General features: G+C 40.9%; 1 protein-coding gene across 2 annotated transcripts; it reads right to left on the bottom strand.

The window, feature by feature from the left end:
• Positions 1 to 51,024: 51,024 nt before the first annotated feature.
• Positions 51,025 to 188,130, bottom strand: ACVR1 (activin A receptor type 1). Of its 2 annotated transcripts, XM_037138326.2 has the most exons (11): positions 187,640 to 188,130; positions 137,537 to 137,750; positions 115,612 to 115,685; positions 96,085 to 96,348; positions 93,674 to 93,885; positions 89,734 to 89,833; positions 86,023 to 86,169; positions 78,192 to 78,467; positions 73,915 to 74,112; positions 53,025 to 53,155; positions 51,025 to 52,231 (listed from the first exon to the last, which is right to left on the bottom strand). In XM_037138326.2, exons 3-11 carry the CDS (start codon positions 115,676 to 115,678, stop codon positions 52,097 to 52,099), a joined length of 1,530 nt encoding a protein of 509 aa, XP_036994221.2. In that variant the 5' UTR covers positions 115,679 to 115,685; positions 137,537 to 137,750; positions 187,640 to 188,130; the 3' UTR covers positions 51,025 to 52,096. The 2 variants fall into 2 exon arrangements, with proteins under 2 accessions (XP_036994221.2, XP_036994222.2); XM_037138327.2 differs by lacking the exons at positions 137,537 to 137,750; positions 187,640 to 188,130 and adding an exon at positions 137,420 to 137,518.
• Positions 188,131 to 288,358: the final 100,228 nt, after the last annotated feature.

The following is a 288,358-nucleotide window of genomic DNA, read 5'->3' as shown; positions in this document are numbered from 1 at the left end:
TTTTTTAATATTTATTTTCCAGGTACTTTGCCCTTAAGCAAGATATAAGTCAGCAAGAAAGTTAAGTCTTCAATACAAATATACACACTAAAAGTATATACATAATTAAAATGGCAGAGTTCAGCTAAATAAATATTATTTCAGCACCATGGATTTACCAGATGTAATTTAGTTATATAATCGATAATATGTTGTATATTTATACATACACAAATAAAAGATTCAAAATTGGAAAGCTTCCAGTTTAGAGAGGAAATGGGAAGTGCAAACTGATCATTTTTATAATACAAAATAAACACTAAAATGGAGATATTCTTAGGACAGTGTGACAAGGAAGCACAAGGCACTGCATCCAGCCTGAAATAACAAGGGGAGAGAGAAAAGGTCAGAAAAATCATCCTCTGCAAGATGTCCAGGCGGAGCCTTAAACGGAAAGTAGGAGTCAGCCAGAAAAGAAGGGGGTGGAAGATGAAAACTGCCACAGAACACAGAACAGAATGACATGTGTGGGAAGCAACAAGTATTTTGATGTTGGTGAAGCCTCACATATGAAGCAGGACATAGTGGAAGACAAGACTAGAGAAAGGGGAGGGCATCACATCATGGAGCAAAATATTTTTTAAAGCATAAATCCCACCCAGTGGGTCATGGTCAGCAGAGAAACTAACTACACATGCACCACATTTTGCCCAAGGTAAGCATCACTAGAAGATTGCCAGTCTTTCCCACCAAATCTCATCATTATGGCAGTCCTCCTATCAGTGCTCTAGTGCTCTAGGCTGCCCATCGTGGTTGGAATTCACATTCAAGAGGGAGTCTGTCTGCCATTCCAGTTACCGCCCATGGGCATTTAGCCAGAAGCTCTTGCTGGGCTTGCTGTAGATACACAATAAGGGAGCTGCTAGTTTCAAATTTAGTGCACAAGTGGGGACTGAGAGTCTGTATTTTCTGTAACATCCACAGGGAGTCCTTATGCACTGCCATGTTTTGGGAACCTACAATGAGGAGTACTCAGGACAAACAGAATGACATAAGTCCAAAGTTGCAGAGTGGTGGTCCATAAGCTAAATTTGGCTTTCAGTGTGTTGTACAGGGTTGGATAAGTGATTTTTATACATTATACTTTGTATTAATATTTTATATTTCTCAGTATTTAAAGTATTGGGGAAAATCCCATAAAATTGGGATTTTTTGCTTCTCTTTAAAAATTACAAAATCTGCAACACTGGATTCCCATCGACATGGTGACAACTAGCTGGAATTGAACAGAGCTGCCTCCTTTGGACAGGACATGCACCAGGTGTTTTGCCACAGTCCTCTTCATTCCCTGATATCTCCCTGCTAGTGAGGGGAATACCACTGCTGGTTCCCATTGTGTCTCCACTCTTGTTTTGCTTATACAGGTAGTGTGTGCAGATAAGGGGAAAGTGAAATGTTTTGTGGACCCTTGTCTTTGTCAAAAAGCAGGGAAACAAATAATGGCCCTAGAAGGCAAATATCAGTGGCAGAAAATTCAGGGATAGTAGGGCACTGATCTCCTTTTCATGAAATTTCAGGAAAGATTAATGATGTCCTTGTGCAATGGCTTTGCCAAACAACAGTTTCACAAGCCTAATGATGCCAGGCAAGTTTTATTCTGCTGCTGTTTTTCTTATATGTTAAAGAGCCAAAGTTCAGTAGGATTGCAGCAGAGGAAGACAGTCCATCCAAGAGGCTGGCATTACTTGCTGCAGTGCAGAATTTAGTATGATGGCTTTGGGGGCAGTTTGTCAGCAAAATCGCCTCATTATACCTGGCTCCCACTCTAACGAGGACTTCAGCATTATCTTAAAACATGTGCTGTGGTGAAGCCAGCCTTACATTTAGGGGTTTGTGAACAATCCTGTTACATGCCCTGATTATCTGCAACCTCATAATTGCTCTTCCAACTGTATTCTGAAAATATAAATTATCTTAGGTAAGTTTTTGATATAATCATTTCATTAAACTTCATGGCATGCCAATAGTGTGTGAGGATAACCATGACACCATTTTTTAAAATTTTTAGTTGACACAAGCACTTGAATACCTTCTAATCATAAATCTTTTAAACAACAAAGAGGTAGAGACATACCTCGTTTTATTGTATTTTGCTTTATCATGCTTCACAGATGCTGCATTTTTTTACAAATAGCAAAAAGTATTTTGACTGGCTTTATTGCAATACTCGCTTTATTGCAGTGGTCTGGATCCAAACCTGCAACATCTCTGAGGATTGCCCGTGTGGAGATTAAGAAGAGAAAATTTCCCATATTGCCTTGCCCAACTACCTCCCACTGTACCCAGCCCCATCAAAAGATCCCATTCTCCTTATCGAAAGTGCTATAAATAAACATTTAAGTGTGTATATTCCCAGGCATTTTTCTACATAGTTATATATACAATACATACTTTTGTCTGGAATATTTCTTATCATTTATGGAATCATGCTATATGTTATGATTTGTTCTACAACTTGCTTTTTCATTTAATATGTTTGAGAAATCTTTCCTTGTCAGAATTTATATGATTTGGGGGTTTGGCAGGCTAGGTGAAAGAGGTGAAGGTACTAAAAAGTACAAATTGGGCCCTGGCTGGTGTAGCTCAGTAGATTGAGCACAGGCCTGTGAAGCAAAGGCTCGCTGGTTCGATTCCCAGTCAGGGCACATGCCTGGGTTGTAGACCAGGTCCTCCATAGGGGACACATGAGAGGCAACCACACAGTGATGTTTCTCTCCCACACTGTCTCCTTTCCTTCCCCTCTCTCTAAAAATAAATAAATGAAATATTTGTTTAAAAGTACAAATTGGTAGGCACAAAATAGTCACAGGAATGTAAAGTACAGCATAGGGAATACAGGCAATAATAATGTAACAACCACAGGTGGGTATTGGACTTATCAGGGGGATCAATTCATAACATATATAAATGTCTAACCATTATGCTGTATACCTGAAACTAATATAAAACATTAAATGTTAACTGTAATTGAAAGATAAAAAATAAACGATATATACGATTTTAACCATTATTTAGGATTTCATATTCGCCATTCCTCTACTAATAAATATTTGGATTATTATCACTTTTTCTTTATGATGTGACAATTCCCTTAACTATATATCTTAGTGCACATGTGTATGTTGAAAAGATATGTAGATGTGGCATCCGCCTATTAAACGTGTAGGTATAGTATCATTTTTTAAGTACTTCCAAATTGCATTCTACCTACAATGTGTCCTGACTTTTACCTATTATAAATAGTTTAAACATTTATCTCTTTGAAGGGTCAAAATATATCTCTGTCTTAATATGCATTTGAACATTTTTCACACATGTATTAACTTTTTGTAATTTTTGAATTTCTGTTAGGTTGTTTTCTTCTTTATTTTCATGAAGTCTTTATGCATATAAATTTGTTGTCAGACTTCCAGTCAAGATGGAGGCATAGGTAAATACAGCTCACCTCCTTGCATAATCACATCAAAATTACAACTGAACAGTTGGTGATGGTAATAGACCTAAAAATCCAGGAACCACAGAGAGTCTCAAATAAGATGGATGTAAACAGGTCCATACCAAGACACAACATGATTAAAATGTTAAAGATTAAAGATAAAGAGAGAACTTAAAAGTAGCAAGAGAAAAGCAGTTAGTTACCTACAGGAGAATTTCCATAAGTTTGTCAGCTGATTTCTCAAAAGAAACTTTGCAGGCTAGAAGGAATTGGCAAGAAATATTCAAAGCCAAGAGAAGCAGGGATGTATAGCCAAGATTGCTCTACCCAGCAAAGCTATTATTTAGAATTGAAGGGCAGATAAAGAGTTTCCCAAACAAACAAAAAACTAAAGGTGTTCACCATTACCAAACCATCATTGCATGAAATGTTAAAGGGATTTATTTAGGAAAAAGAAGATCCAAACTGTGAACAATAAAATGGCAATAAATGCATATCTATCAACGGTTCTGTCTAAAACAACAAACTAAGCAAACAAGAAGAACAGAGTCTGAATCATGGATTTGGAGGGCGTTTTGATGGTTGCCAGATGGGAGGATGGGGTGGGGGAATGCGTGAGCAGGTGAGGAGATTGAAGAGTATATATTGGTGGTCACAGAATAGCCATGGGGATGAAAATACAGTATAGGAAATGGAGAAACCAGAGAACTTACATTCATGACCCATGGACATGAACAATGGTGGGGAGATTGCCTAAGGGGAGTGGGGGGGTGCTGGGTGGGGAGATAGAGGGGGAAATTGGGACAACTGTAACAGCATAATCAATAAAATATATTTTTTAATTTGTCATATTGAAAATTATCTTTTAACTTTGCCTTTGACATCTATTGTACAGAAATTCTAAACTTTTAAATATTAAAATCTATTATGTTTTCCTTTATTACTTCTACTGTTTGTGAATCCCCAGGGTAATCGATATACTCACCTTTATTTTTTTATACCTGTTACTCACAAGACCTATTGGCCTGAGTTTCAATCTAATAACTAGATAATGTGGGCCTACAGCCTTCTTCTTGATGGACCTTGGACATGAGCAAGGCTTTTCAGGAGCCAGGCAGCCATGTGCAGTGCACAGTCAGGAAACACGCTCTCTCCCTACCTATCAACATAATCCAGCTCTAAAAAATCTTGTGACTTTCTCCCTAGGTGTGGCTCAGTTTTGGGGGCATCATCCTGCAAAGAAAAGGGTAATAGGTTCATTTCCAGGTCAAGGCACATACCTAGGTTGCAGGTTTAGTACCCATTTGGGGTATGGACAAGAGGCAACTGATCCAAGTGTCTCTCTCACACTGATGCTTCTCTCCCTCCCTTCTCCTCTCTCTGAAATCAATAAAAGAAAAAAATTATAAATTCATGTGGCTTTGGAGTTTGGTGAATGTAGAAACAGCATCTTAGACAGTGGCATCCCCACTAGGAGTACATTTGGCACCCTTCAGGCTCCTTTCCAGATCAGCAGAAGAAGCTGTCTCAGTGGTGCTCCACCTGTCCAACTGAATTTTACAGTAGTAATTATAACATTATTAGCTATTAGCATCTGCATTAATAATGATGGTAATCATATTTAACATTGGCAAGAACTTACTGTGCACCAGGATGACACACAGCATCTCATTTACTACTCCCACCAACCTCATGATGTGGGCATTACCATTGCTATAACCATCAGCATCTACTCATATTTTCTGTAGGTGCCACAGCTAGTAAATAGCACAGCCAGGATTTAAATCAAAGTCTGTCTGATTCCAGGAGCTATAAATACAGCCAAGAAATTGTCTTGCCTCATACTCATATGGTTTAGGAAATAACCCTTTGAGAATATCCAAAAAACCACTCAGGGAAACTAAGAAAGTGGCTGAGGTTCTCAAATCTGGCAAGTAGGAGTTTGTACCATGTACAATGAGTGTTAAAAAAAGTATAAGAAGAGTCAAAATTTGTTACAGAAAAAGAAATAGAATAATTTCAAGATGAGTAGAAGATCTAAATATGAAAAAAATTAAGCCATAAAAGTGTTAAACATAAAAGTGTTAAAAAGATCAAATGATTTTTTAAAACAGCTTGGAAGAGGAAATGAACTTTCTAAATGTCAAACAAAACTCAGAAACCACTAAAAATACATGATAAATTCTACTACGTAAATAAAAACTTTTGAATTGAAAAAAAAGGGCCAAAAGTCAAATGACAAATGACAATTTAGGGGAGGACAGGAGTGGATATTGTCAATCAACATCACTAATATTAAAAATGCTAATAAATAGCATTCACATAACTCAGTAAGAAAAGTCCAATAATCAAATTGGAAGATGTGAAAATTAATAGAAAAGATTGTACAATGGTTCTTGAACACATGATTTATTGTTTAGCCTCACTGATAATTTTGAAAAATGGTAAACAGAATCATAATGAGGTTACATTTTCATCTACCACTTTACCATGGTAAGAAAGAGAGAGGAAGGAACAATATTAAAGAAAAAATGCATCTGTAAAATAAATTATGAAAATATACATTATACATTTTTGGTTGAAAAGTATATTGGTACTACCCCTCTAAACAGAAGGCTTGAAATTAAAAGTTTTTCAAAATAAAATTACACATAAACTTGGTTCAACAATTTCACACTTAAGATGCTACAAATATATGATCACCTATGAAATTGGCATGCACATGTAGATATTCACTTTATTGCAAGAGCAAAAATAGAAAACAACTTAATAATGGATTATTTAATATTCAATAGGGTGAATAAAATATAGTATTCCTGTACAGGGGGATACTTCAAAGTCAATGCAAAGAAGTAAGCAGCTTGAACAGACTGATCTATTATTAACTTAAAAAAGCAAGGTACAGAGAAGTATATAAATTATAGCAGCATATGTGAGGAAAAATTTTTTAATATGTTTTATTTTTCAATATAGTTTACACACAATATTATATTAGTTTTACGTATACAACCCAGTGATTAGACATTATATAACTTACAAAGTGATCACCCTGATAAATCCTGTGCCCACCTGGCACCATATATAGTTATTACAAGATTATTGACATTTTGTACTTTTTTTTCCTGTGCTATACTTTACATCCCTGTGACTATTTTGTAACTGCCAATCTGTACTTCCAAATCTTTTCACCTACTTCACCTCATCTCCCTAGCCATCCCCACCATCTGGCAATTGTCAAATAGTAACTTTTGTGCACTCACACAGAGAAAACTCCTGGAATGCTTTACAAGAAAAAGAAGGAAACTGAACAATTCTGAAATAAGAATGGGAGGTTTATTTTATCATATATTTATGTGTCTTTTGAATTTTGAATCAAGTATAAATATAACCTATTAAAATGACAATGATTACTCTTACAAGGATGTCTTCAACAGGAAGCGTGTTTTACTTTCATAAATGAGGACAATTTCAATATCTATCAACAAAGGAATGATTTTTTAAAAGGTGATACATGGAATAATATGAAGCTGTTATAAGTTAATTTACTCTTTATATGAGGTTGTCACTTCTAAGATTAAAAACACAAGTTACCATACCATCAGTTTAATTTGGTGTCCATGTGTTTAAAACAAAAATTACTTATCTATCTATATATATATACACACACCTAAGTGTGTTTGTGAAAGGGCGTGGAATTCTGTGCTCTACAGACACCTAAACAGAACAAGGTAGTGGTAGGTGATCACCCTCATTTTCATTAACTTGTGTGTTGTTTGAATTGTACAATGTCATGTGTTACATTTATCATTAAATAGATATACTGTTCATAATTAAAGTCTTTATTTGTATTTGGAGAATGGAAAAGTTAGAGCCTTGGTGGTTATATAATATTAAGTTAGCTTATTATTTTTCTCTGAGTCTCCCAGACATGCATATTTTCTACTTAATACACTGAAACATTAGGAAATGTATACAAAATAAATGAGAAATATTTACTTATTCACCATATGTTAAAGTGTATATGCTGAAATTAACTTACCATCAACATTTAGAGCTTAATGAAATGTTTGATAATGAGCTTAAAATAAAAGGCAATTGACTGGGTTAAAAACAAAAACATGAAAGCTCTGGGATTTCAGATTAAGTTAAGAAAACAGCCTCAATTCTAACTCAGAATTTTTTATTATGTATTTATTCTTTTGAAGCCTGCTGTCAGGCCAATTTACAGATGGTCTGGTGAGCCACAGGAAAATAACCTCACTTAGCTCATGAATCATAAACAGTTACTTTATATAGTTATTAATGCAACTTTTTAAAGCATCTGCGTCGCCCCAAGGGATATTTTACTCATAAGTTTGATTCTTGCTCAAAAGCAAAATAGGTGGATTGATGTCCTGCTTATAAGTGAACCTGCCTCATAATGAAGTCCTGTGGGTACTTCATAATCTAAGTTCCTCACCACAAAGGATTAAAATTAATTCAATTTCAGACAGAAATTCTGTTCTGCAATTAACAGAGTTTATAAGATGGACCATGTTTAGTTTTTACAATTAAATACCACTGAGCACCCTAAAATACTAAAAGACCTATACTTTCAGATTTTTAGAATGCCATCTATTAAAGGGCAAAAAGCATGTTTTCTACATGTTCTTTACTGTATTTGAATCTTTCATTGTATTTAACATTTTCAAAAGAAGTCACTTATCTTACATAGGCCTGAAGAAATAGTTCTGGATGGGAATGAAATTCTCCATGGAATAAAGGAGAATCAAGTCCTCTTCAAAATTACTCAAGTACGGTCAACTTTGTTCCAGGGATATGATATTTCACTTTATTGTTTTAGATAGGAAGAATGTATACTATCTGTTTTTATAATATAACTCAACATGACTTGTTTATAAATGATATTAAAGAGAATGAGTATACGAATACTGGACTATACTCCTTCACAATTAAAGACATTGGCAATAAAACAGCTTCTCTAATGGTTATAAACTGTTAATATTCTATGCCATCCATGAAATCTCCAGGTTAACAGGGCCTCACCAGTATCAGTGAATATAAAAATATTCCAAGAATCCCATTTTAATCAATGAGCTGTCTCTATTCCTACCAAATATTTTATCTATGGAAGAGTAAATGGCTTTGGTTTCAGCATTTTCTCCCATGAAGCAGATGTTCTGTGAAGACTGTATGACCTAGAAGACAAGGGCAATGTGCACTACAAGAAAGACCGAGGCACTGAAAACCAGAGAACGTTAAGTTCTGACCAAAGCTCTGTCGAGCATTGGCTGCATGTCAAAGGAAAGTCATATCTTTTCAGTGATCTTTAGCTCCCTCAGTTTGCAAAATAAAGGGCTAAAATAAAAAATTTCCTAAGGTTTCATCAGGTCTAAAGCAATATAGAAAAACATTTAAGAGACTACCCTCTTCGGTGATACTTATTACCTCATTGGACAATTGGGAGTTAATACAAGTCAACAGCTTCACACGTTCTCAATAATAATGATGATAATGATGAAGATGATAGTGGTGGTGGTGGTGGTAATGATGATGAGCTTATGAACTGAGCATTGTGAGATAAGAAGGTAAGGTAAAAATATTTGGATCATCTAAAAGTTGTATAAAAGCCTAGATAATACAAAACATGATTGTCTACAGTAGTCAGAGGAGAAATTCAGTGGAGAAATTCTGTAATATGTCATCTATGTGTATCCTTTTTAAGGCAATTTGTGCCTTAGAGACCTAGACACTAGGAAAATAAATCTCAAAATTTTCTAATGGCTTTAAATACAAAATTACCTTAAGCCTAATCATTGATTTGAATAATAGGCACTAAAAAAGAGTCACATGGAAGGGTTTTCAAAACTAGACACAGAAACTCATTGAGAGTGATACTAAACACGTTATTCCTTCTCTATCCTTCACACCCGGCCTCTCTCACTGTCCTGGACCCAGAGACCCGTGTTTCCCACTCATCTGGTCATAAAACATCAATCTTTGAAGAGTGGGCACCTTATCCAAAAGAGTTATGAAAACTTGAGCCCAGCACATAGAACACATAAGTGCAAGTCAAGACATCTGCTTTTCATTTCTAGTTCTTTCCATCTTGTTTCACTCTGCTACCCTGAGTTCAGATTCTAAATTCCTCTGTGTCCACATATGGAATTCTTTAAAGCGACAAGAACTCTACATGTCTCTTTTGTTCCTCATTCAATGAAAAAGAAAAATTTATAGTTGATAGCTCATCTTCAGCTTCAAATATTCACTTTTCCTTAGGTAACTAATATATTATAATTCTTCAAAATATCAAAAAGAAGTCCTTCTGATACTCTTTTTCACTTCTTTCCCCTCTCAAGAACAGAACCACTACTGCATTCTGTTGTATAAATCTGTTCTCAGAAAGATTTAATCACATACTCCTACAAAAAAAAAGACTCTTTACATGTTAACAAAATAATTGCTGTACCACCTAGAAATGGAAGTTTGTAAGCAGAGATCCACAATCCCTGTGCCCAGATGGCTGGCAATCTCACCCCTGACTTTGGTGTGCCCATCGGCTCCCCTTATTCATAGGCCCCCTCTGTCATCAGTATAGCCGTTCCCTGGAGAAGCCTCATCTAGTGATGGACAACGCGAAGCCACGTAGGCAGGCTTCCAGCAAGTACTGTTTTGCTAAAAAGACAGTGAATCTTCTAGCTTGATGTTTTCCACCTCAAGTCCATGTCCCTGTTAAACTGTGAGTATGTAGGATTAAAAGCCACTCTCTTTGAGTTTGTAGAAGCTTTACAGTTAACAATTGACTGGCACTATCAACGCACTAAAGCCATGTCAGTGCACACAAACGAATGGGAGATGAGCAGGGATGGACTAAAGGGTAAAGGATACAGTCATTTTCAGTAAAATGTACGGTGGTTCTGAAAACACTGCTAAACTCAATCACCGTCTTTCCAGGAGAGTCAAATCAGATGCATATGATTTAAACTCTTCTGTGTTGCTAAACACATTTTCTGTGCTATCTCCCAGTTCAGGTGGACAAAATAAGCCTTCAGCAAAATTGTTACTTTTTAAAATAGTAATCTAATTTCTTTTTTTGTCTATTCGATACCCAAGGATAAAGTTCTTTTTTTTTTAATTTACTGTAGGCTGCAAACAGATAACCAACCGCGTTAAAATTCTGTGTGAGTTAAGAGTAAATTGGCTCAAATTGAGGGCCCGAATGTTTTTCCTGCTAATGAAGTCTATGAGTATTGGCAAATAGACTCGGTGACTTCCATTTGGAGAACTCAAAGGCTCGTTTTTACTTACTGGATGGATATTATTTTTCAAAGTTTGAGATTCATGAACTAGTGAGATGTTGTAGCTAATGAACACAATTGTCACTGCCTTACAGTTGTTCTGTGACCCCCATGCCCATGTCTGTCTCACAGGTCCAACTCGGCATGGGCCATGTAGCAAGTATGCTCTTAAAACCAAGTATAAGCAGTAAAGGAGATTTAAAACAACAAAACCCACGACATCTCAAATTTGTAATGAAAAATAAAATCTGTATCATCTTATTTGATATACAGCCCCATGGGGACAAAAACAGTGATTCATTTACCTTTGTATCCCCAACATTGAATATAGTGCCTGGTATTTTATATATTAGTTGCCTTAATCATTACTTTTTAACAATGAATAAATAAAGGAGGTCTTTTAACTCACACAAAATACAGTGCAGCATGGTTCGGTGGCTAGAATACCCTCTATGAGTCGGCTTCCTAGTCTGTACATTGACTGATTGCTCCTACAGAGTTGTTGTAAGGAGTAACCGAAAGAACCTGTTCTGATCCAGAACCTGGCCCTGCACCGGCACTATTTTGCTGAACTAGAATCCCAGATGCTTTTAGATGAATTTATAGGCAAGGAAGGATCATCAATTCCACTCATTCACAGAGTTTATTTGGACCAGAACAGCCTGCTGCAGGAAGAGAAAGCGGATTTTCCCTGAATATGGGAAATATTTATAGGTTAGTCTCTATTCCCTAGATATAGAAACTACATTTATAACAGCAAAGGATTTGACAAGAAGCATTTGCAACAGTCCAGAATCTTAAATCTCTGTATATGCTCCCTGAGCTACTGGGCAAAGAGTCATTCAGAGGAACTAGGGAACACAACTGAAATTTAAGTCTGTAAAACCCCGCCCCGCCCAGTGTTGCCAACCCCGCCCAGCTGAGGGACAGTTTTGTAGTTCTGGGGCCTGAGTATTCATTCTGGTGTACCCAAATCTCTTTTGCTTCTCCTTTTTTTCTTGTAGATGAATTTTCATTTTAACTACCTCGTTTGAATTTGCATTAGGGAAATGGTAAGATGAGAAAAAGTTTATCGAAATCAGTTGAATTTATTAACTATAGGTATAGGTGTAGCGAGGACAGAAAAGCCATGGTTGTTAAACCATCTCTGTTCCCTGTTACAGCTGTGCATTTAGCAGAAGAAGGACTATTCTTCTCAGTTTCCAAATACCAAGTGTATTTTTATCCAGATCAATAAGCTAATAAATTTAGTGTTCTTTCCTCTTTGATAAAGGAATCTGAGCCCAAGGTTAGTGAAATTAAAAGTCTTGAGCAGAGCAACAGCAACAAAACTGACAAACAAAAATAAAATTTTATATGTTCCTTCCTGGGACAATGTGTTATGGTGATGGAGCTGATGATGAGATTGATGAAATTTCCCCAGTTGACACACTGGGACTGCTCATTTACCATGAAAGAGAGCACACTGTGTCCGTGGGTGCAGATTTTGTTTTGGATTGTTTGGAAAGGACAAACACATCCCCTGCTCGAGAGAGGAACACCGTGTGCTATTGGAGACGTTCACGGCCTTACCACCTAAGTAGCTTACAGAACATTCTATGGCTTTTGCTGGTATTCACATAAAAGCATTGTTTGATGGCAATCAACTTATTTCTTGTGTTGGAACAGGCACGATCACACTGTCCCACTGTTCAATGTGATTCTTGCAGGCTTCTGGGAATTTTCCCCTGTGTGATATCTCAAGAACAATAGAAAAATAGCCTTGTTTTGTATTGCATTTATTTTTCATTTTAGAGCCACCAAAACAAATTATGGACAGCAAATAACTTTTTTAAATGAACCAAACTTCACCCTCTCAAAACTGCAGTAGCAACTGCAGTGGTAGGGGACAAGAGCTCAGAAACAGTGAGGTGGACAAAGAGAGAGGAGGTATTTTCGTCATTGCCATAAAATGGAGCATGACCCAGGTAATAAAAAAGCATCTGCTTCTGACCAGTACTACTAAATTCTAGCCACCCTTGGGCTCAAAAGATGTTCAAGGTTGGCTTCCTTCGTAGTCAAAGTATGTGACTGCCTAGTACTGTGATTTGTACAGTATTTGGAGTGTTCCTGACCCAAAAATATTTAGTCTTCACAGTTCTAAAACTCTATTGTTAAGGCTCTATTTGTCAGGCTTAAGAAGTATGGCTTGGTTGCATAGTGATACTCCTGACACACATAAATCTGGGCCACCCGACACCAGACTTTATGTACGACTTAGAGACAATGTTCTCCCAACAGTGGGTGCTTTGGTAGCGGTCCTCAATCTCCTGAGGCACCTGGATCAGCACGCTTCGACTTTGATGTGCACACAAATCACCTGGCGATCTTGTGAAGATACAGTTTATGGCCCAGTAGGTCTGGGATTGGGGCCAAGTATTCACAATAAAGTCATTAATGCTGTTGTCACAAGTCTACGGACCACACTTGAAGAAGCAAGCTCCTAGACTCTTCCCAAGGTCTCCTAGGTTGGGATGCAAGACCAAGAGGCAGTAAGCTTTTACTATAAAGGGTCAGGTTGTAAATATTTTAGGTTTTACAGGCCACAAGGTCTTCACTGCAAGCATTTGACTCTGCCACCAAAGCAAGAAAGTTCCATAAACAGTATGTAAGTGAACAGTCATGGCTGTGTTCTAATAAAACTTTATTTACAAAAACAAGCAGCAGACTAGATTTGGCCCATAGGCCATGGTTTGTGGATCCCTGTTCTTCCCATGATTAATCGGAGCAAAGAAAAATATGTTCAGAATGTAGTCAAGGGAGCCAGTAGGAAGCAAAACTATGGGTTTGCATATCTTCACAGAAAATTTTGAATTCCCTTCAGAAGCTAGCTTGGTGCTCTAGAGAGACAGAACGTGAGAAGTGGAGGTGCAAGAGCACCAGACCACTCACCACTTCACAGTACCATGTTCCACATGCCGTGAGCTCGTTTGGGTGTTTTCCTAGCAGGATAAGGGGCCTTTGAGTAGAAGGGAACAAGGCAAGTTTATATCCTGAAATCTCGTGCCTCAACCACCAGTCTTTTGCAGATATTGGTAAGTTTACACTTTAAAAAGTGGATTCTAGCAGCCGGGAGGAGAAAAGCCATTCCCGATGGGCACAGTGTGTCCACTGTGCAGGTAACACACATAGCCCGCCCCTTTGTCTTACTGACTCTTGAGCTCCTTGAGTCTAACTGTGCAGCACTTGATGAGCCTAGATATGTTGATACTCCGATCAGCATTCTTATATGCCCAAACTCATTCACTTATTCACCAAATACTTACTCAGCATCTGATTTGTAACTGGGAGAAGAGAAACTCCTGGAGAAATATAAGCAAAACGGACCTAATCCCTAACATAGTTTATTGTACAGCAGTGGCTGCAAACAAATATATAAATAATTAAGCCTCAATGAGCTAAAAACTCTGAGGACAAAAATGCTGGTGTTCTGAGTGATTGACTGGTCAGACATATAACTAAACTAAGGAGTGAGCTGAAGAATGAGCCCCCATGACCAGGGTTGGAAGATGAAAGGGCCCACGAGGAGAGAGTGTATGGGCAATAGTCTGGAAGGAAAATAGTGTGTGTCAGAAGAATTAAAAGGTATTAGTAAGCCTGGAACAGAGTTTAAGTGAGAGATAAGACACGAAACCCAAAGCCTTACAAACAGGGTGACCTTATAATTCACTGACTAATCCAGAACATACTTGTGATTGAAAGAAGAGCCTGTTAATAATTATGCTGAAATAACAAGCATAAATTGAGACTATTCCAGAAAAGTGGGACATATGGTCAGCTTGCTTATAAATCCTATAGAGAAGATGGGTCTGTATACAAAGGGCAATGGAAAGCTATTATATATTTAGGATACGTGGTGATATGACCCAGATTTGTTTTGCAAAATGAATGTTCTGGCTGCATTATGGCCAAATTAGAGTCAGGAAAATCATTAGGCAACTACTGCAGTATCCAATGGGAGATGATGGTAGCCTCAACTAGAGTAGGGATAATAGGCCTAAAATAAGTGAACGAAGTCCAGAGCTATTTGAGACTTCAAATCTGCACAGGGTAGGTTAGCTATTGAGAGGACATGGCAAGGTGAAATGGGAAGTCAGGGGTAAATTCCAGGCCTCCACCCTGCACAAGTGGGTTTGTAGTGGTGCCATTCAATAAGATTAGGAAGCGCAGGAGTCATTATGAATTTGGTGGAATAATTATAAACAAAGTTTTGTACATGGTAAGTTTAAAAGGCTGTGGAACATCCCAGGGGAAATGTCCACTAGGCAGTTAGCTACAAGTATAGATCTGAAACACAGGAGAAAAATTAGATTGGAGACATGATTGCCTTGTAGGTGGCAAATGAAACCATAAATTGCTTGTATATAATGCTCAGTATGAGAAAAGAAAGTAGCTTAAGACTGAGCAGATATAAGCTTCACAGATCCTAGATTAAGCGAAGCAAAAATGTTAACTTCCTTTATTTTGGGAAACATTGTACTACATTTTACTGCCCCGAGTAAATTATGCATCTTCAGTTCTGTGACTTTCTTTATAAACTGCTACTGTTTATTAACTGCATCTTCTACAAAAAGCCTTTATTTAGTATGGCACTTAGTAGGCTCTTTATTGTACCTCTAATGCTAATAGACCCCAAGACCATGTATAATTCCTAGCAAAGAACCCGGCCATGCTTACACTAGTACCTCTAACTGAGGCAGTGATCCCAAATGTTCGTTCCTGCAGAAATGAAGCAAAGGGTGTGACCTCTGAGATGGCCAGGACAAGATCATAAACTATTTTCCAGTCTGCATTGGCGATGCCCTCTTAGCTGTTTCCCAAGCAACACAATTTAAGTCTGTCTCCGCACTGGCCACTTTGTGTTGTATCCTGTGTGGCCTTGCCATCTTCTCCCCTGGGCCGGAAGCCTGTGATGACAGGGACCGTATCTGGTTCATTGTTGTGGCCCAGGACCACACCAACAGTGCCTAGTAGGTAATAGACTTCTTAAATATTTGTCAAACAGAGAGAGGATGGATGGAAGAAAAGGAGATGTTTATGGTATTTTCCTCTTCACTGTTCTTCCTGGTATGCTTTTCACCTTGTACTTACTGCTTTCAGAAAAGAACGACTCTGCCAAGTGAAAGGAATCTTTGGATTAAGAGTGTTGTGCTGATATCCTGTGTAAGTCATAGCAGATGGTATCGGGATCTCTGAATATTTTCATCTGGACAAAAACATCAACTGACAGGAGAAGCCCAGTGAACACTGAATATTAAATGCTACTGAGAAAGAAACACCTCAAACAACAAAACTACTTTGGTTTCAAATATCACAAGCAGGAACTCTGAGGCATGTCTCTAGCTTGTAACCTTGGCCCACTGAATAACCTGCCAGTGCCCCAAATTCCTCAGTTGTGAAATGAAGATGAAACCCTCTTTCGGGGTGGTAAGAATGGCTGGAAGAGATCTGTGAAAAGCACCATCACATGATGATACAGGCCACGTGACGACCATACTCAATGCAGACAAGGTACCTGACAAATGGTAGTCACTAATGTGGAACAGGTTTTAAATGTTTTACACACAAAGCTCATTTTTAATTTGTTAGGACAATAATGGCCTGTTGCTCAGTGCTGATAAAATGTGACATGGACTTTGCTGAGCCTTGACAAAAAAAAAGAGAAAGTGTGCTCAAAGCCTATTACTAATATCATAAAATGAACTACTGAATTATCAGTAGTTCTCCATTGCACAAATGTAGATTCCAAGAGGTTAGCAGATTTTCTAGAAATTATCAAGTCATCTTAGAGAACGAGGAACTAAAGAATAGAATGTGAGGCTTTTGTTCTTTGTGCATGAAGAGGTTCTCATCAAGAATGGACAGAATAAGACTGTGTGTTTGATGCCCTGGCAGGTGTGGCTTGGTGGATTGAGCACTGACCTGTGAACCAAAAGGTGGCAGGTTCAATTCCCAGTCAGGACACATGCCTGAGTTGTGGGACAGTTCTCCAGTAGGGGGCAAGTGAGAGGCAACCACACATGGATGTTTCTCTCCCTCTCTCCCTCCTTTCCCTTCTGTTGAAAAATAAATAAATAAAATCTTTTTTTAAAAGCTGTATGTTTGATATAGAGACATCTGGGTGTCTGTCTTGACAAATCTTTTTGCATTAATTCACATGTAGCCATTGACCAGCTCCCCATAGCCTGGGCAAACAATGACAGATTCTGGAGGCAATTAAAATAGCAATTTACTAGGTAAGGGATATTAGAACATGAAATAAAAACAACAATCGTGATATTGCTACTAAAGAAGTTGGCCTACCTTTTTCTTCTAATTACTCATATTTCACAAGGAAAGAGAGATTGCACCTGAAGCACTTCTGTCTACCGATTCAACAAGCATCATCACTCCAAACAAGCTTTTTCATCCATGAGCAGAGGCTCCTTTAATGTGCAGGAAGGGCAAGCACTGCCAGAGAGGTAAGCTTGTTTGTAAGAAAGGTTATGATGCCCCTCTCCAAGAATATAACCCCCAAATTCAGGGAGTTTGAAACACCCCTCATTGATTAAACTTTGTAAAGACCTTTTTCAGAAAACAGAAAACTTAAACGTATTCAAATAGAATATTTTCAAGTACCTACCCTTAACACAGGGTAGGTACTTGAACATATATTAACTGAACAAATACATAATAAATAATGATGGACAGAATGAATGAATGAATAGATGAATGAATGAATAAAAGATGAAAATATTTTGTGGCCAGATGGTAGAGAAGAAATTAGTTGTCCCAAGCTCCATTTTACTCCTCTTCCTGTATACATGGCCAAGAAGCTAAACAAAGTATTTCCCAGTCTTCTTAGTCACAGCTAAATGTGACCAAGTTTTGGCCAACTTCTGTGATGTGTGCCACTTCCAAGTCATCTTTAATTTGAAGACAAACTGTCTTCTTGGTTTTTGGTGTTTCCTTTTCCCATGAAGACACCACACGTAACTCAGCTTCAATCTTATAGGTGAGGACCGTGTCCTAATTATATTAGAAGAAACATGAATCCCTGAATATCCTCACAGACCACGCTTGTGTAGCCAACCTAGACTAACCAGACTATCACAGGAGAGTGGAATGAACTAATATTAAGCCGCTATATTATGGGGGTCTTTTTGTTTACTAGCTAAGCCTCTATCTACCACAGCTAATGCAATGATCAGCAGTATCAATAAAGGTACAGAAGGAGCTGAGGAGCATTAATGACAACCTTGACCTTCACGAGTAAAGCATATTTCTGAGGCTCAAGGGAGATCCAAAATTAATTAATTGCAATCTTTTCCTTCAAGTGTTTTAAAGCTTTGTTGCAAAATAGAGGGACACAATGAGGACATAAAACACTCCTGAAGAATTGTGAAGAATGAAATAACAGGTACAAGATTTTGAACCTGGAGAACTGAGAAGGTAATCTTAAAATATTGGAAAAATTAGGGAAGAAAGAAGCCTGTTTAATGAGTTCAACTTTCCAAATATTAAGCTGGAAATGAGAGTTTAAAAAATGAAAATACATTCTGGGGTTAAGTTCCTTTGGGTAACATTTGGTTAACAGGTTTCTTAAAACAGAAATTCTGAGTACCTTTAATATGCTAATGTGCAAGAGGAATCCCAAGAGGGAAGACATAGCATATTATCCAAATTTAGTTGATGGCAGATCATCTCCCAAGAGAAAGTGAGCTTGATATTCTTTTATTCTATGTTACAGTCACTACTCAGGTTCAAATTTCAGATGCTGTGGCAGTGCCACTCAAAAGGAATGGAGCCTGGCTTTGAAGGTGATTTGATTGATTTTACGTGGTCATAGATGGAGAATATTTTAAGATTCTAGAGTCTCAGTCACCAATGAATGAGACATACCACTCTATAAAGATCAGTCCCGACATAAAGCTATCTGCACTCTCAACTCTCATGTTCATTGCACTGTTATTCACGAGAGCCAAGCTGTGGAAGCAATGTAAATGTTCATTGATGGATGACTATATAAAGAAAATGTGGCAAGCACATACAGTAGAATACAATTTTACCTTAAAAAACAAGGCAACCCTGCCATGTTCAACATGGATGAACCTGAGGGCATTATGCTAAGTGATACGTCAGTCACAGAAGGATGGCTGACGTAAAATTCCATTTACATGAGGTATCTAAAATAGGTATCTCTCTCTCATTCTCATATCTAAACCACCTAAAAAACCTTCAATCTGAAAAAGCTACAACAGTTATCAAAGTTTTTCTTGTCCCGGAGTCTTGATGTTTTCCATACCCTTTCAGCTCTGGCAGGTTTCAAGGCCTCTGTTTTTGGCCTTGACTTTGAAACACTTGCATTCCTCTCTCCAAAAGTATTTTTCTCCTCCTCACATAGAAGTCAAAGTATTTTGTTCTTCAACTCAGGCTACCAAGGTCTTATAGTTGGACTTCAGTAAATATGATCCTCTCCACTTCTGACTCTCCAGAAAAGTAAAAATAAAAATGAGTGTGAACACTCAGAAGACTCCTAGGAAACATAATCAAAAGGAATCCTGAGGTCTTGTTGAACAGGTGTCATTTTCACCCTCATCATTACACATCATCATCAGGAGTGCCCACCCAATTTGTGGACTGTCAGAGTAGGAGCTGTGCCCCAAGAAGTAAGTAGTTTCAACAATGGGGTCTTTGGTGATAGGAAACACCTAAAATGGGATAATTCATACCTAAGAAGTATAATATCCCCAACTGCAACTCTCCATTACTTTGCCTGCATCTAAGGCTCCATTGATTATTCTCTGTCAATCGTGATTAGTCCACAAAGCAGGCATTTGGAATCCTTCCTAGACCCTGAATGAAGATTTTCTAATCTGAGGTGGTAAGCTAGACCAGTCACATAAGACTCGAGTCACTCCCCACAATTCCCACCATGTAGAGAAAGCCTGCACCCAAATCAAGCCAACATAAAGGAAAGCAGAACCAAGAGACAAAGAGAAAGAAATTTCAGGTGACATTATCTGACATCTAGGTATATTCATACCTAATCCAGTCTATCATTGACCTTCTCAATCACATTGGTCAACAATTTTTTCATGTATAAAGATATTTTTTTATTTAATGTATTTTAAAATGGGTTTATTCACCAGAATAAGCCTGATCAATATATACAAATATATGTAATACATATTATTATATTTGAAACATGATCTTCATGGAATTTGGGAAACCCAAACTATACTTTGAAATCTAACCATTGGAGCTGCCACTACAGTCCAACTTGCTGCAACTGCACAACCCCCCTGAGTTCCTACCACCCAAAACCTAAGGACAAGCTGAGAGCAAAAGTGAGATTCACCTTTATTCCTCTTCTCATTGGTGGATCCACCTGGCTCTTGAATGAAGTCTTCCTACCTTTTTTATGTTATTCCTAAAGCTGTTCACATCTCTACCATGAACACAGTGTATACCCTCCTACTTAACTTGTATTTGTTTATATAGTCATTCTCTTTGACCAAATTATGAGGCCCTCAAAGACAAGGACTCTGTTTCACAGTAGTTTGAGTCCCCAAGAACTCAGAGATGAAGGTCTGTCTCAAAATGTTTTCCTGGGATACTTCGATTTTCACGTGAAGTATTGATTTTCCATAGAAGATTGTTTCCCTTATTCTTTGTGATTCTGGAAGTTTCATTAGAGGCAGCAACTGTAGTAAAGCAATTAGTATAACAAATTCTGTGTGAAAAATAGTTTGTTGCTGTAAATGTGGTCTCAAGCCTACAATCCTGTAGATTCAGCTTCTTCTGACTAAGGACATCTAATAGGGAAATATTCTGGGCAATTGTTCATTTATTAATTTCTGTGCTGTAAAACCAGAGTAACTTTGAGAACTTGAGCATTCTGATCGATGGCTTATAGATAACCTGAAATCTCTTTGTGTTTCAATGTCATTGTTTAAAAATTTTCTAAAATATCTAAAGTTCTACCTTAAAAATTAAAGATATATAAATTTAACTTCTATTTGATAGAAGATGCTATAGCATCTCAAGGTTGTCATTCAGACCATCAGTTATTTTTGTTATTTAGATATAGAAAATATAAAATGTGGCCGCGCAGCTCTTCTTTAGTAATTTTAACTAAATTCCTGACAGCTTCGTTATATTTGAACTATTCCTCTCACCTAGAAGCTGAGTGCAGAGAAAAACAATCAAATCAATGGAAAGATTTGCAGGTCTACACTGCATTTGGAAGGAGTAAACATTCATGAATGAGATCTTATTTTATATAGAATATTAAGTGTAGCTTTTTGTAATCCCCCAGTAAGCCAGGGCTGACTCATTAAGAGACACAAATTCTATTATGCAACAAACACATTGAGAAATTCTAATTTTCCCAAGACACGGGGAACAGTGGAATTACCCCTAAACTCAATTTGGTCAGCATCTCTAATTGTTAGAGTGAAGGGAAAATAGACCTAAAAGTGTTCACTAATCTTCTATGAGAAAGATATTTGGAAAAGAACGCCACAAGGAAAACAGAAGAAGAGATTCCAGCCAAAAATTTTCAGAACCTAGAAAAAGATGGATGACTTAGCAGACCCAAGAAGCTGGATCCTAAACTGGTAGTGAGGAGAGCTGAGAAGCAATTCATTTCACACTGCAGAAACCCCCAGCGACTCAAGAATTACCGGCACTAGGCATTCCAAAAACGGTGTGGAGGTGGGGCTAAAATCAGGGCGGTTGGTTCCAACTCTGCTTTAGAAACAGCCTCCCCCCTCCCTCTTGGGAGAGAAATAAGTGGCAATATTGCACAAATTCACTTCGGAAATGCTTAATATTTAAATATCAACTGATACATACTATTATCTTAACAGAATACAAGAAAAAACATATGACCATATTAATAGATATAAAAACAAACAATTGACATGCTTTAACATTTATTCACAATAAAATTTAGCAATCTAGAAATAGAAAGGTACTTTATCAGCCAAATGAAAAGCATTTGCAAGCACCCTACAGCTAACTTAATAGTAAGAGACTAAATGTTTTTCCTTTAAGATTGGGAATAAGATAGGGTATCACTCTCACCAGTTCTCTTCAATTGTATTAGACGTCCTAGTCAGTGCAATAGGCAAGAAAAACAAATAAAATCATACATGTTAGAAAAGAAAAAGTAAAACTGCTTGTATTTATAGACGATATCATTGTCCATGTACACATACTAAGAAATCCACATTTAAAAAAAACTGCAAGCAAGCCCTGGCTGGTGTAGCTCAGTGGATTGACCACAGGCCTGCGAACCAGAGTATTGCAGTTCAATTCCCAGTCAGGGCACATGCCTGGGTTGCAGGTCAGTTCCCAGCAGGGGACGCATGGGAGGCAACCATACATTGATATTTCTCTCCCTCTCTCCTTCCCTTCCTCTCTAAAGATGAATAAATAAAATCTTTAAAAAAAACTGCAAGCAATGAGTGGATTTAACAAGGTCTCTGGAAACAATATTAAAACACACAAATCAATTGTACTTAAACATTCTAGCAATCAACGTTTAGGATATGAAATTCTAACACAAATTAAAACATTTAAAATAACATCTAAAACATTTAGGAGTACATTTTTTCAAGAGTTATATATCAATTATATACCTACACTAAAAACTAAATTATATCACTAAAGAAACTAATAAGATCTAAATAAATGAAAAGATACATCATACTTGGACAGGAAAAATATTTTTAAGATGCCGATTCTTCAGAAAGAAATTCAATTTAATATCAATGAAAATCACTGCAGCATTGTACTGAAAAATGCCAAGCAGATTCTAAAATTCATATAGAAATACAATGAAGCTAAAATAGTCAAAAAATTATACAGAAAAAAGAAAAAAGTTTGAGGTCTACACCCACCTGATTTCAAGACTTATTATAAAGTCACAGTAATCAAGAGAGTGGGTTTATGGCATAACATACAGGAAATGAAACGGACCTAGACCATGTTATTGTTGTCATATAATTTTTGACAAAGGTGCCAAACTAATTTAATATGGAAAAGAGAGACTCTCTAACATATGGCATTAGAGCGTAGTATCCACAGGGAAAAAATGAGACTTATACCTTACATCATGTGAGAGAATTAACTTCAAATGGAATATAATCCTAAATATGTAACTAAAGAGGTACCACTCCAAGGGGAAAATATATGAGAAAGTCTTTGCAACCTTGGAGTCTTGGAGTTGGCAAAACTTTCTTAAGTAACACATAAAGAGCTTAATAATAATAATAATAATAATAATAATAATTTGCCTTCATCAAAATTTAAAACTTTTCTTTAAAAAATGACCCAAAAAATTGTGGCAAGCCACAAATCAAGAAAAAATATTCACAATTCATATATCTAAGGAAGAAGTGACATCCAAAATACACACCAAACTTAGAAAATTCAGTGACAGGAAAACAAGCAACCCAATTAAAAATAAGCAAAATAATGTGGCATTTCTGCATGTCTCTGCTAATGGCACTTTGGAATTGTTTTAGTTGTCATTTTAGACATAACATTTATTATCACCGTGGATCCAGTTGTCGAGTATTGAGTTATCAGCTCTTTGAAGAAATAAATTTTGAGCAGATGTGGGAGGAAAGGGTACATTTTGTAAAATTGCACAGTGAAGCTCACGACTAAACTTTGAATAACAGGACTTTTAAGTCTGATGTTAAAAAAAATCTGTAATGGACAGTTACGGGAATTACCAGACAGTGAAAGAAGTACATGAGTTTGCCAAGCAAAGATTTCAGTGCAGACTGTGTCTTTATGCAGTGATCTTAAAGGAACACTCACAGTTAAAGACTGAGTGGAAGCACCTGCCACTGCTGTTCTGCGTCTGGTTGTTGCTGTTTCCATGCCTTTGTCAGTCTGTATCTTCACCAGCGTTTTAGCAGGTGTATGTTCAACGCTTCTGTTTCATAGTCAGGACAGGACCACAGGCCATGGAGACTGATAACTGCTTTATCTGTTTTACTTTGTCTTTTTTTCCCATGACTCTATCTACTGCCTTGTCTTGATTTATAAGCAAAACTTAGAAAACCTACAAAAATATGTTTGTGGCTATCTAGGAATAATACAGAATATGTTGCTATTATTTTGAATGAAGAAAGTAAACTTTACATAGTTTATTTCAACATAAATGAAATGCAAATTTTGTTTGGAGAAGGGCAAAATATTTTAACAAATGCTTCCCACAAAAAATGCAAAAGACCATTAAAGCATAAAGTAATGCTTAATATGTTAGTCATCGGGGAAAAGCAAATTGAATCACAGTGAGATACTTTCACTTCACACCTACTAGAATAGCTTATATAATACTGACAATACCCAGTGTTGGGACAACAGAAGCTTACATACATTTTATGTGGAATACTACACGCCGTTGGCATTTTTCTTATAAAGTTAAACAATGTACTACTCAGCAGTTCTGCAAAAGAAATAAAGTCATATATCCACATGCAGACATCTACATAAATGTTCCTAGCAGACTTATTCATAATAGCTGAAATTTGGAAACAACCAATGCCCAACACCTGGTAAATAGAGAAACAAATTTTAATATGTTTATACAATAGATACTTCATAGCAATAAAAATACTGTACACAACATGGATAATGTCAGAAATATCACATTGAGAGAATAAAAACTAGACACAGTAGAGTACATAGTGTCGAATTACATTCATATGGAACTCTAGAAAAAACCAATCCACTCTATGTTGACGGAGGAAGCAGATCAGTAGTTGCCTATGCTGGAGTGCGGGGCAGGGACTGACTGGGAAGAGGTACGAGACTGCCTGTGTGGTGATGAAAATGTTCTGTATCTTGATTGTAGTGGTGGATCCATATATGTATGCATTTTTCAACACCAATCTCCCATACAGTTAGAATGCATTCATTAGTTATATGTAATTTATGCCTCAATAACATTGATTAAAGGACTAAATTAAAATTAAAAGGGGATGACAAATGGAAAGACAGAAAGGGAACATGTGAAATAAGAGAAAAAAATTACAACCAACCTAGAAAGTGGAAGAAGATAAAGAAAACTGAAGGAAAATTGAAGAAGGTAAAATGGAGGGAGCCTCAAATGAACTCCTACAGAACTCACTGCTATGGGGTTCGCACCTCACTATTTCCCTTACTCCTCACAAGTTAGAGATAATCACCCTCACTTCATTGCTATGGAAACTGAGACCCTGAGAGGTCAAATGTTTTTCAGATTTGTATATGTTGTCAGTGGCTCCCAAACTCTTCCTACTACCTGTTACCAACATCTTTTGGAAATTAATTTTCATACAGTGGGTTCTCCAGGTGCTGAGAAGGAGTTTACATGCTGAGTATCAGAGATCAACCTCTGAAGGAGGAAGGAGGAAGAAGCAGGACTGGACAGAGGGAGAAGTCACACTCAAGTGCAAGCTCAACAAAGTCTCTGCCAACACCAAGGGGTCACAGAAGAGTATGTGACCTTCAGAATATTCCACGTGTCATTTGCTGTCATGAAGGCCCATGTGGAGGAGTCCTCCCCTAGAGGTCACCCACCTTCCACTGAACTGATTCCAAAAGGAAAGGAGAAGGAATCCGATCAATAACTATAATAACAAAAAATCACCAGTATGTTTTAGGTACCAGGTATGGGGTTTTAACCCATTTGAAACTCACAACAACTCTCTGAGGTATATGTTATTTATTATCTCCACTTGACATCAGAAATCGAGGGGGAGAGAGATTTAGCTTCTAAACTAAGACCACATAGCTGGAAAGTAGAGATGCTTGGACAGGACTCCACAGCTTGGCTCTAGACTACGTGCTCCTAGCATCCAAAAGCACCTATCCCTTCTAGTGACATCCTCAAGATATACCTGATCAAGTGCCACCTAGACTTCCATAGCTCCTTTTCAAAGAAAAGCCATCAACCAAAGTCCTCACATTGCTTTTATATTTGAAAGAAGATTCTTCTGATTTAACACATCTTTCTCCTCAAGCAGTTGGTTCAGATATACTGGCCTTGAAGATAACAGTAATGTTTCTGCACATAGGAACTTCTTACAAGAGTTTAAGCTGTGAGGGAAAAGTTCTAGCTAAAGCAAAGAGCCACACTGAGGGAAACTAGATTGAGTTGGCTTTGCATTTGAAATGAAGGGTTTTGGGTGCTGATACCCTGCTTTCACCAAGCCCAGATCGGTCTGTAACACAATCTGACTCTTGAATACTTAAAAATAGAGATAATTGAACACCCCACGCTATGATGTGGGGCCTTGAAATTCATTGCTAAATTCAGTGGTGGGAGTATTGATTTGCATTAATTTAGTCATGCCTACCTCATCAACTCAGGTAACTGGTGTTGGGGCCTAGAATTTCCTACGAACCTGAGTGTTCCTAGGAACACACTAGAATAGGATTCAAACCAGGATTTCATTCCTAGTTATGCTTTTAACTAGTTTTGTTACTTTAGACAATTCACCCACTTTCTCTGCTCTTCAGTTCTTCATCCAAAGACTTCACAGGTTGGATTGAATAGCCTCCCTTACAGTGATAACCCTCAGAAATCAATCAGGAAACTCACAAAAGACTTCAACACAGAGAGGAGCTAACAGATTTTCATTAGAAAATGTGTCTTCCCTGAAATGTTTTTCTGGGCCCTGATTTATAACTACAGGGACACAATTTACTCTATCCGTAATAAGCCTCTTAAAGCACACAGTGTCCTCAACATTTCTATGTTGAAATAAATGACAAGCCCCAAAGAGTTGACATGTGGTCAAGAGGCAGCATAATTTGGGGGAAGAGGTAGAGTTGGAAGACAATTCCAATATAGTTCTGCCATAACTCAACTTCTCTCTCCCATTTTAAACAGGCTCAGTGGTAACTGTTTCCTCCCAGTAGAAAGGATCAAAGGACAAAATGAAAGAAGAGATAATTAACTCTTATAAAATACACTTTGACTCTAAAATGATTTGAGCTCCAAAATAAGGTTAGGGAAGCCCAACAAGATCCAGAAGAGAACTCCTCTGCCTGTATGCAGCCATTAGGAGAATGTCTTCCAAAAATATTCCCTGGAGTGAGAAGGGGGAAGAAGGGAGAGTAGTGGTAGGTACCTATTTCATCTCTTGGAGTATTCCAGAGAGCAGGAAGAAACTCCAAAAATTGGCAAAAGAGCTGGAAATGAACCTTTCCAAAATGATAGAAATAGCCTCTACGGTGTTCAATAATAGAGACATGGCAGAAAAAAAGATACAGAGATAAAGAATCAGCTCGATTTGAGGCAGCCCTTTGTTGAGGACAGGTAATCCCAGAAAATATGACGTGTTGGGTGAGTACCATAACCCCAGTTCCCACGGTGGGACAGGTTCATAAGCACAACCTGACCCTAGGACAAGACCAGTGTGCATACTTCAGCCAGCAAGGGCCCTGGAAGAGGGAATGCCCCAATGGTACCAGAGAGGGGAGGTGGGAGGCAATGCCAGTCTCCAAATGCCTATTGAAGATGAAATTGACAGGGCCAAGGACCCTGGGAAAGGCTCTGGGAAAGATCCTTGTCTCCCCTGAGTAGCCATAGATTAGTTCAGAAGGAGAATCAGTAAAATTTCTACTGGATAGTGGAGCCAGTTACTCTGTACTGACCACTAAAAAGGGTGCCCTGTGTGGTAGGGTTTGCAATATAAAAGGAGCATCAGGAAAAGGAAAAACAAAATAACTTCTGGAATATCTGTCTTGTGAAATAGGTTCCTGGTCACTCACCCAGTTTCTCCTGTATGTCCCAGAATGCACTGTCCCTTCACTAGGAAGAGAGTTACTAAGTTAGGAGCACCGGTCAGTATATTTGAACATACCATTAAGGTGGAAGTCCCTAGAAACAAGGGAGTAGATTCTGCAGCTTTTGGCTCATTCAGAATGACCCAAAAGCTGCAGAAAAGTGAGAGGCTTGGGCCAGCCAACAGCCAGGAGGGGAGGCTATGGGCCAGCCCCTCTCAGTTGCTTCTACCTAATTGGACTGGCGTTAAGAAACAGCCCCACCCATACTCTCACAAAGGGTAGGAGCTCCTTCTTTCTTTCTGCTGCATAGAATTCCATTGTGTAAATATAACATAGTTTTTTGATCCATTCATTTACTGATGGGCACCTAGGTTGCCCGGCACTTAATTATTATAAATTGTGCTGCTATGAACACTGGGGTACACGGGTTTTTTTGGGTAGGTGTTTCAGGGTTCTTAGGATATAATCTTAGCAGTGGAATTGCCAGGTCAAAAGGCAGTTTCATTTTTAGTTTTCTGAGAAAATTCCCTACTGTTTTCCATAGTGACTGCACCAGTCTGCAATCCCACCAAGAGTGCGCTAGGGTTCCCTTTTCTTCACAACCTCGCCAGCACTTGCTGCTTGTTGCTTTGTTAATGATGGCCATTGTGACTGGTGTGAAGTGGTATCTCACTATGGTTTTAATTTGCATCTCTCTGATGGCTAGTGATGCTGAGCATCTTTTCAAATGTCTCTGGACCCTCTGTATGTCTTCTTGGCAAAATGTCTATTCAAGTCCTTTGCCCATTTTTTAATTGGGGTGTTCATCTTTCTGGAGTGGAGTCATGTGAGTTCTTTATATATTTTAGAGATCAAACCCTTGTCTGAGGTATCATTGACAAATATGTTTTCCCATACAGTTGGTTCTGTTTTCATTTAGCTGTGCAGAAGCTTTTAATTTTTTTATTTTTTAAAGATTTTATTTATTTATTTTTAGAGGGAAAGGGAAGGAGAGAGGGAGAGAAATGTCAATGTGTGGTTGCCCCTCCTGTGTCCCCCACTGGGAACTGGCCTGCAACCCAGAATGTGCCCTGGCTAGGAATTGAACCAGGATCCTTTGCTTCACAGGCTCAGTGCTCAATTCACTGAGCTGCACCAGCCAGGGGCAGAAGCTTTTTATTTTGATAAGATCCAATTTGTTTATTATTTTCTTTATGTCCCTTGCTCTAGGGGACAAATCAGTGAAAATATTGCTGCATAGAATATCTGAGATTTTCCTGCCTATGTTCTCCTGAAGGACTTTTATGGTGTCTTGACTTATATTAAGTCTTTTATCCACCTTGAATTTATTTTTACGTATGGCATTAGTTGGTGATCAAGCTTCATTTTTTTGCACGTAGCTGTTATGCTAAGCGAAATAAGCCTGGTGGTAAAGACAAATACCATATGATCTCACCTTTAAGTGGAACCTAATCAACAAAACAAACAAGCAAGCAAAATAGAACCAGAGACATTGAAATTAAGAACAGTCTGACAGTAACCAGAGGGGAGATGGGAGGAGATAATGGGGAAAAAGGTGAAGGATTTTCAGGAACAACTATAAAGGACACATGGACAAAACCAAGGGGAGGCAGAATCAGGGGAGGGAGGTGGGAATGGCTGGGATAGGGAGGAGTGCTGGGGAGGGGGAGGCAGAAAACTGTACTTGAACAACAATAAAATTTTAAAAAGAAATTTAAAAAAAGAAACAGCCCCCTCATCCTCCCACCCAAACCCCACCCTCCCACTCCTACCCTCAACGTGCAACAGACCTACAGTTTCACTTGCCATTTCCCCTTTTCAAAACAGCTCCGGAAGGCTGGTGGAATACCATCTGTCACAATCCCTGCTTCCAGGACCACTTGAGGAAGTGTGGGCCAGCATGAGGTTGGGGCCAGCACAGGCCTCCATCGTGCCTCTGAACGTTTGTTTCAGGAGGACACTGCACCTTGGCCTCCACACTTCTGGGAAGGATCCAACAGCACATGAGACCAGCAGGTGTGATGCCCTTCCTCTTTGATCTTTAACTCCGAGTAGCAAGAGTCAGCCCTTATTAAAGTCACCTTCAGGAAAAAAACAAAACAAAACCCCTCATAACTAATCAACTATGACTGTAGGGCACTCAAGTATATAATTAGGAATAGATGTGTGCCAATGAGTCATAATAAAAAGAGAGAGTGTACCATATTTGGCTTGAAGACTATAGTTTGCCTACTCTTCATCTAAGCTTGGACTCAGAGCAGCTCTGTGACCTCGAGGGTCCACTTGAATGACTAGTCAAACATCCTGAACCCCACTTTTTTCCTAAGTAAATATGAAGACCTGCTACCATCTCAACTTGTAGATATAAAGAAGAATCAAATTAAATAATTTACATAAAATCACTTTGTGAACTGCCTAGTGCCAGAGTACTTATTTAATAATAGTACACAAACATTGAGGCTTAAAAAATATTATTGGGCATCCTGGCAAATTATGTTTTTCTCTTTTCTTCTACCCCTGAACCCAATTCCCTGCCTGTTAATTCCTGTTCACACACCCTCCAGTGCACACGCACGTGCGTACCCTAAGCACCGCCTCTCTAGCATTTCTTTTTCATTCTTTTTTAAGATTTTATTTATTTTCAGAGAGATGGGAAGGGAGAGAGAAAGAGAAGGAGAGAAACACTGACGTGTGGTTGCCTCTTGTATTCCCCCAACTGGGGGCCCAGCCTGCAATCCAGGCACATGCCCTGACTGGGAATTGAACCAGCAACTCTTTGGTTAGCAGGCCAACCCTCAATCCACTTAACCACACCAGCCAGGGCCTAGCACTACTTTTCTTATTTGCTGCAGGTACCCTAGAGCCCTCTTTCCCACCGCCACACACCAGGCTTCATTTTTGCATGCTCCCTCTCAGCTGTTCCTCTACTGATTAGACCACTAATACAGAATAAATTTCATGACTGGCCCAACTTTCTTTTTAAAAGGCATGATGTGTTGATAAGTGGACTATTCCAAGATGCCAACAGAGCATCTCACAAAGTCTAAAAATTCAAGCAAACTATGTGATTTTTTGTAGACTACACTAAATTATTTCTGAAAATCTCATAGCCCGAAATAGCAACTCAGCTTCAGAAACTAGAAGTTTGGTTTAGAACAGGGGTGTCAAACTCATTTTCACCAGGGCCACATCAGCCTCCCAGTTGCCTTCAAAGGGCCGAATGTAATTTCAACTCCTTAACCATTAAGGAGTAGTTACATGTATACAGTCCTAAAATTATTTTGGCCCTTTGAAGTCAACTTCAAGGCCAATGTGGCCCCCGGTGAAAATGAATTTGACACCCCTGGTTTAGAGGATGCCATGAGAAGCTACTTGTACACAGAGAGTTGCATTTACCTTTGAGAGTGTGCAAAGGCAGATAGGCTCAGGGGGAAAGACTGGGTCTGTGTCCAGAATACTACCTGTCAGTTGCTGAAATGAACAAGTTGAAAGGAATAGTGGGTTTGTGGCAGTGGTATGCTGTTAAACTGGCTCCCTAGAGGGAAAAAAGAGAGCAAGCCAGCCCTGTTTGCAGCATTTATCAATCTCCAAGGTCTAGATACTCCCAGCACAGATAATACCAAGCTACTAATGATTTAATACCCAGCTCACAAAACTGGTGGTAATTTCACAGTCACTTGTTCCTGTTGGCTCTGACACATGACCAGCTCCTTGGCAATTTAGATTAAGTTTACTTCTAATAGTCCCTAGAGAAATGAAATCCCCCAATTTTCTAACCCAAACCAGATAGGTTCACAGGCAAAGATTTTCTTCCATTTCTGGGTCCTTAGTTCCAAGAAAATGTACAAATATTAAGTTCATCCTTCTGAATTGAACTAGTTAATAAACTACTTTATCTACATACACACACATACACACACCTCTTACTAAATTCTTCATGAGCTAATGACTTGTATCTCCCCTGAGGTATACTCTCTACCTCAGGAGCATATGTCAAGAGGATTTTTGACAAAAGATTTTGATCCTTGCTCTTCAATGTGTGGTCCTCAGATAAACACCACATCACCAGAGAAGAGATTAGAGGGCGGAATTTCAGACCGTATCCCTGGTCCAATGAATCAGAATAATCTTCATTTTAACCAAATTTGTATTTATTAAAGTTTGGAAGGTGCTGCTATATATGCTCTATCAATTTACACTTAGGAGTTAGAAAAAAAACCAAGGAAGATAATTGTTATTTCCCACTCCACAAACACAAATAATTATCTTTTCCCCTTGTAGTGATAACTTGAAAATTGTACATACATTTTTTCACGTAAGACATAAAAATATTCCAGAATTAGTCCGATTTAAAACATAAAGCAAACTGCCCTTCGCACAGTTGTGACAGTGTACTCTTAGGAAACTACTGAAAATAAGGCAAGTGAGAAGTGTTCTTGTCTTGGTTCCAGCCTTCTTCTTAAGCCTCGTGTTCGTCATTTAATTACATGCTGTGATAGAAAGAGTAGTGCCCCTCCCCCAAGACGTGCTCGTCCTAATCCCTAACACCTGTGAATATGTAGCCTTGTATAACAAAAGGATTTCATAGATGAAATTAATTAAGGATTTTATGAGATGGGGAGAGTATCCAGGTGTGCCCAATGGAATCACAAGGTTCTTAAAAGGGAAAGAGGGAGGCCAGAGAGTCAGAGGAAATGTGACTGTGAAAGCCAAGGTCGGAGCAATGCAGGAGCGCAAGCCTAGCCCTGTGGTCTCTAGACACTGAAAAATGGAAAAACAGCAATTCTCCCCTACAACCTGTGGAAAGAACACAACCCTGGCAGCACCTGGATTTAGGCCCAGTAAAACCTGCTTTGGACTTCTGACCTCCCAAACTGTATGTTAACAGATTTATGTTGTTTTAAACCATGCATTTGTGGTCATTTGTTACAGCAGTCTAAGAAACTAACACACATGGCTTTGTCCCCAGTTAAAGGGTGAGCATTTTAAGGGCACGACTCTCCCCTCTATGTTTTGGTTGACTGCAGTGCCTGGCCATTGGGTTCTTCATCAAATTTGGAAAGTAAGTGAATGAAGCAGTAATCCCTTCTCCCACAGTGCAACTAAACCTGATCTTTTTTCACTGCTTGAAACTCTCAGTGCTGGAAGGCTGTGCTCCCAGTGCTATGTTGCACAGAAGCCGTGGGAGCGAGCAACTTTGTTTTGTTTCTAAGGAAGAAAAGCTTTTAACCTTTCACTGTGAGGTGTCGTGTTGATGGTGAGATTGTCATATATGGCCTCTATCATGTGGAGGTATGTTTCTTCTATACCTAATTTAGGAAGTTTTAATCATGAATGGATGTTGAATTTTGTCAAAGTAGTTTTCTACATCTATAGAGATGATCACGTGATTTTTTACTGTGTTGCCTCTGTGCAGGTTGAACCATCCTTGCATCCCAGGGATAAGGCTCCCTTCATGTGATGAATGATACTAGGAATGTGGTGTAGCATTCAGCTTGCTAGTATTTTACTGGTGATGCTTTCTTCTGTTTTCATCGGGGATGTTGGTCTATAGTTTTCTTGTGGTGTATCTTTCTGGCTTTAACGGCAGCAATGACCTTTGAAACAAATCTGGGTGTGTTGCCCCTTTGATTTTATTTGAAGACTTTGTGAAGGATTGGTGTTATTCTTGAAATGTTTGGTAAAACTCACCAAGGAAGCCATCTATTCCTGGGTTTGCCTTAATTGGAAGACTTTTAATTACTCTTTCAGCTTTCTTACCGGTAATTAGTCTGTTAAGATACTCTAATTTATTCCCAATTGATTCTTGGTAAGTTGTCTGTTTTAAGAATTTGTCCATTTCTTTTAAGTTGCTCAGTTTGTTGGCAACCTAAAAGTAGTCTCTTGTTCATAGCAGTCTCTTATGATGCTTTGCATATCTGTGGTATTTTTTGTCATAGTCTTCTTTTTTCGTTTATAATCTTGTTCATTTGGACCCTCTCTTTTCCCTTGGTTAGTCTAGCTACAGTTTTGTTGATGTCAATTTTTTATATATTTAAACAACCAACTCAGTTTTATTCATCTTTTCCACTGTTTTCCAGTTCTCTATTTCATTTATTTCTTTACTAATTTTTATTTTCTTCTTCTGCTAATATCAGACTCTGTTGTTCTTTCTTCAGTTCCTGGAGATGTACAGTTAAGGTGCATATTTGACATAATTTTTGTTTCTTAATGTAGATATTTGTTTCTATAAACTTCCCTGTTAGAATGGCTTTTGCTGTAGCTTGTAAGTTTTATGTTGGGTTTCCATTTTCATTTATTTTAAGATACATTTGTATTTTCTCTTTGATTTCTTCTCTGATCCATTGGTTGTTCAAGAGGGTATTGTTTAACTTCCATATGTCCGTGAGTTTTCCAGTTTTCTTCCTGTCATAGCACTGTGGTCAGATACTTATGACAATTCACTTTTTGAATTTGCTAAGACTTGTTCTGTGATCTAACATATGGTTTATTCTAGAAAAAGTTCTATGTGCACTGGAGAATATGTCCTCTGCTTTTGTGGGGTAGAATGTTCTGCACATTACTATTAGGCCCATTTCATCTATGGCGTTGTTTAAACCCTCTGCTTCCTGTGGATTCTCTGGATGGTCTATTTATTGCTGAGAATGGAGCATCATAGTCCCCAGGTATCATTGCATTGCTGTTTATTTCTCCTTTTAGTTCTGTTGGTTTTTGCTTTATGTATGTCATTGTTCCAAGATGATGCATAAATACTTATAGTTGATATATTTATGTATAATCTGTTTGAAATAGTTTTTCCATCTCTTCATTCTTGGTCTGTGTGTGCTACTAAGGCTGATGTGAATCTCAGCAGGCACCACATCACTGGATCTTGGTCTTCCATGTAATCAGCCATTTATGTTTTCTGACTGGAGAATTTAATCTATTTACATTTAAAGTAATTATTTGTAGGTAAGGAATTACTGTTGCCATTTTTCTTTCTGGCTAATTTGTAGATCTATTGTTTCTTGTTTCCTATCCTCCTCTGTTTGTTATGTTTTGGTGTCTTTTACTAACAGGATGCCTTGACATCTCCATTATGTTCTTTTGTGTCATTAATACAGGTTTTTCCCTTTGGTTACTGTGAGACTTACAAAAAATACTAAAATTATAACACACCATTTTAAACCAATATCAACTTAACTTTATTAGCATTCCTAAGCTTTACACTTTTACTTTTTCTCTCACACTTTAGGTTATTAATGTTACAGTTTACATATTTTTACATTGTACAAGTAATAGTTTATTGTAGTCACTATTATTTTTACATTTTCATTTTTAAGCTAGAGTTGTAAATTAATTATGCATCACCATTCCATATTATAAAATCGAACTTTGACTATCTAGTTATCATTACCAATGATGAATTTTATTCAACCTTCTTATGTTTTGTGAAGTTTATTATTATTCCTTTCCTTCTACTCAAGGAACTCCCTTTACCATTCCTTTGAAGATTAGTCAACTGATGATGAACTCCTTCAGTTTTTGTTTGTTTGGGAAAGTTTTTATCTCTTCTTCATTTCTAAAGGGCAACTTTTCCAGGTATAGAATTTTTGTCTGATAGGTTTTTCACTGTATATTTTCTTTTTAAAAAATTTTATTTAGTTATTTTTCAAGTACAGTTTTTTGTCTATTTCTCCCATCCCAGCTCCCCCCACCCCATGTTCCCCACCTCCCTCCCATTTCTTTCCCCCCTAGTCCTCATCCCTGTGTCCTTCCTACATGTTCCTCCAAATCCCTCCCCCTTTACCCCCTAAATTCCCTTCCCTCTCCCCTCTTGTCACTGTCCCCTTGTTCTCTATTTCAGTGTCTTTATTTTTATGTCACTGTATATTTTCAATATATTATACATATATGCATATGTGTGTGTGTGTGTGTGTGTGTGTGTGTGTGTGTATCATCTCCTTTTCTCCTGGCTTGAAGTATATTTGTTGAGAAATCCTCTGGTATTGAGTACCCATTATTTATGGCATTTCTCTCTTTTGCTGCTTTCAAAATTTTTTCTTGATTGTTGACTTTTAACAACTTAATTATCATTTGTTTCAGTGTAGTCCTATTCAGGTTTAACCTGTGCGGGTCTTTGGGCTTCATGGTTTTGGTTTCCCATTTCTGTCCCCAGGTTTGGGAAATTTTCAGTCATTGCTTTAAATGTGCTTTCTGTCCCTTCCTCTTTCTGAATTTCTTTTTTTTTAAGATTTTATTTTTATTTATATGTAGAGAGAGAGGAAGGGAAGGAGAGAAACAACAATGTGTGGTTGCCTGTTGTGTGTCCCCAAGTGTGGACTTGGCCTGCAACCCAGGCATGTGCCCTGACTGGGAGTCGAACCAGCGACACTTTGGTTCGCAGCCTGTGCTCAATCCACTGAGCTATGCCAGCCAGGGCTCTGCACTTCTATAATGTGAGTATTGTTTCTCTTAATTGTCTCATAAAATTTTAGGCTTTCTTCATGGTCTCTCTTTTTTCCCTCTCTGTTTGTTTCTCTGACTGGACGACTTAGATGTCTTGTGTTCTGGGCCACCGATGCTTGCTACCACACGATCAAGTCTGCTTTGGAAGCTCTCTATTGAGTTGTTCAATGCAGTCATTGTGTTTTTTAGCTCTAGGATTTGTTTTTTCTTTGAGTTTCTCATTTTGCTCATCCTTTGTTTTACTAATTTTGTTTAGTTGTCTGTGTATTCTTGTCATTTAGTGGGCTCCAGGGTGATTATTCTGAATTCTTTGATATTTTATAGTCATTTATTAGAGGTTTATTAGTTTCCTTTGCTGTCATATTTACCTGATTTTTCATGATCCTTGATTCCTTATGTTGATACCTATGAATTTATGTAAGCAACCTCTTATTCTAGACTTTAAACGTTCAATCTGGCAGAGTCAGTTCTGAACCAGGAAGCTCAGTCTGGGTCTGGACATGTTCTCTGATAACATCCTTGGGAAGATGTGACTTGCTGTCAGGGTCTGTCACTAGACAAGGCCACTGCCTGAGCTCTTAGGTCGGGTGAGGTGCTGCTGGCTGAGAGAAGCCTCCTGGCTTGATTTCATGCTCATGCCAGACTATAGAATGGACTCTCTGGCTACCTGGGTTTTCTGGTTATGCCTGGGTACTATACTCAGTAGTAGGTGGTGCTGTGAATTAGCTTCCCTGCTCTGGCGGGGCAGCAATGTGCAGCAGGCCTTGCATGACTTGCTGTTAAGGAACCGAGTGATGCAAGAATATGCACTGAACTCACTGCATAGACGATGCCACTGGCTTTCTTCTGTAGATGCAAAAAGCAACAGGTTTTGCTATCTTTTCAGGTGCCACTCTATGCAGGGCCATTGTGTAGACTAGACAGCTTCCTGTGTGTGCTCCATTTGGGCTCCCTTTTTAGGTAGTAGGAGGCGGTACCCAACCATGGGTAAGCCTAAAAGTTAGCTTTTGTGTCTAGGCAGAACAGGATAACCAACTCCAAGCTTGGAATGGCACTTTTTAATGGTCTGGACTCCAGCTGACCCATGCCCCAATGTCTCTGGCTGAACAAGGCCCCTGGCTTTGCCCTGTGGATGATCAGCTCTGCCTGCCAGACTCTCTGATCGAGTGTTGCCAGACTATGCACATTCTAGATGTCCTGGCCAGCCTTTCTGGTCATAAAGTGCTAGAAGCTGTACTCGGCAGTGGGCCAGGCTATCACTCAGCTTTCCTGCTTTGGTCGGGGCAGATCAGGCCCCAGGACTGGGAAAGCTCATGGTTGGAGAACCCAAATCAGGTAGACCCACACGCTCTCCAATGAGTTCTCTGTTTGGATTGAACCAGTGTCTTGATTCTGCAGATAAGCAAAATCACGGGTGGGCCTACTACCTGGGTGCTGAAGGTAGAAACTTATTCTGCCAGGACCTAAGCGCTGGTTCTTACAAGCCCCACCTCAGTTTCTTTGTCACAATCAGAGTCCCAGTGTTCAACCTCAACCCCCACAGATTTTCTTGCAATCCTCCATGGAGTCAGACCAGGGTGAGGGGGAGCTCCCGAGAAGTGACCCACAATACTAAGGAAGCAAATGTCCACCCTGGGCGTTTTCTCCTGGAGGAACTGCAGGCTCAGAGGAGGCCTCTTGGCATGGTGCTGTGATGGCCTGGGCCAGGGGCCATGTGGTCAGTGCACAGATGCAATTCATATTCTTCTCCTGGGGTCTTTCTTGGTCTCTGGTCCAAAGGGGTCCTTCAGCCTCACCTCATGTTCTGGGATTTTCTCAGTGATGTCTTGTCCATAAACAGTCATTCTCGTGAGGAAAAGCAAAGTCAGGGATTACATGTTGCTACCTTAATCACGTTTCCCTGGTTTTTATTTGGTTATAATTCTCACTTTTTACATATGGGCCAACCTTTAATCTACTGATCTTAGGTACAATATCACAGTTAGGAACATGCTCTGAAAATTAAGCCATTCAGGGGCCATATTAAGTTTTATAGTAATTGGCAAAAGCTATGAAGACCTAGCCCTTGTTGAGAGTTACAAATAGAGGGAAAAATATCTGACTTTGTTTTGAAATATTGAAGATTGCAAGAGTGTGCAAAGTAAACAATAAGCCTTTATGTGCAGGGAGAAATTGGCAGAGAGACTCTCAGCCAAAAGTCAGAATGTTTGTGTTCTTCCAATTTCTCTCCCCCCCTTCTTCCCTTGGCAGCCCCTACTGAGCACCTCCCTGTGGCGGGCTCCCTTGTCCCATTGTCTCCCCCAGCCAGTCCTACATTTCTGAAAAGGCAGGCATCACAGCTTTTGTTTCTCATTACCCATTATTTCTCAGGGGAAGTTGCTTTACAACTATAACTGCTGCATAATAGATGTTGGAGAAATATTCACAAATCAGCAAATCGCCCTACTAAAGATGGTGTCATCGTCCATGAAATACTTAACACATTCCATACGAAGCTACGGTATTTCCCAAATTGTGTGTGTGTGGGGGGGGGGGAAAGAAAGTTCATCCTTTCCGGCTTTGTGTTGTTAAGGGCCTTGCTGATATCACACATCAGGAATGATTCTGGGTATGACTGCAGGCCAAAGGAATTCCTAGAACATGCTTCCACGGAGCAACAGGTCCCTAAATAAGCAATGCTGCAAACATGTTCCCCCAAATCCAAAACATATTTAGTCGCCACCCTTTCACCTTGATACCATGATGATAAAGTATCACAACTCCTTAGCTACATATCCTAAGAACTGCAACTTTATTGAGAGAACAGATTTGGTGAAGACCTGTTTGGGCCAGTGATTAGATTTTCTGCACCTTCGCCTTTATCCCAAAGCTATTCTCATTGGTCTCCATTATTTCCCAGCTGTATTTTCCCTGCTTTGCAATCTTCGCCTCAGTCTGCCGGCTTCACAATTCTTCATCTGGTTTGGCTCTGTCACTGGATAGCATCACAACCCACCTTTTTTTTTTTCCGGGCTCATATGGGTGTCGGTGTCCCTGCATGCCAAGCAAATCATTGATAAAAAAAAAATTTTTAAACCTACTATTTAGCTTTTTACAAAAGAAAAGCATGTAGAACTCACATAGAAAATTTGGACCTCTGAAAGATTTTCTTGGTTTGATAGTATTTTTAAAAACTAGCAAATTTTATATAACAATCCAGAATTCTGACTTCTCTTGAAAAACTAAAAACTATGGCTACCTGTGGACCATCATTCTTGCATGGCCGCAATCAGCTGGACGTGGATAATAGTCGTATCCAATGATGGGACCCATGCTTTGCCATATGTCTCAGTCCCCCATTACTCTGTCTTGTAGTACCCTCAACCAGCCTTGTTTGAAAGAGCCCTGGACTCTCCAAAGCTTCCAAGCAAGGCAGGTACTACGCAAAGATCTTGCAGCACCTATGGCACATCTTTTGTACAATGAAGGAATGAGGAAAAGTAATGTTTACTAGGTATCAAGTATACTGCACGTAAGCCCTGTTATGGAACAGCTCACATTTGAGAAGAGAGACAGCCAAGGAGACAAACAGCCTATGTACAGCATAATACACACAAAGACCTGGGTTAAAAACCATGGCTTCCCATTTGCCCCGGCATTCCTCTAGGCATGCCTGAGTGATTCCAGCAGCACGTTTAAACTCAGACGTGAGAATCAGTATTCAGGACGCAACTCCAAAAACTAGAGGCTGTCCCTACAAGACAGGAATGAAAATGACCTAATATCTCCATACCTCCATTTCCTCATCTTTAAATGGGGGTAATTATAGCCTCTCGTGAGGTTGCTAAGTTGATATATTAGAAGAGTTAATGTTAAGCCCTTAGAGAATGTTGCAACATATTAAATGGCTTACAAATGCTAGTTATTATTGTTACACTTGTAACTTTAGTAACTTTAAAGGCAAGGCTCTAAATAGGAACTTGATAATGGTGGTGACAGTGAGGTGAAGGAGTGTGGAGATGGGAGGCAGAGGCAGACTTAATGACAGGGAACATGTACAGAATTCAGTGACTTAACCCAGGCAAAAGAAATAATGCAGGTCTACAACCATGCCACCCTGAACGTGCCCAGCCTTGTCCGATCTCAGAAGCTAAGCAGGGTCAGGTCTGGTTAGTACTTGGATGGGAGAAATTATGCAGATCTTGCAGCAATAAAAAGCTCCTGGCCTGGGATACCTAATGCACTGAAGATACCCACCGCATGTTTGCACAGCTGTTTTCATTGGAGGTGGGATGGCACTGTTGTTTGATGTTTCCTAGCACTGCCTACACGCTGCCTCTTAGTAGATGATCAGTAAAACATAATCAAAAGAAGGATTAAAAAAGTATACGAATAATTAAGGATTTATAGCAGAGCTTTGGCATTGGCAGATTTAAGCCTAGAAATGAAGGTAATAAAGGGGTCCGGCTGAGGGACTAAACAGCTTTATGGGCAAAAAAAAATGCCGTACCCATTTAAATAATTCCTTAGGACTCACAGTTTGGGGGCAATTGTACCAACTGTGTATATTGTTCAGCCATCAGCAATATGAACATCTTTAATAGACAGGATCACTTTTTCACACTACGCAAGTGTTGCTGAGGCCAACTAACAACATCCTTCCTTCCCAGATTATGGTCTGTTCAAAAAGTACCTGAACATTTACATGTGAATAAATTTACCCTTTGGCAAGGAAGAGACAAGCTACTTACAGAAACAAGAAGAGCAGCAAGTTTTGTCTCCCTCTCTGTCCTTCTTGTCTCACTCTTCACTGGCAGAGTGGAGGCAGGGCCATCGTGTGCCCAACAGAGACACAGCGAGAGCGAGGCCCAGAGCAAGGCCCTCAGGACCAGCAAATGCGCCAGCCTGGGAGCCTGGCCCGCTGCTGTTGAAAGGCCTTTTGTTTCCCCCTCAACATAAATGCTTTTGCCCAAAATGCTGCAAGTTCTCCAACTTATGCTGCCCTATGGCATGAACTCCTGTCCCCTTTTGTGCAGCCGCCAATTTCCCCTCTGGAGCCAAAAGTCTATTTATGAGACATGGCATCAGGGAGCAAGAAATCCCAATAGTGGGGGACGTGGTCTCTGTGCAGAGTCCTCTGGACGGTTTCCCTTGAGAACTGTATGTACCTAATAGGGTTTCTTACTGCCATTGCCCAAGTTTCTACAACCCTCTCATCTTCCAAACTCCCTCTGCTATGAGGGAAGAGAAAATTTAAAAAGAATTTTCCTAATCAAGAATATTGCCAAGAGGAAAGTTCAGATACAGATATTGGCATAAAAACGAATACATTATGGGACAAAATAGCCCAGATACAAACTCATGCATATATGGTCATTAATTTATAGCAAAAGAGCCAAGAATATACAACAGAGAAAAGACAGTGTCTTCAATAAATGGTGTTGGGAAAACTGGACAGGTATGTGCAAAAATATGACATGGGACCACTGTCTTACACATACACAAAAACTAACTCAAAATGAGTGTAAAACTTGAAACCATACAACTCCCAGAAGAAAACATAAAGGGTAAGCTCCTTGACATTGGTTTTGGTCATGCTTTTGGGGATTTGATACCAAAAACAAAGGCAACTAAAAAGTAAATTTGTGGGACCACATCAAACTAAAAAGCTTCTCCTGCCCAGCAAAGGAAACCATCAACAAAATAAAAAGGCAACATTCCAAACAGGAGAAAATATTTGTATATTATATACTTCATTAGGGGCTACTATCTAAATACATAAAGAAATACAACTCAAAAGCAAAAAATCTAATTAAAAAAATGGGCAGTGGATCCGAATAAACATTTTTCCAAAGAAAACATATAGATGACTAAGAAGCACATGAAAAGCTGCTCAACATCACTACCATCAGGGAAATGCAAATCAATACCACAGTGAGATGTCACCTCACACCTGTTATAATGGCTATTTTCAAAAAGAGACAATCTTGGTGAGGATGTACAGAAAATGGAAGCCTTGTGCACTGTTGCTGGGAGTGTAAATTGGTACAGCCACCGTGGGAAACAGTGTGATAGTAGCTCAAAAGTTAGACATCAAACTACTATATGATCCCATTATTCTACGTCCGGGTATTTATCTAAATAAAATAGAAATACTAACTTGAAACATACCTCCATTTTCATTGTAGCACTATACACAAGTCAAGACATGGAAACAACCGAAGTACAATGGATGAATGAATAAAGGAATTGTGAATAAACAAAATACTATTCAACCATAAAAAAGGAATTCCTGTCATTTGCAACAACATGAATGGACCTTAAGTACACCATACTAGTGAAATAAATCAGAAAAAGACAAGTACATGATCTCAATTATATGTAGAATCCCCAAAATCATTACTCGAAAGCCATAAAACTGAGCTAGTAGATACAGATAACAGAATTGTGGTTGCCAGAGGTGGGGGATAGGGGGTGAGTGACACAGATGAAGGGGTCGAAAGGTACAAACTTTCAGTGACAAAATAAATCAGGAGGATGTATAGCATGGTGGTATAGTTAATGATATTGCATTGCATATTTGAAAGTTGCTCAGAGTAGACTATGTTGAGTGACAGTGGACATTTTTGTCTTGTTCCTATGCTTAAACAAAAAGCTTTCAGCTTTTCACTGTTGACTGTTAACTATGAGTTTGTCATACATGGCCTTTATTGTGCTGAGGTATGCTTTTTCTATTCCCACTTGCCAAGTTTCTTTCATAAATAGGTGCTTAATTTTGTCAAATGTTTTTTCTGCATCTATTGATATGATCATATGATTTCTATCCTTCATTTTGTTGTTTATGTGGCATATCATATTCATTGATTTGCAGATGTACTAACTTTGCATCCCAGGAATAGATCCCACTTAATCATAGTATGGGATCTTTTAAATATATTGCTGAATTCTGTTTCCTAATTGTTTTTTGTTGAGGATTTTTGCATCTGTGCTCATCAGAGATATTAGCCTATAATTTTATTTTTTGTAGTGTTTTTGTCTGATTTTGTTATCAGGGTAATGGCTAGCCTCCTAAAATAAGTTTGGGAGCTTTTGCTCCTCTTCAGTCTTTTTGGAATAGTTTGAGAAGGATAAGTATTAATTCTTTGAATATTTGGTAAAATTCACCTGTGAAGCCACCTGATCCACTTTTGTTGTAGGCTTTTTTTTTAATTACTGATGCAGTTTTGTTAGGAGTTCCCAGTCTGCTCAGACTGTTACTTCCTGATTCAGTCTTGGAAGGTTCTATGTTCCTAGAAATTCATTCCTAATGGGTTATCCAATTTGATGGCGCACAGTATTTTCTTGTATTTGTTGTGCCTATTGTCTCTTCTGCTTTTTCATTTGATTTATCTAAGCCCTCTTTGGTTTTGATGAGTTGTCTAAAGGTTTATCAGTTTTGTTTATATTTTCAAAGAAGCAGCTTTTGACATCATTTCTTTAGACTCTGGTTTATTTCTGCTCTGATCTTTATTATTGTTTCTTTTTAAAAAATAGTTTTGTAGTTTATTTTGTTTTTGAGGTCAGGTCAGGTTTGTAAATCAATTGTCATTTATTTAATTATTTTATTGTTGTTCAGTTGCAGTTGCCTGCATTTTCCCCCAACTTCCCCTCACCCCAGCCAAACCCACCTCCCTCCCTTGCTTCCACTCCCCCTTGGTTTTGTTCATGTGTCCTTTGCAGTAGTTCCTGAAAACCCCTCTCACCAGTGTCCCCCCCCCCACTCCCCTGTGGCTATTCTTAGATTATTCTTAATTTCAATGTCTCTGGTTATATTTTGTTCGCTTTTTTCTTTTGTTGGTTATGTTCCAGTTAAACTAGCCATCAGAGAGATGCAAATTAAAACCACAATGAAATACCACTTATACCAGTTAGAATGGCCATCATAAATGAATCAACAAATAAGTGTTGGAGAGGATGTAGAGAAAAGGGAACCCTAGTGCACTGTTGGTAGGAATGCAGATCAGTGCAGCCACTGTGGAAAACAGTATGGAATTTTCTAAAAATGGAATGCCTTTTGACCCAGCAATTCCACTGCTGGGATTATATCCTAAGAATCCTGAAACACCAATCCAAAAGAACCTGTGCACCCCAATGTTCATAGCAGCACAATTTACAGTAGCCAAGTACTGGAAACAACCTAAGTGCCCATCAGTAAATGAGTGGATCAGAAAACTATGGTACATTTACACCATGTAATTCTGTGCAGCAGAAAGGAGCTCTTACCCTTTGCGACAGCATGGATGGAACTGGAGAGCGTTATGCTAAGTGAAATAAGCCAGGCGGTGAGGGACAAATAGCATATGAGCTCACCTTTAACTGGAATATTACTGGGTTTTTTTACTCATTTTGTGCTTGGGTTATTAGGTTTTCTCTAGTTGTGTTTTTTTTTTTTTAAGTATATGTTTAGATTGAGATTTTTGTTGTTTCTTCAAATACACCTGTTGTGCTATGAATTTCTCTCTTAGAACTGCTTTGGTTGTGTACCATTGTTTTAAATATGCTTTTATTTTCACTTGTCTCAAGGCATCTTTTGATTTCATCCTTGAGCTTTTTGCTAACCCATTTATTGTTTACTAGCACATTATATAGCCACCATGTGTTTGTGCTTTTCATGTTCCTTACTGTAACTGATTTCAGCTTCATGCCATTGTGATTGATTCGAGTAGACGCTTGACGTGATTGCAGTCTTCTTAAACTTATTAAGACTGCTTTTGTGATCTGTCCTGGAAATTTTTCTTTATGCCCTTGGGAAAAAATGTATTCTGCTCCTTTTAGGTGAAATGTTCTAAAAACATTTAAGTCCATAGAGCTATGTATCATTTATAGTCAACGTCTCCATTGTTGATTTTGTGTGAGGATGATCCATTTATGTCAATATCATATTAAAGTTCTACTCTGACTATATTACAGTCTCTCCCTTTATGTTCTTCAATATTTGCTTTACATATTTAAGTGCTCCTTCATTAGGTTGTATAAATGTTTGTAAGATTTATATCTTCTTGTCGATCACTTCAACATTACAAAATGCCCTTTTCCCCTGTTAGAGACTTTCTTTTAAAGTCTATTTTGTCTGACATAAGTTCTATTACTCCATCTTTTCTTTCACTTCCATGTGCATAAATATGCTTATGGAAAATACATTTTCTATCCCTTTACTTTCAATCTGTGTGCCTTTTGATCTAAAGCAGGTCTCTTGTAGACAGCATATGTATGGGTCTTACTGTTTTTATCCATTCAGTCACCCTACGTGTTTTGACTGGAGCATTTAGTCCATTTACTTATAAAATATTTATTGATAGGTATGTAGTTATTGCTATTTTACTGTTTTCTGATTTTGTAGTTCTTTGTTCCTCTTATTCTCCTGCTCTTTCCACTGGCATGTTGATTACTTTCTATAGTGTTGTGTTTGGATTATTTTATTTCTTGTGTGTCTCTTGCAGATTTTTGATTTCTAGTTACCATATGTTCTGTATATACTAAGCAATGTTTATAACAGTTTATTTTAAGTTGATGGTCACTTAAATTAGAATTTAATTTAGATTTGACACATTCTAAAATCACTATTTTTACTCACTTCCTCCGCATTTGTTTTTGAAATTATTTTTTACTTCTGTGTTTGTGTGTTTCTTTATTGTTGTAATCATACATGATCTTCCTACTTCTGCCTTTTGCCTTTTAACCTTAGTACTAGCATTACAGATCCATTGCTTTTACTAAGTACTTGCCTTTTCAGTGAGATTTTTTCCCTTTCTTACATATTTTTTTAAAGATTTTTATTATTTATTTATCTTTAGAGAGAAAGAGAAGGAGAGAAACATCAAATGTGTGGTTGCCTCTCGTGAGTCCCTTGCCAGGAACTGGCCTGCAACCCAGGCATGTGCCCTGACTGGGAATCGAACCACGATCGTGTGGTTCACAGGCCTGTGCTCAATCCACTGAGCTATGCCAGCCAGGGCCCTTCCTTACATATTTTTTGAGATTGTATTTATTTTTGGAGATAGGGGAAAGGAGAAAGAGAGGAAGAGAAACAATGTGTGGTTGCCTCTCACACACCCCATACTGGGTATGTAGCCCACAATCCGGGCATATGCCCTTAATGGGAATCAAACCAGCAACCTTTTGTTTCTCAGGCCAGCACATGATCCACTGAGCCATACCAGTGAGGGCACTTTCCTATATTTTTATATTTCTGATCTTTCCTTTTAATACTGATTTAGTGTTGATGAAGTCCTTTAGCTTTTTGTCTGGGAAACTTTTTTCTCTCCTTCCATTCTTAATGGTAGTCCTGCTGGGTAGAGTAATGTTGGTTCTAGGTTTTTTTGGTCACTTTGAATATTTCATGCCAGTCTCTCTTGGTCTGCAATGTTTCTGTTGAGAAGTCAGCTGACAGTCTTACAGAGAAGTGCACTTAATATAACTACTGCTTTCCTCTTGCTACTTTTAAGATTCTCTTTTCTCTTTAATTTTTGATATTTTAATTATGGTATGTCTTGGTATGGACTTCTTTGCATTCATCTTGTTTGAGACTCTGCAATTCCAGAACTTGTGTGTCTATTTCCTTCACAGTTTGGAATAGTTTCCAGTCATTATTTTTTAAATAGGTTTTCAATCACTTGCTCGTTCTTCTCTTTCTAGTACCCTATGATGCTAATGCTGTTACATCTGATGCTATCACAGAGGTCCCTTAGACTATCCTTTAAATTTTTTTTATTTAGCTTTCTACTTTGTTGTCCACATTGCTGATTCAATCCTCTGCCTCTAATCTGCTACTAATTCCCTCTAATGTATCCACTCCAATTATTATTCATTTCTGACTGGTTCTTTTTAAATTTTTGTCTTCGTTAAAGTTCTCACTAAGTTCCTCTATTCTAACTTCAGTGAGCATCCTTAAAACCAGTATTTTCTATCTGTATCTGGTAGACTGCTTCTCTCCATTTTTTTATTTTTAAGTTCTTTTTCTGGAGTTTTGTCATGTTCTTCCATATGGGACATTTCTTTGTCTCCTCACTTTAGCTGAATCCTTGTGTGTGTGTTTTCTACGTATTAGGTAGATCTTCTACATCTCCCACTCTTGCTTTATGGCCTTATGTAGTAAGTGTCCTGTGAGGCCCAAGTAGTGCAATCTCCCTTGTCACCTGAGCCAGGTGCTCCTTGGTTGTCCTTTCTGTGGGTGTCACAGGCTGTGAAAGTTTGCTGTGGGTACAGTGGATGAGCTATTTTGTGGGGGCTAATCCCACAGAGCAGTAGTCACTTCAGCAGTGCCAACCAAGTACACCCCTCGAGTGTGTCATTTGTGGAGCTTGGTGGGTGGTGCTCTGACTGGGTCTACAGCTACGCAGTAGGTGCTGGGTCTGGAGCCTCTTGGGAGAGGCTCCAGTGCAGTTCAAGATCAGCCTCCACTTTTATCTAATTTGGAGTCACCTGGTAGGAAATGAAAGCGATCTGCAGTTGGTGCTGCTTTTGCTTGGCTTGGAGGCACTTGGGAGAGGCCATGTCGTAAACCAAAGCTGGCTGCCACTAGTGCCAGGCTTGGGACCCTTTGGCAGGCACCACAATGTGAGCCAATCTCTGGCCACTTGGTTGAGTTGTAACTTAGCTGGCTAACTTACAAGCTGAGATTGTAAGTTAAGACTGGTTGCCACTTGTATCAGGCTTGGAGTTGCTTAGAAAGAGGTACAGGGGATGCAAGGCCAGATGATGTTTATTAGGGGGTTGCGGGCTTTTAAGATAATCTTGAGAATGTTCACACCATAAGCTAAGGCAGGCCACTTTTGTGGAGCTGCTACCTGACCTTGGGTCAGGTGCGCAAGTTGTGTGAGGCGGGATCTCAGGGAATCACCATGTGAGATGACGAACAGTGTTAGCCAGGTTAATGGACAGCTCAGATTTGACACCTACCTGCACCTCAGGAGTGTTCAACAAAGAAATAGTGGTGCCTGCCACACTTCTGTCTCCAAGAGCTGCTCTGCCCACAGCTGCTCCAACCCTTGTTTTGAAGCTAGTCATTTAGTTAGTCCCCATATGTCCCTGGCACCTTCTGAACTATTGCCCTGTGCTAGAGCCCAGAGGGAATGAGTTCACGAGTAAGTCCTTGCACACAGGCCCTCGAGAGGATCCTTAGGTTTCCAGCAGCCCTCCATCTCACTCAGGTGCAATTCCCACTGGTTCTCACATGCAAAAGTTATGGGGAATCCTCTTCTTCACATTGGTGTCGCAGCCTGGGAGCCCAGAGTAGGGCCAGGACATCTCGCTCCTCAAGGGAGACCTCAAGCAGCCATGATACCCCTCCAGATGCTCAGTTGCCACACCGTGGGTGTGAGACCCACCCATTCTGCATCTTCACCCCTTCTGGTCTTGCTGTGGCTTCTTCATATCCTCAGTTGTAGGACTTCTGTTCAGCTAGTCTTTACATGGTTCTCAATGTCAGTCGTTCTATAATTTAGTTGTAATTTGGATGTGGTTGTGAGATAGTACAGTATTCACCTACTCTGCCACCTAGACCAAAAGTCATGCTTTGATTATTTTCGTGTTAGAAGATATCCACTTCTGCTTTTACACTTAAAGTAGCAAACACTTTCCTTCGTGAAGGATTTGTTTACTTTGGCTTTTATAGTTCAAAAAGCTGGCAATTAAAAACCTTTTCTTTTTTTTTTTTTGTACTCCAGAAGGTGGTGCTATAGCTCAAGGTTTAGGTTTCTCTTACCTGAGCGGGCTCTCGGGGCTGCTCTCTGAGAGAGGAGAGAGGGCTGGCAGCAGCGTGTTGGGAGGCATAGACTTTGTGCCTGAGGCTTTGGGGGTACCCACAGCTCACTGGAAGGGTCCATAAGTGGGATACTCCCAAAGGTCTGTGGGTGGACCTCCTGCTGAAATCCCAAATCTCCCTGCACTCCCAATCCCCTGCAGAGTCCTCCTCAGTAACACAGGTGTTGCTAGAGAGACCTAAACAGGTCCCTCCAGCTGCAACTCATGCCGCCAGGCCACTTGCACTGCCACCTCCTCTGGCAGAGGGGTAGAGGCTGCCACCCCCCAAAGCCCAGTGCTTCCCAGTGTGTCCTCGGGGAAGGGGCACCTCAGTCCATTCCGCCCTCTCCTCTGCCTCCAAACCAGTCTCCGTCTCCCTCCGACTGCATGCCATGCTCTCCTGCCACGCCGGCGGACCTCTACAAAATCCTTCTCCCAAGGGTGTCTGGCCAGTTCTCCAGGTTCCCCTTTTCCTGATTATGGCATGTGGGTGTTGGGGAGGCTCAGCAAATGCTTTGGATCCACAGAAATTCTCCCTCCTCTGAGGTCTGATCCACCCACTTTCAGGCATGTATGTGGGTAAAAACCACCAGGGGTCCTGGTGTAACGCGCAGAGGCCCTCGTGTTCTGTAACGAACGTCCAGTTGGTTATACATCAAAAGGGAGAAAAAAGAAATGACTCGTGCTGCCATGACGCCGACACTCTAGAGAAGCCAAAGTTCCGCTGCTTGATCAGCGAGCAGCCAATTAAAAAATGTGATAAAAACACATCAAGCTGTACTTGATGTATAAATACTTCTATATACATATACTTTTACCTATGTAATACTTCAGTGAAAGTTCAGTGGGACTCCATCCTACCTTTGGGTCTATGGCCAAAAGAACTGACAGCAAAAACTCAAAGAAATATTTATACACCCAGGTTCATGGCAGCATTATTCACAACAGCTGAAAAGGAGGAAGAAGCTCAATATCCATCAATAGAAGAAGGAATAAACAAAATGCTGTCTATATTTACAGTGGAATATTATCAGCGACAAAAAGGAAGTAAATTCTGATATATGCTACAATAGGATGAACCTTGAGGACATTATGCTGAAGTGCAATAAGCCAGTCTCCCATTAAAGGACAAACACTGCAGGATCCCACTGCTATGAGGTACGAGGTGAAGCCACAGAGACAAAGTAGAATGAGGGCTGGCTGCCGGGGATGGGGGCTGGAACAGGGAACTTCTGTTTAATAGGTATAGGTTTGGTTTTGCAAGATGAAGTGTTCTGGGGGTAGACAGTGACGGGCAGCAAAACCATCAAGTTGTACACTTACCGTATTCTGCCCAAATTTGCATGTACAATGAGCACTTTTTTTGCTCAAATATTTGAGGGAAAAATAAAGATATATATTATACGTGGCTAGTACCTGAAATACCTTATATATGTTCTTGTGTTTTATAATTATTTGTTACTTAAAATTTCTTGTACCATAATTTGTTCAAAAATAAATGCTAAAATTCCTTTATAATTCCAAAAAAAGTATCTAAATATAAATAAATGAATTAAAAATTTAAATTCTTTTCCTCAAAGTTTGGGCCAAAAATGTAGGTATGCATTACATGTGTCAAACTATAGCAAATGATTAAGATGATAAATTTTATGTTATGTGTATTTTACCACAAATTTTAAAAAGTTAAACACGACCTTAATACATAACCTCTAAATAAATGTATTATTAACTTACCTCTGGTGAACATTTCAGAATCTTCACACCTCTTCCCTTTAGGGGCTACTCTAACCCCTACCTTGTCAATCTTGTTGAACAGAATAAGTGAAAAAAAGCCAACACGGGACTCTCTTCAAACAGCCAGGTGAGATGCGTACGACTGCTTTCCACTCACACAGGGCCACAGACTAAACAAAAATGCTTTGACATCTCCCTCCTATTTCTACTCAAGACCATCTCGTGAGGAAGAAAGGACGGTCAGATCTGTTACCCTCACTTCAAAGTTGGGGAAACTGACCACGAAAGAAAAACTCACCACAAAAAACTGAAACAAAATCCAAATTATCTGATATAAAATTCAAGCTGGAAGACATACTCATAAAACCCTCAAGTTCATTAGTATACTTAAAAAGCAAATTCAGTTTACGATGTTTTTCTATTATTCCCATAAGAAAATGCTCTACATTATGTAGATCTTTTTTAAACACTGAAAATTCACTTTTTGACTTGAAAACATTTTATTTAATTTATACAAATAACTACTAAATACAAAAAGTAGATTAAAACAAAATAGTTATTTTTTTTCTGGCAGAGTTTAAATGCACATAATGGATAATTCCGAAGAAAAATGCATTTTCCCCACAGCGTTCAGGACTAAAATTCTACCGAAATCTTTGCTTCTAAATCAGTAATATATTCAGTGGTGTCACATGGGTGATGGCTAAATACGTTCTGCATAGGAACGGAAAAAAGTTACAGTCTACACACATACAAATGTGAAGCACTTAAAATGTGAATTTAACTGATAATAAAAGAAAATGTCCATTTCAGAGTATAGTGTTAAAAACATTTCGGTAATAAAATCATAAGACCACATAAAAATAAGCTTTAACATATGCACAAAGCAGTTTTGTAAAAACTGCAAAGTGCACAAGTAATAAATAATTTGCAAAGTTGTGTATAAACAATTCCTAATGTTCAGCATCATTGTAAACATCAGCACGTGTAAAATGCAGCAAAGTCTGACATTACATTTTGTTTTGCCAAATTGAATTCCTATTATCCAAAGACAGACCAGTGGAGTACGCAGCCAACGTTTTGGCAAGATGGGTCTTTAAAATTAAGAGTAACAGTGCAAGTAAGGAATGCAAAGAATTCCTAGTGCAATAAAGAAGAGAAGCACAGGCAATATTGCTGATTAAAAATTCACCACCTCCTTGAGTTTCCCGTGGGGAGTGTCTCGGAGACTTGTGAAAGATATGCAAAGCCACTGTCTTAATGCCCAGATCTCTCTTAGGATTTCTCTGTGTTCCTCCAGTTCCCTACCTTTGCAACCGTGTCTGTCCATTAGTCTCTGCAATGTGAACAGTTGTGAAATGCCCAGTTCACAGTCATTGAGCGAGGTTAGGGTGGTTTTGGTGTCTCCCCAACACGTGGCTGGGTAAGATGTTGGCCTTGTCAAAGCAGTCATTTGGGGAGGGAGACAGATGTCCTCTGTTCCGATAAGCAGTCCGGCCAGCCTTAGGTCCGAGCTGGACAATGACAACAATGTCAAAGCTTCCTTCTTGAGACCATGAAAATGTCAACAGTCAGTTTTCAATTTGTCTAAGGAATTATCAATTTTGGTCAAAGTCTTTTTGATACGCAGGGCTGTGAGTCTTGCGGACGGATTTTGATACCAGCATTCTTTCATCAGCTTGGCCAGAGAAGTTAATGTCTGAGGAGAGAAGAAACAAATACCACAGTGACAAAGTAGGTTTTTTCTTTTTTGGGGGGTGGTGTGCAGTCAGGGAATGGAGGAGGCAGAGAGGCTGGGAAGATCTATTAGCCATTTTGCAGAACTCTGTAGGCCTTATGAAGTTCAAGTGGTATCATTGCCATTGTTTTAAAACAAATCATCAGGGCCCCAACCAGAGATAAAGAAGCCACTCTTGAGTTTCACATCTGTCCTTTGGTTTTCTAATACCACCAAATGACTACATCAGATCAATTACATAGGCCAGGCTACCCCTTGATAGTTTTATGGGTGGTAAAAATGGTAATACTGACCCAGAGTTAACACGGAAATGTACAAAAGAGGTCATTTCTCAATGTCTTAGATTTGCTACTAAAGAGCAACATAAGGATGTTCAGCACTGAACAACTTATATTTAGAATTTGCAGAGATAGGGAAAAGGTTAAACACATCAATCAGTGTCTTAGTTTACACTTGGAACTGCAGTCCTAGGGCTGCTATAATAATGGGATTCTCAATTACTGGAGCTAAATCAGTAGTAGAAATTTTTCTGAATATTTTCGTTCATTAGCAAATCAATCAGTTATGGCTCCTTCAAGAAAGAAATAATTTTCTGAAGCTACTCAATGAGGTCTAAAGCTCTTTTGCAGAAAATAGGAGGAGAAAGTAACAGAGAGTTGAGTTGAGGCAGACCACTTAAGAACCACACCAGCTGGAACCTGAGAGCAAGCAAACAGCTGAGGACAGTTGTGAAGCCAAGGAGTGGCGGTCTTACCGGGTCCGAGAACCATCTGTTGGGGATGTTTGGCCTCTGCTGATCCACACAGACCACCTTCCTCATATCTTCGAAACTTGGGTCATTGGGAACCACATCATAGAATGGTGGCTTGTAGTCTTCCACAATACCTGCACACATGGATGAAAACTGTGTTCACTCAGCAAGAGTACAGGTTCCTGCAGGGTTTTTATCGATGAGTGTCACATTATAATGTGACAGAAAAAGTACTGGTCACCTTCCTCATCACCATGCTTATACTTTAAGGTGATTCTAAAAGCTACAGGTAGGTCTTAAAATAAGTAGAGAACAAAACAATAAATAGAAGCTCTGTAGAGAAATTGGAGGAAAATAACTGTTAGAAGAAAATGTGACTACTTCTCATGTATCAGGTTGGCCAAAATGTTCAGCTGAATTTTTTCTGTAAGATGGCTCTAGTACCACACTTAGTTGTTTTTAATTTCATTCGAAACAATTTTATTAGGTTGTATCGTGACAGCTGTCATATCAGCATGCATTAAAAACAAAAGTAATCAAGATAACAATGGACAAACAGAAGAAACCACTTCACCACAAAGTGACTGGTAGGGAGTACAGAGATGTGAGAAGGCTGGCTGGACTCCTCCAGGCAGGAGATGAAGTGCCAGAGAGATATTTTGGCAGTCAGAGGGTTCTCCCTGAGAAGTGTAGAGTCTAATCCCCAAGCTGGGGTCCCCAGCCTACAGCAACAGAGCCAGAAAAGAACCCAGATAACATCCAGCTGTGAAAGCAGCAGGGTTTTGTTTGCCAGGGAAAGATGGCCAGTGACACAGAGAAGTTCATAAAGGGCCAATGCACGAAGTTTCGTTTGTAGCCATTTACCCTAGGCTCTGGCAGAGGGAGGGCAGAGTGGACTAGAGACGCTAGAGGAGAGTCTGGGGATGACGGCTCTGGGGAGAGAACTGAAGGGACAGCACCAGGATCCCTGTCCTGAGTCACTCCCCATGCTGCAGAAACCATCTTTCTCAGGCAGAGCACTCCTCTCCGAGTAGAATCAGCCTGAGGGGAAGCAGCAGCCTCACCGGCAGGAATTACTCTGCCCCACCCCATGGTGGGTAGGCCTGGCTGCTAATTAAAGTTTGATTAGATTAACAAATATACAAAGAAGCAGCCAAAATGGGACAACAAAGAAACAGACCCCAAAACAAAGAAAAAACAAAGAACAAGAGAATTCTCCAGGAGTAGATGAAATAAAGTCAAGCAATTTATCAGATAGAGTTTAGAGTAATGACCACAAGGATACGCAACAGCATGAAAAAAAGACATAAAAACCATAAAAAAAGGACCAGTCAGAAATAAAGAATGTAATACCTGAAATAAATAATACAGTGAAAGGAATAATACACTGAAAGGAATAAACAGGTTAGATGAAGCAGAGGATCAGAGCGGTGTTCTGGAAAACAAGGTAGAAAAAAAAACAATCAGGCAGAGCAGCAAAGAGAAAAAAGAATTTAAAAAAATAAGGAGACCTTATGCAACATTTCGGACAAATGAAGCATAACAACATTCATATGATGGGAATGCCAGAAAGAACACAGCAAGCGAGGGGTCAAGAGACTTTTTGAAGAAATAATGACTGAAAATTTCCCTAATCTGGTGAAGGTAGAAGTCACACATGTCCAGGAAGCTCAGAGTCCCATACAAGTGGGACCCAAAGCGGTCTACACAAAGAGACATCATAATTAAAATGACAAGGCAAACAGGCAAGGAGAGAATCCGAGAAGCTTCAAGAGAAAAGCAGGCAGTAACCCTACGAGGGAGCACCAACTGAACTGCCATCTGATTATCCAACAGAAACATTTCAGGTCAGGAGGGAGTGGTGTGAAATATTCAAGGTGATGAAAAGCAAGGACTTACAACCAAGGCTGCTTTACCCAGCAAGGCTATCATTTAAAATTTAAGGAGAAATAAGGAGCTTCCCGGACAAGAAAAGCTAAAGAAATTTGATAACTCGAAACCAGTACTGCTACAAATGTTAAAAGGCTTGCTTTAATAAGATAAAAAATAAAAGAGGAAAACAGTCTAATAATAAAATGGCTCTACCTAAGTATCTATCAATAATCATCTTAAAGGTAAATGCTCCAATCAAAAGACACAGGGTAGCTGAACTGGTAAGAAAACAAGACCCATATATATGCTGCCTCCAAAAGACCTGTCTCAGATTGAAAGATACACAGACTAAAAGGAAAAAGTTGGAAGATATTTATGCAAATAGAAAAGAAAAAAAAGCTGGGGTAGTAATTCTTATATCAGACAAAATAGACTTTAAAAACAAGGCTATAGTAAGAGACAAAGAAGGATGTTATATGAGGATAAAGGGAACAATCCATCAAGATGATATAACCCTAGTAAACATTTACTAGGAGCACCCGACATAGGAGAACCTAAATATGTAAAGCAAATCATGACAGATATAAAGGAACAGATCAACAGAAATACTGCCATAATTGGGGATTTTAACACTCCATTGACTTCAATGGATAGATCTTCCAGGAAAATCAACATGGAGACAGCAGCCTTAACTGACACACTAGACCAAATGGATTTAATAGATATCTTCAGAGCACTTCACCCAAAAGCAGCAGAGTATACATACTTTTCAAGTACACATGGAACATTTTCTAGGATGGAACACATGCTGGGACACAAAATAAGTCTTAATAAATTTAAGAAGACTGAGATCATCTCAAGCATCTTCTCTAACTGCGATGCTATGAAACTAGAAATCAAATGACAAGAAGAACAATGAGAACATGCAAAGACATGGAAGCTAAGTAACGATGTTATTAAACAGTGAATGGGTCAATAATGAGATCAAGGAAGAATTCAAAAGACACCTTGACACAAATGAACATGAGGACATAACAAGCCAAAATCTGTGGGCCACTAGGAAAGCAGTCCTAAGAGGGAAATTCATAGCATTACAGGCCTATCTCAAAAAAACAAGGGAAAGGTCAAATAAACCACCTAACTCCACACTTAAAGGAACTTGAAAAAGGACAACAAACAAAGCCCAAAGTGAGCAGAATGAAGCAAATAATAAAGATCAGAGCAGAAGTAAATGAAAAACAGAGTCTAAAACAAGGATACAAAAGAGCAATGAATCCAAGACCTGGTTCCTTGGAAAGATAAACAAGATTGACACATCTTTAACCAGAATCATCAAGAAAAAAAGAAAGAGGACTCAAATGAATAAAATCAGAAATGAAAGGAGAGAAATAACAATTGACACCAAAGAAATACAAAGATCATAGGAAAATATGATGAATAACTGTATGTCAACAAATGGAACAACCTGGATGATGCATACATTTCTAGAAACATAGTCTTCCAAAACAATCAAGAAGAAAACAGAGAATCTCAATAAATAGATTACTACAAGTGAAATTGATGCAGTAATAAAAAAAGCACCCAACAAAGAAAGCTCTGGACTGGATGGCTTCATAAGGGAATTTTACCAAACATTCCAAAAACTAACACCACTCCCTCTCAAACTATTTCATAAAATTCAAGAGAAAGGAACACTCCCAAACTCATTTTACAAGGCCAGCATTTTCCTAATTCCAACAACAGATAAAGATAGTATAAGAAAAAAATTGTAGCCCGATATCTGTAATGTACATGCTTAAATCCTCAACAAAATATTAGCAAACCAAATATAGCAATGCATCAAAAAGATCATACACCATGATCGAGTGGGGTTTATTCCAGGAATGCAAGGTTGGTACATCTGCAAATCAATAAATCTGATATATCACATAAACAAAAGGAAGGATAAAAGCCACATAATTGCATCAGTAGATGCAGAGATAACTTTTAATAAAACCCACCATGCAATTATGATAAAAACCCTTAGCAGAGCAGGAACAGAGGGAACATACCCCTACATAATAAGGGCCGTATATGACAAACCCACTACCAGCATTATACCCACATGCAAAAACTACATTCCCCTTAAGACTAGAAACAAGACAGGGATGTCTGCTTTCACTTCCCTTATTCCACATAATACTGGATATGTCCTAGCCACAGCAATCAAACAAGAGGAAAAAATAAAGGGCATCCAAATTGGAAAGGAAGATGTAAAACTGTCTCATTTGCAGATGACATCATACTGTACATAGAGAACCCCAAAGATTCCACCAAAGAATCTTTCAATAAATGAGCTCAGCAAAGTAGCAGGATATAAAATTAACATGCAGAAATCAGTTGCATTTTTATTACCCAATAACAAACTAACAGAAAGGGAACTTAAGTAAACAATCCCATTCACAATTGACTCAAAGAATAAAATACCTAGGAATAAACTTAACCAAGGATGTAACAGACCTGTACATGGTAAATTATAAACACTGAAAAAAGAAACTGAAGAATATACACATAAGTGGAAATATTATCATGTTCATGGATAGGAAAAATTAACATCATTAAAATGTCTATACTACCCAAAGCAATCTATAGACTCAATGCAGTTCCTGTCAAGATTCCAAAGATGTATTTCAGAGAACAAGAGCAAATATTCTAAAAATTTATATGTAACCAAAAAGGCCCCTCATAGTGACGGCAATCCTGAGAAAGAAGAACAAAGCTGGAGAACTCATATTGCCTAATATCAAACTATACTCTAAGGTCATAGTAATCAAAATAGCCTGGCACTTGCATAAAAACAGACACATAGATCAATGGAACGGAATACAGAGCCTACAAACAGACTCACACCTTTATAGTCACTTAATATTCAACAGAGGAAGCAAGCACACACAATGGGCTAAAGATACTTATTCAATAAATGGTGTTGGGAACATATGTGTAGAAAAATAAAATCTTCTTATACCACACACAAGAAGAAATTCAAAATGGATCAAAGACTTAACTATTAGACCCAAACCCATAAAAGTCTTAGAAGAAAACAAAGGCAGCAAAATCTCAGACATTACTCATAGCAATTTTTTATCGGCTATCTCTCTCCAGGCAGGGGAAACAAAAGAAAAAATAAACAAATGGGACTAACATCAAATTAAAAAGTTTTGGCCCTGGCTGGTGTAGCTCAGTGGATTGAGCATGGGCCTGCGAACCATATGATCGTGGTTCGATTCCCAGTCAGGGCACATGCCTAGGTTGCAAGCCAGTTCCCAGCAGGGGACTCATGAGAGGCAGCCATACATTGATATTTCTCTCCTTCCCTTCCTCTCTAAAAGATAAAATCTTTAAAAAAAAAAGTTTTGCACGCAAAAAAAATCATAAAAAAAATAAAAAGACAACCCACAGAATGGAAGAACCTATTCACCAATACATCTGATAAGGAGTTAATATCCAACATATAAAGTACTTACAAAACACACCTAAACCCCAAACAACTCAATTTAAAAATGAGCAAAGGGTGTGAATATGCACTTCTCCAAAGAGAACACACAGATGGTCAATAGACACAAAAAGATGTTCAATGTCACTAATCATAAGAGAAGTGCAAATTAAAACCATGATGAGATATCACCTCACACCTGTCAGAACAGCTATCATCAATAAATCAACCAACAACAAGTGCTGGTGACGATGTGGAGAAAGGGAAACCCTTTTACACTACTGGTCTGAATGCAGACTGGTATGGCTACTGTGAAAAGCAGTACGGAGACACCTCAAACAACTGAAAGTGGATCTGCCTTTTGACCCAGTGTCCCCACTTCTGGGACTATATCCAAAGGAACCCAATTTGAAAAAACATAAGCACCCCTATGTTCATTGCAGTGTTACTTATAATTGCCAAGATATGGAAGCAGTCCAAGTGCCCATCAATAGATGAACTCATAGATAGAGAGCAAATGACAGCTGGAGGCTGGGGGGAAGTTAGGGAGTGGAAGGACTGACCAAAAAGGAAAAAAGGAACCTCGGACTGAACAGTGTGGTGATTGTTGAAAAGAGGGGGGTATAAGGAGGCTAAATGTAATTTAAAAAAATACAATAAAGAATAAAAAAATCAAAATTGGTGAATTTTTGTGTAGCAATTTTAATATTGAAGATGGAAGAAAATTTGCAACATATTTGCAACATTTGCAGCATATTATGCTTTATTATTTCAAGAAAGGTAAAAACACAACTGAAACACACAAAAAAGATTTGTGCAGTATATGGAGAAGGTGCTGTGACTGATCGAACATGTCAAAAGCGGTTTGTGAAGTTTCGGGCTGGAGATTTGTAGCTGGACGATGCTCTATGGTCAGATAGACCAGTTGAAGTTGACAGTGATCTAACCAAGACATTAATTAAGAACAATCAACATTATACTACATGGGAGATAGCCAACATACTCAAAATCCAAATCATAAAGTTATTGGTGAAAATGAAAAATGTGTCTTTTATGGAAAAACCATAGGGACATTTTGGCCAACCCAACATTTACAATTATTAACAAAATGCTCCAAGAGTGTACATAAACAGCTCTGTAATACCCAAGAGGGCAAAGAAGGCCCAAGACAAAAATTCCTTTGGTGATCCAAATAAAGACACAACATCTTCTGACTCAAATCTAGTAGTTTCAGACCAAAATAGAAATGAAAAGTTGTCCACAAACTAGAGTTACAGGCAAACAAATAACCCAAGAACACTGAAATATCCCTTTCTGTTATGATTAGGAAAAACATCCATGCTATAAAATAATTCCTCCTATTCGGAGAATGTAAAGAATTAATACAAATTATGAATTTCCTCATTCATTCATTCTACATGAACTGAATGCCTGCTAACTGCCAGATACAGCCTGCTGATGGCTCAATTATTTACTCTCAGATTGAAGCACAAAATGTAGAGAAGGATAGTCATTTGGGAAACAAATGACTAAAAAGGATAAACTCTCCTTTACTCCCAAGCAAATGTGAAAGTGGCTAATTTTAGCTTCTGCTTTAATGCCTTAGAGACCTTGTTTCTCCAGCAAAATTACATCAACTCCTCATTTTTCACAAGGAGGAGTAACTCCATAAATAGAAAATTTTAAAACATCATTTCAGGGTGGCAGCATCCAAGATAGCTGCATAGAGACCCCAAACTCACCTCCTCCTATAAACACACTGAACGTATACCTACATATAGAGCAATTCCTCCTGAAGAACAGCTAAGGGCTGATTGAACAGTTTCTGTGCAACAAATGAGTAAGGACCCACCAAAAGAAAAGGGAGCCAGAGATACAGTCACCGGGGGGAATTCTACCAGACAGCGTGACCTAAGAAGGAATTATCACTGAGGGGCTGCATGGGCAGATTCACCTGCTCTGGAACACAGCAATAAAACAGTGATTTAAAAGGTGCCTGGACTATATGTAAAAATATCAATTTACGAACTCCAAGGTGCATGCCAAATGGGTAGGGAACTGCAGAAACTCTCTAGAATCTGAGATACCTGTTAGTGACATTTTTTACATTCCCCTTCCACCTAGATAGCATAGGCAGAAGCTCAGTCTGGTGCCTCAGCTGGCCTGTAAGGCCACCACTGTGTGCCCTGAGCCACCTCAGCCAACACCACGGCAGCCCCAGCCAGTGGACCTCCAGGGTGCCACTGGAACCCACTGCAGCCCCAGGCAGTGGACCTCCAGGGTGTCACTGGAACCCACTGCAGCCCCAGCCAGTGGACCTCCAGGGTGTCACTGGAACCAACACAAAGCCAAACCAAATGATCAGACAGTGGAATATGTTCCAAATGAAGAAACATGAAAAAACAGGAAAAAAATCCCTAATGAAATGGAGATAAGTGATTGCCTCAATAAAGAAGACTGAATCATATCAAGTATATTTTCCAATCATAATGGTAGGAAACTGAAAATCAATTGCAAGAAGAAAACTGGAACAAACACAAATATGTGTAGACCAAACAACTTATTGACCAACCAATGGGTGGGTCTGCAAAGGAAGAAAATAATAAAAAACAAAACAAATTAACTAAATAGAAACTAACAAATAGAAAAGATAAAACTACTAGTCACACTTAGGGAAAAAGAGAGCGGGACCAAATATATAAAATCAGAAACCAAACAGAAGTTATAAATGACACCACAGAAACACAAAGGGATCATACAATAATACTATAAACAATTATATGGCAACAACTTGTAGACAACCTAGAAGAAATGAATAAATTTATAAAAACACACAAGACTGAATTTAAAAAAAAGGAAAACCTGAACAGAAGTAATGAAAGTGAATCAGTAATCAAAAAACTCCCAACAAAGAAAAGTCGAGGATCAGAGGGCATCACAGGTAAATTCTACCATATGTTAAAAGAAAAGCTAATACCTACCCTTCTCTCAAACTATTCCAAAAATTTCAACAGAAAGAAGTTTTCCAAACTCATTCTATGAAACCATCAAATACATGACCAGACCAAAAAAAATACAAAAAAAATATTACAGGCCAATAGCCCTAATGAATGAATATATACGTGTGTGTGTATGTGTATTCAACAAAATATTAATAAACTGAACTCAACAGAACATTAAAAGGAACTTACATCATGATTAGATGGGATTTACTGCAGGGCTACAAGGATGGATCAATATCCACAAATAAATCAATGTGATACACCACATTAAAAACACCAAGAATAAAAATCATAATCATCTCCACAGGTGCAAAAAAAAGCATTTGACAAAATTGTACATCAATTTATGATAAAAATGCTCAGCAAAGGGGAGATGATAAAGGGAATATGCCTCAACATAATAAAGCTGGTACATGACAGAGCCACAGCTAACATCATACTGCAGAGTGGAAAACTGAAAGCTTCCCCTCTGAGATCAGGGTCAAGACAAGGACGCCCACTCTCACCACGTTTCTTCAATATGGGACTGGAAGCCCTGGTCACAGGAATCACACAAGGAAAAGAAACAAAAGGAACCCAAATTGAAAAATAAGCAAAACTGTTACTATTTGCCGGTGACATAATACTATATACAGAAAACCCTCAAGACTGCACTAAAAAAAAATTAGAATAAATGAATTCAATAAAGTGGCAGTTTACAAAACTGATATACAGAAACCTGTTGTTTCTTATATTAGTAATGAACTATCAGAAAGAGAAACTAATAAAGCAATCTCACTTACAAAAAGAATAAATATACCTACAAATAAATTTAACCACACAGGTAAAAAACTTATACTCAGAAAGCTATAGGACACTGAAGAAATTGAAGCTGACACAAATAAATGGAAGTATATACTATGTATAATTGGAAGGATTAACATTGTTAAAATGTCCACACTACCCAAAGCAATGTACAGATTCAATGGAAGCCATATTAAAATATCAATGACATTTTTCACAGAACTAGAAAAAATAATCCTGAAATTTATATGAAACCAAAATAAGACCCTCAACAGACAAAGCAATATTGAGAAAGAAGAACAAGGTGGAAGGTACCACACCACCTGACATTGAAAAAATACTACAAGGCTATATGGTACTGGGCATAAAAACAGACTCATGCATAGATCAATGGAACAGGATAGAGAGTCCAGAAATAAAACCATGCCTATATGGTCAATTAATCTACAACAAAGAGGGCAAGAATACACAATGGGGTAAACACAGTCTCTTCAATAAATGGTGTTGGGAAAACTGGACAAACACAGGCAAAATAATAAAACTAGATTACTTTCTTACACCACACACAAGAATAAACTCTAAATGGTTTAAAGACCCAAAACAATAAAACTCCTACAAGAAAACATAGTCAGTAAACTCTGTGACATCACTCTTAGCAATTTTTTTTGCATATATGTCCTTGGGCAAGGGAAAGAAAATAAAAATAAACAAATTAAACTATACTAAACTAAGAAGTTTTCATACCACAAAAGAAACATTAACAAGCAAAAAGGCACCTACTGAAAGGGAGAAGATATTTGCAAATGATATAGTCTGTAAGGATCACGCCTACAACTCAACATCAAAAAACTGAACAATCCAATTTAACAATGGGCAGAGGACACGAAGACATTTCTCCAAAGAAGACACACAGATGGCCAACACACACATAAGATGTTCAACGTCACTAATCACCAGGAAAACGCAAATCAAAACTGCAACAAGATAGCACCTCACACTGGTCAGATTCACACAAGTGTTGGCTATCAAAAAGTCCACCACTAACAAGTGCTGGTGAGATATGGGAACACTCAGCCTTGTAAAATGGTGCAGCCACTGTGGGAAACAGTATAGAGGTCTCAAAAACATTGGAAAGGAACTACCACATGCCTCAGAAATTCTACTTCTAGGTATTAATTCAAGGAAATCCATAACACTATTTGAAAAGACATACACACCCCTATATTCATGTCAGCATTATTTACAAAGCCAAGATAGGAAAGCAACCTCGGTATCTAGGATGCAGAAGATACACATGTGCACACGCACACAGAACTGAATTATTTTTCAGCAACAAAAAAATAAAACCTTACCATTTGCAACAGCATGGATTGACCTACAGGGTATTATGCTAAGTAAAATAAGCCAGAGACAGAAGGGCAACAAGTATAATTTCACTTTTATTTGGAATCTGAAAAAAAAACAAAAGACTCACAGATGCAGAGAACAATCTGTTGGTTGTTAGAGAGGAGACAGGTGGGTGGGGGGGTGAAAAGGGTGAAGGAGAATAAGAGGTACAAACTTCCTGTTATAAAATATGTAAATTACAGGGATGAAGTAATGTGCAGCACAGGGAATAGAGTCAGTAATATTGTAACTTTGCACGGTGACAGATGGTTACTGGGCATATGGTGGCGGACACACAGGAAGGTACATAAATGTATCACTATGTTGTACACCCAATACTAGTACCATGTGGTATGTCAACTATTTTTTAATTCAAAAAACTTCATTATTTGGAGTTTAAAAATTGACCATTCTTCTTATACAGATGAAACCAAGAACATCTTTTACTTTCCTTCCATCATCAGAAAGGTTTCAACAATGTGTACTACTTGGTTCACTGCCCTCTCTCCTCCTCCATGTAACTTTTCTCCTGTCCCTGAATACCCAGGGGGGGGGGGGGGGGCAGGAGGGGGCTGTGAGGAAAGTTATAATTAAAGTTTGCTAGTTCCTAACAAACCTCCTGAATAGCTTCAATTCCCTCCTCATTTATCAAAGAAATTAAATTACGTGAGAGTGAGAATTCATTCTTATATGCCCCATGTAAATAAAAACTGTTTATACCAAAGGTTAGGCATGATAAGGAGCATCTGTTAAATTACTAGTTTTTTTCCCCTTAAACTTCACAGATCCACTTCACAGATCCACCTAAGTTTATTTTAATAGAATGGAATACATTCTATTATGTAAATTTCTAGTTCATACTATTATCTAATTAACCTTCCACAATGCATAACTGCATTTATGATGTATTTTGGTCAATGGATTAAAAACCTTTCTGGACAAATCATATACTGCCCTATGAGGCATAAACCGCTGCTCACAGGAGACACCTGGGACGGCTCATCTCTGAGACCTTATGCACTTCTCCTGTAAGGGACCCAGGAAGCATTCAAACAAAAACATTTTCATTCTTCTCAGTACTAATAGGCACCACCTAATATACAACTGGACATAGGCCTGCAAGATAATGTACACCTTTTCAGGGGCCACATTCATTTATAGGAAACATAAGAGAGAGAGCCTTCCCCATCTTTCAATTTTTCTGAAAGAGAATGTATTTCATAACCTGGTTTAATTATTTTTTTTAATTCTAGCATCATAGCTAGTATTTGGGGGTCATTTGCCTGGCTGGCTTGGGAAGAAGGACTGTGCAAAAGTGAACAGTAATGCTAGTTGGATTTCTCTATAAATGCAAAAGAAAAAAGCATGACTAAATTTTTAAAATACAAGATCTACTGATATCCAACAATGAATTTTACTACACAAAGCTGAAGTTTTCCTTTATGTTTATATTTACCATATTTTAACCTTATTAAAATGCCCCATGTTTTAACAAAAGGGGTCAAGTTTAAAAGGAAAGACCATTTAACTGATTACACCTGGGCCTTAGTCAGGCCTCCTCCACCGTCAGTCAATCGCTGACTGCTTCCCTCTGACACTGGTCCTGCTTCTCCAGCATAAAGGACACCTGGGGTCAAACTCTAGCAGCCCCTGAAACTCCCTCTGGTGAAGGAAAGCGATGACTTCAATCAACATAAAGTACATTCTGTGCCAACTACATGTGAGACACTGTATTAAATACTGAGGATGATAAAAGTATGAGGCACGTTCTTGGTTTCCAAGGGACTCAACATCCAGTGGATGATGAGAACAAGCCCTGGCACCCACCCCCTTTTTTTTAGATAATTGAAATCTTACTTTTAATGTCTCAAAGTTTTTTGCTTCACTACTTAATTTATGTTTTGAAAGGCAGAGCTAAATCAGAACTCTTCGCTCTATTTTCACTTGTTGGTTCTTAAATTTACTCAGGAACCATTTTGATCCCTGACACTGTGTGCACCAGAGGTTGTGTCTGGCACTAGAGGTACAAAAATGAAACAGATGTGATGTGGGTGATGAGGAGCAGGAAAACAAAAGGGGGATGAGAAAAAATAAATCGACTGCACACTAGCATTAGAGGCAGCACCAGGGTGAAGGGGCGGGGCATGGTACTCAGCAGGTTTCGGGGGGAAAACACCTGTGTGGTGTATTAAGCACGAGATATCAACACCTGGGTGTCACCACAGTTCAAGTCATCTTTCCAGAAGCTAAGGATTGGACTGACAAAGAAAGATAATGAGTTTCAGGGCAGGGAAGAGGATGTGGAAGAGAAAACACAAAGAAGAGGGGGCATCTTGGGGGGAGGAGCAGGGAAGAGGGGAAAGAAGAGGAGCAAAGACAAGTTACAAATGATTCTCATCCTCGTAGTTGGAAAGATGGAGGGAAGTCTCCATGGCTGAAATCAGGTGCCCCTGGATAGTGAAGGTCAAAGTCAGACTGTGAAATGACTTGTGTTTGTAAAGCAGGATGTTCCTCTTAACTGTTCCTTGTTTCTGCCAGAAAGTGACAACTACTAGGTGTAGCCAGGCTGTAGTGAACAACTACTGGGTGTACCAGAATGTAGTGAACTCTACACTCTGAAAGACAGCACCCAATGAACAGCTGCCAAACTGCAAGCCAGCATAGAGGACAGTGTGGATTCTGGAAAAGTAACTATAAATACAAAGCACTCTGAGTGCCAAACGAGTGGTACAAAGGACACAGGAACGTGGGAAGAGCTCTTCAATGGTGGTCAAGGCAGGAGGAAGCGAGCCAGGCCCTGCTTCTCCATGCAGAGCTGCCGTGTGACTCAAGGGGCCACGAGAAAGACAGCAGAGAAATGACTCATCGCTTACTCCCCCACAACTTTGGGCATGCATATCTGATTTATACAATCACTTTTTCCTGGGCATATGTCTAATAGCAAGTTTTCTCTTCTCTGTCAAATCTATTTCTACCAAACAATAGCCCCACCATTAATTTGGTGCACAGCTCTGAGTAAACCCCTTGCTGCTACGCCCGAGACAACACCTTCGATGTACACACCAGGGAGCTGAGACACAGATAAACAAGAGCCGAGGATGTCCAACCTTTTGGCGTCTCTGGGCCACACATTAAATACATGGTGACACATAATCACAGAAAACTCTCATAATGTTTTAAGGAAATGTACAGTTTTGCGTTGGGCGCATTCACAGCCATCCTGCAATGTGTACAGCCCCCAGGCTGCAGGTCGGACGCCCCCAGATAGTGCTTCAACGAACATGACGTGCCGAGAGGTCTTCCCAAAGCGCAAGTGTCCAGAAACAAGGCTTCCCTCAGATTCCTCCCCAGGCCTTACTCAGACCAGGCCCACGTCCTGCCCCAACAGCTGCATCTGGGACCTACGGGTCTCCCTCCCCCAAGTCCCTCCCTCCCCCATCTGCCTCTGCCCCCAGCAATACGTCTGTAGGAGAAACCCGAGTGAAAAGCTCGTCATGTCCCTCCTCTACACGTGTGCCTTCGGTGTTGGCCGTGGATGGCTGGTGCTCAATGCCCAGGAACAACCATTCCACACAGTGTCTTCCCTCACATACCGGGGCTTCAGCCACCGGGGCTACTTACAGTCGCATCAGTCCGACACCTTTACAACTCCGGTGGTCATCACTGTCTGACTTTATTCCTCCTCTCCACCCACACGGGCTCCCAAGCTTGTCCGACGGCATAGCTCCCGTTCCTGTCACTTACGACTCAGTTACGCTTTCTCCCTAATGAGAACACCCTCTCACCTTGTTGCCACAACTCCGGGCCCTGAACAGGGTTCACTGTGCTCCCTGAACTCAGTCACCTCCTTGTACACTGCAGCCATAGTGGCTTATATTATTAGGTTACATTACTGTATTCAACTAAAATATGAACACCTTTAAATTGAGTATTTCTTTTTTTTGCTTAACTGCTTCCCAGAGCATGACACTAGACCTAATCTATTACAGATACTAAATACATGTTAGTTAAGTGAATACTGATTATATGTTCAGAATCCTCTATCCAAACCCCTGAGGTTTAGCTGTGTTTTTAGAATTTGGGGCTTTTTACACTTTACAAAGGAAAGAGGCACACACTGCCTTTCATGTGACGCCCTAGCAGAGTCAGAGGGACACTCCACAACCAAACACATTTCTGCAGCGCAATACTGAACAGTAACACCAAAGGAAATAAAGGCACTGGGCAGACTCCTGTCAGCTCAGGCTGAGTCTAACTGCTAAACGAACTCAGTTCGTGTGTCCCGCCAATAAGTTATAAAAAAAAGTTTTTGGGTTTCAAAGCTTCGAGAATTTCTAAATTGCCAAACACCAGCTTGGCAATTTAGAAATACTCGGCAATACTTGACAAGTATTTCCTAGTCCCCACCCCAATAAGAGATACAGTTTAGCCAAGCAAAGATTTTTGTGTAAGATACGAATACTTTTTGACACGTTTTAACACTGGATTCCATCATAAAATAAAGCTAGTCACAGTGAAACAGGAGTGTCTCCACAAAGCCCTGGGTGGGCACTCCGGGAAACAAACATAGTATCAGAGTGAAGGATTAGCAGAGGAGAGGTGGGGAAAGGGCAGCTGAGCTCTCCTGGCACGGGAATGACCTCCATCCTTCCCTCCTTCCCGACGGAACAGCTACAGAGCACTTCCCGGGTGCCAGACACGCATCGGGGCGCTCTACCTATGTGATCTCATTTCATCATCAGAACTCTCTGAAGTAGATACTATCATTTACCAATATTTTGTGGATGATGAAACTTATGAACGTTATCAGTCAGAGGGTATTATCTCAGGGCCTGTGAATGGTGACATTTCCCTGCCTCTGGTGGCCCAGGGGAAGCTCTACCCAAAACCCCTTCTCACAGGCAGCCATGCTCGGTGCTTCAGCCCTAAGGGGAGACACAGAAAAGAAAGATGGAAACACTGAACTCTGCGTGGCAACCAAACATGATGAAGGATTGTGTATGTCCTATTTTTTAAATGTGTTTGCCTGTCCCATCTGGGTACACTGCCTTTTCAAGAATTCTGTTGCATATTCTGATGGAAACCCTAGTACTGAATTTTCTTTGGGCACTTTTAAGGATAACTGGGTTACTGATAATAGGGAAGTGTATCTGTCACAGAAATGAGAAGTTTTATGAGGTTTGAAACACAGTGAAACTTTGTGTTAAAAAAGTACAGTAGAATGTGAGCCCCATAAAGGTAAGAGGCTCAGGCTACTTGGATTATGCGGCAAAGATGCATTAAGGAAGGACAATAAAGATTATTGTTTAGTTTCGAAATCCAGAAGCAGGTGACCAGAATATCAGAGCACCAGAACTATGGAGTTTCAGTATACAGAGATCCGAACAAGGTCTAACACCTCCGACGGAAGCTCCAGAGAAAGGACTCCTGAACTCAAGATGCTTGAAGGGACTGGGAGATGTTTCTGATCAGACCACAACTAAATGGCACAAGCCCACAGTTACAATGTTCCTACTTCTATACAGACTCCCCATTAAAAGTTATTTCTCACACTGGACTGAACTCGGGTACCGAGGAATAGGCTGTCCGCAGAACTATAAAACGAGGAAAAGAGAAGTAGTAGCAAAGATCTAGAAAGAATGGCTAACACCTAAGACTCTGAAGGGATTAATGAACCCCTTAGAAACCTGAAAGAGAATGCAGTTTCACCTAAAGTATCACGATACAAGTCACGGACATTCTGCTTGGACAGGTTCTGTGCACGTCCTGGGGCAGTCTTTACTGCCTGGCCTGGGTGACACTGATGTAACATATTCTACAGGGTCCAGCACAAATTCCACCCATTTTTTATTAAAAAATCTTTTTTTTTTACGAAATCATAAGCATGTAATTCTGTAACATAACAATATCACACTCAAGCATACCACACAACATTTTAGGTGAAATGTTCAAATATTACACCCATATTGTTACCCTACCAACCACACTCAAGCAGGCCTTACTTCTGCCAGACCTGGTATTTCAACAAGAGATCTCCGTGTACAGAGCCTGACCCATCACCTGGGACCCTGTCCAAAACCGACGTTCTCGGTCCAGCCCTAGACCTGCGGAATCAGAAGCTCGGGGATGGGCCAGCACTCAGTGCTCTGGCTGATTCTCATGCACACTCCAGTTTAGGAACCACTGATCCAAGCAAACCCTGCCTTAAATTCATATACAAAACCCACACACGGTGAGAAAACCACTCCCTTCCTATCAATCCAAATTCAGAGTCAAACTAAACCTGGAAAGTCAAATTCAATCAACACTATTGAGAAATTATCAGATGTGAATTGGACTGAACTCTTATTTCCAGTATAGAAACAGCATATACGGTTTATTATGAGTAGGAAATAGATACAAAACCCTAGTGAAAATACAAAATGCAACATATGTTTATATTCATGGGCCATTTGAAGAACATACTCTTCCAGAAGCACTATCAATTTTAATAATGGACTCAAGGAATGCAAAGGACACATAATTATTATCATGACCTTCGGAAGATATTCATATGTTTAAATGAGGTATATTTTACAAGCAATAATTTCAAAAAATACATATTTTTTTCATGACGGTTCCTAAAGCTGGCAAAAAAAGTGGAATACATACATCGCTCTCTGGGACGAGTGGCATGTTGGGAATTAGTACCACTCTTATGGACAGCAATTTGGCAGTATGTGTCAGTATGTGTCCGGCCGTAAACACACTGATATGCTCTAAATAAAGCTACTTTTTTCCAGTTAAGAGTTCATTCTGTGAATGAAAAAGTTTTATGAACAAAGATGTTTACTACAGAGTCCACAAATGGAAGAAACAGAATGTCTAATGCTATGGAAATGGTTCATAAAATACCTTTTAAAACAGACTACTTAACATTAAAAAGGCACACAAAGGGAAAGATGATTCAGAATTGTACCTACTGTCATAACTCGGTCAAAAATATACGCATAAGGGCGTGAAAAGAAACATGAATGTTGGAATGTAAGGGCAAAGTTTTCCTTTTTCCTACTCTACTTGTTTCTTTCTATTTTGGGGTAGTAATAACTAAGATGTTAATATTAATATAAGTTTGCAAGCAGCATGTAACACAAGTTTAGGGTTAAATATTGTCTCTACATGTGTGTGCACGCGTGTGCATTTGAGCACAAGAACACTTATGGAGAAGAGGGACTTGAGAAAACAGAAGGAAAATATCAAAGTCATGGCCAAGGGAGAGTAGCTGATTTCAAATGTGACACAGAACACCCTTAGCGCCCCTTAAAAACCAAATCCTACCACAGAACAGAAGCTTAATCCACAAAATTTCAGGAACCAGAAAACAATTTAAATGATGACATTAAGGGAGAGATCAATAAACCAAAAAACAACCAACGTATTCTCTTCTACCCTTCATCACTTTTTTAAAATCACATTAAACACAGGAGAGATCAAGCAAACTACCATTTGCTGAGCTACACTTTAAATTGATGACTCTAATTTCATACCGAACATTAATCACGGCTGATCTTTCAGAGCATTTGGGTTTATGCCTCTGACACAGGACCCTAGTTTGCAACATGAGTTCTTACACAGCCAATCCCAAGTTTCTGCCAAGCCCGGCTTTCATCGCGCAGGCCTGCCTGGCCCCACTCCAGCGCCCCCGCAGCTGGATTGCCACCACCGGGCTCTGCAATATTAGCTTCCTCTCAGTTTGGGGCAAGTTCCCCATCGCATGGTTTACTATGACACTGATCCTTCTCTAAGATGTCTATCAAGATTACCTAATTAGAATGAGGTTTTCAGTTCCAAGGAGCTCAGGAATTTGGGGGGGCGGGGGGGGGGAATAAAGTCGATGTGCAATTTCAGGCAAAGTTCAGACCCTTATACACCAGCAAAACAGTCTCACTGTTGCAAACAATTCTCAAGGCGCTTGAATGGCACAAAAATGCAAGTCAGTAGCTCCCAATGATTGAGAAATAATTACCAAGAAAAATGTTCACGACTCCATTAAAGAAAAGTTCTTTAAAAGAGCTGTCAGGTTACAACGCACATATGTTTATGTTTAATCTGAAACACTAGCTTTGAGATCCTTAGAGAGTTTGTTAAAAGCAAATACTCTGCTGCCAGGAAAAAAAAGACCTACCATGAAGACACGCCAATCTTAATATTGCACACTAAACTCTGTATTAAAGTTAACCCTGATCCGCTTCCCTCTCAGAACCTCCTGTTCTCTGCCTGTGTGTTCATGACAGTTACGACTGCCCCAAGACTCTCAATCCACACAGGAAAGAATCAGTGGAAGGGGATGGAGTGCAGAGATGTCACAGACACCACGCGTTACTTCTCTCGTACTTCAAATCCGAGGTTCCAGTGGGTCACAGGAGGATGAAGTATCTTTTGGAAAGAAATGTCATTGTATGGCACCACCTTCTGTGTTCCTGGAACAATTTCAGACACATCCTTATTTCTGATTGAAATAAGATTTCCAACCATGAAGATATGTCCAGTTGTGAAGAGGCTGACTTAGTCAATGTAAAGGATTGCTGCTGTACTACCCACTTTGTGAGCAGACGGGGCAGGTACAATTCGAAAGAGTAACTTAGTGCTTTCAGAGTACAATATACTTGAAGTTCAACAATGTATTTGTAGCCAATTTGGATACATGAAAGACAAGAGTTAAGAGCTTATTTTAGGGGACTCAAGTAAAAATGATTGACATATGCTTCCCTAACTGCCAAGGTGAGACCACTTAACTTGCAAGAGTAGCAGCAGCATAAGCCCCCTATTCAGGGTTTGCTGTATTTATTTATTTTCTTTAAGATTTTATTTATTTATCTTTAGAGGGGAAGGGAAGGAGAGAGGGAGAGAAATATCAATGTATGGTTGCCTCCTCATGCATCCCTGCTGGGAACTGGCCTGCAACCCAGGCATGGGCCCTGAATGGGCATCGAACCATGATCCTTTGATTCACAGGCCCGTGCTCAATCCACTGAGCTACAGCAGCCAGGGCAGAGTTCCTGTATTTAAACTTCACTTATAACCTGTTAGACTGCAGCCTGTTTCTTACAGAACAGTGAATTCTGAATGTACAACCTGGGTCCTTTCTCAACAATCTAAACTTAAGTAAAAATATCTAAAATACCAGAATTCACCCTTAAATTTACTTGAACATTCTCATGTTAAAACTCACTTGTGAGAAGAGCAAAGAAGACGAAAACATGGAAAGAAAGGCAGAATAGGTGAAGGAAGGGAGATGGAAAAGGGATATACAGACCAATCAAAAGAACAAAACAAGGAGGCCCTGGCTGATATAGCTCAGTGGATTAAGCACAGGCCTGCGAACCAGAGAATCGCAGTTCAATTCCCAGTCAGGGCACATGCCTGGGTTGCAGGCTGGTTCCCTGCAGGCCAGTTCCCAGCAGGGGATGCATGAAAGGCAACCATACATTGATGTCTCTCTCCTTCTCTCCTTCCCCTCTAAAGATAAATAAATAAAATCTTAAAAAAAAAAAAAAAGAAAAAAAAAAAGAAAAACAAGGAATAACTAGTATCTTCCGGAAATACTTTTTCTTTTTTGTCAGTTTATTGAGATGTAATTGACATGCATCACTGTACAAGTTTAAGGTGTACAACGTAATAACATGACTTACAAATACTGTATTGGGAAATGATCACCACAGTAGGTCTACTTAACTCAGGAAAATATTAATTGTTAGATTCTGGAAATGGTTTCCAAATCTCTTTGTATTTTATTTAATTAATACATTGTGTACAAGACCATGTGGAAAATACTATTTAAGATCTTATATTTCTTTCTTTCCACCTTTTTTAAAATTGTTGTTCAAGTACAGTTGTCTCCATTGCCCCCCCACTAAGCCCCCCACCCCAGCCATCTCCACTCCCCACCCTTGATCCCACCTACCCCCCTTTGGTTTTGTCCATGTGTCCTTTATACATGTTCCTGAAAACCCTTCCCCCACAGCCCCCCATTATTCCCTCCCACCTCCGCTCCAGTTACTGTCAGTTTGTTCTTAAGTCAAGTGTTGAAAGACAAATACCAATAATCTCACCCATAAGTGGAATCTAATCAACATAACAAACAAGCAAGCAAAATATAACCAGAGACACTGAAATCAGAAATACTGTTTTTTCAAACCACCATTTCCTCTTATACAGTGAAAATACAATGCCATTGCATTTCAGGTACCAGTCATAAATTAAATATAAGTGCCGACAGCTTGACAGGTAAGAGCCAAGGAACAATGGGGACAAATAGTCCTTTTGCCCTTTTAAAGGTAGCAGAATCAACAGAACCTGAACAAGGACAATATTATATTACATTAGATCAGGTACCTACCGTTGCTCACCATCCGCCTGGCCACTTCCCACAAGACAAGTCCAAAAGCCCAAATATCGACTCTCTTGTAAGAATCAAAACAATCCACCTGGATGGTTTCATCTAGAACTTCAGGGGCCATGTAGCGTTTGGTGCCCACGCGAGGGTTGTTCCCCACGTCCAGCTGATTGGTGCTCTGGGAATGCATGACTGCCAGGCCTAAAGGGGAGAGGACAACAGTGATCATCAGCTCACTTCCCTTCTCAGAGAGAGCTGCCGAAGAATTGTAAACCCACCCCAAGGGGTGCCCAGGTCACTGCTGCATTACAGCCAGAGTAATCTCCCGAATGCCCGTTGTGATGGCTTCGGTGAGAGCAGGAAAACGGGCTATTGTCAGAAACAATACTGTCAGAGGCTATTGGGTTAACATATATATGCGTGTCTGAGGCACCAAGTTCTAGGTAAATAATGAACTAATACACCAACCAAGACGTGGCTGGTGTTTGAAGCCCAGAGAAAGAACAGGCTCGCATCTTAAATGGGAGCCTCAAAGTGGCTTAACAAGCAGCAAATTACACTCTCAAGCTCCCCCAAAGCTCCCACCCATCTACACTCACAAGTTTCAAACTGTGCCAGACAGAATTTGAGGAAATTTGCCACTACAGGAAGGGCTGCTCCATCCCTAGAGGACGAACCAGGCACCTGAACAATAACGCCAACCAAACCCACGGGCCTTTCTTCACAGTCGCATGGAGAGAACATTAAGCTGGACTTCCATTCAAAGCACAACATTCATGTGAAATGGTTTTGACCCATTTCAGAATTCCACAGTCAATTAGAGAGACCTGGCACTCCTCACAGACCAGGAGATTAGGTCTGCAAAGGGAATTACTTTTTGATACACATGCAGACCAACTGAAAATGATTCTTGTGACACTCAAAATACTAAAACATGCCAACGTGGAACAAGCAGCCCCTGTAAACTTTTGCAACCCAATGACCCTTTGGGGCTGCCTCAAGCCATCTATGGAGAACGCTTCTCCTCCCACTCCATGGCTCTGCACGTGTGCGACAGTCACGCTACATAATGCTGGGGAGAACAGCTCAGCCTCAATAATTAGCAAAGATACTGGCAACTGCATTAGACTAAATCAGACTGGTTCCCCTTTCCTATATTTTTTTCAACAACCCCAAAATTCTATGGCCACTGTGAACACTTCCCAAATCATACATGCCCTCCACCATTTCTAGTACCAAAGAATCAAAATAATAGGATACTGAAAAGGTGCAATTTGAATAGAACATGGAGATAATAGCTGTGTTGATTTAAATATAAGTCCACAGATTTTTCTGGAACTTCTCCTGTGAGAGGTGAAGCTGTGTGAAGGGGCCATTATGTGGGGGAGTAAATCCACAGTATAGGACATAGTGCCCCTGAGACCACCCTTTGTATATAATTTTTACTTCATACCCAGAAATTAAGGATTGCTTGTTAGAGATCATGCTGTACTAATACTGCAAAATACCAGTATTCTAGTACAAATACTGGTTTCCTATTTATTTTTCTATTATAAAAATACCCGAACATACAGAAAGTTTGAAAGAAAAGTATAATTATCATTCATATCTACAACATCTAGATTTAACAACTGTTTAAAATTTTGCCATATTTTGTTTATCTCTATGACAAAGAGTGGGGAGCTCAACTCCCCACACTTTGTGGGCTAGGGTATCAAGCAGAATATGGCAGAAATGAGTGTGTATCTTCGAAATTAAGACATAAGAAGCTTAATGACTCCTGACTCTCTCTCAGCTCACTCACCATGTTGCAAAGACACTAAAGCAGCCCTGTGGGGAGATTCACAAAACGAGCAACTGAGACCTCCCATCACAGCCCTGGAGTGAGCCACCTCAGATGTTCCTCTCGCCCTGACCCAGCCCTCAGACGCGTGCAGCCCCGACAGACAGCTTGACTTGACCATTACCCCCGTGAGACCCTGGGCCAGAACACCGGAGCTAAGTCATTCCAAGTCCTCCCTCGCAGGACTGTGTGAGACACTAACTGTATTGCTTCAAGTGGCTAAGTTTTAGAGGTGATTTGCTACCCAGTGATAGGTAGTTATTAAGCCAAACTGAAAAGACAAAGGAAATGCAGTGTGTGAACCATGGGTGAATTTATTGTTTGAAAAAACTGAAAAATATGAAAATAAATATTAAGTGATATTAAAGAATTATCATTAACTTTTAGGTGTGATATTTATTGTGATTATGCAAAAGATATATTCTAAAGTATTTAGGGAATCCATTCTGAAGTTCTGGGAGTAATGATGTGATGTCTGCAACTTACTCTTAAATCAATTAGCAAATATATACTCATAGAGATAAACAAAATATGGCAAAATTTTAAACAGTTGTTAAATCTAGATGTTGTAGATATGAATGGTAATTATACTTTTCTTTCAAACTTTCTGTATGTTTGGGTATTTTTATAATAGAAAAATAAATAGGAAACCAGTATTTGTACTAGAATACTGGTATTTTGCAGTATTAGTACAGCATGATCTCTAACAAGCAATCCTTAATTTCTGGGTATGAAGTAAAAACTATATACAAAGGGTGGTCTCAGGGGCACTATGTCCTATACTATGGATTTACTTCCCTGAATAAGGAAGGGCCCCTTCACACAGCTTTCTGCACGGATCCACCCAAAGAAATGCAGCTGAAGAATTAACTCAGTAAACTGACTGCAAAACTCCTTCCACTGCCTCCCCATCAGGTTTCATAAACCAATGTCAACATGTCCATCTTCCCTACTTCACTGAGTTGTAACACCAGCTATAATTTAAATACTTATCATATCCCAAGTATTTATAATAATTTCTGAATCTTATCAGAGTCCTGTGAGGTAGACGTAATTGATTCAGTACATGAACAGCACATAAGCACACTGCTATGAAAGTTTCTCCATACAGTGCACAGTGTCAAACACTGGGGGGAGCCCCTTGCTAAGCCGCCCACCTCTGCATGGACTGTAAGCAGGCCAGCTCTTAAGGCATGTAGACAGAGGGTGAAAAACTAGGAAACCCAGGTCACCCTGGTTCTGAAAACCATGGCCCAGCCATAAACATGTTCTATAGCACAACTAAAACTGCCCACAGACACCACCAGGGCTGTGCCTTTTGGGGCTAGCCTAAAGAGTCTTCTTTTCATACCTGGAAAACATTGTAAAATGATTTCTCATCATGAAAGAAAAGACTTTAAAGGGATGCAAAAGAAATCAATTTTCCTGCCATGTCAAATGCCTTGTGTTTAAGAACAAAAACAATTTTGTCATTTATATAACTGTCTATGCCTTTAAGAGTCTAACAGTAACTACCATGATATGGATGTAAACCATTTTCAATCAAGTCAAGTGAGGAGTGTCTACAGTCCACTGAAATGAATAACCAATATGACAACTCAGTTCTTATTAGCGTAATTATTCAGCCAATATTTCGTGGGCCTAGGATGTATATGGCTTTACACACAGTCACTATAAATAAAAATAATCATGTTTATAATGCAATTCAGGCTACACTGAGTGTTACCCTAACACCGTAAGAATGATATATCCTAGCAGAGCAAATTAGTTTGGGGATTTTTCCCCCTTTCTCGACTGATAATTCTGCTGTGGTTACAGATTAACAACTTTAGAACTATGTTTAAGACAAACTGTTCAATATGCTACTTATGTGTGCCGACTCTGTGTAAAGGGCTGTGAAATCAGAAGGCAACAGCAGGGTCGCCTGAGGCTGGGCTGGCACTGACTGGCTGAAGGAGCATGAGGCGGTGGTCTGGGGTCCTGGGAAAGGCTCCGTCTCAATACCGATTTGGATTTTACAGCGTCTGCCAAACTCTAAGAATGTACACTTAAGATTTGTACATCTCCCAGGAAATTTAAATTTTACCTATAAAGAAAAAAAAATAATAATGAACTCTAGTAAATGATTTGGTGGTATACATGCTGAAGTCTTCAGAGGGGAGAGCTCTTTGGCCTACAATTTACATCCAAATGTATCAGAGATTAAGAAGGATTCATGAATGGGGGATAGATATGTGATAAGCTTAAAAATAATAAAATATTAATGGGAAAATCTGGGCAGTTAGGATACAGTTGGTCATTGTGAAGTTCTTGCATTTTATCTGCATGCTTGAAATTTTTCACAACAACGCTGTTGGGACGGAAAGAAGGCAACCTTGTTAATGTGGGAATACAACAGAGTAAAAATAGTAATTAAAAAATATTTGTAAAAATTTACCCAAATCTGCTATGCAACACTGTCCATTCTTCTTAACCAGGATATTCTTGCTTTTTAAATCTCGGTGAGCAATGGCTGGTTTCCCTTGGGTCCCAAATATCTCTATGTGCAAATGTGCGAGACCACTAGCTATGGACAGCACTATTCGCAGGCAGCTAACTGTATCCAGGGTAGTGAGCTGCAGATAGTCGTACAACGATCCCATTTCATGATAATGTGTGATTAACCACAGCTGGGTACTGGAGTGTCTTGACGTCATGTCTGAAGCAATGAAACCTGGGGAGAGCAAGAACAGAATTAACATGTGATCATTCCACAAAACTTCTAGTATCCAGAAACAGTGACCCATGCAGGAGGCATCCTCTGTAACAAAAAATAATTCAACTAACCAACTGCCATGAAGGGTTTACAGAAGCATCAACAAAGAAAAAGAACAGTGTCTATTCCTTAAAAGGATACTGCTCCTGAATAGGGAAATTTCATATTCATTTCCATGGTAAAATACCTTTTTAAAAACATTTTACACGGCATTAAGATTCAAATAGGAATGTTTTTGTGCTTACCCATAACATTAGTGCCAAGTCCTTCATTACACTGACATCCCCAGTACAGATCCTTCATCAACTACTCAAAAAGAAAAGAAACCTGGAACCCAAACATCTGTGCTCTTGTCCTTGCTCTGCCTGCGATTTGCTTTGCAGTATCAACTGCTCATTTAGGCTCTTTGGGGTCTCTCTTCTTAGTTGTAAAATACAAAGGTCAGTTTACATTAAATGATTGACAGATTCATCAAATAAAAAAAAGGAACTAATGAAATACAACAAGCATCTGTGATGCTCTTTGTTACTCATACAGGAAAACCAAGACCACAGTGTTTGTTAGCTGGAAAAGAAGACACACTTACAAAGAAAAAAATTACAACATACTGTGAAAAGTACTGTGATATATATCTGCAAAGGGCAGACAGATATTGTACCAGATGTTATAATAGGCTTCAATCAGGAAGTGACAACTGGTCTTGAAGGGAAGTGAAATATTGACAGATGTAGATAAAGAGGCAGGAAGGAATTTTTCCAGATATTCTTTGGGGAATTTCTGAGCAAACTGAAGGAACTACAGAAGTCAGAGGCACTTCCTAACCTATGGAATATAATGTGATATGTGTGCTTGTCCTTTTTGCTATAGAAGCACTTTGCTAGCTTTACTTTTCTCTGTATATCATATAATAATATTCTTACATACATTACCATGTAAAAAGAATAGTGCTAGAAAAGTACTTTTGTGCTTTTAATGTATATTATATGTAATATATAGCAGTGTACTATCTATAATACCATATGTATAGTATTATATAATATATCATATATGTTAACTTCACGGTTAGTAAAGTTTAAGAGATATAAATAGAAGACAAATTTTTTTTAAAGTTCTGGCTTGAAGAATTAAATGACTTGGGAAAGTCATTTCCCAAGTAAAGTAAAAGAAAAAGGCATAAAATGCCTTCCCATCTCATACTAAGTACTTCTTATAAAACGTACATCACTTTCACATGTATTTTCTCAGCGGACTTTCCTCAATAGACCAGTAAGGTAGATATCATTATACTCATTTTAGAAATAATAAAGTGGTTGATGGGAGATGCCAAGAATCACAAAGCTATTAAACTGCAACCAACACCAAGGTTGGTGCCAGCTGTTCTGGCACGACCCACCTCACACAGGAAGCTCCGGGAACAAAGAAAGGCCTTCTATTTGTTCGGCATCATCAACAATAGAAGCAGCTATCAAGTACTGAGTGCGAACAATGCACCAAGCACCTCGTATTGCAATCCTTCAACAACTACACAAAGTAGGTAGATTACGTCCCTGACATTAAGGTCAGTGACGGTCCCAGACAGTCTGACTCTCGAACACATACACTAACCCCAAACAGGTTGACTTCTACTCGGAGGAAGACAAATTGACATTTGTATCCCTGAAACATCTGTAAAGCGAACTGAGTAACATGTCCACACTTTGACTGCCTACCCGTTTATCCCCCTTCCTCTGGGACAATTCCCCCAGCCGCACTGAATTGCTCACTCTCTAATCTGTCTTCATCTCCACAAAGCAGCCTCTCCCAAAGCCCTTAGCTAGCCATAAGTGAATCAAAATGTGTAAACGTTAATAATTCTTATTCAAGGAAATGTTCCTGCTTAGTCGTTTTAAGTCATATATTAATCTGTAATGACATTCTCAAAACTAAATACCCCAAAATATAAAAGCACCACTCAAAAGAAATTAAATTATTGCTGTGTACTTGTATAGCCTCTACTGATTTCTCTGCCAGAGGGAGTGCAACCTTTGATTAAAAAAATCAATAACAAATTTTTATTCTCTCTAAGTCCCCTAGGTCTTCAAGAAGGATTTTTGTCTGTTTCGTCAATTATGGGCTAGACCAGCAATTTTCGACCTATGTGCCACAAGAATTTTATTTATTTACTTATTTATTTATTTATCCACTTATTTAATAGTTATAACAATTTTTTAAATCCTCACTTGAGCATGTATTTATTGATTCCAAAGAGACAGGAAGGGAGAGAGAGAGACAGAGACAGAGAGAGCATGCGCAAGAGAGACAGCAAGAGAAACACCAATCGGTTGCCCGCCCCCTACATGCACTGAGAGCAGGAATCAAACCCACAGCCTAGGCATGTGCACTGACTAGGAATCAAACCCACAGCCTTTTGGTTTACAGCAGGATCCTCCAACCAACTCAACCACACTGGCCAGGGCTTCTGCAAGAGTTTTTAAAATGTGCAGTACCTGACTATCTAGTCAGGGACACTGACCTCTTTTCCCTTAGACTGTTAAATTAAAAATAACAACAGCCGTCTGGTGTAAATGCCATCTTAAATCATAAATATATAGGTCATATAACAGAGTTGTACCTTATTGGTCCCGTCACATAATAAGGTTGCATCTGACTGGTTAATTCTTGGTACTAGAAATCCTTGTATACAAGTATAGGCACCCGATTTTTTAAGTCAATTTGGAGCAAAAAAGTAAATAATTACTATTATCCACATTAGTTTTGTAAATCAATCAAAATTACACCTATTTTGGTCCAACTCGCAAAATATATACTCTTTGGTGTGCCACAGAATTTTAGTAATTAGTTTATGTGTGCCGTAATGAAAACAGTTGACAATCACTGCTCTGTAACTTCAGGAAAGAGAACTTTTAAATGAGTAAGATTTTTTTATAAAACTATTTTCAGGTGTGAATCATATGACTGCATTTTCTTCAAAATGCTAGAGCATTTGTTATAAGATATCTGCATTGTAGGTCCAACAGCTCTACTGTTTGTGGAGGTTGAACAGATGCCTATAAGACAGAACTCTGGCAGCAGCCACTGGGTGTGTCCAGAACAGGAAGAGAAACTGCACAGGGCAAAAGCCTCTTGTTAAACAGCCAAAGTCATCCTCCCAGGCTCCTCAAAAGCTAAAAAAAAAACCACCCCAAAATCTTAAGTGCAGTAATCCGTGCCCCTTGAGACCTCTGACTGGCGACTCTCCCAGGAAGCAGGCACGGCGCAGCTCCGCCGGCTGGGCCTGCGACCCCACACAGGGGGGCGTGGTGGCCAAGTGCTGCTGGCTCCAGAGTTGAACTACTGGGTTCCCACGCTGTCCCCACAATTCCCCAGCTGGGTGATCTTGCACAGGTCACATAAAATCTCCACCTTGGTGTCCTCATTTATAGGACAAGGACATCAGCATATATTTTATAAAGGTTTATTGTGACAATAGAAGAGTTATTAGATACAAAACACTTCATAGGATGCCTAACATGTAGTAAGTGTTCAAGAATAGTTGGTCATTATTGTATTTTAAATAGCCCAGGGTTCAATTAAACACAATGATTTTGTAACTTTGTATCTCTTGTGGGTAGTTCCCTTTACTTCCCATTGATCTCCAGAAACTGACTGATTACAATGTTGGGCAGCACTTTTTAAGAGCATGAGAAGGTTCTAGAGATGGAGGGTGGAGACTGGTTACAGTTGTGAATATCCTTGTCATACTGAGCTGTACACTGATATGGTTAAAATGGTCAATTTTATGTAACTTGAAAATTTTTTTAAAGTGTAAGATAAGACTTTGGAGTAAAATTCTCAACCTCTTTGATTTTAGCAATGGCGAAAAGAGTGTGCAGAAACATACAACTTCGGCCCAAAGTCACGCAGTGCGAGAGTAGACACGTTTCCCAAATTTCCAGACCACTCTTTCTGCCCTGACACAGCAGAGCCTCCCGTTACTCACTCATCCGCTGGCTCTACACCAAGCACAGTAAAAGGAAGGGCTGACGTCCAAACTAGTCCGTTTGAAAGACAGTTTTACAAGTTTATGTATAAGGATGAACAATGAGGGCACAGAGTTTTATACGCATGCATGTTTATATATGTGCATGTATTTATGTATTTGTGCGTATAATTTAATTATGTATTTTGGTGGCTATAGTTATAGCAATACTCAAGGATGGGGGGATGGTGATCTGATATTCAAAATACAATATGCTCTTTTAATGGAGAAGAAAATGATCACAGAAAGCCTTAAAGTCTCTGCATCCAGAAAACCGGTAAAGTAGGGAGAGAAGTTTAACAAAAAACATTGTGTGTTCTACAAACTTTCTCAATTAAGAAGACTACACAGTATGATCAATCCACTGGTTTGACGTTATGACAAGGGTAGAAACAGCTCATGAATTCCAAATTTCTGTGGATCACTGGCAATAAGAAATGAACAATGTTTTGCCCTCTGTGATCACACTAAGGAAACAACGTCTCTCACATGAATCATATTGCAAAGGTGAATTTCAAATTCCCCTGTGATTTAATCCAATCTAACAAATATTTACTGAACACCTACCATGTGTAGTGTGCTGTCCTCCGTACTGAACATGAAAGCAAAAACAATGGAAATAATTCCTGTCCTCCTTGCACTGAAGAGTGGAGTGGTATCACAGGTCATTTAAGTTAAGTGCACGGATAAAGTGACTATTTCCACAGTACGGTGATACCCAGAGCACTTTGCTCAATGAGCCTGTGAACCCATGAGAATGACAGGGAAGCCCGAACATGCACTTCCCTCAGTGAGTCTCAGACCCCCATGCTTCTTAGCATGTGCACATCTGCCATCAAGAGTAATTCTAACATTTAAAGCTCAAGTACTTCTTGGACCTCACAGCTTCTAATACAGCCAGTGCTTTATCTGTTACGTAACTTCAATCTGTTCCAGTTTCAGAGGAAAAACTGGGACACTGAAGGGTAATTCCAACTGCTGATGTATTTTCACCTTGTACCCTGACTCCAGACTAAGAAGCAACTCTACTACTATTGTATATGACCATCTAGCCAACTACAGTGTGGGGTACAGAACTGTGGTCAGGAGCGAGACGGCCCAGGGTGATTCTCAGCTCTACTATTCAATGTGCCGGGTGCTGTTAACCTCTATGTACCTCAGTTACCTCCGCAGTTACAACTGGGAAACCAGAGTACCCAGCTTCTTATGGCTATGACGAAGAGTAAATAAGAAAACGCGCCTAAATCACTGCTTACCGCCTGCTAACTAGTCGTTACTGCTGTTATTGCCATCGCTACTGGTGTTGTTACACACAGGATCCAGCAGCAACACGAGGCACTGTGTGATAAGAGTAATAGCAGAGGTACAGAGTGGGGAGTGCAGGAAAGCACAGTTAATTCTCCCGGGAGAGAGTAAAAGGGAACTGAGATGTCTGAATGGAAGAAAGGGTGGCTGGAGGGTGGGACAGGTATAGCAGGTAATCAAGGACATTATGAACAAAGGCACAGAGACATGGATGTTCACGGCAATGCTGAGGAAGGGCAAATGTCAGCAGTGGCTGTGTGTGTGCACATTTGTACAGGATGCTGCAGAAACTCCTTGGACCCCAGAACAGGGAGTCTAGCACGCCAGGCCCAGAAGTCACAACTGTTGCAGGCAATGTGACAGTCCTTAAAAACAACTTGAGCACCAAGTATCTCAGCTCCCCAGTGGAAGATAACAGTGTAGAGAGATAGACTGGAAAGGGGAGACCAAGAATAACAATCCAAGTGAGGAGGATTAGGTGCTGGCTAGGGCCCAAGGGGAAGAGGAAGGGAAAAAATCAACAGCAGACACTGAGACCCTTCTGAGATGGAACGCACCACCACACTGTTGAAGCAAAGCTTTTGGACAACCGTCAAACCATTATTTGCCAACAACTTGACTCAGGTTTAACACTAATTGGCAGTACAGCCACGCACCACTTAACGATGGAGGTACATCCCGAGAGGTGTCTTGTTTGGAAACTGTTGTTGTGCGAACATCACAGAATGCACTTAGATGGCACGGAGGGCTCTCCACCTGGGCTGCACAGCACAGCCTCTCGCTCCTCGGCCACCACCTGGATGGCATGCTACTCCACCGAATGCCATGGCCACTGTAACACAGCAGCGTTTGTGTACTTAAACACAGCCAAACACAGAACAGGCACGGTAAAAACGTGGTGTAAAAGATAAAACACAGCACACCGGTACAGGGGGCCTACCAGGAAAGGAGCCTGCAGGACAGTGGTTTCCTCCGGGCGAGCCAGGGAGTGAGTGAAACGACAGTGAGTGTGACAGCCTAGAACTCTGCTGTGCACGACTGCAGACTTTGTAAACACTGCACACTGAGGCCACACTCAATTTATAGAAACACATGACAATAAATCAAGCACAAAAGAAAATGATGTGATCAACTTTACAGTGAACTTTCTATAAATATAGAAAAAGTACGCTCTAAAATAATGATAAAAGTGCAGTAAATCCTCATTATCAAGTATCATCTATTGTACGTAACAGTATGCGCTATACTTTTATACAAATGGCAACACAGTAGGCTTGTTTACAACAGCATCACCGCAAAAATATGCGACATGGGCTGTGCTACAGTGTTTTCATGGCTACAACACCACAGGCAATAGGACCACTTACACGTGCTGTCCATCCGTCATTGATAGAAATTTGCAGGCATAGAAATAAATCCTGGCAACAGCTTTGTGTAGGCCAAACCCAATCCAATAGCCAGGAAGTGGCCAACACTATCTTCTGTAGGTCAGATTCTATACGAACTTTATATCCACCAACAAATACCACTCCAGGCAGCATTCATCACAGATTTATTAGTATAAACACATTTACAAAAACTTTTCAAAAACATATAAGCCAAGGGACACGAGGAATATTCTCACCCTTTACACTTCCATAGCCGTATTTCAATGAGCTCTTCCCATATTTCACAAATGTTTTTAAGCTTCTAGTTTCCAAATTAAAATGTATGCTAAATCCCTCTGTAAATCTGGGCTTTCAAAACGATGCCTAGGTTGAGGGAATGTGCATTTAATTACGATGTCCCTGGGAGCTATGAAAATCTAGGAAATCGTCCAAAGATCTTTCTTAGTTTGATTCAAGTAATAAATATTCAAAAAGGGTGTGGGAGGAGCAGAACAACCGATGGAGCCTGGAAGTGAACAATATGGGGCAAATTTGTGTTGTTTAAATTGCGACCTGCAGAAAAGGAATGAATGATAACAATTTCCTTTTCATTGTCAAGTAAACCTTCAAACGTAGCCTCTCTGCAGATTTAAACAAGAAATTAGTGTTTAAAAAAATTAAACAGTATATAAATGCTCAAGATCCCTGTATCACTTTTCAGGAGAGACTGGCAAATTCACATACACCAAATCAGAGGGGACCAAAGCAGGCAAATTAGTTCTTTCTAGCTAAAATTAATGAGGGGAGTCATCCTTGTACTTACCTAAAATATTTTCGTGCCTCAGCATCACGGTGTTGTACAGTTCTGTTTCCCTGAACCACGACTTCTCGTCCCGGGAGGAGAAGATCTTCACAGCCACATTCTCCCCCTGCCAGCTGCCCCTCCACACCTCACCATACCTGCCTTTCCCTGTGGAAAGCAGCACAGAGGTGACATTGGACAGGACAGAAGAGGTAGCCAATCAAGTTCATGCCTACGACTCTTAACCCCTCCCACTGTTCACTGGGAAAACTCAGTTTGATTGAGATCTAAATACCACAACCTTCTGCCTGTGAAGGTAGATCCTGCCCCTCCCGACCACCCCACTGTGATAAATTAAACACCGTCCATATTTGCACTGCACCGTTAGCTGCAGATGACAAAGTTTTACATTTAAAGTCCTCTATTAAAAGGCATAAGACACACATGGTTTTAAAAAGCACATGAAAGTTAGTAAAACTAAAAACATGGTAGAGATGATTAGATTTCAGTGTCGTGCTGAAAAAGTGTATGTGGCTAAACTGAATAGCTTATTTCATTCTTTCCCCTCATACACGATCAACAGGCATTTTCTGAGATTTCAAATTTGTGAATTTCCATACGCACTTGTATTTTTCATAAAGGAGACTGTTAAGTTTGAAATGTGTGTTCTGAAAGATTAAAAAGAAAATCACACACGAGCACACAAAAAACAATGCTGTGAAGGAGATCGACAAGCAGCCACTGCCATCCCTAAAGGATTTCTTGGTGGAGGATATAGTTCAAAAGAGGATTTGCAAAGTCTTAAACCCATAATCCCAGAACAGTTCTGATTTCTGACATTGGTCATGGGTATTTGCTTGTTAGACAGCCCCTGCAATGCCACAAGCGGACGACACTGGAAAGACCAACTGGAGAAGACGTTCTCCGGAATACAGTGACTAGCTGTGATGATTCTGCCCGGTGCATGCCCCCTTCTGCAGCAGCAACTCCTCACTCAGCTTGTCAACTCCATGCCCCCTCTGCCATGTTGTGCCTTAATTATAGGTAGGGGTGAGCAGGGAGGCTGGGAGGAGGAGGTAATTACCACAAGACTCTGTGGATCAACACAGGGTATAATCAAGGAGAAAGACATGCGGCACCAAGACAACCCTGCAGCCACAGGCGCAGCTTGCGGTGCAGTGGGGCAAGTGGCTGATGGAAATCACGGCTGGTAATAAGCAGCTGTAGCACCACCTGCACAGACAGAAATACAGCTCTTTGCTGAAAAACGAAGCCACTGAGAACCCAAATATGGAGAGAGAGAGCACGTCTGTCCGGGTAACTCACCTGAAACATAATCAAAACCACTCAATCTAGATTTCCTTATGATAAATAATGCCCCTGTTAAATACCAATGACTAACTCTAAAGGATGTTAAATGTGGTAAGTGGTCTTTGTGAGCCACTGTCAGGTCACACAAATAGTGTTCATTTAGTACAATATTAATTTTAATCTTGTCAATTAAGTCGATGAATAAAGCAACGGCCCAGCATTTGTAGTTCAAGAAGAGGGCTGATGCGAAGATGCTACAAAACTGGCTGCTAAAAAATGGTAGGCTTATCTTTCCCTCTCTTTGTTTCCCTTCTGTATCTTTGGTTGCCCTTTGTCTGAACAGTCTCATTAGGAAAGAGAAAAAATTCCCCAGAGAACTTGTGGACATTACTATAAAGTTCCCTTTAAGGCCTTTTTTTTCTTTTTAATATGAGAAAACAGAGATGGATGTCAGGATAAGTAGGTAGAATTAAAATAGAAAACTACTTCAATGGTTTTCAAATGCTTTTCACATTGTCAAACCCTCCTTAGGAAGATTCCCTAAAAACAGAAGCAGAGCTGCCCAGAAGTCCTGGCCACGGATCCCCACAAAACAGACCCCCAAAGCCTCTGAAATTTGGGGGCTCACTGATCATTGCCTGGGAAAGACTGATCTAGTCCAACATGTATTATTTTTTGAACTAAAAATGACAATGTACTATTCACAAGCAATTCATCACAGACATTTTTATTTAAGGCTGTAATACATGAACACCATAAGCTACTAAAAAGGCACTGCTTTTTTTAAAAGTCTTCAGCGCTACACCAACAAAGTGCTGTAACTGAATATACATTATTTCAAAAAATACTGAAAATATCTATACAACCAGAAACAGTATGTATTTTTAAAGGTACAACATTATGTCGCCCTTTGGACTCTGAGGTCCATCTTCAAGGACAGATCTTGAGACCTGCAGCCCTGGGAATGGTGAATGGCCGTGGACAGGAGGTTGGGGGAAGTGCGACAGGCACACGCCTCCCTTCACTGCTTCGCACCCCTACCCACAGCCCCTGGTTCATGATCAAATAGGATGTTAAGTGATGTTACGTAGTACAAAAGGACAACCCTGGTTGTACGCACTGAGCACATTTCGGGACTTTTCGGTTTTTTATCTTCTCCGCTGCAGAGAAGCAGCACAAAGCAGTGTTCAGACAGTCCTAGTAGCTGTAGACCTAGGGTATGGGCAACAGGCTTCGGATGGACGCTTGTGTACCTGAAAGGGACACTTGCCACTCTTACTACGTCTCCCCACCCCCTTTCCATTACTGGGTTAGGGGGGTCCTGATTTTCATGGAAACAGGAAGAGAAGCCAGAGCACAGCAGCCACGTGGTGGAGGGAGCCGCCTACCCCAAAACTGCCAAATCCAGCCCAAAGAAACCTGGAGAATTAGGAGGAAATCGCAGAGATGATGCCAACCCATTATGGCCACTGTGGCCATCCCTGCATGGAGTCTTAAAGAGAATATAATGAAAACTATCATGCGGCTAGCAAACAGCCACCAGAGAACAATAAACCTAACAAAAATTGGGACTTCAAAATAAAAGCATTAGGTACCATCTCTCTAGGCGGCAATCAGCCGTACAAAAACAAGCCATTGACATGTCAGAAATTTTGACCCATGAACCTAATTCCTGGGAATTTATTCTGGGAATTCAAAAGAAAGAAGCAATGTGTACAAAATATTTCTCAAGTAGTAATGTTAAAGAAAAATTAACAGTCAATAGACAAGTATTACTCTCTTTAAAAATACTTATGATGTGTACAAATACAGGGAAATGTGTGTAAGATTAAAACTGAAAAAAGGGGACATGAATTATATACACATTATGATGACATCTATGTATAAATGTTTCTATATGGAAAAAATGTGAGTGGCCATAGGGAAATACGTATACATAGCTCTTGTTTATATAAAGCAGTTATAAAGGTAGCTTTGGTAAATTTATTTTATTATTTTTAAAGGCAGGAGAAGAATGAGAGGGATTAGAGAATTGCAATAAGCAAGTTTATGGTCCACAAACCTACTTACCTCATATCATTCAATACCTACAATCAGGAGCAGCCATATTAATTAAAATTTTAAACATTCCCCTCATCCCAAAGGATTTACTTGCAACTGAAAACTGAAAACTTTTGACTGAGCATTCTCTCTACTAACTAGTGACAGATTCCTTTGACAAGGACTTACACAAGGTCAGGTGCTCCAACACAAGTCACACGGAGGACAGAGACGGAGTCACACCACATGGCTACCCTGCATCTCCCGATGTTTAACCAGCAACAGGAAACAACAAACAGACTTCTTTCCAAGCGCCATCCTACTTCTAGAACCAAAACTAACACTGCATGTAACCCCCAAAGGAAGGCAAAAAAGAATTACCGACACACTCCAACAGTGTGATCTGGCGAGCCACTGTTCTTTGTACCAGAAAAGGAAGACCAGAGCCGCTTCCCGACGTACACGAATGATCCAATAAATCCTGTGTTTCAAGACAAGGAGAAAAAAATAAAACCATTGATAAACAGCTCTCAGTGCAGAGTAGGAGCATGCATGTTGCTCTAACTCTTGCAGAGGCAGCAACCCTGGATGCACATCCCCTTCACGTGCGTGACCAGCCCCACTATTGGAAGCACTGGTTTTATGAGGAAAACCAGAAGCTCACCCTTTTCCTGGTACAGGAAAGGTTTTCCTGGGGGATAGGTGGTCCTCTCATGCACCCAGTTTTAGAATTAAATACATAAAGAAGCTGGGTGGACAAAGTTGAAGATGCAACTTAAAAAGTCCAGGAAGTAGGCGGGGCACAGGGAAAACAGTAGAACAGGGAACAAGTGGAGCAAAAGAAGAGCAAGGAACTTCAAGTCCAAGGGCTGGGCATAACCAGCCACCTTCTACGCCACTTGTCAGTATCTAGCAAAGGATCTACTCTGGTTGACATGCCAACTAAGGGGCTCTAATGAGGAAAAACAAATTAGGAATAGGAAACAGATGAGTGTAATGTTGCCTGTCTTAAAAAGGCACAGCTGGCCATGTGAGTCATCAAACCAGTACACTCAAGCAGAGTGTAGAACAAAGGGGCCACAAAATTAACACCTGCATGTCACATTTTTATGTGAAGTAGCCACGCATGATAGAAAAACTACAACTTTCATTAAAACCATGCCCTGAATCTACTTCTAAAAAAGAACATATTGTGAAAAAGATTACCAAATAGTACAGTCATAAATTTCCACTGCTTAGGAAAAGAAGAAAGCAACTAAGAAGCAGAGGTCTTTCTGCATCAGAAACAGCTTGTCCGTGATAACCACTGGGCCCGTGAAGGCGGAGATAAGGCTGGAGGAACAGTGAGCGGACCTTCCTCAAAGTTCGTCCTTTTCCAAACAGTTTAGCTGGCCTGTTAATGCAACACACTCACTTGTTTGAATTTCATCTACTTTTTTTTTAACTTATTCTGAGTGCCACTGTGAAGTACTGCTCATCAGTAAAATTACCAAAAGCTGAACCAAAGGAACAAATTTACAACCCTTAAAAACCACAAAATGGATAATCAACCAGAAATTGAATGTAGATGAAGAACTCTCACATCTCCCAAACCATTTATCTGATGTTCTTTTTTCTCTTTATTCATTCAATTTTTCTAGAGAAAAATTCAGAAAATTAAACTATTATGTCATTTTTTCTATAATATTGAGTTGGCCAAAAAGTCTGTTACAGATGTTTTTTAAAGAACATTTTAATTTTTACATAAAAACCTTTCATTTTCACCAGTAACCTTATTGATTTGGATATTTTGAGTCTGTTGGCTTTTTCCCGCTGTTGGCTTCTAGTGGGTAGAGGCCAGGGATGCTGCTAAACATCTTCCAATGCACAAGACAGCCCCACAGCAAAGAGTTATTTGGCCAAAATGTCAATAGTACCAAGAAACTTCGCAAACCACTTTTGACAACATTCAGTCATTCACAGCACCTTCTCCACATGCTGCACAAATCTTTTTTGTGTTTCGCTTGTCTTTTTACCTTTCTCAAAATAATAAAGTATTATACACCAAAAAAGATGTATATCTTCTCCCATCTTCAATATTAAAATAGCTGCACAAAAATTCACCAATTTCAATGTTTTTTTAACAATACAATCTAACAACACAATCTAAAGAATGAAGTTAAAGACACCTAAGTGCTACTAGAGCCATGTCCAGAAAAAAATGAAATGGACTTTTTGGCCAACCGAATGTATAATCCTCGTTCTAACCTAGTTCATAACCTTAAGACGGGGAATGGAGAGGAAATCAACCAAAGACAAATAAACACCTACTTCAACTCTGGGACCCCAAGGCTTTTCTTTTCAACAGAGGGGAACTGTTTTACTAAACAGCTGTGCTTTGCTGAATCATAATGATCATACAGCTTACATGAGGAAGTATGCAGGTCAATAATGACGATTTATTTTAAATTCTATTGTGCTAAACTCTCATCTAACATGGTTGAGAAGACTATTTAAGCATACACTCCCAGCAATCTTTCAAAATTATAGAGACTATTTAAACAGTAATTTAACCAAGATATTCCTATTATTGCCCAAGGTGATTAGTTATGTTAGTTGTTCTAAGGAACAAAGTTCTGAAAATCTATTTTAGAATCTTGCTTTGCTAAAGCTTTGTCAGGATTCAGCCTAGTATTTTCTTGCTCCTAACTCAATAAACTGTTTCATTTTCCTCAAAATATTAAATAAACTTCTAAGTACATTTCTAACAACAACAAAAAACATGATACCTGTAATTCTCTACTTTTTGAAATGAAATGTCTTCTCTTTCCCCAGTTTTTCTGAACCACAGTTTAAACAGGTAGGCAAAAGGAAGCTAACCAAGGCTCCTTCTCCCATTTTCATACCAGAAAGTACACTTGAAGGCGGGCCCGGTGATGGGAAAGGCAGCAGTGCCAGCCGCTCTCGGCCCGTATCCACCGCCACCGAATGATTCAACAGTGCACCAAAAATGGTCCAGGTGTAGCACCCGCACCACAAAGCTTGGTAAGCACAAGTCTTCTCCAGCAAAGAGGAAGCTGCGCGGCAGGCCTACCTGCAGAACTCAGACCCTGTCAGGCTTGCTGTCTCAAAGAAGAAGGCTTAATACAAATGATCTCTGGTGATCCACAATCATGGCATTAAAGATCGTTGAATCCCTTTATAAAATTACTGCCTCCATTATTTCATCAGATTATGAAAAGTCATCTTGATTTGGTACTGGTACGTTTTTAACACCTCTCTAACACTCACTAATCTTCACCTTTTTCAGAGGAGGCAACAGACTCAGCAAAGTATCCCTTTAGAATGTTGTTATTTTTCTCTTGTAATTTATGATAACCTAGTTACAGCAAAGGACTCCCTTTCTACTTAAAATTTAAGTTTCTTTAACACTTGACAAATTTAAAATGTAAAAATAAACAGTCACTTTTTAATATGATTTCATCATTTAAAAACATGTAAAAGTATACATTTAAAACATATAAACACAACAGTTTCTAACCCTCTGCTGTCCATCAGGGTAGTTACCAGCCACATGTCAACACTGAGCAAATCAACTGTGGCTACTCTGAACTGTTATAGGCTGTATATGTAAAATACATACCAGATTTTGAAAACTGAGCTAAAAAAGTAAACTATCTCAATAATTCCTTATGATTATATGTTGAAATCATAATAATTATACATATTAGGTTAAATATATTGTTGAAATTAATATCACCCAGGATTTCTTTCTTTCTTTTCTTTTTAAAAAAAAGTTTTTTAAGGTGGCTAGTATTTAAAACTTCTACTGGACATCAGTCAATTAAACAAATGACTGTTCTCCACAAGGGGGCAGCACAAGAGCATGAAAAATTTAATAGCTCTTTTTTTGGATGTCAAGTTTTAAAGTCTTAAATAATAGGGTTTTAAAATAATCTAGAAGGGAAAGAGATTTTTTAATATCAAGCAAAATGGGTTTTTTTATGAAAGTACTTTTATTGCTAAAAACAGAGTAACTGAGTTACATGAATCCCCCCCTCAACCATATAGGAAATCATTTTCTCTTCCTTTTCCTTTACTCCCCCAAATCTGCTGAAGTAAATCTCCTCTCCTACTTAATGTAAATGTTGTCTACAATTAATGCTCTCACACAGGGGAGACCAGACAGGTGCCAGCACACGCCTGCTCAGGGTGTATATGGCCAGTGGTATGTGTGCCCACTATTCAGTCACCATTACTGCTCAGCGTTTCATGCTCCAAATTAAAAAGCATCCTCAGCCATTTTCATTACACTCGGGATTCCCTAGGGTCGCAAACTCACTGCTAACGTGCTGTCTCCAACGTTGGTGGTGATGAGCCCTTCGATGGTACCGTACTCCACATCTCTGGGATTGAGGCGTTCTTGGTTGCGTCTTTTAAATTTCCGGAGAGCGACTCCCAGCAGGCAAGCTAGAAGGCATACCGCGAACACTACAGACAGAATGATGAGGCCGACCTCCAAGTGAAAATTCTGTGTTCCAGGAAAGGACTTCCCTGGAAATGGGGGAGAAAAATGGTAATTGGCTGTAAGAATCACTGTTTACTTACTATTTAATATTTATAACTAATGTCCTAACAAGTAGCTCCAAATCCTGACCACAAAGTCTCACAAGTCACTAAGTGTTAAACTAAAATACCTCCTAACACCTGGCCAATAGCCCAGTCATTTTAACTATTAAGCATTTAGACACAACTGGAAAAAAAATCCATTGAGAACCATCTGTATTAATGCCTGTGTGTGAAAGTGCTTTTAAAATATTCAGTACTATACAAATCTCTGGTACTACTCTTATTAACTTGGATTTGATCTGTAAGGATTGTTTTATCATCAATCCCTTGCAGGCAGACGTTATGCTCTAATATCCCTGGGAGACAATGCTGAGTTAAAACCAAATTGCCCAATCTGTGGTTTCTCTCTCCAATGTACCTTGGATGTCTGTTGCTAAATTTTCATTGATCTTTTTATATCAGGATTTCTGCCTGGGAACCTATTCCTTCATCTGTTCTTTTTACTCAATATCTTCAACACTGATTCACTCACTCAAAACATTCATTCACTGAGTCACTCCCTCATTCAGACACTATTTCCTGTATCACCCATTCGAACATCCATGCCCTCCCTCAAAGCCTCACAAATCACTCAAGCAAATACTCGCAAAGACTCTCTACTTGCCTAGTGAGTTAAGTCGAAATTTCTTAGTTAAATAGTGAAAGTCCATCATCAAAAGGTCCCAAAATTATAACTGTCCCTGAATTTCAGACTCTTCGTGGCGCTATCACTAAGCCCTGTTCTTCCCCACATGGGACTTACTCATCTCCAGGTCCCTGGCCCCTTCAGAGATCCAATCTGAAGCCTTATTTCCTTTACACATCTCTTTTAACTTCCTAAATCCAAATTAATCAACAACTTGGCACATATACTCTGTGGCACATGTCATTTGTACGATAAAGTGTAAAACTAATTATATACAACATTAAATCACAAATACTGTGCCTCCCTAATTAAATTAGAAATTCCTTAAGTAAAATAAATAAATTTTCTATCACAACCTAGAATCTAGCAGAGTGTTCTGCAGAGTAGGAACTTTTCATACCGTAGATAGAATTTTTGTGTGAATGCAGACATTTCTTCATGTCTATCCCTTCTATGAATAATAATTTAACTCAAAAAGTTTAAAGTGCAGTTTATTCCATCAGGTAGCCTTTTAGTTTTAACCATTTAAAGATCTCCATTTTAAAAACCTTCTCTTATTATTCAAAATGTAATCTCTCTTCGACATGCCTAAAGGTCATCACTGTAACTTCAAAAATCACATGACTACGTATCAGTTTTTTCACTTTTCTATCTCCTCCCTCTCTGACTGACATTTCTGGCAATGGATGCATGTTCCCAGTAGCTTCTCCTACTCCACTTTTTTTGGTCATTTCTTCTTTTGTCAGTGCAAAATTAAATAAATATGCCTATTAATAATGGATGACACATAGCAAGCAAATTTGGCTTGGAGTTAATCTACAAAAACTAAAGTATATTAATATTTCTAAGGACTTCGAGGTAGCAATTTTGGGCTCATTTTATGGGGAACCAGTTTCAGAGGAGGACTGACCTCTGTTGGCTATGGAATCCGTGTTGAATATAATAAAGAGAAGATTCCACATCACCTACAAGGTTCACATGAAATCTCACACAGCTGCAACTTTCAGTGATTGGTCACTGGGACTCAGACAATGACGGAAGAGGTTAGTGAGCCACTCTTTGTCTCCTTCCTTATAAAGAGGAACAGGTATTCCACACAGGCACCTGAGTCTTATGTCCCAATGTCCTCCCTACCCACTCAACATAGAGATGAGCATTCACTAAGCAGGATTTTTTGGGGAAATTATGAATGGCATCATGGCTCATTAACTGAAAAGGGTATCAGGAGCCACTCCCTTGCTCATGGATACTAAGGGAGATACAGTTGGCCAAGATGTCCCCAAGGTAGACATCACCTTGCTGACTTCCCCAAAAATGTGCACCCTCCTTTTAGATTCCAAAGGCTGTGCCTTTCTCTTGCTCGTCTCCCTTGTTGCCCACTGCCTCTGGTTCGAAGAGCTGGAGGAGAGCCCTGTAGCTACTTACATCTTTAACCCACACAGAACCAGCACAACACTCACAAAAATCCTCTATCTAGAAACAGAAAAGGCCATGGGAACCTTTAGTGGGCAGCTGGGCCGTGATGTTCCTGTTGCACCAGTCCCCCTGGCAGCACTCCACGGCTTGGCCAGGTGATGGCGGGGTCTTACAGGTCATCTTCCCCTGCTCGTAGACCTGGAAGCAGCCTTTCTGGTAGACGTGGAAGCCGTCATTTATGCTCAGTGAGGAGAAGCACTGCTGGCCTTCACAGTGGTCCTCGTTCCCACAGGAAAGGCCTTCACACACACACATGTACAGTTTGGGGTTGACCTTGGGCTTCTCATCTGCAAGAGGATAGAGAAGAAGGGGGAAAAATCACTGAATGCATTTTACACCATTGGGGAAATCACGCAGTTTCTCCAAGACCATGATAAACACATTAACCAAACAGAAAGACAAGCTAAGCATCAGCATTGGCCATGATGTCCATATGCTGTTATCTTGTACCTGTAACTTGACCAACTACCAGATAATAACCAGTTTTCAATACAGGAACGCACTTCTGTAAGCACTGTACTCTTTTAGATCCCACTAAGCCAAAAGCTGGTTATCATCTGTCCACGTGCCTCTGAAAATGAACTTCTCCCCCTGTGGTTTTCATGTTATCTTTGGCCTGATGGGCTCTCATCTCCCAATTCTTGCATCAAAAATTATGCTCCTCTCTTTTATTTTATGGAAAAAATAAAAGAACGTTACTAAGTACATGGCGGCTGTCAACACCAGTTCCTGCTAACTCCATACAAATCTCCCCCAACCAGTGACACAGTGTTAATGGTGCTACTGCTACCTTCTGCTCCAGAAATACACCAGTATAAAAAGGGTTTACAAGTCTATAACTACAAATCCAGATTATCAATATTTTAAGCTAGATGCCTAAACTAATTTTCAATGGCAGTAATATTGAAGTCTTTACACCAATTACAATAGAAGTACATCGCTGCTTACATATTTTCGACAGAAAACCAGTTTGGTGTCAATTACTGAGGATGTGGGCACAAGAAGATAAAAGGAGCAGAACGATGCCTGAACGATGACGTTACAGAAGGGACCCAAGGCACAGCCCACACCTGGTGGGTCCAAGACACAACCTGAAGAGGCAAAAATGTACCATCAGAGAAGCATGCCCAAGCAGACCTCCTAACCGTCTCCTAAAAACATTCATTTGCAGTTTCGTTTTGCAAATCACTCGCTCTTTTCCCTTCCCTTGTTAGAATGATTAGTTTTGAGTTGCTGGTCCCAACAGTTTCCACTGGCTGGGAAGGGCAGTGAAGATGCAGTATGGACAGCCGAGTCCCGGAAGCCACTGACTAGCTAACCGAGGCCACCCACCAAAGCACTGTCCATAGAAGGAAATCAGCTTTCAGAGCTTCCTGGGAAGGTCTAAGGCACAGACAGTCTGCTCTCTGATCCTGAACCCTCTGTCACAGGCCCGGGAGGGACCACTTTTTTCTTAAACTAACAGGTTGGGTGGCTATGCTTAAGAGACCTTAAGTTAAAGTCTTTGAAAATGTCAAGTTCATTTACACAGATCTGTGTGGGTGCATGCAGAGATGTGGGTTATCTCAAAAAGAAAAAAACATTCTTAATCTTCCCTCTTCACGGTGAAAATAGTTCACTGCCCACTGTAATGTGGGTGCCTCATCCCACAGAGCAAGTGCATGCAGACACACAGACACGGGCCTTCTATTTATAATTGACTTGCTAGTTCTTTTGAAAACCACAAGGGGCTCATCCAAAGTAAAGTCATGCCTGAAAGCCGAAAATCCAAAATAGCCGCTGACAGTATATGTATGTCACCAACTCACCCCTGAGAATCAAAAGCCCTCAAACATTTTTAATGAGCAAAAACTTTAATGAGCCAAGAAATAGTCTTTATTTTCCCTGCCTAGAGAAATTGAAGAGAAATTCCAGCACCAATCTATTTCTATGAGGATGAGAAACATATATATCTGTTGACATAATCCAGCAAAAAGTTTACACTTGCCAAAAGCAAGTTGAAAGATAATATTTCTCGGGAGTCTAGACATGCCTGTCACTCTTGAATGGCACAAAGCAGGCTGAGGGCTGCCAACTATGCTGCCCAACAGGTGACGATTCTTCAGAGGGAAATGGATGGGCAGAGGGAGGGGGAAGAGTTAATGGTGTCGTATTGATTTGTTTGTGATCTACAGAAGGGAGTAGAAAGACTGTGTTTTTAAACTATGCAATAATGTAATTTATGTACACTCAAACCTAAGCATCTATTTTGAAAACATAGATATCTTTTAAGGACCATATATACCCAGGGGTAGGTCGATGCTAGTTGGGGGCTGAGGGGTCAGTGTCATGACGAAAGGGTAAAATAATAAAATAGGAGATCAGCTGTTCATAGACTGATAATGGATTAAAGAGTGCAAATTACCGAACTCATTGTACCTACGGTCCACTAGGAATAACCCTAAACAGTGTAGTTGACCCTCTGCATCTGCAGGTTCTGCATCCACAGATTCAACCAACTGCTGACGGAAAATATTTGGAAAAAAGTTACGTTGTTGCTGATGTGGACGCACTATGTAGTTAAGTCTACCATGTTTGCATGTGTACTGAGCATGTGCAGACTTTTCTCTTGTCATTATTCCCTAAACAATACCGTTTAACAACTATCCATAGCATCTACACTGTATTAGATATTATAAGTAATCTAATGATGACTTAAAGTGGATAGGAGAATGAGCACAGGTCACATGCAGGACTCTGCCATTTTACGTAAACGATTTGGGCATCCCCAGATTGGTGGGGTCCCAGGAGCAATCTCCAGAGGCAACCAAGGGACAACTGTAACTGTAGACCATAGAAGGCTCACTTCTATGGAAATGGATGGTCCAGAAGACCAAAGAATTAATGATACTTAGTGATTCTAATTAAAAATGTCAAATTGAAAAAGGAAATAACACCATAGGCCCAGGCTGGACAGCTCAGGTGGTCAGAGTGTCATCCCACTACGCCAAGGCCACAGGTTTGATCCCTGGTCAGGGCACAGACAAGAATCAACCAAATTGAGGTTCTTGCTCCCCTTGTTCCCTTCTGTCTATAAAAATCAATTTTGAAAAAACCCAGTAACAATTTTTCTAACGTGCTCTCTGAGTGAAGTCTACTATTAAAGCTCCAGCCCAAACTGAAATCTAGGTCCTCGGATGCACGGAGGGACACAGCTTTCCGAGGTCCACAGTTTCTAACAGGACACGGGGGCAGAGTGGCAGAGGTCTGGATTGGAACGTAGAGACTTCTGTCCAGAATTGAACAGCCCCAAGTAAATAAGGTCTTTAGTAAAACTCAACTCACTACACCCACTATAAGGTCATAAACTAACACAAATCCACTTATCAAATACTCTCCTTGAATCTTTATATCCCTACAGTAGCTGAGTACAGATGACCAGGGTTAACTACGTTTCAGTCAGTCATTCTTCTCAGTAAGGTGTCAAAGAAACAGGGTTTTCATATCCTCCCCTCCACAATTAAGAAAAAGAAAAAACAAACAGGAAGAAAGACAGCCATTAATGATCTGTAATAATTAACTCAAATCTCCGATATGGAGGAGCCATGAGCTCGCTCTAATAGTTAGCTAATGGAAAAATACAAAACTTTCACCAACTTTTTCTTATTTTGCTTTCATCCTCTTAATTGGTATATCCCCACATAACTAACTAGCAGGGCTCTCCATGCATCTATTTTGCATATATAGCCAAATATAAAAACCCTAACTTCACAAGAATGTGGAAATGACCACAAGCACTCCTCACACGCCTGTACACACGTGTACACATTATTAAACGCCACTTCAGCAATTTTATCCAACAAAGTACATTAGTCAAAGAGATGCCAAAAGGACTTTCTGAGCTAGGATTACTCATTCAACAAAGAAAGTTAAAAGCAAGGTAACAGCACTTTCAGATCTTAATATCCACAATTCAAAGGAACACAGCAGGTCCCAGAATGCCCGTGACTCACTGTTTTAGTCTTGTCAGAATTTAGGAATATCCATAACATGTGTGGGCCTGTGGTATTTTATTTGGGACAGGATTGTGGTGGGAGGGGCGTGGGGGTGTGAGTTATCACAAACCCCTTGTAGGGCCAACGGTAAGTTTCTACGGCTCTGTAATCTTTCAGACTGTGCCATGAACACAGGGCACATCGGGGAAAACCAAGGCACGGATGCGCCCTTTCTCTGACTGATTTCCACCCCACAGACGGGAGGCGGCACATCCGATAGGAAGGACGTTACACTTGCCTATGCAAATAACCAGGAAGTGTCCCGGCAGAAGCAGCAAGTCTGCTCCACCTAACTGACAGTCATTTAAATAATTCAGCAATTTAAATGCCGAGCCAGAGGTATTCCCTGTCTGAGGAGCTCCCCACACTGTTTGTTCTCGGAGGCACCTCCCAGCATTACTCAGTGTTATGTCTGGCACGGTGTGCCCTTTGCACCACCGGTGCCCGTGTGAACACTCACAGCCTGGGTCTGGCTGGGAGCAGCGGGGCGTTCTCCGTGCCGCTCGGGAGGATGCAGTGCGGGCTCCTCAACCGGAGGCACGGGCTCAGAATCCAAGGGGTTCACCACGGCCAAACCTTTTAAAATATGTTTTTTTGTTCAGGGCGTTACCTCACCATCTAGGCCCGCCTCCTCCACACGGCCTGATCCCACTGGACAGAAGAAGCAGCAGAGCACAGAGGGCCGTGGGCTTTCTGAGACTGTCCACAGTTTGGGGTAATCTTGTCCTTCGTTGTAAAACTGTTCGCATGTATGTTTTAAATGGGACTTGAGCGGTCCAGGCACAGCCGGATGGACGTATCCCCAACCTTCTCCCTCTCTGTCCCGCCCAGCCACGTACTCCATAATACTGTAAAGCATTTAAACTGATTATCATTCCAAATGGTGCACAAAACCCCATGCTTCCCACTAAAGTCTTTGACACAACAAACACACGAGAAAATGCTGCAAGTCAACCAGCCTCTAACTGTGATCCCAGGGGCCGGCAAGAGGAGCAGCCTGCATTTCTTATCAGCTCACCTCAAAGTAGCACAAAAAACCATGCAGCTACTGGACAACTGTTATAAAGTCCAAGAGCTCAGGCCTTTGCAGGCTAAAAAAGGAACCCCAAATACCCCTGGACCCCTTCCAACAGTATAAACGATCCATTCATTCACAAAGACAGCTTATATTAGGCTTATGGAGATGGGAGACCTTCCATCATCTCCTAATCCAAAAGTACAGTTTGGCACCTCTCCAGAATCTGAAAGCATCTGAGGTCTCTGGCATTAAACAAAGGCTTAAGGCAGGATTTTGCAATGCCAGCAAACCTGCTCTTAAGACAGAAACACAAAGGTCCATCCAGAATGCCCCGTGAAGGGCATCTGATGGACTGGCAAGCAGGCCAGCTACAGGCTCACAGTTAAAATATACTAAGTGCCTAAATACTCTGATGATAAAACACTCATTCAGGGAATCCAAAGCACACTTCTTTCTGATCAGAGAAGCTGATACTTGGTGAAGTTGTAAAGCCGAGAAGAAAATGTGTTCTAGGAATTGAGAGAGGATAGATACATCTGAATGAGATCACATTAAATTTGAATAACAACAAAAACAATGGTTTCAGGATTTCCAAGATTCTGAATTCATGATGCCTGCACTCCAAATATGTTCTTCCTCAAGGTTCCCTAACTCAGTAAATGCTGGCTCCATTCAGATGCACAAACCTGATGCTCTCTGGTTTCCATCACTCTCAAAATAGACAGTCATTAACCTGGCCCACAAAAGTCCTGGTTGGTCTCCTCTCTGCCTCTTCAGCCTCCATCCTACCCCCTCCACCCCACTCTACCTGCCTCTCCCCCCACACCCCCAGATCCCCCCAGTTCTTAGAAGGCCTCCTCCTGCCTTGGGACCTCAGGTTCCTGGGTGTGGAATTCCCTCCACCTGAATAGCTTAGCTCCCTCCCTGTCAACACCACTACCCTCCTAGTTAGTACCTATCAGCCCCTCAGATCCTACATGTCATTTCTCAGAGAAGCCTTTGTTCACACACCCAAATTTAAATCCAAAACCACCTGTATACACTCACAAACATGCCTGTATGGCTGCTGAATGGCCAAGTCTCTCCTGCAGACTGTGCGTACTATGAGTGTAAGGACCCAGCCTGACATGCTCACCATTCTATGCCCTGCAGCTGCCTCAGTACTTGGCAGGAGCACCAGCCTGATGAATATTTGCTTCAGAACAGATTTTCTTTTCACAGAAAGAATTTAGAGGTGGGAAGAGACATGATGCTGGTTTTCAGAGCAGACTGAGCCTATAAAGTCTTTAAATGTCAGCAGAGATCTTAAGGCGAGGCTTAGTCACCGAGCCAGCGTGTCTGTGCAGACTACGTCTTCCTAGCGGGGCTCGCCACAGCGCCACATCTGTTCACCTACTCGGGCTCACACCTGTAGTAGGTTTCTTAGTTTGCTTGTGTGTTTGCTACAAGAAAGAGGTAAAACATAAGAGTTCCTAAACTGGGGATTAATACATTATAGAACAGTAGAGCTATTAGGAGTGATCCTTCCTTGGACAGCTGATTTTGAGGACTTTTAGCTTCTACAGTCAAAACACTGACTCCAGTCAGTTCAGCGGGGTCGTGCAGAGCTGCCTGTTCAGCAGCGGAAAAGGTGCCCCCGGTCTTCGCTGCCATTTTTCTCCTATCAGTGAAAATAATGGCATTTTGCAGCAGGGAGTGAGGAAGAGTGAATTACATCATTCTCCCCTTCTTGCTTTGCTGAAGGTGATAAGGATTCCAAAGTCATACTGCATTTGAACTGCTAAAGCTGAGAGAGAAAAAAAAATGCCATCTGTTTATTTTGTGTCTGGGCTGACTCCTTGTCTGTGAAATAATCCCTGTAAATTAAGCCTATTGCAGCAGCCACACCTTCTATTTCAAAGCCAAAAACTTCAGTCTGTGTTTAAGTGACTAACAAGTTAAAGAACATTATGGGGTATGGACCTAAGACAATATTAGTCTGTCTTTTCTGTGCTTTTTATGATTCCCTGAATACAGCAAAGACTTGCCTCTGACTTATGCACCATGGTCTATGAAGCAACTCCTTAATATGAAGAAAATAATGACCACCTTCTTCATTTACTCTCCAAACTTCTTGAATCTCTGCTTCAGAGAAGCCAACTATTTATTATAAGGCCTCATAGAGATTACCTACTGAGGAATTCTTTGAGAGACTGGAAAATACCCTCACCCCACCCCAGACACTGACAATGCGTGTCACAGTCAGAGTACCACGGTCTGAAGGGAGAAGGGGGAGATCCCCACCCCCCACCTGGTGGATGACACACATTTCCCATAAGTCACTCCTCGTTTAGATTTAGAAGAGAACCAGTGCTACGGTACCCCCGTACAGAATGTCGCTGGTGAGGTCTGTCCTTCTCCATGTGGGAAGAGGTCTTCCTGACACTGGCTGTTCCCTGCCCCAGGGGCAACTAGGGAGCTCAGGGCTGCTCCGGGGAAGGCTTCCTACCCAGGCTCTAGAGGGAGAATTTTGGTTTTACAGGAAACCTTACATGAGGGCTCTAGATGGGACGGGGCAATGGAGAAGCAACTCCGATGCAACCCCAGTGCCCAGCTCCCGCCTCTATTTCCTCTCCCGTGCTCTTCCCTAGCCCCTTTTCTCCGGGGTTCAGGGATCTGGCCTCCAAGGTTGACGATCTTTTTGCTCTGCTTACCATCTGCAAGCCGCCACCACACCCTTTCAGGAAGCTTTCAAACCACAGAGATAAACCCTCAAAGATGGGCAAGGCTCCAATTTGTTGAACAACTGTCTGATAACACCAGCCTGCAGGCATGGTGGCAGCCAAAAGCTAAAGGTAAAAAACGTCCGGAATTAGTTAAATTCCTCCTCCCTGGCTCCCTACCCTACCCAGCTCCAGAGAAAGCGCAAAGAGGAAACAAGGGATTTTCTAGACTCTCTTCTTTCTTGCTCAGATGAGGGAACAGAGAAAAAGATACTCAAGAGTAAAAAACTTTGCAGAGCCCACGCCTCTCTGATATCGCTGCTTCCCGACCCCTGATTGCCCAACTCAAGTCCCAAGGCCCTGGGAGAACTCCAGGGGAGGTTAATGGAGAAAGGGATCCCCCGCCTTCGGTCCCATGAATGTGCAATCCCAAGCCTTGTGCATATGCATTTCAGTCATTATAACTTGGTATTTGCTATGGTTTCTTCTCTCCCTCATCGGTCTAATTAATATGGTGCACAAGAATTCATTAACTCCCAAATTTAATACCCTTAAGAAGGGTATTAGTGATAAGATCCGATCATTAGCATGAGCAGGTTGAGTGTGAGTCATTTTGAGCTTCTTTTCTATCCCCGAACCAACAGAAAGTCTCCCGGTGTCAACACTTAAGGTAGAAACCCAAAGCATTTCTTCATAGTGCTATGAACCTGACTGGCTTTTCGAACACACACTCCCTCACTCACAATCTCTGTGGCAGAGCACACCATTTCCAGCTTCCACAATAATCTTGGGCCCTGGCAGAAGAAAGGCAGCTAAATCTGAGACGTGTCACGAGGCCACCGGCTGGAGAGAAAGAACGTCTAAACACAAACCAAGGCGAGAGCAACAGGCCGGCGTTTCCGCAGATTCTCTTTGGCTCCTGGAGTTGCAGAGCAGTGACGGCCTAAAGATAACCCAAGCGTCTACGAAGGGCCACTTTTAAATAGTAGCTTTAATACCACAAGTCATTTCAGAAGCATTTCCTTCCAGAGCCTGCCACACATGCCCAACAATGGCAACCCCACTGAAGAGATGAGAGCCCGGGAAATGGAAGGAGTCCCAAAGGGGAACAGACAGCTCCCAACAGGCTGTGGTTCGATCCTGCACCCAAATTTGGACTGCTGAGAAAGAATAATCTAGCACAGAGACACCTTGTGGAAGTGATCGACTGACAATCACTGGTGATTAAAGAGCAGGGAGACAGTTAAACAAACAGTTTAACCCAATGCCTTCCCTTTCTAAAACAGAGACAGATAAACCGTGGATGGCTACCATCCAGCAGTGTTTTTAGGGAAGCCTTTCACTCCAACAGAAAACACTACCTCTCAGTCTATCTGGACCACAGTTTGGCTGACCAAGTAGAACTGTATGGAATCTTCACCACATAATGTGTATATGAAGCCACTGTGGCCACCCACTAACCACAGAAGCACCAAATAGAACGGCTCCAAGAGCCTGCTCCTTTTTTTTTTTCTTCCTTTGAAGGCCAGGGCTAAAGTTCCTAAGATCTTCCTAAATATTAAAATCCACTCACCCCTCACCTACCCTGAGTGAGTCCACACTGTCTTAAATGGCAGGCGGCCAGGGGCTGGTGTACAGGGGACAGGTGCTCAGTGAGCTATTTTCAGTTGCTATCAGATCAGTCGGGAGCTGCACATGCTCAGTAGGCAGGCAAGTTTTGGTTGCATTTCAAACTCTGGGCAGCCAAGAGACATACACCTTTCACAGCTGCCAGGGCAACCAGCTGCCTGGTGCTCCTCCCAAGACGGGAGCAATGAAAACACTGTAACCTGGCCAGCCAGCATGCCAGTGAGCAAGCTGTACCTCAAGTCTCACTGCCTGGGTTATTCTGAGCTGGGCTATTGACACTCCATGGCAACACAGGAACAAAGGGCCAGCTAGAGGGATTTAAATGTCTCACAAAAGTTGCTAGAAAAGTCAGCAGCCCAGACATCTGCCTTCATAATAAAAGTGGCAGCAGAATTATTACTAGATGAGCGTTGCTTACCACAGCTTTATTGTTTGTGAAACACCTGTAACAAAAGTCTATTCTTTAAACTACAGTTTGTCTTTTGTTTGTGTCTTTTTGCTGTTTGCCACCATTGAGGTGGCAGTTGGGATGCCTTTGAAAACGCAGCGGGGCTGGCCCGCCCGCAGTGACGCAGCAAGGGACCTCTCACCTTGCCACGCCCTGTGATCCACTTCAGCCCACAACTCTTCCAAAACACACGAACTGCCCTACTCCCAGAGCTCTCCCTGCCCATGGAGGAGGGCCTCAGCTCTCCTTTCCCCAGACCACTCTGGCCATGCTGGACGGCCTGCCCTGGCGGTACCCTCCATCATCATCACCCCACTTCTCACGGCCCGGCCCTCCCCCTGCCTGACGAGTCCTTCTGGTCCTGCCTTCACTAGTCTAATGGCTGTTCATCCTTCCCCTTTGTCTCCCTGGGCTGATGCCCCCAACCCCAGCCCAGTGTGCTTTGAAGGCCTGTGCTGTGGACTCTCCTAGTGCTGTGCTCTGACCTTTGCAGCACCCAGCTAACCTGTGACTCGTCGGCAGGAACCACTTCTAGGTATGTGGACGTCACCAGGGCCTGCCGGTGTACTAATGCTGATTTATCAATTAAAAGAAGGTATGATCGACTTGAGAAATAACAAGTGTGGAATGGTTGTAAAGAAAAATGAACCTTCACACACTGTTGGTGAGAATGGAAACTGGTACAACCACTATGGAAAATAGCATGGAGGTTCCTTTAAAAATTAAGAACAGATCTACCCTATGACCCAGCAATACCTCTTCTGGGTATCTACCTGAACAATTTGAAAACACTCATAAAGATACATGCACATTCGAGACAAGGAAACAACCAAAGAACCCTCTACCAGATGACTGGATAAAGAAGATGCGGCACATATATACTATGGACTACTACTCAGCCAAAAGAAAAGATGATGTGCTGCCATCTGTGACGACATGGACAGATCTTGAGACTATCCTGCTACGTAAAATAAGTTAGATGGGGAAAGTCAACAACCATATGATTTCCCTCGTACGTGAGATATAAAACAGAAAGCAACGCACAAACAAGGGAAACACACAAGCGGAAACTCATAGGTGCAGACAAGTGTGGTGATCAGCAGGGTGAAGGGCGGGAGGGGGTAGAGAGGACGACCAGCAGAGGAGGGAGAAAGGGGGTCAAATACATGGTGACGAAGGGACACCTGACTTCCGGTGGTGGGTGCTCAATGCAACACACAGGTCATATATTATAGAACCACACACTTGAAACCTATACAATCCTATTAAATAATTTCACCCCAATAAATGTAATAAAATTCAAAAAGAATATAAGGTTGTCTTAGAACTGATTCTCTTCCCACAAACTCAGAATAAATGCTTTAAAAAGATGTGCTCTCTTATCTCCTCAGCCTAGATCAGCCCCTCTGTCTCTTATATTATCTTTTTTATGTTATAATGATAATTACTTATTCACTTGTTTGCCAAATATTCATGGAGCACCAACTGCATGCCAGGCACTGTCTTAGACACTGGGCATAAAACAACAGACACAAGGTCCCAGCCTCTCTCACTCAGGGCTCACTCTGCGTGTGTTCCCTGTGGCTCCTCACAGCTTCCCTGTTACTGACACTGCAGTAGCAGTCTTTGAGAGGTCAAGCGCACGTACACAGTCACAGTAAAGAGGAAGACAACAGCTCGTGTGTTTGACTTTGTCTCTCCTGAAAAGGGCTTGTTTCCTCCGCAGGACGAAGAGCCTTCCCTTCCAAAGGCACTCTGTCAAGCAACACGGATTAACTACCAAAAATCACCCTAACCCCAGCAAAGCTGACATTATGAAGTACATGAACTAGATGAAAAATAAAAGGAAGCTACATGGCGTTCGTGGCATTCTTCATCAAAGAAGTCACATTCTAAGCTGGACTATGAGTATCTTTCCCTGTCCTTCAATTTACAACATTTCTGATTAAATCTGGTGGGGTTTTTTTTTTCATTCAAACTGACTTGGCGTAGGTGCCATAATTCAGAAAGGAAAACAACTGCAGCAAAAAAAGAATTAATAAAAGAGGTGAATTTCACCACCCCCCCCAAGAGGAATTTCTCATTCTTCCTCCCATTCCTTCTCCCCTTCCACCCCACCAAACACACACAAACTAGGAAAGGCCAGCCTCTGTTGTAACCCATAACAGAGAATTAGATGTAGCATCACCGTAGACCTGGGAAACACCCGGGTCTGTAGAGCTCAGATTCAGCTGATTACACTCAGGCGGCAGCTGTTCCAATGTTATGACCACGGCCGAGAAGGTACAAATGTCAACTCTCCTCTTCCTGACAAGTCACTACCTTCAAGAGAGAGGATGGTCAGGCTCCATAAAGTTATGAAAAAACAAAAGGTTCCAGGCCAGCTTCCTTGGAAAATGCACAGGTAACTGACAGAGTTTTCACCGGAGGGCAGCTGGGACTTCTGGGCAGGGAGCTCTGTGGAGACGGCTGGAGTGATCTTTTTCAAACTGCAGTGAAATCAAGCTAGTGGCTCAAGACAAGATCTCACTTCTTTTTAAGTGAAATAAAACTGAATAGAAGAAAAAAGAAGAAATAGGAGAGTACACTGAACAAAACAAGAGTGACTACTATTTCATGAAAGTTGTATTGCACATGCGTGCCGGTATATGTCTTCAATGCAGATGCACTGGATCTAACTCTGAAATGTGTCTCACTGTGAGTCACAGTGAGATGTCTGGGAGCCGCCCTTCCCTGTGTCTCACACTGTTTGGAAACTGACATGAGATCTCAGTAATTATGACTACTTCATATAATCATTACTTATGGAATTTTGCCTAAGGTCGTGCTGAACTGCAGAGGGAAGTTTTGGAGGACAGTTAGCAGTGTTTTGAAAGTTACAAATTAATTTTCAAATATCTTTTGTTTTCTTTGCTGTTTATTTCTATTCAGGAGTTAACGTTGCTTAAAGAGTTACTGGACCCACTTTGTGTGTGTGTGTGTGTGTGTATATGTGTGTGTGTGAGAGAGAGAGAGAGAGACAGAGAGAGAGAGAGAGGCTTCCCCACACCAAAAAACAATTCTCAAACACCTGCAAAGGGTATAAGAATTCATCTCAGTTCTGACTCTGTTGACCCCAGAGATAGGAAGAGATTCCACAGGTAAAGGGCTCAGTCCCACAAGACCACCTTCCATTTCAGATGCCAATCTCAAGCCCAGGTTGATTCCTGTGTTTCTGCCCAACTGGTAACACATTAGAGATTTCCAAGACCCCCTCCTGGGGTTCAATTTATTTGCTAGAATAGCTCACAAAACTCAGGAAAACCCGTTTACTCACTAGATTACCAATTTATTACAAAGGATATTAAAAGATACGGATCAATAGCTGGATGAAAATGTACACAGGACAAGGTCCCACATGAAAGAGTGTCTGTCCTCATGGAGCCCAGGGCCCACCATGGTGGCACACAGAAACATGCTCCTTCCCCAACACATAAAGCCTCTAAAAAAGGGACCAACAAACTATCCTGCTTGGCGTTTTACAGAGGCTTCATTACAGAGTCACTGACTGCAGGCAACTGGTTCCACCTCCATTTCCCTGTTCCTTCCTAGGGGACTGGGGAGTGAAACCAGAAGTTCGGATACTCTAACCACCAGGTTGGCTCCTCCCCCTTAGGTGGGGGTGTCTAAAAGTTACCTCATCAACCGAACAAGAAATGCCATTGCTGCTCTCATCACTTAGGAAATTCTGAGGGGTTTGAGATCTGCATAAGAACACCAAACATAGCTGAGAAATATACTCTGGTCATCAGAATGATTATAAATCACAGTATCGCAGCTGCGTGTATGGCATTCCTACAAACCTCCTGCTTCACTAGTTTTCCCAAGCAGAGAAGATGGCATCTACCCTCTATAAAGACCAAGGGTGACCTTGATCTTTATAAAAGCAAAGCTTAGCAGCTATTGCTCTGCCTACTCACTGCTGACCAGATGGAAATCAGTTCATGAGTAGCGTCTTGGATTTGTTTTCTCTTCTGTTCAATACCTGACTTTGACTGAAATTTTAGAGTCCCATCCACACCCCACTGCCACTCCCTCTTATATAAATACTCACTGAACATGAGCATTTTCGAAGATCCACTGGAAAAAAAAAAAAACGGATGTGGGTTTAGTTTAACTACCCAGAAGAAACAAACATTACACAGGAAGGAAAGCTGAGAGGAAGCTCTGTCCCAGCTCACCTTGCATCAAATAGTACATCATCATTCTATTAGATAAGAAAATGTGACTGTAAGGAGGCAGTATCTTGCCCTGGCCAGTGTGGCTCAGTTGGTTGGAGCGCTGGCCCACCTGAGGAAAGGCTGTGTATTTGATTCCTGGTTATAGGGCAAGGTCCAAAACAAAACAGCTTCGGTCCTCCTGTGGTTTAGGGCCCCCCATGTTTATGGGTTTGATCCCCTGTCCAGGCGCAGGTGTGTGTGATCCCCAGTCTAGATGCATATGACCCACAGCCCCAGCACGGATCCCCAGTCAGGGTGCATAGGGAAGCAACCAACCGATGCTTCTCTTGTATCGATGTTTCTGTCTCTCTCTAAAAAAGCAAATAAAAACCCCTCTAGTGAGGATTAAAAACTAAAAGAAACAGCAGCATCTTTCAAAATACGGCTTCATTAAATATTTACATTTTAGGTCCTGGTAGTGGTACATAGCTCAGTGCATCTCAATTATCTCCCCAAAGTCCTATTTGATGATGTATCAGTAAAAAATATTTTGTTCTAAACAAAAGGGATAAATTATAGTAATGAGAAATGAGAGCAACAATTTTAATACTAAGACATTTTCCTTACATTCGCTCACCCCTTCAAAAACTTCCTGAATTTTCAATAATGAGAAATTCAAAGAAAGGCTTATTCTATTCTTCCCCCACCAGGGGCAAAGAGGGGCACCTCTGTGTCCTTAACAAAAAATCTATTGAAATTATCCCCTTTCCTCCCTCATTGTGTAATTGGGCTGGAAAGTCTGAGTGGTGATAGCTCTGGAAATAGTAAAATCAAGTCAACCCTGAGTATAATTTAGCAATCTTCTCTAGAACACGCCAAAATCTCTTGCTGACAACTCTGTGAAGTCCAGCCTTCCTTGCTGTAATGCAATCTAACTATAGCTTACTAACTTAATAAAACATGGGTCATCTTAGTTTTAGAGATTTCGGAAGAAGCAACACTGCATTTTAAGTATCCGTGCCATGGTCAGTCAACACCTGCAAATGCTCACAGGGACAAAGGGAAAGCCAAACATGGATGTTCTGGAACAGAGCTGAACTTCTCCCAGGTGGCATAATAACAGTATTAGAGCATGATTAGTCTTATTAATGGGAAGGAAAAGGAAGGATATACGGGTAATTAGGACTCAAGTGCTCTTCTCTGTGAGAGCAAATAAAACTCTTCCTGCAGCTACAGTTGTATATATAATGAGCATGAAAAATGAATACTGGCATGAGAGACAAGAGGAAAAACACAATCCCAGGTGAAGCAGCCTCTCATCCCTTGCTATTACAAGGTCTCATCTCAGCCTTTCCAACAGGCGGGATTCTAACATGCACCAGATATAATGTAAATGTGGGATGGAGCTCATTCAAAGGACCAGAAAATGCAAAAATTTGAAGAAGACTGGTAATGGTTGAAACTCTTGAACACTATTCCTCAAAGTATATTATACCTTTTGTTGGCTGTACAGCCTTAAGTATGTAAGAATTTTAACCAGTTCAAAAGCACACCCCCGAAACCTGTATCATTAGGGTAATCGTGGGGATTATGTGAAACAATGCATACAAAGCAATTAGCCTAACATTTAGTGCATAGGAACCACTCCCTAAATATCACCCCTCATCATCAAAAAGGCAGTTACAGTAAGAAGTGTTTTCCAAACTTATTTGGTCTTTTTTGCCCCAGAGCATTTAGGATCCCACAGATCTTGATAAGTGTCCTCAAGAACACCAAACTAGCCAAATGCTATCAACATTATGGTTTGGGCCCATTTGAAATAATAAAACTATTTCTACTTAATGTTTAAGAGACATTTGGGACTAATTAGAAGAGAAAAGGGGAAAAGCTTGTTTTTATTTTGTGTGTTTTTTAATGGACTAAGAATAACAACCACACAACATACATCAGAACAAAATTTCTATGACTTTCTTATTTATGCCCCAAGAACGCTATTGGCCCCAAGGAAGCACAGTGAATGAGGGGTCGTGGCTGCTCTGCAGTATCAAACAGGGGTCTATCTCCTGTTAAACCTCATAGTTGAAAGCTCTTCACTAGACACTGGGGCTTTTATAAAGAGTTTATTTATCTGCCTTATTATTTTCATCTTTTGGTTAACTATCTTGTACTTAACATTTGCTTTATGACTTCTGTTGAGTATATTAGAGTGTATTACAATTAAGGGTTCTCAGTGGCTTTTTAAAAAAATTCCTAGTAAATATACAAAAACAAAGAGTCTTTTCATGGAATATGCTTGACAGTTAACAAGGAGTTGAGTCATGGAGGGAAGACAGGACTAAGGCAACTGCCATTATGATTAGAGCAGCAAGGTTGTAGCACTCACTGGGTCTTCTGTTTAAAAAAAAAAGCGATGGCAACTAAAGAATGATGTGTTCTTTTCCTTGCTTGTAAACATCCTAGCGGTGGTGGTATATTAAATAGCAGATCCTTCCTGGCAATCTTGTTCCACTTCAGCCAGACTAACGTGTTTCATTATATATCTTTACTGTGGCATTAAGAAGATAGTTGCTGGATTCTCTGGGCAGCTTAAGAGCTAAAAGCAAGGAAAATCAACCAATGGAATGGTTGTTTATATTCTTCGACAAATGCCTTTTTTTCCTTCCCTTTTCCCCATTCCTTCTCCAAGTTTTTTCTACTCACACTACATTTCCCCCTCAATTTCTTTCCCACACTCTTTTTTTTATTGAGACTACACTACAGGACCACCCACCATATCAAGTGAAACCCAAAGGAATGTTTTAATAACACGTAGAACTAACACTGTACCTAGAAAAAGGCATGCCACGACATTCTTTAGATTTTGTTATAGTGATCAGTGTGCTGAGCGATTAAAAAGAAGAATTCTGGACACTTTCCTGTTATTGTCCCCATTGTCGAATGTCCCTAGGAAGGTCATGTCCACTAGCAGAGAACTACTGTTAACCCATCACATCTTTCCAGGCCGTTTCTTCTCATTAATTCCTTCAACTTAGAACCCACCCTATTTTCTGGTTAAAATATCTCTAAGTCCTTTAAACTTGCAATGCAGGATCTTTACTTTATACCGTCTTGGCATTAATTACAATCACTGCTATATTGCTGGAATGTTTTTAACAAAAATGCTTACAGTAGAGCCTACACTCTAGACACCTAAATAAACACACCGTCCAACAGAAGTTTAACGCAAGTCACATTATGTAATTCACATAATGCAATATTATCGGATAACATAGGAGAAAACCTAGATGACCTTGGGTATGGCAATAATTTTTTAGAGGCATGATCCATGAAAGATAACTAATAAGATAGACTTCATTAAAATTAAAACCTTTGCTCTGTGAAAGGCAATGTCAAAAGAATGAGAAGACAAGCCACAGACTAAGAGAAAATACACACAAAAGACACATCTGATTAAGGACTATTGCCCGAAAAATAGAAAAAAACCCTGAAAACTCAAAAATAAGAAAACAACCCAATTAAAAAATGAGCCAAAGACCTTAACAGATACCTCACCAAAAAAAATATACAGACTGGCAAATAAATATAGGAAAAGGAGCCCCACGTCACCCCACCAGGGAAGTGCAAATTCAAGCCACCACGAGACACCACTGCACGCCTGTTAGAATGGCCGCAGTTCAGAACACTGACACCACCAAACAGTGGTGGGGTGTGGAGCGATAAGAACTCTCAGTCACTGCTTGGGGGGGAATGCAGAATGGGGCCGCTACTTTGAAAGGCAGTATGTAATTTCTTACAAAACTAAACATGCGCTACCATACAATTTAGCACCACAATCCCTGGTCTTTACCCAAAGGGGCTGAAAACTTTGTCCAAACAAAAATGCGCGCATGAATGTTTATAGCAACTTTATTCACAATTGCTAAAACCTGGAAGCAACCAAGATGTTCCTCTGGTAGGTCAACAGATAAACTGTGGTACATCTAGACAATGGAATATTATTCAGTGCTAAGAAGAAATTAGTATGAAAACATATGGAGGGATGTTAAATGCATATCAGCAATGTAAAGAAGCCAATCTGAAAAGACTACACACTGCATGATTCCAATGAGAGAACATTCTGGAAAAGGCAAAACTATGGAGGCAGTAGAAAGATCAGTGGTTGCTAATGATTAAGGGTAGCAGGGGAAAGGGATGAACAACAAGTGAAACACAGAAGATATGCAGAGTGGTGAAATCCTGTGTATGATACCAATACTCCGTAATGATAGATACATGTGATTATATATATTTGTCCAAACCCATATAATGTGCAACACCAAGAGTTAACCCTCATGTAGACTATGGACTTCGAGTGATTATGATGAGGCAATGTAGGTTCATCAATTATAGCAAATGCACCCATTTGGTGCAGGACGTTAATAATCGGGGAGACAATGCATGTGGGACTAGAGGGTATGACAAATCTCTGTACTTTCCTTTTGATTTGCTGTCAACCTAAAAAAGGCTTAAAAAATAGTCATAGTATGCCCTGGCTGGTATAGCTCAGGGGACTGAGCATGGGCTGTGAATCAAAAGGTCACCAGTTCAATTCCTAGTCAGGGCACACACCTGGGTTGCAGGCTGGGCCCCCACTGGGAACCACATGAGAGGCAACCACACATTGATATTCCTCTCCCTCTCTTTCTCCCTCCCTTCCCTGCTCTCTAAAAATAAATAAATAAAAACCTTTAAAAAATCATAGGGAAAGAGGGAAGAAAGGAATCTTAAGTCTGATCTTAAGTCTGACAAGACTAAGAACAAACTTGCTTACAATAAGCCAAACCATACACAATACAACCATCCACTTAAGGATGGGGCACATTCTGAGAAACATGTCCTTAAGTGATTTCATCATGTGCACACATCAGAGTGCACTCACATAAACCTGGAAGGTACGGCCTAGGTACAGCCGAATATACACCCTTGCCACATGGTGTAGCCTGCTGCTCCTGGGCTACAAGTACACCATGTCACTCTATACAACAACACGGGATTAAATCAAGTGCAAGAGATGCAATCAGGAGACATAGTGAGCACGAGGCTGCTGTCAGTGGAACATGGCACATGTTTTACAGCAATAAGTAGAAAAGAGAACACTCTAACATAATAAGGAAATACAGTAAATACATAAGCCAGTAGCACAGTGCCATTTATTATCATTATCAAGTACTGCATACTATACATAACTGTGTGTGCTGACTTTGATGCAATTGGCCGTGCAGCAGGCTTACACCAACATCACCACCAACATGTGAGTGACGTGTTGTACTGTAACCTTGCGATGCCTATGACATCACACAGACCTTGTCTATAGTGAGCTCCTATTTGTGACATATAAGGTTTGGTTAGGTGACAGGAAGGTTTCATCTTCATTATAATCTTGTGGAACCCCCACGGTGTGTTATCTGTCCTTCATCAAAGTGCCATAGTGTGGCCCCAACTGTACACCTGTCCTGCTCCAAACAGCTGTAAGTCTCTTACCTTCCATACTCGGGGAAGGGAAAGCAATCATCATCAGCAGGGGAAGAATCATCACTCCATCTACCATTGTACAACTGTGGAGGAAAAAATAAGATATAAGTAAGACAAAAAATTTAACTACAGGATGACAAGTTAAATTAAGCCTACCATTTTCAAACTGCCATTCAAGGCCTTTCTTACAAATCCCCCTCACATATGTTGCCTTATTTCTTAGTATATTTAAACATATACCCTTTACATGGATCTAAACAAATCATCTGAAGAAGTTAATCAGATGTACCTCCTGCTGGTGGTGACTCTAAGGTGACTTTCCCTGAGTCCACCCTCTTTCAAAGACTCAATGGGACAGGACTTCTCAGCTGTATAAGGCTAGGCATTCCCACAGGATTTTAGGTCTGAATTTTATCTTATCCTACTGAATGCAGAATTGGCAATAAATTAAAAACCCAGAGAAGCATGAATAGACGGCTCCTACAATACGATAAAGATTAAGTGGCTGAATCATTCAAGCCAAATTATTATGTTTGAGTCTTACTTTTTCTCCTTGCTCTGCAGACAGCCTGAAAGGACAGGGAAAAACCTACAACATATCCCTCATCTACGGCAAAACACTGCCTTCCTGCATTAACCTCAAGGGTAACGGAGGACAGACACAAGCATGACGGGAAGAAATCATCTGAATGTGTGAAACTACAACTGAGAAAAAGATATCTGATAAAAATAAAAACTTTCAAGTTGATCCTGTCCTGAAACTACACTGGCAAAATCTCAATCTTCTGAACTGAAAGGACTACAATAGAGGATTTTTCCTTTTGAATAATCTTGAAGAATTTCAGCAATATGATGCCAGGTTGGTTGTATGAATTCATTATTACAAAAAATAATTTAAAAAATTAAACCTGCCCTGGCTGTTGTAACTCAGTGGATTGAGCCCAGGCCTGCAAACCAGAGGATCGCAGTTTGATTCCCAGTCAGGGCACATGCCTGGGCTGCAGGCCAGTTCCCAGCAGGGGACTCACGAGAGGCAACCATGCATTGATGTTTCTCTCCCTCTCTCCTTCCCTTCCCCTCTAAAGATAAATAAATAAAATCTAAATCTAAATATATATATATTAAACCTTTGTCCAGTGATTTTATGGATGGTCAAATAAAAAAGGAAACTGGCCAAGATCTTTAATGCATAGTCAGTGTACTATCCTAATTTTACAGCTTCAAAGCAAAGAACAAAAGTCTGTTGCTACATAAGCAGCTCAGAGTGGACACCTTCTGATTCATATTCTTAATTTCTTAATATCAAATTTTGAGGTTGAGAGTCTGATTGTTCATTCCCCACACCTGAACCCTATCTTACCAGCCCTCGTTTCAATGTGTTTATAATTGTATTTCAGCCAATCCCTTCCCTGTTAACAAGATGAGATGGGGGTAAAGGAGATTTTTATGTACCCCTCATTTATATTTTTAAGAGAACATGAAACTTAAGTGAGCGCCTTTCATTGTTGTTATTATTATTTCCATGCTCATACAGAGCTTGTCTATAGTGAGCCCCTATCTGTGACACACACGCTACCTAATGTTGCGCCCCAGGGCCCTCACGATCAGATATGGAGTCCTCCAACACCATCTCATGCCCGTGCCTTTGAACATAAACACAGCGGTGGTTCCAACTGCCTCAAATGCCCTGAGCTTCCTCCTCTACCCCTAGGCTATTCAACTGCCTCTTCCTGTCATTCATGATCTAGCTCAAGAGGCAAACACATGGTGAAACACCTCCATCAGCAGGGATTTCAAACCCCCAGCACTGATCCAACACCACTCGTAATCAACTATTTGTCTGTGGCGGTCTCCAGCACTAGCCCACTTGTCTCCACATGGGGTACGTGTAGCCAATAGTCATGCAAGACAATTCACTGACTTATGGGATGAATATACAGAAACTTTTTTCTTATAAAAAATGTCTTCACCCTGGCCAGTGTAGCTCAGTTTGTTGAAGCATTGTCCCATAAACTGAAGAGTCATGAGTTCAATTCCCAATCGGGCACATGCCCAGGTTGCAAGTTCGATCCCTGGTCAAGGCGCATAAGAGATGGCAACCAATTAATGTTTCTCATTTACTTCAATGTCTGTCTATCTGTCTTTCTCTCTCTCTCTCACTCTCTCTTTCCCTCCTTCCCCCACTCCCTCCTTTCCTCTTTCTCTAAAAGCAATGAAAAAAGTCCTCAGGTGAGAATTAAAAAAATAAAAATAAATAAAAACTGTTTTCATCTAATAGAGCCATAAATAGCTTGAGCATTTATATAGTTTCTGTCTCAATCCCTTATGACAGTCCAGTAATAAGAGGTATTTTTCAGAAAAAGTGGGAGATATAATGTGAAAGTGTGGAGAGAACACCCACATACTATACTTTAAAGGTTCCATTTAAGCAGAATTACAGATTGCACTGGCTACTTAAAATGAAAGGAGCCCTCCCCCAAATGCAAGTGCTCTAAAACCATTTTAAAAACTACTTAGTAAATGTTATCAATAAAAGAACCAGAAAAGAGTAAGAAAATGTGGAGCTGACTATTCTTACTGGTTCTTTGTTAGTCAGTTTACTAGAAAAAAGCAATTAAAGTTCAGTTGAATTGGACATGAAGAAGGTTTCCCAATTTCAAAATCCAAAAATACCTCAAAAATTGATTTGCACCCAGTATCACAGACAACAACCACTATTCCAAATGACCCAAAATGCTAATCGATGTCATTCATCACCATTAGCAGTCCCTTAAATGTCTCATCTTCAATACCTTTAAAATTTCTATTTTATAATACATAGCTTTTATTTTATGTAAAACTTATAACCAACATACATATTGAAGGTGCATACTCAAAAAACTTTTTAACTTACGGGATATATTTTCAAAAGTTTTTGAAAACTACTGGAATATCTGTCTTATCTTTGAATTCCAATCTTTCCTTCCTTCTTTCTATGACTATTGAAAGACTACTATGTACTAGACATTAAAAACCTAAAGTAATAAAGATAAAACATGATCCTTACTATGTTAAGCTTACTGTCTATGGTGGTAATCAAATAATCATCCAAAAGACAGCATAATTAAAAACAGCATTAAATGTTAGGAAAAAAAAAAAGGACATGGTTAAACAAGACCGCCAACTAAACAGCTTGAGAGTCCCCAAAGGGTGGAGGAGCTTCCCCTAGGGGGGTTATATCTAAATAAGAACCATAGAGATGACTGGGAGGTACTAGCAAAAGAGTAAGTGTGTGTGAGTGTATGGGTGTGTGGGTGGGTGGGTGAGAGAGAGAGAGAAAAAAAGAGAGAGAGAGTTGGGGTGGGTGGCACCCTGTGGTGAAGACAGAGTAGCATTAATAAAAAAGGCAAAGCTTCTCAGTTTTCATAGAGGCCCTGTGGTCAGTTCAAGCAAGCTGTGTCCTCAGGACTTAAGACATATTCAAAAAGAAAAGAAAAACCAGTCTAACACAGAGAACCTAGAGAAAATAGTTATAAAGAGGAGAAAATCCAAGGAGGCTGGAGAGGCAGGCCAGGGTCAGAACCTCAGTAAGATAGGGGGAGGGAGAGAATGGGGGGAAAGGTACAGGGAATAAGAAGCATAACTGGTAGGCAAAAAGTAGACAGGTGGAGGTTAAGGATAGTACTGGAAATGGAGAAGCCAAAGAACATATGCATGACCCATGGACATGAACTAAGGAAGAAAGAATACTGGGGGTGGGAGGTGAAGGGCGGAGGGGGAGATTAAGGGCAGAAAAAAATGGGATGACTGTGATAGCATAATCAATAAGTACACTTTTTAAAAAAGTGAAAAAAAAGGAAAGAACCTCAGTTAAGACACAGCAAGTCCTCTACTCACTTCCCTGTATTCACTGCCCTCAAGACCCCTTACCCTTAGTTCTCACAGCTGGCCCCTCCACACCCCATTTTCCCAGGCACTGTAGCAGCCAGCTTCCTGCCTATCTCGGGGCCTTTGTGTACAAGATGATCCCCATGATTGAGCCCTTCTTTCGGGACCCAACCAGGCAAATCCCTACTCAACCTGCAAGTCGCAAATGTTGCTTCCTTCTAGAAGCTTGCCTAGACCCTCATATTCCCTCATCATACTCCCATATAACACTTTGTTAATTTTCATTCATAGCACTCATAATTAATAATTACTTAGTCATACCTATGTGTAATTTTCAACATCTGCTTGCCTCAGTAGACTGTAAACTCAATGGTAGCAAAATCTATTTTGTTCACTGACACCAGAGCCAAGTAGGTGTACATTTAATACTTGCTGATTTTGAATTGCCCCTGAATTAGTCATCTTAATTTGAGCTTAAATTGTAAAGACTTATCAATCTCTTCCAGCCTTCTCCTACACACAAGTACATATACACCTGCTAAGAAATAACAGTATTAAGACATTTACCATCTCTGTAACATTAATGTATAGAATTTCATCAAAGTAATAGTACAAGTTAACAGTTAACAAACTTCAAATTTCAAAATCAAGAATCCTTTCACTATTAAAAAAAGTCTTAAAAACAATAACCACTGACTTTTTGTTACAAAGCCAAGAAAAGCTCATGCCCCCAAATATCCCTTAACAGATCATACCTGTACAAACAAAATTAAAATATTCATTTAGGCTCACGAATAGAAAACAAACAATAAAATTATAAAGTCTGTTCCCCAAGCTAATCTACTGTTTATAGATAGACAGCTCAGAATCTGCCAAAAATCTTGCGGGAAAAACATTAGCATTACTTCCTGGTTGCTATTCTGTTCATGATCTGGAGTGTTTGCCGACCAGTCAAATCAGCTATTAAATACAGTAACTCCAAAAGGAAAGGGAAATAAGAATGTAGAGAGAATATTCTGGAATAAGTTTCATTATATTTTAATTATTAAAAAATATTAATATGCTAATACCCCAACTTTATGTACCAAGGATCTATTTCTAATTTTAAAATATACTAAGAAGAAAACATTGTCAACTGACTTCCAGTCAAGATGGCAGTAGGCAGACATGGCTCACCTCCTCACACAACCACATCAAAATTACAGGACAACCAACACTCAGAATTGTCAGAAACTGGGTTGAATGGAAGTCTGACAACTACAGAATTAAGGAAACCACATCCATCCAGACTGGTGGGAGGGGGAGAGACATGGAACAGGCTGGTCCCACATCCATGTGTGGTATATAATTTGGGAGAGATAACTCAGGAGCCCTCCCCATACCAGACACCCCAGCCCAGGGTTCCAGTGCCAGGAAGATAAGTCGCCATATATTCTGGATGCAAAATTCAGCAGGGATTGACTCAGTGGAAGAAACTCCTGGAATCCCAAGACGTTCCTCTTAAAGAACCCACACAGTGACTCACCTGCTCAGACTTACCACTTCCACACACAGGGACAAACTGAAGTGCCTGACATCAAGGCAAGAGCTGGGGACAGCTTTCTTCTAGACAGAAATGTGGGCAGAGGCCAAGTCCCTTTTCTGAACCCTCCCCCTACAGAGCCACAGAGATGAGACTCCATCAACCTAACACAGTTTGCCCCACCCTGGAGATCCTCTGAAGTTTTCTGTTCTACCCAACTTAGAGCTGTTAACAAGGGCTTTTCCATACGAATGGCTGGTCTTGGCCATTGCTTCATAGCTTCCTAAATCCTTTCAAACAAGCAACAGACAGTCTCAGTGAGCTGCACCTCTTGCTAAGTGGCACAAGGCCCAGCACTAGGAGCAGCCAGCCTAAATGCACAGTTTAGGTTTGCCTGGGAATCTCCAAGCCCCTAACAAGTAGCAGCTATCTCAGATTGCTTTACAGCTCATGCAGGGTGGACCTGGGAAGAACACAGGTGAGGGCTATCCTTGGCCTGCACCGCACTGGAAACACGAGGGCCTGTACCCAGTGGACAGTTACAGACCACATCAGAGCACCAACCGCCCCTGCACAGCTGATCCTCATGGAGGCAGAGGTTGGTGGTCAGTGGTCACACCAGACCTTTCAGCTGACTGACCTGGGTAAATCCTTCCCATTGACCTGCCAATAGCAACCAAGGCTCAACTACAAGAGGAGGGTGTACCCAGCTGACATGAAAGGCACACCTTTACTACCCAGCTTCGGTGACAGGGGAGGCTGTGCCACTGCATCCTACAGGATATCTTCATCAGGCCACACTACCAAGACATGAAGTCAAAGCAGCTCAACCTAATACACAGAAACAAACAGAGGGAGGCTGCCAAAACAGAGACACAAATATGGCCTAAATGAAAGGACAGATTAAAATTCCAGAAAAAAGAGCTAAACAAAATGGAGATAAGCAATCTGTCAGATGCAGAGTTCAAAACACTGTTTATCAGGATGCTCAAGGAACTTAGTGAGGACCTCAACTGACAGCATAAAAAAGATCCAGTTACAAATGAAGGATACATTAATTAAAATAAAGAACAATTTATAGGGAAACAACAGTAAAGTGGATAAAGCCAAGAATTCAATCAATGATTTGCAACATAAGGAAGCAAAAAACAAGAAATCAGAACAAGAAGAAGAAAAAAGAATAAAAAAAAAAAATTAGGATAGTGTAAAAAGCCTGTAGGACAACTTCAAATGCTCTAACATTCACATCATAGGGGTGCCAGAAGGAGAAGAGAAAGAGTAAAATACTGGAAATCTATTTGAAAAAATAATGAAAAAAAACTTCCCTGATTTGGTGAAGGAAATAGACATGCAAATCCAGGAAGTACAGACAGTCCCAATTATGATGGATGCAAAGAGGCCCACTCCAAAACACATCACAGTTAAAATGCCAAAGTTTAAAGATAAAGAGAAATCTTAAAAGCAACAAGAGAAAAAAGTTAGTTCCTATAGGAAAGTTCCCATTAGACTGTCAGCAAATGTCTCAAAAGAAAGTCTGCAGGCTAGAAGGAAGTAACAAGAAATATTCAAAGTCACAAAAAGTGGGGATATATAGCCAAGATTTCTCTACCGAGTAAAGCTATCATTTAAGAATCGAAGGGTAGATAAAGAGCCTCCCAGACCAGAAAAAACTAAAGGAATTCATCATCACTAAACCACTATTATATGAAATGTTAAAAGGACTTATTTAAGAAAAAGAAGATCAAAACTATGAATAATAAAATGAGAATAAATGCATATCTATCAACAGTTGTATCTGAAAAATAAACTAATCAAGCAAGAAGAACAGAGACAGCATCATGGATATAGAGAGCATTTTAATGGTTGCCAGATGGGAGGGGGGCATAGGGGAGTAAGTAAAGAAGTGAGGGGATTAAGAAGTACAGCTTGGTTGTTACAGAATAGTCATGGGGATGTAAAGTACAGTACAGGTAATGGAGTAATCAAAGAATTTATGGGCATGACCCATGGACAGGAACAATGGTAGGGGACTGCCTGAGGGAGTTGGGAGTGCTAGGCAGAGGGGGCACTCCCTCTGAGTAAATGAGTAAAGCTGGGATAACTGTAATAGCATAATCAATACATATAATTTAAAATAAATAAATAAAATTGATTTCCAAAATAAAGAAAATATTGTTTTTAAAAGTAAAATTTCCAGCCCTGGCGGGTGTGGTTCAGTGGATCGGGAACCAGACTGCGAAGCAAAGGGTGGCAGGTTTGATTCCCAGTCAGGGCACATGCCTGGGTTGTGGGCCAGGTCCCCAGTAGTGGGTTTGCAAGAGGTAACCACGCAATGACATTTCTCTCCCTCGATCCCTTCCCTTCTTTCTAAAAATAAATAAATAAAATCTTTAAAAAGAAAAAAGTAAGTTTTCCATTCCCCTAATGTCAAGTACTTTGGCTAAGGAATTTCAGTTGGGGGTTGGCAAAAAAAAAAAAGTACTAGAAGCGTTAAAAAAGAGTGGCAATATTCCAACAGTTTCAGGGATGTCCTACTCCAGTGGTTTTCAAACTTTGTGATCTCAGAATATTTTTATACTGTTGAAAACTATCAAAGCCCCTAAGGAGCTTTCTTCTGCAGGCTGTATCTACATCTACTCTATTAGAAACTAAAATAGAGCAGTAACATGCTATCCTATTTTTTATAAATTAAAAAAGGAACTTCATTTCCCCCCGCAAAAAAAAATAGTGAGAAAACTGGCATTGTTTTGCATTTTCACAAATCTCTATCATGTTCAGCCTCAAAAGCAACTGGATTCTCACAGATGTTCTACATTCAATCTGTTATAACATGTTGCACTGGTTAAAGGTCATATAGCAAATCCAGCCTTGAACACATATGTCACCAGAAGAAGGAGGACCTCTTGGAACCCCTGAGACAGTCGTGGAAAGCCCACTCGGATCACACTTTGAGAACCACTGCCTCATTCCTTATATGATCATTCCTACTGTAGAGATAAGATGGTACCAGATATTTTAGGCTGAGCATTAGTCCACTACCTGACAAAAATGCTACTACTGTTCCATAGGTTCAGAAATCTCATCAGCCTCTCTAAAATTAAGGAAGTCGACAAAATCTATGGTCAAGAAGGCATTACATTATTTTAATGTAAGAATAATATTTCATGAACACAACTAAATATATTTTGAATGAGACACGATAAGAAGGTACTCCACTGGTCATCTCATTTAGGATCAACCAAATCCTCATGTAATGTTCTAAGGCCAAAATCCCTAACTAAAAAATCATAGGCTACTGGGGAATTACAGAATATTATCTGAAGAGTTCAGAGCATGAATTTTTGCTGCCACTGTACACCAGCTCCTTTCTGCTGTTGGATAAGGACCTCTATCCCTAGGAACTGATCTAACACTTCAAATCTGAGGACCTCTCAACTTAACTAAGGTACCTCTTCATGCCAGTACCATCTTGTACAATGTCTCAGGACTACAACCTTGGGAGCTAACAGTATTCCCATGATTTTCTACTAAAAACAGCATGTCATAAGGGAAAACAGACCTGCTTCCCAAATCCCATGGTACTTTTCAAACTCCATTTATAGATCAGACTGATATCCAGTTAAGGAGCTAGCGTTTAGCTCATTTTTAACATGTACGGGCTTGAAACCAAGTCTGGCACTTCTTTGGCTCATCACAATTTCACAGCTGGGTAAGGCCACACATACACTGCAATACAAACCCATAAAAGAAATCACAAAGCATTCTCATATTGGTCACTAAATAATCCAGAGTATAATGTACTTCTACAGCCAACTTTTAGGACCTATTAACCAATCTAGTTGATAATCTACTTCAAGAATAAAGGCTATTTCTAAAATCTAGACTTAAGGACAGCATACAACTTGTTGTCCATAACACTGAAGATGAAGAGAAAGTTATAAAATGAACCCTGTTTGTTTTCCATCATAAAATTCTATGAAATGTTCATTTGTCAGTGCAGGTGACCTGAACTCATTTGGTTTGTCCATTTGTTCAACATACAATTTATTTTGTCTCTACTCATTCAACAGAGACTTTGTTGACACTTTTATCAATTCAACTTCTAACAGTCTCCAAGTTAGAAAGAATCTTGAAAGACAGGTTGTACATTCACGCATCCATATGTTGAATGACACCATCCCGTTAAAGTCACTCACCATTGCTGGGGTTGCCACTACTCTGCCCTGACAGTTTTTTCTTTTTATCTCTTTATACAGTCTATGCTATGCCTTCAGTAAGGGGAAAAAAACCTCACTCTCTTGAATATAAATGGTAGAGGCAAAGAAAAAAGGGAGTAATCCCACTTTTCTTTTTTTTGACAAAAATGACATCATTATCATCCTAAAAGGAGAGATACCTACTAACCAGCCACGAACTATGCTTAGGGATCATGTGTATCATCTCAGTCATTCCCTCCGCAAACACTCTTAAGTATATACTCCTATTCGTCCCATTTCAGATTTTTAAAAAATCTATAAATATTTAGTGAGTAGAATTTTCAGTGGGTGGGGAGAAACCATCAGAGTTCAGGTCTTAACCAACCACCACTCTGACCCTTACACTAGTCCATCAGAGTTTAGCTGCTTTTGTCTGCTTTTGTTGTCCTTAACGTTTTAGCTGAGCCTCAGCACATTCTGCACTTTCACCCCCTTGATTTTCATCTTAGAAACAATCTCTACTCATGGTTATTTGGACCACTTTTCAATCATGCCCTCTTTCCATTTCTCTAAATTCAACATTAATTTCATAGGCTCTTGTAACCTCAGATTTCCCCCGACTCTCCAAAACAATATTGATGTGGGGAAAAAATAAGCCACCTTGACAACAGATCAAGTGATTTCTCTCTCAAATCTCCCATCCCCACTTCTCAGTTCTCTTATAACTAACATCTCAAAATAAAAACAGAAATGTGTGTCAGGCATGTTTTGGAACAAAGCTAGACACAGTAAGACAAATTCTAGACATAAAACTTTGAAGGAAGGCATACTTACAACCACCACCTCCAAGTTGGACAAAAATCAGCCATTAAGGGAGAATAGCTGTGCTTCTTCTGTGCTCAAAAGGCAGAGAGAGGAAGCAGGGGCAGCTTGCTTCACATTACCTGGGCCTTAACAGGAGTGAAAATGACATGGGCTGTCAGTTATAGCTGCAAAGAAAGGCTAAACCGAAGCCATCATACCATATAAGTTAAGTCAGGGTCTTTTCTCCAGTTCACAAATGACCTGTGAAATATTTTTAACACCACGCTGTGTCTGAACTGGCAATGTGCAAGTTGCCAGGGCTTGGTTTTATATAGACTTTGCTGCTGCTGGAGGGTTTCTGGTGGGTGTTGCTTTCAGAATATTAGCATGTAATTTGATCTTCAATGATAGATGAATACAAATGGCTTTTTGGACAAGTCCTATAGAACTGAAACCCAGCCCCTGGATCAGTTCATCCTGTAGTTAGAGGAAATAATTACAGGTTATTTCAGGAAAGAAAGGGTTTTGACTGAAAGAGTTACACCACGAACATTCCAGCTGTAACAGATGGACTGAAGATAGGGTTTGGAAAAGTGGGGGAAAGACCATTTCATCTGTTAGAAGTTGGGGGAAGATCAGGCTTAATTGAATAAAAGTAAATTGAAAAGTTTAAGTTAGGCTACCATGTAAGAACCAATGAATCCCACTAAGTTTAATGTAACTGTCTACAGGGTGAAACTGACTTTACCACAATGCTACCAGACACACAGATAATAACTACGCCAAGCTTCTGAGATTCCAATGTTTTGGTCACCCAGTCCATGCTTTACTGGTATCTCAAGACTAGGTTTTATTTCAACACACTTGACAACATGGAAACTGCCCCTTATTTTCCATTTAATTCCCTCAGCATCAAACAGCCCTGGCTCTCCTGCTTTGCTCAACTAATAGGACCCAACTGTTTTGTTATCTTGACCTAGGCAACTCCGGGCTCACTCCTCACCCTCCAGTTTATAAACTGTGCCTGGAACGATTTTCTTTAACCTACTGGTAGGAAGGAACCTGTTATTCCTTCCCCAAAACTCCTAGACATGTAACTGTAGAGCCCATTTAAAATCCCACTTCCTCCCAAAGTCCTCAGTTAAAAGCTCTCAGCCGGCTAGCTCATCTCTAACCAGGCCTGAACTTCCCCCTTCAACCAAACAGTGCAGACCTGCCTATCCCCCCCATTAGCAGACAAATGGTGTTTTAGGCACCTACCAGCGGACACAACTGTCCCAACTCTATGGCTGCTGTAATTAACCCATCATAATTTGAAGGGGGGGTGAATATGAAAGGGATATCAGCACCAGGGAGGTCTGTGTGTGTGTGTGTCTCTCTCCCCCTTCCCCTCACCACCTCTCTCTATTTAAATAGGAGACACTAAAGCATATTTCTGTGGAGGAAGAAAAAAGCAGCCTTTATACAGCAACCTAACCAGAGCCTCCCTTCTCACCCACACTCCCCTCCACACTCAAGTCCATTCCTGCCTCAGACCTCCCACCCTTGCCCTTGCATTGTTACCCATCTTCTCCACAGCACTTAACACTGTATGAAATTTGTGGTTTATTTGTTTGTTGATTGTTATGTTTCCCCTCTCCCACCCCTTCCTCCACGCACCAAAATAGCAGCGGGAGGGGAGTAGGATCTCTGCCTAGCTCATGGCTACATACCCAAGCGTGGCACAAACTGGGCACTCAATGTCAATTAAAGCACATTCATTTTAACTTCTTAGTCTATGCTACACTTTGGTTTGAGTGGGAAGAAGAAGATGAAGTTTTATAAATTTTGCAGTGCCTGACAAGGAAATGACTTGGTTACTCCATGTCCTCAATTTAATATAGTAGCAACACGGTATTTGAGATAAATTAAAAGATATCATTTGTAACTTGGATTTCAGTTTTCAAAGGTGTCATCCAAGAGACGCAGCCAAACAAAAAGACGGCTGGCAGACTCCGGGTGTGCCAGACAACTCCCTGGTGGACAATATCCCAGTTGGAAAGGACTCCTTGGCTCTCTAGTTGCAGACACCAGCTGATCCACCCAGAGCCATCCCCAGTGACCTCTGAGACAGGCTCCGCAGCTTCAAAATATACCTCCTACAAGTCAGAAATTGACACATTACCTCCCACTACCCCCAGTCTTCCAACAGTTATTGACGTTATTTGGAAAGCCGTGATTCCATGCCTATTAAAAGAACTCCCAGGAAGTGACAAAAGAAAAATAGATCTGGCTGATAGAAGCCAAAAACTCAATCAGAGATTACAATTAGCAAGGAATACATCTGAAGAAAAAGAAAATCGTACCATCTTCTGTATCACAATGTTATCTGTTCAGGAGGCTTAAGAGAAAGACTTAGCCAATGAATTCAAAGACTGCTGAGTCAAGAACACTAGCCTTTCCAGAAAGGAACTCCTTCAAAGACCCTTTATCTACTTAAATAGAGCAGCATCAGCTACTAACTCTCTCTGCACAGCAATGATTCCGGGGAATTTTGTCTACCGAGTCACCATTAAACCTGTATAGTTATTTACGCCTTTATAAAGTTTCTCCAGGTGACATCCTAAATAGTAACTGAATCCAACTACTCTAACATAATGGGAGAACTAATTAACATTAATCTTTGCAAATACTTTTCATAGTGGTCTTTCCCCCTCCCCGCCTCCAACTAGAATGTGATTCATGGAATTCTCTCACAACTTAGCTTGAAATATGTGTTTGCCAGAGGAGCAGCTAAAGCAGAATCAGATAATTGTGGTATGACTCAACAAATGCACAGCTGTTCATTTAAATATATCCATCAAAAGTATAAATATGACCATGAGAAATAAAATGAGCTGTGTTCACAGGGTCAGTGCCCAGTTGAATGGGTTGGCATCGAAGTAACCACAACAGAAAACAAGGAGGAGATGGGGAGATGAGGCAGGGAGTGATTCTGCACGTACGTCCGGTAAAAAGAGACCAGGAAACTGACGTGACCCAAAACCACCCAGCCCACCCCGAACACTCACCAACCTACATAACAGTGCCAGGGTAAAAGTAAAAATAAGTGTGCTCTACTAAGTGGGGAGAAAGAAACAAATTTTAGGAAATAGATGATGCTCCTAAGAGGTAGAAATCCTGGAAAGAAGAACTGCTGAATCCGATCTATTTCTAACAACAAAACTACACAAAGACCCTTAGGCAGAGGACTATGAAAGAGCAGAATTCTCACCTCAGTCCTCCCTCCGCAACTCTTGAAGGTGGTGATTATGAAATCATGAAAATAAGAGAATCCCTCCAATAGTCCCCAAGCTAATAATGGAAACACGACCCTGTACCAGGAAACCCCCTTTACAGGTTCAACGCAGGTGTGAGCCACACTTTAACATGAAGCAAAGGAAACTGAAGAGCAAACGGAGAATGTCAAGTGGAGCAGGGGGAGCACAAAGAAAAGTGCCCGCGTCCGCACTCCAGACCCCACGCTGCCTGCCGCCGCAGGAGGGCCGTAGGCCCAGGCAGACCGTGAGAAGCAGAGGCTGTGAAAAAAAATCAGAATAATAACAAACAAAAAGAATAAAAAATGAAGTTCTTTCCCAAAAATAACCTCTCAGGGTCGGGCAGGAGGCTTAAGTTCATGTTAAGCCTGACTCCACAGTCATCCTGCAAGGAGACCACTCACATTCTCCACATTTACAGGTAAACTTCTTCTAGTATTATAAGCAACAACTATTTCAACAATCACCACCTGCCTCCTCCCATATCCGTCTTCATCCTTTCATTGAACACTTTCTAGAAAGAGCAGCTCCCTCCATCTCCTCCCTCTCTCCATCCTGTCCGTCACTGAAGCACCTCCTCTTGCCAAGGTCCTAATTTATTGTAGACCTAAGAGTATCCTTCAGCTTCACAGGCGAGCTTGCTCAAAACTCTAATTCCCAACCCTCATGCCTAGAGATTTAGATTGGACTGACTGGGGATGAGGCCTAGGAATGCCCCAGTATCACAGCCCCTCGGTAATTCAGGGGGTGCTGAAAATGCAGAGAGTGATCTCACTCATCCACTCTGCAGGATGGCGGTACCGATAACCTACTTCTCCCTCGGGGCTCCTCCCTGGCTGGGATTCAGAGGCTCCACTCTCCCTGGTGTCTACATCTAGGGTTCAGATGGTCTCAGTGTCCTTGGACAGCAGTGTCCTCTTCTGCCACTCATCCCTTAAATCTGCTTCTCACTCAAGATGTTACCCAGTTTCTTAGCTTCAGGGCCACCAAGCTGAGACCAAACACCCAGGTGAAGAATGGAATCACCTATTCCTGATCATTCCCCACCCCCATCATCTATTCCTTATTATCTCCTTCTCTAACCTTATGTCCTTGTCTTTTCTGTTTATAAAACTGATTTTTTTTAAATGTTATTCCAGGTATTTCAAGTTACACAGAAACAAAAAGAAAAGTATGTAATGAACCCTATTTCTGACCTCCCGATTTCAAAAATAAACAACATCCTACCACACTGTGTCAAAAATGAGCCATCTTATTTCCACTACTCTGTCCATTTCCTCCTGGAGTATTTTTTCTTTAAGGTTTTATTTCTTTATTTTTAGAGAGAGGTGAAGGGAGAGAGACAGAGAGGGAGAGAAACATTGATGTGTGGCTGCCACCTGCAGGCCCCCCACTGGGGACCCAGCCTGCAACCCAGGCATGCACCCCAACTGGGAATTGAACCAGCAGCCCCCCAGTTCGCAGTCCAGCACTCAACCCGCTGAGCCACACCAGCGAGGGCTCCCCTGGAGTATTTTAACAAGAATCGCAGATGTCACGTCATTTCACCCACAAAGTCTCTTAACAATTAAGAATTTTTTTCTAAACACAGATATAAATCCAACATCTCACCTCACCAAATTAAAAGTATTCCTCCTCCAAATTTCTTCTAAAAGCTAGTCAATGTTTAAATCTGCCCAATTTTCAACAACTATAAACATCCCCTCCTGCCAAAAATTGCGGGGAGAATGGAATAGCATATCAAAAAGAAATTGTTTTATCGCTTTTTAGTTATCATAACTAGCAGTGTAGTGCTAGAATTGCGGCAGTATTGAGAATACTGTGTATTTCATATGGAAGAAAGCAAATGAGTAACTGAGACATATTCGAATTCTATCATCCCCTGCTGTTCCCAGAGAACCAGAATCCTTTGCATGGAATTAAGGAAATTCAAATGCAATACTGAAAAGATTAAGTAAGAACCTTATCAACGACGGCACTGTAATTGGAAATATCAGTACAAACTCATGAAGTATTTTATGTATATTTAACCTCTGTCATTATGAAGGCCTGGAAACAATGACCTGCCCAGAGCAGTGGACACTCCTGCTGCCCAGCCTGCAGTGTTAAAACACCATCTCCTACTAAGAGAAATCATTGAATTAAACTATAAGGCTGCAATCACGAAATCCAGCCAATGGGAAACTAGAGGTCAAATGACTGGGTTCTTCAAGACTTTAGCTGTAAGGAAAGGAAGGGGCTGGGAGAGGAACCAGAAGTTTAAGAGACTTAAAGACAGAAAAAGAAGTGTAAGACTAAACTACAGCAGCTAGGTATGTGCACACAGGTGGCAAAGCCATAAAGAAAAAGGCGACAAAGCAATTACTACGGAAATCGAGAAAGTGGTTACTTGCACGGGAGAAAGGGGCTGTGAGAGGCATGGGGCACGCCAACAGGCTGGCGAGGCTGCTCGTACTCCGTCTCTTGACTTGCATGGCGGTCACAAAAAATACTCACCTTATAAGAACTGAACAAATCTAGGTATGCTTTGTGTGGATGTCTGCATTTGTGTTTTACTTTACATGAAAATGTAAAAGGAGTCAAGATGGAATGTGTGTTTTGAAAAAGGTGCGTGAGCACACGCAGCATTTCATACCGTGAATATGCGTAGGCACCGCAGTGTCTGCATGCCCCACCCTCCCTGGCAGCGAGAAGTGCCCACATGACTAAGATTCTCACCAATGGAAGTAGAAGTGACGTGTGCAACTATGATCCCTGAACCAGGGCTTTCTCCTCTGTCCTTTGCACTAGGAAACCCAGATGTGGTAGCAAACCAGTTATGACCATGCTGGTAACTGAGTGACAATAAAAGGGACCTGTGAGTATGGCTGTTCAGCTGACTGCTTTGCTCCCACTGGGACTGGTAAGTGAGGAAAAACTCGACATCTATATTCTTTGAACAATAGCATATCTCGGTCCCTTGGTTATCGCAGCCCAGCCTTCCCCTAATTAATAGAGCACCTAGGGAAAAATCAAGTTGGAATCAAACCTAACATTCCAGATGGAACAAAGATTTAAAATTAAAAAGTGGGGGGGACCAAAAAAACCCACCCCACATGACACTACCAGAAACCACAAGACAGGTTTCTAACTCTAGGAATGGAAAAGGTCTTTTAACTGTGATACAAAATCCTGAAGCCACAAAAAGTCTGATTACACATTGATCCCTATAAATCTTTTTGGACATCTTTTATTGACTACCTCTCCACTAGAGCGTAAGCTCTATGGGGCCAGAACTGGGATGCTCTGTTTACTACTGTATAGCCTGCCTGCTAAAGCAAGTGCCAGAGAGGCATTCCGTAAGTGTCTGCTGGATGAATAAACTGGAAAATTTAAGGCTACAAAAGTTTAAATAATCTGCTCAATAAAATAATTTTTACACAAATGACCAAATATAAACATCCCATATCACAAGAAGTGGGGGCACTGATTTTGCTCGTGTGCAGCAGCTCCCATGAAGTGACAAGAAAAAGATCGAGAACCCAACAGGACAACAGACAAGAGACAAACATAGAGGGAACAGACGAGGAGACACCAATCACCTGTAAACTTACGAAAAGATATTCTATGTCAACCAAAATAAGAGAAATGCAAACTGAAGCTACCTTACCCTGTCATTTTTCACCTCTCAATTTGGTAAAGAAGAAAACTATCAGTTTGAGAACCACGCTGTGATGGACACGGGTGTGAGGAAGCACCGTTCTCACCCGCTGCTGGTGAAACCTAAAACTTTGCAGGCTCTATGACTGCAGCAACTTGGCAATGGCATTTCTACCCAAGTTAAAATGTGCATAGCCTTTGAGCCAGCAACCCCACAACTAGAAATGGATCTTACAGATATGCTCATCAATGTGTCGGAAATGATGTATGTACTAGCTTATTCCCAAAAGCCTTGTTAATGATAATAAAACTGAAACTGATCTATACGGCCCTCAATATAGTACTGGTTAAATAAATCAGAGTGTCTCTACAGTGGAACACTGGGCATGCATTTTAAAAGAATTCAGTATTAATTAGTTAAGAAAATTCCAAAAAATAGTACTTCAATGAAAAAAGATACAAAACAGTAATATATCATTATTATTTGTGTAAAAGAAAATAAAAAGAAACTGCAGTAATTTCTATGGGTTTCATGCTGGTATATTGCAAATGCCCTAAAATCTCTGGAAGAATACACAAGAAATTGGAAACAGTAGTTACCTATAGGACCGGTAACTGGGTACTTGGGAAACTTATTTTTTACTTTTTTTCCCCTAATCTTACAAATATTGATTATATTACCTTCCTAAAAAATATTGTATAAAATAACAACAACAGAAATAAATATTCACTCCCTAGTCTAGATATCTGAAAACTTATCTGGTGATTCTGTCAACTACCCTATGAAACTACTGAGTTGAACAATTTGTTTTTAATCCTCACCCATGAATACGTTTACGGATTTTCAGACAGAGACAGAGAAAGACAGAGAGAGAGAGGAGACACATCAATGTGAGAGAGAAACATCAATCAGTTGCCTCCTGCACACGCCCTGACTGGGGTTCGAACCCACAACCTACCTATTGCCCTGACTAGGAATGAAACTGCAACCTTTTTCAGTGTACAGGAAGATACTCCATCCACCGAGCCACCCAGCCACAACCTGAGCTGAACTATTTTAACCCTGTTTAATAATTAAGAATCAAAGGGTAAGCAATTAACTAACACTATCATCTCCTCCTCCTCCTTCAAATAAGCATACATACAAAATAAAATCAGTCTCTTAATTCCATACTTGTTTTTCATTACTTCTTCTTCAAACTAATTCAACCTCATGCCACCTTAAATGGGCATAAAAATATCTCAAAATGCTCCGAGGATGGTAGCCAAAACTAACAACTATGCTAATATATTAACGCAGCCTAGTGCCAGAAAAGTTCCTTCCAGGCATCCAGAGATGAAAATTTGACAAAAACGACACCTCGGCAGCAGCCCAAAACTAAGCATCATCTGCCTTGGAAAATAAAAACTCACATCCTTAATGATCAAATTCCAATGTCAACAGTCATGACTTTTGTTTTTTCCCTAATGTGAAAGGTCTCCCCCACATCCACCTTTAAATTATAGGCTAACCCATCATTTGAGGACTGGTTATTATAATGTTTCAGCCATATAAAGAACACTGAGCAGTCATTACATAGACTGAGGTTCTCATTAAAAGAAAAAATCTGCTTAAAAGGGAAAATATCCACAACATAGGAAATAGAAGGAAAAAGCAAGTCATAAAACAAATGTATAGTGATGTTCCATCAATTTTTTAAATGTAATTTACTGATACTACAGTTATCCCAATATTTCCCCCTGTGCCCCCTTCTGCCCAGTACACCCCTTCCCTCCAACCCCCTTCTTTGATCATGTCCATTGTAGTGCATGTATGTTGTTTGGCTTCTCCATTTCCTACACTGTTCTTAACATCCCTTGTCTATTCTGTACCTACCAATTATGCTTCTTAATCCCTGAACCTTTTCCCCTACACCCTCCCTTACCCCACCCAGCTGATAACCCTCCAAATGATCTCCATACCTATCACTCTGTTCCTGTTCGGGTTGTTTCCATAGTTTGTTTTTTAGAATCAGTTATTGATAGTTGTGAATTTGTTGCCATTTTAATGTTCATAGTTTTGATCTTTTTCTTCTTAAATAAGTCCCTTTAACATTTTATATAATATGGGCTTGGTGATGATGAATCCCTTTAGCTTTACTTTGTCTGTGATGCACTTTATCTGCCCTTCCATTTTAAATAACAGCTTTGCTGGATAGAGTCATCTAGGTTTTAGGTCCTCGCTTTTCATCATTTCAAATACTTCTTGTCTGTCCCTTTTAGCCTGCAAGGTTTCTTTAAGAAACCAGCTGACAGTTTTATCGGAACTCCTTTGTAGGTAACTCACTGCTTTTAAGATTGTCTCCTTATCTGACCTTTGGGATTTTAATTATGATTTGTCTCAGTGTAATCTGCTTTGTATCCAACTTGTTTGAGACTCTCTGTGCTTCCTGGACTTATGTGTCTATTTCCTTCATCAAATTAGGGAAGTCTTCTTTCAGTATTTTTTCAAGTAAGTTTTCAATTTCTTGCTCTTCTTCTTCTTCTGGTATCCCTATGATTCAGATGTTGGTAAGTTTGCAGATGTCCCAGAGGCTCCTTACACTATCCTTGTTTTATTATTTTAATTCTTTTTTTTTTCTTGCTGTTCTGGTTGAATGCTTATTTTCTCATGTTCCAAATTGTTGAGTTAAATCTCAGCTTTATCCCTTCTACTCTTGGTTCCATGTAGATTTTTCTGTATTTCACTGAATGTAAACTTCATTTCTTCCTGGGTCTATTTTACGCTGTTGCCATATTCAATGAGTTCTTTGAGCATCCCGATAACCAGTGTTTTGAACAGTGCATCTGATAGGTTGGTTATCTCGGTTCTGTTTAGTTCTTTTTCTGGGGTTTTGTTCTGTTCTTTCATTTGAGCCATATCTCTGTCTCTTCAATTTTGCAGCCTCCCTGTGTTTGTTTCTGTATATCAGGTAGAGCTGCTCTGACTCTCTGTCTTAGTAGCATGACCTACTGTAGAAAAGCACCCAGCATCGTGTGGAGCAAAGCCTTAAGTAATGGTCAGGGCAGGGCACCCTGCTTCACTCCACTTCACCACTTTGGTTCTTTGTGGGGGAAGAGCCAGGAGAGGGGACAATGCCACTGCCTGGCTTCTGGAGGTTTACGCCATACTTGCCCTATTTCTAGTCATTTCATCTACTTCCCAAATGCAACTGGTGCCCTTCGAGCTGTTGCCCAGGTACGGCATCCCAGAGGGATTGGGTCTGCATAAGTTCTAAGGTCCTGCAAGCCCTGTAAGCAGAGTATCCTGAGGATCTGATAGTTCCTTCCACAGCCTCATCCCCCACTGATTTTTACAGCCAAAAGTTATGGGGGTTTATCTTCCTGGTGCTAGAACCCTGGGCCATGTGGTCTATCTAGCCTGTAGCTGAGATCCCTCGGTTCTGAGGTACCCCTCCCAACTTCCATCTATGACACATGAATGTGGGGCTTCCAGTCCATCACTTCCCTACATCACACCCCATCTCAGAGCATCTCCACACCTCCTACCCATCTGGATGAATGTGGCTTCTTTAAATGCTAGGTTGTCAGACTTCCATACAGCTAATTTTCTGATGGTTCTGAGTGTTACTTGTTTTGAGGTCTAGTTGTAATTTTTTCTGTAGTTGTTCAAGGAGGTGAAGCGTGTTTACCTATGCCTCCATCTTGACCAGAATTCTCCATCAATTTTTAAACTTAACTAATACACATATTTTGTTTGTACAGGAAAAAATTGTATGTAAAAAAGTACGTGTTCAAAATTATTAGCTACAGGTGAAAGAGAGAGAAGGAAGGAAAAAAACTATACACACACACACACACACACACATTTTAAAGGACTCCATAGGAAGCATAGTATGAAAATGAAGTTTGGGAAGAGGTAAAAGCATAGACACAGTAAAACTCAGTGGCTGCCAATGGCTGAGGCAGGAAATGACAAACAGGTAGAGCACAGAGGATTTTTAAGGCAGTGAAGCTATTCTGTATAGTACTATAAAAGTGAATACATGTCATTATACACTTGTCCACACCCACAGAGCCAACGCCAACAGTAAACCCTAATGTAAACTATGGGTTTTGGGTGATGATGTGTCGATGCAGGTTGACCTGCTATAAAAAATGCACCATTCTGGAGGGAGCCTTAACGGTGAGAGAGGCTGTGCATGTACGGGGATGAGGCATATGCGAATGCCCTGCACTTTCTAGTCAATTGTGCTGTGAACCCAAACACAAAGTCTATTTAAAAGGGGGGAAAAAGTAGCGGCCCTGTAGGGTGAAAAGGATGGCAGAAGCATTTCATATGTAGGGAAATGTCAGTAGTATTTGAACAACTTGGTCCAAGTTGTAGACTAACTGTGCAGCTCCATAGAAAAAAACCTGCCTTCATGGCAATGCAGGAACTAAGGCTAAGGCCTAACTTTCTGATACTGGATTCACGTAAACCAGCAAAATGACCATTGTGGCTAGGAAATTACCGTGTAGATTCGATCCCTGCCAAAGAACATTAAAAGAGGAGATTTGTGGAAATGGCTCTAATGCTGGTCCCAGCAATGCTGCTCTGACAGCTCCTGGGGAAAAGCTGACTCGGCTACCTTAGAGGTGGCTCCGGGTCATATCTTCCCGAAGTCCTTCAAGCACAGTGCTCTTCTTCAGAGCTTCGCTCATTAGTTCACCAGAGATGTGGGCAGGGAGAGGTGCCCCTGGAATCTCCTGGAATAGCGAGCGAAGCTCCCAGCAGCTTCGCTGCTCCAGTCGCTCTCCAGTAGTTCCCTCTGTAGCAATGCGATGCTCACGAGTGGCTCAGGGCTGCAGAGGAAAAGAAGAAAGGAAAAGCATCTGAGCAAAAGGAAATTCTGCAGTTGTGAATGTAATGGCTAAAGGAAGGGCATACTTGACAAGCCTCTCAGTTGGGTCCACAAAACTAGAGCAGATTTACTATTAAAGCGAGTACAGAAAGGGTTGAAACACACTGACATGCAGTATGTTGAGGTCACAGATCCATACTGGTCTTTAAATTATTTTTCCACATGACACAAAACCCAGTAAGACCTGCAGTTTGTAAATTTCAAGATCAAGCTTCTTTAAATCTCATACATCATTTACTCTAGTCTACTGCAAAAACAAACAAAAAAACCAACGGCACCCCGGATGGTGTAGCTTAGTGGATTGAGCGCAGGCCTTTGAACCAAAGGATCGAGGTTCAATTTCCAGTTGGGGCACATGCCTGGGTTGCAGGCCAGTTCCCGGCAGGGGACGCACAAGAGGCAACCACACATTGATATTTCTCTCCCTCTCTCCTTCCCTTCCCCTCTAAAGATAAATAAATAAAAAATCTTATTAAAAAAAACCAATAGCTTTGCATATGTTTATAGTTATCTGTAGTTAGTTTAGAAAGGTAAAGTTTAAGCAGTGTACAGTGTAAGTCTCTTCCAGACACCCAGCCACTCTACAGACACTCCATTTACCAGGGTAACTAGTTTCTGGTGTATCCGCCCCCAAATAATCTGATTTTGGTTCACATTCAAGCACCATTCTCAGTTGTAGATAGATCGAGTTCAAAGGCTCATGAAACAATGATGGAACAGGAGCGCACAGCGGAAGGGAATGGGGCTCTAGATAACTAACAAAAACACAAAAAGCCACCCAAGCTCCTTTTTCCTTTAGGAAAACTTTTAAAATGTCAACATTGCCAAAGGAAGAGGAAATTTTTATTAGAACCAAACTTTCCCATTCAAATGGTTAAGTGATACAGAACACTGAAAAACTCCTTTCGGAAAACAGCACCCTTTTTTTCTTTTTAACTTCAAGGACCATTTTGCCAAGAAAACTTCCACGTAACTACATCTAAGCAGAAAACAAACCCAAAATACAGCATTCCTCAATAATTATTTGGAAGGAACATCACATCAACCTTGAAATTCAAGGAAGTGCTTTGAAAATAATGTCAAACCTGTCCTCACTTTGGTTTAAATTGAGGCTCACAATCAATTTGATTGTAAAATTATCAGACCTGAACAAGACACACTAAAATTAAGACACACATAAATATCACCATCACCCCCTGCTCCACAGGGAGGTCAAGCAGAAATGTGACATGTTCAGCAATCATTTAGTGAAGTTAAAGAGTAAAAATGTATTTCTAGAGCGGACATCCTTAAAAACAAATTCATCAACTAAGCAGCATTCACGAACCTTGAGTTTCAGAACAAACTGTTGAAATCCTGGTATTTTCCAAGATGCTGGGGCCAGGGAAATTTGGCAGATTCAAACTGAAGTTGGTTTCCCCTCTGCCAAAGACTGACTGTATTTTAGGAGGGGGCCAGTGCTAAGCTGTCCTGACTAGAGCCAACCATGTCTTTAATTTATAAGTACGTACTGTTTAGGGGCAGCTTTAGATAAGCAAGAAAATGAGAAACCACTGCTGCATATTTTCCTGATTCTCTTTTAAAAAAAAAACAAAAACAGAAATCGCCTTGGCTGATGTGGCTCAGTGGATTGAGTGCCAGCCTGCAAACCGAAAGGTCGCTGGTTTGATTCCCAGTCAGGGCGCATGCCTAGGTTGCAGGCCAGGTCCCCAGTTGGAGGCATGCAAGAGACAACCAATCGATGTTTCTCTCCCTCTCTTTCTCCCTCTTTCTAAAAATAAAAACAGGGTTGATTTCCCTAGTTCACTGCATAGAATTTCTTTTCATCCTTCAAACCCATGTCCAAGTTCTCCTGCCTCTGTTCAGCCTTCTGTAATGAGCCTTCTATTTTCCAGATCTTTCCATTCTAAGTCCTCTGGTATTTATATCCTATATGACTCAACCTGACACTTAATCCTCAGCCTTGAATTGGGTTTATCTGAAAACCAATTTAAACTAGACCAGGATCACATCTTCTTCTGTTATACCCTTTCTTCACAGAACTTAGCCCCTAGCATATAGGTGTCATTCAAGAGCTACTGAATAAAAATCACAGTCTGTTTGCAAGTTCATCAGGCTCTCAGCCCATAAACTTAAGTCAGAATGGTGGTCTCCGAGGAGGAAGAACTCAGGCTGGTAAAATGGGAACTCAGGTTGAGAGGAAATTCTGGACAGTTAACTCTCCAAAAGTTGTAGACAGACCCAAGCTCCCCACAAATATCCTTGACATCAACAAGGTAGTGTGAAGCAGTTATGTTCAAAGCCCCAAGTATGATTTTAAAAATAACTTTTAAAGGAAACATATGCACCAGTTAAAATCAGTGCTATAAAGTAAGTAGCTAGATAGCAAACTCCAGCAACCTGTCGTAAAACTTATTGAGCTGAGTTTTTCCCAAACCCTTAACCAATTCATTTGTTTGGCTATGGAGGTTTAATTGTTGGCAGCTAATCATGCCTCATGCCATGTGAAAATCTGACCCACAAAGGTCAGAGGCACGTTCCTGTGAAGTGGCGGAGGGGGAGTGTGAGGAACGGGAAAGAGAGAAATCCAGAAACACCCACCTCCAACTGCAGGCTTAACACCGTACTACCTTTCTCTTCAATCCAATTTACAAGACCATGCATAGTATCTTAAAAGTCATTGTAATATGATGCGACCTGACTAGTAGGCAAGCATAAAAGGTACTGAAAGTCAAACAAGTTCTTGGCAGTCCACACAGCAGCTAAGGAACAGGAAAAAAAAATTCAGAGCAAGTTTTTTCAACTTGTTAGCTGTGACTGTCCCCTTGGCTTCTACAAATTGTGGCTTCCAAAGACTCCAAATCCTTGGCCATTCAAGACATCATCCCTTGTACGGTGGCGGATGTTAACTAGACCCATTGTGGTGATCATCTCACAACATACACAAATGTCAAATCCTCATGTTGTACACCTGAAACTAATATAATGTTAGGTGTTAATTACATCTCAATTTAAAAAAAATACCTTCCCTGCCTATCCACCGAAACCTGTAACCGACATGAATGTTGGTATATCTTGCGGTAGAATTACTGATAACTGAAATGACTGTAAGTAGCAGCACATGGACTCAGGAAACAGCCCCACTCAGTTTTCCAACCTCCTAATTGTGAGTTTACACAAATCATTTCATCTCCGTGTTTCAGTTGCCTTTCCCAAGAAACACAATAAATACCTCCCACCTGTAATGTTACTAATAATGCCAGCTCTCCCTTGTTTTATCTGACAATACTAACAATGCAAAAATTGAGAGGAGGGTATCATTATTCCCACTTGAAAGATAAGAGGACAATGTTGGAAAGGTTAATACTGTCCGAGACCACACTTTTTAGATAAGTGACAAAACTGAGAATTAATTCAAGCTTCACTGACTTTCAAATTTGTGTTCTTTATTACCAGTAAGTTAATTTTCATCTTGACTGTTTGCAAGAATTGAACTGAGTGCTCATAGTTGATATTCTTAGTTCCCATCCCTGCCTTCTGCCCCTTAGAGAATAATAAAAGTGCTGAAACAGTGTGGCAGAAAAGCATAGAGCACACCAATCTCAAACAATAACACAAATCACCTTCATGATTCTACAAACGTCCTCTTTGTTCCAGCTCTGAAATAATATTGCCACAACAATGCATATAAGATGCTGAGCACCCCTGAAAAATCATCTGCTCCAAGCACTTGAATACAGGGACAAGACAGGTTTGATCTATTCGTAATTCTGGAGAAAGGCACTGGAGATATCAGCTGTTTCCAAGACTCCCAATATCCCAGTGGGAAAGAAAGTAGGTCACACGCCCAGACAACTGATAAACTCGGGGGACACCAGGCAGCACCAAGAACAAGGAAAGCCACCTAAAGTTGAGAAAAGATAACTGCCAAGTGAATCAGGGAGCACAGAGGCACATGGAGATACAGGAAATCCTCTTCTCCGATGTTCCCGAATCATAAATATAACTACAACAGTCATTAATCTTTAGGACATGGGAAGGAGAAATGAGAACTCCCAGGAATTTCTCCGGAATTCCTCAAGTTATATATTATTCTTAAAATACTTCCAAATGTTCTTTACTCATTATTATGGATATCTAAAAATAATTGTTAAGTAAGAAAAACTTAATAGAATTTACAAAGAATTGTAGACTGCAACAAATATTCGAATGCTGGGAAATGCCGTGAACATTACTGGGTAGTGGTCCAACAGCAGGCCAAGTCCAGCCCGCAGTCTGTTTGGTAAATAAAAAGTTTTATTGGAACACAGCCCCGCTTGTTCATTTAACGTATAGTCTATAGCTGCTTTCACACTAAAACAGCAGAGCCGATAGTGGTGACGGAGTCCATATGGCTTGCAGAGCCTAAAATATTTACTATCTGTCCTTTAGAGAAAAAGTGCGTTGACCCCTGCAATAACCTGCATTTGGATCTATAAGCAAAGTTAAGAGCACTACACAGAATCACATGTTGAAACTGTTGTTTTAAAGACCTGTTTTGCTTCAGAAATATATTTCTTAGAACACTATTCATAAGGATTTGCGTACTCTATGGTATGCATATGAACTTGTATTTATTTTATTTACAGGGTGACTCACCAGTAGAAGCAGACGGGGCCACAAATACACATTTGTAACATAGCAACATCTACCAGTAATTGTGACCAATACTCTCTGCTGTGTTCTTGAGCTGGGCTGGCTCTGCGAACTGTCAATCTTATCCTTCAACTCCGTGGGACAGCTTTCAGCTTGACAACAGTGAATTCCCTGGATCTACTACTGTCTCTATCTATGTACAATATTTCTTTCCCATTTACCTGATTTAACTGATTTATTTTTTCAGGATTTGGATACTTTCCAAGAAACCCTGGGAAGGAGTTCTACCACAGAAACACTATTTTCTCAGGTGTATATTTAAATACTGAGCAGGGATCAAACTCACAAAACTTTTAAAGAATGGAGGGGAAAGACTTGCAGAGAGGCAGGCCTGAGGAAGAACTACGTCTCCAGGATATTTTAAGGAAAAGATTAAGATCTCTCAAAGCCTAGCAAGGAGGCTAGCCAAAGTGGAGATAGGATGACAATGAGATTTCCTAATGCTTTGGCCCTAGGGACGGATTCAAGGCCCAAGTATCAGAGCACCTTTCTCCTCCAGAATTCAAATTATAATTTGGCTGAAATAAGAGGCATTCACTGTGGATTATGATAGAAGTGACTGTAATTAAGCATCACACTATATTTCTGAAGATAACTTGCTTATAATGTAAAATCTCAATTATCCTCGTCTGAAGTGGTTAGGTGACTAACCAAACTCCATTCATCTGTCCAGCCAAAGACTTAGACGTACTTGTGCCAGAAAGATAAGCACAAGGACCCAGAAAAAAACTTCAGGGAACACAGGCAGTGAGATTCTGTGGCACCAGGAGGGTTCCAGGCTTGAACCAAAAAGTCCTGGATTAAATCCCAGCACTGCCAATCACTAGACGAGTAAGCCTGGGCCGCTGTCCCAGCCACAGTCTCTCACCGGCCAGACAGGCACCAAGACTTCCTTTCAGAGTTGCCACAGGTGACACACAGCACCCAGCAGAAGTAAGGCCTGCTCGACCGTGGCTGGGAGGGCACATGAATGCCTCACACAAGATGGACAGCAATGTTAACATTTCACCTACAATGTCATACAGTGTTCTGGGGTGTGATATTGTTATCTTACAGAATTACATGCTCATGATTTTGTAATAAAAGATTTTGTCTTTAAAAAAGGAGCATTATTTGTGTCGGACCCTGTACTTCACATACAGTGGGTGCTCACAAGTGGGAGCTATTGTTATAAACTCAACAGCTAAGAAGCAACGATGAAGACTGAGACTCACGAGGGTTGACTTATGAGGTTGAATCATATAGAAAGGCCAAAATTTGACCATTTTGACTCAAAAAAGTCATTTTAAAATAAATATTATAAAGGTCTGTGCAGGGGAAATCTGAAAGGAAAGAACATGAAAGACTAATACCCCATCCTTACTGCCCCACTGGTGGCAGCTTAGAAGAAATCCAGACACCAGATGGGAAGGCTACAGATGAAAATAGAATGACCCTTTGTCAACTCCCACTAGACAGGAGCTGTGACTTCAGAGGAAAGAGTCCATACAAGACAGAGAGGAAGGACAAAGAAACACACACCTCGCTCCTACGTATCACACTTAACTCACTCATTCTCTCTTCCTTCTCCATTCCTGCCCTCTCCTCTTTTCCCCCTTATTTCTTTCCCTACACAATGTCCAATGGTGTCTTGTGTTAACCAGTGTGGGAAGGAAATCACCTTTCTGGTCAGCTGATGTTCCCAACTGGACAGTAGACTTTGTGGAGCAGCTGGTAGCTCAATAAAGAAATCCAGAAGATCTTTGCATTTTTCCCCCTTATTTTTCTATCTTCCCTTCATACCATAGGTGTTAATTTTTCAAATTCTGTGCGTCCTCACCCAGTTCATGGGTCTGTGGCTGTTCTACGAAGTCAATCCCTGAGTGAATTCTGTCTGAGTTTCAAGACACCCCACGAGCCCAAACCCAAGTGGCTCTATCCAAGCTGTATCTACATCTCAAAAGGCTGAGGGAGGAATGCGTGCACCTTGCGCAGGGAGGGCTGGGGAACAGGCAGAGGTAAGAAAGGTGGAACATCATTCCTTCCATCCTCCCAACCCACCACTCTTAAGACAGAACCAGACCTCCCTGGTAATTAGACGGCCGTTCTCAGCCTGCTGGGTCCAGCTCTGACGTGTGTAAATCCCACTCCCGCAGCACTCCCCACCACCACGAGACACTGTGTTTTATCTTGTCTCTCAGTAATGTGGGAACCCTTGATGATTATCCGCACACATAATGCCAGGAAGGCTTTCATCATCCATCTAATGATCTCGAAGCACTTGTGTAAGAGTTCACAGGGATGCCACCCACCTGAGCCAGAACCAGATGTTCTGGTTTTCTAAAAGGATGTTGGTATTTTGTTACACTTAACCTTTACTCTGGGGTTCCTGGGTCTATACACCCACTCAAGACAGATTTTAGCAAAGCTTCAATGGGAAGCTTCTTGAAAGTAGGGACTCTGGTGTCCAGCATCCTGCTCTGTCCCCAAGGCCTGCTCTAGCATCATGCAAGACTTACTTAGATATCTGTGGAGTGAATAGAGCTTAAAATTACAGAAAAACCAAACACATTAACAATTTCAAGCTCATCAACTTGATAAAGAAAATTATCAGTAAATGGCTAAGTTTCTGCCCCAGACTTACATTCAAAATGCTGCAAAAAGTACCAAATACTCTTATTTGAGTGGCACAGATTAACACAAGAAACATAAAAAATATATATCAAGAATTATAGAAAAAGTACTATTTCATAAAGACAGTCTTTATCTTAGAATGGCAATACATTTTCTTGGTATATTTATTAACTAAACAACTACTCCAAATTTAGGTTAAGTTGTTCAAAACTGTACTTGCAGAAATTTCCAGAAACACTGAAGGGGGCTGCTACAAAAGAGGGGGGGGTACCAAAATAAATGAACAGAGAACGAAAGCTTTTAAAAACCAGTACTCCAATGCCCTCTTGCAAATATTTATGTCAGTTACCAACCTGAATAAAATGTTCACCAGCTCACTCTCCCTAAATTAAGGTTCAACAAGTACAAAGTGAATACAAGGCAATCCACATTCTTTTTCTAACTGTTTGGTTTAAGGCACTATCTGAGGAAAGCATAAAGACATGCCCCTGCGAGGAAGGAAACAGCTGGCCCCCCATGCAGACAGAACAAAGTAGCAAATAAAAGAAGACCCAGGAGAGTTTAAAAAAAAAAAAAAAAAGTAAAGAATATACTGTATGGCTTTGTTTTCTTGTTGTTATTGTGTGTCTGTGTTTACACTACATTTGTAATTATACCAGACGAGTGATGCATTTTATAAAAAGTAGTTGCCAATCCTGTAATGAGTCATCTGGAAAATTAACCTGCAAGCTTCTTGAAGAGGAAAATAGCCTCTTATTTATCTTTTTAGTTTTGTAATAACATCCCTTTCATAGTAGACAGTCAACAAATATTTGCTGACTGATGAACAGTGATACTGATTTAAAATAAGATTAAAGTCAAGAATCCGGGTGACTCTGGGTCGGCCACTGAGTGAGCAGCTTTGAGCACTAGAGTTCTTCGCACTCTTCCCTATCACCTTGTGGGGCTCCTTGCAGGGATTCATTGAGGTTAAGATGGAGAAAACACTGAACTAATGAGTTAGACACACCCCTTTACTCTAGCTCTGTGCCTGGGAAACCTCTTACCTGCTCTGGCATCCATTTTTCCTAACTACAAACTGAGAATGGCCCAAGTTGCTACGCTTCCCTCCAGTTCAAAGAGTCTCTGTTCAGACATTTCTTTTACAACTGCTAGCAGGATTCCTCAAGAATTATGCTAACGGGAAAGGCTACCTCTTCAACTCAGGGTGGTTTTCCAATCTACTCCTCTACTGAGACAGCACTCAGCCCATTCATTAAGAAAAAAAAGTAAAAATAACATTTCTCATTTTATTTAGCGATTTAGTTATTAACTCACAGTTTGCGTTTAATTTTATTCACCTGCCAATGACTTGTTTGCCAACTGAAAGATGATTGAGAAAGAAAATGTTCAAAAAGAAGCAGAATAACAGTGGGGTCTATCAAGAACAGCCTCTCACGGGGCAAGAGAGTACATCCAGTTCCCCCCAAAAAGCGATTTAGATTAACAAAACTAAAGTGAGCATGTTCACCTCACCCACCACCCCCTAACCTGCTCCTCTTCCTTCAAGTTCTAGCTCATGCCACAGAACCACCAATGACCAAACTAAAAACTAAGACACTCCCCTTCCAAACACCACCCCTGCCTCTGCCCCAGCCTTGTCTCCCACCAGGAACACTCCAATTGCCTCCCCTGTGCTCCCCTCTAAGTACCTGCCCACAGGCAAGTCAACGTCCACTGAGCTGCCTGCCCTTGGCTTAGCTGTCAGTGGCTCTCCTTAGCATGTGCAGATTTCCCGATTTCCATGACCTGGCCCATGACCTCTTCAACCTCACCCAGGCAACACCCCACAGGTACCCTGACCCTAATCTCACCTAACAGCTCCCTGAGGACACCACAGTCTTGTTCGCCTCCTGCCTTTGTGCTTGCTTGCCTGAAATGCCTTTTTCCATCTGGCAAATTGCTACATTTCAGGATCAACTCAAGAATCACCTCCTGATGGACGCCCTCCCCTGAAATCCGCATGTTCACACCAACTGAGATATACACACCCCCCCCTCATCTGTTGTTCCAAAACTGAACTATCACAGCACCTAAAAAGTATATTTCATTTTTAAATTTCGCTGCCTGGTGAGTCTGTGGATTCCACAAAGTAGTATTTTTTCAGCTCTGAAACATCAGGGATGGTCTTGTAAACATGAGGTCCTTGATAAATGTTGACGGTTGAATGGTGAACCCTGATAACAAATTCAAAGCATAAGAGAACCCACTACAGGAAATAAATACAATACAAATGATGCTAATGGAAAAAAAGGGGGCAGGCCCAGCAGAGTCCATTTTTAGCATTGTGATGGCTTTCAATTAAAGGCAGAAAAAAAAAACTCTGCCAAATCCTAAATTATAACAGAGAACTAGTATGTCTTACAAAAAGACAATGTGTAAACTAAGTATATACACTAAACCATCGTTTCCTAATGACTTTCATATAAAACAAGGAAGTATTCCCTACTCTGATACTACAGTACATAATCTTCTTCTAAATTATATTGAGACAACACACTCAAATACCATGCTAACACTGTAGTATTACTGGAAATTAAGATGCTGTCAGTAAAATGTAAGAAGGGAGATGCCTCATCTTATAAGAAAAATGTTAATTTTTTTCCCAGAAAATTATCCCCGAGATTGTCACTTGGCACCAGGCCCCATTACAATCCCCGCGGCTCAGCTTTAACTCACTGGCCTCCTTCCAGATGTCGTCAGTCGAGGTGCCAGGGACCAGAGTGGGGAAGAGATAAGCTCTTCTCATGACAATGCTATCTGCTTAATGGTCCTTCCCCACCCCACCAGCCATTTCCCCAAACCCCAGCCTTTTTATTCCACACAGAGAACAGAACACATGTATAAATTTCCATACAATATAATTCAACTTAATTTAATAAGCATAAAGAAAGTAACAGAAAGGAGGCAGTGGCCCGCATTAAATGCTACGAAGGAGGATGATCCGAGGAATAAACTTCCCTGTTATTAGCACTCACTGGCTGGGATCGCTAAGTTTACACATGAAATTGCTTAATGCGTGAGTCATTTCAAATCATGACTGTACGGATTCACTTAATATGTTCAAGCAAACCTGCAATAAAATGACCTAGAAGTCTCGAGAGGCAGAAGATTCTCCAATCAAAATAATGGGGGTGGCAGATGTATTTTAGAAAAACCAAAAACACAAGTATGTTTAGAAAAATTTTTAAATCCTGCTGTTTTCAAAAATACAAATGGGCAGAATAAAGTGAGACTGGAACTTATCAAAATTGGACTTTATTTAATGGTTGAGAGCTTACTGTTCTGGGAGACTCTATGACAGTTAGTCGACAGGGTACCCATTGCAGCGTTGGTCCAAGAACTCGGTTTCTGTCCCGTTCAGATCACAGGAGGCTGGGGAGCCCACCCTTTGACTTCTCCTGCAGTGATTTTCAGCTTTGACATCAGTCTTACATGCTGATGGTTCTAACAGATAGTGATACAGTGTACAACTCTGGGTTTACGGAAAGCCACTAAATTGTGACACCATATTTTATATATCCAGACACCATAAAAGGGTGTCTGGATATATAAGTTAACTCAGTAATCCTATTATTTAAAAAAAAAATAGTCCAAAAGCTCTTACACCTTTTTCTGTACAACTAAACCTTGAGTGCACACCATATTGTGCGTATTAGTTATACAGGGACATCCGCTGTCTCCCAATTCACTTTTGTGGAAAGAGCCAAAGGCTTGCAATCACATGGGTTGGGAACTGAACCGACGCCTATCACTTTCCAGGCGGTGGGATCTCGAGCACATTACTTGCCTGAACCCCGGGCCCCGGCTCCACCACAACAGGCAAAGGCCACCTTCCTATCAGAGAGGGAGAATGCGACTCTGCAAATCATCACCATGCTCACACTGAGCGTGATGTGGCAAAAAAATTAAAACGGAGTGGGCTCTAAGAAAGGAACTATCAAGTGTGGGGAGAAAATAAAAGGGAAGACGCAACAGCAGGAAGGGCACCGCAAGTGAAGATGAGGACTGAAGCCTGCCCACCCAGAATCAGGGCAGAGCCCTGAAGAATCCCCTTTCAATTCCAATGAAACTTTGGGGGGGAGTGACACGCAGTGGGAGGCTGGGGTTGGGCCTGCTCCCAGAAGCATGAGCTAACATCCAGACCTCATTATCTATCACATTTAAGTCTCTGGGTTCGTGACTCAAGTAATTTACGTAAGTAATCACAAAGTAGAGGTGTGTTCTGTATTTTTTAATCTTAAGTGTCATTAAACGCTCAGTCCACTAATGGAATCATAGCCTCTTGATTTGAGCTGCTATTAATTAGAACACATACTTTTGCACCAAGATTCATTTTTTATCAATTAATTCTATACAATAAAACATGCCTAAAATTGAATGTTAACAGTCTTTTCATCACAAGCCTCAAGGTTCCACACCTGTGATTAATTTACATCAGCACAAGTTGAAACATCAGCTTTGCCATCATTTGTGATATTGCAACTTTTAAGAAGCAACTCACCTGACAATTAATACAAACAGTCTATATTTACCATCAATAACCCAAATTCCCAAGTGGGCCAGAATTTAATGTGAAATTAAATCTTCCTTGCGGTTTCAATAACACCATTCTCACTGAAAACGTGTTCTATGTATCCAAGCAACAAATAAAGAGAAAGAAAACCTTTAAAAATACATATAACGTGTGTGTACATACACCACATATACACAAATATAAACATATGACATTTATTCCACACATTTCTAGCCTCAAAAAGCAATTCAACGAGCACCAAAATGACCAGCACATTATCAGCCCTGCCATCCCCCCAAGTGAAGGCCACCTGCCAGCTACATTCTCTCACGCAAAGTCCCTCAAGAGACGGACAGGTTAACAAACTAGTCTTCCTCAGCCACCCATTACAGCGCCTGGAGCTTGCTCTCCAGTGCAGCCGGAGAGTGCGGCTGAGGATATCAGTGAGATGGGACCTTCTCAGTAAGACAGGACGATGAAAGTGCATCGTGAGTATAAGAAGGAAATAAAAACATCAGCAAGTGCCTATGCTTACCACTCGCACTGTCAACAATTCTGAGAAACATTCCACAGAGTTTCGGGTCACTAAACTCTCATCCATTTCATAAACACTTGACGCCCTGATTCTGCTGTTTAATTTTACAAATCCCAGGGGGAAATGATAATGTTCTCTAAGTTTAAGAATAGCATATTTTCTAAAATTGGCAGAAAGGAAAAGGCTAGCTTCTGTTAGTTCTATTTTGAATGCATTAAGAACTGGAAGAGAAAATCCTTCAATAATAACCTTTTTTTAAAACATTTTCGTTGTTTCTTGTGCAGCATTTTTGTTGATTCTACCACGGCACTGCTGTGCAGTCAGGTTTATTTTCAGACAACAAATTCTGGCATCAATTCAACTGCATCCCCTAGAACTTACAACCAAATTTAGAGTGGTTTCACTCCACTGTGGGGTGTCCTCCCATCGTCTTTCACTTTGGACATGTGAAGAATACGTCGGATACATGCCTAGAAGTTATTTTATTTTACATGAACTTCCCTAGCACACACACACAAATGCTTTCACTCCTACTCCAGAGTCAGTCTCCACCTAATGCCTTTGGCTAAGACGAGATCCAATATGTGAGGTAATTTAGGGGAAAACAGGCAAATAAATATGAATATGCTGCAGAAGTAGGGGCACGCCAGGGTTGGGAAAAGCTTCCATAACTTCCATATGTGAGTATGTTCTCTCTCTGGAGGGGAATGAATGGTTCCCGGATAAAAGGCTTATTGTACATCAAACAGCAAGAATGGTAAAGAAAGTCTCTTACCCACATAGTTACTGCCATTTCTCAAATAGGGTATGAATTCATGGATACATTACATACACAAATATATGTAATTCATATTTATGAATATATATATTCCATCCACATACACTAAAATTGCAGCTACAACCCTTAGTGAAGACTCTAATTTTTTGAAGAACATCCCCAATCTGAAGTGTCCCCAGTCACTATCACCTTCCTGCCCTGCACTGTGGCTAAAATCCAGGACAGAGGCCAGGCTGTCTGAGTTAGAATTCAAGCCTTATCATTTGCTAACTTTACGGCCTTAGATGTGTAACTTAACGGGCCCCCATTTCTTTCATCTGCAAAGTTAAGATTTAATAAAACGTGCCTATCTCCCAGAGTAATTATAAGGGTTAAGTGAGTGAATATAGGTGAAGCACTCAGAACAGAACCTGGTATAGAACCACCTTTAAAGGCTAAGCCATTACTATTATTGATAGTTAATATTCAAACCATAATCCTGACTTTTGTGATATTCTCTTCCTTTTCTTAATAGTTCTTATACTGTAACAACTAAAAAACATGGTCACTCTGGAAGACATAATAGAAGGCAAAGGAGGGTACAGTGCTGGGCTGGATGTGAAGTATCTCAGACGTCTTCACCTCGATAACCAACCAAAAATCCCTTGCAACAGTCAAGATGGACTGCCATCTATCTCTGCACCACAGTAGGGCTGCAAGCCAACGGTAAAAGCAAGGACCCCTCAACCAGTAAATTGTATTGATAAAGGGAAATTTTCACACTGATAAGTATATAGATTCCATCCCTCAAGGGTTCTCTAGAGTGAAGAGAAAACTGAACACAAGCCACCACCAACCAACCAGCAAACAACACCTTTCATTCAATTTACTGTATCCATTCTTTATCCACATGGATGCACATGCGAACATCTATCAGGAATACTATGGACTGCGTAAACACGGACAGCTGTAATGGAACAACAATCAAATAACTTAAGAAAAAAAAAAGAATACTATGGAACAATTTATATTATAAAACCCAAACATAAAGACCCAAGTGTCACATTGAGAACTCACCCAAGTCCTTTAAACACGAGAAATTAACAGTGATGCCCTGACACTGAGAAAAACACAAGCTGGCACAGTAGCGTAAGCATGACAAGTTAAAGGCCATTCAATATCTAATACTAATCACTGAGGAATCGCATTTCTGCAGAACAGTCTCTCTAGTTTGCCATCTAAAGAAAAACTATACTGCATACTTTAAAAAAGATGACTAACAAAAAGGCTTGATCTAAAAGGACATATTCTCCCCCTGGATCTTACTCTGCCATCTTTAGTCACAAGAGAGAAGACACCACAGGTGAGACACTGTGGCCACTAGCCACATAGTGTGGCCTGGAAGTGGCTTGTGAGAGAGCGGTCTGCAGCTAGGATCCCCGAGACTGCACACAATCCACACGCGGTTTTCCAAAAAGGAAACACAGGTTGCATTTCAGGTCATGCCTTCTTGTTCTTCCTTACTCTTTTACCCAACATCTTCACCTTGTGCTCAACGCCTTCCATTTCTGGAGGGTGATCAGGAAAAGCCTTACTCCCAACCAAGCCAGCACCAGGTCCTTTTGTCAAGATTCACTTCTCCCAGGGTGCCTGGGCACCCATCCTTGTTCTCCAGCCCCTGGCTTTGCCCACCAGGCAATGGAGGTGACCCTGTAACAGCAGGACTTTGTCCTCTTCGGCTCCGAGTCCCCAGTCCCAGTCGTGATGTCTGACAAAAGGCACGAATGTAAGGAGGTGTGCAGACAAAGGACTGTCTCTCCTCCTCCACAGGACTTTCCAGGACGTAAAGCAATGTGTGTCCCAACCACCTCCACTGCCAGCATTCTTAATGGGCCCAGATAAAGAGCGCCCCACGCCTCCTCTTCGGATGGCCACTACAATTATGTGCAATAAATGCCATTCTGTTGGTTCATACAATGTTTCATTCCTGCTGCACCCAAGTGCAAGAGGAACAGACTCGGCAGCCTTGACACACTTAATTCCTCAAGATTCCTGTCTGTTTTACCTGTAAAATGAAGACTACAGATACCAGCTTCCAAATACTTGTAAAGTCTGTGACACAGAACTTAGCACAAAAGTGAACACTCAAATGCCTTCCAGGGGCATTCAACCTTTGGGCGTCCGGCCTTTGGGTGTCTCTGGGCCACGCTGGAAGAAGAGGAGATGTCTTGGATCACACGTTAAATATAGTGCAACACGTAATCACACACAAAAAATCTCATAATGTTTTAAGTAAACTTACGATTTTGTGTTGGGCCATAACCACAGCCATCCCAGGCTGCCTGTGCCCTGAAGCCATAGGCTGGACACCCCCGATACTCTCTCCCCCTCATGTACCATGAAGTAAAAGGTCAGTGAGAGTTTTACACTCACAGGAAATAAGGAGGAGACTTGAATTTTTAGGGCTGGTTTCCTACACCACTCCGGCAGATCTTCTCTCCCTCCCTTCTCTAGGGACCTCAGTGAGGCTCCCCTGGCCAGGAGACAGTAAGTCCCCAAGGTGGGAGGTCCCCTGCACAGAGCCGCCACACTGGCCCAGGGGCTGAGCAGGCTTTAGTCAGAGAACAGGCTCAGACAACACACATAGTATGAGTGTGACTTAAACGAAAACTCTGCCACACTCCAAATGAGATGTGACAAATTTTTATTTCGCTACTAATTTTGAGCATCAAAATTAGAATATTATTTGGGGAGACTATAGCATTACATCTTCGACAAGTGACTATTCTCCTGTTTTGTTTTGTTTTGTTTTTTAACTAGAACTCTCAAACTTTGACAGTAATCTTTGGATACATTTTATATAAATTAACAATTTCTACTGTCGCAAAATCAAACTAACCCGGAAAGATAGGCTTGGGAACTACCAGCCAACTTCATTCTGAAAGTAACCATTCCATTTTCATCGGATGTGGTTCAATTTCTGGAACATCGAGCGTTAAGAAGGGCTCATCAAGAAAAATGGGCAGAAGTGGGAGGAGGAGGAAGAGGAGAACAAAAGAACCGCCCCCAGCCAGTCACTGCACACAGACTCTTGACTGAATCCTTCTGCCCCTTTGCAGCTGTTGTCTCCCGCAGTTGGCACGGAGCGCTGCCAGTCTGGGACCGGCTTCCAGTGAGGACAGCATTGTTTTATTGGCTACTCAGGCAGTGCACACACCATTAATGGAGTTTTTATCTCTCCATTTTCCTGTCAGTACAGAACCAGCCAGTCTGACTCTGTTATTATCATTAAGAAAGCTTTTTTTTCCCCTCCCCACACACACTCGTTAATCCAAACAACATCTGGGAACTTCAGCCTCTATCATAAAAAGGGAAACAGATTTAGAGGGAAAGGGGTGAAATACAGTTCCAGCCACACTGAACAACAACCAAATTCCAATAGCCAAACTTATCTTGAACCACCGACATCTCTGAAACGCCGTTCACTTCAAAGAGGCAAGAAGGTACTTCCCACCACATTGCTTTAAACTTCCTCTAGACCTTTGCTATATGAAAAGAAAAAAATCCCCTTCGGACATGCAGCTTTAAGAAAAAATATTACTGCTTTCCTAGGTGGGAAGTTCAAGTGTGAAATAAAAGAATACTATTTATGATTTTTAAATGCATTTTTTCCAAAGAAGAAAAAAAGATCCTTTATGAGATATTACTAGTGAGTACATCTCTGGTTTACAAAGTCACAGGAAAGAACTGGCGCCATTGAATCCAGCAAATATGTCCTCCTATAACAGACAGCTGTCTCCTCAGTAGTTTAAGTGTGCTTTTTGCTGAGATCATGCTCCATGAGTCATGGAATCAATAGAGGAAAATGCACAGGGCCAGCCACACTGCAGATACTCACAGGAGAGCTGTGTGGTTCAAGCCGCACAGCAACCCTGCCCCTCTGCAGCTCCCGGCACACGCAAGAGGAGGGGGAGGGAGGCACATGGGCTTTCTTCTTCACGCCTGAACTGCCTCCGTGGCCCCTCAACACTGGTCCTTTCGGCACTGCCTCTACATAAGTGGAAGGCAGAAGTTGCAGATCTCAAACGTGACGATGTCAAGCAACCCGTCAGGCACCTCACCCCCACTGCTTTCTGAGTTTCCTACAACGCACCAGTAACAGCTACACTGGGGTTAGAAGGGATTGACTTCCCCACAAATGATCCTCACCGAGTAGAGGACCCAATCGGGACTGACCACTTAGGGAAAACCAAAACTGGAGCGTCAACAAAAGTTAACAGTTTATTTTTAATTTATCTTTTTGTTCCATTCAGCAAAAAGAAAAAAGAAAAACGGGAAAATCACTAACTGTCTGAGCCACAGGCTCCTGCACCCGGGAAGTGTTGCCTTAGAGCCCCTGGCAGTCTGTGGTTAATGACAGTCTCAGAAACCTGATCCCCTCACAGTGGGAGACTTGAGTAAGCACTGGCCTCTCTCGGTCTCGCCTTTCCATTGTCCCACCCTGCAGGGCCAGCTGTTTCTGACAGCCAAATTGCTGCGTGCTAAGCAATGAATGCTGTCAGAGAAGGAATTTTCATTTCTATAATGCATAGGCCTCTGTGGACAAATTATACAGCTTATGGTGCTGGCTGCAGGATGCTGCTCCAGGCTTGAAGCGCTGCCAAAATGCAGCCCTCCCTTCCCTTGCCTCGGCCCCAAGCCCACAAGACAGTCACCCAAAATGAATTTGAATGGCCAGAGAGAAACAGAACACGTGTTTTCAGCAACATACAAAACATATGTCAAGAATAGCTGTCCAGCTACCATCTTTGACGTAACAGCACACGGGGAGAGCTAATTGAGCAAATGTCACCCCACAGAGCCACCTGGCCTGGCAGCCATTAAGACCTACTGCAATTTGATACCCTGCAGTAAGCATCCCCAGGACATCAGCAAAATCACTGGCCCTCTGCTTCCAGGGGACACTGCACTTACCTGGAAAATATACTCAGAACTTCCTGCTTCCTGAAAACCAACGTAGGAACCATTAAGCACCAATGCAGGAGGTCCGAGAACAAGACCTTTATCAGGATGACAAAAGTCCCCAATATGTGCTTTATGTGGAATTGCTTTGTAGGAACCGTTTGCCTCCGCAGCTTCTGTACCCACCACTCCCCGCACCAACCCCCTCTACAACCAACTCCTGCCTGCAGATACACCCCCTCCTATTCTGCCTGAACACTGGGGGGGGCGGAGGGGGCGGGAGGCGGGGGCTGGGTCAGTCAGCACACTGCTTGAATGTGGGGTAGGATGTAGCCCAGGCTGATCCAATCAGAGTGGACCTGTCAGGATTTTTCAGGAACTGTTTTTTAAAAAAAAGTTTGATTTTCTATTATATTTGAAGAACCTGAGAGAATACCATAGCCGTTTTGCTACGACAAAGGGAGGGGCTGCCTAAGAAAAGAGCTGACAGAGAAAAAACAATTAGGGGGAAAATAAGAGGGTCCCAGGGACACTGCTTGAGACCTGGGTCAACCCAGATCAGAAAGCAGCAAAGAGGAAGGGAGTGAGGAGATCGGCTCACTCTCAATGCCTTTCAATCATGACAATTATTAAGAATTTCAAACCTTTATATTAATTCTTTTGTACGAGGATATTAGGATGTAGGATGGGGAGGGTAGAGGAAGTGTGCCCTGATTCCTCAACTAGCGGGGTGAGCAGAGGTCGGACAGAAAGAAGCACAAGAAGGCCATTTCAGACTGCTTAGATTAAGAAAAAATTTAATGACCATATGTATTTAGCTGCTTCTCAGGGACCATGAAGTGCACCCAGATACGTGCACCCAAACATATGGCAGCCATTATTTTCTCATCTTCCTAAGGCTCGTCTGGGCTGCATTTTCTGTCAGATGCAAATGCAAACTAACAGAGGAACCATCACTCCATCCCAAAAACACTCACCAGTTAACACAAATGCATGTTATACCTTATCACACAAATACAAAAAAATTCGAATTTTTGGTCCTTTCCAGTGCCCAAAGTGACTTACTTTCACTTTTCTCAATTTTTATACGCTAATATGAGCGAAAGTATGCAAACCATCACCTGATTTTAGCCCCTTCTGCAGGCAAGGTCTAAATATCCAACCTGAATTCAAGGACAAATGAGGAAGCTACATTAATGATTCACATTTCCTTTTGGGGTCATAACGCTTAACACAACCTGGACCGTGTGGCATAGAGAAAGTGGGCTCTGGTTAGTGAGTGGTCCATCAGCACCATGTCAGCACAGCCAACTCAAGGAAAGGCCAGGAAACCTTCCCAGCTCTGAACAAAGGGGAAGGGGGACACCTGCTCTTCCGCAGGGCATTCGGTCAACCAAAGCACAAGCACCTGCAGGCTGAGGGCCATCAAGGCCGTCCCGCCAGCCACATTCTGCAGCCCTCTCTGCTTTATCATTAACTACTGTCTGGCCAACAAGGGCAGGGTTTGGTTCAAGAACACCGGGGACTTTGAGGCAGAAGGAGTATCCAGAACCACAGTGGGCTCACAGCCACTCACTACACTATAAATATCCTCCTGGCTGCTTGCCTGACAGCAACCACAATTCCTGCTCCCTTGTTGGTAGAAGAACTGCAGGCCTCTTCCCCCAAGAAATTCAGCACAACAAACCAGGTATGGCAAAAATTATGAAATACGGATACAAGCTCACTCCATGCCCTGGCAAGCCATGGTTTCTCACCCTCCTCTTGTCCATACTTGGCTTCTGATCCCCAAAGATCAAAGAGCGACTTGAAAGTTGAAAATCATATGAATGACACCTCAATTTGGTCCTTAGGAAAAACTGTAAAACACAGTCTCAAAATTGTGATAGGAGGGAGGGAGGGAGGGAGGGAGGGAGGGAGGGAGGGAGGGAGGGAGGGAAGGAAAGAGGGAGAGAATAAGGAGATCAACTCACTCTCAACCCCTTTCAATCATAACTATTAGGAATTTCAAACCTTTATATTAATTCTTTTATATGCAGATATTAGGACGTAGGATGGGGGTGTGAGTGGAAGAAGCTTGCCCTGACTCCTCACGTACAGGGGGGTGGGGAGGAGGATGGAAAAAAGCACAAGAAGACCACCTAAGACTGCTTGGAGAAATTATAGTAAAACAATAAATGACCATATGTACCTCGCTGCTTCTCAGGGACCATGAAGTGCACCCAAATTCTCGGGAGTGCCTTAAGTTTAGTGGTTGAAGAGCCACCCAACCCCCTGAACCCAGAGATCAATCACCCCAGTTCTTGGGGAAGGGTCATCCTAGCGAATAGCCCTTGCTACAGCCACTGTCGAAAACAGAAACAACAAGGACCCAAATTCTGAAGATGACCCTGGACGAGGTCTTCCGGGCCATGCACCTCCAGGGCTGGCACTGCGCTGACATGCAGCTGGTGTCCCAACATGAAACCGTCCCCAGCATGGATGGACCAACCCCCGAACCCTACGGAAAGGGCCCTCCAGGAATCACCTGCAGAGGGTATTCTGTACCAAGTTCACGGCCGTTCCTTCCCATTGCCATTCCCGGACTTAACCATTATGTACTGAGCACCTACAAGGAGCCAGGCACTGTTTCAAGCACTGGAGGTACGGTACTTGCGACCAAGTCCCTGCCCCCATGCAGTCTACATGCGGGAAAACAACACCCCATGAAAGTTATTTCACCCATCTAACCACGGCTCCTGCTAGAAGGTCCCAAGTCTCAGAAGACACCCTCCACTTTAAGAGCACATGCCCCTGTGTAAGAAATTAGACTCATAAACCAAATAACTCTGGCAAAAGTCTTCAACATCCACATACAACACCAATACTCCAGGTCACGTGATGACCCAACTGCCTCAATTTCTAGCACTTTGTGCCCTTTCTTTTATGATTTCTTCCCTGAAAAAAAAAAAAAAAGCAAAGATCTCATATACAAAGGAGCTTAGGGAAAGTAATTTTAATCCAAACTATTGACTCTGGGCAGGGGACTATTCTTAGGCTCAACCAGTAGGATTTTTTTCTTTTAATCTGAAAACTAGAAAGGCAATAAATGAATTCAAGGTTTCCTAGTGCAAAGAACAATGTATTTAACCACATCTCTATTATAAAGCCAAGTAGTACAGAATTATTCCTATAATACAAATTTCACACTATTAAACCATACTGTAAATTCAATCTTCATTGAGTTTGGAGGCAGAGACTTTGAACTAATAGGGAAGCATTACCTTACAAAGCTGAAAAATGACAAATGCTTAGGCTCAGTAATATAGTCAATAAGTGTATTTCTGTTCATGCCATTTTCCTCTCTTTCTACGAATTAACCAAATAAGTACCATATAGCCAGATTGTAATGACTGATATATTCAACACTGCATTACATAACACACTCATGGTCTACTTACTAAATCCTGCAGGTTAGATACTTACAGTGGGTGACTTAGTAATATTCCTTCATATTGCTGGTGCCCAGTCTTCTCTACAAAATAAATAGTAATAGCAGCCACAGTTTTTAACACCTCTCAGGTACCAGATACTGCTGTGTTGGAGATTTGCAAGCACATTACCACACTCAATCCTCCCAATATGAATAACGACACAACAGGAATTATTATCTCACTGTAGAGGTGATAAAACAGAAGCTCAGAGAGGTTAAGTAACTTCCCTAATGTCACAAAGCTGGGAAGTGGCAGAATGAATTTCTAACCCACACTAGCCCAACACCATCAGCCATTCTCACCCATTATGATACATTCTCCACATTCCTTTCCAGCCACAACATCACGGCAGAGGATTAACACACACCTCTTGGAGCAACCTTGCTATAGAACGCTGTCACTCTAAGTGGCGGTTACATTTCACAGGCTCGTGCAGTGACATTGGGATTCGTGGATACAATAAAACTCCCAATGAAGGTATCATTAACTTTAAAATACCAAAAAGGCTGAAAATCTGCCACCTTCAAATGCTTAGTACAAAGCACATCAGAGCACAACTTAAATTATAACAGGGGTAGACTGCCAGCACCCATCCAAAGTAAGACTGAGACTAAAAGAAAAAAGAAGGTATTATCAAATAACCTTGAAATTAAGCCAAATGGACATAAAATAATTGGGAAAACAACCTAAGACCTGTGCTCCCTGCTAAGCTTTAAAGAGCACCTGCGCTTCCAGGGCAGGCGGAGGAGCACCAGCCTGTGGGGCAGGTGAAGCTCTGAGGCCCTCTCCTCCGGCAAAGCGAGGTTGGGGGCTGCCCTTGGCACAGCCCTCCATTGTGCAGAGGGAGATCAAGTTCATGTGCCTACAAGAACTATCTTCTGGGTTTGTAAAATCCACTGGGAAGGAGGCCAGTGAAAATAAAGACTTCCAAGAGACCAGGTACGACAAATTCCCAACTAACAATGACGGATCTGCCAGCCTCTCGGCTTTACCTGGCAGACGTCCAAGCCCATTGTCCCAGCCAGGTTCGCCCTTCCCTGCGGAGGCTTCTCTCTCCTTTGCTCCAGCTCTGCAATGCCACCACGGCTCTGCTCCCTCCCAACTGCTCACTTAAACTTCCTGAGAAACAAAAAGCACCCAAAAGAAAACTACCTGAAATTAGTAAACAAAGACCTTGCAGTGAGAAAGATCGCTTCCTGTATTTCAAAATAGCACCCTGACATTCTCCATGCCAGGACCTTTCCATACCATCTTTTGTTTTATTTTTCAGTTTCTGAAGCACCACACAGCTAGCCAGGAGCTCAGGCTTGCATAGGGAAAAGAAAAGTTCTGGTCTTCAAGGTCATATAAGCTAGAGGAAGACGGAGGAATTATCCACTAAAGGGCACAATAATAGGACAGAGATGAGGAGCTTCGAATCATGTAGTTATGCAAGTAACAAGGTCAGAGAAATAAACCATGACTGCTGGCCGAGGTGGTGTAGTGGGCTGAGTGGTACCCCGACCCCCAAAGATACACCACACCCAACTGCCAGAACCTGTGAGTGGGGTTTGGTTTGGGGAAAGGGTCTTTGCAGACTTAATTAAACATGGACCTCAAGAGGAGATAGTCCTGGATTATCTATCTGGGTGGGCCTCGAATCCAATGACAAATGTCCTTTTAAGGGACACGCAAAGGAAAAGAAGAGGCTATGTGACCATGGAAGCGGGAAAGGGTTACGCAGCCACAAACCAAGAAACGCCAGGAGCCACGAGAAGCCCCCAGAAGCTGCGGCAAGGAAGACTCTTCCCCTAGCGGCGCCCTCAGAGACACCAGGCCTCGCACCTTCACTTTAGACTTCTGATCGCCCAACCGTGTGTGAATCCGTTTCTGAGCTTTCCAGCCACCCCGTTTGTGGGCAGTTGTCCTGGAAGCCCAAGGAAACTGATACAGAAGGTGAGAAAAGTGGCACTTGGGGGAAGGTCTTCCAGGAGCAGTGCATGGCTCACTGGGCCGGAGGGAGGCATCGCAGAAGGAAAGAAGACAAGCTGCTGACGGGAGAAAAATGAGGAAATGCACCTGGCGAATCAGAAAGAGGGAAAGAAAAGCCTGAAATGTAACTGGGGGTGAAACAGCAACTCGAATGTGTATCTAGGTCATATTAACTTTACTAGCTAATAGGGGAGTCACCAAAGACATCTGAGCAGGGGAATAAAATGTACAATGTGCTGTTTAAGGAAAATTAATCTAATATTAAAAAGGAGAGTAAACTAGAAGCAAAGATCCAGAAAGATCTTTTGTGAGGAAAGATTCTTGGAGAACAGAAACCAAGTATCCACATTCTAATCCCCAAAAATCTGTGCGTTACCTTACAGAACAAAGACTCTGCAGACGTGATTAAATTAAGGATCTTGAGATAGGAGGATTATCCTGGATTATCTGGTGGGCCTTAAACATAATCATAAATTTCCTTTTAAGAGGAAGGCAGGGGGAGGTTTAACCTTGGAGAGAAGGCCACGTGACTACTAGAAACAAAGGAAGGGATGTGCTTTGAAGATGGGGGAGGGGCCCACAAGCCAAAGGAAATGGACTCTCCCAGCCCCCAGAAGTGTAAGAAGATAAATTTGTGTTGTCTCAAGATACTGAGTTTGTCATACTTTGTTCAGTGGCAAAGATAAACTAAGTTTTATGTTTTCTCCTCTGAAATTCAGATAAACCTTCCTTCCTCTGAATTCTTCCAGAAAGGATTCTTTATTGCTTTTTCCCTTGCGGCACCATAGCTGGTCCTGTTTTATTCTTTCCAAGTTCACATTCAACATCCTTTGTTTTAAAACTTCCAGATTCTGTTGCTTTAGACTTCTATCCAGTTCAAAATTCAACATTATGTAAATATGCCATACATGAGAGTTGGAGAGAATCTACTAATTTACCCACCTACCTTACTCCAGAAAAAATTTAAGAATAAGCTGTTTCCTTCTGGGATGAAAAAAAAACCATTTTGTATCTTCATCTGTGTGATGTTTACCCAGATGAATACAGATGCCAAAATGCATTCAACCGTATGCTTAGGATTTCTGCATTTCACTGTATGCATGCTATACCCCAACAGAAACATAAGAGAGAAAAAATGAATAAGATGATTCTACCTCTTCTCCTCTTGAGGGCAGGAGATTAGGCTTCAAGTCTCCAAAGGAGGAGAAGAAAAGGAACATATGTCGCACTGGGGCACTGAGGTTTATGATAAAAGGAGGTCAGATGGGTGAAGAAAAGTCTGAGCATAAAGGACATGTACATATATGGTCCCCAAGAGGGGTCTGCAGTTATGCAATTAGAAAGGACATCAAAAGGAATAAATCAGAAACAAAAGAAATGAACTAGAATACTAAGAATTTGGGGGTGGGGTTGCATAGGAGAGTACCTTTCAAAATTTTTAACCATCAACTATTAAATATATATATATGTGTGTATATATATATCTTATGTTTCAACTCATTACATGCTTACATGTATAAAACCAAAACAAAACTTTCATAAAGCAATTCTTACTCTTGCAACTCATGAGTTTTTATTTCAACACATGAGTTTTTATTTCAAACTTCTTTTTCCTTTTATTTCTAATGGCTATAGCAACTCACTACGTTGATCCAGTAACAGATCATAATAACCACAGTTTACAAAACATTAAGGCACGGGTAGGGACTGAACTAGACACGAAGATGTTGACGATATCAAAGGGGCTAATCTCTAATTGTATGACTATGGGGAGAAAAATTTAGAATTTTACTTTACAACAGAGAGACAATTTAAAAAAAAAGAAAGCTTAGAACAATCTGTATTAAAAGGAAAGTTTTTAATTTCTCATTAAAAATTCCTTTTTAACCACTGCCAATTCCCAACCCATCTGCATCCCAAGCTTGAGACCTGGTTTCAACACTGAATGTTCAATTCAAGGAATCTAGCTATGAGATATGCAAAGGAAAACAAGATACTGTCCTTACGTTCAAAGAGTTTATAATCTACTAATAAAAAAAAAGAGTAAAATAACTACAGAAGAATTATAAACAGTAATGAATTCTATGGAACCACTGAGGAAGGAGAACCTGATTTTGGCCAGTAGAGGAGACATGAGAAAGGCTGTGTGGAGAAGGAATGGCATTTCGACTGGGGCGGGGCAGAGAGCAGAGGAAGGGAGGGGACTTGAGGGGTTTACAGAAAGAGGAACTCAAACCCAGTACAGCACAGGGGAAGTCTGGCCAATAGGAAGCTGTGGCAGATTTAAAACATCGCCCCAAAATTCTTTGTCCCTCTTCCACCCACAGGTGGAATGTACCTCTTCCCCTTGAATCTAGGCTCTATAGCAGCTTGACTAGAAGACTATGGTAGAAATGAGACTGTAACAGTTTCTGGGACCAAGCCTTAAGAAACTAGGAGCAGCTTCCATTTCCTGTCTGGAGACAGTTGCTCTTGGAACTCTGCCGCCATGCTCTGAGGAAGCTCAAAATAGCCTATGCAGAGACCATATGTAGGTGTTTCAACTGACAGCCCCAGCTGAGCTCCCAGCCAACAGCCAGCATCACCTGCCAGCTTGTGAATGAATAAGCCTTCAGGTGATTCTAGCCCCCAAGCCCAGACACTGTGGAACAAAGACAAGCTGTCCTTACTGTGCACTTCCAAATCCCTGACTCACTAAACTGTGAGCATAATAAAATGGTTGTCGTTTCATGCCACTAAACTTAGGGTGCTGTACTGTGCAGCAAGAGATGGGCTGGAACAGCGTAGTCAAGAGAACATGGGAGAAGATAACCCTGGAGAAGAGCCTGAGGATGCCACGTGTCTTAAAAGTCAACCTAAGCAGTCTTCTCTATGAAATGGAGAGCAGTTGATGGGTTGAAGATCAAGGCAAGTACATATGACTGGACTGGAGGATTGTATTAGCAGCAACACACAAGGAAATTTCCAGCATATTCAGAGAAACACTGGTCATAGACACAACAATCTTGAGTGTAGATCTCATAACTGTCCACATGGCACAAATACTTAAGAGGGAAAGATAATCTGTAATAATCTGACATTTAATCTGGCAGCAAATCCTACTGGCTCTATCTTCAAAGTATATCCTAATTCCAACCAACCTTGTCTCATACCCCCAAGCCTGGTCTAAGCCGTCAGTATCTCTCACCTAGACCAGTGCTTATCCAACAAAATTTACCATCCAAAATGGACCAAAAGCTTTTGTAAAACACTCTGTCCATCCAGTGAGACGGGTCCACTGGTCACACGTTGAGTCATGGCAACATCCGAGTGCCCTAACAGTTTCTAAACACTTAACCTCAATTTCTGTACCTATCACATTACAGATCAGGAACACACAGTTCTTGGGGCAGGCGCTGTGGACTACACTGTTTCCAAATTCTGGGCAGACATCAAACTTTGGGGTTGGGGGAAAGAAAATTGAATCCTAGGAATTCTTGAAATCAACACTTTTTAAAAATACTTCCTACATTCTTCACTATTTACTATTATGAATATTTTTTAAGGTTGCTTAACAGCCCTGTACCAGCTCAGTTGGGAGCCATCCTGCAAAGCAAAAGGTCACCGGTTAGATTCCCGGTGCAGGTACATAGACCTAAGTTGCAGGTTCGGTCTTCCATCGGGGTGCGTACAAGAGGCAGCCCATCAATGTTCAACTTCTGCATCAATGTTCAACTTCTGCATCAATGTTTCTCTCCCTCTCTTTCTGCCCCCCTCCCCCTCTCTCTAAAATAAAAATAAATAAAAAATAAAAATGTGTTCCTTATAAAAAAGTTGCTTGATAAATAAGAACTATGTGTAGTAGTAGTTACAAAAACTGAAGCATACAGAAAATATTCAAACACTGGAAAATGACAGCAATCATTACTGTATAGTATTCAAATAACCTAGCACTGTTCAGATGGCATCCCTACAATGAATCCCAGGTCAAAATTTAAGGACTTATTTTGCTTCCAAAACTTACTATCTCTTGGCACACTAAACATTAGGATTTAATTGTTTTCATGCTCTACACATAAATGTATTAATATTTACTTGTAAAATGACTCACTGCTACCAGCAGACAGGACACAAATATACATGTATAACCTGGGAACAGTAACAGCAAGTTAAATTGTGACCACTACTCTGTGTTCCTCTCTTGATTCCCCGAATAGGCAACCTTAACCTTCTACTCCATGTGTCAGCGATTCCAGCTCTGGCTTTCAACTTGAAGTCAGTAGATTCCTTAGAGGCAATTACATCTCTATGTAAATTGTGGCCAGTGGCTACCTCATGGACAATTCAAGTACTAAGCACCTTAGAGGATAAAAACTGAAAAAGAGAGGAACCAGCTATCTCGGAAAATTCCAAAATTGGGGGAAAAACTGACCCTGGGGGAAAGGAACAAGAAAGTCAGCAGAGAACCAAGTCAGAAAGGATTAAGTGATCAATAGGTGCTTTGAAAAATAAAAATGAGGAAATTACGTAAACAGACTAGCCACACAGAGAAAGTCCCAGGAAAGACTGGAGAATAGATTTTAAATATTTAGAAAGCGATAATCCCTGGGGACCCCAATACTAAGAGCAGGCCGTGTAAGATTAACCAAATTTCCTTTTTCAATAACTTTCTGAAACTAGAAGTTCATGGAAATATACACGTCTAGATTTTAGCAAGACATTTGACAAAGTCTCTTATGAAAGGTCAAGATGGACAAAAAGATAAGCTGATGTATCTCTAAGTTACTGCTTTCAAAGGCTGCTGTGTAAAGAACTCACGTCTTCCTAAAGTGATGGAAATGAAATCAAATGTGTTCGACAGGCTATTGCTGTGTGTGAGAGCCAACACACTGAAAATTAATCAAGGTGAGTTTCAGGTCCTACACGTAGTGAAGGGAATAAAAGACAAGGCACCAGGGGACCCGAAGAATGCAAGGGAAACAGCACCCAACAGCAGCATCTGTGAGAAAGACTTGGAGATTTCTGGTGATAGTCAACTCAGTGAGGAGCGCGACGTGGCTGTCTGCAATACAGCAGTTTGGGTTGTAAATAACAATCAGGGGAGAGATAAATCCAGTCAGGAACACTGCACTAGCTCTAGGTTCCAGCTTGTAAAGACTTTCAACGAGACAGGAGCATGAGCAACGATGTGGGCAAGATGATGCTGACCACTTGAAAGCTCTGGAGAGATTTTGCTCAGAGAATAGAAAACTGGGGTGAATGTTAGAGCTCTGATCATGTAAATGTAGTATTATACTGTAGTCTATATAGCTGAAAAAAGAACTACAACCAAAAGGATAAACAGAAGCTGCATTTCCTGTAGACAAAATTTTTTTAAAAAGTAACCACCTTTTAACAGTCAGGGCCGTCCAAAGGAAGAGTGGGAGGAGTCTAAGTGGACACTGCACCTTCTAACTGCAGAATCTCAGCAAAGCCTGGGGCTCACTCAGAGGGTACAAGGCAGGGCAACTGTGGGCCCTGGATGGTGGGACTAAACCACTCCTCCCAATCCTATAACTCTGCCACTAAAGGAGGGCCCTGCCCATGTGGCTCAGTCAGTTGGGCATGGCCCCTGCCAACCGAAAGGCCGCCAGTTTGATTCCCAGGCAGGCAATGCCTGGGTGGCAGACCTGGTTCCTGCTCAGTGTGGGAGGCAACCGGTTGGTATTTCTCTCACACATCAATGTTTCTCTCCCTCTCTTTCTTCCTCTTTCCCCACTCTCTAAAATCACAAGTAAAAATTAAAAACTTATTTTAAAAGAGGCCCTGAGGGAGTCCAGAACACCCCTAAGCACTGCACCAGGTCCCAACCTGTCACCTCAGAAACATGTAATGAACTGGAGCAACTCGGAAAACTAAGGAGAGAAAAAAAATGCTGTTTCGGAGATGAGATGACGAAGAGCCGAAGAGGCAGCAGCAATGCATGTGGGCTCAACTTTGGAATGTCTCCTTGGGAAGCAGCTTACGAAACTAATAACATTCAGAACCTTCTCTTTAAAGATAGAGAAGATATAAGCCTATTTCTAAACTCAAGAGGAAGAAACCACAAGGAGAATAAATTGGAGGAGGCTGAGGGAAAAGGGTAGAGAAAAAATAAAGAGCAAGACCTTGGGAGAGGAGACTAAGTTACCCGGCACAGAGGAGGGATGGACAACGTGTCTAAGACACAGCTTCACGTGCACGAAGTGCTTCAAGTTATGTTTCCCATAACTACGCAAACACACAGAAGACAGGTACCAAGTTTACGACAAGTATCAGTCTGCCACAGTCCCGTGACCCTCCCCGTGGTATTAATCCTCAGTAAATTCAGTTTACAGGCAATTCCTAAAACCACACAAACGTCAATTCCTTTAATATAGTCAAACTGTCCTAGTCTCAAAGTTAGATAAAGCCGGAGAAGACTGGCCAGCAGATTTACCCCCAAGGTTTTGGGTGAGACTAATTCAGCCGTATCAGATGCAGAACCAAAGACAAGAAGACTCTGGGTATCCGTGGATTAACCTAGAGGAGATGTCTGATTAGCAAGCAGTGATGTTTTAACCATAAGTCAAAACTATTGTTTAAGCTAAAATGAATAGTTCCACGCTCAAATATTTTTCAAAACAGACCATAGCAGCCAATGATTGTTACTTATTTGAATTAGTGTAATATCCTTCCTGTTCCTGGTTTCAGAATTACCCAGATAATAAAATAGATTATATTTAGTCTGTTCTGAATGTCATAACAAAATATTGTAGGCTGAGTGACGTAACTAACAGAAATTTGTTTTCTCACAGTTGTGGAGGCCGGGCTATGAGAAGTCCAAGATCAAGGTGGGAAGGACTTTCTTCCTGGTTTGCCTTCTCGCTGTGTCTACGTAGGGCATTGGGAGAGCGAGCTTTCTAGTATCTCTTCTTATCAGGGTCCTAACCCTATTATGAGGACCCTGCCCTCAGGGCCTCATCTAAACCTAATTATCTCCCAGGGACCTCAGCTTCAAATACCATCCCCTCAAGGGTTAGTGCTTCAACATATGAATTTGATGGGAACACACACAATTCAGTTCATAAAGATCACCCTCAAAAAATGTTGCCAGTGATCATCCCGAAATCCAAATTTTATCAGATTTCTTTCCTACCTAAAATTCCCTAACAGCTGGCACAGTTTGGGAGTATGATCTGAATTGTTCAACACGAAATAAGAAGTCCTCATAATGTAGCCTTCACCCACCACTCACATCAATCCCCATATGCATCCGAAGCTATAGAGTTAAACCAAACTACCTGCGGTTCCCAGCGTGCACCATACCCTTCATCTGCCTTCTACCTTGACAATGAACGTTCCTACACTGGAAAACCCAGCCCCTACATTGCCAGACTAATTTGCACTGAGTCTTCAAGTACGCGCTTCCTACCTCCTTGGGTCAGAACCTCCCCTGCATCCTCCCCCACAAACCCGGTTTGGTGTACGTTCTCTGAACTCACTGCTGCACACCCTCCTGACAGCACCGGGGGAGCCGCACTGACTCACGTGTCTCCCTTACTAAGCGGAGACTTCTCCCGGAGGCCAGCAACAGCACCTCTGGTCCCTGTGTCAGGGACACATATCAGCACAGGGCCTAACACATCACTGTACAAAAAAAAAAAAAGAACAGATAAAAGCATGAATCAAATAGACCACAGAAGAGTTTGCAAAAAGAAAAAGATAGAAGCATTTTTCCCTCACATTTCACATCCAGCTCCCACGGACACACTTCTAGTTAGAAATTGGCATCCCCCCATTTACCAGGAAAATGGAACACAGCAGAAATCATGGAAATAGCAAGAGCGAAGAGAAACGGAAAGGGTGATGGTGCTTTGCCATGGAAGTAACGAATACAAAGTGCACAGTGAAGTGTTTATCCATAAAACAAACTGTGCACCTTCCCAATGTCAGGGCCTTGCTTACTGCCTTTAACAGGTTTCATATATGCCAATGAACAGCTGATGGTCCACCCCTCACGAAAGAAAACTCTATCCTATTCAGATTTGCAGATGGTTACAAGCTGATTAAAGCAACTTCCCTGGAAAAACAGCTCACCTATGCCCACTCATCAGAAGTGCCAACTTTATATACAAGAGTCAGAGCAAAACTATGGGTGGTCTTGGGAAAAACGCTTGGTATTCTGTAAAGTCCCGCTATGGAAGCCAGTGGTCATTACCGCCCGACTTACCCCCGTGGGTTGATGGCTGCCCCGTCAGCAGGAGGGCGGCTGAATTAAGTGGAGGGAAATGACTCTATGCTGTCTGACTCATGTTTTGCCTTTTTCTCCTCTCAAGAAAAACAAGCTCCTAATGGTACATTTTCTGATGACCAAACATTAACTCATCTGCCTAAATCTCAATGACTAAAAAGTTCCTCACTTCATAATGAAAAAGTAGTTTGACATTTTAATGTAAACACAAGAGAGTCACATTTTCATTCCTCTTCCTCAGCCCATAGCACTCTAAAAAATAATAAATTTTAATGCAGACTGAAGTACAGATTCTTAGATATAACTCTACAAGAGATTATATACTGCCAGCCCTTAGTAGAAGTAGGGAAAAAGTGCTACAATGTGCTTTTGTCCTGTGGCTATAATTAAGGTTGAAAATAACCTTGTTTTCCCCTCTAAGACATTATCAGATTTGAATTACTTTGCTCACCTCCCCTCCCTGTGCTCTTTTAAAAGTGCCTCCACATCTTCCCAGTATCCCCTGAGCGACTTCTTCCTGCTTTCAACTTTTCACTACTCGCTCAAAACCTCTTGTCTCTCGTCCAAAACTTGCTGATTCCATTTCTTCATTCTCTTTCATCATTCCCCTTCCCCAAATCCTCACACTGTATGTTTAATGATTCATGGGAAATATCATTTAAAAAAAGATATCGACAGCAGCCCACTGTGATAAAATGGAGAATGTGTAACCCCAAGTCACATTTCCCTTAATTCAAAATAACAAGTTTTTATTGAGTGCTCACTGTGTGCCATGGTGGGGCTACAAAACAAGACCGGCCTCACTGGACTGAGAGGGGCTGATGCATCCTCACACCCCCCCACACCGGCACCAGACTGTCTCAATCACCAGGGACAGCCCTCTGAAGTCCAGAGAGGTGTGCGCCTCTTCTGTGGTAGGTGATGCCTTCTATTAAAATATAAAGAAATGCCAAAACAGAGCAGCAAAAATTGTGTATGTTTTAAATATTTATAAAATACATCAGGCAATATTACTGGGCTTGTCTCAAGATAATTACGTGGTCCAATAATCAGACACAAGGTCAAAACTGTATGACCCATGATGCCTTCTTTCAGTCCTGCTGGTATACTTCAGGAGCCCTAATATTCAAAAGTCATGTCAAGACCAAGTGAGCCCTGGCTGGTGTAGCTCAGTGGATTGAGTGTGGGCTGTGAACCAAAGGGTCGCTGGTTTGGTTCCCAGTCAGGGTACATGCCTGGGTTGCAGGCCAGATCCCCAGTGGGGGAGTGTGAGAGGCAACCACACACTGATGTTTCTCTCCCTCTCTTTCTTCTTCCCGTCCCCTCTCTCTAAAAATAAATGAATAAAAAAAAAGACCAATGTGAAGCCCCTTGTGAGTGGGAAGCCTAGGCTGGGCGGGGGGACAGGTGGCCCTCCAGCCACCACCCTCACAGGGACTCCGAGTAGCACTGAGCCAAGGAGTCAAGAAACAAATCCAGGGTGAACACAGGTCTCTGTTTTCAAGTAACTGACAAATTAATTTGGGGCAAAAAAAGGACACGCTCTCTACCACCACCCTTCCCCAAATACAAGGGAAGAGCCTTGTGCCAGGAGACCAGGATTCCATCCTGGATCCATCATTAAGTCACTAATCACAGGCAAGTTCTTTTGCATATATTTAAACTTCAGCGTTTCCCTCTCTTTTTTTCCTGTAAAATGGAATAATATACTATTTTTAGTCCTGTCTTCTGCACAAAGTTTACTAAGGGGCTCACGTACGGATGTGGAGTTGCTTTGGTAACTCCACATCTGTAACTACAAAGCCCTCCACAAATGTGCGCTACAGAAGAACAAAGGTTGAATACTTATGCACGTGCGTGCCTTATTATCACCATAAAAAAAGAAAACTTTAATGACATTTATAAACATATAAATTCAGAACTTGACATTGTGTGTCCAGGGAATAATAAAAGAAGGGGACAAAAGGTGAGTGGCTATGATTTGAAAGTAAAGCAATTTCATGGAGCCCCAGAGGGCTCTGCAATTTTTCTGTGAATATATAAATATTCCCTGTTGAAATAATTTCCATGACTAACCAAAGCATGACTACTCCCCATACCTTATTCCCTAAGGTCCCGTACTATCCCAGGCTGCTTCTTCAGTTAAAACTTTCTAGAAATAGTCGCTTGCTCTAGCCACTGTCTCCCTCTCAACCCACTATAACCTTGTTTCTTCCCTCCAACTAAATTTATACAAACACCCAAACAAACTGCCCTCTTGAGCGTATCTGCTGGGTTCACAGGACTACTGATGAAGGAGGCTTCCCCTTCCTCTGGGTGAGTGGAGGAAGACTCGCTCTCCTCAGCAACCCTCCTACTCCTGCAGCTGCTCCTAGACCCTTCCTCCCAGGGGCCCTCTCCCTGCACTCATCCTGTCCACCAGGGGGCAGCCCCCCCCTCCTCACCCTTCTCCCCAGGCCGGCTCATCCCCACCTTGAACTTCACTGCTCCCTGGACCTGCAGAGGCTCTCATCAGTCTCCAGTCCTTTCTTCTGAGCTATAACTCTCCTGCTGCCCACTGGACAACCCCACCTGGATGTCTCAAGACCTCTTGAAGAGGACTTGCCAAATGGAGCACATCACTTTCCTGAATCCCCCACTCCTCCCTACTGTGTCACCATCAGCTGCTCTTGCATGTACCCTGACGTTCTCCTTCACCTACCCCACCCCACCCCACGGGTCAGATCGGTTACCACAGCTCTGAAAGTGCCACCGTCCTCTCTGGCCACACCTGTCACTGCGCCTTGGCCAGACTGCTGCTCCTCCTGCCCCCATGCAAGCGTTTCTCAAAATGTGAAGCATGGACTGCTTGCTGGTGGTCCCCCAACGTGATGCTAAGCGGTTCTAAATCTTTTTCTTTCAATGATTAGTGTTTTTTTCTATTATCGTATATTAAAATAACTTTCCAAGGCACACATCAAGACTGTATTTCCACAGGTATATTGCTTTGAACAAACTTTCATGCATGTTAGAATAACCTGGGTACCTTTAAAAATGCCACCACCCGGGGTACATCCGGCCCAACTAAATCACCACCTCGTGGGGTGGGGGTGGGCATCAGCTCTGCAAACTCCCCACCCACGTGCTTCCAAAGTGCAGGTTCAATGCCTGTTTCAAAGTGCAGATCAGAATAAACCTGAAACGGGCATTTAAGGGGAAAGGATGAGCCCACAGAAAGAACTTAAGTAAACAGTTCTATGGATGGTAAACATAAAGCGAACCCAAGTCAGCCCGGTTTGCCCAGAACATCAGCACTGAACGTCCGTCACATTGGGGTCGCCCTCAGTCCCAGGCAAACTGGTCACCCTACTCAGATAAGGCAGAGTCTGAAGTCTGGGAATAACTGCGAGCGTTTCCCAAAACGTGTTCAGCAAAATGCCAACCACTCTCCCCGAGATGTTAACAGCTGTGTGGCTATAAATGGTTCCATTATGGAATACATTTGAATGACCCCCAAAGATACCCCAGGATAAACGATTAAGTTAATGGTTTTCCTCAACTCGGGACTTCTCAAACTTCCGGTGCACTAGAGTCATTGACACTGTCTGAGAGAAGGACAGGATGTCCTGCGTTTCTCAGAATATTTGAGTCTGGCTTTTTGTGAAGCACTTTATCGTGTGGGTTTTGAGAAAGTTCCTGGGTTGCCTTACCTGTACTTCCAGATATTTTTAGAAAAATATAAATCTGATATTACTTCACTATCAAATCACACACTTAAAAAAAAAGTCCAGACTGCTTGGCAGGTGGACTGTCCACTTCCCCAGTTCTCTCATCTTTTATCCCTTCTTGTTCTCCAGTCCCACGTTTCTCAAACATGTAGAAGCATTTACATCACCCAGGGAGACAGCTGACATGCTCATTCTGACTCAGAAGGACTGAGGAGGGTCTGAGACTCTGCATTTCTAGTGCCATTTGCTCCCAAAGGACACTGTCACTGCGGACCCAGGACCACACCCTTGAGCAGTGGAGCTCTGGCCACGTTCAAGTCTAAAGGACACTATCTTTCCTGTAAGCATCTGTGCCTCAAAGGTGATTTTCCCACCTGATAACTGCCTACTCAACCTTCCAGATGGTAGAGAACATCATTCCCCAGAGAAGATGACCTCCAATGCCTTCTCCAACACCCCAGATTTAGTTTATGTGTAGAGCTCCGTTTTGGTGCTTGCTCTGTTATAGTTATAGCTTAACTGTTTAGTTTTCTGCCTCTCCCTAGCTGAGCTCTCTGACAGCCTTCTTGTCTTTATATATCCAGTACCTGGTACTCTGTAGCTACCCAACACGTCTTCACAGAAGGAAGGAGTGGCCATGCAAAGGACATCATACATGAACTTGGCCTAGGGAAGACTTTTAAAGAATAGGGTTGTTATGCATAATTAAATCTCTTGGTCTGAAGCTCATGGTTAGGGACCTTCACCAAGCAAAATAAGTAGAATCTATGTTCAGATCTCAGAGAATCAAACCACAAAGGAATATCATCAACCACGTTTTATTAAAAAAATAAAATAAAATAAAATTCCCCAGTTTCCGGAAATGAAAACTAAATCCAGATAATCTTCTGATTAACACTGAACAGAATAAAATCATCAGGCACAGTGGGAAATAAAAGACCATTTGACCTCTAAATCTGCATTCATCTACTTTGTAGAGAATCCTTCTGACAATTCTAAGTTTAAACAAACCTTTGTGAAAAGAGTACTCCTGCAGGTTTAATGTAGTCACAGCTGTCAAAATCATGGGCAAGGTATCACACTTAAGAGAGCATTTGAAAAATGTGTCAATAATTATAATTAGACACTTGCACTAGATAGATCTAATATACTTCCACTACCCTTTAACTTCAACTGATATGAAATTAAAACCAGTTTCTTAAAAGTGCAACTCTCAGATCATAATTTAATTCTAAAGCAGATATAAAACCTGCCACACTACAGAGATACAGCACATTTTACTCGAGAGGAGAAAAGGCCATGGTATTGGTAATACATCATTTTAGGGAAGGTGAGCACCTTTAATACTGAAAGGGTAAAATACATTACTGAGGTGACATAATCTTCCAATATTTACTTTGCTCGTTTGTATTTAAAGATTTCTCTTCAAAATTATGCATGACCCACAGCCCAGAGATGTCAGCTGTTAATATTTTGGTATTCCTTCCTATGGGTCCTTTTCTTTCTCTATATCCGTATGTGTATAACAGCAAATCTGGATGGACTTGTACTATGTTTTATGTTTATTTATGTGTATGGAATTATATTATGAAACCATACATAATTTACGTACATAAAATTGTACTGTTTCAGTGTCCTGCTTTTTCTACAAAATGCTGTTCTGTAAACTTCCCATGGTCATTCATTCATTCCAAAAATTTCTGCAAACCTACTATGGATAAGGCAGCTTACGAGGCAAAGGACACACCGAGACACAACCAAACATTTCCTCTATTTTTGGTATTTACCTACAGATCATTCCGGCAGTATGTAGGGAAGTATATGAAAGTTATATAAAAGAAGAAAGAACCTAACTAGATGAAAATGCCAACACAGTCTCTTTGAGAAGGTAATTTTAACGTGACATGTTACTGAAAATTCATCTAAAACAATATATTTGTGATAATGTTCTATGTTATAAACCTACAACACATATAAAAATTATGTTATTGTAGAAAGTTTGTTTCCTTTTTTTTTTTTGCTACTCTATAGCTAGATGAATAAATTTGTATACTTAAAAAGCTTTATTTAGTGTAAGTGGGGTTTTTTTTTTTCCTTAAGAGTAACCAAGAACTCAAAATCTTTTCCAGGAAAATTACATTTACATTAGCAGCCCCAAATTTCCAAGTCCTTCAGATGATAAAAACCAGGGTATCACTTAATTTGGGGGGGGGAGAATTAATTCCAAAGGAAAAAAATGTAGCACAAGGAATAAACATAAATTTTATATTAAATGTTATTTACTTGAGTTTGAATGTTTAAATACATCTAATTTGGTAACCACCAGGAAATCTAACCAGCTTAATAAATTCTACCAGGTAAATACCTCAAATTTTCCAATAATCCTTATTTCGCCTTCTTCATATTAAAAATACTTTGAAAGATCAAAAGCTGACTGCTTCGGTGTGCTCCAAAGTCACAAATAATATGTGCTGTTTCTTTTTTTAAGCTATTATAAAAATAAAACTTTTTCCCCTAAGTCTAAAAACCCATCCCCTCTATTCTTGATCAGTAATAAAATGCTGACTATATGAGTTTCTTGGTCACTAAATACCACTTACCACTCATCCTATTTAAAAAGAAAAAAAAAAGATAATCAGCCATATAAGCCCTGCTTTTACCCTAAAGCACAAAGCAGACAGAGTGCTTTAAAGCTATCAAAGTAGAGCTGTGGTTAGCAAGGCTTCTGCAGCCCACAGCTCCTCACAAACTGAAAACTTACAAAGGGAAAAAAAATCATCAAGCTCTATTTACTGAAGGGACCACATAGATGGGAGATTGAAAGAGAATCAACAAATGATCAAACTTTAGAAATAGCTGAGTCTATGCCCTCCTTGACAGGTAAGAAAAAAAATATGACAAAAACTTAAAGAAAGTGACTTGCCTGGGCCATAAAACTGGTTTACACCAAACTAGTGCTTGAGTCTTGTTGCTTTCTGGTTTCCATCATGCCACACTGCTTCATTAATATCATTCAAAAACCCGATTCATGGTACAAAATATAGTTTAATTTAAACTGCAAATACCCTTTGACTCATCAATCCCAATCCTCGATATTTACCCCGAGATATACAAGAGATAAGACAGATAGGTCTACATACCTGCCATCTATATATAAATCAATAAATAGGTACAGTGGCACATATAAGAATAATCACTCTAATATTTAATGTACAATATTACCTACAATAACAAGTAAAAGAATAAATTACTACATTTCCACACAATGGAATCCGTTTTAAAAGAATAAGGAAACTCTGTTTATACTGACAGGAAAACATTTTCCAGATGCATTGTTACATGAGAACAGCCAGGCACAGAACTGAAAGGTGTACAATATGATACAATATGTACAGGAAAAACACATTAGTATATGTGTGTAAATGTAAAGAGTATCACAGCAAAAATGCACAATTATTTTTAGTGATTGTTTTATAGGAAGGCAGAGTAAAACACTGGGAAACAAAAGTTACCTTTCACTATATACTCTTCCTATCTTTCAAATCTTGAATTAAACACATGTAATATAATATAAATATCACTTTTAAAACATAAAATATAATGAAATGTATGATTTTAAGAAAAAAATTACAGGAACACATGTTAACATGTACATGTAATGAAATAAAGCTATCTATGAATTTTAAATAAAAACACCAATGCAAAATTTTTTTTTAAAGTTGTTACGGCCTCCCAAAAAAGGCAAACGTTGAAGACGAAAGTACCCAAGAACAAATGAAAGGCCCTCCTGGAAGCTTTCAGTACTCAACAGCCACATCTGAGAAGGATTCCCTCCACCTGTGAGAATGTCCTAAAACAATAAGCCCTTCAGGGATCAAAATAGAACCAAGTGGAAGAAGGGGAGCAACTGGGGTGGACCTTGCTGATTAAGTAACAATGAGTTGGAGAGGATCCCAAACAAACAGGCCAAGATAAGGAGAAAAAAGATGGTCTGAATTTTAAAAGGACATTCCATTCTAAACTGGCTAAAGGCAAAATAAATGCCAGGCAGTCACTCTCCTCCAGTCATTTCCCCCTCTCGGGGACACAGCAACCACTCTGTCTACCAGCTGGGATCCAAAAAACATCGCTGTAAGAATCCCCTTTACCTAAGTAGGGAAGGCTCTGAAATAGACATAAACATAAGTCACAGATGCCATCCATCAAACAGGATACCCGTCTTTGATTCTGTGCACAGATGTTTGTCAGTTCCCATGTGCAAAGGTGGAAGACTGTTATTGTACTCCTTTATTGGGATAAACATTTGATTATTTGCAAGACAGGGCATTTGACCTAAAAAAGTCAATAAGAGACTTTGAACTGTTTGTAGCTGGTTCATTTTATCATTTTATCATTCACTTCTTCCCATTTCCAAAAGGTACCTTTCCCCCAGATCCAACGGCCCAACATGGCCTTTTTTTCATCCTCTCTCACAGATCTAATGCCCGATACAAAGCCACAGCTCCAGTCCTTACCACCAAGGTTCCAGTGCCATATTTTCCACTCCTCACTAGACTCAGTAAGCCCTCTTCTTTGTCCTTGTTCCACCAGAAGCCCAAACTCAACAACAACACCATACCCTATCTCAAACCAGCTGCTCCTAATAACCTCCCTTTTTGGAGGCGTTTTTGTTTGGTTTTTTTTTTTGGATCAATACCATTCTCCCAGTTACCCAGATTCTACAGTCAGATACATTCGCTCCCCACCCACCCCTCCCTCTCTTTGCTAATATAATTTATTCATCCTATGGCTTCTCCATCCCAAGGCCAAAACCCTAATTCCACATATTCTCGTGATCTTAGCTGCTGGGCATCCACCCTCACCACTAATCATCTGTAAGCAATGGAAGGCTACAGGGCAGGAGTCTCGAACTCATTTGCCTAGAGGGACAGTGCAGTTAGCATACAGAAGAAGACAGGCCAGGGAGGGAGGGAGGGGGGAGAGCAGGGAAGGGGAGGGAGGGAAGGAGGGAGGGAAGGAAGGAAGGAAGGAAGGAAGGAAGGAAGGAAGGAAGGAAGGAAGGAAGGAAGGAAGGAAGGAGGGAGGGAGGGAGGGAGGGAGGGAGGGAGGGAGGGAGGGAGGAAGGAAGGAAGGAAGGAAGGAGGGAGGGAGGGAGGGAGGAAGGAAGGGAGGAAGGAAGAAGGAACTGACGCTGGACCTCAGGTCTGGGAGAAAACAGGAATGAGCTAGGGTTGTGGCAAACACAGTGTATGTGTCCCCTCACTCAGAATATGAGTCCCTTCACACAGGCATAATTACAAGGAGCTCTGGCAGGTTGCTGCAGGAATAGGGGCCTGGTGCTGCCAGAACTTCCAATTTTGCAGAGCAGGTGGAAATTGGGACTTTTTGTGGAAAACGTCCCCATATTTAAAGGTTGGCAACATTTCAAAAATAAAAGTTTTAAATGCATTATGAAACAGGACACAACTATGAGGTACAGTCACCCCGGGGACCACCAGTGCCCAGCCTCTGCTATAGAACACAATGACTTGGGAATGGATGGGCTGGGTCCCAAGTTCAGATGTGTGGCCTGAGACATTTCCCATCACCCCTCTGAGTCTCAGTTTCTCCTTCTGTAAAATGAGCATAATCAGAGTAGCTACCTCAAGGAATAGCTGTGGGCATTAAACGGAGATCGCAAGGGGCACAGCTGGAGTCTCCACATGTATTAATTATTATCTTAGAGCTGGTATTTTTAGAATCAAGTCTAAAGCCTTTAGCCTGGCATTCAAAATAAATACTAATTTGGCTATAAATCTCCCTTTCCAAGCTTTCTTTTACAGTGCTCACTTTAAGGTACTCTACACAGTCCTGTTACATCACAAAGAACTTTTAACTTCCAGGAGTTACCATATATGCGCGCCCCGCCCCCCTGCCAAAAAGGATGGGAGAGGGTGTGCAATCCAACCACTTAAATAGCATTGGCCACTATACTCAGCACACTTTGGCCCTGGAATTAGTGCAAAATCAATCTGCTGTTCCTTCCAGTTTCCTCACATCTTGACGCCTTTCCAAGAAGCTACACCTCAAGGCACTGTGTCTGATTCTCATGATTAAAAATATGTGCAACTACGTTTTGTACAACTTGGCTCCTATTCAAAAGCCAACTACTCATATTTACTTGCCCCATTCCCTGGTTTTGGAATGCTGCCTGCTCCACAACCTACACACATACAGATAACTCTGGAAATGATAACATCAAAATGCTACCTCTTTCCAAGGCCAACCACACAGCCACTTCCTCAAAGGTGATGGCTGATCTTTATCTCTGTATCTTGTGACCAAGATACTCAAGCTTCCGCCACTTACAGTTTGATGTGTGATTCTTCAATCTCTTACTTCTGTGCACCTTAAGTTCGACTCAGCTTTCCTGAACCTGATAAACGCTGACTATGTGAAGGAAAAAGAAAGGGAAAAGATGAAGGGGCAGTGGCAAGACAGGGAAACCTTAAGAAGGACAAGGACAATGATGACTGCTGCCACCAGTTCAGCTTGTTTGTATCTTTGAATGCAAAGAGCTGTCCCCTGCTAACCTTGTTTTGCCTTTCTGAACAACAGTTGTAGGGGGTCATCTTTCCCATCTCTCTCCCTTCCTTTTGGTGCACTTGACCTATACAGGAATTCCTGCTGTCCCCTAAATGCTGGAAGTCGCCATCCCATTCAAATACAATCTAAATAAACACTAAGTGGCTCCTGCCACCAGCTTAAATTAATTAGCCCCACCTTTGAGGCTGACTGGGATCAAGATGAGGATGAACTCTTCCTGGAGCTGATCCAAGGCACTGTAAGTCACTTTAATCTGATTTGGAGAAACAAAGACCCCTATGCTGAAAAAAGAACAATGAGAGTAAGGGGATCGTAGAGGAGCAGAGGGGGGTGGACCCTCTGTAGAAGGACTGAGATTCACACAAAAAGAAAAACAAAAATTTCATCCAGATTAGCAACTGTTCGATAAAAAAAGAAATGAAGGCTTATTTCCACAATACCTAGAATAGTTTTTTTTTCCTACTGCTGGTTAGAACCCATTAGCAAGTTGTCAAATCAATTTAGTAGAGACCAAAAAAGTTTTAATAAAAACTGAATAGAAATTAGGAAGCACTGCAATATAAAACTTACAATTCAGCTTTATTTTTAACATGCATGTACGTGTGTGTCCTCAGTCATTATATAAAACGGATTGCAGAGAGTCAAAAATGTTTTCAAAACACTGAAATCAAATATTCATATGTATGCAGTCTCAGGAGACGGAGATTTTCCATTCCTTATGGGGTCAGACTCATAAAGTCAGAGAATATTTGTTCTTGCCACTTGTTGTGCACAACAGTTCAGTTCTTGAAGTTCAAAAACACGTATAAAAAAACACCGTTTGGCACACGTGTCCCTTACCATTTTCCTTATTCCCACAAAAGAAGGTCAGGGTCACTCTAGATAAACACCTATTACTTTTTCTTCCTACATAAAATTCTATTCGGTCTAAGTCCCTGACATCAAGTTACAAGTCCAAAAGCTCCAGCTTTTGTGGTGGTACTTCCTTATAAGCATTAACACACCACTTAAGGAGACTGAACAAGCACACTGTCTTTTCACCCAGAGTGCAACAGCATTTGTTAATAGCTCCAACAGTGGTAGATTCAGAACTTGGTTTAAAATACCTGCTCAAACCAGCCCCTGTGCACCAGAAATGCTTTTTCTCAAGTTCCTTTGATTGCACATTCTTCTCAGTACACTCTAATCACCAAGTATCATCCCGTACGTAATACCCAATTTGTCCAAGACCACCCCTACCTTCCTTTAAATATTTCTCATCGAAGTCAAGATTATTTTTCAGAACTTCAATCAATAATTTTTCCATAACTGGCTTAAAAAAAAAACACCTAAAGCAATCTTATTTTCAATGGCACCCAGGCTGCATGGTGGCTGGCGAAGGCCCATCCCCTCTGGCTTCCACAGAAGAGCAAGGCACCCAGCCGTCCAGTGTTCAAGGGGAAAAAATCTAGGTTGTATGCCCACTCACATCAGCCCTTGAAACCTAGCAAAAGAGTAGTTTACTTTGGATCCCAACCACTTCCAAAGAGGTCATCCACAGTCCATCCTGCACATGAGCTCTGGCTACCACACTGTTTTCGCTGTCAACTGTTTGAGAACATGTGCAACACGAGAAAGGCAGCGAAAAGGAGTCCATCCACCAGGTGTTTAAGTCTGAGCCCCACATGGCACTGCAGGACTGCTTGCTCTGTGGGGTATGAAACATTAGCTGGGACATTCTTCCTAATAAAGTACCATCCTTAAATTCAAACACAATCAGAAAACGCATAGAGAGAGAGATGTCTGTTGAATTCTCTAAGTACAACTCACAATTACATTGCTTTAAAAGGGAAGTATACAAAAAGTGTCTTCTACCTAGAGTGTCTTTCATCCCTGCTTCCCAAACTCATCCTCAAGGCCCACTGTGTCTGGTACCATCTTCTCTGAGACTGATTCCCTAGAGGACTGGGTTCCTTCACCCCCCTAACGTGCAACCATCCATTTATTTTCTCCACAATTAAAAAACGATTTATTGACTGTGTGGTCTAGGCCAGGCATTGTATTAGGTGCAAAAGATATACAAAAGATGAATAAGACTCAGTCCTTGTCCTCAAGGAGCCCAGTGAGAGAATTTAAAAGGTTTTAAATTGGTGAAGGGGAATGAATTGTGTGGAGCAAATAAATGGAGAAATAAATAACTTGAAGTCCTTGCCCTCAAAGAGATCAATCAAGTCCCTGAATAAGTAGAGAAGATGATAAAATGTTAGAGAAATGTCAAAAGGCAAAATCCTGGAAGCATTCTTGCTTGCAATGAGATTATTCTGAGCCCTGAAGAATTTGGCTCACACCAAAAGTGGGGGAAGGGCAACACAGAGGAACAGAACAGCCCAGGCTTGGCTGTGTGATGAGAGACCTGAACTCCTGGAAACACATCAGGACCTGTGCTAAGTGGGACCACTGACCTTGCCCCATCCTCAAAAAAAAAAAAAGCTACCTTCACACGATTCAGAAGGACTAAAATTTAAAGTCGCTTTCCCAGTCACAGAAATAAATGCCAAATACCCAGAGCAAACAATGAAGCAACCGTAATGGGCAAAGTGGAATGTTGGTCAGAGACTAAAACCCCAAAATCAAACAAGTGAGTGGCGCTGGCTCTGGAAAACAAAGCTCTCATGGATCCCAGACAAGTCTTTAGACATTTAAACAAGCTCAGGTTTCCAGAAATGCATATGAGAACACAGGAATATTATTCAACTGTGCGGTCCATTTGAAATTGGGAGCAGGAGGCGTATTTGTTTTAACTTTAAAAAGGAAGCTGCTGGGTCTCTCATTAATTTTTGAGGGTTTAAGTTCAAGCAAAACTACATCCCTCCTGAACCAAAGACCATGATGTGCCAACCACACCAACTCAATGAAGCTCTCTCAAAAGAAGTCTTTACTTTGAATGCCCTCTCCAACAGCCAAACCCTGGTTTGGAACTTCTGATTCCTAAACGAGCGTGGCAAGCGAGAGCAGTCTATGGCCAACTGCTAAAACAGAAGAGGTAAACCTTCCACTTGGTTCTTCTGAGAGCTGGAACTGGCCACAGTAAGAAACACCAAGTTTTCACTTCAAGAGATCAAAGAAGGCATTTTGTACCAGGAAACGCAATTCAAATCCTCATTTCCAGGAATAAAGCCACAGTGCCCAATACTTGCTTTGGGAAAATAAAAACAGGAGACTATGTGAACGCCAATTAAAATCGCTGATGGCTGTATTTCCCAGCCTCACCAGTTTACTGCTGTTAACATGTTACCCAGGCCGCACTTTAACTTAAATACAGGCTCCCAGGTCGGGACCGGCACACTTACCACTGGGTAAAGGCGAAAGCATGTGAACACTTCATGACAGCGTTCTCTGCCCCATCCGGATGGAGCACTTGATGTGTGAGACAAGGTGATGCTGAGAAGGGCCAGCTCTCCCACAACCCCAGTCAGGAGAGGCGGCTGCAGTCCTTGCTATTATTTTAATCACAATACAGGAATCCCCCGCTCCTCAAAGTTCACCTTACGCCACTTCACTTTTACGAAAGACCTACACTAGAATCTGTTTTTACTACCAGAAAGAAACCTGCAGGGCATTGTTGCTTTTATGAAAAAAAGCCCAAAAGGAAAATAGCACTTGCTTTTCAGGGAGTCCTTATAGAGGCAGCAGCACCCGGAGCAGCGAAGAGTAGCACCACCAAGCTCAAGCTGCCGTAGCTTTGAATTGTGTCTGTGAGCATCTGTGCCTTATCACCATTTATTTTGTGCATTCCTGCTTTTTAGTGTATGTTAATGTTATTTTGGGTTTTATGTGTTATTTGGTATGATTTAGTAGGTTATTTTGGGGGTCTGGGAATGCTCAAAAATTTTTCCATATAAATGAATGGTAATTGCTTTTCGCTTTATGCCATTTCAGCTCACAAAAGCTTTCCCAGAAATGCTCTAATTCGGATAGCGGGGGAAAAACCTGTATCAGAAATGAGAGTGGAAGCAGCAGAAAACAGAGGAGGGGATATACCTCAATCTTACTTGGGTTAACAACAATCATCTTTGCTTTAAATTGTCACCTAGGATCTTGTCAATCAGCCATTCAATCTTGTGTGCCTACTTCAAACAGGCACCAAGCTAAGTCAGAGTAGTGCAGTGAAATATTCCCCAAGTAATCATTACGTTAATGGTTATGTGTTTAATTTTATCTTTTTTACAAAAATTATGTATTGCATATGTAGGTGATAAAAATCTAAAAAAAAAAGATTGGCACCTGAACTCCAAAACCAGAATATCATCAATATGTGTCACCTACCTACCTCCTCCACCCTCATCCCCACATCCCAGCAAAACATTCGCTCTTACATACACACACCAGGTAATTACTACCCTGAATTTGGGGTTTTAACAGCAGCACGAATGCATCTTTTTAATCACCTCCTATACCTAACAAGTGAGTTGTCTAAGTATGGCAGTGATATATTGTTTCCTCTTAAAAGCTGATGTCTAGCTTCCTGTTAACAGGAAGCTAAACAACAAAACAAACAAGCAAGCAGAAAAAAAAAACAAAGACACTGAAATAGAGAACAAGGGGATAGTGACCAGAGGGGAGAAGGAAGGGAAGTTAAGGGGCAAAGGGGGAGGGATTTGGAGGAACAAATAGGAAGGACACAGGGACGAGAACTAAGGGGGGTGGAAATGGGAGGGAGGTGGGGAGCACGGGGCGGGGGAGGCTGGGATGGGAAAAATAGACAAAAAACTGTACTTGAAAAATAACTAAATAAAATTAATTTAAAAAAATAAAAATAAATAAACAGTGAAAAAAAAAGCTGATGTCTTTAAAAAGATGACTGTTGCTTTAAAAAAAACTTGTAATAGACTAAATTAGACTTAGCTATGGTAAACTCATGAAGACAGTGTATAAATGAATGAAATTTGGAAAACGCTGGTGAAAGTGGCAAGAGCATGAGTTCTGGAATCCCACAATCTCCCAATTCAAGTCCCTGCTCCACCACTGACGAGCTCTACAACTTTGGGCACTCAATTTTAACAAGCCTCAATTTCTTACCATAAAGAAGTAAAAAATAATAAAACATATGGTGTTATAAAGCGTAGTGAAAAAGTGCATGTAAAGAAAGAGCTAAACACTGTGCCTGGTACATACCCAGCCCTCCTCCACCACCCATCATGTCAGTCATCGAGTTCACTCAAACTGTATCAAAAGGCTTTGCCAATATCAACAGTTCACTTCTCTCTAAATTCTAACAAGTCGTGTGTTGATGTCTTCACATAAAAATCAACCAGGATGTAGGGACCCAACGGCAGAACAAGCACGGAGGACAGCTGCCAGGTCCCAGCTCCTCTTTGTCTAAAGCCCCACATACGGGCACTGATTCCATCCTCACCTCAAGACCCGAAGAGCAGGCGTTTTCCTGTTTTCTTCAAATCCATTTCTGCCTGGTTCCTCCCTCTCCCAGACGACTTCACTACTCAATCCAATCTTACCTGGAAGCCTGTCGTGATCATCACAAGACTAGTTCAGTGTAATCTAGAGTGAGACAGAGACCTACTTTGTATTTACTGAATCAATCAGTTATCTGTTCCATGGACAGGTACAAAAATTTGGAAAATCACTGTTTTGGAAAAAAATCATCACAATGCTATTAATGGAATTAAGTCCCTCACTTTCGAAACTAAATGCAGGCATACCTCGTTTTCTTGTACTTCGCTTTATTGTGTTCCAAAGGCATCACGTTTTTTACAAAGTGAATGCAAGACCCTCCGCCTCCACTGTTCTGCAGTATTCCCTTTATTGTGATGGTCTGGAAAAGCACTTGAAATACCTCGGAGGTATGCCTATAACTACATTCCTGAAAGTGGCATACTCCTCCATCTTTACTCCATATCCTTACTATTCTTTTAAATTATTTAAGAGATAACGTGAAACTTGTTGGATCCAAGTGATCTCTCTTCCAAGCTACAAAAGTTGTAGCGCTACTACCTAATCAAGTTTAGGTATTTCAAGTAATATTTACCTATACTGCTAGAAAAAAGAGAGCATGAACCTAATCCAGATCCATCCCAGCCCTGAGTTTTGCCATGTCTCTAGAGTTTATTGCAGCATCATTCACCGCCTTTGAGTAATTTGCATGAGGAGTAACAGTACAAATGCTATTATCCAACACACAATTCCATCAATTTAGGGCCTACGCACTTCAGCTTCAAAAGACTTCTACTTTTTTTATTGCAGGACAGAAAACAAACACAACTGAATTTTTTTAGAAGTGATTCGGTGTCAGAAGCCTGGTGATCCAGATCTTGTCCAGGCCTAAGATAACTTCCTGACCGGAGTCCCCATCAGTGAAACGGGTAAAGTCCATATTTCCTACTTAAGCATACTGTAAAGCTGGATGGCAAGCCCAGTGTCTGAGGTCAGCACAAGTCTAGTGTCTGCTGGCTGCCCAACCCTGGGCCCCTGGCCAGCCACCCACCTCCAGAGACAAGTGCCAGGACATAGTATAGTGTTTCCATTTAAGGCCCGCCACTTGGATCAGACCATCTCTGAAATGTCTTACCACCTTTCCAGGAAGAAATTTGGGGGAGGAAAGGGAGGCACTATTTTTTTGCCACCACCTTCCCCTGTGCTGTCAGAGCAGTATGCATCTCTGGACAGAGTTCTTTAAAACGAGTGGGTTACGTCTTAATTTGAGATGTCTTTTCAAAAAGATAGAAAATATGCCTGAGATCCACCCTTTTTCTCATCACGTAACTCCCATCTCACATTTTTTTTTAAAGCCCAATAAAATTACTAAATCCATTGTATTACTTTGCTCCTCTCACCAAAAGCCAAATTAAGCACAACTTTTTAACCTTAGGCGTTTCTTCCACTACCAAATGGAATGTTTTCTTCCCTAAGTAGCTTCCTCTACAGCTACTCTCCCATGCAAGTAGCGTTCGAACCTCCAGGGAAAAGGGGGTGGGGGTGAGAGACGTATCTGGCACAAACTGGACAGAGCTGAGCCAGTCTAGAAGCAGACGGAAGTTAGTGAATCCGGCGGCCCCAGAGGCCCACGTCTCTCCCCAGCGCGCCAAGGGTTCTAGCCTCAGTGTTTTGGTTACAGTGTTGAAGGAAGGGTTTTTAACTTGGCAAAGTACCGTGCAACATCTGTAACCACATTTGCCTTCTGGGGATCGGAAGATGAATCCCACATTCCTGGCTTTGAAGCTTTTTGAAACTGCAGCTAGGAAGAACGGAGGGAGGGAGGGAGTTGAGCAGAGTTTATTGGCTGTCTCTCCAGCAGAAAATTCTTCTTGGAAGAGATGGATATTTGGAAGGTGGGGGGTGTTTCACCCATCCTTTACTTCCTAGCAAGCTCAGCTAGGAAGGTGAGCCCCTTGGCCGGGCTGCCAGATCGATTTACAAGTCACAGGCGCACATCCTGAAGGAGTTCATTACATACATATACATATACATACACACAGACACACACACACTGCAAACCAGAGACCCCCATTCCGTGCCTCTGCCCTCTCCGACATCCCACAAGCAGTTCAGGCCCAAAGCAAGACAGTTTTGCTCCTCGGCTGCTTCCCCCACCGAGAGTGGATCGAGCTTGGGGGAGAAAAGAATGAAAGCGAGGGGGAGGCACTGCAGACACCCACCCACCCACCCCCAATCCCTGCCTCTACTCCCGCTAGGTTCCCTCCTCCTCCCATCCACCCGGCCCCCGCAGGCGCGGCCGGCGACCTGCCCTCACCTCTAGTCCCGCCACGGCCGGGGGCTGAGCCGGGGGAGGCGGAGTGCGAGCCAGCCGGGCGCTGCAGGTCGGCGCGGGGCGGGGCGGTGCAGCCGGCGAGGGAGCCCGGAACTCTGCGGGGCCGGGAACCGGCGGCCGGCCCCCAACGACGGCGGCGAATGCGGCGAAGCGGTGCGTGGGGCCAAGGGCTAACCAGCCCGCGGACCGGCGCGGCTGGCCGAGGAGCAGGCTGGCAGCGGCAGCGGCAGCAGCGGCAGCCACCCGGGGAAAAGAGCTGAGGGAGGGAGGAGAGGCGGGGTGAAGTGGAGGAGGTGGGGAAGGAAGGGGAGGGGGGCGGGCGGAATAAACTTCCCGAGGCGCAGCGGCACGGGCGGGGAAGACGCCGCTGGCGGGACGAGCCGGCCGGGTGGGGGCTCGCCCGGGGGTCGATGGGGAGACGGTCACAGAGAGTAGGAAAGTTCCCCCGGCGCGGAGGGGGAGGCTGCCGCGGCGGCAGCGGCTGCAAAGAGCAGGAGCCGGAGCGGGAGGAGGAGAAGAAGGAAGTGGCTACGGAGCGCTCGGCCAATGAGTGTCTGGAGCTGTGATTAACCAGGCAGCAACACATCATTTCCTCCCGGCGCAGATCCAGGGAGCCGGGAGGGAGAAGGAAGGCGGCGGGGCGGGGCCGCCCCGCGCCCCCTGCAGGCGCCCAGCCAGGAGCAAGCCCGCCGAGCCCTGCAGAGCCTGACCCCGTCGCCCCCGGCGCGCCCCGCGCTGTCTCGCCTGCCCCGAGGAGGCTGTGAGCGCGCCGCCCGCGGGGCTTTTCGGAGGCGGGGTGGCGGCCCGGCAGGCCCGAGCCGGGCTCCGGTGGCCGGGGTGGGAGGAGGAGAGGCGGCGCGGCGCGGGTGAGTGCCCAGGTAGGCGCGGGCGGGGCCGTCTGGACAGCTCTCGGGGCGGGCGGGCGGGCGGGCGAGCGGACTGGAGGGCTGACGGGCTGGCCGCCTCCCGGGCCCCGGGACTGCGGGTGGCGCGCGGCTGGAGTTCTGCTTGTCAGATAGGCTGGATTCTCAGAGAGAAGCCTCAGCGTTCTCATCCAAGCCATTTCTGATCTGCCTTAAAATCCCCTTCCACTTTGCTCATTTCTTCTCAAGGTCCGGGATTATGCAGGAGCTTGCCATTTTCGCAGTCTTCCTTCTTAGTAAAAATGAGCCGGGGGTGGCCTGCAGTAATCTAGCCCTGTCCTAGGCGCCATGGGAGTTTACAATGGAAAGGAAGGAACATTCTCCGACGAAGAAGGGCTGACAACCTCGGTCCTTAGATACACAAAAACACTCCAGTGTGCTAATATTATCCAGAGCATCAAAAAGGCATGCAAGGATCAAATTTTGCTTAGTGCTTGCGAGTGAAGGAAAGCCATTTTCTCTGCCCTCTAGAAGCTTATAATGTACAGTCCTCTCACAAAGCAAAATAAAAGCACGAAAGCCATAAATGGAGATGCCATAAAGTATTTTTATCTCTACAGGTTCATTTATGCAGCAGACATTTGTGGGGTGACTGCCTGCAGTACTGCAAAGGCTTGCAAAGGAAATGGAAGATGTGGGCCCTGCAGGTCAGGAGTTTACAATCAAATTAGAAACACAAGGGATGTATACATGAAACAGCTAGAAAATAATCTCCCAAGTATTACAGGAGCAAGAATATGGAGAAGGCTGGGGACAGTTTTTTTTTTTTTTCAAAAAGGGAAGGGCTTTGTTCCTATGTGATTGGTGAGGATCAGGAGAGGAAATTCCAGGTCAGAACAAGAGTGCCTAGATATATCCTTGCTCTTTAGAGAAATATAACAGGAACCTCATTGTTACTTGGCCAGTTACAAACTGTGTGACCTTGGGCCCATTTTTAACCTCTCTAAGAACGGGTTTGTTGTACTGTTCACATGATATTACATGCAGAAGCTCTTCAAGCTGCTATGTTAATGTTTCTCAGTCTTGTACAGAGTCTTCATTTTACTGTCCTCTTGTTGGTAACTTTCTGTATAGTATCCTCTAGTCTGGAAGCCCCATGAGGGCAGGGACCAGGTTTGGTTGTGTTTACCAGGTAACATCATGCCTAGCACAGGGGCACATGTAGGTGCTCAATAAAGGTTTGCTGAATAAGTGAATAAATCAACTAGCGAATCCTGTTATGGTTTTAACTGTTCCTTTTTGTCTGTTCCTTCAGCACTGGTTCCTTCTTACTGTGTGGCTGGCTCAATGCAAAAAATTCTCTAACCCTGACTTTCCTGTGCTAACATGTATTCCAGGAGTCTATCTGGAAGGATTCTCAGTAGTTCTTGTGGCATTATAACATAAATTGATTGATTGATTGATTGATTGATTGATCGAAAGACACAAGCCTCATCCACACAAGGATACTGCCCTTCGGCTTGGACACCTTAATCCAAGGTTCCTCAACCTTGGTATTGTTGACATATTTGGCTGAATAGTTGTTGGGAGGTGTTGTCTGGTGCACAGTAAGATATTTGGCATCATCTTTGACCCTTATCCATTAGATGCAAACAGGATACCTTCCCTCCATAGTTGTGACAACAAAAAATGTCTCTAGACATTGCCAGGTGTCTCCTGGGGGCAAAATAGCCCCGTGCTGGGATCCACTGCCTTACCCCAACATGTAACCCAGTGATTTAACTCTGGTGGAAAACACACCACTAAAGTAACTTGGAAGAAATACATCTTCTGTTATTCTAAGATTCTCAGATCTCCTCCGTCATATGTTTCAAGGAGCAGGATTCTTGTTAATTAATTGCCTGCTGCATTGTGAATTGGCATCTCTTCTGTTTTCTGCATATCCTCCTCCCTTACGCCCAGATCAACATGTTCATTTCTAAAAGTCAACAGCTTTCAAAAACTATTAAGAAACAGGGTCTTGAACAACCTAAAAGTCCTGTACAGTATTTTCCTATAAAATTTGGAGAATTTATTTTATAAAATTTTGCAGAAAGCTTTGTTGTTATGATTAAGCTCTCAGACTTACAGGAAATAGCTGTGGCTTCTCTGCACAAAGATGTGATACAGAATATAAATTGTAATTTTTAAATGATTTTATTTAATGTATTTAAGTATGCAACTACATCGAATGATTTTCTTTCATCTTGAAGCTATTTCTTTTTGGTTCTATAGAGTTTTATCATGGTATAAGAGAACACGGTTTATTAAAACCTATAAAGAAAAAGTCAGCTTAGTTATACATATCAACTTCCAGCAGCAGTTTGGTGTGGTGTATGAGAGTGTTGTTTTGGTGAGAATCCTGATTGATTAATGTACTGCTGTTCAATTTCTAAAGGTTTCTTGAAGAAAAATAAAGATTAATGGTTGATGGAAAGAACATTTTCTGATAAGTCTGTTCCTCAGTATGGGCATGTAAAACCCAAAAATCCCTGCTCCTGGCAGGCAGTAGTACCGTGTTTCTGATGTGAGCAGACATTTTTGTTCAGCAAAACAGTATCATCTGTCTCATTAAATAAAGTTATTTGAAGCATTGGTTTTATAATTTTGTTCATGTTCAGTTTTTGTATAGTTGCATAACGGTTACAAGCATATGGAGAATCATTTACATCTACTTTAGTGATTGTTCACATTTAATTTAAGACCAGGTAGGCATTCAGGCTACTTAGAAAATGGGCAGAGTTTGAGGTTTGGATGTGGTTTATGGTAACCTGGTTCCCCTATTTCTATGTTGTTAGACTGGAACTAAGACTATACTCCTGGGGGCTCTCCAGGTGGTCTTCAGTTACAGTAATTTTCAAAGAAATTAATATAGTAAAGAAGTCAATGACACATATTCTTGTTCTTACGGATATCTACCATGCAGCCATCATCCCATTACCCTTTTTGCTAGGTACCTATAGGAGCATGCAGTTTACTCAAATGATATGGTAATAATAGTTTAAGGTGTTGCTAAAGGTCTATGGGAATTTTTTTCTTTTAAATACATTATCAAGTATTAGAAATGCTGACCCAGCTGCATCATAACTATATTTGGAGAATAATGAATTAAACAGCCTGGACATCTGGAATTTAGTCCTAATATTGAGGCCCTTAAAAAATCCAATGCTATGTTCCAAAGATCAAAGTCACTAGATCAAAATAGTAGGGTGTGGAAGAGAAAATCATAACCTAAAAGGATTACTGAAAGTCCCATCAGGCCTGGCACTCTTTTCCCTAAAAGGTAAACATTTAACCAGTCAGGACAGACACTTATTTACCTTCCAGTTAAACTTTCCCAGGTGTATGAATGACTCATTAATTGTTCATTTTATACAGGACTTAATTGGCTATCTATCATATTCAAGGAACTGTGGGAAGCTACACCACGTGAGTCTTCAAACTACCTACAGTTACTAACTACTTGGAAAGTTAATCCAGTCATTCCTGGCACAGAAGGTTACATGCAAACCAGTGTGTGGCTATGGGCCAACCATATGTTAAATGGGACATTACAAAACCATTGCAGAAGGGAAAGAGTATTCATCAAAGTGATGTTGAAGCACTTGAGGAAAAAATCCTGTTAGTACTTCCTCTCATACCTTTCCTGATACTATTTCCAGGAGGAATAAAGAGTTAAAAATTATTTTAAATTATAAATTAACTCAAAGCAATATAGGTAGATACTTATCTTTGGATGGGAAAAGGACTTTCTATATAAGTTACAGAAAAATAATAGTAAAGATTTGTTGGCTTGACTATGTAAAAATTTTTCCCTTGCTCTGGCCAGTGTGGCTCAGTTGGTTGTCCTGTAAACCAAAAGGTCATGGGTCCAATTTCCAGTCAGGACACGTGCCTGGGTTGCTCCCTAGTCAAAGCACATGCGAGAGGCAACCAACAGATGATCCAATTTCTCACGTCAATGTTTCTCTCCCTTCCCCTCCCCTCTCCTTTTCCTTCTCTCTAAGATCAATAAGCATGTCCTCAGTTGAGGAAAAAAAATTTTTCCCTACAATTTTTTCAAGGAACAATCAAAAGAAGGGTGGGGGTGGAAACCAACTAGTGAAACTACTTACTATATATACTCAAAAGGTTAAGATCTTTAATATATGAAAACTCTCACAAATCAATAAAACACACACTTTAATAGAAAGTTGGGCAGACATCATGAATAGACAAAGACAAAATTATTACTGGGTTGGCCAAAAAGTTCATCTCGTTTTTTTCCATAAAATAAAAGACACATTTTTCATTTCCACTAACAACTTTATTGATTTGGATATTTTGAGTATGTCGGCTACCTCTCTCTCTAGGCTTCTAGTGGGTAGAGGCCGGGGTGCTGCCAAACATCTTCCAATGCATAAGACAGTCCCACAGCAGAGAATTATTTGGCCAAAATGTCAATAGTACCAAGAAACTTGGCATGTCACTTTTAACACATTTGATTAGTCACAGCACCTTCTCCACACACTGCACAATTCCTTGCGTTTCAGTTGCATTTTTCCCTCTGGAAATAATAAAATACAACATGCTGAAAATGTTGCTTGTTTCTTCTAGCTTCAGTATTAAAATGGCTACACGAAAACTGAATGCACGCCAATAGGAGAACTGTCACAATACAATCTAACAAAATTGTTTCAAATGAAGTTAGACAACTAAGCACTACTAGAGCCATTGTATGGAAAAAAACAAATGAGCTTTTTGGCCAACCTGCTACATGAGAACATTAGGGGAAAGTTTATAAATTGAAGAAAAGGTAATGCAAATAAAACTGACATAAAATATTTCACACAACTTGTCGCCAATTGAACATATTCTCTAGTGGTAAGACTGACTTGATAAAGGACATTCAGTTCCCATGGAGAATGTAAACTAAAATAACTTTCTTGAAGACAATTAGGTGATATGTATCAAATGCCTTAAAATATATATACCCTTTGACACTTTAATCTTTTAGGAATTTGTGCTGTGAAAATAGCCACCAATTGCACAAAGACTTGTATAAAAAGATAATCATCATCTAACAATTTGAGAAATGCCAACAATAAAAAACAAATTGAAAAAAAAGGATTCAAAGGCAATATCTCAATTCCATAACCTGCATAAATGTATAAACATATGACTCACGGACACATATATGCCCAAATATGAAAGGATGTAAGAAAATGTTTCAGATGTGCAGTAATTATCTTTGGATCATGGATACGTTTGACTTACTTTCTTTACACATGTTGGTGTTTTCCAGCCTTTCTATAACATACTACTTTTATAAGCAGAAATAATGAACATTATAAAATAGAAATTCACATATTTTAAAAGCATATGGCAATCATGGAACAAAACCTAACTAGTGAAGAATGTATGTGGATTTGTATATGCAAAATGGGAGGTAAGGTGTGGAGAATGGATTGGAATTTGGTGTTGTACTCCTTCTAGGTCCATTTCAGAAGAAAATTTATCAGAGGACTCAGCCTTCGCTCATCCTTTATCTGCATCTTTGTGACCTTTTTGTGACCTTTCCCTTGTAACTTTGAGAACTATGGCCATCAGGCCTGTTTGTGGTCTTGCTCACATTCTGAAGCTGCTTGAGTTTCTAATTAACTGCGGTTAATTTAGCTATATTGTGGATATGTGGATTTTTAAAAGCTAGTCCCACAGATGAATTTCCTCAGGATGATAACACTAATTTCTTTCTCAAATTAAGCAAATACACTTCAGTATAATCTTGGTAGAATCCAAGGTCACAATGCCTTTTCATTTTTAGGGAGCATTCTTTCACCTGATTAGTCCCTCTGGGTCTTGGTATCATGAAGACATTTTCATGGATAAGGAATCAAATTTTTTAAAAAAGAAATCAAATTAATTTTAATTTTCCAAGTTCTTGTGTAGCCCCAATCTACCAATATCTAAAATCCGAAGGCTACCTTTTTATTAACTTCCTTATGTTGGGTGGAACTCCAGAGAGCAGCGGCTAAGGTTCATTACATACAGCTGAGGACTAGCTGTGTGGCTACAGGCAGGTGACTTCAGGTTATAGAGCTTAGCTTCTCCACAGGTATGAGGTGAGGACTGAGCTGCATGTCAGAGGTCTCCCAATGTTGAAATTCTGTAATTTGAGTTGGAGTCCCTAAGAAACGTGTTATCTGAAGGTGTTAATAGCCCCTTCCAGGAGGAGCTTAAGATTTGTAGGAACTGAGAGAAGGCCCGCGTGACTGGAGAGAAAGGAGCGTGCAGAGATGGACATAGAAGAGGACGGAGGTGACCCGGCCCGATCACGAGGGTCTCACAAGCACTGGGCAGAGGCCGTCGGGTTAAAATGGCTTAAGCAAGGGAATGAGTGGTGAGTTTGCTTAAGATCATTTATCAGTACACCCAAGACATCCATATTCCTTTATTTAAAAGATTTTTTCCTGATAATTATTTTATCCTTAAAAAAAAAGATACAATCCCAGCCAAGTGGCTAAGTGGGCTAGAGTGTCACCCTCACACCGAAAGGTTGCAGATTTGATTCCCACTTAGGACACGTACCCAGGTTGCATGTTTGAGCCCCAGTGAGGGCGTGTGTGGAAAGCATGATGTTTTTTTTTCTCACTCTCTCTCCCTCCCTTCTCTCTAAAGTCAAATTAAAAACATTTGGATGAGGGTTAAAAAAAGGAAAAGATACAAAATGCACAAGTACAAAAGGATATATTATATAGTGAAAAGTAAGTTCCAGATCCACCAGATTCCCAGACACCTAGTTTCCTCTCCTTAAGACCAAGTTCTATGTATCCTTACAGCAATATCATAGACATGTGAACGTATATGTGTATTCTCTTTTCTTTTAACAAAGATTAGTAACCTGCTGCATACTCTTTAATCCTTTGCTTTCCTATTGTTTCCATTACCATTTAGTCCTCTTACACCACATCCCCTCAGCAATCACCACACTGTTGTCCAGGCCCATGAGTCCTTTCTCCTTTTTGCTCAATCCCTCCACCCTCTCACCTCCCCCCACCACTAGCTGTCAGCCTGCTCTCCATTTATGAGTCTGTCCACATTTTCCTTATTAGTTCAGTTCATTAGATTCCATATATGAGTGAAATCATGTTTCTTTCTCCGACTGCTTATTTCACTTAGCATAATGTTGTCCAAGTCCATACTGTTGCAAAAGATTAAATTTTCTTTTTTATGGCTGAATTGTATTTCATTGCATAAATGTCCCATAGATGAGTGTTTTATCCACTCATCTGCTGATGAACATTTAGGCTGCTTCTGTATCTTGGTGATTGTAAATAATGCTGCAGTGAACATAAGGGTGCTTATGTTCTATTGAATTAGTGTTTGGGTTCCCTCAGATATATCCCCAGAAGTAGAATTGTTGCATCAAAAGGCAAATTCATTTTTAATTTTTTGAGGTATCTCCATCCTGCTTTGCACAGTGGCTGCACCAGTCTGCATTCCCACCAACCATGCCAAAGGGCTCCCCTTTCTCCACATACTTGCCAACACTTTTTATTTGTTGATTTATTGATGATGGCCATTTTGGCAGGTGTGATGTGATATCTCATTGTGGTTTTAATTTGCATCTCTCAGATGGCTAGAGATGTTGAGCATTTTTTCATACGTCTGTGGGCCTTCTGTATGTCCTCTTTGGAGAAGTGTGTACTCAGGTCCTTTGCCCTTTTTCATTGGGTTGCTTGGGTTTTTGGTGTTGAGTTTTGTAAGTACTTCATAAATGTTGGATATTAACCCCTTATCAGATGTATTGGAGAGTATGTTCTCCCAGTCACTGGGTTGTCTTTTTATTTTGTTGATGGTTTCCTTTGCTGTGCAAAAATTTTTAGTTTGATGTAGTCCCATTTATATTTTATTTTTGTTTCCCTTACCTGGAGAGATATATCTGATAAAAAAAATTGCCACAAGCAATGTCCAAGATTTTTCAGCCTATGTTTTCTTCTACGATTTTAATAGTTTGAGGTCTAACATTTAAGTCTTTGATCTATTTTGAATTAATTCTTGTGCATGGTATAAGAAGGTCATCTAGTATCATTTTTCCACATGTAACTGTCCAATTTTCTCAACACCATTTTTATTTATTTTTTTATAATTAATTTTATTTAGTTATTTTTCAAGTACAGTTTTTTGTCTATTTTTCCCATCCCAGCCTCCCCCGCCCCTTGCTCCCCACCTCCCTCCCATTTCCACCCCCCTTAGTTCTCGTCCCTGTGTCCTTCCTATTTGTTCCTCCAAATCCCTCCCCCTTTTTCCCCCTTAACTTCCCTTCCTTCTCCCCTCTGGTCACTGTCCCCTTGTTCTCTATTTCAGTGTCTTTGGTTTTTGTTTTTTTTTTTTCTGCTTGCTTGTTTTGTTGTTTAGCTTCCTGTTAAAGGTGAGATCATATGGTATTTGTCTTTCAGCACCTGGCCTATTTCACTCAGCATAATGCTTTCCAGTTCCATCCATGTTGTTGCAAATGGTAGTAGCTCCTAATTTCTCTCTGCAGCATAGAATTCCACTGTCAACACCATTTTTGAATAAATTATCCTCAGCCCATTGTATGTGGCTGCTTCCTCTGTCAAATATTAATTGACTATAAAGGCGTGGGTTTATTTCTGAGCTCTCTATTCTGTTCCATTGATCTATGTGTCTGTTTTTATGCCAGTACCGTGCTGTTTTGGTTACTATGGCCTTAGAGTATAGTTTCATATTAGACAGTATGATTCCTCGAACTTTGTTCTTTCTCAGGATCACTGTTGCTATGCAGGGCCTTTTGTGGTTACATATAAGTTTTTGAAATATTTGTCCTACTCCTATGAAATACATCATTGGAATTTTCATAAGAATTGTGTTGTATCTATAGATTGCTTTGGGTTATATGGACATTTTAATGCTGTTAATTTTTATCTGGGAACACAGAATGTGCTTCCACTTATTTATATCTTCTTCTATTTCTTTCTTCAATGTCTTATAATTTTCCATGTACAGGTCTTTTACATCCTTGGTTAGGTTTATTCCCGGGTATATCATTCTTTCTGTAGCAATTGTGAATGGGATTTGTTTTTAATTTGCCTTCTTGTTAGTTTGTTATTGGTATATAAAAATATAATTGATTTCTGGATATTAATTTTGTATCCTACTACTTTGCTGAATTCACTTATCATTTCTAGTCATTTCTTGGTGGAATCTTTGGGGTTAGTATCATGTCATCTGCAAACAATGAGTTTTACTTCTTCCTATCCAATTTGGATGCCTTTTATTTATTCTTCTTCTCTGATTGCTGTGGCTAGCACTTCCAGTAGTTTGTTGAATAAGAGGAGTGAAAGGAGACATCCCTATCTTGTTCCTGATCCTAAGGGGAACGCTTGTAGTTTTTGCCCATTGAGTGTGGTGCTGGCAGTGGGTTTGCCTTTGTTATGCTGAGGTGTGTTCCCTCTGCTCTCACTTTGATGAGAGATTTTTATCATAAATGGGTGCTGGATTTTATCAAATGCTCTTTCTGCATCTATTGATATGATCATGTGGTTTTTATCCATAATTTTATTTATGTGGTATATCACATTTATTGATTTGTGCTTTCTTGTTTTTAATCAACATATAACGGTATAACTTAAAGATTACCAGTCTTGCCTTAGCCAGTGTGGCCCAGTTGATTGGAATGTCATCCCATAAATGGAAAGGTTATGGGTTCAATTCCCAATCAGTGCACATGCCTAGGTTGTAAGTTCAGTCCCCAGTGGTGGTGTGTATGAGAGGCAACAATCATGTTTCTCTTTTACATTGATGTTTCTCTCCCCCTCTCTCCCTCCCTTCTCCTCTCTCTAAAATCAATAAGCATGCCCTCTGATGAGGATTAAAAAAAATAGGTTACCAATCCCTACTGGTAAATAGTCTTTGCTATTACGACAAAGTTACTACACCCAAGTTTTACTGTGGTTATGGTGTCCTCACTCAGAGAAGCACAGGCTTATAGAACTCTATGAAGGGGAACCCCAAAAACCCCAGAATTTGTTTATTAAAAAATATGTATTCTTATATCAGTCACCTGCAAGTCACCTCCATTTGGTGCATTGCACCTCTTGAGATGTCTTGTCCACTGCTCCAAACAGGTTTTGAACTCATTGATTTTGATGCCTTTCAGTGCCTCTTCCTTTTTTTTATTTCACCTCTTCCACGTAGGCAAAACTTTCTCTTTGAGGACTTTTGTCATCCAGGGAAACAAAAAAAGTCATTCCAGGTGAGATCAGGTGATTAGGGAGGGTGGAGCACACCGGTCATGCCAGTCTTGGTCAAAAACTGCTGAACACGCAGCATGACACGCAGCATGGCATGAGCAAGTGTGCTCAAATTACCCATCAGGAAATGGGCAAATGCACTGAAAGAGTCTTCAAAAAAATTCACTGAAACGCAGCCACTCACAACAACACTAGCTGGTACACTGATACAGATGGGTTCCTAGAATACTCACCTAGCTAGGGAAACCTATACTACAAGGAACCCACCCTTCAGAAGTTAATTCTGCTTTTTGCCCCCCCCACCACATAATCTTAAAGGTACCAAAATCTCATGTAGTCCTAGTCCTGCCTTTTACATGTGAAGAAGTTTGTCCCTAAAAAGGTCTCCTCAAGATATCACAGGTGGTTATGAAGCTGCCTCTGGAACTGGGTTCTCCTAATTACCCTCCAGTCCAATTATATTTTTTGATTATGAAGTTATACGTGTTATAATTAAAAATACTTTTAAAACAGTATGCGTGGTGTGATACAATTTAAATTCTTTAAGCAAGTATGCACAGCCTTGGCCAGGTGGCTCGGCTGGTTGGAGCATCATCTCATACACCAAAAGGATGCAGGTTTGATTCCCCATTAGGGCACATACCTAGGTCGTGGGTTGCATGAGGAAGGGATTGGGATTGATGGATGTTCCTCTGTCACATGGATGTTTCTCTCTCTCTCTCTCTTCCTCTTCTTCTCTCTCTAGAATCAATAAACATGTCCTTAGTTGAAGATTAAAAATAAAATGAAATCAAAGAAAATAAAATAAAAAATGTATGATGCACAGAAATGAGTTTGGAAAGATGGACGACAATGGTAACCTTGGGACGGTGGCCATGCAGTGACCTTTCATTTTGCACAGCAGCTTTATTGAGGTATAATGCACATACCACACATAGAACCCATTTCAAGTGTAAAGTCAGTGGGTGTTTAACATATTCACAGAGTTGCGCAACTATCACTGTAACCAATTTTAAAACATCACCCCCCCAGATAAAATCCTATAGACATTAGCAGTCTCTCATCACATTTATGCTTTTTATCCTTATGTTGTATTTTTCTACAAGTTTTGCAGTAATTATTACTTTTAGAATAAAAATAAACAAATATAGATAAAATTAAACCAATATTTGTTATAAAATAAATATACACAGGTAGGAGAGAAAAGTATTTCAAAGAAGGTAAAAATCACAATTTTACTCTTCCCAGGGTAAAGAGACATGTATTTTAGATACTGTTCTCTTGGTCTTTTCCATGCATGTCCATGTGTATAAACGTACGTGGTTTCCTCTTACTCCTTCCAGTTACATTGTGAACATTTTCAGGGGATGCTTTTGTGACAGATTTGAACCTGTGTATATACCACAGCTTTTAACAGCGTCTCATTATTTCCTTAGGATGGATTTCTAAAAGCAGGATTCTATGTCATATTTGCAATTGCTACATAATTTAAACTGTTTCCAGTGGCTTGTCCTGCTCATCACAACCTTCACTCCCATTGTCCCCATACCTCTGATCCTTGCCAATGTGGACATTTTTAAAATTCTGTGTTTTAATCTGCATGTATTTGATTGCTAATGAGGTTCTACCTTACTCATGAATATATCAACTGTTCGTATTTTTCTAATTTTCTTTTCAGTTAATAACCTTTACCTCTTTTTCCATTAGACTGTTACTGTTGTTTTTACTGATAAGAATATAAAAAGCTTTCTTTTTATCTTTCCTGTGGAGCACCGAAGGTAGAAATTCCAATCTATAAACAACTTTTAAAGATTAACATGTTTTTCACTCATTATTACCCACATTTTTGCAGAGGAACTGGCTCCCTTTCTCTAAGGGGCTTTTCACTTCTATGGTAACAAAGAAATTACTAGGGATAAAAGAGGGGGCAGTCTGAAATTTCTTACATTTTTATAAAATGGTTGTTTGCCAGTTTCATTCTAAAGCTCCAAAAATAGTATTATATTTACTACCAATAATATCAAAGCCACCTTTGATTTTCCTAGGTAGCCAGATAAGTTGTGTCCCACAAAATCCACCCATCCCTACACAGGGAAACATCACCCCTGAGCCAACGGCACAGGGACATACAAAATGCTCCAGGTGCCACCTCACTTCTTTCCCTGACAAACACGAGTCTGGGTGCCAGGGAACAGACTGGAGTTTAACTATGACTCAGTTCCTCCTAGTGTTCTACCGCAGAGTACAAAAGGTGACCAAATCCTCCAGTTTCTAACACAGAGATCTAATTCGGGAGGAAGGGAAGTAAACATCTCACTTTTTAACAGCTAAAGATGTTACACCGATCACATGTAAGAAACTGGAGTTTCAAAATATTAAATGTGAAAACATTTGACTCTCTTTCTAGTGGAGAGGATGTTGGGAGGGAAAAGAAGTGCATGCCGCAGAAAAGAGTGTAGAAGGCAGCGATTGTTCCTGGATAAAAAGTGGCCACGGAACCCATTTGGTGAAAAGAGGTAGGAAAAAGGCAACTTATTGATCTGAGTGACCAAGGTCAAGGTTCCCTGTTGAGGAAAAAAGGGTAGATTTGTTACAAATCCAGCATTCATCAGAAGTTCTTCCACCATGAATTCCCTGCTTCCACCTGGTGTTCAGTTAGTTGTGTACCAGGCTCCAGTAAAATTTAATAATCAATCACAGCCTCAATTAGACACTATTTGATTCTAAAAAATTTACAAATTACTTTCTATTTTTACAGTCCTCACTATTCGGCCTTTGAAATAGAATGACGGGGCTTTCTGTTTTGAAGAGGGGTATTTAAAAGTAAACTTTAGCCATTACATCGTTTGATTCCTGCATTTTTCAGCAAGCATCTCTGAAACATGCGGACAATTTGCTTACCCAGTCGTAATACTGTTAACCCACCCAACAAAATTAATGGATTCCCAACAAAATGAATGATTACTTGGTATGTCCAATCCCTAGTTCAGGTTCTGATTTCTAGATTTTCTCAGAAAAAAATATTTTATCAAATCAAGATCTAGACAATGCCTATATATATATGATTTGATTCTTGACCTTTTATTAAGTCTCCTTTAGTTTTGAGATCAATTAATCCTCCCTTTCTCTCCAACCCTCTTACTTTTGCTGTTGTTGTGATTGTCATTGACGATGATGATTTGATGCCCTGGATTTGTTGGTGAAAATGCACTCGTGGGTGCCACCTCTATTTTACTTTTAACTGCTGAAGAAAGCGAGGCTTAAAGAAGTACAGTGGGCCCTGGCCAATGTGGTTCAGTGGATTGAGCACCTGCCTGCGAACCAGGTCCCCTGCGAAGGGGTCACTGGTTTGATTCCCAATCAGGGAACATGCCTGGTTGCAGGCCAGGTCCCCAGTGGGGGGTGAGGGAGGGACAACCACACATTGATGTTTTTCTCTCTTTCTCTCTCCTTCACTTTCCCTCTCTCTAAAAATAAATGAAATCTTAAAAAAGAAAAACAAGTAGAGTGAATTCCCCCAAAAGAGATAGTTAATCAACTCAAAGTAGAGTTCTGGTCTCTGAGTCCCATTCCAGCAGGCCCCTCACCCTGGACCGTGTTGTCATGCCGTAGCCGGACGGTGTCTATCATGTGAGTGATCTGGTGGTTCCGAAGATGTTTTCACAAAAGCCTCATACCCTACTTTCTCCATGTTCGTTTACATTTAAAGTAATTTCAAAGTTAGTGCAGATTTAGAATGTATAGCTTGCTTTTCGCCAATGCCTGGCTCACTGAAGTTACTCTATAAATGTTACTTTCTGAAACTGTGCCAGAATTAATAGAAAAACTCTCAAGTTTCCCAAAAACAAACGAAAGCATGAAAATCTCATAGAAGATCAATAAGAAGTTCTAGTGCTTTCACTCAGAATCTGATGCAAAACTAATAAAACAGAAACACATGTACACATACCCCAAAAGTTAGGGTCAAATGTTAAAAACTTCAAAGACCTCAAAAACAAATTCACTTGCTGCAACCTGTTTTAGTTAAGCAGAGCTTGTATCTTCCTATTGGTAATAAAATCAGTACAGGGAATAAAGCGTGGTCATCGGCTCTGTCGATGTCCCCAGGAAGCACAAAGGTGGAGAGGACACAGGAAAACATGGCAGAAAACACATCCTTTCTAACCCATTTCTTACAGCCTCCAGAGAAGAGGGAGAGAATGAACAAAACCTTCCATCCATGTCAGAGGCTCCAACCTTGTCCTTTTTAACAAGCCAGCTAACAAAGCAGTTTTTTAAAACCAGTTTTAGCTAATAGGGACTTTTATTTGCATATGCTGTTTGCAATCCTCCTGTGTTCTAGAATTCTGATTAGAAATTGTTGCTTTCAAACACAACTCCCTCACATAAAAATGAAAAATTCTTGGCCACATTTTCCCCTCAGTCCTTACAGGGTTGTAAAACCAAGGGTCACCTACCACTCTCCAGAGTTTGTTTATTGCACTCCTTTATTATATCCAAAGAAGTTTAAAAATATTTTTTGTTACAATGGAATAGATTTTGCACGGTTGCTGCTGAATCTTTTCTTTTTCTTTTTGAGAAGGAAGGAAAAAAGCCACTTGTTTTGAAAAACATGTTTTTAAAATAATTTTATAGATTGCAGATTTTGTAAATGATCATGTTAATTGTTGCGAGGGGGTTCCCAACCTTGTTAATGTCCCCTTAGCATTAGGCTTTTGTTCCCCAGCTTTGAATATGTCATTTTCTCCCACAGACTGCATTTCTAGGGTATAATTGCTGTCTCCATGTAAAAGACAACTCATGTGCATAAATTTCCACTCACTAAAACAAGCCTCTGCCGCCCCCTAATTTTAATGCAGATGTGATCCAGGGGGTAGAGTTACTCTTACTTCCCCAAGCAAAATGAACAGATTACACATTAAATATTGTCTTTGGAACCAGGTGCACAGAAACAACCAATTACCTAGACAGCTCATCAAGTCCTGATATGTTTACCACATTGTTTTTTGTTTTCTCTTTAAACATTTGGTGAATTATTCTGAGGCTTTCATTTCTCTCTAATGAACAGAATATGCTTATTAATAAAGGCCCCCTTTGTGTGACTCACAACAGTTGACTCACAAAGGCCTTTAAAACCACGTTGAAAGTTTCTGAACTGAACTTGAGTTCCTGAGAGGACAAAGCCTCCTTACTCTAGAGCATATACTACTTCCGGTTCTTCCTCTTTGCTAAATAATTAATATCTAGAAATAAAGGAGGAAAAGGGGCGTGAATTTGTGAAGAAGGAAGATGGAGGGAAGGTGCTCTGTCCCTCCTTTAGAACATTTTTTTATCATTCATACTTAGAAGACAGTATCCATATTAATGTATCAGATTTTGGTCACTGGTCACTATACTATCCTGAATTTTTATGCATAGCATCATATCCCAGGGTTTTTAACCGAAAATGCTGATGAATTCAAGAGCTCTTTCAAGACTTGCTTCTGTTATTCCAAGAGACTTTTACCACTTCCTGAGGAGGGGCTGTTTTAAATTTCCACAAAGTCATTAACCTCCCAAAGAATGTGAAGAATAAATAGAGGGTACGGCAGCCGAGATGCAATTGGTGCACACTGTTGAGAGGCTGGTGGCAGGAGGCTTTGCGGTGGGCAGGCCCCACAGTGGAAGAAGATGTTATTGGAAACCCCTGCAAAGGCTTAGGGTGAGTGGTCTGGAGATCAACAGTCTGCTGCTTGAGTGGTTAAGTAAGACCGACTTGGTGAGAGCAACCCAGCCCTTAGACTGTTTATCCTCTGAGCTCCCTTTGGGAACTGGGGGGTGGGGGTGGGGGAGGTGCTTCTAAGTGAAGCAGGTGAAAATGTACAAGAGAATCAACCCTATACGTGTGTGTATGTGACTGGGGGCACAAACTCAGTGTAAGTCTTATGTTTTTCTTTTTAATAAAAAAAAGTTAAGACATTTTAAAGAAGGTGAAATTTTCAGATGTGGGACGGGACTAGAAAAAGAACTTTAAATCATGAAGAATGCTGCAACTTACTCTCACACATTATGGCCAAGTTGGAAGTTGGTACGTGGTCTGTGGGGGGCAACTTGATACTATATCACGGGATTGCAAAAGCACATGCCCTTTGACCTTGCAATTCCATTTCAGGAATATTCCCTGTACGTACCCTTTCCCAACTGTGAAATTATGTATGTACAAGGTTTTCGTTCTAGCACTATATGTAAAAGTCAGAGGTTGAAAGCTTTCTACATGTATCAATAGGACACTGAGTCCCTAAATTACGATATGTCCTCACAGTGGAACACTATGAAGCCTTAGAAAAATAAGGAAATTCTCAGTGTATTGATATGAATGCCTCAATATAGTAGTAACTGGGGTAGAGGGGAAGCAAAGTTCAAGAAATTGGGTCATATGCTACCATTTGAGTTAAAAAGAAGAGACATCTATAGTAGATAGTATAATTGGACAAAATTCTTGTAGTGGCAAGGAGGGGGGTGGAGAGTGGGTGATAGAAATAAGTGGAATGCAGAGACAGGAATAAGATATTTCACTACTCTGAATAGCAAAGAGCTCAAAGTTTAAAAGGAAAAACACTACATCTAGAGAAAGGCAGTCCTCGTTTTGCACGCTGGTGCTAGCACTTTCTGACTCTATAACCTCCATTTCCTTTTCTTTTTTATGTATTTTATGGAGATTTTATGTATTTATTTTCAAAAAGAGGGAGAAAAACATTGATTGGTTGCCTCCTGCACACCCCCAACTGAGGACCAGCCCACAACCCAGGCATGTGCCCTGACTAGGAGCCAAGCCAGCAACCCTTTGGTACATGGGCTGGTGCTCGATCCACTGAGCCACACCAACCAGGGCTCAGTTTCCTTTTCTTTAAGTGAGGATAATGCTCCCTTCCCCGTGGGGGAGCTGAGGAGATTAGATGAGGACACACAGAGGGCACGGGGTGGGAGGGGTACAGGGCCTGGGGTATGTTCAGTATATGCTCGTGGTTACTTTTCCTTCTCTTATTAATATTAGCACCACATTTCTCACCAATAACTGGATATTTGGGGACAAGGTTGGAAAGTGATAGCAGGAGTTATGGAAGTGGTTACTAAACCAGAGCCCTTTCAGCTCCAAAGGGGTCTCCTGAAGGAGTCCATATCATCAAAAGCATGTACAGCTCACCTCTTCTCTGCACCTGGCACTCTTGTCTGAAGAGTTATTAACCAATAAAGACCCTCTCCTGAGTTTTATATCATGCACCTCTCTATCCAGGTTCTGATGAAAAATGGAAAGATGCTGATTGGTCTGGCTTAGGGGAAGGTGCCTCTGTCTGGGCCAGCCCTCAACGGCCCCTCAGGAAATTCAGCTCTCCCAGGGACCACACTGTTGGAGAGGGGAGCAGAGGAGCCCGAGGTGGGAGAGAGAACATCTGCTGGGCAAGAAATTGCAGTCCCAACTACAGAGTGTTCTGCAGTATTTCTGATTTTAAAAAAGGGAGGGGGCAGGGAAGAGAATGGATGTTTTCGGTACTCCCTACATGATCGCAGGCAGCAGGCTGGGTGGTTTTGCCTCGGGCGGGCAGTGAAGGAAGACAGTGTTCCTCCCTGATACATGAACTTAAGAAAGCACAGGATAATTTGCCAAGCCAGTGGACAAAAACCTTGAATTTATGGACCTGAAATCTCCAGGAATGCACAAATGTATTCCAAGTGGTCCTGAGAACCCAGAAATTGTATCCAGGAGTTGGTTTGTATATGGGAAGGCCCATTTTTCTGGGGGAATTCAGAAGTTTCATCACACTCTCAAAGAAGGCTGTGATCACAACAGGACTGTCAGCCCCTTCAAGGCTGATGAGGACAGAGCGCTGGGACCCAGGAACCATGATGCCTCCGACATCGGAAGCAGAGGCCCATCCAAAAAGGCTTTCTTTCAAAAAAAGAACACAGAATAAAAGAGCTACTGCTGTCCTATAGGAGGCTCTTAAGCCACCATTGTTGCACTTGTTTTTGTTCTGCTGTAATCACTTTTATTGTAACTGAGGGCTCTTCTTTAAATTTGTTTACTTTTTCAACACCAATGCCTGGGTTAGCCTCACTTCATGCAAAAAATGTCTGTGAAATCATAAGTATATTGTGCCATTTGTATTTTTTTCCTAATATAGTGTAAGAAACGTATTGCTTTTAAAATTAAAGATGTTTGTATCATTTCCAAAATCACTCATTGCATACACAGAGGTGGGCTTATGGCACCTCGGCAAACACAGTCTCTAGGGATTCTAAAATTCACATCACACATTCCATTTTATAGAGAATGAACTTGAGGCATGAGGCAATTAATGGAACTTATTAGAGATTCTAAGCAAATGTGGAACAACTTTAAGTCCAGTACTGGGCAACGCTGTATCCGCTGATGCCTGGGCCAGGCTGACGATCTCACTGCTATGCATGCAGTTTACAGAGATTGTTTAATGTTCTCGTACATCTTCACATGCAGAGAATCAACTAGACTGGAGTAAAAACTTGATCAATTTAGTACTCTGCTAATGATCCCAGCAACTGAGGAGGAGGCAAAAGCCAGTGAGTTTCTCTCTACTCAAATTCCATCTCATTTTTATTTTCTCTTAATGTTTTTTTTTTGAATCCCAAGTTCCAAAACCTGTCCCCTATTATGCAGTGCAAACGAGAACAGATGGGGAAAAGTTATGTTGGAAAGGGCTTTGGAGGGCCACAGAGAAGAGAAATATGACTACTCAATGTGTCACACACCAACTTGCAGCTGCCACCAGTCCTGCCACGATGCACGATGCGCTGCGAATGGAACCCGCGAGCCCGCCCAGGGTACTCGGGAGGAGCCGGCAGACTGCAGGAGGGGAGCGCAGTGTCAGAACAGTCATTTTACTTGTGTTTCCTTGAAAATATGAATAAAGAGCCTAACAGCAGCACAGCCAACAAAAGAGATCGCTCCAAAGGGGCCAGCCTGGAAAACGGTGAGCTGTGCCCTGGTGTTTCCCAAGCGTTAGCCAACAATCGGTGTTAGCTTGCCTTTTTAGATCCAAGACATGCCTCAGCGTTTCTCAGAATTGCCATTCAGGCCTTCTTCTTGTCTAGAAATTATTTTTCTAGAAAGGTCTTACTAGCTTACATGCATGATGTGACCTGCCAGCAAGTATTTTTCAGCCCTCACAGGCTGCTTACGCATTCATTAAATTTTTCAAGGGCAAGGCAGCAGACCTGGTTCCAAAGGGCAGGCCTGCTAGTTACTAACTGAGATTTTGGGCAAGTCACCTAACTTCTATGAGCCTCTGGTCCACCAGCTACAAGATAGAACTAACCGAGTTATTTTCGAGGGCTTGGGGGTTCAAGGGAACGTGTGTGACTGTCTAGCACAAGTGCATTGCTCAACACATGGCAGCTATTATTACAGTGATTATCAGAAAGCACAAAAACTGTTGCTCTCTTGTTTCTTTGAGTTCAGTATAAACAGTGTGTGTGTGTGTGTGTGTGTGTGTGTGTGTGCGCACGCGTGTGTATAAGAATCCCCAAGTCTGTGTTGAAAGTAATTATGAAGTTAACATGGTTTAAACTACTTGATTTAAATGATGATTCAGGTCATACAGATGGTATCTGGAATCAAATCCTCATATTGAAAACAGTTGTATTATTAAGTCCTGCAGGGATTTCCTCTGAAATTGTGCTTGTCTTTGTAGAGTACGCATGTAAAGTCTCTGTATCATAAAACACTGTTTTTCTTCCCGGGGCAGTTCACAATTTACTTAGATCCAAATCCCTACGGGGGACGTGGCAATGCAGTTTCCTCAGCCTCCCTCAGACTGCACTTTCAACATCTCTAAGGTACGGAGATCAGGGATCCTCATTTTAAATAAAAATTATGGTGATTCTTAAGCACACTGAAATTTGAGAACCACTTCCGTAAGGATTAGGGACAATGATAATTCTAAATCTGAGTCATTTCCAGCTGTCCCCCTCTCCTGCTACACACAGCCAGGCCCAGCAATTACGCGTGAGAGAGAGGTTTGGGTCTGGTGACTTTAGTTCCCCTCCCTACAACCTCTGTTGTTTTGCAGAGCATTTTGTTAGGGCTGGACTGTCCGTACCGTCTTTGCCCACATGAGGCATTTGCATGGTTACAGTTCGTCCTAAGAAGCAGGCCATATATGTTGCCCAGCATAATTATTGATAGTGCTCCTTTCCCTTATCAAAAGTTTCCAGCTTGGATTAATTATATCATTGCGTTATGTCTATAGGAATTTTGATTAGCACAGGCAGGACATGAATGATGAACGGCAAAGCATCTAAGCTATTTTACTCACCAATGTAAGACAGATACTCCTAAATACAACCAGAAGCAATGAAGAGGTGCTTTAGGCTGAAGTGACATAAGAATGATCAATAAAAATTACTCTTTTAAGTTACCCCGTAAATTAGCATCTACAAATGAAGGACATGGAAACACCAGGAATTTGAGACTGGTCATTATCTTCTCTTTCATCCAAGTAGCTGACCAAAAACCAAACCAAAACAAAACAAAACTTGGTACCGTATAAAATTAGATGTCTTCCCCCTTCCTGCTTATTGGCTGTGACCTTGGGCAAGTTATTCAGTGTCTCTGAACCTCACTCTACTCATATGTAAACAAGGTTCTAAGGCTTATTTCAGGTATGAAAACTTAATGAAATGTGTATATAAAGCACCTGGCACCTTGGTTTGGTGCTTAATAAAGGTAGTTCTGCCATTGTTCTTTTTACCATGTCTGCTCCGCATGGTAGTTCTCACAAAGGCACATGTCTTTTAAAATAAAGAGTCCTTGCAAGAGGAATCGCGAGGGTGCTGTGGAAAGGGGAGTAGATTCTAAGGCATAAAACTCTTTTCTTTTTTTCCTTCCTTCCTTCCTTCCTTCCTTCCTTCCTTCCTTCCTTCCTTCCTTCCTTCCTTCCTTTCTCTCTCTCTCTCTCTCTCTCTCTCTCTCTCTTCTTGTTTCTCCTTCCTTTTTCCCATCCTTCCATCTTATCTTTTTTCCATTTTCCCCCCTTTTGTTTTACGAAGTGAAAGTCACAAACTCATTTTTGGATAGGAAATAAAGGGTTAAAGAGACAGTAGTGGCAGAAGACTGATAAAGACATAATTATAATCCTAGTTGAGGCAAAAATAAAGAAGAAATGAAAGCAAGGAAGAAGGGACAGAAGGGTGAAGAAGGAGGGAGGAAGGAAAGAAAGAAAGAAAAGAACTGGCCCTGAAAGTTGGGGAGGAGGGGAACATGGTGGGGTGGGCAGAGTCAACCCCGTGGACACAATGTTACTGTTCATCTAACCATTGCCTCTCAGCTACCCAGACTCCTGTTTGGGTGGGCAGGGTGAAGAAATACTATTCTGTTAAAACTGAGAGCTTTGAAGTGGAGACAAACACAATCTGGTAGTATTACAGAGGTATTATTCACCCCGATGACTCACTCTCCTTGGCTCCCACACAGCAGAGGCAAGTAACATCAGTGACCTTGAAGATGCTGGCCAAGTATAGATCCAGCATTAAGGCCTGGTTTTTCAAATGAACATGTATGTGTAAAGACAATGAGAAAGAGAGAGAGAGAGAGAAAGGAAGGAAGGAAGGAAAAAAGGAGAAAGGGGAGGAATATATGTCAAAGAGTAAGACTGTATGGTAAGCAATTCTAAAAAAGCCTATATAAAAACTGAATATTTAAACAGCTAACTTACCGGTAACTAACAAGTACTTGCAAGGAAACAACCACTGTTGTGGGAGCGGGGCTCAAATCAAAGCACTGAAAGGAGGGAACACGTAAAGGAAACATTCCTAGCTAGGAGTCGGAAATGGAATTCAGTACCTATTCCTGGACTTAAATTGCTCTCATCATTTCTATTTATCATGACTCCATGAATCCAGTTTTCTGAGAGTAATGTTTTCTGTGTTCCAAGCCACATACTGCTCCACGCTCAGGGCTCTGCAGACAAAATTCAAACAGATGCCGCCCTCAGGCCTTTGATAATATGCAATGGGAAGCAGGCAGCAATAAAAGGGTAAACCAGAACACACAGATGTGCAGGCAGTTGCAGAAATGCAAGCAGAGTCTGGCCTCAGACCAGATGGTCCTTGTGGTCCAGTGAAAAATGATCAACATGGAACACTGCAGGAGTTTCACATGGATAGAGATAGTTCATGGAATTGTAAAGTGAAGCCTCAGGAAAAAAAAATAAAAGCAAAACCGTACAGTTATTTGTAGCTAATAAAAAAAAAGTTAAATACTCAACAGCTAGAAGTAAAAAGGGTTTCCAGTAATGGAGCGTGACTTGTAGAAAAACCGGGCGATGGTGGGGGAGCACCGCAGTGCAAAGCTTGAAGAATCTCAGGTCAGTCACCTTGTTAGTATGAACAAGGGAAGGAGGTAGGCTTGGAAAGGCTGGAAGAGGTCATTTAAAGTACTCTCGAGACAACTTGGCTTCATACAGTTTGTTGATAGTGAAAGTCTACAAAGGTTTATGGTTATTTTTTGGTGTATATGTTTGTCCCTTACTGTTTCTACTTTCCACAAAAGTTTTCATCTTCAGAGATACATATAAGATATAGGAAGCAAAGAAGAGTTTGCTTGGAATTCACAACTGTGATTTAAAAAACTCAAGATGAACAGTGAAAGGACAGCAAACTCTCAGTTATTAAGAACCACACCTAAAACAAAAGCAATCTAAGAGGACAGCTAGATCAGGAGCAGAACCATAGAAATGAAGATCACATGGAGGGTTAGCAACAGGGGAGTGGGAGAAGGAGAAGGGGGGAGAAGGTACAGAAAATAAGTAGCATAGATGGTAGGTAGAAAATAGATAGGGGGGAAGGCAAGAATAGTATGGGAAATATAGAATCTAAAGAACTTGAGACACGTGGTCATAAACTAAAGGGGGGGAATGGTGGGGGAGGGGGTGTGCAGGGTGGAGGGGAATGAAGGGGGGAATAGAACAACTGTAACGGCATAATTAATAAAAATATATTTAAAAATAAATAAAGATAAATATTTTAAAAACTCAGGATCTTTTCTCTGCAAGTAACAGGGACCCAACTCAAAACACCCTAAGGAAAAAGAAGGCTTGATTATCTAAAAAAAAAAAAAAATCCATGTGTTCCCCAGATCCAAAGGACTAAAATATAGGTAGATCTCGAGAACCACTGGAACCACACTTACACACGACAAGCACGCTCTCTCCAGCCTGCGTCTTTGTTTCTCCATTCATCTGCTCCGTTCTCTCCTCCTGCTGTTTGTGGTTGTCACTGAGCACATCCAGGAAATACAACTGCCAGCAGGCTACGAGTTCCTGTTTCTTCCATTTCAAAAAGCATCAAGACTGAGCTTGAGCCTCTGGGTCTAATTCCCAAATCCTAGGGAAAGACTACCATTGGTCCGGTTTGAGTCGGGTACCCCCTGCTGGATGAGTTAACTGGGGCCAGAGTCACATGGTGTTAACTTAGTTTCTATCACAGCCATGTTTGTTTGGGTTGGGAGGGCAGATCGAAGAAAAGGACGGACTTGTCTGCCAGGGGTGCCCAGCCCATGGCCCAAAATGGCTACGAATGCAGCCCAACGCAAAAATCATAAATTTACTTAAGACTTTCATTTGTTCATCAGTTTTCACTAGTGTTTGTGTATTTAATGTGTGACCCCAAAAGCTCTCCTTCCTCCAGTGTGGCTCAGAGGTGCCAAAAGGTTGGACACCCCTGCCACAAATGGTTTCTGTGCACCAAGAAGATTTTGACTACCAGTTAAGAGACTTGTTACTTCATACAATAAAAAGTCCCGTTTGAAATTTGATGAGTCTGGGATTTGGGTCAACTCAATTTAATCAGTATTCATTGAATACTTACAGTGTACACAGTGTACCAGACACTGCTTTAGGTGCTGGCGATGTTCATCTGAGTAAAGCAGACAAAAATCCCTGCCTCAGGGAGCTTATGTTCTAGGCTTGGTAAATTCCATAACTCAGCAAAATAAACAAGTTCCCAGGTGTTTTGTTTTCCTCAACTCTGTCAAACCCTGCACATCAACTCTAACAGTCTCTGACAAGAGGACACAAGCTGAGACACAGAGTTTCAGCAATTCACCTAAAGCCACATCCCCACTGAATGAAGGAATCATGAGCCAGATTCTTGCCCAGTGCTCAGTCACTGCTCCTTCTCGCCCTAGAGTGTGTAGCCTCCCTGATGCACATGGCTACCTTGTACCCAAGGTCAGGGAGCCAGGAGCAGGTGGGGGTATGGCGTCTAGAGAGGGATCTACCAGGATTTCTGAGTCAAATATCCCTCCAAGTCTCAGAATTCACCACTTTATAGTTTGGTTAGAAGCTCTCCCTGGGGTCATGGTTAGAAGATCAGGAGAGAACCTGAATCAATGTGCCCATTAGTCAAGGTTTCTCTTTGCAAGGGTGTTAATCAGCACAGGAGGAGAGGGGCTGATGGCCGTGTCGGCAGGCAGTTTTCCTGCACTGCAGAAGAAGGTGATGCGGCAGAATGCACCAGGAGGCTGGGATGTAGAGGCTCTGCACATCAGTGCCTGCCACAGAACAGCCAGGATGTTCCTAGGGAATGTTAGGGCATTGTTTGGACAGAGGCTAGGGAAAATTGTCTTTATTTCACTTTAACCAAAAAAAGTACTTCTGAGTCTCAAGTTCCCAACCTTGATACAGGTGACTACTGTTCACAGTGGTACAACCTAGGAACTTCTGGGGTGAGGGGGAGAAGCACACATTTAAACAGAATTTAGATAAACTTTAATAATGTAGAAGGGAGAAGAGGAAGAATCATAGATAATTACTTCTATAAAATACAAGCTGGAGATATAACATCCTCTATAAAGAGAACAACAATAAACATTCATATTAAAAAACCAGGAAACCACCAAACAAAAAAGCTGATAAATACAGAGAGGAGAATTTTATTTTATTTTCAGTGTTTTATATACTGAGTGGTGGGTACATGGACACATATTGTGTTATTCTTTATGCCTTCCTTTATTTTTCTGAAATATTTCATTAAAAATAAGTTTGGTATCATTTGGTTTTCTGGACTCTGTCATTTGTAATCTGATGAGCTCCGTTAGTGAGCAGAAAGGGGGGGGAAGAGGGTCTCAGTCCTTCAGGCTTATTCCTTCCACAAAAAAGAGCCAGATCACAGGTCCCTGAGCCAAGATCATCAGCAACATTCCACACACCCTTACAGTCGGGCGCTGCCTTCATCTCCCTGCCCCCTGCCCCCTCCCGATTGTTCCCTTCACATTTGGGAACTGAGTTGCATCCTATAATTTTCCACTGCCCCAGTTGCACCAAGGAGTGGGTGTAGTAGAAATTCAATATCCACTGGTACGTGTCATTGTTCCTGAGTCAACTTTGCTTTTCGAAAAACACAATATGTTATTAAACAAAATCTTTCCTCTATTCTGAACAACAGATGAGTGGTTGGGTTTTTAAATATAGATTTAAGAAAATCATATACATGCTTAGTCCACTCAAAGGCTAATCGCCTACTAGGGTTTCTTGAGACTTGCTAGGGTGGGTTCCCCCCTACCCCCAGGGCCAGTTTCTGAGTCACATAATGGTAACACATTGCTATAAAAATGCTAACTTCTCTTCTGTTGTGCTTCTGCTGTTATTCAAAAACAGCCAAATGGATGTTATTGAAATCCGGTCCCAAAAAAGGTTGAAATTGCTCCCCAGCTGGGCCTGAGACCCTGTGTGCCAAATTTCAGCCTAAAGAGAATTCTTATATTTGAGTCACTGTGAGCAGCTGAAAATATGAGGTTTGGGGTGGAAATGCTAACAGACTCTTAACTATCATTTTGCAAACCATGTGATTATAACACAATGCAAGCCTCCTCTGGAGCAACTCTCTGGCAAAAGCAACAGAAACAAGACGTCTGGGCCCTGAAGTTCTGCCTCTACAAGCTTCCGCTGGGCGAGCGGCAGGCAGAGGAGGCCAGGCGATGACACTGCCGACGTTTCTGTTTGTGCTGAGGTGAAAAGATGGGCCCGGGGTGACTTTCTGCTAACTGACAGAAGCGTGTGCAGTTCATTCCTTCACAGGGCTCCTTGGAACATGGGTTTATGGTCACCCTTGCTTGCTCTGAAAGTGTTGTCGCCAACACAGTGCTTGGTTCCAACCAGACACGAATTGTTTGCCACCTCTAGTCCCATTGGCTTAGTCACACTTGCTCCCATTCCAACTTGGCAAAAATGCCCGCACTGCTTTGCCACTTGCTTCTATCATCTGGCAGTTAAATGTGGGCTGAAGCTCTCCTCACTAACGTCCAGGGCTACAAAGATGCTTTGGTTCCAGGCTTCAAACACATGTTTCAGGTGGCAAGGGCCCAAATGTAGGTAGCTTCCATAGGCTGATCCATTCAGGAGCCCGACTCATGATGGAAGGTGAATAGAGCCGCCTAAAGCCAGTCCCCCAGAGGGCTGCTTCCGGGAGAGTCTCTCCGCCCACCTCCCACGACACCCCCTCCTCCCAAAGCCCAGTCACCATGTGGCTAATCTGTTTCTGCCACTTAACAGCTGGTCTACTGTAGGCAAGACATGTAACCACACTGATCCTCAGTTTTTTCATCAATAAAATGGGGACAGCACCTGCCTTCTGCCCAGTTGTAAGGATCATAGAATGTGTTTCTTAAACTGCAATGCATCATATACATTTTTGGCAGAGGTATTATCTTGGAATCTCATTATAACTTCAAGATTCTAATCTGAGTTACAACTACAATGGAAGTCAGTCGGAGTGGATATAAAAACGTGCTCCCATTAGAAACAGCAGTTCTAAGAACCAGGAAGAATCAGATGCCTCCTATACACTTACTCCTCCATTAGGGGCGACAGAGCATACAGAGAAATGGAGACACGAGGCCTAACTCTAAGGAGAATATAAGTTAGCATGAAACACAAGATACTTGGTAATTCAGTGATAGATCATCTAGATACTATAGGAGTGAAAAGGAGAGGTGAGGGCTAGAGAAATAAGGGTGGCTTCGTGGACCGGGAATGTGGTAGATAATATTGTTTGTGTTTATCAAAGATCCCTTCTTTAGAAGATTTGATCTTGTGCACTCCGTGTGGTTTTAGCTGCTTTTCTAGTCACAATATCATGTGATTACATCAAAAATACAAAAACCTCCTATGGACCAACTTCCTGGGCACCCCTGTGGGTATATGCCCCAGGCGTGGCTGTCACTGTGCCACAACTGTCCAGCCAGAATGTCTGAACAAAGGAATGGCACTTGATCCAAATCAGACCAATGAGTCCCCTCCTCTCACCCAGACATTATAAATGGGGGAGAAGGGAAGCTCTTCCTTGTGGTTTATACATTAAAGGGGATGACATAAGTCTGTAGCCCTTCAGTCTGGAAGAAGGATATCTGAAGAAGCAGAGATTAAGTTCAAGGCAGGGCAAGGCGGAGACTGGACGTGAGTGGAGGGACCCAACAGCACTGTCCGGATCCCTGGCACCCCCAAGACAAACTCTTCTGTCCTTCCCAAAACCAGATTTTCATTTTCTGCCCACAGAGGTTGGGTGTGGATTTTCTTCCATTTGAACCGGAGTCATAACTCAGTGGAATTTGAACTGTGTATTTAGAACTTGGTAGGATTTGGATGTGCTTAGGAAAAAGACAGGCTATTCTGGGCACGGTCCAGAGATGAGATGACGGTGGTAGGTTCCGGGAATCTGAGAGGAGCCTGAGTGGAGCAGACGGAGCAAGCTGGGAAGAAGAAATGGGTGAATTATGAAGGGAAACGCCAGCTTCGAGTTTCCTCAAACTGGATGATAGTTGTGGTTTGATTAGGGTGAAACAGAGTCTCTAAAAAAAAAAAAAAAAACTGCATCTGTGTAAAGGCCAAAATCTAAGTCTGTTTATTTGTCTTCTGAGGTTGCTATAACAAAAATTCCACAGATTCGTGGTTTCAACTACAAACATTTATTTTTTCACATTTTTGCTAGCTAGGAGTCCATGATTGAGGTACAGCAAGTCTGGTTTCTGAAGAGCGCTCTTTGGCTTGCTGATGGTCACTGTCACCATGTCCTCACAGGCTTGTCCTCTGTGCACCGGTGGGAAAGCAGAAAGCTCTGCTGTCTCTTCCTCTTCTCATAGGACCACCCCTTCTACCAGACAAAGACCTCTCCCTCCTGACCTCATGTAACCTTATATTCCTTCTTAACTACTCTGTTTCCAAATAATGTCACATTAGGGTTTGAGGCTTCCCACAAGAATTTTAGGGGGACACACTTCACTCCACAGCCTCTGTCAAAACTGAAAGCAGGAGAGAAGGAGAGAGGAGACTCCATCCCATGCCAGTGGGAGGGCGTCGCTCCCGCTCCTTAGGAGAAGAGTCTGGCAAAACCTGACCACGGGGCATCAGTGCACCCCCGAGACCTAAGCAGTTTAGAGTCTTTCCTACCAGCGCACTGTGGAGTCCATGCAGAAAATGCTTTCTAAGATTCCTAAGTGTTCTTTTTAAGAGTCAAGAAATTGGGAGCAACCTACATGGCCATCATGAAGAAAACTAAATTTTAGCACCATTAATCCTATGTAGAAGAAGTGAAAAATCCTAGAAATACATGTATCAGCATGAATAAATCTCAAATATAATAATGTCGAGGAAAAATTCAAGTTTCTGGAGGAAAAACAGAACAGCTGGCTCACACCTAAAAGGCTGGTCTCTCCCCAAATTCTTGTTCACAGACACCATGTGATAGCCTGACAGTGGCCATGGCGGGCACACATACACCATGGAAGGTGGCATATGCTTTAAACCAGGGTCTCGTTTTGTTATTTTCCCTCCTTAGACAGCCAGTCATTAAACATTTACCAGGATACTATTGGATAACATTTTAAGAAAGTATTTAAAACATAATTTACCATAATAACTATAAAAAGACTATATAAAGTATTTATTATTTGGTATGATAAACACTGTGTTCAAGACAGTGATCACTTCTTAAAAGGAAGGAAAGGAATGTGATTATGGATATACAAAGGCTTTAGTTGGTCTTGTTTTATTTCCCAAATGGAGGACCAGGTACATGAGTGTTAGTTATTTTATACTCTATCTGTACTTTGTGGGTTTTTTGGAAATATTTAGTAAATCAGTGAGAAATGGGGAGGCCCTAGAAAAGGGCCAAGAAAGGGGAGGCTCTAACTATCTTTAAGCTCAGCAGTCGTGGGGAGATCTGTGGGTCTCAGATAGGCCACTAGGGGGACTGGATGAATCTTCAGCTTCTCTGGGACCACACCCAAGTGTCGCATTTGGTTTCAAGGTCCCAAAAGGAAGAGGCAGTAGATAGCAACATGATGAAGAGGTGCAATAGCCCAAGGGAACCTTCCAGGTGGTTAGCGTGATCTTTTCTGATCGGCCCTTCAGTTCTAACTGACCTGGACAGGCCACCCCATCAGGGAGGGCACATTTAGTTATGAGCAGCAAAACAGATCTTCTATTGTATAGATGCTTGTTTCTGTACAACTGGAGTCATAAAAGAACTTCAGTTACCCTAGAAAGGGGAATGCGTAGGAAATGTTAAGGGTAGATTTGCAGCAAACATAGCTCAGGAGATGCTAGGAGGGGGTGCCTTTATTCCCGGGGGAAAGATCTTCCAGCTTTTCTGTTTAGATTTCTGGCATGTATTCATTCCTAGGTGAGGTGAACTAAAGCGCCCTATTTTAATTACATTCCCCTTGCTCTTGAAAGCAAGTTGGTAACACGTTTATTGGCTGGTCTGGATTTGGTACCTCTCCCTGACCTGCCTCCTCCCCTTCACTTTTAGTGATACAGTTTGCTAAACACACCATGCTGTTCCTGCACATGCTGTTCTCTCTTCCTGGAATCCACTATCCCACCCACAGTCCTTCTCTTCCTTTAAGCTCCTCCTGTGTGAAAACTTTCCTCCCACCCCTCCGCATGAGCAGAGTTCCTCTCTCTCCTCTGGGCCCTCAGTCTTCCCAGGAGATCCTTTCTCTTTATAAACAGCGTGGTGGTTACTGCTCATCTGTGCCTTTCCCCTGCTGCCATGCTGTGCTCCTTCATGACAAGGAGCCTGTGGGGTTTTTTGTTTTGTTTTGTTTTCATACTTTATTTATTTTAGAGAGAGGGGAAGGGAAGGAGAACAAGAAGGAGAGAAACATCAATGTGCGAGAGACATGTCAATCGGTTCTCTCTTGCACATCCCCAATTATTGGGAGCTGGCCCTCAACCCAAGCATGTTCCCTGACCAGGAATCTAACCTTTTGGTTTGCACTCCAACCAAACTTAGCCACATCAACCCACTGACACTCCAATGACACTCCAACCCACTGACACTCCAACCCAATGACACTCCAACCCACTTAGCCACATCATTTAGCGAAAGAATACTCTGTTTTTTAACTTTCTATCCCAGGACCTAGAATCTTCTCTTTTGCTCCATTTTTTCCATATTAAAACTGTCTGCTAACACCCATGCAGAATTCAGTGGTAGGCAAAGAAACAAGGCAAGAGGAGTGGGTATGCCAAAAACAAGGAAACAGACACTAGTTGGCACAAAAGGCATGTTTCCATTCACTTGTGGAACTTCATTTGACCTAGTGCTGTTTGTAGAAAATAAGCCACCCAGTACACGAAGCCTTGAGGCGCACAGATGGCAGGGGTCAGGCATGATAAAGTTCCTTACACCTCCTTCCCCTTCTGCCACCAATGTCTTCTGCTCAGTTTTGTTTGTTTGTTTGTTTCCTGACCTGGTCTGAAGTCTCCCAAATTGTAGTCGACAGCTAGCTATTTCATGTGTGTTATGCCCTGAATTTTGTTCTCAATACAACACTAGTAGGTTCCACTAATTAATTAAATTGTACTTCATAGACTTGGAGTCAGGGCTCTTGATACAAGATGCAAATTTATGCAACATATGCAAATCACTCATGTTCTCAAATTCCATGAACAAAATCTGGTAGCCTTGAGATAAAAAAGCCCCTGCCAAGCATCGTGTCTTCTAATTATTGCTTAATCCCCCCACCCCCATCCCTTTAACGTCGAACTAACACTTTCAGGTTTGGCAGAAACTGGTCGAAATACAATGAGAGTTGGTTAGAAACAGGAAGTCCCATAAGGGCAAAGGCCCTGCGATCTATTTTGTGTTCTCCAGTGACTCCTAATACATGGCTGAGCACACAACATTATTGCATAGGGCACAGCACCACCAGCCCTGACTACTAAATTATGGATAATTCAGGTGAACAAAAGTTGACAGCCCTGAAAGCTTTGCAAAACACAGCATTAAAACCTAGCAGCAAGAAGATGATGACCTGTACTAATACATGTGGCTATATAAATTTATAATTAAAATGAAATAAAATTTAGAAACTGACTTCTCAGAATAGCAACGTTCCCAGTGTCTAACAGCTCCATGTGGCTGGTGACTTTCTTACTGGACAGCATAGACATTGACCCTTTCCATCATCATAGAAAGTTCTGTTGGACAACACTGATCCAGATACTTGTCACTCAAGGGCTTGTCCTTGGACCAGCAGTGTGGTGTCGCATGGGAGCTTATCAGAAATGCAGGATCTCGGGCTCTACCACAGATCCACTGAGTGAGAATTAGTGTTTTACCCAAATCCCCAGTTCATTCACATGCATGTCTGAGTGAGAGGCACTGGTTTAGCTCTACAATATAAATCAGGTTCTCCAATTTTAGCGGGCATCAGTCATCTGGAGGGCTCACTGAACACATCGCTGGGCATCAATATAAGAGTTTCCGATTCAATGGGTGTGTCATTGTCCTAGAGCAGCCATAACAAATTACCACAAACTGGGAGGTTGAAAACAAGAGAAATTTATTCTCTCTCTCAGTTCTAGAGGCTGAAAGTCTGAAATCAAGGTGTTGGCAAGGTCTTGCTCCTTCAGAAACCTTCCTTAGGTAGGGAAAAAACTGTCCTTGCCTTTTCCTAGCTCCTGATGGTTTGTGGGCAATCTCCTGTGACTCTTGACTTGCAGTTGAGTAACTCCAATCTCTGCCTCCATTATCATATGTCATTTTCCACTTGTGTATCTGTCTCTTCTCATAAGGACACTAGTCATATTGCATTAATGGCCCACCCTACCCCAGTATGACCTCATCCTACCTTAGCTAATTACATCTGCAATGACCCAAGCACACGTTTTCATGTACTGGCATTTAAGAATTCAACACATCTTTCTGAAGGGGACACAGTTCAACTTGTAGGAGGTCTAGGGTGGAACATGATAATTTGCACTTCTAACAACTTCCCAGGTGATGCCGATGCTGCTCCACTGGCCACACTTGGAAAACTACAAATCTAAAATATCTACAAAGCAGGACTACATAGCACTAAATGTTGGATTATACTATAGAAATAACTGTGCTCAACTTTCCAAATGTGCAGAATTCCATTTTAAAGCATATATGAAAGATTGTCATCTGGTCTGTGTGTGAATACTTCCAGTGACAGGGTTCCTATTACTAGCAGAGAAGCCTGCTCCACAGCTATGCCTGGGGAGATTTGCACCCTTTGAACTTTATGACTATCTGATATATCTAGATATCTGATGGCAGCTGAATGTCTCAATATTGAACTCTACATTTCCTTCGTGTGACAGAGTTCTCAGAATCTTCTAGGCACTGGCTCGCTCTTGAGGGCACATTTGTTGAGATTTTTAGGAGTGATAATCATGCCTCCTATTGGTTATGAATTAATTAGAAATAGATCTAGGAATCCAACAGATGGAAATGAAAAGGTCATCTTCATTTTCAGTAAACATAGACTGGAGTGTAGAACCTCGACCCTGAGCACAATCAGCCTTCCCACAAACCCCCACCTAAATGAATTTATCTGACACAGGCAGGTACAGAGAAGCAGGACAATCGAATCTATGCCACCAAGCAAGGTTCTGAGGGTAAGAGTTACAGCCATTACCACAGAGAAATTCACCAACCACCAGGACAAGACAGGTTCTCCTGAAATAGAGAAAGGAAAGCTGTCTATCATATTGTCCCCAAGCCTATCAATACAATAAGATCTTCTTTCTTCTCTGGTTGCCTATTTAGGATCCATTCCCACAATTTCTCTCCTTTCAAACAGAACCTAGATATTTAGACAAGTCCCCCTCTTCCATGTTGCCCGATCTTCTCAGAAAGCTGACCCTATTCTCAACTTGAGCCAACCATAGTGACTCTCATCTCCTTGCAAGTGATTGGTTCCACTTAAGCCAATCAGTGCATGGCATTATTCCTGAGCCTGCTATTGGACCAGGGATGAGCATGTGATACAAATTAGCCTATTAGACTAAAGGTGAGAACTTCTGTTCCGTGTTTTAAGGAGAGACTTTCTAATGAAGAAGTATTTTGTCCCAGGACTGCTGGTAACCATCTTCTTACCAAAAGAGGAGCCAGTCTGAACAAAAAGCCTCCACTGAGAGGCAGAAAGAATTCAAATGAGAGCAGAGAAATAAATCCCCAGCTCCAATGATAACAAGTTTGCTCTACATTTGGATAATTTATTTATAGAGGATACTAAATTTTCTTATTGTTTAAACTAGTGATGTCAGTGCTTTTGTCATTTCCAGGTAAAATAATCCTTAGGAATAAAATATTCAAATATTGTTCTAATGGGTTAGTATAAATTGCCTCATGGAAACCTGAAGAAATAGAACTAAGTTCTTACTGCCCCCCCTCCCCACCAGGGCTCCATTTTAATTCATTAATACTGCCCTTAAAGTATGTGCACTTGACTGGTGAGATTACTCCAGACACTGTGCCACCGTCGACTCCCAGGACCGAGCACAGTACCTGCCATGGAACACACTCCAAGCAATCATTTACTGAACGAGTGCAGCTGGAGACTGCATTAACATTTTCAGCAGACAGATAATTGTTGTCATATTAAGTTCAGATAAACTAAAGGCCCTAGAACATCTTTATATAAATTGATGTCACAGCTGTCTGTCTCCTCCCTATATCTGAGCAATTGCATTGTGTATGGAGTTTTCTTTTAAAAACATTTTAACCTAAATAAAGGCCTTGGGATTTATTGCTATTCAGTTGTATCTAGAAGATTCCAGCTTAGGTTGCACTCAGTTGACATAATTTTTAATTGTGGCTCTACCATTTGTCACATCAACTAGTCTTCCTATTTTGATGTCATCATCAAAAAAAGATATACATTCCTTCTACAGCTTCATGTGAATCAAATAGCAAAATGTTGACTGAAACAGCAGCAAGAAGAGGAGTCTGACTCTAGGTTCCCTCATTGTTTGCCTAAGTAGACACTCCATCCTGCTCCATGAATTCCGAATTTGGCCAGTAAAGTAAGAACACCTGCCTTTCGAGAAATATCGACATCATAGCTTCTACCACTTCCAGTCCACTTCCTCTATCTCCATCCAAGTTTGATGATTGGTGGATTTTGGAGATGGCACTAAAAATGCCTCAGTCCTCTCTAAGTTCTTTGAAGTTGTCTTTGTGCAGGACCGTGAGCTGTCCTCCTCCAGCAAGTACTCAGATGCCCCCTGGTGGGGGCCACCCTTCTGCCCGGTAGTCAGTACAGCTGTGTCCATGACTGAATGGGGAAGTTAACAGTGTGAGGGCTGAAATATTAGAATAGGGGACAGATGCGAGTATGTAATCAACCATGTTCTCCTATCAGCTTTACCAAAAACAAAGCTAAGATTTTTTTTTCTCTATTGGGCTGACACCTAAATTTACTTATTCATTGCTTTAGAATTTAGATAGATAAGAGCAAAGAATTTTTTAAAAATATTTATTTATTTTTAGAGAGAGGGGAAGGGAAGTAGAGAGGGAGAGAAACATCAGTGTGCGGTTGCCTCTCATGTGTCTCCTGCTGGGAAATGGCCTGCAACCCAGGCATGTGCCCTGACTGGGAATCAACCCGTGATCATCTGGTTCACAGGTCCGCGCTCAGTCCACTGAGCTACACCAGCCAGGGCGAGCAAAGAATTATTAATTAACTGTTCCCCAAAGTCAATCTTTTTTTAAAATTTTTCATTCAAGGACATGTTCATCGACTTTTAGAGAAAGGGGAAGAGAGAAAGAGAGAGACAGAAAGAGAAAGAGAGAAACATAGGTTGGCTGCCTCCTGCATACCCCCCAGCCAGATTTGAACCTGCTACCTAGGCATGTGCCCTGACAGGGAATTGAAATGGCAACATTTCCATGTACGCAACAATGCTCCAAAAAACGAAGCCACACTGGCCAGGGCCCCACGCCCAATCTTAAACTTTGATTGTTCAATGGCTTCAAATCCATCAAAATATATTGCCATTGAGGCCTTCCACAGAATCAAAATTAAAGCAGGTTTATCTGATAACTTAATAGTAAAACTTAAATGGGAAAAGAAATGAGTTGGGTATGACTTATTTTGAGCATCCTGATTATAATTTGAAATGATTACTGTCTTAATGCAGGTTGCTTTATCAAATTATCATAGATTGGTGGTTTAAACAGCAAAAATTTATTTCTCACGTTTCTGGAGGCAGGGAAGTCTGAGATCGGAGTGCCAGCACGGTTGGGATCTAGCGAGCTCTTTTTCTGGTTTGCTATCTTCTCACTATGTCCTCACATGGGGATGGGGGAGAGGGAGGGCGAGAGGAAGAAACAGCAAGCAAACAAATGCTGGCTTTGCTGTCTCTTCTCACAAGGGCGCTAATCTCATCCTCATGGCGGTACCCTCATGTCCCAATTACCACCGAAAGGCTAAATCTCCAAATACTACCACATTGAGAATTATGGTTTCAGCATTTCTGAGTTTGGGTAGGAACAGAAGCATGCAGTCCGTACTAATGATTATGTTTATTTAAAAAGTTTATTACTATCTATTAGTAAGATTTAGATGAGCATTAAAATAAATCACCCTCCAAGGTACACATTTATAGTTTTCCCCTTCTGAAAATCAGACTACTTGTCCATAACTTGTCTTTTGAATTCACTCCCATGAGCCACAATTTCTGAGATTTCAGTGGCTATTTAATGGCACTTGAATTTCCAGAGACTTGCACTCATTAAACTCACCAGGTCAACAGCTATCAAGTTTTATTTCTTGGAGCAATTAAAACAAACAATGGCAATTGTCACTCCAAGTTTTCAACTATCTAGAAGAGATTCAGAGATCTGTGGTCAGTAACAATTTGTTATTTTGCTGAGGCCGGTGGCTGGGGCCCACTCTCATCATCGTCAATGGCATCAGCTTTCTTAGCCAGTGGCGGTTTAGTCAACTGCCCAACATCCCATCTCTACTCTGCCCATATTCTTACTCTTCATACCATCATGGTGATCATGACCTTTGTCTTTATGAAAATGATGCTGAAAAAAGCGCTATTTCCTACTGTTGTGATGAAAATGAAACAGGTCTAAAAAAAGATGGCATTCTTGAATTTGAAAGCTTGTGAAGGTCTTGAGTCAAATGTCTCATGAATGCCAGGGGACTCGTGCACTTTGGTGACATGATGATTAATTGAAATATTGATTTGTGTTGCGCTCTGTATATTTTCCTCCTCCTTCCATCTCAAGAAAGTGGTTGAGTCATTGATTGACTGAAGCTGAAGTTGTCTCAGGGTATCTTTCCTTCTCATCTTCTATGAAAAGCTGACTGTGTTGAAAAGCTTATGCTAGGAGTTCTAGAGGAAGGTTGTGGGGAAGGAGGAACAGATTCTTCCCCAGATAGTGCAGGGTTAGAATTTGATGGGCTTTTGATGCCCCTGACCAGTAGGAGTGGAAAGATCACAGAGGGTATGGCTTCCAGCCTGACATAAGCTCACTGCAATAGAGAGCACCGGGCTTCTATGGACCACATGGGGGGAACAGAGATAATAACAGAAAAGAAAAACACCAAAAACAAAAAACCCATGTAACCCAAAGATTGGCTATTTGGTAGAAATTGCTAAGTTTCATTAACATCTACTTTACCTCTCATTCCTGGGCACAAAGGTCAACTCTCTCTGCCCACCCCACTTCCCCCAATATCTAAAGTGGAACCAAGTGACTGAGTCTGGCTGATGAAAAATAGGCTGAAGCCTCATGATCTCTCCATTGCCACCTCCAAGCTCTCTTTGGTCTGAGTGATAGGAACAAGGATTACAATGCCCAGAGGACGGCTGGAAGAGTCCACACTGGAAAGAAACTGGACCCCTGAGTTAAAGAAGCCCAGGATGGCTTCCTGAACTGGAATCATTATACTGGACTTGGAGTGAGTAAGAAGTAAACTTCATATCTTAAGACACTGTGACTTAGAGTAGTTTTTGTTTTTGTCTATAACTAGTTCAGTCACCCTGCCTAACTCAGTTGCTTTACCCCACTTTCTCATGCAAACACAGACGCCTCCCAGAGCTTGTATCTGGAGTAAAGGAGACCCAAACAATAACTGAGATTGAATTTCTTGTCAACTCAGCGGGATCCTTAGAGTTGTGTTTCATTTAAGGACAATTCATTACTTTGAAACAAGACTTGACATTATAGACTGAGTTTTCTCTCATTTCTCTATCTGAACTCCTTTGTCTTTCTGGAAAAAAAGTGTAAACTGAGGAATCTGCCCCGTCTGACAAATAAGTTCTTCGGCATACCTGGTTCCTGCCAGTGCAGGGGGGTGTCAGCTTCCTGCCCTCCCTCTCCCATTCTTTTGTTTCCAGCCCCTCTTGGACCTTTCAGGGTATGGGTGCAAGCATTAGAGATCTGGAGAGCAAAGAGTAAGCCTTTCTTTCAGGTCTTTTGCCTCTTTAGTCAATTAATTAGATTGAAATTTCAACTTCAGGCTGCTCGGCTGGTCTCTAGCTGATGCTGTCGCCTGAGAGAAACACTGCCCGCCACACACACGCTTTTGACAGCAAGAGCCGCTCAGAGCCCCTCCACACCTCTATTCCAAGAATAATCCAAGGAAAGGGCTGATACCTGTGAAAACTGAGCGCTGAAGCCCTCTCTGTCCACCTCTTCAAAAGAATGACTACCCTCAGTCTGTCTCTATTTTGTGTTAGAGCTCTTCTTTTTCAGTGAAAAGTCCTCGCTCTCTATTCATTATAAAGAATAAAGAGCTTTTCAAGTGTGAGTTGCTAAACCCAGAAAGGCACAGAGCTATTTTTAAGAGGGTTTCAACTCTGAGCTGTCACACCAGGCCAGCCTGCCAGCAGCGAGGTCTTCCAGGGAGGCCGAGGGCAATCTCAGCCTCTCCTCAGGAGGGGACCTTCAGGCAGGAAGCTCCTGGGGCAGAACCGTTCTAGCTCTCTGGCCCACACAGCCCTGTTGCCTTCATCCCTGGCTCCTCTAAGCAGATCCTCACAAGGGGATGGGGGGAGTGGTTTTTATTCTCACCCATTTGAGGTTTGCCTGCTGCCTTAGGTTTCTCACATCCACTTCCTCCAAATAGGAAACAATCTGCTTGATTCCCATCCGGGAGCAGAGAGAGGAGGGGGGCCGTCTTTATGTCCTCTCCTATCTTCGTCAAGCCATATGCAACTGGCAGCCACCACGCTTCTCTCTGTGGGAAGAGGATAATCAGAGCTGGATTCCCGAATGAAAGGAGGAACATGCAGAGTCACCTGCCTCCTGTCCATCGGTAGTGGAATCCTTGTGGCCAGGGTCAGTCCAGAGCTCTTCTGAAGTCAGTGCACTTTAGGGGTGGGGAGGGGCTCTCAGATTCAGAGTGAGAAGGCCGGGGTTCAAGTCTCACCTCTCAGGGCCTCTGGTCCTGAGTTTAACATGAGGATAACAGGACCATCCTCTCCCAGGTGCTGTGGGGAGGACCCTCCACGCCCATGGGGGTGTGGAAAGGCTTTTCAGCCCTGCAGCACGCCACGTGTGTCCATCTGAGGGCTGGGGAGAGGTGGGCTCTCGTTTCCTTCAAGAGCAGAAAATGGTGCTGCTGGATAATAGAGGAAATGTTGACAATTTGATAGAAACTATTCATGATTCAGGAGGATGGAGATTATTTTTTCCACCCTCCCATTCCTTTAAGCTTCTCCACCAGAAAAAAAAATTACAGGGAATTAAAACTATTTCATTGTTCTTACAGTTTCAGGGAGTAAAAAACATGCATGGATACGGAAATAGTGAGAGAAAAGGAAAAAATGATCAACTATATCACATAAAAATGAGTAAAGGAAACAGAGAAATTTATAATATACCATGTACTATAGAGGCACAGAACTTACAGGGATATACTTCATTAGTTTTTTTTTTTAGGAAAAAATAATAACCACAAAAATATAGGCAAAAGAGAATGATCAAACCTAAGGGGAAGGATAGTGTACATGTATGCGGCTGAGAAGGTTATACTGTTAGCCAGTTAGGTTCTGAGCTTCCAGGAGGCCAAGGCAAAAAGGGACATATGATGTTACCAAATTTATATCTTTCATGAGGAACCCCCTACTGCTACCAATTCTTCATCCTTTTTTATCATAAAACTCATAAGCATGGATATTTATCTCCAGGAAGAGAATACTCAGGGAGTTTTATTATGGCATTCTTCAAGTATTTGATGGGCTGCCAGATACAAAAAGGAAAAATTGCTTTGGGTAATTCCAGACCACAAAACTAGAATCAACGAGTGTAAGTTAAGAGGAACAGATTTTGGTTAAAAATAAAGAACTTTCTAACAATTAGAGTTGTCCATAAATGGAATGAGCTATCTGGCAAAGAAGTGAGCTCCCTGTTACTGGAAGTGATCAAACAGAGGCTGGCTAACCATCTGTTAAGGATAAAAAGGATTTGTGCATAATGAGAGAATTATGCAACAACATAATACAAGGCTCTTCATGACAGTTTTATTTATAATAGTAGAAAAGAAAATAGAACCAAGCTAAATGTCCAACAATAGGGTAGTTAGATTATTTATGGTACTCTCATATGATTTATCTTTTTACTGATTTTATAGATGTTAAAAGTCAAAAAAATAATGACATGGGAAATGCTTAAAATCTATTACTAAGTTTCAAAAAGCAGGCTACTAAAATAGAACATATATATATATATATATATATATCTATATCATAAAGAAAAGTTGTGTATGGAAGAATAACACTATGGAATACATACATGAACACATTAATAGTGGTTACTGTCAATGTTTAACTTATGGGTGAGTTTTCTCTTCTGACCTTCTCAGGGTTTTTCAAGTTTTCTGCTTTGAGCACTTGCCATTAAGTAATTAGGGGGGAAAAGTAAAAGTAAAAAACTCCAGAAGCATTTGTTATTAACTTGTAAATTAAACTAGATGATCCCTGTAGTCTCTTCAAACCTAAGATTCGATCATTTCTATTTTAAATTGACCTCAGGCAGTATATCCAATTTTAGGATTCAAGTTGTTAACCACTATAGGGCCTTAGAGTTGTGGAAGGATTCATTAAATCAACATTCGCAAAGTATCTAACAAGAAAGGGGGCCGTCAGTATGTTAAGTGTCTCCCTAAACTTTCCCACAGCTATGTGAAAGACTTCTTGATGATCTTCCCCAAGGCTGCATTCAGTCAGCACACCAGGGACATGTGGCCCAGCAGTAGGTAGTCTCTGTTATCAATGGCACTCGTGTCGAACTCAGGGATATTAGAAATCATGTCCCACAGGACTCCATTCTGGGACTGATTCTTTAATATTTCATCAATGATTTACATGGATGGAACAGAAAATAAGCTTCTAAAGATGACAGATGATACATGCTGTTAGCAGATGACACCCATCGTCAGTTAGGAAGGCTAGCATCCAGGACAGGATTAGAATTCCAAATGGCCTGGCAAGATGGAGAAGAGGTGGAGGCAAGAAGAATAAACTTCATTAGCAACTAGCACAGGGTAATACATTTATTAAGAGGGACACATTATACCAGCAGAGCAAGGGCAATGACTAACAATGAATGATTGTTTCTGGAAAGAGTTCATGGTTAAAGTTGCTCGTAAGGTAGAAATGAGACAGAAAGTCAAGTATGAGTCTGGAAATGTACTGAAAAAAATAAGACTATTTGGGGAAGTCAATGTTTACATTAGATATTATATTTTAAAAACCCTTTTTGAATGCTGTGGTTCCCACCCCCTCACTCAATATTGTCCTGGACATCTTGGAAAAGATACATAGAAAGCAAAAGGAATCTTTATTATTGCAAATACAACCAGAGGGAATAGTGAAGGGGCTGAGGTTTTTAATTGGAGAAGACAAGTCAATTGCTGACAGTTCATTTAAAAATTATTTTCTTACAGCATCTCCATGCCAGCCTTTGTGCCAGCTGCTAGGAAACAAAAAGAACCAAGACCTGGTTTCTGTCCTTGAGAAGCACAAAGATAAGAGGATAATCACTTTTAAGTTTATAAAGACTATTATTTAGTACTTTGACATAGGTGCCATTCCTGGCTAATGCCTACGCCTCTCTTTTATCCCTTCTTCCTTACTTTCTTACTTCATTTCTTCTTCTTTTCTTTTTCTTCCTTACCCTAAACTTTAGTGGGCTGCATACCAAGCCCCTCTCTTCTACTGTGGACGATACAATAGATTTCAAGGTAATTCTATCAATTTACCTTTCACCTTTTATATACTCCAATAAAACTGCAGGCAATGAAGCAAGGCTGGGAGAGAGAAAATAGGTTTTTAGATGCTAAATAGATCAGTTTGACTGGAGAGAATGTTAGAGAAGATATATTATAAATTTTATGATATTAAGGAATTTGAACTTTCTCTTTTTGTGACAAAGTCAATGAAAGTTTATGAGAATGGAAGTGACAAGATCACTGTAGGGTTTTAGGAAGAATAACCTGGTGGTAGGTTGTTAGGGAATGGATTGGAGGCACGGGTCCTGTTAGAGGGTGGTGTTAAGCTATAAACAGTAAAGACCAGAATTGGGCAGTAGAGCTAGAAGAAGCAAGAGATATGTGGAGTGAGAGACTCGGTAAAGGAAAAATGAATCGAATTTGGTGCCTAAGTAAATCGTGCATCAAAGGAGAGAGGAGTTGAGAACAACCTATAGGTAATAGGAAAGGAGTTTGGGAAACGGAAATGGCATTAACCAAAATGCGGCAGGAGGGAGATGAAAGCAGTTCATGGTATGGGATCATGATGGGTTCGGGACTAGACAGGCTGTCTTTCTGTTGATAGAATCTATCAACAAGAGCCATATATCCAGCAGGGAGCTAGGAATAGATTTCCTAGGAGATCGTCCTCACAGAGGTAATAGTGTGTTTTGAACTCCTCCACCTGTATATCCCACTGACACATCATACTTCACCTGCCTAAGATTGAACTCTACTGTCATTCACAAACACGAATTAAGCATTGGTTAATTTGCTTTTAAACATCCAGGCTACCAAAGTCAGAGTCATTTTTGGTACCTTCATCTCCCACCCTTCTTGCTCCCACAAACAACTCGTTATGGAAACAATTGATTCTAAAAGCAAATATATGGCTTATCGATTCCTATGGTCACAGTTAATCCTTTCGTGCTTTGTTACCTTAACTATCACAGAGTTTTTTTAAACAGGTTTTCTCATAAGTCTGTATTTTTCTACTGTTTACAGAATGAAACTCAAGGTCTTCCAGGAATGGACATACCAGTCCAGCCTAATCACTGACAGCACCTGTACACCCAACCTGGAAGCCCCACCAGCTTCCTTGCCTTTTTTAATGATACCAGGCATTTTTGTGCCTGAGGGGCCTCTAGTGATGTTGCTCAATTTGGAATAACTTTTCCCACTCAAGGAGAATAGCTTTCAAGTTTGGAGTCACATGCCAGTCCCACTGTGAGGGCTTCTCTGACCTACCATTGCTTGTCTCCACTCACGTCACTTTTTTTTTTTAAAGCAAGAGCCTGAACCAGGGAGGTGGGAGTAGATGGGAAGAAGCAAAGGGTGTAATAAAAACTTAAGCAAGGGGTGTGGGCATGAAGGACATAAAGAAGGAACAAGTTAAAGATAAAAGAACGACTTCTGCCAAGATGGAGGCATAGGTGGAAACATTGTGCCTTCTCGCACAACCAAGTTTAAAAACAACAAAGTTTTAGCAACAAAAACACAGCCAAACCACAGAAAATTGAACTATACAGAAGTCTGACAATGACAAACCTTTCAGCCAGACCCAGCCAGACTGGTAAGAGGGGCGAAACCAGCGGCAGAGTGGGGTCGGGCAGGAAAGATCCACTGGACCAACCCAGACACGCTACCCAGGCATGTAGACAGCTGTGGGTGGATCCCAGGTGTGGAGTAGCAGAGGGCGGACCCACTGAAGGCGCAAGGCTGCAGGCTGACCGCAGTCACACATTCGAGTGCAGACAAACCTGCGAAGGAGCGAGCGGTAAAACGGACCACGCAGGCCCCAACGGCAGGAAGCAGCAGAGGGGATTGCTATTCTCCCTCTCTGACCCCGCCCCCACAAACAGCATCACAAACCAGTGACCTGGGTAGCCCCGCCCTCATGAACACCTGTGGCTCCTCTCCTCATACAAAACAGGCACAAACAGAGCAAAACATTATGGCTCAAGAAGAACCCAAAGCCCCAGAGCCCATAACTCTAAGCGACGAAGAAATAGCCAAAGTTTCAGATGCACAGTTCAAAACACTGGTGATCAGGATGCTCACAGAACTGGTTGATTTTAGTCACAAATTAGAGGAACATATGAAGGCTAAACTAATTGAAATGAAGGGAAATGCACAGGAAACCAATAGTGATGGAAAGGAAACTGGAACTCAATCAAGGGAGTGGATCAGAAAGAGGAAAAAAAATGACCAAACAGAAAAGAATGAAGAAACAAGAATTCAAGAAAAAAAAAATGAGGAGAGGCTTAGGAACCTTCAGGACATCTTTAAACATTCCAACATCCAAATTATAGGGGTACCAGAAGAAGAAGAGAAACAGCCACAAGTGGAAAACTTATTTGAACAAATAATAAAGGAGAACTTCCCCAATCTGGCAAAGGAAATAGACTTCCGGGAAACCCAGGGATCTCAGAGAGTCACGAAGAAGTTGGACCCAAGAAGGAACACGCCAAGGCACATCATCATTATATTAGCCAAGATTAAAATGAAGGAGAGAATCCTAGAAGCAGCAAGAGATAAGGGGATAGTCACCTACAAAGGAGTTCCTATCAGACCATCAGCTGTTTTCTCAAAAGAGACCTTATAGGCAGGAAGGGGCTGGAAAGAAGTATTCCAAGTTTTGAAATCCAAAGACCTACAACCAAGATTGCTCTATCCAGCAAAGCCATTCATTTAGAATGGAAGGGCAGATAAAGTGCTTCTCAGATAAGATCAAATTCAAGGAGTTCATCATCACCAAGCCCTTGTTATATGAAATGTTAAATGGACTTATCTAAGAAAAAGAAGATAAAAAAGATGAACAGTGAAAGGACAGCAAACTCACAGTTATTAACAACCACACCTAAAACAAAAGCAAACTAAGAGGACAGCTAGATCAGGAGCAGAACCATAGAAATGAAGATCACATGGAGGGTTAGCAACAGGGGAGTGGGAGGGAGGAGAAGGGGGGAGAAGGTACAGAAAATAAGTAGCATAGATGGTAGGTAGAAAATAGGGGGGAGGGCAAGAATAGTAGGGGAAATATAGAATCTAAAGAACTTGAAACACGTGGTCATAAACTAAAGGGGGAGAATGGTAGGGGAGGGGGTGTGCAGGGTGGAGGGGAATGAAGGGGGGGAATAGAACAACTGTAATGGCATAATCAATAAAATCTATTTTAAAAAAAGATAAAAGAACAGTCTTAGCCAGGTCCCTTTGACTGGGGAGAATTATAAGGTACAAAAAAAAGATTAATATGGCTTTGAGCATATTTGGGTTGAGGTACCAGTAATGAACCCAAATTGAGCTCATAGTTGAAAAGCCTTACAAAAATAAAAATGTTGGTTGGAGCTAGAGACAAATATCTGGAAATTATATGCAAATGAGGATACCAGGTGCTCGGGGATTAGAATAAAGGAGACCTCTGGAGAAGAGGCTGTTGGAAGGTTGGTCTGAGGACAGAGCTATGAACGTGTCACTGATATCTAACATGAGATGAGAAAGTCCGACTATCAAAAACACCAGATGAAGACTGCCTACCGATGTGAAGCTATACATTTTATTTTCCTAAAAGGTAATTTTTTTGGTCTTTAAACTTTTATGAGAAACTTCCAATTTCTGAGATGTTAGGCTTCTGATTTGAGGAAACTGCTGGTTTTCTGTTTAAATTGGTTCCCTTTTTATTACAAATCTTAATAACTAGCAGCATGAAAATTGGTCATTGCTCTTTCAAAAGAGGTATTTCATTCTTATATGGGGTTATCTAACCCAAACCAATAGCAACCAAGTATTAGACTGTAGAATTTGAAGGGAAGCAGTTTAATAGGGCTGGTTTTCACATGATCTGATAACATATTGCAGGTAGGGTGAGGGGCTGGAATAAGATGTGTTAAATGGATTCAATTTGACAAAATCACAGCTTTTAAAAGAATTTTTCTTGAGCACATGGGTTCTTTGTCATTTTGGGAGAAATTATTGAAATAGAAATAAAAGTATTATAAATAAGAAATCTTTTAAAAATAATTCAAATGATCCACAAATATAGAAGTAAATGTAGAAGCTTGACTACAGTAAACAATTTGGCCATAATCTTTTAGACATTTTTAGAATACATACACAACCATATCTGCATAGATATTTTCTGTTTTGACTTGCTCAACTTCAACCATTTCCACTAAAAATAACAAATGCCAGCAATTAACAAGTACATTAACAAAGGTTACTTTTGTTAGCGCATCCACGCACATTACATTTCACATGCATTATATGCTGGGTGCTCACTCCAATGCTCAGAGGCAGGCAGGTTAGGATTACCTGTGTCATTTTATAGACCTTGTAATTTGTCCAAACTCAAAGCTAATTTGCCGAAGAAGTTGCGACTGAGTTTGTTTCCTCCACACTGAACAACAAGTGTCTTTCTTACATCACACTGTTTCCCACTGGAGGATTCCACACCCAGATCTCCCCAAGCTCAGCTAAAATGTCTTACAGAGTACTTAGCTCAAAACTTGAATTAGGGAACAATTTTGAACATCACCATACAGTTGCCTAATAGTTTTCCTTAGAAGGGAAATGGATGGTGTTCCCAGCTTGATCTGCCAAGTAACTTCATCCCATTTTGAAGTGATGAAAAAGGAAGGTACAAAAAAAAAAAAACAACCCAAGCCACTCTGCAGAACCCCACACTGATGTTTTTAAATGGAATCCAGCTAATAAATAATGCTGGCAATGGGCATTATCCTGTCCACTATTGGACAGCATCCTGTTAAAAAAAAAGAAAAAGATAACAGACCCACTATGGAGCTGCTCGGGCTAAGCCCCATGGCACCAAACACAGGCTTAACTTAGCTTAAGGCTCTCTTTGAAATGGAATATTAAACCAGTCAATCAGAAATCACCTGATCAGCAATAGTTAGGTGATATGCCTGAAAGACCCCTGCCTCCCCTGAATTAAAGCGACCTTGCACAAAAAGTCTTTCATTTTGTACAACTCCTTGGAGCTCCGTTCTATCTGGTAGTTTGGATTGCTAGATTCAAATTTATTTTTGCTCAAATTAACTCTTAAAATGTTAAATATTCCTCAATGTATCTTGTGACAGTTTTAATAAAGGAAAATTTTAGGGAGAAATTTAAGGGAAATTTAAGGGCAAGATATAGTATAGTGGAAAGAGCACTATTATATTTAATTTCTGAGAAATATTTTTCTCCACATTTTAATACTTTGAAATAGTCATTCATCTTACAAATCCACGAGTCTTTGACATGGTAAAGAGCGGTAAATGGAGACTCATTAAAATAAGATTCTTTTTAAAAAAAGATTTTATTTATTTAATTTTAGAGAGAGGGGAAGGGAAGGAGAAGAGGGAGGAAAACATCAGTGTGGGAGAGACACATCAATCACACGTCCCCAGCTAGGGACCTGGCCCATAATCCAGTCACCTGTCCTGCCTGGGAATCAAACTAGAGACCTTTCAGTTTGCAGGCTGGAACTTAATCTACTGAGCCACACCAGCCAGGGCTAAAATAAGATTCCTGTCTAAACTTCTGCATTTCCTCATCTTGGACAGACCATTTAATCTGCCAGGGTTGTGAACATGGGCGACATACAGGAAGCTCACCGTAGATGATAGGAGGTGCTCTTAATGATAACTAACATTTATTGAGGGTGTACCCAGATCCAGTTACTGTTCTTAGCACAATAAGAGAATGTTCTCATCTAATCCTCACAATGAATTCCACTGGCTGGTGTGACTCATCTGGTTGGAGCATTACCTGGTAAACCAAGAAGTTTTATGTTTGATTCCTGGTCACGGCACATGACTAGGCTGTGGGTTCCATCCCTGATTGGGGAGCAAACAAGGAGGTCCCAGGTCTAGGTGCATAGGAGAGGCATCAACTGATGTTTCTCTGTCATATTGATGTTTTTCTCTCTCTCTCTAAAATCAATAAGCATTTCCTCAGGTGAAGATAAAAAAAATAATCCTCATAGTGAATCTTTTAGGAAAATCCTATACATATTCCAGTTTTATAGATGAGCAAAGTTAGATTTAGAAAGCTCAAATAAAAATAGTTACAGGTTAAAAACTAGTGATGGCAAAACTGGGAGTTAAACATGGTAGTACAAGACCCGAGGCTTCCCAACTAATCTCCATATGGCTGATGTACTTTCAACCCATAATTTCACATCATCATCTTTGTGTTTTCCTTCTTCCTTTTCCATTCCTGTATGGATCACTAGCTGATTTCAGATGCCTTTGGGTTTACAAACAGGAAGCTGGTGAGGCATGGCAAACATTAGGGATGGTGAGCAGTATGATTCCCAGCCTGTACACACACACACACACCACACCATCAGACTGACTTTTGTATAACCTTTTGCACAGTGGCAAAACAAGTAAATAACATATCACTTAAACAAACCCAAAATGAAAAAAAGAAACCCAAACCAACAACCTTGTATGGACTCTTTAAGAAGTAAAGCGAATTAAATTTATTTGAAATCCTTGTGATGTCCAAAAAAAATGTTGTTAACTTCAGTTACCAGTTTTGGAAACTTCCACTAAGTTTCTAAGTAATGGTATACATTCCGGGTGGATTACAGAAACACCTATAAAAACTTCGAAAAAGCTAGAGGAGATACTGATGGGTATGAGAAGGCCGCCTAGAACATCTGTAACTTCCCAGAGAGGAGGTGTTTTGATTTGTTTTGTTTTGGGAGGAGGTGGTAAAATACTCAGAAAGTGATTTCACGTTCATCAGCAATTTATGAATATGGATTTGTAAGTATAATAATTTCATAAGACAATAGCATACAGCATAATATCTCTTAATAGGCCAAATTTAACAAAAATCTGTAGCAATGATAGATTAGCTACACTATTTTTCCAGGCAAGGGAGGTGAAAGGAATAAAGTTCAAATTTGGAATTGTACATTTTATACAAGTTTGATTTATCGGAGAGCTGACTTAACCAACCAGGAGCTGAATTTCAGCTGAAACACTAAAGTCCTTTGTGCTACAGCATATTTAAAGGAACACAGCTGCAGGAGCTGGTGGGCAGGTTGTCTCCTTCAAGGGGCCACTGCTTACCATAGCCACTGTCTATGAGGAATTCCACTGACAGGAACTAAAGCCCCAAGGGTTTTCAGAGAGGTAGGTCAGGCAAGTGTGCCTAGCTGAGACCAAAAACTCTCGAATAGTCCCCACAAACTCTGTTTATTGGGTTGGCCAAAAAGTCTGTATGTTTTTTTTCTGTAAAATAAAAGGCGTATTTTTCATTTTTATCAATAACTTTATTGATCTAGATATTTTTAGTATATCAGCTGTCTCCCACATGGTATTACATTGATTGTTCTTAATTAATGTCTTGATTTGATCATTATCAACTTCAACTGGTCTACTCAACCTCGGAGCAACATCCAGTGAGAAATCTCTAGCATGGAACTTCATGAACCACTTTTCACAAGCTCAGTCAGTCACAGAACCTTCTCCATACACTGCACAAATCTTTTCTTGCATTTCAGTTGAATTTTTACCTTTCTTAAAGTCATAAGGCACATACACCAAAAATGTTGTATTTATTTTACATCTGCAATATTACAATGTCTGCACAAAAATTCACCAATTTTGATTTTTTTTTATGCACACTGATATGACATTTGTCATAATACAATCTAACAAAATTGTTTTGAATGGTGTTCAAGACAACTAAGTGCTACTAGAGTCATCTTATGAAAAAAAAACAAATAAACTTTTTGGCCAACCCAATGTGCCACAGATATTTCAAAAGACAGGTTGATATTAAAGAGATCAGACTTTGGAGCAAGGGAATGTTTATTAACTGAGAAGGCTCAGCTCAAAAAGATGAGAGAACTAATTCTCAACTCCATTGTAAGAGAACTAGAAAATTTAGGCATCTTATGTATCGAGGGAAGGGAAGAAGAGTGAGGCAAGAGGTGGGGACGGTCGACAGTCAGGGTAGAAAAGGGAACCAAGGAAAAGCTCAAAATTTCTGAATCCCTGAGTTTCTGGCCTACAGACCAACACATCTGTGTCAGTTCTGGAGGGAGATTCCTGTACTTTGTGCATATTTTCCCACCTCTTCCTGACAAAGAGGCTGCTTAAGCCTTAAGCAAAACTTCTTCAGTTAATTAGCATATCTATAGCAGGAGTTATTGATCTGAAGGCCATCAGAGAACAAGCATTTCACTCTGTTACAACTATAGTCTAAATGTCCCTTTGCATAGTTGCTTCCCCACTTGTTATTACCAGTAAGCCCCCAGCAAGGTCCACTGAGCATCTGAGCTGCTTAGTGCTTATCAATGACAACATATACTGACATCATTACAAAACTTACTTTATCTTTTAAAAATAATTTTACTGCTAAAAACAACATTTTTGTCTTTGTCATAAATGACAAATGACACCAGAAATCCCCTGAGACTCCATCACACTCAACTTGTGGCCTGCCCAAATTGTAAAGTGTGACTTTTCCATATGAATGGCTGGCCTTGGCTCATGCTTCACAACTTCCTAAACCCTCTCGAACAAGCAACAGCTGGCCTTAGTGAGCCTCCAGTCCCACCTTTCACTTGCTATGTGGCCCCAGGCCCAGAACTGGCAGCAGCCAGCCTAGATTCACAGCTTGGCTTTGCCTAGGAATCTCCAAGCCAGGCAAAAGTAGCAGACATCTCATATTGCTTAATAGCTCATGCAGGGTGGCCCCAGGCAGAACACAGGGGTGGGCAGACCTTGGCCTACACACCTAGTAGAAAACTACAGACCACTTTGGAGCACTACCACCTGACCCCTGCACAGCTGATCCTCCATGGAAGGCAGAGGGTTGGTGGTCTGTGGTCACAGCCAGTCCTTGCAGCTGAATGACCTAGGTCAGTCCCTCTCACTGACCTTCCAACAGCAACCAAGGCTCAACAACAAGAGAAGGGTATACTCAGCCCACATGAAGGGCACACCTTGAGTACCCACACTGGGTGACAGGCAAGGCTGTGCCACTAGACTCTACAGAATACCTACTTCATTAAGCTACTGTTCCAAGACAGGGAGTCGTAGCAGCTCTACCTAATACATAGAAACAAACCCAGGGATGCTGCCAAAATGAGGAGACAAACAAACATGACCCAAATAAAAGAACAGATCAAAACTCCAGAAAAAAACTAAACAAAACAATCTATCACATGGAAATAAACAATCTATCACATATCAGAATTCAAAACACTGCTTATAAGTATGCCCAAGGAATTTACTGAGGACCTCAACAGCCTAAAAGTAATCTGGTCAGAAATAAAGTATACACTAATTGATTGCCTCTCAAGAATTCCCTGATGGGACTGGCCTGCAACCCAGGCATGTGGCCTGACTGGGAATCAAACCATGATCCTTTGGTTCGCAGGCCCACACTCAATCCACTGAGTTACACCAGCCAGGGCAGTATACACTAATTGAAATAAAGAACAATTTATAGGGAAACAATAGTAGAGTGGATAGAATAAAAAATGAGATCGATGATTTGGAACATAAGGAAGAAAAAAACAATCCCCCAAAAAACAAACAAATGAGGATTGTGTAAGCAACCTGTGGGACAACTTCAAGTGTCCCAATATTCGCATCATAAGGGTGCCAGAAGGAGAAAAAAAAGAGCAAGAAATTGGAAATCTATTTGAAAAAATAATGAGAGAAAACTTCCCTAATCTATTGAAGGAAATGGACATGCAAATCTAGGAAACACAGCGAGTCCCAAACAAGATGGATGCAAAGAGGCCCACTCCAAGACTCATCATAATTAAAATGCCAAAGATTAAAGATAAAGAGAGAATCTTAAAAGCAGTAGGAGAAAAGCAGTTAGTTACCCACAGGAGCATCCCCCATAAGGCTGTCAGCAGATTTCTCAAAGAAAACTTTGAAGACTAGAGGGGAGTGACAAGAAATATTCAAAGTCTTAAAAAGCAGAGACCTATAGCCAAGATTGTTCTACCCAGCAAAGATATTATTTAGAATCTAAGGGTAGATAAAGAGTGTCCCAGACAGGAAAAAAAAAAAAGCTAAAAGAGTTCATTATCACCAAACCATTATTATATGAAATGGTAAAAGGACTTAATAAAAAGAAAATCAAAACTATAACAATAAAATGGCAATAAATACATATTTATCAACAATTGAATCTAAAGAACAAACTAAGCAAACAAAAAGAACAAAGACAGAATTACGGATATGGAGAGGGTTTTAATGGTTGCCAAATGGGCAGGGAATAGCAGGGAATGGGTGAAGAAGTGAGGGGATTAAGTACAAACAGATAGTTACAGAATAGCCACGGTGATATAGAGTATAGGCAGTGGAGTAGCCAAAGAACTTATACACATGACCCACACACATGAACGATAGTGGGGCATTGTCTGAGGGAGTAAGGAGTGTTGGAAGGAAGGTAGGAAAGGGGAAAGAATTGTGACAACTTTAATAGCATAATCAATAAAAATAATTTATAAATAAATAAATAATCTCAGTAAAAGAAGTAAATACTACTAGGGAAGGGCTACACTGTCTGTAGAGTAGCCCATTCTCTGTTTAACTGCTTCATTAACAAGCTCACTTTCACTTTAAACACTATGCTGGATCACATTTAAATTCTTTCCTTCATGAAACCAAGAACCCACAGGGGTCACAGATACTCCTATCCTCAGACCCCTTGAATGCCTGCATCATCTCATTGAATCCATAGATGTAAAACTTGTGGATACCAAAAGCCCTCTGCATTAGGTACCCTCTGTTCTCAGCGGTCTCCTGCATCTTTCTTTACCTTACACCACTTCTGTGGAAGAGGGGCGGAAGGTCCCATTTTACAGATTACCCGATAAGGCTCTAGGGAGTAACTTGTCCAAGGCCTTCAAAGCCTGAGCTTTTCCACTTCATTCTGCTGGGGGCAGAGGTAGATGTATCATATCATGAAGCCAAAGAAAACCTATTGTTCTTCTCAAAGCTCCCAATCTGACTTTATTCATAGTTTCGCATTCTCTTTCTGTAAGAATTCCCTCCAAATTTTCTAAATGTCTTTCTCCTCCAAAACCCGATCCATGTCTGTATGGGAGGCAAAAGACTGAATAGCAGTTTTCTTGATGAAACCAACCTCTGGCTCCAGCTCCCTCCCGGTGCGGAGAATGGAACTAACTGTGGGATTTCTGGCCAGCTTCAGAATTGGGCACTTCAAACATCCTGCAGTTCTCCTGGAAGACCTCCCTGTAAATTTAGCATTCAACTTTCCTACATTGGCTCACCATGCAGAAATGCGTGGAGGGCAAAGTTGACAACATTTTTACAACTTTGGTATTTTTCATTAATTGTAAAGTTGCCCATAGCCAGCAGGAAATGAAATGCAAAAGAAAGGAGAGTGGATCCCTTCCAGACATCTACAACTCTCAGCTTATACTAAACCTAGAGCAAAAACCCTCTTTAGCATTTGAAAGGGAAGGCAATTGTATTACTAAACCTCACTCAACCGCCTCCAGACTTTTCTCAGCCAGAGAACAAAGGGAATAAAGCAAACAGCACTTCACACCCTCATTCACTGGAGGTTAAAAGCGACCTCCCACTATCCGAGGTCAGTTTGGGAGTGTATTGACGAGGTGGGCGCTAGCCCAGGGAACAAAATGTTTACCATCGCTCTCTGGCTGGATGCTCTGTTTTCCTTTCAGCACGTGCAGGGGTTCATCTGTCAGCATTGGACATTTTTATCTCCGATTAGCTTGCTGGTGGTCAAATTATACTTTCTTGGCCCTCTTCAGTCATATTCAGATTCTTGATTACAGTTGAACTAAGAAAGCAGGGCCACCCTGAGCCAGCCCAACTCCCTGGAGATGATTATTCATTCATACTCATCATGTCAACAGCAACTCTTTGAGTGTATAACATGTATCAAGCACTCTGCTGGGCGCTGGAAGGATGTGCAATATAAGAGCTGATTTGTCCTAGAGCTTCAATTGAATGAGGGAAGAGTGGCATTAAATAATGAAACACACACTCTATTATTTAAGTATGACCATGAAGGAACTCGGTGTGCAAAGAGAATACAGTATAATATGAGAGTGGCTGACTTCACATATGCTGTAAAAGAGGTGTCTTCTCTGAGGAAGTGAAGGAGGAGGAGTTAGCCATGTGCCAGGGAAGATGAGGTCATGCTGGGTATAGGGGGCAGCAGGCAAAAAGTCCCTAATGGGAAAAATATGGCCTGGCCTAGGAATGGGAAGAAGACTAATGTGGTTGTAGCCCAGAGGGGAAGCTAGAATGGGGAGGGGACTGTGGCAGGGGGGGAACTCCCATAAGGCTTTTTGTATTCTGTAGTCTTTTGTCTTCTATCTCCAAAGCAGTGCGGAGCTAATTACAGGGATTTAATGAGAGAATGACTTAAGAGGTTGGCTGTGTAGAGAAAGAGTTTTAGGGGGCAAGAGACTGATTCAGGGAGACCAGGTAATAAGACCAGTCAAAAGTCAAGATGAGAGGTTCTCAAATTTTAATGAATTGTCTGAAGATCCTGTCAAAGTGCAGGCTCTCACCAAGATGTGCATTTAAAATCCAGGTCCCCACACTGCTGGACCACCTCACAGACACTTCAGTGAGAGAGTTTTAAAATAAGATGTTTGCTATAGAGATGAAGAAAATCAGACAAACTGGAGAGCTATTGTGTGGGAAGTCTCACAGGTCTAACACGGGCAACTCGGTGGCAGGAGGTGGCACTCATTGAGACATCAGGCAGTGGAAAGGCTCAGTTTGAACACATTGTTTGATGTGTCCTAGGAATCTCTAAGTAGGCCAGGTACATACGGATCTGAAGCTTAAGAAAGAGGAGAAAGCTAGATACACAAATTTAGGAGTTATCAATATGTAAATGATAACCAAACTATGAAAATGGGTGCTACCAGTCTAAAGAGAGAGTATGCAGCAGGGGCACAAACTCAAACTTGACTGTTGGTCTCCTATTGGTCTTCTTAAGAATCCTGGGAAGAGAAATGGCCCAAGATGAAATGAGTATGTAACTGAATGGGCAGGAGACGCCAGCAAAAATTTCTGAGATGAGAAGGTCAGAGAGTTAGAAGAAAAGACAAGTTGCTATCCAACAGTCATTGCTTTTCTTTCTTGAATGAGAACAGATTTTAGACATGGAGATGGCTTGAGGTGAAGGAAGGCAAACCCTCCCTGTAGCCCCAGTAGCTGAGTCGTGGTTGTTCTGAACTGGACATAATAATCTCATTCCACTCTGCCTGAAGATTGGGCCAATGCTGGGCTCTGACCAATGAGACTAAAAAGAGCATAGGTCGGAGTGAGTGGAGAGTCAAAGAAAGCATTTCTCTTCCCTATAAAAAGGACGAGAACAAAGAAAGAGCTTCGTGGTGTCACTGTTTCCCCCTTTTTTTCTGCCCTGAACTCAGGCGTGGTGTTAGAGAGTAATGTCAGCCATTCTGGGGCTGAGAAGAGAGGGGAAAAGGGTGAAAACTCAACAGCTAAGATGTCAAAATAAAAAAAGCTGAAAGTGTCTGTATTGCTGACAACACAGTTGAGCTGCTGAACTGCTCTGGAATCTCCTCTTAGGGTTTTTACTAAGTGAGCTGATAAATGCCCATACTGCTGAAGTCACTGTTAGGGGATTCTGTCACTTGAAGCTGACTACATTTCTAGCTGTTAATTAGTGTGTATTGTATAGTGACATTGTATAGTGTAGATCTGGACTTAAATAGACATGGTTCAGGCAGATACAGTGTTTAACTTTGGACATTTTGAGTGTTTCCTCATATGTAAAATGGAGATAGTAATAGCGTCTGTTTCAAGAACGCTCATGTACTGTTGGTAGGACTGTAAATTAGCAAAGCTACTTGGTAATTTGGCAGGATTTACTGAAACTGAAAATGTATGAAACCTAAGGCCCAGCAATTCCACTTCTAGGTAAACCTTACAGGGACTCTGACCCTATGCATTGAGAGATGCATACAAGATTATTCACTGAAGTACTTTTGGTAATAGAAAATAATTGGCAGTAGTCTAGAATCCATCTGCATTGAAAATACATAGTAGCTATAGCATATCAATATGGTAGTATACAATGGAGAAGTTTAAACAGATGAACTAGCTCTCACTATATATATCAACATGGATAGATCTCTAAAACATAATGCTAGAGAAAAAAAGCAAATTGTAGAGTGGGACATGCAGTATGATCCATATATTTTAAAAGCAGACACTACACTGCATATTTTTGTGGATTAGTAAATCTATGGAAAATAGATTGAAAGTACATACATTAGATACAGTCAGAGATGAGGAATAAAGAAGATAAGAAAAAATAGGGGTCATTTCTAGACAGATGATTTTCATGCCAGAAACAGAAAATGACTCATTGAATCAGTTCAATTTTGTGCATCTGAAACTCAACCTTAGAAGCAAAATAAAACAAAATATAATAGTGTCACTCTTCTAGGATTAAATGGCATAATAGTCCAGTGTGTGGCGCAGAGAAAGGGCTTAACAAGTGGTGGTTATCATCACTATCACTATGCCCACCTGATGTGCTTTGACTTTTTGCTTTCCAAAGGCTCTTTCTAGTACAACAATCTTAGGAAGATGGAGAATTTAGTTGGGTACCTAAATTTTCAATTCTCATCTATTGGTTTGAGGCCTGTAAAAGCAAAGGCTTGGTTTGGGCCAGGTCTTGATTTGCACTGAGGCTCCTCTAATGCTTTTTCTAGAAAGTGCTCTAAGGCACACCCAATGGCAGCCACAACCCACCAATCTCCCAAATAACCACCAAGAGCGGAACACCTCACTAGTGTAAGTCCTTGCATTTGACAGAACTGGTATATTTAATCAGAACAAGATGGAGCAAAAAGGGGAATTTGTTAGTGCCTGTGAAAATTGGGAATTTTAAGAAAAAGAATTGGATTCAATCAACTTTTTTAACCGAATCAGGGAACTTTCACTGCCTTGCACTTACCTCCTGCTATTTCCACAGCTGAGAGTCTGTTGCTTGCAAGTGTTCACTTCCAGGTACCACTTTTGAACCTGTTCTTCAAGCAGTTGAAAGGAACTCTGCTTCACCTATAGGGGGAAAAAGAAATGTATGGGACACATCCTCTATAGTTCACAGAGTTAAAGGAAATACTGAGTGAGAGCCAGATCTTGGGAAGAAAGGAAAGCGGCAGGCTGCAGCACCTTAGTAAGAAATATATCCTCTTTCTTTAGGTCCTGTCATGGGAATAATCCAGCTCCATCCCTCTGTCATTCTTCCTGAAGAAAGTATCCAATTTGCTTAGTTTCGAACATATGGGGAGGTCTCGTGATTGACAGTCCTATTAAGACCACATAGAATGACGAAGGAGCAGTCCCCTCAGAGACAAGCTACTTCCAGTACAAAGGGTAGGATGCTGGCCTAGCAAGAACAACCGATTTCTACCACACAAGTAAAAAGGTAGTTTGCATTTTATTAGAGAGTTCCAAAGGTCACAGATTAAAAGATATGTTATAGCTTTACTGTTAACTTGTTTAGTGACTTAGGGAACTTAACTTCAATATTCTATCTTTTCCCTTTTGCATATTTGCAAAATGGGGTTCATTACACACAGTCCTTTCTTATGTCCCCAGATATAAGTTTTAATAAATTAATAATAACTGAACTGGAAAGGGTCTCAGATCTCTTAGGGGAGAGATTCTCAACCTTGCCTTGGCTGCTCATTAAAATCACTTGGGATACCACTTTAACATGCACACATCCAGAGATCCTGATTTAATTGGGCTGGAAGGGAGAGCTGGGGCATCAGTATTGTTTAAAAAGTTCCCCAGGTGATTCTAATGTGCAGCCACAGTTGAGAAGACTTGAGATAGACTTATCGGGTAGTTAGCTCTCAATCCACTATCCTCCTGCAGGAAGTCCCTCTGTATCTTTGAGAGGTGGCTGATCACCTTGTTTTATTGATTCCAGAGAGGGGAGTATCTTAGTCCTCTCAGGCTGTGATAACAAAACACTGTAAGGTAGGTGGTTTATGCAACAGAAATGTATTTTCTCACAGTTCTGGAAGCTGAAAACCCAAGATCAAGGTTTTGGCAGGGAAGAGTTTCTGGTAAGAGCTCTCTTGCTGGCTTGCAGACTTCTTTCCTGTGACCTCCTGTGGTAGAGTGGGCACAAGCTCTCTGGTGTTCTTATAAAGACACTAATTCTATTGGATCAGGGCTTCACACTTACAATTTCATTTAACCTGAATTATTTCTCTAAAGGCCCTATCTGCAAGTACAGTCACTTGGGGTTTGGGTTTTCAACATATGATTTTGAGGGGGACACACTCAGTTCATAACAGGAGGTCACAGTTCATTGTGCTGTAAAGTGACTCAAATTATTAGAAAGCTCTTCTTCATATTAAACCCAAACCTTTATTTTCTTAAATCCTTTCTACTTCTTAGTCTTCATTCTGTTGAAAGAATTAAGAGAAATGGGAGTCACCTAATATAAGAACAACTATTTTGCTAGGTGTTTTGCATTCATTGTATGAGGTCTGTCCAGAAAAAGTCCAGCCGTTGTTAATATAATGAGAATTGTTTGCGCAACATTGATGTAACCTGGCAGTCAAGAAGAGTGGACTGGAATGCATGTGAGTGAATAATGATGACTTCACAGTAGTAGTCAGTGGGGGAGGTAGTTGCCATTGAGTGAGCATGTGTATTGTGTGGCTGTTGTATTCAAAGTGACTAAGCGAGCAGAGCAACAAGTCTGCAGCAAATTTTGCATTGAGCTTGAACATTCCTCCATGGAAACTACTTGAATGATTCAGAAGGCCACAACTATGGGCAACTGGTGATTGGCAGCTTCATCATCACAATGCACCTGCTCATGCATTATGTCTTGTGTAAAGTTTTTTGGTGAAACATCCCATCTCCCAGGTGACTCAGCCAACCCAATACAGCCCCGATTTGGTGCCCTGTGACTTCTGGCTTCTCCCAAAACTAAAATCACCTTTGAAAAGGGAGAGATTTCAGACTATTGATGAGATTCCGGAAAATATGATGGGGTGATGGTGACTGGGAGGTCCCAAGGTGCCTACTTTGAAGAGGACTGAGGCGTCATTGTCCTATGTACAATGTGTCTTGTATCTTGTATTTTCTTCAAAAAATGTCTCCACTTTTCATAGTACATGGCTCAATACTTTCTGGACAAATTCATATTTCTCAAGCCTCAGGAGAATACAGTGAGGAAGGTATCATTATACCCCATTATGCATCCAAATACCAATGTCAAAGAGGATGAGTTATATGCCTAAGTTCATAAAGCTGATTAAGTGGCAAAATGAGAATTCAAACCCAAGACTTTCTGCCTTCTAAATTTGTGTTCTTTCTCGCATCATGCCGCAGAAGTCATCTCTTCTATGCAAAAACCCCTCCAATATATGAAGGCAAAGTTGCCTCATAGGCTTGAAAGCTGTGTCTGACTCCTAAGAACCTGCCTTGTGCATACAAATGCTACTTCTTATGTTTTGGGGTCTTTCTCTCCTCTTTGTTCATTCTTTTATTATGTACGTTTCATTCTACCTTTGAATTACTTCTATTACCTCATAATCTTGTATTTCCTGGAATTCTTCATTTCACAGGCTAGCATAGACCAAACTTTTGTATGTGTATGAATCATACAGAAATATTCTGATTCCTAAAATGAGGCGGGGCCCAAGGATTTGCGCTTCACATGATATCTCAGGTTACAATGTTGCAGCCGGTTGGCAGATTCCACTTTGAATGTACTAGTATAGACCAGCTCTTTAGTCTTTCTAGCTAGCCAAACTGTAGGAAGGGTTTCACATACCTTTTTACTTTCTCAACTAGAAGGAAGATCAGCTTGCAGTTCCAGTACCTACAGTTGTGACTGGCACAGACAGGAAAAGCTCGGAAAGATAGGAGAAAACCGGTTTTTATGCCTGCTATCCTTTCCCCCTTCTTCTGGAACACCACTTCTCTTTTATTTTTAGGAAGAGCTTTTAGTTCACTGTGTGATCCTGGCAGGTCTGTCATAGTCCATGTGGTCCCATGCATTCCACCACAGGAATAGACACAGAAGTCAGCAGACTCGGAATGTACACACCATTTCCCTAAACACAGTGTTGGTCTAGCTTGTTCAGCAAATGACCCATGAAGGGCCCAGTCAGAATCTTTTTTCAAAATTGGCACCAATGCTGGGAGGCTGGGAGAGAAGGGGTTCTCTTCTTTGATGTTGCTGGCTCTTGGTGGTGCTGATGACCATCTTTGCCCTTCCGCAGGGGGAGCCTACCTGCGGGTAAAGCTAACACAGAAGAAAATAGATCCAGAAGATGAAGAGAGAAAAGGACAGATGTTGATCGCATTGCATCCTGCTTTGTTGAAGTCCGTTTTACCCTTAGAGTGCCCATTCCCTTGAGTCAATAACTACTGTTTGGTTTAAATTTGTTTGAGTTGAGTTTTGCTTCTTGCAACCAGACTTAAACAATGAAATGTGTCTATCTTGTTCTACACTGCACCCACACCCACCAAATGAATGAACAGAAATAGTTCTCACTGTACAATTACTTTTCTGGGTCTCAAAATTGGCTTAAATATCACAGCTCTTCCTGGTAATTTCATGCAGAAACTGCTTTGGGATCTGTCTAGTTTGGTCCCTGGGCTGCGGATCAGAAGAGTGGTTAAGAATTCCTGGCTCTGTGTTGGGGAAAATTGGGGTCATAGAATGGCTTCACAAGTTGCTACTAAGTTGTACATTCTCAGAGGCTCAATACTTTTCCATCTGTAAAAATGAGGGCAACAATATTTATGAAGCAATGAACATTTTGGTCGGCTTTGCTCCTCTTCCTACTCCTTTTCTCGTAACTGATCCTGCTCCTCTGGTGCAAGGTGGGCATTTGCCCCAGGCAGGGCCAGAGACAGTGCCTTTGTCCCAGCAGTCAGGTGGACCCTGCTTGGAATTCAAATTGAGGGTGAGAACCCGTGGAGGTGGAAGGCAGTTTAGATAGAATCATTTGAGGATAGTGCCACAGGCTGAGAAAAGAGCCCAGTGCTGTGACCAAGAACCATAGAGCTGGAGTCTGATCTGTCTTGTCTGACCTTCCCTGTCTTGCTGGTTTGTGTGGCTGTGCTGGTTCATGAGCCAGTGCAGGGGTCTTCCAGGAAATCTTTTTTGTTTATGTAGGATATGGTCAAAAACCTCGTGGGTCAATCTACCTCAAAAGTTAGCTTTGAGAATTAAATATGGTGCTACATATGAGATAATTTGCTCATACTGGGGATATAATAAATGCTTAATAAACATTAACTAGTATTATTATTCCAGGTTGACTACCTACTTGGTGGATCCTATGCAATTAAACAAATGGATCCTGTTTACACCCAGAAGTCAGCTCCTGTGGGAGAAGCAGTGTGACTGTGAATTGGAGCTGATACACCAGTATCTATTCTTATGCCTTTAATGCAGGTAAAAGTCAGATGGAAAGATTCTGATTCCTTAGATCAGGGGTAGGGGTGGGGTGTGTACAGCTCAAATTTGAAACCACTAATTATTTTCTCTGCCTATGCTGTCTTAGTCTACATCGTGTCTCTCTTCTGATTGGTGGATACATAAAACTGCCATTGTTTCTCAATTTTGGGTTCTAGAAGCAGATTGGTCTTTGAAAACTCAGAGCTTGCATTTATTTATTTGTTTATTTGCTTCTTTCCTTTCCTTTCCTTTCCTTTTCCTTCTTTCCTTCCTCCCTTCCTTCCTTCCTTCCTTCCTTCCTTCCTTCCTTCCTTCCTTCCTTCCTTCCTTCCTTCCTTCCTTCCTTCCTTCCTTCCTTCCTTCCTTCCTTTTTCTTTCTCTCTCTCTCTCTCTTTCTCTCTTTCTTTTTTTCTTTCTTTCTTTAATGCATTACATGTTTTGAATCAGTCCATCTGTAGCAGACTGAATATGACCTCCAAACATGTCAGGTCTTAATCCCTGGAACCTGTAAATGTTAACTTACACAGAAAAAGACCTTTGCAGCCGTGTTTTAATTAAGGATCTTGAGATAGAAAGATTATCCTGCATTATCCGAGTGGGCCATAAATGCCACCACAAGAAAGAAGGTCCACATAAGAAAGAAGCAGAGGGAGATTCCACCCACACACAGAGTAGGCAATGTGAAGAATGAGGCAGAATCACAGTGATGTAGCCACAAGCCAAGAAATACTGATGGCCAGTAGAAATGGAAAGAGTCAAGGGAAGGATCCTTCTCTAGAGCCTCCAGAGGAAGTGTGGACCTGCTGATGCCTTGATTTCTGCCTAGTGAAACAGATTTTGGATTTATAGCCTACAGAACTGAGATAACTCATTTTTGTTATATAAAGCCAAAAAGTTTGTGATAATTTGTTACAGCAGGTTCAGGAAGCTAATACACCATCCTAAATACATTTGTCAAGTGCATAGAAAATCTGTTTAATGAAATGCTGTAAGAGTTAGAAACTTTATTCTATTTATATAGATTATTTGGCCCTTCCTATCCTGCTAATTTGCCAAAAAGCTGAGAAGAGTTGTTAATGCACAGATTCAGTTCCTGCTGTGGTATCACTCAGAGACCGCCCCCAGTTGGATCACCCTTCTGTGACAGGCACAAAGGCTGCTTCTGTGGCATTTCCACTGCCTCTGGATCTCCACATAGGCCCTCCTGAAGGAGGAAAAAAATAATGTGGCTGACCACAGGTAATAACCCCTTTCCACCTCATTGCTGCCTTCACAAGGAGCCAGAGACCAGTTCATTACACAATGGTCGTCACTCATTCCTTCCCTCCCCTTAAGATGGAATCAAGTAAGGTCAAACCTCATGGGGAAACATCTACTCATAAACCACTTCTCCCTCGCATAAAATAATGTTTGTGTGTAGAGAGGGAAGGAGAGAGAACATTCCTGTTCTGAACCTCAGGTTCACTTGGAACTCTGTTATGTTCCCGTTCCTCAACCAGGTGTTCAGCTGCAGAATATAAAAAATCAGTGGCAAGGAGGATAGATAAAGTTTTCAGTCTCTTTGACCCCTATTTAGCTCAGACTTTGCATCCCTACTGACAGAAAAGCAAAGCAAAGCTAAATTCCTTCCAAAGTGGCAAAAAGAGTACAATGGAAGTGTCTCTCTCAGTATACTCTCCAAAATGTGACTCAGGAAAGCCGCTTCAAACATGCAAGGTAGAACATGGTACTCTTGGATTGCTCCAAAAGTGTTGGTCAATCCTGAAAATCTAAGTGGTTTTTTGGCAATAAATAAATACATTAAAAATCTTGTGGAGGGGGAATCAAGAACAATGCTAAAGTCTTCCTTCTTTCAGATTCTGCCCCCAACATAATCATCATTTCAATTTTTCTAATACTTTAAAATATTGTACAAATGTTTGTAAAGAAAAAATGCAGGCAACATGGAAGAATGTATAATAAATAGTTCAAGTTCCTCTCTCCACATCTTCCCATTTTACTTCCTTCCATGTTTAACCACTGTTAAAAGTTTGATGCCTCCTTTCACAAATTTCTTTAAATGCTTGTGTACTCCAATGTCATGTTACATAGACACAGAGGCCTTTGTTTTTAAATTGATAACAAGAATGGGAAAAGGTTAAATGTTGAATCAGAGCAACTCTGTTATGCCAAGATCGGGACCATGGTTAGGAAGAACAGAACACTGGCACTCAAGCTGGGAACACTTGGGCAGATGATTAAGATTTTGAACACCAGACTTCTCTGAATCCTAGTCTGTGTAAGTAATCACCCTTCAGCATGAAAAGCTAGCACTCTTCCCTTGCTTGAAGACAATGCAGAGCCTTTCCTTGTAGGGCAGCATGAACCTTCCTCATGAACTGCCCCCATTTCCCTTCCTAGTCATTAGGCCTGTAACTAGAATTCAGTTCCAAAAGAACACAGCTGGAGACATGCTGGGCTCAATAAAGGACAGAGACTCTACTCAAAGGAGTTGCAAGACCTAAGTAGAATGTATTGGTGGGAGCTGGGGGAAGGACTGTAGGACTAGAATTTGAGGCTTCTCCATTAATCAGGCTGATACAATATATTGGATAGAAGAGAGTTTATTGATTTGTGGATACTCTCAACATACAAGATGCTGCCAAAGATCCAAGGAGATGATATGACCTCACCACCAGTGTGATCCTAGGAACATGGAAAAAAAGTATGGTTCATGTTAAATTAAATTAAGATGCCAGAGTTGCTATGGTGGACAGTGGATAAGGGATTACAGGGGTCAGGGAAATGGGCACTCTGGAGTGGACTGCACAGGCACAACTCAGAGATGTTTCATGTTTTGTTCCAGACCAGTGCAATAAAGAGAGTTTTGCCATAAAGTGAGTTGTAATCTTTCTGCTGGTGGAGATACTTTCAGTATCTCCTTCAATTTGTAAAATATACTACATCTGTGAAGTGCAATAAAGTGATGTGCAATAAAATGAGGTATGTATATGTAAGGCTGGGAGATACGCCAAATGACTACATACAATAGGAAGGACTACTGGACACATCATTGCCAAGGCCATACATAATACTCTGGTGAGAGGGTACCAGCATCATTAAAAAGTTTAGTAATGGATCTCCTTTACAAGACAGGGTTAACAGGAGGAGAGACCATTACAAGATTAGGTTCAATGATAGCAATGGGGGTGTTAGAACTTCAGAACAATATAGAGTAAGCACTTAACTGCCAGGAGCAAGGTAGGCGCAATTTTCTTAATGAGTGGCAGAGTCATCAGATAGCCAAGGGGGTCTAACCTGAAGAGAATAATGGAGGGGGTTAATGGAACTCAGTATCTTCAAGGGCTAAATAGCTAGGCATCCAACAAGAGTACAGCTCAGCTTCTATTGTCAGAAGAAATACAAAATGGATGGCCACTAGAGCTATGGGGCCTAAATTAGTTTTCAAGTACAGCATCCATTGCTGGATAGTCACTTATAGTTAGGTATCCCAAACATTTTAGGGACTATGGGAAGAGAAGTTCTTATTTGATATTGATAACCTGTTACATAAACTAACACCATGGTTTAGACTATTACCATAAACTATCTTCATTCCTGTTAGAATGGAGGCTTATGGAGTCTTGACCAAGGTCCTGCTCACAGTAAACCTACTGGATCTGTTGATCTACCATGCAGTCATTTTCATGATTCCCAAATATATGATTGAGATTGACTTATGTAGTAATTGACACAATTTCAACTTTGGTTCTTGGCCTTTGGGGTAAGAGGTTTAAAAATGAGGAAGTCCAAGGAGAAGTCTGAAAATACTCCATTGTTGGGAACCACCCTGCCTGGTTTCAGAAGCTGTAACCCCCCTGCCCTCCGCCTCCCATGGCTAAGGCTGAGTAAAAAGACCTTGGGACCATAAGCCAGTAAGGAGATAAAGCTTATCCTCCTGCAGGGGGAAGCCTCTGCCCCCTTTACTTCACCCTGCTTATCCCTGGGTGGATGACTGGTTAGCCAATGACAGGTAAGATTCCTCAAGAGAGGGATGACCTAAGACAGGCATGGTTGTGAAGGGGCCATCTGGGAAAGACTTGGGGAACTATAGAAAAAAGGGGTGATGGGCTCTCACCCCTTGGCTTTGACATAGCCTGAGTCTTCATTCTGCCTGTAAAAATTTTCCTAATCTCTTGGCTGCCTTACTTCCCCTACCTGACTTAAGCCTGAAACAATGCCGGAGGTGGGTGCAGCCCTGTGCTGGAAAGGGTGGTTTCCAGGGGCAATCAGGCCTAAGAAAAGAATGCATAAAATCCTGTGAAACTGCTTTGCTAAGAATGCTCTCAATTTAAATGATAAGGGTTTAAGCATAAAATGAATTTGTTTCCCAAAGTTTCATGGCCCTTTGGCTATCTAACTCTGACTCAGAATAAGCCCTCAAAGTTCTTTGAATGTTATCTATTGTTTGATCATTACTGCCTGACAATGATTGATGAGCTTTACATATATGCCCTATATTCCTCTGCAAATTAAACCCAATAAAACCCATTGAGGAACAGGCTCAAGGCCCTTCTCCTTTGAGAGACTGGTCACCTTTCCTCCCCCAGAAAGATCATGTCTTGGTAGACTTACTCTCATCTGTGGTGGATGGGGGGGGGGGCTCTGTGGGCAGAGCCACCTCACACTCCATTATCCCTCCAATCTCATCCAAGGACCAAAACCAATATCAGAACCCAGGGTACATGGCAAAAATTAGTGCCACCTTTAAGGATACAAAGGAGGCAAGGATGATAGATTCTATGACATCTCCATTTAGTTTGCTGATCTGGCCTCCTGAAGAACCAAATGGATCTTGGAAAATGATAGTTCACTTCAAACTTAAACTGCCCTCTAATTGCAGCCATGTACTAGTATGGTTCATATCTTTACTAGAGCAGATTAAATGGTTTCAGGTACATTATACATGGTTTTGACTTCACAAATGCATTATTTTATAGTCTAATAAAAATGGCATCAGGAACAGTTTGCATTTACATAGAGTGGGTAATAATATATTTATAGTTTTTCCCCAAAACTGAGTGAATTCTTTGCTTTTTGTAAGAATGTTCTCCAGAGAGATGTGGATCATCTGGACAGCCCATAAAACTTCACATTGAGCCCTGGCTGGTATGGCTTAGTGAGTTGAGCACCAGACTGCAAAGCAAAGGGTTGCTGGTTCAATTCCCAGTCAGGACACATCCCAGGGTTGCAGTCCAGGTCCCCAGTAGGGGGCACTAAAGAAGCAACCACACATAAATGTTTCTCTCCATTTCTTTCTCCCTCCCTTTCCCTTTGTCTAAAGATAAATAAATAAAACTAAAAAAAAAAAAACTTCATGTTGACCCACTACATCAATAACATTATGCTAATTGGTGCTAATAAATAAGAAGGGGCTACCACTCTGGAAGACTTAGTAAGGCAAACATGCTCCATGTGAGATAAACACTTTAAAAATCAAAGCCCTGACACACTTGTATAAGTAAATTTTGTAGTCTTGTAGTCAGGGGTGTTTCAGGGCATACCTTCCAAAGCAAAAGACAATCATTACATCTTGCACCTCCAACTACAAAGAAGGAACTCCCATGCTTGATGGATTGCTCCTACTTCTAAAGAGAACACATTTCACACTAGAGAATACTTCTCCAGCACACATATCAGATGACAAGAAATGTTGTCAGCTTTGAGAAGATCACAGTACAAAATAGAGTTCTGCAGGAAATCCAAGCTGCAGTATAAGCAGCTCTGCTGTTGGAGCCATGAAACCCTGTGGGTCCTATGGTATCAGAGATATCAGTGGCAGGAAAGGATGCAATGTGGTGCCCCTGCTTACAGCAAACCCCAACTGGGAAAATCAGTGCAGACTCCTGAGCTTCTGGGGAAAGGAGAATTATACGCTTAAAAAAAAAAACTTCTGATATGTTATTTGCCATTGGTAGAAAAGAAATGCCTGGCCATAAAACACCAAATGACCATACCTCCAGAACTGCCCATCAAGAGCTGGGTTTGCATGGAGTTCCCAAGTCCTAAGGTTGCTTGAGCCCTGTAGCACTTCATTTTAAGTTGAGCATGAGCTCCCAGCATGACAGGGGCTAGAGAGCAAAATAACTTGCATGAGCCTGTAGTCCAGACTCCCATGATCTTCATCACCATACTCCAGTGCCTCTTGCTCACGTCATTCTGATCACATTAGGAATCTCTTATCATAAGCAGATAGAAGAACAAATACTCCAGGCTTGGTTTACAAACAGAACAGCTTACTATGAGGGTGCTCAAAAATGGAAGCAGCTGCACTCAGCCTCATTCTGAAATGGCTTTGAAAGACAGTAGTGAGGGAAAATTCTCCTAATGAGTTGAGTGTTGGGTGATGCCCATGTTTATCCACTTTATGTGAAAGTAGTGACCTGGGCTGACAATATACCCAGACTAATGGGCAGGCACCAATGAACAGAGTAAGATCGAAAGAATTAAACAAGGAGGTATAAGAACATATGGGAGTAGGATAAAAGTGTGAAAAATCTTTCTGTCACATGTCAATGCCCACCAGAGAGCATCAACCATGGAGGAAGATCTAAGCAGTCAAGTTGACAAGATAATTCCACTCTTCCCTGTCATCCGCTATTCCAGTGCAGGCTCAATGTGTACATAATATAGTGGCCATGGTGGGAGAGGTGGATGCCCTGTACGGGTCCAACAGTGTGGGTTCCCACATATCAAGCCTGGTTTCATTGTTGCTGCCATCAGATGCCTAACATGCCAGCAGCAAACACCAATGTTGAACCCCTGATATAGTACCATTCCTCAAGGAGATCATTGGTGCAAAGTTAACTGTATGAGTTCCCTCTACTCTGGAAAGTCCTGAGGCTTGCTCTACCATAACTAAGCACATATTCTGGGAGTGGGCTTGTTCTTCCTGACTGCAAAGCCTAGGCCATTATAAACACTTCACCAATGGGAAAAGTATCCTATATAACATTGTGTCAGAGTGGAGAGCCCACTTTACCACAAAGGAGGTATGGGAATGGGCCTCTGACCATTGGAGCCACTGATCATATCATATACCATACTGCTCAGAAGCTACCTGCCTGATAGAGCATTAAAATGACACTGAGGACACAGCTTCAATGCTAGGTTAGAGACAACGCTTTGCAAGAAAAGTCATCCAACCTCCCGAAGATGGAATCAAAAAGCTTCATATGACACTGTATTCCCTAGTCAGATAAATACATAGGTCCAGAAACTAAGGGATGAAAGCAGGAGTGATCCCAATTACCATGTCTCCCAGTGGCCCACTAGGGACTTTGTTCTTTCTGTCCCCACACTTCTAGATCCTATAGGGTTAGAAGTCTTGGTGTGTAAAGGAAATATACTTTTGCTGGGGGACGCAGCAAGTATGCCACTAAAATATAGACTATACTGCTACCTAGGCACTTGAGACTTCGTGCAAACCCAGCCCTTGATGGGCAGTTCTGGAGGCATGGTCATTTGGCGTTTTGTATTCAGGCATTTCTTTTCTACCAATGGCCAATAACATACCAGAAGTTGGGTGTTTTTTTAAGTATATAATCCAACTTGCCCCAGAATCTCAGGAGTCTACACTGATGTTTCCCCACTGGGGTTGCCGTAAGCAGTAGAGCTGCTCTTGCACATTGGAGGCAGGGATAAATAAACATGTGTGGCATCTAGCTAATACATTTGTGGGCTTTTTCTACTCCTTTGCTCAACTGTGATGGTAAAGGGACATGTTGGCCACCCTGGATTCAAGAGGCGTGGTGTCTAGGGGCTGAAATGTGAGGGTCTGGGTAACATCATCACCCAAGCCAGCAAAAGAAGTTGCTGAAGTAAGAGGAATCTAGAATGGATATTGGAGGAGAAGGATGATAAATATTAGTTATGAGTCTAAGACCAGCTATCATGGTAGGGGCTACAATTTGTTTCTTCTAGGTTTCTATGGGGAAGAGAGGTACATCAGAATCCTGGAAGATAAACTCTCCAAATATCTGTGTATGTATGTATGTATATAGGTAAGTATGTACCTAAAAATGCATCTGAGAGACACAGAGTGGACTGTGATGGACATGGACATGAGCTACAATGATCACCCTTAGAGGCAAAAGTTGCTGTCCTATTTGTCAACTCCACAGAGTTTGTCTCAGCTGCAGACAATTGCCTTGCCTGGGAACACACCTATTCCAGGGTAGCCTACATGCAATGACTCATCACATAGCCACTGGGGTCACCCTGCAACAATTTTGATTGGCTCTTTCTACATTCCAGAGTTCCAAGTAGGGTTAGTGAAGACTTTTTAGTACTGCATTGTAGTTCAACTGTTCCCTCTGCCCATTCATACTTCCTTCCCCTTCTTTGCATGAGTGTTAATTTTTAATGGTTATTTTTCACATTAAACCCCATCTCAGAGTGTGCTTCTGGAGAACTCAACCTATAATACCTATAAAACCACCCTTCACCCTCACTCTGGAGATGTGAGGGGTGGCATCAGTGTGGAATGAGGAGTAAGAGTTTTTCAGGATGAGGAAAGGATATAGGTGGAAGAGAAAATAACAGCAGAATTGGGAGATTTACTATTCAGGGGAATTAACCAAACAAGTAAATATATAAAAGGTAGTGGAAGCCAGTTTTCTTGCTGTTGGAGAAGGTAAGTATGAGCACAGAATAAGAGCAAATTAGAACAAACTCTTGATCTTGGATTGTTGGAGGCATTGGTGTGAATATTTGGCTTTTAATACAGATACGAATAAAAACATAGATGTATGTGTGCATGCATGTGCTCTCACATGCATAGCTAGCTATGCCCACTGAGAGGGTCTGGGAAGTGACATGTGAAAAGTAAGGAGCACTTGTGGCACTCAGATGTGGCCTTTGAATGCCATTTTCCACCCAAAGGTACTAGGGCTCATTGAAGAAGTTGCTGATTCCAGAGCTGGAGTAGGGAAACTACAAGATGAGCAAAAAACACCTTGTGGTTCTAGGAAGCATGTATTTCTCAAGAATTGAGAAGGTCAGAGGGTTTGCCCTACTTACAACTAAGAAATTAGACAGCCATGGTTTCAAGGATACTCACAAAAGACATGAAACTCCCGAGTAAGGTACAGAGAGCTTTATTAGTCGTGACACAACAAACAGCAAGAGCATCATGTTGATATCAGTCCCCCTCATCTCTCAACCCCTATGAGGGGGGACACAGTAGTGGATGCTGCACAGTCATTGGGCTTGTGACAGCTGAGGAACCCTGAGCTTAAAGAATCTGAATTTTTATAACAAACAGTAAACAACCTGCCTTACCTGTTCTGGAAGAAGATACTTTCTTTACAATGCTAGGCAGAAAACAAACTGACCTCTACTCTGGAGGAAGTTACTCTACCTTCCAAGCTCTTTGCTATATAAGCATGCTTGAAAAGAGGATCCGAAACAAAAGCACAGTTAGTGTTTTTGGCCACAAGATGTGCAGAAAAGTCTCCTTCTGTCCATTTCCACTTCCTTCCTGCTCAGGTATAGACTGAAGCTGATGTGTGAGGTCTTTATACATGGAGTTCCAGCAGCTGCTGTGTGACCACAATGGGAGACCTGGTTGAATGCTGAGAATGGCTCAGAAGAAAAAAAAAGGGCAAATCCAGGATGCTTGACTACATTATGAGCTTCCAGACTAACTGGATCACCTACCTCCAGACTACCAGTAACTGAGGAAGAATGTCCTATGGTCAAGTCACCCTTGGTTGAGTGTTCTGTCACTTACAGCCAAGACTGTCCTGTTTGCTCAAGTGGCAGCACAGCTGCTCAGCAATGCCATTTGAGCACCCCCCTTTACATTTTGAATTATAAAATGTATAAATAACATTTTTTTCTTATTGTTTCCCATTCCCTACCCTCTTTCCACCACCAAAAATTGTAAGCAATTTTATAGTCTCAATTATAACCTTCTTATGGGTGTTTATTAAGAACAAATGATCGCAGATATGAAGCTACAATGAATTGGAGTAAGGTGAGTTTCAGACATTTGCCCAAGACTGAGGCTAGTCCAAGTGTCAGCTTGTCTTTGAAATGTCTTATCTGGCTCTGATCATTTGCTTAGATAACATCTGTCTGGTAGAGTTAAAGGGAAAGATGCCAGAACAGAAGGGAAGAAACCTTGCTGAGAGAAAGCAGGGCGAGAGTGGGGAGTGCTGACAAATGGGTAGAAGACCAAGTCTGATTTGCTAGTGAGGGTGTTCTAAAGCCACAATAAGGGGTAAACTGCTGACTCCTTTTATATTCTTTGCTGTATTAAAGTTTAGCTAGAACTTCAGGGAGTTGAGTTCTTACCTATCAATGACTATTTCTGTGACCTTTGAAATTTTCCTTCCTTCGCTCTCCTCACTTACAAAGTGGGATAATGGGATTGTTGGGAGGCTCAAAGGAACTTAAGGACGTGAAATTACTTAGAAAAAGGGAAGACCTGATGGGAGGTGTTCACATGCAAGTGTGAGCCACCTTTTTAAGTTATTAAGCTCCAATAGGAGTGAGATCTTCCTGACTATATACAGACATTCTCGCCCCCTGCACCATTTTTCATACTCCAGTGGATTAAATCTTATTTAGCCTCAGTAGTTAGGAACTTTGGCTTTGAGCCCTAGCTCTTTCCAATCTCTGCCTTGTGCATTATCTTAGGCAAGGCACGCTTCTCCTGCCATTCTTTCTGTCTACATATCGGAGGTCCTCCTAACTGGGGTTGCCACTTTCTGAAGAAAGCTGTCATGCTTCAGGGGAAATAAATCCAAATTCTTAGAAAGGTAATTTCACAACCTTTCCCAGCAGGCACCAGAAGCAGGGATGGTGGGTATGATAGGGGACTTAAGAGTTGGAAAATTTTAGTTTAAGTAATAGCTAATAAGCTTAGTAATTAATGCATGTAAAAGCTTTTGTTCTAGGAACTGAACCCATCCGGACCCATCCTTACCCATCCTGACTCCAGGAGACCATAAGCAGTTCCACCTTTGTTCCTCAGGAGGACTGCAAGCAACTCAAGATGATGTCTGAGCCGTTGCACTCCAGGGTGAGCTGGCCACTGCCCAGGACACAGCTAAAGACCATCACCTGGGGCACAGCTTAAGACCACCCAGGGTGACAATGCTGAAGTTGGTTTTTTTATTAATCCAATTAACTTTTCCCCGAATTTCAAAACCCTTACGTACACTTTGTTCTCTTTATAAAAAAGGGCTATTTTAAAATGGAATTTAAGATGGTCTGTTAGGGTATGAACCCTACATCTTCTCAGATTGCCAGCCATCTGAATAAAGCACCCATAAAGATTCAATGGCTGTCATTGCTTATTGGGTGGGTTCGGTAGTGGCAGGCAGCCCAAACTCCTGCGTCTTTTCCAGTTTCATAGTGAAGGGAGGGAATTTCTCTGCGTCGAGTCAAACAGCCATAGGATATAAACTCAGATGCTCAACATCTGCAGGCTGGGGGGCCTTGCTGAGAGTCAAGGTGTTTGCCAGACCAGGGGCTTTCTTTGTTTAGATGTTTTTCATCATCTTACTAAAAAATATTAAATGGCACTTAACAATTTATTAAAGATATGAGGTTACTATTAAACCCAGTAATTCTTATCTCTACCAAAGCCCAACTTCCCTTTCTATGTTATTTTATAAGACCTGCTTACAATTCTATCATTAAATTAATATTTAAAATTATTGAATTGACCAAAAAGTTCATTTGTTTTTTTCATAAGATGGCTCTAGTATTTAGATGTTTTTAACTTCATTTGAAACAATTTTGTTAGATTGTATTGTGACAACTGTCGTATCAGTGTACATTTTTTAAAAACATCAAAATTGGTGAATTTTTGTGTAGTCATTCCAATATTGAAGATGGAAGAAAATATACAACATTTTTGGCATACTATGCTTTATGATTTCAAGAAAGGTAAAAATGCAACTGAAATGCAAAAAAAAACCCAAATGATTTGTGCAGTGTATGGAGAAGGTTCTGTGACTGATCGAACATGTCTAAAGTGGTTTATAGAGTTTCATGCTGGAGATTTCTTGCTGAATGATGCTCTATAGTTGGGTGGACCAGTTGAAGTTGATAACGATCAAATAAAGACATTAACTGAGAACAATCAATGTTCTACCATGCAGAGGCAGCCAAGATACTCAAAATATCTAAATCAATAAAGTTATTGGTGAAAATAAAAAATGTGTCTTTTATTTTACAGAGAAAACTAAATGGGCTTTTGGCCAACCCATTACTATAACTTCAGTATAATACTAATTTCTAAAAAGCAATTCAATGTCTAATTGTAATATAAGGGGATAATAAAAATGAAGTTGCTTATAATAAAGTATATGTACTTCAATATATAAATGTCTAGGTGTGACTAGCACACCTAATAGCATAGTCAGATGTTTGTGCCTACATGTAGAATTAGTGTAAGACTGCTCTAAATGGAGACTGGTACAGGTGTGTTATATTGCAGGCTCATAAACCATATGCAGCATTGCTATTCGTGAGGTGATTTTCCTAAATGTTAGGAACAACTTATGGTGAGTTTCTAACAAAACAATTTCTAGAAAATTTGGATCTATTAAACGTGTGTAGAGAATATTTTATATTTATTTGTAAAATGGAGTTAGGTTCTCAGTTCAGATCATTGAAACCACCATCTTCACCTAAATAAATGTCTTGGTGGTTGTCAAAAGTGTGCAGGATAGGGGATAAATCTTACTTCATCAAACTGCTCTATACATTTTAAGAAAGATTGTATTTTCAGTCTGAACCCACTAAAGGCTAGGAGCCCCCAGTCATTGCAACATGGTAAAAAACTCCCACAAACATTTAAAATGCTGACTAATAGTAGTATCGTTCCTACTGAGAAACTCTGCTGTAAGCAGTACCTGGCATTCAGTGTACGTTTAATAGATGCTTATTGATCGGATGGATAAAAAGGTATAAATATTATATCTCTAAAAATAACTTTAACTTTTTCTGGCAAGTAACAGAAAACCCAACTAACTGTAGTTTAGACAAAATAGGGTTTGTAACATTTTTTTAACCAAGCAGTTTAGAGTTAGGCCACCCAGGGTTGCTGCCACAACAAATGATGTTGTTAGTGTTTATGAGTCTATTTTCCTTCCATTTTGTCATTCTGGGATGACATTTTTGTTATTTTATCACTTCATGAATTAAAGACCATTGTATCATCGTGAGTCTTACATCTGTATTCAAAGCGGAAAAGGGGAAGGAAGAGGAAAGATTACTACTGGCAGACTTCTTCTATCTTATTGGCCAGAACTGTGTCATGTGACTGGTGCTGGCTGCAAATGGTCTTTGCAAATGTTGCAAAAAGGCTACAATCCTCCCACTGAAAGCACTAATACTGCCATATAAAATATAAAAACATAAACAAACAGGCAACCAAATCTTGCAAATGCATTACTGAGCTTCCAAGAAAGTAAAGATTCTAAGAAGCTAAAAAGTAAAGTGAATATAGAACTCCAGAAGGGTGAGAAAGTACTACGGGTGCATTTTGTGTTAGGAATATGCGTCAACTTGTAGTCATCTTGCTATTTTATTTTTAATGGTTTCACAGGAAGTGGGGATGGAGGAGAGGAGATTAAGCTTAAGGCTTATGAAATGCATTGAGTAGAGACTGACTCAAACTTGGAAAATGAAAAGGCAAGCCACAGTCTAGTAGAAAATATTCACAAAGACTTGTATTCAGAATATATAAAAGCTCCTACAAATCAGTATCAAAAAGAAAAATATCCCAACTTAAAAAATAGACAAGTCTTGAAAAGACACTTAAAAAAAAAGACACACACCCAATACACACATGAAGGTGTACTCAACTTCATTAATCAGGGAAATGCAAGTTTAAATTACAATGGGACACTATTACACTTAGAAGGGTTAGAATTAGAAAGACTAACCAAAGCAGATATTTGTGAGAACATGGAGCAATTAAAACTTCATATACTGCTGATGGGAATGTAAACTTTACCAACACTTTTAAACTGTCTGACGATTTCTTACAATGTTACATGCGCATTTTAATTCTAAGAGAAATGAAAATATCTGTACACAAAAATTGCACATGTTATATGCATGGCAATGTTATTAATCATAACCAAGAAGTGGAAAGAAACCAAATGCTCAACTGATGAAAGGATACACAAAATGCGGTATAGCCGTAGAATGAAATATTGTTTAGCCATAAAAAAGAATGAAGTACTGGCACACACTACGATATGGATGGACCCTGAAAATATGACGCTACAGAAAGAAGCCAGACACAGAGGCCACGTATTATTGTGTGGTACCATTTATGTGGTGTGTATCTAGAATGGGCAAATCCATACAAGCAGAAAGTAGATCAGTGTTGTGAGAAGATGTGGTGGGAGAGGAGCGGGAATGACCTGTAATGGGCGTGAGGTTTCTTCAGGGAGTCGTGAAAGTGCTCCGGAATTCACAGTGGTGATGTTTGGACAAGTATAGTAACAACCACTGAATCGTACACTTCATTTTTTCAATTGTATACTTTAAACATGTGAACTGTATGGTATGTGAGTTATAACTTGGTAAAGTTGTCATAAAAATAAAGACAAATGTGTGTGTGTGTGTGTGTGTGTGTGTGTGTGTGTGTATGTGTGTGTGCATGTAAATACATATAATCACAAGCAGGGCCACCACCCCAAGATTACCACTGCTAGCACCTTGGTGAACAGACTTCCAAATTCACTTCTGTGCATCACAAGTACTTACTTAAAGAATAAAATTTGGATCATATTGAGCATACTATTCAAAAAGTATTTTGAAGTACAGCATAAGTAGCTTTGAAATTCTAAAGTAATATCAGACCATAGCATAATTACCTTTTTCCTGATCTGAGGGGTAGAAAATTTTTAGTCTTTCTCATTAAAGATGATGTTAGCTATGGGGTTTTGTAGATGCATTTTATCAAGCTGAAGAAGCTCCACTTTATTCCCAATTTGTTGAGCTTTGTTTTTTCATTGTGAGGGTGTGTTGGATTATGTCAAATGCTTTTTATGCATGTGTTGAAATAATCACATAAGTTTTTTCCATTATTCTATTAATGTTATATTATACTGATAGATTTTGTTTTTGGACATGGGGCTAACCTTGGCACTCCCACAATAAATTCCATTTGGTAATGGTACAAATCCTCTTACATGGTTTGCTGGATTCAGTTTGCCAGTATTTGGTTGAAGAGTTGTGCTTCTATTTTATCAGGATATTGGTCTGTAGTTTTCTTTTCTTGTGATGTCTTTCTCTTGTTTTGATACCAGAGAAATACTGGCCTCAAGCAATGAATTATGAAGTGTTCCCTCCTTTTTTATATTTGCAAAAGCTTATAAAGAATTAGTATTAAGTCTTTTTTAAATGTTTGGTAGAATTTACCAGTGAGGCCATATAGTCCTGGGCTTTTCTTCGCTATAGGTTCTTTGATTAGTAACTTAAGGTGTTTACTTGTTATGTATCTTTCCAGAGTTTCTGTTCCTTGGTCAATCAGCTTTGGTGGTTTCTTTGTTTCTGGGAATGTGTCCATTTCGGCTGAGTTACCTACCTTTTTGGCCTACATATTTTCATGGTGTGACTTATGTCTTATTCACCTCAGGCTGCCAGAACAAAATACTATAGCCCGGGTGGTTTAAAGAGCAGATCTTTATTTCACAGTTCCGGAGGCTGGAAAGTCCAAGATCATGGTGCCAGCTGACATGGTCCCTGGTGAGAGCTTACTTCTGAGCTCGCGGACAGTCAGTCCCATTCTCAGGACGTCCGCACATGGTGTTTCCTCCAGGGAGACAGAGAGCTCTGGCTCTGGGTCTCGCTCTCCCCAGCTAAGGCCACTAATTTAACCATGAGGGTCCCATCCTCGTGACCAAACCTAACCCTAATGAGCTCTCAAAGGCTCCCTCTCAAAATGCCATCACCTAGTGGGAGATGGGGCTTCAACATGTGAGTTTGGGGAAACGCAAACATTCAGTCCATAATATTGTACCTGGGCTCCCTCAAATTCATGTCTTTCTCACATGCGGAATATATTTATTCCATCACACAACAGAAAAAGCCTTCATTCATCCCAGCATAAACTCTGAAGTCTAAAGTTCAGTGTTTTCATCTAAATATCTCAATCACATATAGGTGAGATTTGAGGTGAGATTCTTCCTGAGAAAAATTCCTCTCTAGCTAGAAACCTGTGAAACAAGACAAGTTATGTGCTCCACAAATCAGTGGTGAGTCAGGCATAGACATTCCCACTCCAAAATGGAGAAATAGGAAATTAGGAATGGGTTACAGGTCCCAAGAAAGTCCAAAACCAAGAAGCCAAATGCCATCAGATCTTAAGCCTTGAGAAATCACCATCTTGGGTTTGATTTGTGCCGCCCTTTGGTCTACAGTGGGAGAGGCTCTGCCTCCGAGGCTCCGCTGGGCAGGGGTTGTGACTCTATGGCTCTTCGGGGCAGTGGCCCTGACCCCAAGGCTCTGCAGAGTGGCCTTGGCCTCACAGCTCTACATGGTGGTCCCAGTGCCAAGGCCTCCATCTGCTCTGTTGAAAGAAAGGTAGTGGCCCTGATGAATTGTGAATCACAATAGGAGTCTTTTTTGCTTCTAGAAGAAGAAATAGCACATGTTCACGAGGAATATCACTATTGTCCAGTCTTGTTAAATCCATGAAGTCCCCCAGCCTTCCTTCATTTTCCCTCATCTCCATCAGTTCAGTCTGGCATGTACCTGCTCATAGTGTCCCATGAGCTCTTTATCAGGTGAAAGTCCACCCACACATTGGCGATCTCTTTAATACATGCTTTCTCACTTTTTGCAATATGAATGGGCTGAGAGTTTTCCAAATCTTCAAGTTCTGGCTCCTTTTGTTTTACATTTTTTCCCCTTCCATTCACCTCTCTCTTCTTGCCTTTTCTATATGTAGTCCACAGGAACCGAGACACTCCTTCAGCATTTGCTTAGATATCTCAGCTAAATTTCCAATTTCATCGCTTGCAAGTTCAACCTTCAATAAATCTATACAACAAGGATCACTTTGCCTTCAGTTTTTAATATGCTTCTCATTTCCATCAGGGAACCTCACCAGTTTCCTTAATGCCCATATTTCTACCGATGTTCTCCTCATAATTATTTATGTATTCTCTAACACAAGGGAAGTTTTCTCTCCAGCTCTCCTCTTTTCTTTCTGAGCTCTCACCAGAATGTCCCTTAATGTCCATATTTCTAGCATGAAGCTCAAAACTCTTTTAGCCTTTACCCATTACCCAGTTCCAAAGCTGCCTCCACATATTTAGGAATTTGTTACAGCAGTACGGAATTTCCTGATTCTCAAACCTGTCTTAGCTGAGGCTGCCATACCAAAATACCATAGGCAGGGTGGCTTAAACAATAGAAATTTATTCTTCACAGTCCTAGAGCCTGGGAACTCTCCAGTCAATTCAGATCCTGGTGAGAACTCTTCCTGGTTTGCAGAGAGCTTCCTTCTCGCTGTGCCCTCACATGGCCTTTTAATTATGTATCCACTTGGGGAGGAAAAGGGGACAGGAAGGTACAAACAGAAAGAGTGAGAGATCTTTCTCTTCTTTTAAAGCCTCTCATTTCATCCTGACAGCCCCACCCTCATGACTTAATCTAGCCCTGGGTACCTACCTCTAAAGACCCCTCCAAACACCATCACATTGTGTTAGGTTGGTAGTAAAGCCCCTGCTCTCTCTGCTGATTTTAGTAATTTTAGTCTTCTCCTTCTCCTCCTCCTTCTCCTTTTTGACTTAATTAGACTAGCTAAGGATTTGTCAGTTTTGTCCATCTGCTCAACAACCAACTTTAGTTTTGTTGATTTTTCTATAGTTTTCTCATTCACTATTCCATTTATTCCCAGTCCAACTTACATTATTTCCTTTTTTCACCTTGTTTTGGGTTTAGTTTGGTCTTATTTTTATAGCTCCTCAAGGTAGAATGCTAGGTTATTGATTTGAGCTCTTTCTTCTTTTTTAAATTTTTTCTATTTTAAATATAGACATTTACAGCTATAAATTTCCTTCTGGGCACTATTTCTATTGCATCCCATAAGATTTGGTATGTTGTATTTTTATTTTCATTCATCTCAAAATATTTTCTAATTTCCTTTTTAAAAGATTGTATTTATTTATTTTTAGAGGGCAAGGGGGGGAGAGAGGGAGAAAAACATCAATGTGTGACTGGTTCTCATGCACTCGACTCCTGGGGACCTTGCCTGATGCCCGGGCACGTGCCCTAACTGGGAATAGAACCAGCAACCCCTTGCTTCACAGGCTGGCACTCAATCCACTGAGCCCCACCAGCCAGGGCTCTAATTTCTATCGTGATTTCCTTTTGACTCTGATTATTTATGATTGCATTTATTTTCCATGCATTAGTGAATTTGCCCATTTTTCTCCTGTTATTAATTCTTATTTTTTATTTCAATGTGATTGGAGAGCATACTTTGTAGGATTTCAGTTTTTAAAATTTATTGACACTTTTTTTTATGGCCTAGTATATTCTATCCTGGTAAATTACTTAAGAATAATGTGCACTCTGTAGTTGTTGAATGGAATATTCTTTAGGTTTCTGTTAATTAAATTATAGTGTTGTTTTATTTCCTTGATGATTTCCTGTCTAGTTGTTCTATTCATCACTGAAAGAGTGATATTGACATTCCCAGCTATTACTGTTGAATTGTCTGTTTTCCTCTTCAGTTTTGTTGGTTTGTGCTCCATGCTGTGGGAAGCCCCCCTTGAGGGAAGCCATGAGGAGGACTGACTTCTAACTGTGCTCCCAACCAAGAGCCAATGCAACTCTCCAGCCCTGTGAATGAGCCATAGATGCTCCAGTCTAGTTGAGCCTCCAGGTGACCATAGCTCCAACTGTAGAAATATCCACTCAAGCCTGGTCAACCTGCATAATCATAAATAATAATAAATGGTGGCTACTGCTTAAATGATAACCTGTATTATTAGTATTTTGTAACATTTAGTATAAAAAATAATAAATGGTGGCTACTGTTTAAATGATAACCTGTATTATTAGTATTTTGTAACATTTTGTACCTGTGGCAGGTATGAACTGCCACAGGTTGAATGATCAGAACTAGAGACAACAAACTGAGTAAGTTAATTGTGAAAGAGAAATGCTATTTCGAATGGTTTATGCAAAAAGCTCTGTATTTGACAAAGGTGTTATTTTAGTGTTAATATAAAAAATTTAAATGGTATTCAAGGAGATGCTAGTATAAGCTGATAACATCGCAGATACGGAAGAGATGGGTTAATGGAGGGGAAGAGTTTCCTGCTGAGATGAGAGAATACGACTTACTGGTTCGTCAGACACGCTCCAGTACGGAGGTTCTCGCTGGGGACTCTTGTGCCCTCCCTCGATGGCGGTCACTCTGCACTTAGCTGCTTTTGGTTTACCACGACCCCTTTTTAGAAATCCTCTATGGCTAGGAGCTAAAGTTGTATTAGGATATTTTGGGTTACAAGTAACAGAATATATATTTCAAAGTGGCTGAAACAAATCTGAAGTTTGCGGAGTTTGTGGGTTGGGTAATTTAGCAGCTCAACAGCATCATCAAGATCCCAGGAATTCTTTCCTTAAGTCTTCTCTGTCATCCTCAGACCTTCGTCTTGTTGTCCTAATTTTGCTCCTGTGATCATCTCAACCCGATTGCTGCAGTCTTGGGGGTGACATTGAGAAGGCAAGGTCAAGGGACAGAATTAGGGGTTTCTCCTCGCATGTCTCTTTCCCAGAAGTCCCATAGCTGACATCTCCTCTAATGGTTAGTCTCACATGTGCCACTCAATGGCCAGGGTGATTTCAGGTGGCTTATTTAAACTTTCTGAGCTTCTGTTTTCTCATCTGTGTAATGGGTAGCATGGTACCTATCTCAAGATTACTGTAAGGAATAAAACAGAGTATCCTATCAAGTGTAGAGCACAGTCTTAGTTTGGAGCTCTCCTTTCATGTGTTACATCCTCCATGCTGTGCGGAGCATTTATTTTCTTAGCAGCAAACTTGAGGCTCTCCTCGCCTTTGCAAGACCACAGTCAACTTTAAATAAATGTGATTTATCTTCTGGTGTTGGAGTCGATTTTTCTGAAAGCACTCAGAATAGAGAAAAATAGTTGAGTATCTGTGAGAAAGGACAACGGCTGGATGGCAACTAACACTTCTACTGCACCAGACCATCGATGTGCAAGAAACACTTCTGGTTGCTGTGACTCTGAGTGCATGAGGAGTTCTGGGTGTTGCAGGAACTGAGATGTCAGAGTTCCCAGTGTGGGGTTGAGTGGAATCTAGTGCACGGGGTGGGAATCCAGGGCACAGATGGAGTACAGGTGCTGATGTATGTGTTTGGGTGATAAAGTGGGTGAACTCTCTGAGTGATTTATTCTTATCCCTGCTGCATCCCTCACAGAATGGCCTAGGCTCCACCACAGCCCGGCATCTGAGCCATTTTCCGAGCTCCAAAGAGGGTGCTAACATGAATACTGAATAGTATTTGTGTTATCATGTTACTAAGTAATAAAACACAAAAACAAAAAACAAAAACCACCCATTCTCATATGCAGTGTGCTTTCTCCAAGAACAATTAGATTTCCCACTGAACTCTCCTTTTGCTTATCTCAATAGACACAGTGCCATCTACTGAAAATAAAGCACCAGTAGCCACAGTACCCTGAGGAATTCCCAGGAGAGCCCCCCTCTCCGTGGGCTCCCTGCCTCACCCACCTCCCATATGGACTGGAGGGAGTGGGTGGAACACACAGGCTGTTCTCCTGTCACAAACTGTAATGCATCTGTTCTCTGGTGCTTTCCGTGAGCATCAAGAGTAAGACGTTCCCGTAAGGGCCTAAGGAGTTCAGCCAGAAACTTAAAGGTGTCAGTGAAAGCTCTCTAAGCTATCCTCTTGCCTTCAGCCAGGTAAAAACTTCAACTGTCTTTATAGATGAGGTATGCTTTTATATTAAAACATGATATGGATTATTGACATGTCTTCTTTGGGGTAATTATGGTATGGTTCTTTTCATGTAATGGTGTAGCAATGTACTAAAGTCCTTTTATCTTTCTTCAAAGTAGATAAAAGATTAATAACAGAATTCTGGAACATTATTATCAGGAGGGCTATGTCTTTGGGATTTATGAATAACCAAGGTTTCCAAGAAGTTCACTTCTGCCAAATTCCACGTTCTAGTCATTATGTCCTCTCCAGGTCACAGTGTCTCTTGGTTTCATAAATGGGGAAACAAAAGGAAGACTGAGGCTGATACTTAGACACCTCAGTCAGCAATAAATGGGAAACAGAAGCTCTTTAAAATACACAGCCTTCTGTAGGGCATGCTCAACACTCGCCTTCTCCAGCTCTCACTGTACCACTCTTTTTCCTGAGCAATCTCGGCTCATTCTGCTGGGCAGCCTATCAGGGACCATTTATAATTTAAAGCTCTGGTTTGAGTTGATTCTGATTTGGCTTTCAGTAGTCAGGGGCCCGGCATCCCTTCCAGATCTGGCTCCATTTTCTCGATTGCAATTGCTGCTCATTCTTTCTGCTTTATTTTTATTAGATTTTCCAAAGCAAAATGTCCCACAGTTAAGTCTGTGGTCTGGTAATTTATCACAAATATTCTTGAAATTGCCTCATTGAAAGGAACATTTCAAACTAAAACCTTAGCGTCTGTTACCACAGTAACCACCAACAACTAACTATTCAGAAGTGCTTAAAGCAGAGAGGTAAGTGTTGCTGCTGACGGGAAGATTGGAGGTAGGCAACTGAAGACTACTGGGCAGCATGAAAGGTCTGTAGACTCTGATGTGAAATTTGCAATCTTGACTTGGATATCCTTCTATGCAATAAGACAAAGTAAGCTAGTGCCATATTCCTGAATTTTCTACATCATGTAGTTTAGGAAATCTGGGGACTGAAGTCCTTTTCACAATCTGATTACTGAAGGGAGTTTGGATTCAAAGTATATAACTTGAAACTAACTTGATCACACTTTACGTGTTCCTGATCCAGTCATTTACCTCTCTATACCTTAAATTATCAATTTAAAAAATGGGTAAGGTAGTGGGGGAAGATGGATTGGGTACCAACATATGTTAATGAAGGGAAACTAGACTTTTGGTCATGAGCACACAATAAAGTGTACAGATATTGAATTATAATGTCGTACACCTGAAATTTATATAACATTATTAACCAACTTAACCTCGAAATATTCCCTATGGTACCAGCTTATATGAATATCAGTAAGGTAATAAAAGTGAAGATTTTGTTAACAAGGGGCTACATCCATGCAGACTAATAACCATGTTTTGAATCTACAGTTGCTCTCTAGAATCTCTTCTGGATTGCCATCAGTCACCTAATCTCTCAAAGAAAGGGTTGGCTCTCCAACAGAGAGAAGTGTCACAGGAATCTTATCGATTGACTTCTCCAAGCCAGTGTTTTTTTGGCTTGCTTTTATTCATGGGGCACATAAAAAGAGTGGACACTGACTGTCAGGCAGGTCTTGAAGTGCTGCAAAGGTGGTCATTTAAAAAAAATGTGTATTTGATAAATAATGAAGGTTAGGTTACAAGGAGTACAAATTGCATTCCTTTACCTTCTGCTTTCTTCCCTTTTCAGTTGCACTTTCAGACAGAATGTTAAAGAGACAATCAGGAGTGGTAGCATTGTATTAAAATAGGGAGAATGTCAGGTCAGGTAATGTATCTGAGAAATGTAGGAATAGCTGCATTTAAAAAATAATTATATGTTTGGGATATTTTGTACACATTGCTTTCCTTGTAGAGCTATGATGCATTAAATCAACATATTAGACAAGTATGACAGAGGGAAAATATATCTTGGTGAGCAACATATGAGGGATACAGACATATAAAAAAGAAATTATTGCCCAGTATTGACCTTCTTATAACCACAAGTACCCACAAGAAGGGGGTACTGCGGTGAAGTCTTAGTAGGAATTTTAATAAAACACAATAATTAGAATCCTCGAGAAGAGGATGTGTTATGGATCTAGATGGGTGTATTTAAATCTGCCAGACCTAGAACTTCAGCACTGTACCCTTTTGTTGTTTCTCCGATTAGCACAACTGCCATCAGCATAAAGAGTTAAACCATTAGTGAAGTTTCACTGACTCACTCATGCACCTGCATGAAAGAACTGGGATGGACAGAACTCATTCTTCAGGTGGTCATAAGTTGGCAGTCTGCTACAACAAAAATTGTTCTAAATTTGCTTTTTTATTCACCAAGTGTGTAGGGAGTCAAACCTTGGGAGGTGGGATGTGGAGGAGTTCCAAGAATGTTGAAAATAGTCAGATGTTCAAATCAGAAAGGGCTCACTATCAAAGAGATGCCTTGCACATGTTTTGAGAAAGGATAGACAGAACAATTCCACATAAAATTGCTAGTTAATGGGAAATCTCCCAAAACATACCTTTTACTGTTTACATCTCAGAATTTGTAAATCATAAAATGTGGTTTCATATTATAGTGTAAGACCTATAGAGTAACATGGGTATTGCTGTTAGCTGTAAATACAGTTCTTTATTATGATTGCAGCTTGCTCTTCCTAAAATAAAATCCAGCATTTGCTGAATTTAAGTTTAGCTCGGCTTACTTTTCTGCCAAATAGAATATAAGTATACTGGATATAATACTGCATTGGGTTTATTTTTTATATCAACCCAAAATCTGAATGTTCTTACTGTTTATTATTAAACTTTCGTGCAAAAACAAAATGGGAACATTTAAGGGCATAATCTTTAGCATCAACTAGACCTAGTTCAGATCTTGGCTTTGCCACTTATCTGATTCTTAATCCTTCCTTATCTGTAAAAATTGGGTGACAATATAGGTAGCTAACAGATATAGACTGTACAGGGTACAGGCATATATTGAAGTTATGTGGATTTGATTTCACACCCCCTCAGTATTTGTGATAAATAAAGTGAGGCTTGCACTAAGGTGAACCTTTTACTAAAGTGAGTTATAATCTTTTTGCTAGTGGAGGGCCATGCTTTCAATTTGTAAAAAAAAAAAAAGCAACATCTGTGGAGTACAACAAAATGAAGCCTAAGATAACAAGGTACACCTGCATTTGCATAGCTCTGATAATAATACCCATTATCACTGAAAAAGCTGACATTGGAGAGTGTGGGCTGCCTGATGCCAAAAAGCAGAAATAGAGACTTACCACCTCATCACAAGGAGGCCTAGACAACAAGTTTCCCCCTGGGCAAAGGTCTTTTCTTTTAAGCTAATAGCATGTCTGAGATCAATTGGTAGCGTAGGCTCCCTGTGAAGAGATTTGCTACAGAGAAAGGAAGAGCTGGATTATAAACAACCAGTTTCTTCCAAGCCCACCAATGAGATAAATCATTCTGCTGAGGTGGAGGGGGCAGAGGGGAAGGAAGGTATCCGGAGTGTTACAGCTCATGGAGCTCCCCCTCATGGGAGGAAACAACAGGAGTGGAGAGTAAGTGTTCCTTCTACTAGAATGTTCAGCATAGTGACTGGCACAAATAAACAGTTATTATATGTGTTAAAAGATAAATTAGGTCTATTAAAATATTTAAGAATTTAAGCAAGAATCGATTTGAATCGGGCAGCACCCGATCTTGCAGATAGAAAGGTGCTCAGAGGAACTGTACAAAGTGAAAGATTTATAGGCAAAAGGGAGCAGAAGGAAGAAAGTTATATTAGATTTAAAAAGTAGTTGGTTTTTGCGAGATTGCTTTCCTTTAGTGGGTGGCAGGCGCCTGTCTATTAGGCAGATTATATAACTAGTGCTGATCAGACAACTGACAGTTTGAGATTCAGTTTCTGAGAGAACCAAAGCAAAACTACTTAAGCTTCAGTTTGGTGGCATTATACTTAGAATAAGCAACTCCATTTGACCCTGTTGTCCTGTGTTTAACACGTCACTTGTGCCTATTATAATTACTGACCCTTAAGGAAAAGTGAAAACACAAATTATATTTTGGACTTTATATATATGAGAGAGTGGTAGATGGTTAAGTCAAGAAGTGGATAAAACTTAAATAGTAAAGGTCTTATTATGCCACAATATGCATTTTCATTTTGTTTTGTAGGCAATGGATAACCAAAAATAATTTTAAGTTAGGGAGTAACTATGAAGGTTACATTTTAGAAGGCAGAGTCTCCACAAGCTGGGCACTATGCCACAAATTCAGTGTAATATTTTCTATTAATTGTCACAACAATCTTGAGAATGACACTATATTCTCATTACTCTGATTTTACAGATAAGACAACTGAAGCTTTAAACACTTAGGTAACTTAGTGAAGATGCTCAGCTTAAAGACGAAAAGTGTAGAATTTGATTTCACGTGTACCCAACTCTGAGACTCAGGACTGGCCTTGTGGGTGCATGACCCATGCCTGCTCACTGGCTCTGACTGCAGAAGGGCACTATTCTTGGTTTAATGCTCTGCTGTCACCACCTTGAAATTCCTCATAATTTTAGAATAAGAGGCCCCATATTTTCCCTTTGCACTTGGTTCTTTAAATTATGTACCTAGTCCTGACATCTCTTCTGTGCATTACCCCAGTCACCAGTGTCACCAAATCTGGAAGATTCTACACAAATGAAACTTACCCTTTAATCAAAGAAATAGAGGGAAATAACTGCTATAGATGGAATATAAATACGTGGACAACTATATGAGGATGTTTTTGCATTTACACATATAAATATCCAGAACTCAGAGCCAAATCTCCACCATCAAACAATTCTTTCTCAGCTTTACTTTGTTTCCTGGAGACCTCCTCAGGAGGAAGAGCAGGTAGGAGCCAGACCAAGAAGTGGTGAAGACAAGGTCTGAGATTTAGTAGGGAATAAATACATTCATGTCTAAGCACATGTGTCTGGTCATATTCCAAGTCCAAGTCCCAATTAATTTAGTGTTACCTTTTTGATGTTTTCCATATTTCAACTCACATCAGTTGGCACAAATAATTAAGGGATGGTGAAACGCATATTGGCACAATTTCACAACATTTTTCAGGTGAGAGGCCCCCCAAAAGTCAGGCAGCTATTGTAGAAGATGAAGGAAGGTATTTTAGAAGAACATGCTATGTGAGCAGTAAGTACTTGTACTGGTGCCTTATTGTCAGTCTCTTCATTTCATTGTGATGTAACAATACCCTGAGGTTGTTGGCTACTCTTAGTATCCTTTTTAAAGAAAGTTCTTCTTCCTTAACTAGAGAAAAATGTGAAAACACAACAGAGAAAAACCCTAGAAAAATTATTCTAAGTTCTGTTATAGTTTTTTCACATGCACACGCGTGCAGAAGTACAAAATGGAAAATAATGGGACCATGGATTATAACCTGTGCTTTCCTTCCACTTCACATACTGAGAACTAATAATTTTGAGAAACAAAACACTTTAATAGATTTGTTTGTTGGACATTTTATTTATTTCTTTGCGGTAAAGATTCTTTTTGAAAAACCTGATTATTTTCTTAGGCTAAAGCAAAGTATCCTGTTCAAAGGATGTGTACATTTTTAAGGCCCTTGATATACATTGCCAAACTACTGTAACAGATCCGTTCTACAAGTATATAGTTTGAGTTTAGTGTGATAATGTATTTTTGCATGAGACTTTTTTTAGTTTAAATCTAAATACATTTATTTTTCTCCTTCTGTCTGCTGTCAAAGCCGGCCCCATGCTGTGAACCTTAGGAGAAGCGGTGCACCTGGCCCCTGCCCCGCCCCACTGTGCCCACAGGACTGTGGAGACAAGCTCTCCTCCTTAGATTACCATAGCTCTGGCTATGTCTCTATTTACCTTAGTTCTGGTTAGGAGACATGACTATTCCCCAAACATATGTTTTTGAAAGCTAGGTTCTTATTTTCTCCGAGCCCTTCTTTTCTTGCTAAATGATTTCATGATTAATTTATTCTCTTACATATTGACCTGGACTTGTTCATCCCTTATCAAATAAGTAGATGGTTTCCACTGTGGAGTCAGAGTTAGTCGTATTGCTGTACATTGTTGCCTGATGTTAAGCTCTTACAAATAACATAAATTAGAATTAGATCCTAAAGAAAGTAATTCTCCCAATTAATTCTAAACCTTTGATAGCCATAGTTATGCCTGAGTGATACTCTTTTGACAATTTGCCTATCAAATCATTCTAGAGTTTTCTAGCATGCAGCATAGAAGAGGGAACCTAAAAACCATCCCTTTGGATAAGCTCGGATATTAGGCATAGGGGCTCAGACACTTTTCCAGGCCCTGGGTGTGCTTCACTGGAGGCCATGTTTGTCAGAAACCATGTCAATGAAAAGTCGAATAAGGAATTGTTCTAAAGAAACAGTCTCTGGACAGAAATTGTGTAAGCAATTTTAGGGCAATATGACATACTTTGAAGGATAAACTGATTTCTAAAAAGACATTTATTCAGTTATACACATAATGTAACCATAATACTTTTCTTTTTTAAATTCTTATTGAATTTATTGGGGTGACATTGATTAATAAAATTGTATAGGTTTCAGGTGTGCGATTCTACAATAGGTTATCTGTACATTGTATTGTCTGTTCATTAGATTCCAGATGTAAATGAAATATGTGGTACTTATTTTTCTTTAACAGGCTTATTTCACTTAGCTTAATATTCTCCAGGACCATCCATGCTATCACAAAAGGTAAGATTTTTTTCTTTCTTATGCTGAATAGTATTTCATTAGTAGTATTTCAGTAGTAGTAAATATACCACAGCTTTTTTATCCACTCAACTACTGATGGGCACTTGGGCTGCTTCCTAATCTCAGCTATTGTATATAATGCTGCAATGAATATAGGGGTGCTTATATTCTTTCAAATCGGTGTTTTGGATTCTTCAGCTATATTCCCGGAAGTGGAACTGCTGGGTCATAAAGCAGTTCTATTTTTAATTTTTTGAAGAATCTCCATACTGTGCTCCACAGTGGTTGCACCAGTCTGCATTCCCACCAAGAGTGCACAAGGGTTTCTTTTCCTCCACATACTCACTGACACTTTTCGTTTGTTGATTTATTGTTGATAGCCATTCTGACATGTGTGAGGTGATATCTCATTGTGGTTTTAATTTGCGACTTTCTGATGATTAGTGATGTCAAGCATCTTTTCATATGTCTATTGGCCATCTTCCCTCTTTGGAGAAGTGTCTATTCAGGTCCTTTGCCCATTTTTTAAGTTTTTTTTTGGGGGGGGTGTTGGGTTACATAAATTCTTTATGAATTTTAGAGATTAACCCTTTACCAGATGTATCACTGACAAATATGTTCTCCAATTCAGTGGGTTACCTTTTCATTTTTTGATGATTTCCTTTGCTGTGCAAAAACCTTTTAGTTTGATGTAATCCCATTTGATTATTTGTTCTTTTGTTTCCCCTGCTTGAGGATACATATCAGAAAACATATTGTTATGAGAAATATTTGAGATTTTACTGCTTATGTTTTCCTCCAGGATTTTTATGGTTTTGAGTTTTACACTTAAGTCTTTAATTCATTTTGTGTTTACTCTTTTGCATAGTGTAAAAAGGTGGTCTAGTTCCATTATTTTGCACATATCTGTCCAATTTTCTCCCCATCATTTATTGACTAGATTATCTTTACCCCATTGTATGCTCTTGTCTTCTTCATCAAATATTAACTGACCATATGGATGTGGGTTTATTTCTGGGTTCTCTATTCTTTTCTATTAATCTATATGTCTGTTTTTGTTTTTTAAAATCAATGTATGGTTGCTTCTTGTGTGTTCTCTGTTGGGAACTGGCCCCTGCTGGGAACTGGCCTGCAACCCAGGCATGTGCCCTGACTGGGAATCAAACGGCGATCCTTTGATTTGCAGGCCCACGCTCAATCTACTGAGCTACACCAGCCAGGGCTATGTCTGTTTTTATTCCAGTACCATGCTGGTTTGATTCTTATGGCCTTGTAGTATACTTTAACATTAGGTAGCATGATTCCTCTTTGTTATCCTTTCTCAAGATTAATGTGGCTATTCAGGGTCTTTGGGGGTTCCATATAAATTTTTGGATTATTTGTTGTAGTTACGTGAAATATGCCATTAGTATCTTCTTAGGAATTACATTAAATCTAAAATTGCTTTGGGTAGTATGGACATTTTAATGATGTATTTCTGTCTATGAACATGGCATATGCTTCCACTTATCTGTATTTTCTTCAATTTATTTCTTCAGTACCTTACAATTTTCTGAGTGCAAAATATTTATTACTAGATATTTTTAATGCAATTATAAATGGGATTGTTTTCTCAGATTTCCTTGCTGGTAGTTAAAGTTAATTATTGGTGTATAAAATGCAACTGATTTCTGAAAATTTATTTTGTGTCTTGCTACTTTACTGAATTCATATGTCAATTCTTGTAGGTTTTTTTGGTAGAATCTTTAGAGTTCTCTAAATCATCTGCAAATAATGAGAGTTTTACATTTTCCTCTATAATCTGGATGCCTTTTACTTCTTCTTCTTGTCTAATTGCTGTGGTATGACTTCCAGTACTATGTTGAATAAGAATGGGGAAACTGGACACCCTTGTCTTGTTCCCAATCTTAAAGAAAACACTTCTAGTTTTTTGCCCATTGAGTCTGATGTTGACTGTGGGTTTTTATATGTGGCCTTTATTACATTGAGATAGGCTCTGTCTATTTCCAGTTTGCTGAGAATTCTTTCGTAAGTGGTGTTGGATTTTATCAGATGTTTTTTTCTGCATCTATTGATATGATCATGTGATTTTTAACCTTCATTTTGTTTATGTGGTGTATCACCTTTCTTGATTTGTGGATATTGTACCAACTTGGCATCCCTGCAATAAATCCCACTTGATCATGGTGTATAATATTTTTAATGTATTGCTGGATCCAGTTTGCTAATATTTTCTTGAGGATTTTAGCATCTATGTTCATCAGAGATATTAGCCTATACTTTTCTTCCTTTGTAGTGTCCTTCAGTGGAGTTACAATAAGGTTAATGCTAGCCCCGTAAAGTGAGCTTGGGAGTCTTCCCTCCCCTTAAACTTCTGGGAATAGTTTGGGAAGGATGGGTGTTGGTTCTTGTTTGAATGTTTGGTAAAATTCTCTGGTGAAGACATTGGTTCAGAACTTTTGTTTGTTTGGGAGTTTTTTATTACTGCCTCAATTTTATTAGTTATAATCTATCTGCTCAGATTTCCTGTTTCTTCCTGATTAGTTTTGGAAGATTGTATGTTTCTAGGAACTTATCCATTTTGTCCAGATTACCCAATTTGTTGGCAAATAGTTGTTTGTAATAATTTCTTACAATCTCATGTATTTCTGTGGAGTCAATTGTCACATTTCCTTTTTCATTTCTGATTTTATGTATTTTGGTCCTTTATTTTTTTTTCTTGATGAGTCTGGTAAAAGTTTTGTCAATCTTATCTATCTTTTCAAAGAACTAGCTTTTGGTTTCATTGATCTTTCATATTGTCTTTTTTAGGCTATATTTTGTTAATTTCTACCCTGATCTCTATTAGTTTCTTCTTTCTACTTACTCTGGGCTCTGTTTGTTGTTCTTTTTCTATTTCAAGTGTAAGTTACATTGTTTATTTGAGATTTTTCTTGGTTATTTAGGTAGTCCTATAATATTATGCATTTCCCTCTTAGGGTTGCTTTTGCTGTGTCCCACAGATTTTTGGATTGTTGTGTTCTCATTTTCATTTATTTTAAGGTATGCTTTGATTCTTTACTTGATCTCATTGTTAACCCATTCATTGTTTAATAACATGATGTTTAGCTTCTATGTCTTTATGTGTTTTGGGTTTTTTCATATGATTGATGTCTAGTCTTATATCATTATGGTCAAATAAAATGCTTGATATGGCTTTAATTTTTTAAAATTTATTGAGACTTGTTTTGTGTCATATCATGTAGTCTACTCTAGAATATGTTCCCTGTGCACCTGGAAAGCATATATACTCTGCTACTTGGGAGTAAAATGCTCTGAAGACATCAGCATTTAAATCAGTGAACATTAAATCTAACTGATTCAGTGTGTCATTTAAGGCTGCTGTTTCTTTGTTGATTTTCTGTCTGGAAGATATATCTACTGATAGCAATAAGATATTAAAATTCCTTAGTATGACAGTATTACTGTCAATCTTTCTCTTTATGTCCATCAATATTTAATTTACATATTTAAGTATTCCTCTGTTGGGTTATTCCTCTTGTTGGATTGTTCCCTTAATTATTATATAAGGTCCTTCTTTGTCTCTTACTACAGCCTTTGTTTTAAAGTCTATTTTGTCAGATATAAGTATTGTTACCCCAGATTTTTAAGCCATTTACATTTAAAGTGATCATTGATAGGTTCGTATTTATTACCATTTTATTCTTTTAACTATGTTCCTCTGTTATTTTATTTGTTCCCTGCCTCTTCCTCCTCCTTCTTCTTCTCCAAGAAGACCCTTTCAACATTTCTTGTAATACTGATGTGGTGATAACAAACTCTTTTGCTTTTTTTGTCTGATAAGCTCTTTATTTCTTTCTCAATTTTAAATGATAGACTTTGTGGGTAAAGTAATCTTGGTTGTAAGTTTTTGCTTTTCATCACTTTGAATATTTCATGCCAATCCCTTCTTGCCTGAAATGTCTTTTGAGAAATCAGCTGATAGTCTTATGAGAACTGTCTTGTAGGTAAATAACTGTCTTTCTCTTATTGCTTTCAAGGTTGTCTCTTTGTCTTTAACTTTTACCATTTTAATTATGATGCATTTTGCTGTGAGCTTCTTTGGGCTTACCTTGTTTGGGATTCTCTGTGCTTCCTGTAATTATGTGTTGTTTTTCCTGCACCAGGTTAGGAAAGTTTTAAGTCATTATTTTCTCAAATAGGTTCTCAATACCTTGTTCTCTCTCTTCTTCTCTTAGTACCCTTATGATGAAGATATTGTTGTTATACTTCACATTGTCCCTAAGGTCCCTTAAACTATATTCATTTTTAATTTCTTTCATTTATCTCTTCTGATTGGGTATTTTTTCTATCTTGTCTTCCAAATTGCTGATTCTATTCTCTGCTTTATCTACCTTACCGTTTATTCCTTCTAGTGTATTCTTCATTTTTGACTGGTTCTTTTTTGTGGTTTCTATGTCCTTTTTTATGCTTGTTATCTCTTGAAGTTTTCATTAAGTTCCTTGAGCATCCTTATAACCATTTTTTAAATACTCTGTATCTGGTAAATTGCTTGCTTCTATATCATTTAGCTATTTTTTTCTGGAGATTTCTCATGTTCTTTCATTTGGGACATGTTTCTTTGTCTCCTTATCTTGGCTACATCTTTGTGTTTGTTTCTATGTATTAGGTAGATCTGCTATGACTCCCAGTCTTGGTAGGGTGGACTTATATAGTAGATGTCTTGTCAGACCCAGTGGCACAGTCTTCTTGATCACCTGAGCTGGATGCTCCAGGTATGTCCTTTGTGTGGTTTATGTGAGCCCTCCTGTTGTAATTGAGTCTTGTCCTAACTGCTATTGGCCCCTTCATGTGTGGGGTCAACCCTCAGGCTGGTTAAAAGTGAGGGTTGACCTCGATCACGATGCATGAACTGTTGTGCAGGTGCTAATACCACAAAGCAGAATTTGTCTCAGCAGGGTCTGAGGTCTATCAAGATCTCCCTTTGGATATGCCACTTGTGAAGTTAATTGGATCCTGCTCAGATATTTCCTGAGGTTGTCCATTGAGTGTGTTGGTTCTGGGACCTCTTGGAAGGAACTCTGGTGCGGACTAATATTAGACACTGCCTATAACTGGCCCTGAGCAACCTGTTTGGAGCTACAAAGTGATCCACAGTCTGTGGCTGCCTCTGTTGGGTCTGGGTGTGCATGGGAAGAACAAAACTGCACACCAAGGACAGGTTTTTTCAGCACTGGGTCCAGAGGCAGGTCCACAAAAGTCCAAGGCACCCTGAGATCTGGCTCCACCTGCCTCTGTCTGCTGGCTGCAGGAGTCTCAGTCATTGAAAGAGCCTCTGGTGGTACTCTAGTTGCATGACTTAGGTTCTCAGTGAGTCACCAGGTATGGGTGAGTGGTGTTCATTGCTTGATATAGGTTCAAATTTGGTGCCAGTGCTGATTCTAAGGCCACTCAGCAAATGTCCCAGGGTACACAAAGTCTAGCTGCTACCCACTGGGTGCCCACTTACCTTTATGGTGGTATGGGGGTCTTACATAGTTAGGATGAAGCCAGCAGAGTTTTTCAGGCCCCAAAAGCCAATATTTGGCTGCACGAAGGGACAGTTTTACATTGGTTGGCTGTGCAAGGGGAAAAACGTCCCCAGCCCTAGAGCCACACAACTCTGTCTGTCCAATGTTCTGCCAGAAGCCCAAGCTCAGCGGCTAATGCTTTTGATTAATTGCTTCCAGAGCAGCTAATATTTTTCAGTCAATCTGTGAAAGGACCAAGAGAATAATAACACCCACTTGACCTTGAACTTTTAACCTCAAGAGTGTGTCCTCACATCACTGGAGTAGGAAAGCAATGAAGGCTGAAGGAAGAGCTGTTTGCAGGAATCCTTTCCTACCGTTTTCTCATAACATTTCTTTGGAATAGTGCCCTAAACTCTAAGGGTAATTTGTCAGCTTGTAACATTAGGGATTGCATCTGTCTGATTATTAGATCCTATAGGAGGATGAACTAGAGAGCTTATCAGGGAATCAGAAAAACGTATTTGGGACACCACATAATATTTTGTATCTGGCTTTCCTGTTTTTTGTTTTGCTGCCAGGCACTTTATAGCTCATTTGGAGAATCCTTGCTCATTTCTTTTATTATAAAGTTATTGTGTTATAATATACTAGTGAACGTATATAAAGATCCCCACATTTTTTAGGTAACTAAAATTACATTTTAATATATTTTTTAGAACCCTGTGGTTTACTAATAATGGGGAGATGGCAGGTTGAGGGATTGGGCGTAGCTTTTTAAATTGTTAGCATATTCTGGCTTCTCTAGAGTTAAAATTCGAACTCCCTTTTCAGGGGATTCAGATGGCTGCTTGGCTACTGCTCTTTAATTTTCAGATCTATATACATTAGTTATGGGGAGATGCCATCATTAATGGTCTCTGATTCAAATCATATAGTGCACCTAATAAGACAGAACATCTTTTCAGGCTGTCTCTCATTTGCTACCATAACTGAGTCTTCCGTAAACCATTCAAGTTTTTAAATAGCTCAGCCATTTCTGAGAAATGGGTCTGTGGTAATACCATGTGATTCCATCCATGAGCATGTGGTCCATGATTGTACTTGCATTCCTGGGGAATTTGGTGATAGTCTCACCTGAAACAGATGCCTTGAAAAGGATGTACATTTTCCATGAGACTTACCACAGCCACTTCCGCTTACCAATGGACCTTTGAATTGGGGTAAATCTCAGCATGCTCCTGGGGGGGGTGGCTACACATAATTTGTATGCCAAAAGACTTTAAAGACCTTGCTAATAATATATATCAAAAGATACCTGGGGAGCAACTCTAGGGTGCATTCTAAGGGCATTTGTCCAAAAAAGATATAATAGTATATTGGGTAGAACTCATCAATATGGTGCGCTTCCTAGAGATTCTGGATCTAATGTATCAGCTTATGCAGCTGGAGGCAGCTCTAATATCTTTGTTGGATAGTTGACTGAAACATGGACTCGGTGTTGGCCTACATTTAATGAAATGATGTGCCAGAGCTTTCCTGTCATGCTGTGGAGGACAGAATCCACAGGCGTAGGGAGATAAGAATATTGTACTAGATTTGTTACATGCAATTTCTATACCCTCCCCCATCTCTGTGTCCCACTAGGAAACCCAGAATGCATTCCCTTCATTAAGCCCTGGGGAAAGGCATTAGTGAAGGGGATACCCACATCTTTGAAACAATTCTGTGGTTGCTCTCACTTGAAGGCCAGGTGTGACTATCAGGGATGTTGCCATGGACAGGGGCTCCCCAATTTGATTATGATGTGCATTAGCATGGTTTCTTCATGTTTCTTTTCATTAGGGTTTATTGAATATCTTAGATCTGGATGTTTGTGGTTTTCAATGAATTTGGAAAAATGTCGGGCACGGTTTCTTCTCTCTTCTTTCCTTTGGGGACTGCAATTACGTGTATAGCAGGCTGCTTGAGGTTGTCCCTCAGCTTACCGATGCTCTGGTGATTGGTTCTTCAGTCATTTTTCTCTCTATTTTCAATTTCGAATAGTTTCTATAGACTTGTCTTTGGATTCACCAATACTTTGTACTACAATCTTTAATCTGCTTTTTTCCCACCCAGTACATTTTCACCTTGGACATTGTATTTTTTCAACTTGAAGTTTGATGTGGGTCTTCTTCATACAATTACTCATTTCCCTAGCATACTTATGGTTCCCTCCATTGTCTTGAATATGTGGATTATAGTTATAATGCCCTTGACTATTTAGTTCTATTTCTGTGTCATTTTGAGTCAATTTTAATAGATTTTTCTTTATCGTTATAAGCCAGATTTTCTTATTTCTTTTCATGCCTGGTAATTTTTGATTGGGCGCTAGCAATTGTGAATTTTCCATTTTAGGATGTGTCATATGTTGGTATTCTTTCTCCATGTTCTTGAGCTTTGTTCTAGGATATAGTTAATTTACTTGGAAACAGTTCGACACTTTTGAAGCTTGCTTTTAAAGTTATGCAGGTCTAAGAAAGTTAAAGACTGATATTTTTCCTCTACTACTCTTGTAATATGTTTCTGAAAATGCTACCAATTTTCCTCATTAAGAGCTTAACACAGTGCCTGGCCTATAGTAAAGGCATGATAAATCTTGTTCTATTTGCAACCTGATTCTTGTGCCCCTGGTGTCAGTAAATTTATTCATGTTTCTGCATCAATAAACATCAATAGTTTCTCCTTTTATTTACTTATTTACTTGGTTCAAGTGTGACTTACATTTCTACCTGTGGGTTCCTGATCATTTCCCATTGCAATTTTTTCAAATATACCTGCTTCTGTCTTGCCTAAGCAGAGATCTTGTGTAACTGTTGAATTAGCAGCAGGAGGCAGATGGTCCACTCAAACTAGGTAATTTGAAGAGAGTTTAACAAAAAGATTATTAACACAGGTGTTGGCAGGTTACAGGATAATCAAGAAAGGCAGTGGAGGACCCTGGCTAGAAGAAGGGTGCCGTTATCCTCCAAGACCTGAAGGGATGAAAGACAGAACGGTGACTAGAATCAGAGAGAGAAGGCAGCTGATGGGGGTGAAATATTTAGCTCACCTGTAGCGACTCCATGGAATCGAAGCCAGTGAACAATATCCTGACTTTTACCTCTCTCTATTGTGTAGTGCTCCCCGTGAGGTGAATCCAACAGGAAGCCAGAGGGTGAAGGAGCCTGTGGTTACAGTCCAACAGGCCAGCCTCCTGCCTGGACACCCAAAACGGTGGCAAAGAAGAAAGATCAGACTAGAGGAACAAGTGGGAGACATCCAGTGTATCCTAGACCTTGGACTTGGTTTGGACACTTTCCCCTGGGTGTGTGTATCAGATCTACTTCAATCCTATGGGTCAATCTTCCGGTTCCTTTAGATTCATGGTTGGGTCGCTGTTCTCAGAGCCATCTATTTCTGGTTATGCTCACAAAACCTTTGTATGTTATGGATTTTTCTAGTCCTGGGGTAGGAAATGCTGAGCTTCTGTAACCTGGAATGGGGGAGAACATTGCTAGCCACAGTGTGGTAGTTAAGAAAGTAAAGTGCCAGTTGCAAGTGCCTGGAAGTATGCAGCCTCATAACAGGAGGTTTTGTTCCTTAGTTGTGAACAAAATCAAGCCATTTCTGGTTCACTGGAAAGAATTTGCATCAAGAAAGGAGAGCTGTTAGCTTATGCGGACTCACGTGGGAGGAAATGATGGGGAAGGCTTTGAAGTCTGCCTCTCAGCACCTTCCACAGGCACAAAATTCACCTTATTTTTCAAAGTCTTTAGTGAGGAAGCCATGGGTGGAAGGCAATGGGAATAAAAATGAATAATTACTATTATTAATAACAACAAAGGAGAGGGAAACGAGGTAAAAAAATAGGTTACTGGTAAATATACACATAAAAGTCAAGGGAACAGGTGAAATAATAACAAAACTGAAAGTGACAATTATTGACACCAAAGATAAACTTTCACCTCGGGCACCACAGGTAATCCTACATTTGGAAAGGGCAGGCCTCCGTCCAGCTCTGGTGGTGGCGAAGGAACCAGGGGCCAAGCTGCTGCCTAGTCACAGGCAGAGAAAAAAGCAGGTCTGGCCTGCGTGGCTCTTCTTTATTTTGCAACCCACCTTTCGCTCTCTGACGCTCCTTGGAAGCAGCTCAGCCAAGCCAAGAGAGGAAAAGAGAAAACCTGGCTGTTAGGCCTGTACCAGGCAGGAGCTTTGCTAAGCCATTAGTGATTTCAGACTGCTGCCTGGAGAGGTGTGGTCCTACCCAATAACGGTCTGAGGATTTTGGATATACTGTGTTATCTAGTATCTCAAAAGAAAACTCACATGCCAGGTGTCTCCTAGCTTTTAAGTACATGTTTGTCTTCATAGCTTCGTCTTTCAGAGATCAGTACTCTGTTGTGGAGTTGCTATAGTAAGGATGGAAACAAAATAGGAACGTTTTAACATTGCGGCTGTTTGCATTTCCCGACAGTGAAGAAGCAGCCCCTTATTAGCTGGCAACACTGTTGTGACATCAGTGGTGACTTTGCTGCTTGGGATTCAGCTCATGAAATAGTTTCCTCCCTGGTGCAATTCTTTTTACTTTTTTTTCTTCTTTCACCTTTCATGTTTCATTTTCATGCAAATAAGGGGCGAAGTGGCCAGCCATGCTTCCGGTCTTTTCAAGAATGGGCTACCAACGATGCTAACTTAGCTACTTGACCCAGTTCTAAAACTTCGCGACTCCAAGAGCCACTTTCTCATAGCTGCCTCTGAATGGGCAAAGAAGCTGTCCCGGTCCGGTCCTGTCGGGGTGGGGTGGGGGGCGGAATTTCACATCCCAAGTGGAGTAGGGACAGCCTGGCACAGAGGAAGCAGGGACTCAGCTGGCATGGGGTGTAGGCGCCTGGGGGGGGGGCGAAGGCTGCTCCCTGAAGTAGGGGTGAGGCAGGCGCGGGAGGGGCCCGTCTGGAGTGTTGGAGACTGGTGGAACGAGAAAGATTTCCCTGCCAGGGGATGGGGACAGTGAAGGTGACAGGAGCTTGGTTATACACAGGGCGATCAATTAAATAAGAAATGCATTGAGGAAAGTTGGAGTCAGGCTTCTCACGATCGGAGAAGAGAAATACACATATAAAAAGGGAGAAAACTAAAACTGGGTTATAAGAGTTGAGTTGTAGATATTAGTATAATCTCATGGTTTCGATACAGAGAGATATAGAAGTAAACACAGATGTAAATGTACATGTAGGTGTTTGTGTGTTGTTGCAACCTA

Source organism: Artibeus jamaicensis, unplaced genomic scaffold (genome assembly GCF_021234435.1).
Source record: "Artibeus jamaicensis isolate MK-2021 breed Jamaican fruit bat unplaced genomic scaffold, CSHL_Jam_final contig_1832, whole genome shotgun sequence".
NCBI classification, from domain to species: domain Eukaryota; kingdom Metazoa; phylum Chordata; class Mammalia; order Chiroptera; family Phyllostomidae; genus Artibeus; species Artibeus jamaicensis.
Note: the sequence above shows the minus strand (reverse complement) of the source record. Positions and strands in the feature narration are given on the sequence as shown.

Coding starts and splice junctions, on each gene's coding strand:
- ACVR1 (XM_037138326.2), bottom strand. CDS start 115,678: ATGGTAGATGGAGTGATGATTCTTCCCCTGCTGATGATGATTGCTTTC. Junction 89,834..93,673: donor TTGGAGACAGCACGTTAGCA/GTGAGTTTGCGA, acceptor CTTGAAACACAG/GATTTATTGGATCATTCGTG. Junction 52,232..53,024: donor ACAGATGGTTCTCGGACCCG/GTAAGACCGCCA, acceptor TTCTCTCCTCAG/ACATTAACTTCTCTGGCCAA.